At 53.2% G+C, this 254776-nt stretch overlaps 3 protein-coding genes across 4 annotated transcripts; 1 reads left to right on the forward strand and 2 right to left on the reverse strand.

Annotated features, from left to right (window-relative positions):
- Positions 1 to 1809: 1809 nt before the first annotated feature.
- On the reverse strand, positions 1810 to 28301 carry COG2 (component of oligomeric golgi complex 2; the record flags this gene model as incomplete). 2 transcript variants are annotated; one of them, XM_080717142.1, is made up of 18 exons in its annotated part: positions 1810 to 1911; positions 2425 to 2605; positions 3781 to 3920; positions 4894 to 5033; positions 5509 to 5581; positions 6315 to 6512; positions 8065 to 8216; positions 8996 to 9057; positions 10203 to 10342; positions 12933 to 13059; positions 13947 to 14071; positions 15694 to 15873; positions 16642 to 16750; positions 18937 to 19040; positions 20350 to 20430; positions 22350 to 22415; positions 23458 to 23619; positions 28230 to 28301. In XM_080717142.1, the coding sequence occupies 18 exons, from the start codon at positions 28299 to 28301 to the stop codon at positions 1810 to 1812; spliced, it is 2214 nt and encodes a 737-aa protein (XP_080573268.1). The 2 variants fall into 2 exon arrangements, with proteins under 2 accessions (XP_080573268.1, XP_080573267.1); XM_080717141.1 differs by having other exon boundaries at positions 4894 to 5036.
- Positions 28302 to 74795: 46494 nt separating this feature from the next.
- On the forward strand, positions 74796 to 122632 carry PGBD5 (piggyBac transposable element derived 5; the record flags this gene model as incomplete). Its single annotated transcript, XM_080717036.1, has 7 exons — positions 74796 to 75120; positions 108022 to 108449; positions 112116 to 112250; positions 116210 to 116390; positions 118040 to 118237; positions 121560 to 121665; positions 122437 to 122632. The coding sequence occupies 7 exons, from the start codon at positions 74796 to 74798 to the stop codon at positions 122630 to 122632; spliced, it is 1569 nt and encodes a 522-aa protein (XP_080573162.1).
- An 8479-nt stretch (positions 122633 to 131111) lies between these two features.
- Positions 131112 to 209195, reverse strand: GALNT2 (polypeptide N-acetylgalactosaminyltransferase 2; the record flags this gene model as incomplete). Its single annotated transcript, XM_080717183.1, has 16 exons — positions 131112 to 131267; positions 134140 to 134259; positions 139884 to 140010; positions 140779 to 140862; positions 141025 to 141117; positions 142413 to 142539; positions 144830 to 144933; positions 145492 to 145579; positions 147103 to 147190; positions 148148 to 148269; positions 150103 to 150168; positions 150389 to 150456; positions 150644 to 150742; positions 159263 to 159416; positions 166899 to 166992; positions 209079 to 209195. The coding sequence occupies 16 exons, from the start codon at positions 209193 to 209195 to the stop codon at positions 131112 to 131114; spliced, it is 1707 nt and encodes a 568-aa protein (XP_080573309.1).
- Between the last annotated feature and the right edge of the window lie 45581 nt (positions 209196 to 254776).

A 254776-nucleotide genomic window follows, 5' to 3' on the forward strand; every position in this document is an offset into this window, starting at 1 on the left:
AAGCCCAACTTTGTCAGCAATCTGGCATGTGCTTCAGCTGACGGCTGTGCCCAGGCCATGGCTGGAGCTGCCTGGAGCCCTGGGCGGGGCACCTGCTTCTCTGGACACCTCCACCTGAGCAGCTGTGGACAGCTGTGTGGTGCTGGGCTCGAGGATGCCTGTCCCCTCCTGGCACCAAGAAGGAACCGTCCCAGGGACGCGGGGCCTGCGTTGCTCTGTGATGTCCAGGAGAGGGAGCAGAGCGAGGCGCTTCCAGATGCCTATCAGCACACTCCTTTCCTTGCTGGGGGTCTCTGCCCCTCCCCCTCAGTGGGGTCAGACCCACAGCTCGGGCACTCAACGGCAACCCCTGTGTAGGAAGAGCATCCATCTCCCCCTTCAGGCAGGAAGCCACACTCTCAGGAGCCAGGGAGGCCCCAGGGGGTGTTACAGGGTGGCCAGGCATCTAGCAGGATTCCCAGCCACCGCCCCCACTGGCTTCGGGTCCAGCTCTGTGGGCACAGACACTGCCCACTCCTCTGCCAAGGGTCACCTCCCACGCAGGTCACTGGGTGAGGCAGGGCAGGGGTCCAGACCAGGGCCCACTGTGTGGCTTTAACCAAGACTGGACTCCGCAGAAAGCTGTGCCAGCCTTCGAATCTCAGCCCCTCCCCACCCACGTGCCTCCCTTGATCGGGCAGCCCTTCTCGCCCACCACCACCACAGCAGCATGGTGTTCTGCCCCGTGGGTGTGGGCTGTGTGATCAGGCCCGGCTCTGGCATGTGTCAGGCACCATGGCAGATGGGCAGAGCCTGGGCCCCAGAGGTATGCCCTACCGGGGCAGGATGGAAGTGGGGGTGCCCCGCCAGTCTGGACCCCAAGTGACCAGCATACAGTAAGAGAATACCAGTTTGAGACCCTCTTTCAAATCTGTATGTTGAGCCTGAAGAAAATAGGTTTTCCGTAGAAAAGTGTCTGTCTTTAAACCTTACTTGCTGACTCACTAAAGCAAAGCTAAAGAGACCAGCGTTCTGAAACTCCCATGCTCTGCAGAAACGGTTTCTCACGCCAGAGGCGGCACTCTGACACAGGTGTGCCCTGCCACCAGGCGTGCTCAGAAAGTGGCCAATGAACCTAGGCCGGGGGGCCAGCAGCTGGGTCCCCTCCCTCCAGGCCTGCCAGTCTCTGCTGAAGCGGGCACGGGGGGCGGGCTGCCTACAGAGCAGATGAGCCGGGCCCGGCTCTACCTCAGCACCTCAGGGGCCGCCCTGCGCCCCCACCTGAGATGGGGTGATGAGGCTGGGGTGCAAAGGTGTGAGCACTGGCCTCCAGGACCTCCATGCCTCCTGTGCCCTGCGGGCAGGCCACCCCACCCTCCTGGACTGGCGGCCCCAGCCTTCCTACAGGGACAGCACACGTGCGACAGCAGACACTTTTATTAAGGGAACAACTCTTCCCTGCGGGCTCCACCCTGCAGTGGTTGGCAGCGAGCAGGATCACCGCGCGGTATGCCGTGGCGCAGGGGCCGTGTGGGAAGTGGGCACAGGCCTCTCGGAGCTGGACATGCATTTGCAATGCAGCGTCCGCCCGCAGGACGGAGACGGCTTCACACCCAGACCCACGTCTGTACTTTGACCCTATTTTAGAAATCAGCTCTTCCACTTTAAGTTTTACAATAAAAATAAAATAATTTGTTCTGTAAACTATAGTAAAAGTTTCAAATGTCTTAAAAACTATCTTCCATACAATGGAAAAGGCTCTTATTCTTTTTGGGTGAAAGAAGTCGGAGCGTGCCGAGGAAGGTGTGGCTTTCTCCTGGGCCTCCAGGGCTAGGGCTGCTCCGTGGCGGCCTGGTCCTGGGCAGCGGCGACCAGCTCTGCGAGGGCCGCGAAGCTCCTGATGCGGCTGGTCTGCAGGCCCATCTTCTGAATCTGCAAAGGCCACAGGATGAGTCAAGCTTCTGTGACCACACGCGAAGTGGAAAGACCCGCCCAAGAAACAGCACAAGACGCTGCCCTCTTCTATGCCAGGAACACCAGCACCCAAGGTTTTCTCCCTTCAGAACAAAGGATTTGCTGGCTATACATTTTGTTTTGGGGGTCACCTTGTGTTCTAAGAAGCCAGCACGTTAATTTATCCCAATTTACCCATCAAATCAAGCTCTTATGAGACTGACTTAAAAGAAAAAAGAGAGAATAAAGTTAGAGAACCTGCGAACCAAAAGGAGAAGGCGGACTGCTGTTAGGGGAGAGCTGAGCCCTGGCCACCGCCTACTTCTTACGTCTCACCAGCTGCCTTCTCTTGGGCCTGATGGACCGAACACACTAGACCCCAACTGCTGTGGTGACAAGCAGCAGGACGCGTGCAGGGTCCAGCTCAGACACGGGCGCTGGGCCCGCCTCCTTTCATGGGCTGGGGATCGACGTCCAGGGCGGCTGCCATACCTGCTCCCCCAGGTACTCCACATCCAAGGCCAGCTGCAGCCGGATCTTGTCATCGTCGCTCATGCCAGGGCTGGGGCCGGCGGGGGTGGAAGCCGCAGCTCTCCTGGCCTGTTTCAGCCTTTTCAGGCTCTCTTCCATCTTCTTCACGGAGCTCAGCACGTCTGACACGGTCTCGCAGTACCTGGGGCACAAGACAGTCCCTGGTGAGAACAACACCCGTGACACCAGAGACCGACAGGGACCAATAGAGGTGGCTTTGAGACAGCCCATCTGCAGTGACTCCGCCACGGGACTTGCTGAAGTCTTCTTCAGACCGTAGGACAGGGTCAAGTCTCTAGCATGCACTCCCTAAAACGTTAACCCTGAGCACGGAGAGAAACCAGGCACACCACGGGCCAGTGTGCTCCTCAGACCCTGCAGCAGGTAGACACCGGCCACTCCCAGGCCCTGCAGCAGGCCGTCCCAAACGCTCTGGGACCAGCTCACCTTTTAAAGTGTAAAACAATCTCAGATTTAAATAAACTCACTGCTCTCCAAGTACTTTCAGCAGATCCTTTATTTTATTTTCTTTTTGGTACTGGGGACTAACCCAGGGGAGTTCTGCCTCCAACTCCACCTTATTTCAAGATGCTGAGGCTGGCCACGAGCCTGTGACCCTGCAGCCTCAGCCTCCCAGCACTGGGACGACAGTGCGTGCCACCTCAGCATAATCTTTAAGTTGTGAGTTACACTGCTGATCTGTCTACAAGCTGGCCATTTAGCATTTAAATACACCGACCCACAAACGTATTATACAGTACTGTTACGTTCTAAACTAACCCACCCGTACCTGCTTAGGTAACTGTAGCAAAAGATTTTCATAAATAATGGAATAACACTACTGCAAAATTAATACTTAAAACCAAACAGAACCAATATAATAAGATACCATATTTTTTGTTGTATTTTGTGTGGTGCTAGGAATCTAACCCCGGGCCTTGTGCATGCCAGGCCAGTGTACCCCCACTAAGCTACACCTACCTCTAATCTCAAAAACTACACTTTCTGTGCAACTCAGTGCCAGCATTGGGGAACAACAGATATAACAAGACAGGAAGAGATGCTCAAGGGTTTGGGAGCTTTAGACACTCATTTTCTCTTTTCGATTATCAAGGTCTCACCAGCGGGAGCCCACTGGCGGACAGAGCGGACGAAGGAAGGAGGGAGGGACCTGGCCGGCGCATAGGCAGGGCGGCAGTCAAGGCAGGGGCTGGAGCCACGAGGCTGGGGAACACTGGCCAGGCTGGCCGTGGCCCGTGGGGGGAGGCAGCCCGCGGAGCCCTGGGAGGGTGGGGGTACCACCTGAGGGCGCTTCACCTGTGGGTGCTCTCGGAGAGTGCGTCCTCCAGCCACTGCTGCAGCAGTGCGGGTCTGAGCCTGTCCTTGTGTCCACTCTGCAGCTGGTGAAAGGGCTTCAGTGCACTGTCCACGTAAGAGGAGGCTGTGGTTGGCACCTCCTGGAGCAGTGATGGAGGGGTTAAAGGTAAGTTGCCAGACCTTCAAGCTCAAAAGGATACCACCAATGTTCTAGCCCTGAGACGTGCAAAGCTGCCATCCTCCCCAGCAACAGGAGGTCCATGGAAAGACAGCTGAAGGCAGGAGGGAGGGGGCTGGCGGAGGAAGCAAGGCGTGCAGCCAGTGGGTGGGCAGGTCCAGTTGCCTACAGCCCGTCCCTGGACCTGGGGCGCTGCTTCCTGTGACTCCCGGCACATACAATCACCTGGCGCCCCTCTAGATTCACCTTGATTCTGCAGTGGGCGGGGTGGGGTGGAGTTGGGACTGCACTGCTTGGGAGCTCCCACAAGGGGGTACCAATATGGCTGGCAAAGCCTGCATGGGTGAGTGAGTGGCCCTTCTTAGCTCTGGGTATAAAGAGCAGCGAGTCTGAAGTGCTCGGCAGAGTCGGGCCCACGACACACTCTCAAAAAATAACTAACAGCCTACAGAGCGCAAAGGGAAAGGTGGTGTGTTTAAAGAAAAACGATGACTTGGCAACCTGAAACAGGTGTCTCTCCCACTCCCGAGGAGGCACTCCAGGCCAGACAAGAGCAGAGCAGAAGGTTCTCTGGCCAGAAGTGGCCATTCTGCACACCCAGCTCTTGTGTGGAAAGGGAGCCAGCCGCAGAGGAGACTGGCACTCTAATGACAATGCAAAAGCCCACACTGCCAAGGAGCTCAGGTGCTGCCTGGCACCGCCCCTGGAGCTGCCTCTTCTCCAAGGAGCTCAGGTGCTGCCCGGCACTGGCCCCCCCGGAGCTGCCTCTTCTCCAAGGAGCTCAGGTGCTGCCCGGTACCGGACCCCCAGAGCTGCCTCTCCTCCCCTGCTTGGCTCTCGGGACAGCTCGGGTCAGGCCCATCCTGGGCCATCCCAGGAGCTGCCGCACCTGATTCCACGCGCCCTCTCTCTGAGCTCATGGTGACCGCACTGACCTTGTTGGTTCTTCGGTACAGCCTGGGGACCTCCAGGGCGCCTCTCAGGTGACTGAAGCAAGAGTCGCTCAGGTCCTGGACGATCCTGCTGCTCAGAGTGGGCAGGCAGGCTGACAGGGAGCCCCGCGAGTCCTCCAAGGCTGCTGCGGAGACAGGAAGGCTGCCGTGATGGCGGCTGGCCCAGAGGTGAGCTTTAAAACTATCACAGTGCTTACAGAGTGTACTACAATAAATACAGTCAAATCACCTTAATTAAACAAAAGATCCTGTTCAGGGGCGTTAAGACCATAGAACAGGCTATAGAAAAAAGCTTGGATTTATAACTAGAGAAGAAAATGTAAATTTGAATATAGCCCAGACTCTGGAAAAAAAAATTTAAACTGGAGACTGAACTCGGGGGTATTCTACCTCTGAACTATATCCCCAGCCCCCTTTTTATTTTGAAATAGGGTCTTGCTAAGTTGCTGAGGCTGACCTCTAGCCTATGATCCTCTTATTTCAGTCTCCCAAGTACTGGGATTATAGGCATGCACCACCATGCTTGGCTTGAAAATTTTTTTTTTTTAAAATTCTTATCCAAAGACCTGCTGCGCTGAAAGATTCATTTCTGTTTACCTGAGATGGAAGAGAAATTCTCAAAGCCAAGCATTTCCAGCTTTGGTCTCATTATCTCCAGGAGCTCTGGAAGCTGAAACACACAGGCACTTTATCAGTCACCCTTACCCACTGGGGGGCGCCATTCCATTCCATCAACACACCTGGAATAGCTTTAATGAGTGAAACCAAGACAGGGCTTTGGTTATCGTCCACTGGGGGGAACCCAAGGTGCGAGGCTTTCAGGTAAGAATGCAGGCACACAGAAGATGGCGGCTTCCCTGCAGCTAACAGCTTGGAGCACAAGCACAATCCTCTGTGTCCTGCATCTCGGGACACTAAGCAGCTCACATTCAAGACTGCGGTCTGAAACACAGCGGCATTTGTTCAAGCACACAAAGTCTTAAACTTGCAGAAAGCAGAACTGGGTTTTGGAGGACCCACACTGAACCCAGTCCATAACGTTCTTTTTATACTAAAAGCAGAATCATATAGGACCTATACAGAGAAAACAGGAAGTGCTTTTAGCATGATGGTATTTCCCAAGGTTAGCAGAAAAATGTGGGTAGGTGAACTAAAGCAATTAAGATCCAGCCCACGACGACGAGTGAGAAAAAAGAAAAAAGAAAAAAGAAAAAAAAAAAAAGGAGCAGCCTGTGCAGAGCTGGCCTGTCACTCCTGGGAGAGCACCCTGTGGCCGGGGCGGAGCCTCTCCTAGGAGCGCTGAGCGGGAGCCCGTGGCGTCCCCTCTCAGATGCCTGTGGGCCCCACAACTCTCAGCTTGCCTCTGGCCGCCAGCGAGGAGGGCTCTTCTGGGAAAGGCTCACCTGCTCCTGGAGCCTGTCTACGTCCGCCACCACGTACACGAGCTGAGTGCTGGAAATGGACGCCGCTGGCTTTGCCTCCGGTGTGCCGCTTCCCTGGTCTTCGTTACCTCCGGGGGTGACGGAAGGCTCTCTGCCGCCAGCTACCAGGGTTTTTTTGATCTCCTTGGCACTTTCGTTAGAAATGGGCCTAAGAGAAAGCTGCAAGGACATGGTGGTTAAGTGCTTTGACACTCGAGGGCACGAGCACTGACGTGTGAGCCAACGACGCACACAGAACACTGGCTGCCGACAAGTACCCAGCAAAGCCGTGCGGTGAAGGTCACCGCGTCCCTCTCGGCGCCTCGTGCTCACACGCCTTCAGTTCACGTCCATTCCTGCTGATGCAAAGGAACAAGCAAAAACAGTCCAAACCACAGTGGGGTTAGTCTCCAGAACATCAGACTACTGTATCAGGGAAAAAGCCCAAATTTAGCTAATAAATTTATGATTAGTAACAGAAAAAAGTCAAAATCTAAGCCTCACTCTGCTTCAATACAAAGTAACATATTGTTACTGGAAAAAGCTCAAGAGAAGAACATTTAGCATCAAGAGAAGAATGAGACAACAAACATTCACTGCAAAGTAGTTCATTAAGGATAAAACAAAATTACTGTCCAGCTCTCGAGAATGCACGGCCTGCTGGGTGCACACCTGAGGAACAACCCAGCCCGACCGTCCCCAGCCAACGCTGGTGCTCAGCCGTGGCCCCAGGCAGGGCAGTCTGCTAGACCTTCCCTGAGAGGGAGGGCCAGAGGAACTCGTCAACCAACCGCACTCCGTAACCTGCCGCGCTGCGGTCCACAGAGCAACCCCAGGCAGCACACACAGGAGCTGTTTCCATGACACTCGGGGGCTTCGTGGTCCCTGGCCCACAGGATCCAGGGCGGCAAGGCCATGGCCAACCTCGCTGGCCTGCTCCTGCTCCTGCTGCTGCCCTGCACACCACAGGCCCGCCCTCAGCTTGGCGTTTTGTGGGTACTGAGGACTGAACCCAGGGCATGCTACCTCTGAGCTATACTCCAGCCCGGCTTTCCTTTTTATTTTGAAGCAGGGTCTTGCTAAGTTGCTGGGGCTGGTCTCAAACCTGCTGCCTGAGGCCTGGGATTACAGGCACCATGTAATCCCAGCCATCATGCCCAGCTCTTGTTTTTTTAAGTCTCTTTCCAGACTCCTTGTACTGTGAAGACCCTGTGCACAAGGGCCTGCCACTGAGGCCATCCCTGGGCAAGTGGCCAAGCAGCTCAAGTCCTGCGAGAACAGGCAAGGCCAGGGCCCACGGGGAGCCTGGGCTGCGCGTGACATTGGTGCAGCCAGCAGCCGTGAGGACACTTGCCACACCTGGCTCCCGACGAGGCCAGGACCCCAGAGAGCGGCCACACGGCTGAGAACGGCCAGAATCAAGCAGTAAGTATGTGTGTGTTTGATTCCTAATAGTTTTCATTAAAAAAACACCTCTGTTTTGATTCAGAGGCACCTCCTGGATTGTGGTTTTGGAAGGGAATGTGCGCTTGTCGGGCTGGGTTCTAGAGCCCAACGCCAGGCCGTGACCTCAGACACCCAGGCGGCACCCGGAGCTCCAGCTGCAGGGGGACCCGGGGCGCCAGCTGGCTCTCCTGGGCTAGCCTCTCACGACATAGCACACGAGCAGTTGGCCAAACAGCACCACGATTCTCACCTGCAGCGCTGATGACGAGCCCGCGGCCAGGCTTACCTCATGCACGAACACGGAGAAGCGCGCCAAGACCTGCAGGCTGAGCCTCCAGAGACGATGCGCCAGCGCCGGCAGGAACATCTCCTCCGACCAGCACCTCCTCAGGCTGCTCCACGTTCTGTGAGAGGCCGAGAGGCAGTACGCACTTCCAGCTGGAGGAGAGCCGCCGACTTAGGGAGCTCCTGTCAGTCCCGAGCCACCACCCAGTGCCCGCTGCCGCACATGGTCAAAGCAAGGAGCGCAGCACCAGAGAATGGACGGCGCGCTGGCCAAGTGCCGGCGCCTCTCCTATCCTGAAGGCCACGCACTCGCCTGGTACGCCTCCCTCGCACCAGGGTAAATGCCAACACACACAGAGCCTCCAGGAACGCCCTGAGCAGCACCTCATCCCAGCCAACCACCCGGCAAGGGCCAGGGCCAGGCCAGACCTGCTCCCTCCTCAGCGCACAGCCTGACTGGGAGGCTGCGCATCTGCCCACCTCCACACCCAAACCCCAGAGCTCGACGGGGCTCAGGTCCAGCAAGGATGTGCTCACTAGAGAGCAGACGCTGACCCCGAGGACCACAAGCCCGCGGCTGTAGAGACAGTCACTAGGAGCCAACATAACACTCACAGAAACCCACAGGCTGTCACTCTGATAAAACAGAGAGCTCAATGAACCAAAAGGTCTGGGGTCTTCTCATCTTACTAAAAGAAAGCAAGCTGGGCTGAGGGTGCAACTCAATGGTTGAATGCCCACCTAGCACAGGAGAGGCCTGGGCTCCATCCCACGCACTCAACAAAAACAAAGTTAAAGACAAGATTAAACAAGTGTCCTCACGGCCTGGAACACTGTACAGCAGGAGGGGTGGCAGGGCCCCAGGGACCGAGGTCCTGCTGGCTGTGGGCTGTGCTCCCCTCAGGGACAACTGTCATCTGGCCCTAGGTTACCTGGGGCAACTTCCAGCCCTTCTGTGAGCGCAGCTTCCAGGGATCCTGCCACTTCTCTAAACCTTCGAAAAAAAGAGCGCAAGTTAGCGCAGTTGCGCTGATGGAGCCCCTCCCACCCCTCCCTCTCAGCGCTGAGGGGCTGCCAGGCGCCTCCCCTCCCACCCCTTTTCCTCACAGCGCTGAGGGGCTGCCGGGCGCCTTTCTACCCACATCCCTGCTTCCTACTATCAGGGCTCCACAATTGCATGCTGACAGTCTGTGTTCTTAGTGAATCCCGCCCAAGCAGGAGATGCCTGCTCTCCTAGACTCTCAGTGGAGCAAGAGCTAATCCATCTGGATCAAGTCAGCCCTCTGCAGCTTGTCTGAGCCCCCATGAACCCACTCTCCTCATCCTGAACACTCACCGTGCAGGCCTCCGTCAGGAGGTAGGTAGGTACTGAATCCTGCCAGTGGCATCAAGGCCTACAGACCACCAGCACCAGCACTATGGTGGCTAAGGAGCTAAACCACGTGAGGATGGCAGGACTGTGGTCTGTGGTCCCAGAGAAGGAGCCCCAAATCGGGGTGACATTCTTTTTCTTTATGGAACTGGGGATGGAACCCAGGGGCATTCTACATCCGAGCTACACCCCAGCCCGACTTTTTATTCTTTATTTTGAAACAGGGTCTCACTGAGCTGCAAAGGGCCTCACTAAGTAGCTGAGGCTGGCCATAAACCGCGATCCTCCTGTCTCAGCCTCCCAAATGCTGGGATTACACGCGTGTGCCACCAAGCCCGGCTGTCTCAGCCCTATTTTTTATTCTTTATTTATTTTTTATTTTTTTGGTGGGACTGGGGTTCCTGGAAACCCTTCTACCTCCGGGCTACACTCCCAGACCTATTTTATATTTTTATTTAGAAACAGGGTCTCTTAAGCCAGCACGGCTGGCTGCAAACCTGCGTGATCCTCCTGTCTCCGCCTCCCAAGCGTGGAGATTACAAGCGTGCGCCACCACGCCCGGCTATTCTTTATTTTTGAAACAGGGTCTTACGGAGTTGTGAAGGGCCTCGCTAAGTAGCTGAGTCTGGCTGCAAACCGCGATCCTCCTGTGTCAGCCTCCCAAGTGCTGGGATTTACATGCATGCGCCACCACGCCCGGTTCAGGGCGACATTCCTGGCAGCACTCAGCTCTGTTGGAAGGGCAGGCAGCTGAGTTTAGGACTGACCTTATCTGGAAATACACAGGTAAGTTCCACTTGTTACTGAAGCTGAAGTAGGCAGGGTGTGCTCTTAGCCGCTTCACGCTGGCCTGGGACCCACACTGTCGCTCGAATCTTCTCACGAAATCCATACTTACGGTGTATTTCTAGAACAAGGACAAGCAGCAGAGATCGTCAGGAAGCTAAGGGAATCGGGCGCATACGCTGATGGCTGGACGGAGATGAAGAAGCCCGACCCAGAACCAGGGCTCTGGAGCTGAGAGGGCCCGCAGGAGGTCCCTCCCAGCGTCCACTGAGAGGCGACACCCAGGACCATGCAGCCCAGGGCCATGCTGCAGGTCTTACTGGCAAAGCCTGAGGGAACCCAGCCTGGGATTCCACATCCAGCGCTCCCTACATGGTGGTGATGGTGTTCATGTCCAGGGCATCCCACCCCGCCCACTGGAGCACCGACATACAGTGGAGCAGAGGGCACATCGTCCTGCTGAAGCCGGTGCTGGCACAGGAGTTCCCTGCGGTAAGAACCAGGCTCGAGTGGCTGTCACCTAGTTTTGGCACCTGGTCTTCACCCCGATGCTATCCCCTGGGGGTGGTCTAGTTGTGTGGTGTTGAGACAAAGGAAGGCACTGCTGTATCTGGGACAAACCTGTATCTCTGCATGCAAAGGAATACAGAGTACTTCCCTTTTCATGAAACATGTTGCATTAGGGCCTGAAGCTGAAGGCACACCTTGAAAGACTGATAGATCCTTGTGGAAACACCCACAAGCATCGAGCACCCTCTAGAATCCTGACCTCAAAGTCTCCCGAATGCTGGGATTACAAGCGTGCGCCGCCATGCCCAGCTTTTATTCTTATTTTGAAACAGGGCTTCACTAAGTTGCTGAGGCTAGCTGCAAACCTGAGATCCCCCTTTCTCAGCCTCCCAAATGCTACGATTACAAGTGTGCACTATCACACTTATTTTTTATTTTGAAACAAAAGACAAGGCTACAAGTGCTGAGCTTCTATGTCCAGCAAAACCTCCTCCCAAACAGAAGGGCACATGCAGTTATTCTCAAACACAAACTGAGAAATTACTAAAGAAACATGAAGTTTACTATCAATGAGCCTTACTAAAAAGCCTCCTAACAGATGCATCTCTGAAGAAAGAACACGGCCCAAGAAGAGCGGCTTACATCCAAGAACAGCAGGAAGTAGAACAGATGAACCTGGGTAATCTCAGAGTGGGGTGAGCTTGTGAACAGTAGTCACTAGGTCTCACTTTTTAGTATTAAAAAACAAAACAGAAGTAAGAGCCTGGGAGAGCACCACGTACCACGAGAAGGCACCATCAGCACGGAGTGTCCTAAGCTCCTGGACCTGCCCAGGAGGAGGGTGAAGAGCACTCACATTCTGTTAAGTAAAGGGAGAGTTTGCCAACACTTCATGAAGATTACTTAATGTCTACAGAAATAAAAAGGGGCACAATGTCAAAATTAGTGGAAGGAAAGACACCGAATAAAGGAGAAAAACAAATCCCTAAAAGTCTTAACATACGAAGAAGGCAGAAAAGGAAGGGAGGAAGAGGGGAGGAAGGAGGAGAGGGAAGAACTGGGACAGAGTGGAAGTATACAGCAAGCCCCAGCACACCACAAGACTCAAGACAGAACCACCCCTTCGGTAGGAAAACCCAAAGCCGACTCCAGGGGAGAGCAAGACAGGCTCCGAGAGGCTGAGCCATGGCCGCAGCCCGCTGGCCGGCAGCAGCCACCTGTCCTCGACTGGGCTATCACAATGGGGGAGAAGTCTTCAAAAGACGATGCTCCAAGCAGCGTGAATATGCCCTGCATCCTAACCAGGAAATCTAACCAGGATTCCATTAAAAAAAGAAGACAGTAGCGCTTCCTAAGTTTAAAAGTTACACAGGACATTCACAGCATGCTTTAAATTCAACCACGACTTGCTGTTTTTCTTCAAAATTACATAGTAGAGATATACAAACCTAAAAATTTCCATAGAAAACAACTGCAGAAACTTTTTAAAGAAAGTTAGAAAATTATATATATATATAGTCACAATGGTATCTAGATTGAATTTTTTTTTTTTTTTTTTTTTTTTTTTGTGGTACTGGGGTTCCCGGAAGCCCTTCTACCTTCGGGCTACACTCCCAGACCTATTTTTACATTTTTTTTTATTTGGAAACAGGGTCTCCTAAGCCAGCGCGCGCGGCTGGCTTCGAACCTGCGCAATCCTCCTGTCTCTGCCTCCCAAGCGCGGGGATGACAAGCGTGCGCCACCACGCCCGGCTTCTAGATTGAATTTTATTTTCCTTTTTTTTCCTTAGTGGTACCAGGGATTAAACCCAGGGGCAGTCTACCTCCGAGCTATAACCCCAGTCCTATTTTTTATTCTTTATTTTGAAACAAGGTCTCACTGAGTTGCAGAGGGCCTCACTAAGTAGCTGAGGTTGTCTGCGAACCAGGATCCTCTTGTCTCAGCCTTCCAACTCTTGGGATTACAAGCGTGCACCATCATGCCCGGCTATACTTTACCTCTTAAAGTGAGAATGTTATTTCTCAAAGTGCCACAGGCCATACTTGGCTAAAACAATATATACGTTTTAAGGTAAATGTTCACTTAGCAACTTAAATTTTTGTTTTTAATAAACCACAGAAAACAAGATCATGAAAAGAGAACAAGGCTGCTCCCAAGTCCCAGACTGGCACCCTTCAGGACCAGGGCGATGGGGAGTCACCTGGTGAAAGGCATCGGGGTCCCCAGGGTTGAAGAGAGAAGGCAGCTTTTCCTCCAGTCCTCGCACTATTTCTGGCCAGACAGAGTTCACCAAGAAGTCATACCCGGGAACAGTGGTGCTTCTCTCACTGCAAGAGCAGAGCAGGGCGTCAGTGGCTCACCAACCCTCTTTGCAAGCAGCAAAATCCCACACTGCAGCTTTGCTAAAAGGTCCTCTGCCTAAAACGTATTCCAGCCCTTTCAAAGACCAGATCTGCCAGCCAGCTTGCTTGCACAGCACTTTACCCCTGGAGCTCAGCATCACTTTGAACCTGACACACTGTGTGGACCTCATGTCCATACCTGTGTCAAAGATGAGGAGAAGCCACTGTATCCAGAAGGTGGCTCCACCGGGGGCTCTTTCCTTGGGAAAGTGGTCATATACCACAGGAAAAGCAATCCTAGGCCCAAACCCTAGAGCACTGCACAAGACGCCAACTTATCCATTACACTTGGCTTCAGGCCTGCTGGGCCACCTTGAAGTGTGCCTCCAGTTCTGAGAGTCTGTGCCTTTACATCTGAACCCTGATCACAGATCTTCACGGAAAGCTGGTGAGGAACTAACGCGTGTGCCGTCTTGCCCTTTTAACACTGGACGTTAGATTTCTAACTCGCAAACTTGGCACTGAGATAAAGCAGCCCTTCAGCGCCAGTGAGGCTGAGTGCAAACGGGGATCCTGGCAATCTCTTATCTCCTCTGTGCTTTGGTTTCTTCGTCTTTAAAATGGGCAGAATGCAGAACCGACTTCACAGGGTCATCGTAAGGTGTGACCTGGTTAGCATAACTGGGACAGCAAAGGCCCTACTAGTTGTGGCTAAGCAAAGGAAAGGCCGGGCCCTGGGGGAGGAGGCACAGCCCAAACCCTGGCTTCGCTGTGGTGGGGCTCTGGTGCACCTGCCTTGGCACCGTGGCGGGCACGAGGTGAGGACCAGGTTCGGGCAGCAAGCGTGGGTGGGGACAGAGCCCTCCGAGTACCTTGAGGCGGTGCCTCCCGTCACCTCCCGGAGCAGGCGGCAGTGGTGAGGCACGAGCTCCAGGAGCTTCTCATACATGAGCTGAAGGCCGCTGGGGTGGGACTCCACCTGGCGCTCGTCAATCACCTGGGAAAGGGCACCACTTCTTAAGCGTCTTTAAGAGATAGGCGTGAGCTACGCACTACAGAGGAAGAAACTCAGATCTTGGCTTCCCATGGCCACCCTCCTCCCAGCTGGCGTATTTTCTAAACAGAAAAATAAAACAGAAGTGATATTTGAAACCCGTTCCCAAGATCTGCTGTGCAGCTCTGCCTGCCGCGGGATAGAGGGAGGCTGAGTGGCAGCACTGCTGGCTGAGAACCCACCCTCTCGCGCTTCCTGCTGAGCTTAAAAGGAAGCAAAGCCCCCTTGAAGAGCCAGGTCAGAGCACAGGAGCCCTCCAAATGCCATCTCTGTCTTCATTCAGATTAGGGCAGGGTGTGAGGCAGAGAGAGTTGGGGAAATACCCAGTACTGTATTATTTTAATTTGGGTCCATAAGGCTGGGAGCAGAGTGATCATATGACAGGAGTATGCAAATTAAAATAAATGGAACTACGGTTTACTACACCACAGACTCAAATATTCCTTTAATTTGGCACACCAGAGTCTATACAAAGAAAAAGCATAAATTAATAACTAAAATATTGTCATGTATTGATCCAAGGAACAATACGTAGTTTGTCCTTTTTGTCCTACATAGATGGCTATGGAATACAGTAAGACAGAAACAGAAGAAAATGAAGATCATTTTTTATAATCCTTATAATAATGCAATAAAGATTACTAAAATTAACCCCTGAATTTCATATTTATTTTTGGGATATTCAATTTCTCCCATTAAAAAAATAAACAGGCAGGCATGATGGTGCCTGCTTGTAATCCCAGTACTTGGGAGGCTGAGATAGGAGGATCACAGGTTGGCGGCCAGCCTCAGCAACTTAGTGAGGCCCTGTTTCCAAATAAAAATGAAAAATAAGGCTGGGGTATAGTTCGGAGGTAGAATGTCCCTGGGTTCCATCCCCAGTACTACAAAATAAATAAAGAACAAATACATATGTAAATATCAAAAACCTTTACCCTACAGTCAGGGAGTATAACCTCTGTGCCTATGCTGACAGAGGCTGGAAGGAAGTCCCAACCCTGCAATGGGATCTGTGACTACGGCTCAATCAGATCAGCTGCCGCTGTCGCCTGTCAGAAATCCTGTGAGGACCAGTGGCTTCCTGCAGCTCGGCCTGTCCCGCCTGCTCCTGGCAGAGTAACTGAGCCTAACAGGCAAGGCCCAGGGCAGCCCGGTGCCACCCCTCCAACTTGCTCAAAGTCCCTCATCTTGGAATGCTAGCCCGGCAAATGCCTACACCATATGTGTGGACCTGGGGTGGCGGCTGCCTGCCCTCCACTCCATGCTCCTCCAGGCCGCAGCGCTGCCCTCTGCTCGCATGGTTTACTCTACCCACAGACCAGGTTAAACATTCTCTCACAGCAGTAAGTTTACACCAATGAGCTAAAGAACACCGATGAGCCCTTCCTCTTGGGCGAGACTCTCACTCCAAAAGATGACGACGCCCGAGCCAAGCATGGCCGGAACACTGAGTGCACACCCCACTCCCCAGGCGGCGGGCCCCTCACGGAAGCCCTGGGCCTCTCCCGCCTCCCCTCCTGCGCAGGGCGGCACGCAGAGTGGTTACTCTGCGCGTGCAGACACACCTCGTCCACGTACGGCTTCACCAGGACCTGGCCGACCAAGGCCTCCGCGTCCCGTGTCTTGTCAATCGTGGCGTAGGTCCGCAAGCAGTGCCGTATGATGTCCACGTTGGAGGTCTGCAGGCCTTCCAGCAGGAGTCCCTCCAGTGACTGCTGCAGCATGGCCGTGATGCCCGCTATGCGCTGCAAGGAGGAAGGTGGGCGAGGAAGCTCAGCTCAGCTCAGCCCAACAAGCAGCACGCCAGGTATCGCCTCACGGGGCGATGTGCGTGAACCTAGGATGCCAAGGTTCCCTGGGCAGTAACAAGGAATCCCTCCTCCTCCTGCAACCTCCTTGTAAGCAGCCCTTTAACTCGTCAAAGAATTTAGACAATTACAGAGTGGCAAAGGTTGTTTTCTTCTTGAGCTAGAGTAAACATTTTGATAAACATAGATTAAAAGCCTAGTGATGGGTATTGGAAAAATTAAATCTGCCTACACCATATGTAAAATTACATAAAATTTAGAATTTGTTACTCTTGTAATTAATTATTTTTGGTGTGTGTGGTACAGGTTATACCCCTAGACCTATTTTTTTTTTTTTTTTTGGTACTGGAGATGAAACCCAGGGGCTTTCTACCTCCAGGCTACACTCCCAGACCTATTTTATATTTTATTTGGAAACAGTCTCACTAAGTAGCTGAGGCTGGCTTCGAACCTGCGCAATCCTCCTGTCTCAGCCTCCCAAGTGCTGGGAGTACAAGTGTGCGCAACCATGCCCAGCTTACTCTTATAATTTAAAGAATGCAACTAAGTTTTTACACAAAATCTTTAATTAATTACAATTAGAAAATAGGGCCCAAAAACAAAACTGAAAATAGTTAAAACCCTCTAGCTCCCCAACCCGTGTCAGGCACACTGCCAAGTAAACCAAAATCCCCCAGCAAGCCCTAAAGGGCACTGCAGACTCACCGGCCTCACTTGGTCCAGAAGGGGCAAGCCCTTGCTTTGCACAGCATGGAACTGCAGCTGGTTGAACTCTGTGGCGATTCTCTCCAGAATCTGTCCAGTCAAAAGTGGGCTAGTGAGACAGCAAGCACAGAATTTGACTCCTAGGGCTTTGGCTTCCCAGAGAGAGTCCACGATCCGCACCCTGAGCAACAGCAGCACTGCACCGAGCTCCCTGCAGAGCGTGCTTCCCTACGCCACCTCCTCACGCCCCAGAGCTGGCCTGAGCGCCACGGTCCACCCTCTCTCCACACACGCACAGCCATCTAGAGCCACCTGCAGGCAATCAGCAAAGTGCAAGGGCCTGGTGCTGCCCCGCCCAAGGGAGGGCCGGCCAGACCCGCGCGGAACCAGGGGCTCGCCACCTTCTCCACGCCCCACTCCCGGCCTCCTTGCCTTTCTCCCCTCCTCTCCCTAGCCTGCACTCCACCCGAACCCTCTCCTACTTCTCCACCTGCTCCTTCTCCCTTCTTCTGGGATATCTCCAATATTCCTAAAACATGAAATATTTCTGTCACCTTAATAAATAAGATTGGCCCTCCAGGGTCAAGAAATAAAAGCTCTCCAAACAGCTTTAAGCTTAAACTATAAGAACCTACAATTATGTTTACTAAAAGCAGAAGTGGTCTGCATGTCTGGGTCCTGTAGAGAAGACAAGCATGTGTACCTGCCACACGGATCTAAACAGGCTCTGCTCCTAAGACACAGTGTGGTGTCAACACCACTCGAGAGGAAGTCAAGCAGAAAAGGAGAACGGAAGGCATTCTACTACATATCAGGGAAGAGAAATGCCCACACACAGGGACCTGAGTTGAGACCAACAGGGATCTGCCCGTGCCCTAGTCAGAGGAGGAGCCGCCCAGCAGGCCCAGCCAGTCAATGCCTTGGCTCTCCCCCTCTCAACAGCCGTGTGCAGACTGTTGATAAAGCAGTGACATGTTTCTGGGCCAGTCTAGCACAATACCTTCACTAATCACTATCAGGCCGGGCTGTGCCTTCTCTACAGTCAAAGCTGCTGATGTGGAAGGGGGTCCAGAGCAAGAACAATGCACCGTCTGCCTTTTTTTTTTTTTAGTGGACTGGGTATGGAACCCACAGGCCTTCTACCTCCGGGCTATACTCCCAGACCTATTTTATAAATAGGGTCTCACTAAGTTGCTGAGAGCCTCACTAAGTAGCTGAGGCTGGCTTCGAACCTACACAATCCTCGTCTCAGCCTCCAAAGTATTAGGAAGGATTACAGGCATGCACCACCAAGCCCGGCGATGTCTGTCTTATTAAAGACAGCCATTCCAAAGGAACGCTAGTTGCGTGTGGGAACAAAGCTGAGCGGCTGCAAGCCCGGCAAGAGGTGCTGCCTGGCACCTCTTCTCAGGGAACACTGGTTCCAGGCACCGTGGGTACGAGTGAGGCCTGGCGCAGATGGCAGAGGCGGAGCAGGCTGACGGGAAAGCACACGAGTCAGTCAGTGGCTCCAGCCCCACAGAGAAGCTCCCTGGCAGACGCCCGGAGGCCTGACAGAAACACGAAGATGGAGCATCTGAACGAGAGTTCAGGTAAGACTCCCCAAAGGAGGTGGTCCTGGGAGTGTTTCTAAAAGCTCTAGCGTCTTGTTTGTACATCCTGCCATAGCCCTCAGCAGGGCAGAATTTAAAGAAAGCAAGAGGAAACAGCATCTCACGGCGGCCAAGACCACACAGTCCAATGTGGCTGTCCTGAGAGCAGATGGGGAGTCAGCACTGCAGGCCCTGGGCAGAGCTGGTATCCAGGGAGAGCAGGCCACTCGGGACCATAGCTGGAAGGGCAAAGGTGCAAGTGGGTGGTGGGCAGGACCGGGCTGTGAGGGCGCACAGGTCAGGAGGGGTGTCAGTGCCGGGAGGCGGCAGGAGGCGGAGCAGCTGAAGACAAACCAGACCTTAGCAGTGACTGACAAGCTCTGGTAAAGCGCCCAGGCCAGAAGGGGCGGAGCTGAGGGGCGTGGCCCACAACCACCTCTAACCAACAGGAGGCTGGCGGCTTAGGGGCGTGGCCCACAACCACCTCTAACCAACAGGAGGCTGGCGGCTTGTGGCCCAAAACTGCCCAGGCTCTGTAACAATATACATAAACGTCACCATGTTTGTAGCTCACCCTTCTTGAGCTATCTTTAACAATAGTAAGTCGTATACTTAGATCTTCTTTTTTACTTTTCAGAAATGAGTTGACTCAATCCTTCATAAAAAGACTGGTATGTAGTAAGTATGTGGTAGGAACACTTACCTGCTTGCTTCTAGAGTTGTTGTTTCTTTAGAACCTTGAGAGTTTAAGATTTTTTCAATTTTCTCAACTGATCGAATAACCTGTATAAGCCTCAACACACACATCTGTAAAAATTAAAGTTAAGCAAAGAAAGTTATCACGATGTTTAATCATAAGTACCTTATTTCCTCATCCTAAATAAAGGTACACAAAGCCAAAACTCAATGTAGAAGAGTCAGGGCTATCTATACTTTTAATATTTTCAATCTATACCCCCCCCCCATTTTAATTTTGGCTCTCTAGAACAAGAACATTTCAATAGTCGGCAAGTTTACAGTTAGGCGATACCGCCAACAAGGCGCTCCGCGGCTCGCACCCTCACCTTGCCCCTGCTTCCCCACACGGGTGGCCTCCCTGGCTGTGTGTCTCAGACCCCCTTCCATGCTTCATCTTCATTTCCAGTCATCATCTCCAATCACACAGCAGCTGACCTGCATGCCAAGTGCCAGCTAACCCAGGACGCTTACTACAGAGTTTAACAAGGAGACAGAGCTGCTCACTGGACACCCCTGACTGAGCTTGTGAGCAGTGGCGAGCAGGGGTTGAGCAGAACCCCTGCTCTCCAGGCCAATGCGCTCTCCTAGGAATGTACTGCGTTCAGCATCTACCTTCAGGAGAACACACCAGAAGGTCTCCCTGGGGATTCTAAGGCGTACGCTGTTATGCATATTTAGAAGACACTGAGCAGGGCACAGGCTAGAGAGAGAATCCTGAGTTCTAGATCCAATGCTGCCAACGTGCAATCGGGATGACTAAACATCAGAAAATAAAGCTGAAACCCAGGCCACCAGAGCGAAGGCAGTGGTGCAGAGACCTGCGCCGCCGCGTGAGGACGGGCCACCTCGCCCATCCAGCGCGGGGGCCTGTGGTGGTGCTGGGGTGAGCTCCAGAAGCGGGCTCCTGCTCGGCGCAGGACAAGGGGAAGCCGCTGGGCTCCGAGGGGCTTTTCTCACAGCTATACCTGCTTCTTCCTTTGAAAAGCAAGGAATCTTAAGCCAGCAACTACCCGGGTACGTTTGAGAGTCTACCTTCTTGCTTCCGTAGGTAACACGAAAGAGTATGAGGAGACAGGAGGGCACTGAGCCGGCACCTAATGTATTTCTTTAACAACATCAAGGCTACTGAGAATAAACTGAAGCACAAGAGAAGTATAATTTCCCTTTCCTTTTAAAAGTTCTATTCCTTTCCTTACCCCTAAACTTTGCTCACAGGACTTTAAGCAGACCAGGAGTGAAGACCTGGGTGCTGCCCCACCAGGGGCTGAGCTGCTGGGTTCTAACATAAGAGACCGCAGGCTCCCTCCTCTACAGGCCCCGGGAACAGAGCGGTGCTGGTGGCCGCAGTTAACGCTGTAACGGTAGGTGCCACATGTACCTTTTTATTCCTGATGTCCTCTTGTTTAGACATGCGTTCATCGACTGCCCGGATTCCTTCACTGACAGATGATCTAAGACTCTAAAGGAATCAAGAAAACATACTGCAAAGCTGTTCTGTAACATTATAAAACTTACACATTTTATTCAATTCCACAGGACTTAAAATCTCCAGGCCACTATGCAGATACAGGCAAAACTACAGAGTATCAGATGGAAATGCTGTTTACTCATGACTCAGGAAAGGGCACAGAAAGCCAGGTCACACAGGATCAACTGCCCAAAGGAAAGCAGTACACGCCCGATGAGTGTGGCCGGGGCAGAAAGGGACCAGCGTCAGGCAGCAGGCAGGGGACCCTGGGGTCCTTCTGAGAGCAGAGGAGGCTCTCAGAAGACAAAAGGTGGGCAGATACGTGGTCAGCGCCTGAGGCACACTCCCTGGTACACTGCAGACTTCGTCTGGAGACAGAGAGACTCGGGAGGGCTTGGCCCAGCTGGGGTGTTTGGGTCAGTTTCTACACGTTCCAATACTGCCATATCCTGATGAAAATGTGTTCTGGGAAACTTAGGGATCAAGAAGCCAGGAAAAGGGAGAGACTGCAGGTGGAGAATCATGTCTAGGACCCAAAGAATTAAGCCAAGAATGAGATAATAAGGAACTGGAGCTAAAGTCGAGGTAAAGGGAACAGCTAGAGGAACAAATTAGAGATTTCGACAGAAGCGTGAATCCATTCATTCAGTGAAACCAAATACCTAATAAATGTTTGTCAGCCAACCGTGCAAGCCAACAAGGAGGCTGTGAAGCACGGGACAGCTACAGCCCATCCTCAGCCACCTGTTCATACAGCAGCTTTGTGAACTGGGGCCAGGAAGGAAGTAAGGTCTGTGGCTTGATGGGCTGGGTGGCAGCGGCTGCCCAGGCAGCTGTGGGAAAGGGGCCGCAGCGCCAACAGGAGGCACAGGAGGCTGGAGCGGGTGTGCGTGAGCAGGCCACGACACGGCATAGCCACAGTGGCTCAAGACTGCAGGAACACCGAGGGGAGCAGGACAGAGCCCCAGGCTGCAGAGTCCAGCAGAGGACCACAGGAACGCTTCCTCTCACCCCACAGAAGGGCACGCTGAAAACCTTTAAAGAGTCATACAGGAGGCCAACACTGGGAACCACTGGATGAGGACTTCTCGACACGACCCCTTTACAGCCCCCCAGCTGGTGATGCCCGCTGCTCTGCACGCTCCCAGCACTGAGCGTGCACTGAGTGTCTACTCGTATCCCTCGCTGGGAGCTGCCTGCCCACCGGGATGTAGGCAAGAACGCAGGCCGTCCAAGCTGTGGGCAATCCAGGAGTGACAGGTAATGCCAGGCGGTGACCAGCGGAAGATCATTCAGCAGGCCTGGGGCCTGCAGGTCAGAGGAGCTGACACAGAGCTGGGGCTGGGGGAGACGACCCGTGGGCAAAGCACAGGGGAGGGCCGTGTTCTGTGCAGCATGACGCCAAAGTTCCCCTCCAATGTCCCCATGGCTTCATGGTGGAGAGTCCCATTCCCACACTGGCATTACCTCAGAGAAACGCCAATCCATGTTTATTAGGTGGTGATTTTATATTATCCTTCAGTTACATTAGGGTATAAATAACTTTTATGGACAGGTCTAGGGACCTAACCACATATAAAGGATCAGTTGGGAAAACACTTGTGTTTAAAATATGAGCCATTTGTAAGTTGGCGACTACTTACTGACAAGATGAATTTGCAAAGAGCCTCCTCCCATCCCCACAGGTAACGCCCTACTCTAAGACCTTGAAACCAAACATATGTTTAGGTTGCAGCCTCACATGCAAAAACCAGAAAATCATGTATGTACAACTGTTGTAGAGTGAGTACTGTAATCACTGACCATTCAAAACACAGCATCAACAACTAACAGACGAAAGGAATTCTAAGAGGAGGCAAAATAAGTGTCCCATGCTTCATGGTTTTGTTAGTATTATCTGGGGAACTCACCAGGACCTCTTCTCGTAACTGTCCCAAAGGCACAGAGAGCTGGTTGAGGGCTTTGTCCATGCCAACCTGAAAACAAGAATCACGGTGTTCAAATCCATCACAACCGAGGGATCGTGGTGTACAAACACATCACAACCGAGGGATGATGGTGTACAAATCCATCACAACCGACAGTAACAGTGAGTGCCAACAATCAAGGCTACAAACACTGTTGGTAGAATAGAAAAAATTGTTGATGTACATGAAAACCATAAAAATAAGCTGCAATGAACGAAAGCCTCCTTATGCACAATATGCCTTTAGATGGAATGTTTCATGACTAAAAAATTGTAACTGGAGGTGAGCACTACCTATGGATAATTAATGTACTCAGCCAGTTGAGGCAAAAGCCCGATGAACTATATCACACCTAGATATTACAGTCCTTGAGAAAATACAAACTAAATAGGATGGTAATGAAACTTTCTGGGTTTCTAATCCTGCTGGAACATTTATCTTAGCACCTGCAGTGTATTTCCTAAAAGTAAATATGACTCATTAATTTTAATGCATTTTGAAATTCCCAGGAAGATGAGTGAAGTAAAATATGAGTAAGAAGACTAAATAGTGAACTCCAGAAATATTAACACTCAAGCATTTCTAAACTAGTTTCACAAACAAGTGAGATTCTCACTACAAGCTATTCTCAAATCTTAAAAAACCAAGCCTCCTAAAGATCAGTAATGACCACTGTCAGCTCAGCGCTGGCTAGCATTATGTACCTGAAAGGAAATCAAATATTTCCTTAAAGACGGCTGATATTTGCTCTTGCAAATTAGCCTGAACCAGCGAGCTTGCCCAGGATTGGAGTCAGCTAACAAAGAGCCATCAGCGATCCCACCTCCACGCTGTGCTAATAGCTGACGCCTGCTCCAGCTGAGTGTGACAGGTCTTGGCCGAGCAGAGGCTGAGAACAAAACGTGCACCACAAGGTTCAGCTCAGGTCTTCTGTGGGACTGGGGAGCGTCTCGAGTTTCCGGGGGAGACTACAAACCGAAGCCCTTTGAAGAACACACACACAAGAAGCCACGGGCACAGTGCCCACAGGGGCTGCAGGCGCGCAGCTCACCAAGTTTGTGGAGAGGTTGACGAAGTCTGCGTAGTCTTTGTTGATGAGCTCGACCATGGCTGTCTTAAGCAGCTTGTAGTACAGTTCCAGGTCGTCTCTCAGCTCTTCCAACTGTACCCGCTTCCTACAGTCAGACACAAAATGATCGACGTCGAAATCTTCCTGAGAAGTAAAAGTAGGGAAAGGGAAATGACTGCAAGGACATCACATTGCATGTAAAGACAGCGAGCAACGCACACACACACACACACACGCACACACGCACACACGCACAAGAATCCTTGCACAAGAGTCACACCCGCACAACCTTTATTTGACAATCATACCTCCATAAAGCTGGCGAAAAACAGTAAGAAATCAAATAATTTAAAGCAGACAAAAGATTTGAACAGGTGCTCAACATCATACGCTACTTGGGAACTGCAGATTTAAGTAAGACAGCGTCATACATCAAGTGCCGGCAAGGATGTGGAGTAACAGAGACCTTCATCCAGCACTGATGAAAATGCAAAACAGTTCAGCCACTTTCTTTATTTATTTTTGTGGTCCTGGGGGTAGAACCCAGGGGCTTTTCTACCTCTGGGCTATGCTCCCAGCCCTATTTTATATCTTATTTGGAAACAGGGTCTCACTAAGCTGCTCACTAAGCCTCACTAAGTAGCTGAGACTGGCTTCGAACCTGTGCGATCCTCCTGTCTCAGCCGCCCAAGCGCTGGGATTACACGCGTGCGCCACCACGCCTAGCTCGGTTCAGCCATGTTAGGAGACAGCTTGCAAGTTTCTTACCAAACCAAACAGTCTTCCCAATCATTGACCTTGATATCTACCCAATTGGGTTGAAAAATCCAGCACACACACAAAAGCAGCACATCGAGGTTTACAGCAGCTTTACTCAAATTGCTGAAGCTCAGATGCAAGGACAGGTGGAGGAATGAGCTAACCGGCGTGACCATGCAATAGAATATTACTCAGCAATAAATAATGAGCCGTATCAAGTTATAAGAACATGAAAGATCTTAAATGTGTATTTCTGAGGAAGGAAACCAATCTGAAAAGACTACATACTGCATGATTCTAACTATGACATTCAGGAAAAGGCATACTAGGGAGATAGTAAAGAGGAGCGGTGACTGCGGGAGGGTGGGGCAGGCCCCAGGAGTGGAGGGCGGGGAGGGGAACAGCACCGCAGAGACCCTGTTCTGTATGGTGCTCTGAAGGTGCACACATGACATTATGCATTTTCTAAATCCACAAATGCACAGCAAGAGTGAACCCAGCAGTAGGTGCCCTGTAATATGGATTCCATCCATATTACTTGATTACTGTGATCAGAAGCTGCTCTACACACTAAAAACACATGCATGAGAACCAGCTCGACATCCCTGTTCTCAAGGAGTCTATATCCTAACACAGACACAAGAAAGCCAACAAGTAGACAGGACACTAGCAAGAAGCGATACGTGCTGGAGGTGACTGAAGGAGAGCTTGTCTGTTAATGGGTGATGCGAGAAACCTTTACGAGGTGACATCTGAGCTGAGACCGCCTGACACAAAGGAGCTAACCAAGGACAAACTGTGGAAGAAATGAAGCTGCAGAGGACAGCAGGTGTGCAAAACCTCCAGCTCCCGCCCTCAGGTCTAGGCCTGTATCCAAGGCAGGTAGCCAACTGGCACCCAATTAAAATGGAGGCACAGCAGAGCGCTTGCCTAGCATGTGTGAGGTCCTGGGTTCAATCTCCAGCACTGCCCCCAAAATCCATTTACATCATGATTCTTGCTATCTAATTTTGAACAAAGAAAAAATACCACAAATACTAACCCGATGGCCTGTGAATTCGATATTTTACTAGCCATCTCTTACTTGCATGACCAGATACACACTTGGAAAAGAGCATCCTGCCTGGATCACAGAAGGACCGGGAACGGCCATAAACAGCAAGCACAGAAGCAGCCACAGGAGTACGACGGCTGAGAGAATAACTAGGAAAAAGGAACGGAGGAGACAGAGAAGAGGAATCCGAGAGGTACCCAGAACTGACATCACGAGGCTGGGAAAGGGAGCGGTGCTGCCGAGGACGGCCGACCTTCTGACCCATCACTGGATGAACAGTGGAGCATTTCCTGGGAAGGTACAGTTGTCTTTTCCCACAAAATCACTTCTGAGCATGCTGGCATACTAGAAGGATGGTAAGGAGTTCAGTCTGTGGGACTGAGATCAGGAGACAGATGTGCCAGAGATCTAAATCTGCATCACCTGGCCACGGGGAGTCAGGGAAGGGGCCTGTCGTGAGTGACCCAGCTCAAGGAAGAGATCTGTCCAAGTCTGTGACCAGCCATTCAGGGGCTACGAGGAGGCAGACAAGGAGACAAGAGGCAAAAAGAAAACCAGAAAGCACGGGGTCTCAGAAACAAACGAAAACAGTGTTGGTCTGCTGAAGGCATGGGGCCAGGAAAGGTCTAAGGGACTGACTTATAGCAAGTGACCTGGGTGACAGCTGCACAGAGGAAGACAAGGGTGGAAGGCAGCGTGATTGAGCTGAGTGAACGTAGCAGAAGGGAAGATCGCTCTGCAGTCTGAGGCTCTGACAGGGAGAAGTCAGAGGCGGGGACTGAGTATAAGAGACAGGCAGGAGTGTGCGTGCAAGTCAGTGGGAAGCGAGTGAGAAGTCCTGCAAGGCAACGGCAGGGAGCCGCCTGGTAGCAGAGCTCAGAAGAGAAGCCCCACAGCAGGCGAGGAAGACTGGCAACCGGCATCGCCAACACATGGCTGCCATCAGCAAGGTGAGGATGTGCCTACATGATGGCCTGGCCTTTTTTATTTATTTTTCTCTGTAAACCCAGAAGGCAGTCACATGCTGAGACAGAAGCTGTGATTTCAGCAACATGCCCAGGCTTATGGATTTAACCTGTCCTGTTTGCTTACCACCTTCCTTCTCCCACTACCAATACCTCGTGTCTTATTTCCTCTATCAGTTGGCTGTCAACACTCTCCAAGGGTGTAACAGCCTCTTGCTACCAGTCAGCTGCAGCGCTACAGACCCGACCATGTAATTTCCTGCTTTGAAGTTGCCTGTAACTCCATAATGAACCTTGCACGGAGCACAAATCTCTCGTCAAGTCCACAGGGCTCAACCTCGACCACCCACCTACCTTTCTAGCTCATCCCTGGCCTCCTCCCATACCTGTCACTCTGGTCACACATGTTCCCCTCTCGACATACTCCAGAACTAGACCACACCTTACTCACCTTGTCCTTCATGCTCACGGTGCAAGCTGGCACACAGTAGGTGATGAATGAAGGCCCACTGGCTGAATAAGCAATTTCTACCAATGCACTAGCAGGCTGCTATCATCTCTAGCTAACTAATGAGTTTCCAATTAATAGGATTTCAAATATCCACTTTCCTAACGCGTATCTGATATTCTACCCTGATATGCAAAAACCTATCAGCTTACAAACCGTGTTAAATGAGAAACACGTAAAACTATAACCCAGACAGCAAGCACTCTATCATTTCTGCCACAGGATTCTAACATAAATGTCTCTTTCAGGGAAACACAAATCATGGATAGCTTTAATTTCCAGTTTCACCTAGAAAATCGACACTTTACAGAGAACAGGAAAGTCGTTCTCTGAATTTTCTCGTACGTACAGAGTGGTTACACTTCTCAGCACTATTAACTGCGGGGCATATTCAGAGCTTTTGAAGCCATGAAAGAACACGGAGTTGCTGGTACTGGAGTCACTTCCTCTCCCTATCTTAAGATGTTTTAGGACTTGTGATTTCTACTTCCTGAAGCTGTGTTTACCAAAGGCAGTCCGTCAGCTCTGAGTGAGAAAGACTGTGGGGCGCCTGAGTCAGAAAGGATGATGGCAGAGCCTAAAGGAAGCCTAGGTAAAGAGGCGGACAAGTTATGGTGGTTCTACCCTCCAAGATTCTTGAGGTCAGAACAAGGTCCTCAGTTTTTACCGTGGCCTTTCTTTCCTCAGTGTACCTCTCCCACCAGGAAGCCTTAGTTCTTTCTACCTTCCTTCTAGAGTAGCTTTTAGCAGTGGGTGGAAGAGAATTTCTGGGTAAGTTGACCATGTACACTCGGGAATCACATTCAAGAGACAAACTCACGTGGTTAACATTTTAAGTGCCTACTAAATGAGCCAAACTTTAGCCTTCTAACACTGAAACTAGGTGGTGCCAAGAATCGTAACTTTAAGAAATTAAATACACACAACTTCTGCAGATGACTTAAGTGACAACCGGGCGGGGCACAGTACCAGCCAAGCAAAGTTCCGCCCAATTCTGCCTCAAAACCCAGACATTCTCGAGGCTGTGCCTGATGAACTTTTTTTTTTTTTTTTTTTTTTTACTACCGATGGGATGTTTATCTTTCTTCCCTGTAGGCTCATATCCTGCAATATCTGCAAGCCTGCTTCAAGAAGGGGAGCCACTTCGCAGCAAGCGAACCGCTGGCTTTGCTGGACCATAACAGAGTCAGGGAGGGGCGCCGAGAACCTGGCCATCCTCTGCGGGAGCTTTTGGCGACTGTCGGGCGAGGACCCGAGCTCGGTGTCCCGCCGGCCAGGCACAGCGCTGGGCGGCCCTGGACACACTCCCGCTCGTACTGACCGCAGCGCCGGCCGCGCGGCCGGGTGAGCCAGGCAGGGCCTCCGTGGCCCCGACCGCCCGGCCCCGCTGACCCCGGCCGACCCCGGCAGTCCCGCGGCGCGCGGCCCTGGGCAGCGCTCTCCATCGCCCGCCACCCGGGCCGCGCACCTTCATGAACTCGTCCTTGTCGAAACACAGCGCGCTTGGCCCGGTGGGCAGGTTCATGCCGCGCCTCTCCATCCCGCCGGCCCCCGTCCTCAGCGCCGACCCCGGCCAGGCGAGGCACAGAGAAGCGGGGCGAGGACGCGGGCGGCTGCGCAGGCGACGCGACGGCCCGGCCCCTCCGCACGGTGCTCACTTCCGCCAACATGGCGGCGCCGCGCCGCGGCCAATGGGCGAGCGGCGCCGGCGGCTGCGCACAGCGGCTCCAAGAGCGGCGCGCGGCGAAGGGCGCGAGGCCGTCGGTGCTGCCCCCTGCGGCGGCGGGCGGCACTGCAGCCTGGCGCCCGGAGCTGACCAAGAGGGCCAGACCCGGATGGGCGAGGAAGGGGGTCGCTGGTGCGTGACGGTGGCGGCCAGAAGCTGACCCGCGGGTCAAGGCTCTGCAGCGCCCATGCATCTCCGTAACGCGACTGCCGCGGACACAGCCTGAACCTGGTCCCCCTCCCCGAGGCAGCAAAAAGCTGGCCTGATCCCCTGCCCAAAGCTCCTACCCGCAGCCAAGAGCCTGCAGGTGGCACCGAGGCTGCTGGCGCCCATCCTTCACTGCAGCGATGGCCCGGTTGCCGGGGCCAGGTCTCGACATCCAGCCTTGCCCCCCCCCACTTCCCGCTCCCGTGCTTGTCGGCCTCTAACCCCTTGAAAAAACACTCGTATTAGTGGTCATCAAAAACGTGTCAAGAACCCCACCTGCACCTAAACTCCCAGCAGAAAAACATGGGTGAGTGGGGGCGAGCTCCAGAAGGTTCTCCTAGCAAGCCTCATGGAAATTCCGTCGCCCAGAGAGGTCGGCAAGATGGAGAATTGGACAGATGGAGAGGCCCCAGCGACTGCAAATTGTGCCCTAAGTTCCTGGTGTTTGTTGGGGCATGAGGTATCACCTGCTTTCTGGTTAACACTTGGCTTACGGCTGAGATTCTTTTCAACCACACACAGAAGTCTACGGAGTGCGAGGCCTTGCTCACCTGCTGCACTCCTGCTTCAGCTGATGGAAGCTGGCCTCTCCCACCCAGGGCACCACCGCCTTTTCTTGGTTGCTGTAATGTATGTTAGAGCTGGCCCCATGGTTTCCTGCTTCCAAGTACTTTGCATCAGAGTGAAAAACATTAAAAACATATGCCTAATTTACCACTCAGCTGAGGGGTCTGCTCAATTCAGATAGAAATCAGACAGGCCAAGTGCAGCTTCCTTAGAGCCACAGAGCCGTGACTCTGAGCTCTGAGTGTCAGCAGCTCTCAGTTCCAGGTGGTAGCAGCCCTCCTCAAATGCTGGCAACCACCAGAGCCAACAGGGACCCAAGCTCTCTGGAAACCTACTAGTAGGCACCTGGCAGTCATCAATGGGACCCCGGTGGGCTGGACTTTCAGAGCCAGCAGCCCAGTGTTACCATCTCCCAGAACAATCTGCTCGCCTCCTCTTCTGCAGATAGGACCACCGACAGGATGGCACAGCGAGCAGAGAGGCCCCTTTAGGACTTCTGCGTGCCAGGAGGCGGCACTGGATCTGCGTGAAGAAAAGGCAGGGGAGGCTGCTTACATAGACAGGAAGGCAGGTGTGAACCCCAGACTTTCTGCTGTTTGGGAAGACAGGTCTCCTGGTGAGCCTATTGGGGACAGTCAAAGGGTGCAGCGGGTGGCGTCATCAGAGAGGCTGGGGGCAGGGTGGCCTGGCACGGACCTGGGCAGAAGCTGCCCAGAAGAAGCCTAAGCTCACGTGTTTGTTGGTCACAGGGTCTGACTGACCCTGGCACAGGAGGCCTTTGTGCCAAGCCTGGCCTCAAAGATTGGAAAGAAAAGTAAAAAGCACCTCTGGTGGCATGTGGGACCTCTCTGCTGTCTCACCAACACAATTAACTGTTCTGATAGCCCATCTTGGCTGGCCCCAGACCAGAGGTGGCCTTCAGCCCTCGCAGAATGCAGGCCACCTCTAGCAGGACCAAGTTCCTAATCAGTGTAAGGCATCGTATGTCAGCCCTTCCTACCTTGCTTTGCCTTCTCGGGTTTACACCTTTCTTCGGAAGGAGTTTAAGTTTGGGGAGTGCAGACCTGTAACCCCAGTACTTGGAGGGCTGAGACAGGAGGACCACAGGTTCAAAGCCAGCCTACGGACTGAGGCCCTCCACACTTAGCAAGACCGTTTCAAAACAAAAAATAAAATAGGACTGGAGATGTAAAATGCCCCTGGGTTCCATCCCCAGTACCACAGTAAGTAAGTAAGTAAATAGGAGGACTTTAAGTTGACACCTTTTCTATCTCTGTCTCATATTCCTTAACCTCCTCCCTTCTTGTTTTCCTTTCTTTCTTTTCCTTTTTTTTTTTTTTTTTTTTTTTTTTTTGGTACTGGGGATGGAACCCAGGGACACTCTACCCAGCCCTATTTTTTGTTCTTTATTTTTGAAACAGGGTCTCACTGAGTTGCAAAGGGCTTCATTAAATAGCTGAGGCTGTCTGCAAACTACGATCTTCCTGTTTCAGCCTCCCCAAATGCTGGGATTACAAGCATGTGCCACCATACCCGGCTTTTCTTTCTTTGTAAAGCATGCACCTGTTACTTCTTTCCTGAATAAATGTTCACCCCTCTTTTGCATCTATGGAAAATTCTCAGTTCCCTGCTTTCAGTGGCATCGTGACAGGCCCCGTTTCTTTCTTCCCACTCTCCCCTATTTATAGGCCTCCGATTTTTGGCAGGTTTGCTACTGAACACTCAAAACTTGCAAAGAGAAATACCATGCTCAGAAAATTCATGCGGACATAATCAGCAGAGTCTCACTCTGGCCCTCTTCTGACTCCTGGTTGTACAAGAGTCTATTTTTTAAATCATCCCTTGGTATGGCTATGATATTTTACTAGTTCCTTTGTTAATTAACAAATTAAATAAGATCTTTACAAGTCTCTTTTATATTTGTATGGAAGCCATCATTTAAAACAAATGACCCTTTAGCAGCTTTTCAGATAATAAACTATGATAAGATGCTCGTAAATGAATGTGCAGAGAATTCAGATTGCAACGAGTGAATTTCAGAATTGCCTCCGCGTGGCCAGCATGTGACGGAAGCTAAGAGGGAGTGATGCGCAAGGCGGGCCCTCTGAGCCGCAGCGCTCTGAACTGCACAGTCCACAGCCTCGTGCCTGCTGAACACGCAGGGCTCCCCGCGAGTGTGGACGCGGCTCGGCTGACCTTCCTCTTATTCTCCCATTTCCCTTATTCGTTCATTCAACTGATTTTTATTTGTTTGTTTGTTTGTTTTATGCATGTATTGGTGCTAGGGATCAAACCCGGACAAATTCTCATTGAAGCCTACCACAGGCCAGTCACTTGGTGAAACGTGGGAGCTAAGCCATGGAAAAGACATCACAGTATTAAAGCTCTCGAGAATTGAGGAAGGAAAGTGGCAGCTCTGCAGCTGAGCCCCTGCTCAAAGTGTCCTTACTCCACAATTTCAACATTGTACATCTGACTCAAAACCACAACACACATAAAGTTCTAGAGTGTATACAGTATGGAATTAAGTTGGGCATGATGGTGCACACCTGTAACCCCATTTCTGGAAGGACTGAGATAAGATGATTGCAGGTTTGCGACCAGCCTCAGCAACTTAGTGAGATCCTGATTCAAAATTTAAAAAAAAAAAAAAAAAGCCAGGCGTGGTAGTGCACGCTTGTAATCCCAGCATTTTGGGAGGCTGAGACAGGAGGATTGCACAGGTTTGAAGCCAGCCTCAGCAACTTAGTAAGACCCTGTTTCCAAAAAAAAGTATAAAATAGGTCTGGGAGTATAGCTCGGAGGTAGAAAAGCCCCTGGGTTCCACTCCCAGTACCACAAAAAATAAAAAAATAAAAAATAAAAAATAGAGCTATGATTGGTGGTGCACTCGTATAATCCCAGTATTTGGGTAGCTGAGACAGGAGGATTGTGGGTTTGCAGCCAGCCTCAGCTACTTAGTGAGGCCCTCTGCAACTTAGGGGGACCTTTTTTAAAATAGAGAATAAAAAATATGGCTTTGGGGGTATAACTGGAAGGTAGAATGCCCCTGGGTTCAATCCCCATACCACAATACATACATACATACATACATACATACATACATACATACATGACAAAATACAGCTGGTGGTGTAGCTCAGAGGTAAAATGACCCTGGATTCAATTCCCAGTAACACAGGCATGCGCGCGCGCGCACACACACACACACACACACACACAGATACTTGAGGGGATGTGGGTCCACATGGCAGTCACTGGAGACGTCTGGGTTTGGAGGAAGTTGTGCACCCTGCTGGGGCTCCTGGGCATTGCTGCGGGGTCTTCCTGTCATCCAGTGGGTGTCATGGGACCTTTGACAACTCCGCAGAGTCTCCCTGTAGCCTCCAGCAGCGCTGCTAAGAGGGCCTCTGGCTCAGCCCAGCAATGGTGTCCTGGACTCATCTCAAGCAGGGGTTCTCTGGAGGAGCCGCCCAGCCCCACCGCGCCAGGGTTTCTTGGCTGGCTGCTCCCACCTCTGAAGCACAGTGGGTGGCTGCATAATTGCCTTAGGTATTTGTTAAACATAATTGTTTTTCCTCACCTCTGCACTCCCCCTTTGATCCTGCTTCACAGCGAGGTCCCTAATGATGGTGATTAGTACTTCCCCTGGTGTGCCGGGGATGGGGCTGCAGCATCCCTAAGCTGGGGGCACGTCTCCACTTCACGTCTCCGTCTCTGGGACTTGGCTGTTTCTCCTGACATCTCCGGGGACCAAGTTAGCAGGAGCATCCTTTGATCACTGTATTCAAGCAAATTCTGCCTATCATCACCCTCACCAGGAGCTGGAGACAGGGAGGGAGGAAGACAGAAGGCACAGAGTTAAACTGCCAGTTCTCTCACCCCACCCACCAACCAGAAACTAACCACGAATGGTTAAACACAGAAGCCATGCTTTGAGTGTGTCCCCTCCCCAAAGCTCCAGCTGGGCACAGTCCCCACGCAGCAGTGCGCAGCAGTGCTGGAGGGCCTTCTGGAGCCTCTGCCCCTGAGAGGACTCATGCTGGTACTGGGGTGGGTTCCTATAAGACAGCAAGTTCACCCCCTTCAGTCCCGCGTCCTCCCTCCCTGTCTTGCCCTCTGGACTCCTCCATGGATGCCGCAGCAAGAGGACTCTTGCCAGCCGGGCATGGCGGCGCATGCCAGTAACCCCAGTACTTGGGAGGCAGAGGATCTCAGGTCCAAGGCCAGCCTCAGCAACTTAGCCAGACCCTGTTTCAAAATAAAATAGGGATGGGGTATTGCTCAGGGTTAGAATGCCCCATGATTCAATACCCAGTAACAACATTAACAAAGAGGGCTCTTGCCGGAGTGATGCCTTTGCCTGGGACTTCCTAGGCTTCAGGACGTTGAGAAAAAAAAAATCTCTGTTTATTACAATTTACCCAGTCTGTGGTATTCTGTTAGAGTAGCACAGAATGGGCAGATGGCAGACAGCCCTGGTCAGGTAAGGGGCCCTCGGAAATAGTCAGAATTTTCTTACAAAGGGGCAGATGTCAGACAGCCCTGGTCAGGTAAGGGGCCCTCGGCAACAGTCAGAATGTTCTTAGAAAGAGCAGCTACCCTTGGGGTGCAGGCAAGCTGGCGTTTCCCTCCTTCCAGGATCTCAGAGCATTTTACAGTCCCCTCAGGTCCCTAGAGGGGTCTTCTCGAGGACAGTTATGTCCGAGTCCAGAAAAGCTAGAGAACGGGGGGTTCCACAATTTCACGTTAGTCTCAGAGGCCAGGGAAGGAACCAGTGAACCCTCCCTTTTCCTGGGCACTTAGCTAGACTGATACTAGACACAAGCCAAGTTCAGAAGAATGACACGGGCATTTATGGTTAGGGGGGTTAAACCAAGACCCTAGACTTAAGTAAGATCCCTCCTTTCTGCCCCAGATTGGAAAGTAGAGCCGGGAAGCAGCCCAGTGTCCAGCTCTCTGCCTCCTGAGGGCAGACAGCCTGGCTCCATCTTTGCCTTTATAGGTTTCACGGGCTTTTAGGTGTAAGTCTGAGATGTATCTCCAAATAATCTTTGGAGTGGTGGGAGGTAAAGGTGAGGACATTTCCAGTAATAGAAGTGCTCCCTGCCAGCACAGAGGGGAGCCGTAAGGAGCCCCTTCCCCTGCATCAAGCAGCCCTGCATGCTCAGCACATGACCTAGGATATCTGGTCCACACCCAGGAGACCAGACGTCTGGACTCTATAGGAAAGCAAGACGTGTGACCAAAGGGTCTGCACATAGGATCCTGAGCCGGCCTGGATGTTTTCTTCACCCCCATTTGCCCTCCAAGCTTCGTTGGAATGATGCATTTCCGGTCCAATTGCCTGTTGCCGCCATGACAGTTTATAACTTCTACGGTAACCCCCAGAACTGGCCAAACAGGCTCTATCTGGAGTCACAGCAGTGGTCTACAGCTTGTTTGAGGCTGGATCTGGGGAGATTCCATAGCTGAGCTGGAAAGAAAGTCTCATGCTGCGGGCACAAGTGGGCCTGGGAACCCGGAACAGGTCTGTCTGGAGGCTTTCCTCAGCCCAGACACTGCCCCTACACAGCATCATACACCTGATGCGCTCTTTGAGGTGCGCTTTGCCTCCTGAGCTCGCAACACCGAGGCTGCTGGCCCTGAAGCCGGCGTCCAGGACCACTAACACAGGCCACCCGCAGCCAAGGACGGCCACCGGAAGGAGGGCTGCTTGCTGCGGGAACAGTTCCGGGGAGTTCCTGGCCGCTGCTGGCTCCAGTGTAGAACTCAGAGCTGAAGCACTAGGGAGCTGCACCAGCCTGTTTGCAATTTGCATCTGAATGGAGCCAAAGACCCCTCAGCTGACTGGTACTGGGAGTCCAAAGCAAACTCAACACCGTGGAACTGCAGCCCAACATTGGCGAAGAAAAGACCAGGAAAGAGAGAGCACTTTCAAAGCAGCAACAGCTAGGTCAACAGTCCTTAGCCACAGGAGGAGTTAGATGAGAACGCAATCCTTTCTGACGCACTGAAAGGAAATAACCACACACTGAGTAACCATCATGGTCCAGGCACAGATGCGTGGTGCTGCGTCTGAAAATCCATGAAACTTAGAAGAGTGCCAGGCATGCCTCCATGTTAATTTCTCAGTTCAGTTAGCATTGTTAGGCCAGGCGTGGTGGCACACGCTTGTAATGCCCGTGCTTGGGAGGCGGAGACAGGAGGATCACGCAGGTTCGAAGCCAGCCTCACTGGCTTAAGAGACCCTGTTTCCAAATAGAAATATAAAATAGGTCTGGGAGTGTAGCCCAGAGATAGAGGGTTCCATCCCCAGTACCACACACACAAAAAAAAGCATTGTTTCTTAGGGAGATTTGGAATTCAAAATTTAAAAAGCATATCTATTCATACAAGGCTAACTTTTAAATTATAGAGATATCAGGACTATGCCTAAATCTCCTTCGCTTTTTCTCTAACTGGTCTGGCTTGGGTGTGGTTTGGACCCCAAAGTTTATTGCTGGGTGCTTGGGCCAAAGTCTGATGGTGGTGTTGGGATGGGGGGACCTCTCAGAGGCAGAGCCTGGTGGGAGGTGATTAGGTCCCTGGTGGCGTGGCCTAGGAAAAGTTGAGAGAGGTTCTGCTAAGTCAGGAGTGCAGTGTGGCTTCCTCAGGGAGAGAGTCTTCTCTCTCCCACATGTGCCCCTACCATGATGCTATCCACCATATTGTAAGCCAGTAAAGGGTCCCTCACCAGAGGGACCAGCCTTGGACTTCCAGCCTTCAACACTGCGAGCCGAATAAGCCTCTTTTCTTTCGAAGCACCCAGTTTCAGGTCTTTTGTTAGAACAGCAGAAAATGGACTAACACGCTTGCCCACGCATTTCTGGCTCACAGAAAAGTCCTGCCATAAAACACTTGAAATGCCGTATTCTGGCATCGCTCTGATGGTCCCGACGCCACATACCTCAGAAGTGGGTTCAGCTCTATTTAAAGAATCGGATGTGCGACCTTGGGAGGGCTGATGGCAGTGTGGCGTACACTCACACGGGCTGAGGGCCCACGTCCCCTTAGCTACCACCAACCTCAGCAACACTGCCCTACTTTTAGGGGTCGAGTTCGGAACACTGGCAATTCTTTGTAAGTGCAATTTTTAAAGAACCTGCATGCTCTTGGTGAAGAGCATGCTATAAATAACATCATCGTGCAGGTAAATTGTATAATTTGCACAGTATTTAAATGACTCGGGTGGGCGGCTTCCTAATTAAAAGCGCCATCACACAGCCCTGCGCCGGAAGAAGGAAAGTACAGCAGTTGCCACCTGCTCTGATGGAGAAGAGCGGAGCTTGCTGCCCTGGCACCCGGCTCCTGTCAGGCACCCTGGACCACCAAGGTCTCCCTGCACCAAATCTAACCTTCAGGCATCGTAACGAATCCCGAAGTGTCAAAACTAATGAGCCTAGTTTACATGTTTATTAAAAAGCAAACCCTAGAAGAGTAATTGGGGAGATCCCTTGTAGGAAGAGGGGTGTGGTGTAAATGTGTGATTGTTTTCATAGCACTGCCTTGTAGCTTTCCTAAGGCTAGTGGATCTGATTAAGAGTGATCCAACATGGAGGAACTGTAGTCGCAATCGCTCCCTATGCATCGAGCGAGGTGTGAAATTACCGTGAAGAGTCGCCGTTCCAGCTAGAAGGGGGGCATTCTGGGGAGCCTGTGGAATGCCGCAGGACGGGGCGGGCATGAGTCGGGACCTTGGCCGGATGCTGCACTCTGGTGCAGATATAGGACACGCCAAGCAAATGGGGTGGGTCTGAGCTACACCAGAAATCTGGCTGTGCAGACACTCGCAAGATGTTGCTGAGAACGGAGCCTGGAAACTGGCGCTTGTTCCCACAGAAGAAGCAGATGGGTCAGAAGGAATGCTGGGCTCCAGCACCCATCCAGAAAGCCACAAACCTGAAGGTAGGAATCAGGGTAAGGATCGAAGAAAGGAGCTACTGGAAACAGTGGTTTAGTGGACACATTCTACAGCCCCCTTGGCAGAGGAGATGGGTAGGGGAGTCCCAGTGTGCGTATGCTGCCGTCCAGGTTGAGCTGAAACTCCAAGATCCACAAAGCTTGGGGACATTTCCTCACAACTTTCTTGGTAATGAAACTTGAGCCGACAGGAAGCTATCGACAGTCTTTTGCTTGTTTTTATAACTGTGTGTGTGTGTGTGTGTGTGTGTGTGTGTGTGTGTAGTACAGGGGACTGAACCCAGGGGCTTTATACCTTTAAGCTACACCCCCAGCCCTATTTTTATTTTTTTATTTTGATACAGGAGCTCACTAAGTTACTGAGGGCTTCACTAAGTTGCTGAGGCTGTCCTTAAACCTGCCATTCCCCAGTCTCAGCCTCCGAGGTGCTGGGATTACAGGCGTGCACCATCACACCTGGCTTCTCCTTGTTTCTTCTACCCTGCCTCAATGCTGTATGCTGTATATGCATCATTTATAAACAGCATTTTCTTCCATAATGGATTCACAAATGAACCTTTGTAGAATTCACTACACATTTTCTCATCACATTAAAATGAATGTATTTATAGAAGAAAACCAATCCCAATTTTATGACACTATTTTTTTCAGATTTTTCTACTACCAAAATCAACCCTGTGATGAACACACTAAATAACTAAATTTATGCAGATAAGTATAATTATTTCATTAGCCCTAACTTCCAACTGTAAGATTACAAGTCAAAAGATATTTTGCTAAGGATGTGATAACTTGCCAAGAACATTCCAAAAAGTTTGTACCAATATGTGATCACTCCACCAATATGTCACTACTGATGTGTTAAAATGCTCATTGTCCTATACTCTTTCAACACTGAAAAACAAAGTTAAACGTCTTTGCCTGTCAGCCAGGTGGAGATGCTACTTAATTATTTCAATGTCAGCGTCTTTGATTACTAGTAAAGTTGAACACTTTTCCGTAAAAGCTGGTTGTGTTTTTACAAGAAGACTTATTCATGGAGGTGAAACAGCTCGGTGGATTGTCACAGCGGAGCACATGGGCATAGCCAGACACAGGTTGTTCTGGCTCCCTGGAATTCTCCTTCCTGAACATTGCATTCTGCAAAGGAGAGAAGCACTTTCTGCACAAGTGTCCCCACTCAGGAAGTTTTAACTCACAAATGTTCAGTGTTAGGATGGTGTGAAAGCAGAACCATACTGTGGTAGGAAGGATATTTCACATTTTGAACTTGGAGCTCCCCCAGGCTATCGATCGCAGCAGGTGCTGGGCGGGGCAAGCAGGAGGGGAGGCCAGGGCTCTGCAGTGAGGGCCGATGTCATGGAGGAGGCTGCCAGCAGAGGGGCCGCTGACCTGGACTCCTACGCAGCCAGGGGGAGTAGCTAGCCCGTGTGCCTGGGGACCAGCTGGTCTAGACTGGGCCACTGCCGGCCGCTGGCATTGCTGATAACTGGCACAGTCCCTGAGCTTCGCTTCTTTTGGTTCTTTATATACACGGACCACAAGTGTTCATCTATATCCAGCTGGCCCCCCTCAGCATTTCTTCTTACGTTTGTTCAGTGGTGCATCTAGGAGTCTGTCCCATTCCAGCTCTCAGGAACTGATGGTTAAGTTTCAGGAGTGTTGAGATGCATTTGTTAAAAACATAAGTGTTAACAAGAAATTTGAAACTTAAAATTTGATAAATTATATGCAAAACACGGGAAACAAAGACTCCAACGCATCCCTTCCTAGGTATCTACACTTCGCTGTCATCTCTGAATCTCTTTCATTTTCTTCTGCTGTGTGGGATATGTGGTATACAGTGGAGCTCACGTGTGCTTCCTCCGGACATCAGTGTCACCTTGGTAGCTTAGCACTGAGCATCTACATCATGGAAACTGGCAAACACTGTAACTCAGAGCTTGACCTTTTGCTGATTGTCTAGATTTATGGCAGAGAAAATGTTCATGTAGCAGATGGAACTTAAACCTATAGGCCGTTGTCCTGTAAAGAACACAACCTATCAAGCATGTTCTTCCGTTATTCAAAACTGCTCTCCAAGTCAGCGTGGAAGTTGCTGAAGCCATTGGCGAGTGAGACGAGTTTTGACACAAATCTTCTTTGGCCCTGCCTTAGTCTTTACTACAAATCCACCTGTCAAGCCACATTCATGTCCGAACTCTGCTTGGCCATCAAGCGCACCCATAGGCTGGCTAGATATGAGTGGGCAAAAATCAACACGGTTAATTGAGAATCAGTTAACATATGAAGTTTTGAGTGAGGAGCGTTACGTATTAAACTGTTTGTAAATTGTGTCCTATGTATCTTATATATCAGCACAAAAGCTACAAATAACTAAAATATTCTTCCAGAAGACGGTGGTTACGCTCTCACCACTACACACTGTCTTCTTCCTGTCGAACCTGAAGTGTCACCCCTCCCGTGACTGCCTGGTGTTCTCTTGTGTGGCTGTGCCACAGCGTGTTTTCCGTGCCACTGCTGATGGACTGGGCTGCTTCCCCCGTTTGTGTTTAACAAGTCGTGCTCCTGAAACACGCTTTGGTGCACACAGAGCAAGACTGAAGTGTGGGCGTGAAGCCCAACATGGACACCTGGCCCAGCCTCCTCTGGCATCTCAGTGCCGTGTGCACCTCTACACACCTCGGACTCTCAGGTGAGAACAAAACTGCTCAACCGTCATGCCTAACAAGGTGTGGCTCCACAGTAAGCAGATGCAAGCTTGGTCCTCAGAGGGCACCGCGGGAGACTTAGGGAAGGTCTTTCCTGGTTCCTGGTGCCCGGTTTTCCTGGCGTCTGTGACGAGCATCTGGGGGCCTGCCCAACCACCTGCCCAGTGCACCAGCCTCTTGTGGCTCTGCAGGCCTGGCTGGGACCCTGCAGACAGCGATGCTGCCTTACAGACCTCAGCTGCCCTAGGGCCCCTTCCTCTGTGCACTCACCCCTGCCTGGCTGGCTTGCACCTCCAAGGTTTCTTTCTGTTGACCAGGCCCCTGGACAGGCTCCGGCCCCAGCAGCGGGCACGTCTCTCCACCCAGGAGGCTGCAGCTACATCTCTCCAGAGAGGATGCTACCTGGAGGAGCCCTCCAAGGCCACCCCTCTTGGAGGCTCGCCCTCTGTCCTAAGGAGCACTTTGTAGTTTTTATTTACCTCTGTATAGCCTCTCCCCTATAATAGTTTAATAATTCTTTATGGAAGACTTCTCTTCCTCTGTCTCTTGGTTGGATGTACACTTGCACACTGATACCAGGGTAAAAATGCAAGGAAAGTCCCAGAATGCTAGGACCTGGTAAGCTAGGGCTTGCTTAAAACAAACGGTTCACTTTCCCCAGCCTCTATCCTTTTCTCGATTTCTCTGAGATCGACTGACTTAGCCTCCACACATGAGTGGAGAGGTGTCCTGTTTGTCTTCTGTGCCTGGCTCTTCCCCAGGACAGCGCTGCTAGTTGGGTTGGCTTGGAAGGCACCCGAGGACTCTAACAGTGTTTCACGACCTGCTCACAGACTGTGTAATGAAATATGGATTAGATGCTATTTACAATTAAGTGGAGTAGTCACTGGTTTAATCAATGCACAAGTGGTATTGATTAATTGGCTGGCGGCCACTCGAGGGCAGGTTTCCAGGGGCGGCTCTTGTGTGCTCAATGGCAAGGTCCAGGCTTGGGATGCAACTCAGATGTGAACGAGGGACACAGGCTCTCTCCCAGAAGTAGTGGAGAGACCACCCTGCGTGGGCTTAGGCCAAAAGAGTCAGCCAACTAATGTTAAAGCCCAGAGCAGCTTGGGAACTCAAACTAGTTCTCAAGCTGGCCCCGGCTCTCTACAAACAGACAGACAGGCACACAGCGGTGCTGTGGGTGTCGGGGCAGAAGGTTGCATGGGACAGCGTGTGTGCGCAGGAAGGAGTGGCTGGTTCGCGTGGCAGGTGCGGGTGGTGGTCAGGAAAAGCTTCAGAGCCAGTTCTTCCTTGTGTCTTGGAACTGGGTAGCCAGTTTCCAGGACACTCGGCCCAGTGCAGCAGCTGAGGTGAGTGTTTGTCAGGCGTGGTGGTGCACGCTTGTAATCCCAGCATTCGGGAGGTTGAGACTGGAGGATTACAGTTCGCAGACAGCCTCAGCTACTTAGTGAGGCCCCCTGAAACTCAGTGAGACCCTGTTTCAAAATAAAGAATTAAAAAAATAGGGCAGGGGGTGTATCTCGGAGGTCAAATGGCCCTGGGTTCCATCCCCAAACCTGCCAAAAAAAAAGAAAAAAAAAAAAAGGTGAGTGTTAGAACATTAGAGGCATTAACCCTTTTTTCCCAGAGCATAAGTGCTGAATCAGGGCTCCATATCGAGACATTTGAGAGGAACGCACTCAACAAAGGAGGACGTGTCCACTTGATAATCATCATCCTTTCCAAGATGTTGCTGCGTCTCACCCTAGAGTCTTGCTGACGGCAGCAGCCATGGCCCGGCCATGTCCCTGTACCCCCAGCGCCGCCCCCCAACTACTGCGCTGAGCCAGGAAGGGGAGGGAGGAGCCTCATCAGGCAGGCCAGGCTGGCTCTGCAGTGCTGCACGTGGGAATCTCCGGCTGCTTCCTGATTCAGGTCTGCACGCGATGTGCACAGGCACAGATGGTGTGCCAGGCACTGGCAGTCACTGTGGGACTCGGCTGTCCCTCCTCTCCCAGCATGCCTGCCCCGCCACCACACAAGGTTTATTTTCTCAGTGAGAGTGCTTTTCTATTAGCACACGGGCCTCGGCACTTGGCGCCTGCTTCCACTTACGGCCTCCTAAAGGAAGCAGGGCAGAGGCCAAGCAGATTCCCTGTGTTTTCAATACATCTGACAAAACAAAGGGGTGTGTGTGTGTGTGTGTGTGTGTGTGTGTGTGTGGTAGGGGATGGAACCACCCAGGGGCATTTTACCTCTGAGCTACACTCCCCAGCTCTATTTTTTGTTCTTTATTTGGAAACAGGGTCTCACTGAATTGCAAAGGGCCTCACTACGTAGCTGAGTCTGTCCTTAAACCGCGATCCTCCTGTCTCAACCTCTCAAATGGGATTATAAGTGTGCGCCAACACGCCCAGCAACAAAGGGTTTTTAACAGAATACAAAGCAAGCCCCACCAGCCCCCTCCCTCCCCATCTGTTCTACAGTGCATCTCTTTATTACAAAAGCCCACTTTACACTGAGATCATTTTCAGCTATCAATAGCAATGCCCACAACTGCCATTTATTTTATCTCCTCTCTCAGGCAAAGCCTTCTGGAGTTGACGCCCACAAACAGCTTTGGGTGTGAGTATCTCTGGGTCAAGGCCTTTTGGTGTCTCTCAGATCATTTCTCCTTCCAGCCTGTGGAAGGGCTGCAGGTTGGCCTTGGGCAGAGGGGACGGGGCCGCTGCACGCTGGCAAGGCTACCCCTCCGCGTCGCGCTAGGCCACTGCCCCGGCAACCAGCCAACTGGCCAGCCGTAGCCCATCACACCGGGTTCTGTGCATGCAGTGCACCTGGGAGGCCCTGAGTCACGTCCGACACCGTGGACCCATGCTAAAGGCGGAAGACTTTCCTAACCAAAGATGGAGGAGCCAAGGCCTCAGTCTGGGCACCCCAGGCCCCAGGAGAGAGACGGTTCTGGAGGCTCGTGACGCCCCTGCATTTGTGGAGACCAGCTTCTTACAGAGCTTGGCTTTAGAAACTCTGCTCGCTGCTTGCAACACGGTAGCATGCGCAGCCCAGCAATGCCACGGTCCAGATAGAGCTGTATGTTATGTGATGACTTGGCGGGATTCCTGGAAGGCAGGCTCGTCAGCTTCAAGCTGTCAAGGAGGATGGATACGGCATCGCTCCACCTGGGAGCTGAGCAGCTCCCCACGAGCGTCTCTCCAGCCGATGGCACGCAGGACGGCAGGCAGACCGTGAAGGGAACAGCTCCCCGTGGCGGGCTTCACGGAGCCTGGAGTGTGTGGGAAGGCGGGCAGCGGAATGCTGAGCTGCTATGGCGTGTGAGTTGAGTGTCTCGTGGTGTCCAGTTCCTGGCCCTGCATTTTATCGTGATGACATGATTTACATGCTATAAAGTGTGCACCTGGATGGATTTCACTGCTCAGCCGCACATCACCAAGCAGAGAAGTACAGCAGCTTCCATGGCTCAGAAAGCTCGCTCCTGCCTCTTCCTGGCTCAGGCTCAGGCCTTAGCGCGGTCTTGGCCTTTTTTTTTTTTTTTTTTTTTTTTTTGAGGTACTTGGGATGGAACCCAGGGGCATTCAATCTCCGAGCTACACTCCCGGCCCTATTTTTATTCTTTATCTTGAAACAGGGTCCTACTGAGTTGCAAAGGGCCTCACTAAGTAGCTAAGGCTGTCCACGAACTGTACTCCTCCTGTTTTAGCTTCTCAAATGCTGAGATTACAGGTGTGAGCCACCGCGCCCAGTTTACTGTGGCCTGGTTTTATCAATCCTTGGCTTCTCCAATCCCCTTTGCCAAGCTGCACAAGCAGGAAGGACTCATGGGCCCACAGGACCAACTCCATGGGCACGCTCCCCACACAGACGAAGTTATGGGACCCCTGTCTGTGTGCACCACCAGGGTTACCAGGGCCCTACTTTGAGACAAATGCATTGCAGTGTTTTTCTAGCAACTTCAAAGCAAATTTGGAGGCTTTTCTTCATAAATATTTTAATGCTTTTATTTAAAATTTTTATTTTTGTATTCTCTTTATTGGGACGTCAATGTAACATGTTGAGTTAAATTTTGAGACAGCTTTACAAAACTTAATTGGGAGATGAATAATTCCTGTTTCCCCTTATGTGCTGGAGGAGTAAAGCTGAGTGTAAGTTGGTGAGGTAGAGGGGTTAGCTCAAAGTCATTCACTCATTTATATCACAGATATCCACTAAGCATCGATTAGATGCCCCAAACCATACTCAATCTAGTGATAAAAAGCAGAAGAAGCAGAAGAAGCAGAAGAAGGAGAAGAAGGAGAAGAAGAAGAAGGAGGAGGAGGAGGAAAGGAGGAGGAGGAAGGCGAGGATGACGAGGATGAAGAGGAGGAGGAGGTAGAATGCCCCGGGTTCCATCCCCAAGTGCCACAAAAATCGAGAGAGAGAGAGAGAGAGAGAGAGAGAGAGAGAGAGAGAGAGAGAGAGAGAGAGAGAGAGAGGGAGAGGAGGGAGAGAGAGGAGAATGGGAAATAGGTGGTCGCTTTCTTCAAGAGCTCAGAGGCTCACACTGTCCTCTGTCCCTTAACAACAAAGATGCACTCTGGGAAAGGCATCGCTAGGTGATGTTGTCATTGTGAGGTTACACAGTTTCTTTGCACAGCCTGGTTGCACAGCCACTGCCTCCTGGGTTGCTTGGAAGAGCCTGCTTCTAGGCTACAAACAGCTGCACGACATTGTGCTGAACGTGTAGGCTACTGAAATACCATGGTATTTGTGTGTCTAAATCTAAACGCACAAACACTGTAGCAAAAGTACCGGGTGATAGGAGTTTTCAGTTCCGGGTGATAGGAGGTTTCAGTAGAGATATCGACCCGGGAGTGGACTGGCAATCCTTCCATGATAGAATTAAATATTCTTTGAATCAAATTCTTAGAATTGAATTCTTTCATCCTGACTCCTCTCTTCGGAACCCATACTTCTGCCGGCTGGCTCCGGCAGACGAGCCCCACACAGTCCCCTTTGACTGGGTCCAGTTCCCCTGGACAGGGAGCTCCTCTTTCTCCCCATCCCGCATTGCTGCTACCAGTGACACGGGCCCTGCAGCTGCACAGGTGTCCCCAGCCCTGACCCTCTCGCCCTAATTCTGAGGCAGGAGGCAGGAGGCATTGAAATTGGCTGGAGCTATCTATAGCTTCTCTGAAAGGCAGCAGCGCTCAGTCCCTGGGAAAGTGGAGCACCGAGACATTAAAGAGTATTTTCAATAGGAAAAAAGTCCTCTCGCTGACTCCTGCGGCTGCCCTCCCGATGGGTCTTCCAAAAATAGGCCTCCCAGCTCCTCCCAGCAGCCTGTTCTCTCCTCTGAGTATCTGCCACCTGCTGGGCCCAACGCGGCTGAGCTCCAGGGCACGTTACCGAGGTTCCAACTGGTCAGTTCCCATTCTCCAAGCCCAGGAAACCCCAGTGGTCTTCCCTGGGTAGACATCCGCCTGATTGGAAGAGATGGAGCCCAGGAAATAACCATGTGACAGGTGTGCCTCCAGGTGAAGGAGATAAGGTGTCTGGGCACTCCGAGGCGTGGTTCTGAGGGCACCAGGCCCACCTCAAATGCCAACTCTGCTGGGAGGAGGCCAGGTACAGCCACCTGCAGAAGTCTAGTCTCGGGTTTGCTGATGTGCCGACCACAGGAGGACTTCAGAGATGGGCGCCAGAGCTGGATCCTCCAGGGTCCGAGACCCTGGTCACCCTGCCCTCCCCAAGTCACAGTGGCTGCCCTCGTCTGTCTACCAATGAGAGAGGCCACCCAGTGGGGCACCAGAAACTGGGTGCATCTGTCCCACTCCTTGGACCTCCTGAGGATCCCTATCGCTGGTCCTCTCAGGTCCCCAGGGTGTCCCCAGGTGCCACATCCACTGTGGGGAGCACACAGCTCCCCCTGCATTCTGCCCACAGAGCTCAGCCAAAGTTCTGGACGTCGTGGCTGTGGGGACAAGGCTTCCTGTCTCCCCACAAAGCCTGTCCTCATTGCCCCGAAGAGGCTGCTCACCTTGAGAAAGCATTGCAAGCCTGTGAGAGCCGAAAAAAGAGGCACAGGCTCTCTTTTTCGGCACAGAAGAAGACTGCTGTCCCACGCCAAGCCCGTAGACCTCAGCAGGGATGCTCAACATGGCGGATGGGTTTCCTCAACTTTTAAACCATGTCTTTAGAGAAACCCTTATTAAATTATATATATGTTATATATATGTATATATAGGATGAGCCCCCCTTGGTCTCTGTGGTATAATAGACTGTCTGGTCCTTGCACTAGTTCTGGGCAGTAGTCTTTAAGACCTTTGGATCCCCAAGGATAACAAACCCCTCTCACCCTGCCTGAGTCTGAGCTGAGGTTGCGACTCTCCAGGACCCTTAAATAGCTTAGGGCAGCGCTGGCCACGCATGGGACTGGAAGGCTGGGACCTTCCCGGTCAACCCAGGGCGCAGGGCTGGAGGCTGAGCTGACGGTGGCTGTGGTAAGCTCGTGCTGCTTGGCTGGCAAGCATACCAGCCCACCAGGTGACGGTGCACCCTGACTCAAGGGACGGGAGCACCCCACCCAGTCCTGCACTTCTTCACCTCACTGTTTCCATGCTTATAATAAAACTGTAGCTCCAAGTGCAGGGCTTCAGGAGGGTCCGCCAGTCACCGTAGGGAGTTATCTATTGACACTGAGGGCACTGTGATTCAGAGCTGGCGGTCAGAGCATCAGGTGGTGCTGGGACCCGCGCTGGTGTCTGAAGTGGGGCGGCTTGTAGAGGACCGAGCCCTAAGCCTGCGAGGGTGCCTGGCCCCCAGTAGGCAGCGGCAGAACCGGACTGACTTGCTGGGCACCCTACTGCTCTTGGGAAATTGATGCAGGCTGGGTGTCGTGGTGTATACTGGTAATCTCAATACTTGGGAAGCTGAGACAGGAGGATTGCAGGTTTGCGGCCAGACTCGGCAACTTAGCCAGGCCCTCTGCAACTTAGGGAGGCTCCGTTTAAATAAATAAATAAATAAATAAATAAATAAATAAATAAATAAAATAGGGCTGGGAGTATAGCTCAGAGGTAGAATGCCCCTGGGTTCAACCCCCAGTAACATGCATGCAGGCACACACACATGCATACATGCACACGCACACACACACACATCAGTGCAGAACATCCTCTGGGCTGGAAACTAGAGCTTTGCTCTAATGACACAACCCCCACCTCCCTGCCCTCACACCCACACCCACACCCACCGCTGGAGGACAAGGGCCTTTGGCTTCTGGGTATTCAGGAATTGACAACTCTGTATGCCAGGGTCTTCGTGTAAATAACTTTCCCCTCTAACCTTTGGTAACATTTTTCTTTTTTTGGTGTGGTAGTGGAGATGGAACCCAGGGGCCTTCTACCTTCGAGCTGTATGTACCCCCTGCTTTATTTTTTATTCTTTTTTTTTCTTTTGGTGGTACTGGGGTTCCTGGAAACCCTTCTATCTCTGGGCTACATTCCCAGACCTATTTTATTTTATTTTCCATATTTTATTTTATTTATATGTGGAACATATTGAAAATGGTGTACATTTAGATTGTATTTTTTTTTTTTTTGAATCAGGGTCTCTTAAGCCAGTGAGGCTGGCTTCGAACCTGCGTGATCCTCCTGTCTCCGCCTCCCAAGCTCAGGGATTACAAGCGTGTGCCATCATGCCTGACTTTTTATTCTGTATTTTTTTTTTTTTTTGGTGGTACTGGTGTTCCTGGAAACCCTTCTACCTCCAGGTTATACTCCCAGACCTATTTTATATTTTTTATTTGGAAACAGGGTCTCTTAAACCAGCAAGGCTGGCTTTGAACCTGTGCGATCCTCCTCTCTCTGCCTCCCAAGTGCGGGGATTACAAGCGTGCACCACCATGCCTGGCCTTTATTCTGTATTTTGAAACAAGGTCTCACTGAGTTGCAAAGGGCCTCACTAAGTAGCTGAGGCTGTCTGCGAATCATGATCCTCCTGTCTCAGTCTCCCAAGTGCTGGGGTTACAAGTGTACACCACCACGCCCAGCTTGGTAACATATTTTTAAAGCTATATCTTACCTAAGATTATTGAAAGATTCACCTAAACCTGCTCTATAATTGTCAAAAGCGTGACTCCCCAGGCTCATTTTATTAGGCGGTAGGCCAGGTGGCCATCCTTGCCGACGCTGGGTGGGGAAGGGTCCAGATGTCTGCCCTGTGTGGTAAGTGCTCCAGATGTGCCCCCGAGCCTGGCGCTCTCGAGTACGAAAAGACAGACGTGGATAAAGTCATGTTCAGGGTATTTCCAGCTTTGAATTCCATACACTTTGTTCAGATTCCAGTTCAGAAAAATTCAAACGGTTGCAGCCACCGGTAGCTCCACTCAACACAAAATGACGAATCCCACACAACATATGCCGCGGAGCGGGTTTGAAATCTTGTACCGGAAAACGTGTTCGTCTTCTGTAATGTCTGCACAGAGTGCCCCGTCCACCCATTCTGCTTCCAAATGGCAGTTTTAGATAAACGGTGGCCACTGGCTGGACACTGCCACGTGCCCGGGGTCCTGGGGGGCACCTGCCGGGCAAGGGAGGAGGAAGCCCCAGAGAGCCACCTGGGAAAGCCGTCCCCTCGCGTCCTCTCTGTCACCTTCCTGCGGATTCCTCTCTGCTCTCCCAACACCTTCTGCTTCCCTGTAACCCCATTTTCTATTTACCATGATCTGCTGCTTTGGCACCTCGAGACTTACTGAACCTGAGCCCCCCGCAACCCCGGGTCAGCCAGCACTCACCTGTGAACACTGACACAGACATGCCACCCGAGTCCACGCTCCTCCTGACCCCTTCCCTCGTCTCCCAGGGCCAGTACTGGCCACTGGAGAGAGGCCTGAAACCCTCGAGCTGCCTACCCTAGGCCGCTGGCCCACCTCCCCCTCCTCCTGGGGGGCATAGGGAGACTGTGGCCTTTCCCCCGCCTCCTGCCCCAGCACTTCCCCCGTGGCCCCATATAGCAGCCCACTGGGCTGTGTCCCTTTCTCAGGATTGGTGACTGGCATCTTTTCAGTACCAATTCCTATCTGTTGGCCTCACTATACCTAAATAATATGAAAACCTACATCAAAACAGGCATGGTGGTGCGTGTTTGTAATCTCAGTACTGGGGAGGCTGAGACAGGAGGATCACAGGTTCGAGGACAGCCTCAGCAAGTAGTGAGACTCTCAATCAACTTACTAAGACCCTGTTTCAAAATTAAATTTAAAAAAATAGGGCTGGGGTATAGCATGGAGGCAGAATGCCCCTGGGTTCAATTCCTGGCATCATATATAAAAATAAGAATAAATAAATCCTGCACCAACCCACCCCGGTGCTGACCAGTCAGCGTTGTGTCCGTGAGCTTTGAGCCTCAGCACAGCATCCTGGCTGTCTCTGCATCCTTCTTCTCTGGTCCCTGAGTGGCCCGTGCTAATGGATACCAAAGGTGTGCTTTCCCCGAGTTCCTTGGCTGCATCCCACGGTGCCTGCCACGAGAGCAGGACCCGCCAGCAGTGACCTCAGACCAGCCATGCCCTCCTTGGTGGCTGCTGTCCACCCCATGCCGTCTCCTGGAACTGGACACCGTTGTCGCTGCTTCCACAGCAAGGCCGCAGCCCTGGCGAGCCTCGGGAGGAGTTTGCACCGTGCCTTTTGTTTCATTGTGTTTGCTTGGAGCGACGAGTGACTCCTTCACAGTCCTCTTCCTCATCTCTGCACTTGGCCTCTTGGGTTGCCAGTCAGGACCTTCGACTGCAAATCCCCCTGCCCTCTCACAGGGCCATGGCAGGTCTCCTTGAAGTGCCCACCATCCTCTGCACACCTGGCCAACAGTACCCAGCACCAGCCTGGTAGAGCAAGGCGCCCCATGGGTGCAGAGGATTGGGGAATGAGGACCCAGCTGGTGGACCAAAAGTGCCTCCCAGGAACTCAGAACACCAAGCACCGCCTGGACCACCTGATACCAGCCGTCAGAGGATTGCTGTCCTGGTCAGGGGCGGGAGGAACCCGCAACCTCCTGAGCTGGCCCAGCCTCACTGCAGGTGCAGCCGAGACACTCGTTCCTGTCACTGAAACCCCACCCTGCTGTGGACAGTCTCGGCAGGCTGCAGGCTCCTCTGCTTTCTACATTTACCAACAGGAAGCAGCCAGAAGAGAGTCATGTGGCGACACCCGCGATGTGGGTAGCGTGCCAAGGAAGCTTAGTTTTTCTAGATGAGCCGGCAAAAAAATAATAAATAAATTAGGAAGCTAAAGGTTTCCGTTTGTCTACACAGATAATTTGCAATATAAAGGTTTTTCTCAAGATCAAAAGGAATAGTGGGGCCTTTCTGTTCTGAGAACGACTACTCATGCTTACATACCGAGCTACAGTTTACGGAGCACCTCCAAGCACCTTCTCTTGCTTAGCGCTCACCACCGAGCTAATGCAAGATGGGCTCTTCATCCCTATGATGTAACCAAGACGTGGTGAACAGGGAAAGAGACGCCGATAGGAGGCTGAGACAGGAGTGCTGCAGACTCAGAGCCAGCCTCAGCAACTTAGCAAGGCCCTCAGTAACTTGGTGAGACCCTGTGTCAAATTCAAACAGGGCTGACGGTGTAGCTGAGAGGTAGAATGCCTCTGGGTTCTATCCTCAGGAATGAACACACACACACACACACACACACACACACACACACACACACACACTATGTTTAGCAATGTGGTTGGGTGAGAAATAGGCCTGGTCTCATCCGGCGTGGGCATTCTCGGTGTGCGCGCTATTGAGTCCAGGCCAGGGCCTGCAGTCACTTGGCCCCAGGGCCCTTCGTCCATCGGCTGTCCTTCACTCCAGGAGTGCCGTGTCCTGGCCCTTTCCGGTCCTAGAGAGTGAGGTGGCAGACACCCTCTGTCACCCTGGGAAGAAAGCCAAGCTTCCCGAGCCTGAGAGGAGGCAGCCGGCCAGTAGAGGAACCATACCGGCCCTGGGTGCGGCCACCCACCTTCCTTCTTGGGGTGGAAGTCCCGGTGTGCTTTATGTCAGGGGACAGTTTCATTGCAAGTTGGGAGGGACCCTGAGATGCTCTGCACGTCTCTGCTTTCTCCACACCCTAGGGCGCTCTCCATTTCCTCTGAACTATGGCCAGGCAGGAGATTGGTGCTTACGGAGACTGAGCCCAGATGGAACAGAGGGTAAAGGTCAATCAGGAAGTCATTCTCCACCAGAAGGGACCTGCCATGGGGGTTTCACAAGGCGAGTCCAAACACCTAGCAGAAGAGATGGCCACAGGAGGAGGAGGAGGACGCAGTGGGGCTGGGCGACTCCCCCCATCCTCCCAGCTCCAGGAGAGCAGCTGAGCCTTTGGAAGACACAACACCCTAAATAGAGACAAAACTTCACACATAGGCTCTGCAGATTTTCAGAACAAGAAATAATAAAGCACTCCTTATTGCAAGTAGCCTTGCTGACATTATTTCCAAAGCCTGCTACATTTAACCCCCTGTGGCTTCTGGAGTTCCCAAATAATACCAGAGCTTCCAGACTCCAGAGGCAAGGCCCCCTGGAGGTAAGGTCAGGGGCGGTCCTGCTTACTAACACCAGGGCTCTACCAGGTCCTGGCTCAATTCAAATTTAAACAATCAGAGCAATTCTACAATACCAACTACACCCCAGGGCCTAGTGACTCAAACAGGAATTTATTTCCCAGAGTTCTGGTGGTGGAGTCCAGGGCTCAGTGTCACAGGGCTAGTCCCTCTAGAGGCCTCTCTTCTGGGCTGCAGGCGACTTCTCACTCTGTCTTCACCTTGCATCTTCACCCCGCCATTCCTCTGTGTGTCTTTGTACTTGTCCCTCCTGTTGAACGACCCCAGTGTCTAACTCAATTATATCACCCCCCAAACACCCAGGTGTGGGCTCTTCAAGGGACGTTTTATATCCAGAGCCCAACAGCATATGAACGGACAAACTTCAAGGCTCAGTTACAGAAAAACAATTGTTCATTATATGCTAATGTTGCTAAAGCCTACATTTTATGTTCTTTGTTTTGAAACAGGGTCTGGCTAAGTTTCTGAGGGCTTCACTAAGTTGCAGCAGCTGTCACAGAACCTGCTGTCCTCCTGTCTCAACCTCCCAAGTACTGGGATCAAAGCAGCTCACGAATCCTGGCTAAAGCCTGCATTTTTAAAGGGGTAGCTGTTAAGTTGGGTCCTGCACTCATGTGACTTTGTGTCACATGACCTCTGCAGGGCAAGGGAGGGGCTGAAACCCCCGCGAGAATTGGGCATTCCCGCGAGTAAACCCCCATCTCGCGAGATGCATGCCTTTAAAAGGAGAGCCCGCGTCCTCTAGCTTCGGACAGGCGCGCGGGCCCCACGGTGCCTCGCCCTGATCCCCGGGAGAGCCGTGCCATTAAAACTTTACATGCCACGTGTACCGGACCTCTCTCGTGTTTTTCACACTCCGCCGTATGCACATTATTTTTATTTTACTCGCATTTAATTTTTTATTTTACTTATCATTTGGTGCCGAACCGGGAGAACTCTTGGGTCCCTCCGCATTTTTTTTTCCTTTTTTTTTTTTTTTTTCTGTTTTCTCTTTTTATTTTTACTCTCTTTTTGAGCCCCGGACTCTCCGACCCGCCAGCAGCTCGACTGTGAGGTCCCACACCAGCGCTCCGCTTGCAGGCGTTGCTCCCACCACTGCCGCCGCTGCTGCCCCGTGCCTGCCCGGACCGTAAGCCATCTTTTCAGCCCCGCGCTCTCCGGGAGAGCCGGCGGCCTTCTTCCAGCCCCGAGCTCTGCTGAGAGCTCACGGCCATTTTTTCGGCCCCGCGCTCTGCTGAGAGCTCAAGGCCGTCTTTCCGGCCCCGCGCTCTCCGGGAGAGCCGGCGGCCTTCTTCCCGCCCCGGGCTCTGCTGAGAGCTCGCGGCCATCTTTCCAGCCACGAGCTCTGCTGAGAGCTCACGGCCATCTTTTCGGCCCCAAGCTCTGCTGAGAGCCGGTGGCCATCTTTCCAGCCCCGAGCTCTGCTGAGAGCCCGCAGCCATCTTTTCAGCCCCGCACTCTGCTGAGAGCCGGTGGCCATCTTTTCCCGCCCATGTGCTCTCTTCCGGAGCGCCGGCGGCCATCTTCCGCGGCCACCACCGCCGGGGCGTGCAGGCTCCACCGGCCGCCAGGCTGCTAGTTCCACCCGCCCGGAGCCAGGCTCCTTGGGTGATGCTGGCACCTGTTCTACTTGCTGACCTCCTGCACGGGCCAGGACCTCTGCCTGCTGCTTGGACCTCCTAAAACCGCTGTTCCCGCCTGCCCACGCCGCCCGCCGCTGGAATGGGACCATGCCGCCCGCGGACTGCGCCACACTGCGCGCCTATGTCTTCTCTGCGCCTGGCGTTGCTTAGACCCGCCTGCCGAGGCCGCCTGCCTCCTCCATCTAGGCGGCCGCCACTCTGCTAAACAGCCCCCAGCCCGCCAAGTCCAGCCCGCGCTCCAGCTGGTTCCTCCACTCGGACTCGCGCCCTGGCGCCCTTCACCCTGTGCCTGCCCACCCCTGCTGCCTGGGCCTGGCCATTCCGGTAAGCAGCCACATGGAATTACTGGGGGGGGGGTCGCCAGCTTTGGCCCGCCATCTTGGACACGTGGAATCACTGGGGGGCCGCCATCTTGGCCCCACCATCTTTAACCCCTCCCACCTCATGGCCTCACTGGAGGCCTCACCATCCTTAACCCCTCCCACCTCATGGCCTCACTGGAGGCCTCGCCATCCTTAACCCCTCCCACCTCATGGCCTCACTGGAGGCCTCGCCATCCTTAACCCCTCCCACCTCATGGCCTCACTGGAGGCCTCGCCATCCTTAACCCCTCCCACCTCATGGCCTCACTGGAGGCCTCGCCATCCTTAACCCCTCCCACCTCATGGCCTCACTGGAGGCCTCGCCATCTTTAACCCCTCCCACCTCATGGCCTCACTGGAGGCCTCGCCATCCTTAACCCCTCCCACCTCATAGCCTCACTGGAGGCCTCGCCATCTTTAACCCCTCCCACCTCATGGCCTCACTGGAGGCCTCACAATCTTTAATCCCTCCCACTTTCCACTCCTAACCAATCCTAGGAGTCGGCGGCCATCTTTCTGGCCCGAGCCAGGCAGCTTGGCACTTGCTCTGCCTGCCAACTGCCTGCGCGGGCCAGGACCTCTGCCTGCCGCTTGTACCTCCTAAAGCACCGTTCCAGCTTGGTTCTCCGGTCACCGCCGGGACCTCTGGCCGGTTTGCCCCACCCGCCCCGAGCCAGGCTCACTGGCGGTGCTCCTCGGGGCCCAGCCTCAACGTCTGGCGTGTGCCTGGAAGCCATTTTGTCTCCACGCCGCGGGCCCGGCAAGCCATGTCGCCTGCGCACCCCCACTTATCCCACCTGCGCCAGCCGCCAGTGCCGTCCACACCAGCCACCGGCATCCACGCGCCCCAGCTCCACCACGCTCCCAGCAGCTTCTCAGCGCTTCTGTCGCAGCCAGCGCTGGCTGGCAACACTTCACTCCGGTAAACTGCCTCCTTCCCTTGGTTAGCGGGTTCCGGACTTGGGTCTTCCGGTCCACTGGGACCTAAAAATCCAAGCGCTTGGTGACCCATTGTCCCCCGGTCCACTGGGACCACGCTGCGGATGACCAGGTCATCCTCCGGTTTTGAGAAGGAATGAAGACGTTCTTCCCTATCTCTTAACCTCTGTTTCCGAACGATTGAGCAGGGAAATCGGGGACGCCCATTTCCTGTTCTTCGTTTCCGCCCGCGAACCAATTATGGGGAGTCGAACCTTTATACTAGCAGATGCCCTGAGAGCCTGTCTGCCTTGATACGAGTTGGGAAATAGGTTGCGGTGGCCCAGGAATAGTTAGGAACTTTTATAAGCGGTCTGGTATCCTTCCAAATGCTCTCCCCCATCAGCTTCCATTTATTTTCCCGCCAGCTGCCATTTTGTGATGGCGCGTAGTCACTGCCTGGTGATGTCACAGTCGCCATCTTGGCCCGCGCCAGACTGCAATTTTGCTGGGCGGCCCGCGTGGGCGCGCCCTAGGTGCTGCGGGAAACGACAGGCCGGGGCTGGGGCGACACTCTCTGTCTGCCCATGCGGAGTCCGCGTTGCCATTCTTGCTGGACACCCGTCTCGGGACGTGCTCTTTGTGAGTATAGGTCCGTCGCAGCTGACAGAACCTTAACATGGCATCTAAGTTTTAATTCCAGAGAGAAACAGGCGGAGATGGAGCGTACACTCTTGACTTTGCCAAAAAGCAGATCCCTGGTAGCTGCCCTTTGGCTGGCGGTGGCGGCTCAGCCCTCTGGAGCGCCACCTAGGTGTGGAGGACTGCAACAACAACTACCTCCAGGAGCCTGCCTCAAGTGGGGCGAAGCCACGCCCACCAATCAGACTGTGCCCGGCGTGCGGCCAGGAGGGCCACTGGAACAGTGCCCTTGGAAAAGGATGAGCCCCAGGTGCCTCAACACAGGGGGAGCACCTTTCCAGACCAGGCCCCGCCGCTGGCCCTACTCAGCCTGGCTGAAGACTGATGGCTCCTGGATCCCTCAACCTCTATCCTCTTTGCCAGCTCAGGGTAGCTCTCCATGTACTGAGTAAACCAGTCTCCTTTTTGGTCGCCTGCTCAATCTCACGATTTGTTTTTTTCTTTAATAGCCCTTGCCTGTTCAAGCCTCCTCAAGCGCACATCACTAAGCTGTCCAGGGTAACCTCCAATTCGCACTGCAGCTATGCACCCACCTGCATCCCCTTCTGGGGGACTGGACTCCCGACTCCTCCCGGCCTGGGGCCCCTGACGACGCCCCTTGACAGCAGGAAGAAGCTAGAGGGTCCAATCGTCATCCATTATCCCTACCATCAAAAGGCCGGAATGTTAAGTTGGGTCCTGCACTCATGTGACTTTGTGTCACATGACCTCTGCAGGGCAAGGGAGGGGCTGAAACCCCCGCGAGAATTGGGCATTCCCGCGAGTAAACCCCCATCTCGCGAGATGCATGCCTTTAAAAGGAGAGCCCGCGTCCTCTAGCTTCGGACAGGCGCGCGGGCCCCACGGTGCCTCGCCCTGATCCCCGGGAGAGCCGTGCCATTAAAACTTTACATGCCACGTGTACCGGACCTCTCTCGTGTTTTTCACACTCCGCCGTATGCACATTATTTTTATTTTACTCGCATTTAATTTTTTATTTTACTTATCAGTAGCATTATGATTCTCATGCCAGGATAAAGTGAATACAAGTCAAGGGGTTTATCTTACAGGTTACAGCCAATTAAAAGGAAATTCCCAAGAGCAGAGCATACAGAGGACATCAACAACGCTAGCATGGCTTTGCTTAATAAACATAAAACTGGCTCTTTTTGTGGTAGAAAAGAAACTATGCTTCCATTGGACACAATTTGCTTTCTGGGAAGTCCAAGTGCTTTTTCTACTAGGTTTGAGGAAGTGGGTTGTTGTGGTTGGGTGAAAAGCAGGATCTGGTGGCAATAAAGCAGGAAACACAGCAAGGGCTGTGTATTCGATTCTTCTGTGTGACCCAGAGTCTTTAGACCATAGGGAGTGGAAGTGAAGTAAATGCAATGCCCAGCCCATCACCACCAGTGACCGCTGCACTGGCCACAGCTGCACAGGGCTGTCTGGTGGCCATGTTCTAGTCTTCTCTGTGTCCTGTCCCTCTGCAGCTATGTTCAAGGCTGGCTGATGCAGCATCCCAGCTCAGGCTGCTGACGGTCTCGCAGCCTGTCAGCGGCGCTGGGACACCACAGCCTTCCATGGGTGCTTCTCTGGCCCTCCTCGGCTTCTCTTGCAACCATCTCACATCCAAAAGTCTTTAGGGGGAGATGGTTGGCTCAGTTAGGCACCATCACCCAAGCCGGATTGAGTTGTCTGAGACCCTTGATCTTATGGATCACGGGTCACACACACCAAATGAGAAGCGTCAGGACAGGTGCAGTCCCCAACCCAGGACGAGTGTGGCGCCTAACAGGCCAGCTCCAGATTCCCCCAGCCGTCAGGAGTCTCCCCTTGATGACCCAACTCCCTCAGCACCCTACCAATACCCCAGCAATACACTAACACTCTAATAGCGCACCCCTAAAGGAGAGGCCACCTGAATCTAAGTGCGCTTCTAATCTGAGGGCTTGTCCCTGGGTTGAAGGCCACCATCTCCAGGATCCTTTACACCAGAAGAGCACAGACAGCCTTTTCTGGCTCTTCGCTGAGTTTGAACGTGGTCATGGTAACTGACAAGAGACCTGTCAGTAGGAAAAGGAGTGAGAGGAAGAAGAGTGTGTTGGAGTAGAGCCATTCCAGGCATGGACTGGATTCCTGCTATTCTGCACGAAAACTCACCGGTTGTGAGATGTAGGCAGTGGACGGGGCTTTCTGCCTCCTGAAACTCTCGGCGGATGCGAGTGTGGGCTCACCTTCTCCTGCGCTCAGCCTTGGCGCACCTCTTGATGGTTGTCATAACAGCAGTTATGCAGAAGAGCCAAATTAAGGAGCAAAATTAAGTGAAACAAGGAGAAAAATTAAGCAATTTGTCCAATATGTCACAGGCAATAGGCCAAACCAGTATTTGAACTCTGAGAGTTTGGACTCAGCTTTTCCACTCCGCTGTAAAGGGGCCCAGAGAAGAGGGACTGGTACTGCCACGGCCTCCTGCAGACACTGGTAACAGCAGCTCTGCCTGTGTGCATGTGAGTGCATGTGTGTGTGTGCATGGATGTTTGTGTGAAAATGTCTTAGAGGCATGAGCACCGTGCAGGGCAGGTCGCGGTGTGCGGAGCGAGGAGGAACGTTTGTCTCGGGCATCTTCTTTAGATGGATCCTTTTTCCAGAAGGAGATCGTCTCTGTCACTAACAGGGCCTTTTCCATGAGTCTAGGCTGGCTTTGCACCTCTACAAGTCCTTTGGAGGTGTTCTCCCTCCAGGCGTGGTGGCACACGCTTGTAATCCCAGAACTTAGGAGGCTGAGACAGTAGGATCCCAGGTTTGCAGCCAGCTTCAGCTACTTAGTGAAGCCCTCTGCAATGTAGTGAGACTGTTTCAAAATAGAGAATAAAGCCGAGCATGGTGGTGCACGCTTGCAATCCTAGCATTTGGGAGGCTGAGACGGGGGATCTGGGTTTGCGGACAGCCTCAGCTACTTAGTGAGGCCCTTTGCAACTCACTGAGACCCTGTTTCAAAAAAAAAAAAAGATAAAAAATAGGGCTGGGGGTGTAGCTTGGAGGTAGTATGCCCCTTGGCTCCATTCCCAGTACTGCCAAGAGAGAGAGAGAGAGAGAGAGAGAGAGAGAGAGAGAGTTAAAAAAAATAGGACTGGGGGTGTAGCTTGGAGGTAAAACTTCCCCATGGGACCAATCCCAGTACTTAAAAAAAAAAAAAAAAGTGCTCTTGAGCTTCCGTGGTCTTGAATGAGACGGGCATGCCCAGATGGCCCCTTCCCTGCCACGCTCCTCCTCCCTCGGCAGGCACAAGGGGCAGACCTTTGAGCATCCAGGTTCTTTCCAACATGTTCTCTCTCGTGTATGAAACCCACCCCATCCTACGGCCACACCGCCTACTCCACTGCGCTGACCTGGGACTTTCTCAGCTCCGTGAACGAGCCCCACAGTCACCCTGCGCTTCTGATCAGCACGGTCCATTTCGTCCCCGCTGCTGCAGGCTGACTAAGGCGAGCTCTGGGAGAGGAGACGTAGCAACTCCCGGCGACTGCAGAGCGGGAGTGCTTGCAGCTATTCTGGGAAGCCGCAGTGTCACCTTGAGGCCTCATTATAAACCTCGATGTCTTTCCCTTTGGGACAGTTTGAAATGGCCCTGAGAAGCACATCTCTAGCCAAAGGAGTTTTGCCCAACTGTGCCAGCCTTCACCCAGAGCAATCCACTCTCTCCTGAGGAAAACCGCGTGGAGCATGGCTTCTTCCCCAACCAGGCAGTACACCAGCCTTGTGCCAATCCGGGACAGGCAGCTGCTTGCTGCACTGGTTTTGTTCAAAGGTCCTGGGGCTGAGCAGAGGCTCAGCGTGCGGAGCTTCCTGCGGCCGTCGGTTGTGGGTTGTTTGGGCTTCACTATTGATCCCCTAGAGTGCTTCGGTCAAATCTAAGGCTAAACTCCAGTGTTGGTAAGGTAGCATAGGTGCCCTGAACAACCCTAGGCATGGGAATAGACACATCGTGAATCCTTTCCTTTCTTGCCGTTGGACGGCACCAACTGAGAAATCTCTGCACAGAGAGGGAACCTTGGGAGTCAGGCAAGGGCAGGGCCAGCTTCCTCTGAAGGATTCTGCTGACAAGGGGCCGCTTTGGCTTCTGCCGTGGTGGGAGCACAGAGGTGGGAAGTTGGGCCGGAATCCTGAGGACTGTCCAACAGGAACCAGACGCAAAACCTGCTGAGCTGGGAGCCTAGAGGGCTGTGACTTCAGCATCAAGGTGAGCTAGGAATAGAGCTGGCATACAGGAGATGCGTCAGGAAGCTCGCCTGCCCAGGTGCTGGGGAAGACAAGCATGCCCCAAGAACACACAGCTGCAAGCAAGGTATCATGTGCCTTTTTAGCAAAAAAAAAAAAAAAAAAAAAAAAAAAAAAAAAGACAATGTGGAAAAAGAAATACAAAACCTTGAATGTAATGAAGTACAACCTACCACTCTCTTCTTTCAATGATTATGCTTTATCTAGAAGGTTACTGCCCAACCCAAGTTCACCGGGATGGAATCTGCTAGGAGTTTTATAGCGCTGAGTTTCACATTAGGTGTACGATCCACTCTGAGTTAGTTTTTTGAAGGGCGCAGGTGTACGTCGAGTTGTGGACGTGCATGTGATGCCTAGCTGGGCCAGTGCTGGTCGTGGCAACGACCGTCCTTTCTCTACTATGATGTCTTTGCGTGCCCAGGATCACTAAGCGTATCTGCGTGGGTCTGTTTCTGGGCTCTCCTTTCTGTGCCATTGATAGGTGTGTCTCACAGATCTGGTTGTCTATTCTTTTGCCAATTTCACACCGTCTGGGTTCCTGTTGCTTTATAATAAGCCCCGAAGTTGGGGAGTGTAGGTCCTCTGACTTTGATCTTTCTCTTTCAATAGTGAACACATTTCCTTCAGTGTTGAAGTATATTTCCTTAAATATTGAATATCTGAGTATTTTGCTTCTCCACATAAACTTTAGAATTGTCTGTGTTCATTAAGTGACTTATTGAGGTTTTGATTGGAATTATACTGAATCTCTAGGTGAAGCTGGGAGATCTGACATCTCACCAACATGGAGTGTTCCTGTTCATGAACATGGAATCCCTATTTACTTAATTTCTTGCTTTTACTCATCAAATATTTACAGTTTTTCTAGCATAGGTTTTGTACATATTTTGTTAGATTCATATCTAAGCAGGCATTTTCCTTCCTTCCTTCCTTCCTTCCTCCTTCCTTCCTTCCTTCCTTCCTTCCTTTCTTTCTTCTTCTTGGTGCTAAAGGAAAGAGTTTTAAAAAGAGAATAAAATTAGAAAGCCTACCAATTACTAAGAAATAAAGTAAAAGAAGAACATTACTTTGTGTAGTTCAAGGCATAATTCCAAACGCAAAATAGTAGGAGAGCAGAATGTAGTTTGTTAAAAAGGCACAGGCTTCCTTATAGAAACAAACACGTTAAAAACAAGGTAAATGTCACAAAGACAGCCAAGGTCACAGAGCAGAGGCACAGCCAGCAGAGCAGAGTGCACCGGGCTGCCAGAGCCCAGAAATAGACGCACACGGAGGCAGGCAATGATTTTAACAAGGGAGCATCCTTGGCCAGGATGGCACCAGACGAGGCAAGGAGAAGTGTGTTGGGGGAAGGCCCGGAGGATCTCCTCCCTCTGGCCGCGAGCCACGCGGTGCGTCTGAGACGTCACCTGTTCCGAGAAGGCTCAGGCTCGCAGACGGACTGAGGGAAGCGGCCAAGGAACTTGTCTTGTTAAAGAGCCACTGGGTGAGGCTTGGACCCCAGGAGCAAGACTTTCAGAAAATAAAACAAATGCGACAGCTAAGTGCTGTCCGGAGAAGTGGAGAGAAGTTTGGGGTCGTGGACGTGGAGGACAGCGGGAGGCGCTAGAAGGGAAGGGCAGAGGATGGCTGCCGCATGTGGCGGGCAGACACTGGGCGGGATGTCCAGCGGGATGTCCAGCGTCCTGTTGTTTGGGGCCTTCCGAGGTCTGGCGCTAATACAGACCCACCGTCCTCATCCTCCTACACCATTGCTTATCTGACTGCTTCTTGTGAGATCAAGACTGGGGCAGGAAAGCAAGGCAAAGGCTGGTTCCACACGCGGGTCAGCTCAGAGACCAGAGAAGGAGGTCGCTGTGAGGAGGACGGGAACAATCCCCAGGGACCAGCGACAGCGGCAGCTCAAGCAGGCGTGGCCTCGAGGATAGACAGCTCCAGGTGCACAGGCCTCCTGTCAGACGCAGGCTGTGAGGGTCAAGTGCTTGACTAGGGCACAAAGACACAGAACCCAAGTCCCTCTTTTTACACCATGAGAATGTACATTAACCAGGGCTTATTGTTTCTCAGACGTTGTGCGGAGGAACCCGCAAGCATCATCCTTCGGCTTGGTAGCCCTATGAGGTTAGGGCTCTTATCACTCTTAGTATCTTTTCTAGCTATAAGAAGACAGAGACGTAGAGCAGGTCCTGACTGGCCGGGGCGCTGTGCACTGGCCACAGTAGGCCTCCAACCCGCATCGCCCGCTCTGCTTGCAATCCCTTTGTGCACCAGGGGCGGGAGCCACCTGCAGCCAAACAGAGGACGTGTGAGGCCCCAGGGCCCACTTGCCCAGTCACCAGCCCTCGCCCACGTGCGCTCCGCGAGCCCACTCCTGGGCAGCCCAAGCAGCAAACCCAGCTCTGTAAACAAAGATAACAGCCAGAGCACTCAGCTGCCCACCACGTGCCCTGTCCCCCATGGAGCTGACCCTTTCTTCAGCACCTGATGTCCTACGTTTACCATGTTCATTTGCCCATTGTGTCTCTCCTGTCCCCCATAGCAGAGATTTCTGTCCTGCTTAATTCTTGGAGATCACAGCCATTCGATAAATATTTGTCAAACGAGCCTTAGTGTTTAACAAAGAGTAGAACAATTTGGAGACACGTTTGGTAGTCCGTCCCCCCTGCTACGGTACAGGGGATGGACCCCCCACCCCGCTACGGTACAGGGGATGGAACCCAGGGGAATTCTACCTCTGAGCTACACCCCCAGCCCTATTTTTTATGCTTTATTTGGAAACAGGGTCTCACTGAGTGGCTGAGAGCCTCAATAAGTAGCCAAGGCTGGCTTTGAACCTATGCAATCCTCCTGTCTCTGCCTCTGAAGTACTGGGATTACAAGCATGTACCACCACATCTGGCTGTGGTGTGTGTGTGTGTGTGTGTGTGTGTGTGTGTGTGTGTGTGTGTTACTGAGAATGGAACTCAGGGGCATTCTACCTCTGAGCTACACCCCCACCCTATTTTTTATTCTTTATTTTGAAACAAGGTCTCACTAAGCTGCAGAGGGCCTCACTAAGTAGCTGAGGCTGTCCAGGAACTGCAGTCCTCCTGTCTCAGCCTCCCCAGTGCTGGGATTACAAGCCTGAGCCACCACATCCAGCTCTGTTTGGCAGTTCTTAAATAATTAAATAAGCATCTATCCTAGAATCCAACAATTCCCCAGCTAGGTGTTTACCTAAAAGAAATAAACACATACATCAAAACTCCTATATGATTGTGTTTATAACAACTTTACTACTAATAGCCAGAAAGTGAAAACCGTTCAAGTGTCTGTCCACAGAAGAATGAGTAAATAAATTGTGGCATGTCTCTTAAGTGGAACAGAATTCAGCAATGAAAAGGAACCAGCCCTGGATCCAAAGAGTAGGGTGCAGGAGTCTAGCAACCCCCCAGGTGTGAAAGTGACCTGGAGAGATAAGTACTGTGTGGTTCCATTTCATACGACTTCAAAGAACAGGAAAGCTGACCTAGGGGACAGAACCAAAGTGGTTGTTACCGGACACCTGGTGCTGACTGCAGGCTTCGGGAGTGTCTTGGGATCCAGGGTCTTACCTGGTCTGAGACAGTGGCACCTGGTGCTGACTGCAGGCTGCGGAGCATCCTGGGGTCCAGGGTCTTCACCTGGTCTGACTGCAGGCTGCGGAGCATCCTGGGGTCCAGGGTCTCACCTGGTCTGCCACAGTGGCTTCGTAGACATAAACAACGCTGAAACTTGGCAAGCGTCCCATTTTAGATGTGCAACCAATTTTATAGAGATTCTAGCTCAAATTTTAGAAACCTATTTTTAAAATATTAGCCGTGCCAGGCATGGTGGCGCACGCTTGTAATCCCCGCGCTTGGGAGGCGGAGACAGGAGGATCGCGCAGGTTCAAAGCCAGCTGCGCTGGCTTAAGAGACCCTGTTTCCAAATAAAAATATAAAAAATAGGTCTGGGAGTGTAGCCCAGAGGTAGAAGGGCTTCCATGAACCCCAGTACCACCACCAAAAAGATAAAATAAAATATTAGCCAAAAATGGAACAGAGAATTCTTTCTCTTGGGAAGGTGTGCCAACTAATGAGCTGGATCCCCATGTCCTAGCTGGGAACGCTCATATCTTCCATCTTCCTCCTACGTCATCAGGAATGTAATGCTTTCCTGGTAGGATTTTTATCAGGACTAAGATAAGGCGTAGAGTATGCTCAGCATCTTGGTGTCTCGCACAGAGTAAGTGCTTCATTAGGTGACCTCTCTGTCCTGCTAGTAAAAAGAGCAGACAAGAGCCAGGCTGGGTGGCACACGCTTGTAATCCCAGTACTCGGGAGGCTGAGACAGGAGAATTGCAGGTTCAAAACCAGCCTTGGCAACTTAGCGAGGCTCTCCGCAACTTAGCGAGACCCTGTTTCCAAATTAAAAATAAAATCGGGTTGGGAGTGTTGCTCAAAGGTAGAACACCCCTGGGTTCCATCCCCAGCGGCACCGCAGAAACAAAACACCCCAGCAAACCAACACAACAACGGCAGACAATCCTCTCTGCACATTGCTCTTTCCAACTGGTTTAAGGTTCGGGCTATCTTGTATGTGCATCCGCAGTTTTCTGAGCATGCTTCTATCCCTCAGATATTGAAATTTTCAGTCTACACAACCACAAGTGCCTTTGACCTTGAGGCAAAGCTAAACTGGGTCAAAGTGAACCAATTTCGATAACGTCAAAGTTAGAAGTCAGTTCTGAAATTCATCCCCAAACTTCAGCTCTGTCTTTTCTTTAAAGCAGTGAATCATGGGAGCTCCTCATGAACAAAACCTTTTAAAAACTGTCATTTTGGTTTGCAAAGTAAATGTCTGCTAAAGGTTCTGGAGTTGGCCGGTGCTGTCGCTTGATTATCTCAGAAAGTGAAAGTAATTATTGGCTGACTTTGCGTCATTGACCCACACAATGGTTTCTGTCGCTCCAGTGGCAGCTGGGCTCGCAGCAGGGAGCCTGTGTGATTGCTCCCTCCCCTCCAGGACGTCATGACGCAGGCAGCTTAGGATGCCAGACCCAGGACAGCCTGAGACCAGGCCCCGTCTCCAGCAGGAACCACAGGGCTCTGGTCGGCAGCCAGATCTGAGCCCCGTGAGCCCGCGTCTGAGAACCGAGAATGGCGTGGGGCAGCAGCACCCGGGTGACTCAGAAACAGATCGCCAGCTGCCCGAGGCGTCTCGATTCCTGGCTTTGGGGCCCAGGATAAGAGGGTCAGACCTGGCTCCTTCAGGGAGAGGCCGTCCAGCAGACAGCCTTCCTTACATTCTCTCCACCGCGACTGGTCAGAGGGCCACCGGGCTGGGACAGGCTGCAGGATTCTGGAGCCAGCAGAGGCATCAAGTGCTAACCCCCTGCTGGGTTCTCAGCACCAGGGTCGCCCTCCAGCTGCATCCACAGCCAGGAAACTCAGGGCAAATCACGGCGCCTATTCCCAGCCCCCTGTGGCCGGTGTCCTGGGACCCCACGGAAGGAGAGAATGGAGAGGAAGCGTGTCTGTGCACAGTCAACGAAGCATGGCCAGCCCCCCAAAATGAGGTTGCACAAAAAGCCTACAACCTTACAGTGACGAGCGGAGGGGGACCCCACAGGGCCTGCCCGGCTTCTCCCCGGCCCCCCGGCGTGTCCAGGCTACGTGGCAGGGCCCTGTTGCAAGGCCCTGCGGGGCCGGCAGGGGTCAAGGTGCCTGTTACGGAGCTCCGTGGCCTCTGTGTGTCGTTTGGCCCTAACTTCTTTCCTACCAAGGCTTAACAGGCCGTGGCTTCCTTCTCACCAAGAAGACGGCACAGCAGAGCTGGCGGGAGCATGGGCGTGCACGGTGGCCAGAGTTCTGACACCTGGCTGAGAGCTGGGAACACGCCTCCGTCGGTGAAAAACCACGATTGCTATATCATGGCTTCTCAAAAATAACAACTACCGAAATAAGTCGGTCTGTAGAGTCTGCAAATTAAATCATTGAACACAAAATTAAAGAAAGTGGGCATTTTGATCACAATAATTAGAAACTCAATTAGAAACACAATAATTAGAAACTCAAGGTCTCCCAACGGTAGAATAATTATACATCTTGCTTCTGCGGCAACGTTGCCGAGATGGCCTGTTGCTTCCCTGGCCAACATCCTGTTTCCTATAGAAATTGCTGTTAGATTTGACCGTCTTTCATTGACAATATAGGCCTAAGTCTTTATAAAAACAAATCTTAATTCTGAGAAACTATATTGGTGCAGAGTGTGGTGGTGCACACCTGTAAACCTAGCTGCTGGGCAGGCTGAGGCAGGAGAATTGCAAGTTCAAGGCTAAACTGAGCACTTTAATGAGACTTCATTAAAAAAAATTAGCCAGGCATGGTGGCACACATGTGTAATCTCAGTACTTGGGAGGATAACATAGGAGGATCACAGGTTCGTGGCCATCCTCAGCTACTTAGGTCCACTGCAACTTAGTGAGCGCCTATTTCAAAATAAGGAATAAAAGGCTGGGCATGGTGGCGCACGCTTGTAATCCCCGCGCTTGGGAGGCAGAGACAGGAGGATCACGCACGTTCGAAGCCAGCCGTGCAGGAGTAAGAGACCCTGTTTCAAAAATATAAAATAGGTCTGGGAGTGGAGCTCAGAGGGATAAGGGCTTCCAGGGACCCCAGTACCATCAAAAAAAAAAAAAAAAGAATAAAGCCAGGCATGGTGATGATGCATGCTTGTAATCCCAGCATTTGGGAGGCTGAGACAGGAGGATCGCAGTTCACAGACAGCCTCAGCTACTTAGTGAGGGCATTTGCAACTCACTAAGACCCTGTTTCAAAATAAAGAATAAAGAATAAAGAATAGGAGCCGGGCGTGGTAGCGCACCCTGTAATCTCCGCGCTTGGGAGGCAGAGACAGGAGGATCATGCAGGTTCAAAGCCAGCCACGCGTGCTGGCTTAGGAGACCCTGTTTCCAAATAAAAATATAAAATAGGTCTGAGAGTGTAGCCCAGAGGTAGAAGGGCTTCCAGGAACCCCAGTACCACCAAAAAAAAAAAAAAAAAAAAGAATAAAGAATAGGGCTGGGGCATGTAGCTCGAAGGTAGAATGCCCCTGGGTTCTATTCCCAGTACTGCAAAAAAAAAAAAAAAAAAAAAAAAAAAAAAAGAATAAAAAATAGGGCTGGAGTGTAACTCAGAGGTAGAATGTCCCTGGCTTCAATCCCAAGTACTGCAAAATAAAAATTAATAATAATAATAATAATAATAATAATTATTATTATTATTATTATTATTGCTGGGGGTAATACTCAGTTGCCTACCATGCACAATGCCCTGGGCTAGAGACCCACAAAGGTCATAGCTAACGTTCTTCTAACACAAAGCAGATTGACAAGAGAAGGGCGCAGCAGATCTATTTAACCAGAGCTTTCTGAGACCTTCAGAAATGAAGACCCCAAGACCCAGGGAGCACTGTCTATTTGAGCTCAGTGCAGCATGGACCATCCCTTGAAACAGGTTGCACAATAAACGCACGGCCTCATGGTGACGTGCGAGAGGGAAGCCAGCAGGGCCCGCCTAGCTTCTCCTGGCGCCTCTGTGTGCCCAGCTTGTGGCAGGGCCCTTCTGCAACGAGGGTCTTAGGATCCTTATCATCTGCTCCTACACAGACAGCAGGGGACGTTGGCATCCTAATTCTAGGTTTTATGGTGTCTTTGGGGAGAGGGGTTCTGGTTTTATGACCCACTTTAGGGAAGATGACTCCTAGTTCCTCTGGCTGCACTGGGGGAGAGGGGTTGGGAGGGGGCAGGGGGCCATCAGCGAGGTCGTGGTTCTGAGACCCCTCCTGTGTCCTCAGCACCCCACTACAGCTTCTGCTTTCTCGGTATCCAACATTTCTCCTGCACTCTGTGGAATCATTCCCGCAACCATTCAAACCCCACCCGATCTTGAGGGACCCCTCTTCTCCCACCTTTGGGATCAGAACTCCACAAAATGTGTCTCCTCAGTACCCCTGTTTCTATCCCACTCTGAAATTCATTCCAATCACAGCTTCATCCTCACTGACAACCCAGTGGTCACCCCCAGCCTTCCCTGCCGGGTCCATTAGCTCCCCACTGGAGGCGCTTCTAGCCGTCAGGGCTCTGTGGTGTCTAGTTATGGCCCTCTCCGCCTCCCTGAGTGGTGTCCCCACTTCACCCTCAGACCACTCCCCGTCTGCCGGGGCCCAGGTGGTGGAATCCTGGGGCATTCTACCTCTGAGCTTTATTTATTTATTTAGTAAATAAATAAATAAATAAATAAATAAATAAATAAATAAATAAAAATACCTCCAGCTTTATTTATTTATTTATTTATTTATTTTGTGGGTGTGGAGATGGAACCCAGGAGCATTCTACCTCTGAGCTACACCCCCTGCCTACTTTGTATTCTTTATTTAGAAACAGGGTCTCTCACTGAGTTGCAGAGGGCCTCACTAAGTAGATGAGGCTGTCCGCGAACCGCGATCCTCTGGTCTCAGCCTCCCCAATGCTGGGATTACAAGCATGCGCCACCATGCCCGGCTTTATTCTTTATTTTGAAACAAGGTCTCACTGAGTTGCAAAGGGCCTCTCTACATAGCTGAGGCTGCCACAAACCGCAGTCCTCTTGTCTCAGCTTCCTGAATGCTGGGATTACAAATGTGTGCCACCACACGGGGCCTACACACTCATATTTATTGGTATATTTATTTTTGAACATATGCACCATGAAAACAGGGTCCCTGGCCTCTTCTCTGGGCTTATCCCAGTGTCTAGAAGAGGGTCTGGCATATAAAGGCACTCAACATATTTGGGCTGAGTTAGCGAATGAATGAGGAACAAATGAGTCAATAAAGGGATTTCCCTGAGAGTTTCTTGGTGTGGCCCAGCTTCCTGCTTTCTGCCTCTTCCTGCTGGTCCCTGGATAAATCCCCTGTATATAAGCATGTGAAGAGGGCAGGGCGTGATCCCGTGCCAGATCCACCCAGGCCACCCTGTGTGTGCATGCCTTGGCCTCCTTTGGGGCCAGGCGAGCCCCAGTAGCTACGGGCTCTCCACCCAGCTCGGCAGCCTGTCCTTGGCCCTGGCCCTCCTTACGGACAAGGCAGGAGGTGGAGGCTGCTGGAGTCCTTCTGCCTCCTCCATCCTTCGAGGCAGAGCTGTACCCCTCAAGCCTCACTGGCCTGAGAGGTCTGGAGCTGCAGGGGCACTCTCTGCCACGTTGGGTCCCTGTTCATTTCTATTTCCTGCGTCAGTTCGGCCATTTGCAAATCAAGAATGATAAAAGTACTAGTAGGAAAAAGTCTTTCATGTTTTGCTGATTCAAGTTGTCCCCATACCCCTTCCCATGTCTCACATCTGTATCACCGGGACTGTGATGTAGTTGGAGGCACTCACGTAGAAGTCCTATGAGGTTACCAAGGTTGTTGCTAGTCCTAGGGCCGGCCTGGCCTGTGTCTCTGAACAAGCTGGGCCACCGGGCCTTCTGAGGACCGTTGGAAAAAGGAAAACAAATCTGGTTATTGTGTGAAAACTCAGATAAGGTTTTAAAAACAAAACACCAGTCTTGCACCATGTAGAAGGAGGGCCAGTAGCCTGGGTGAGGAAGGGATACTTTTTTATTCCAGTACTAGGAATTGAACCCAGGGGCATTCTACCTCAAGCTATACTCCCCAGCCCTATTTTACTTATTATTTTGAAACAGCATCTTGCTAAATTGTTGAGGGTCTCACTAAATTGTTGAGGCTGGCCTTGGACTTGTGATCCTCCTGTCTCATCCTCCTGAGTACTGGGATTACAAGCATGTGCCACCACGCTTGGCTCTGGGAATTGACATTTCTGAGTTAGAAAGTAAATAAGGATAGCCGGGCGTGGTGGGCACGCTTGTAATCCCCGTGCTTGGGAGGCGGAGACAGGAGGATCACGCAGTGGCTTAAGAGACCCTGTTTCCAAATTTAAAAAAAGTATAAAATGGGTCTGGGAGTGTAGCCCGGAGGTAGATGGCCTTCCAGGAACCCCAGTACCACCCCCCCCAAAAAAAAAAGAAGAAAAAGAAAAAAAAAGTAAGTAAGGATATTGACATTAGGGAAATTTTAGTCAGTTACTTTATCTTTAAGGATGCACTAGAGTAATAGATGGTAGAAATCTGTCCAAATAATCATCAAAGGCCTCGTTCAGTAAGTTTAAGTTTAATTAGAAGTGAAAAAAACCTGTTATTTTTCTTTCTTAGTGAGACATAAAGCAAGGTGAGCTACACACGAGAGGACCGGAGGGGATGCGGGGGGAGTTCGCTGACCTATAAGCTCTTGGTCCTCCGACGCTGTCTGCCTTTTTCCTTCTGTCACTTTCTTCTACAGTTACCTCAGATTCCAGGGACAACAGGTCTGGTCCATAAGCATCTTTGTGACAAAGACTAAAACTCCCCCCAAGCAATGATGAGCCTTGAGGAACAACAGGTGCCCCATGATGGGGTTGCTGCTAAGTGGGACAAGCACCCCACAAACCGAGACCGCCCCCACCCAAGCAGGAAAATCACCTCTCAGTGGGAACCAACTTACTTGCCAAATGGTGATGACCCTCCTAGAGCTTCCCTGAACCAGATAAAGATCGAACAGACCACAGTCTGACCAGGAAGACCCACTACGCCAGCTGCACAGACCCCCAGCCGTGCAAGCCCCCAACCCTCACCTTGTCCATGAAACCTCAAAGTTTGTCAGTCCCTGAACACGGACCTTTAGTGACTGTACCCCTGCATCTATTTTTCCCAACACGGCCATGCTGATTAAAGCCTCCTTCCTGCCCCCCGCCCACTGCTCATCTCTCTGACTAGCAGAGTCTAGTCTGTTGGGAACCACGGAGCTGGGGCTGTCACCCAAGGACTCTGGTCACAAGGAGGCTTAGACTTCATGAAAAATGGCAATTAGCCCCAGGTATATAAAAGCATGACCCTTGTTTTAACAAAACCTATGGAGTCCACTACACAGATGGATTGCTTTTACTACCTACAGCTCTTTGGGGATAACCATAGGCCCCCAAACCCAATATTAGTGTAAAAATACCTACTTATATTTCAACGTTAAATTATTTGGAAGATGTTTTCAAATGACTCAAAGCTAAAAGACCATGTAATATTTATTCTACAATTATCCTCACAAATAATGTGACTACAAAAGTCAGCCAGGTAGAATCACCATGGTAACATTGAGTAGGAGGAGGCCAGGCAGATGAGAATTTTTTGTGTGTGTGTGTGGTACTGGGGGTGAAACACAGGAGCTTTTCTACCTCCGGGCTATACTCCCAGACCTATTTTATACTTTCTTTGGAAACAGGGTCTCACTAAGTTGCTGAGAGCCTCACTCAGTAGCTGAGGCTGGCTTCAAACCTGTGCCATCCTTCTATCTCCACCTCCCAAGCGCGTGGGGATTACCAGCATGTGTCACCACACCCGGCTGAATGTTTTTTGCTTTTCAATTGTCTCACCCTCTCTACTCGTTTCTCCACAATGAGAAGCAGTCAGCTAGGATCTTCTTTTCTTTCTTTGGGAACATTTGCTTACGCAAGATAATATGCTGAACACTTGGTCCTAAGCTGAAACAGTCATTTTTTTATTTGACAAGCTTTGGGGTAATCCTTTGATTTCTCAGTTTGTTTTTTGTGAGCACATAATCTTCCCAGTATTCCACAAAACTTGAGCCACAGGCACTGGGAGCCTAGAAACACAAACACCGTGTTTCCTGGGGCTTACACCATGCAAACCAGGGGCAATGGGAGACCTGGTCCATCTTCCTCGCTGCTACTGCCTTGCTCTGGGCTTCCTTTGTGCAGCCAGGTGATCCATTGTTTCAAAACCACACACTCACCAGAGCTGCAGACTTTTCACGGCTAACCCAGAAGGGAGAACTCTTTCCTATAGGTTCCACCCTCTGATCCCACCCAATTGTGCTATCCTGCTTCATCACTTTGTAATTTATTTTTATTTGCATTTATTTTATGCTGAATTTGTTCCCATGCTGTAAGTTCTCTCTTCGGTTTCTTTTGGGATATCTTTTTCTTTTGTGCAACCTCCTCTCTTGGCTTAGAAACAATTTTCTCCTCCTCCGTGAGGACTGCCTCAGCATGGCAGGGGAGCCTTACCTGTATTACCCACCACGAGCTCTGGAGGTACAGAAGGGCATCTTGGGGACCTTGTTCAATGACCAGAGAATCGACATCTAATCCTTAAGCTCAGCATTTCTTTCTGCATTTTTTTTTTTTTTTTGGTGGTACTGGGGTTCCTGGAAGCCCTTCTACCTCCGGGCTACACTCCCAGACCTATTTTATACTTTATTTGGAAACAGGGTCTCACTAAGTTGCTGAGAGCCTCACTAAGTAGCTGAGGCTGGCTTCGAACCTGCGCGATCCTCCTGTCTCTGCCTCCCAAGCGCGGGGATTACAAGCATGCGCCACCACACCCGGCTCTTTCTGCATTTTTTAAAGCACGTGCAACAAAAATTCCTCACTGTTTTCAGACCCCAATCCTTTGGGCAGCCCACTGTTTGGCAAACTTACCCACTCACATTGTAATGGCATACACTGCTTTTTTTTTTTTTTTTTTTTGCAGTATTGGGGATTGTACCCAGGGGCATTCTATCTCTGAGCTACACCCCCAACCCTATTTTTAACTCTCTGTTTTGAAGCAGAGTCTCACTAAGTTGCAGAGGGTCTCACTCAGTAGCTGAGGCTGGCCATGAACCCACAATCCTCCCGTCTCAGCCTCCCAAGTACTGGGATGACAAGCGTGCGGCACCACACCCGGCTCACACACTGCTTCCTTAAAGAGACATCTTTCAGATACTTGGTGATTTTTTGGGTATGCATGCCCTTGATGGACTGGGCAGTTTAATAGGTGTTCTTAGAATGAACACGAAGATCTGAGCCTCTTGATTTACATGCATTTGTGGGATTTTCTGGGCCAAGAGAGTAGCAAATCATTTCACAGATCACCTCACGCTGCTTATAGGAAGAGGAAGAGTGTGTCACCATTTTTAATAGATCACACGAAATCTTCCAAGAGTCTTGCCCAATTTTTTTTTTTGGTGGTACTGGGGTTCCTGGAAGCCCTTCTACCTCCGGGCTACACTCCCAGACCTATTTTTACATTTTTATTTGGAAACAGGGTCTCTTAAGCCAGCACACGTGGCTGGCTTCGAACCTACGTGATCCTCCTGTCTCTGCCTCCCAAGCGCGGGGATTACAAGCGTGCGCCACCACGCCTGGCAATGAGTCTTGCCCAATTTTTAATTGCAGGGTTTGAGCTTGAGCTATGGAGTTTCATTTCATTCCTAGCATCTTCAACCTATGATTCACCGTGACCCTTTCTGATGAAGTCTGATGACCTGTTTTTGCTTCAGAATCTTGGGACTCTTCAGCACAGTGCATAAATATTCTAGAAACCACCCCTTCTCTGTGGCATAATGCTTCCAAGGGAGTGAAGTGCTTTACAAATACCTTTTCATTTATCAGCTCATCTGCATGGCGGAAACATTCTGGAATCTCTTTCTTTTTATATATTGCCTGCCTGTGACTAGTGGGACTCCATGCCTGTGCAGACAACCTGGTTTGGAGGAGGCTGGGGAGGAGGGGGCATCAATATATAGGTTCTGCCACCAGTAGAACTGACCTCACTTGTGGCAGAGGTCAGCCACTTTGCACTCTTAGATGTAGCAACATGCCTTTCAGTTTTGTATAATTGTCCCTTACTCATATCTGGTAGGATCTGTAAACCCTTGACATTTATTTCAGAGTGAAAGTGACTTTATGACTCAATTACCATCGACGTGACTTAATGCACTATTTAGGGGAGGGGGATGATCGAGGAGGGAAGAGTCTGATCATAAGTATGGCCATTGAAGGATGACCACCACACATGTCTGCAACGAAGAGGGCCAGAGCTTCTATTGTTACCAGTGCTCAAAGTCCTGGCGATTGTGCCTCCCCTTTTCCCTTTGTGGTACTAGGATTGAACCCAAGGGTGTCTACCTCTGAGCTACATACCCAGTCCTATTTTACTTTTTATTTTGAAACAGAGTACTAAGTTGCCGAGTTGTTGAGGCTGGCCTTGAACCTGCAATCCTCCTGTCTCAGCTTTCCAAATACTGAGATGATAGGCTTTCACCATATGCCTGGCGATTGTGCCCTCTTTTAACAGATGAGCGTGTCCAGTGTGCATGTAAGGAGGTGTTGGAATTCAGGTGGCAGAGTCATTGACATTTTGGAAGGAATTAATGTTTTGAGTAAGATGGTGATGAATGCCTGCCTATTGCTGGTGCTGCCGCCCTTAAATTACAGGGATCTTGAAAGAGACTGTGTAAGAACGTGACCCCAGAACCGACCTGCAGGGCCGCTCCTAATCAGGGGTAGGTTCCGGGAAGGCAGGCGGCCTGGTGTTTACTGGCGCACAGGGCACAGTTTCCGCCACCCTCTACCTGGAGCATTTCTGAGGTGCTGGGGTCAGCACCCCCGGAGCAGACAGCTCCCTGATGCTGCGGGGTCCAGTATCTGCGAGGCGCGGCTTTGGCCAACGCCTACTTGAAGGTTTCTGTGGCCCAGGTTCAGCACCCCGGGGAGGACAGCTCCCAGAACGCAGGCATGGCGAGGCGCCGGGTTCAGACCCCAGGGTGGGCAGCTTCCCTGCGCCCAGCGCCGCCAGGCGCACGCGTTCAGCACCTCCAGAACGGACAGCTCCCGGGCGCTGGGTGCGCGCGTTCAGCACCGCCGGGTGGACAGCTCCCCGCACCCAGCGCAGCCAGGCGCGCGCGTCCCGCACCCCGGGTGGACAGCGCCCCGGCGCTGGGCAGCGCGCGCGTCCCGCACCCCGAGTGGACAGCGCCCCGGCGCTGGGCGCGGCTCAGGGCGCACCCCGGCTCGCCGCCTCCTCCGCCCGCCGCGTCCCCACCCATCCCGCCGCGGCGGGGGACTGCGGGCTCGGCCCCGCCCGCCGCGGGGAGGTGGCGTCGGCGAGGCCGCCCCTCTCTCCGCCCCGCGCGGGCCGGGCTCGGGATTGGCCGGCGGCCGGCGGTGCGGGCGGTGCGGGCGGCGGCGGCTCGCGCCCGGGAAGGTCGGCGGCGCGGAGAGCGGCTGCGGGCGGCGGCGCGGGTCCCGAGCCCTCCCCGCGGGCAGCCCGCGGCGCCCCGGCTCCCAGGCGCACCCCGGGCGCGGCCCGAGCGGCCAAGACGGCGGGCCGGCCGGGCGCGGGGCGGCGGGCGCTGTGCTGCGGGCTGCGCTGGTGGGGCGCTGCGGGCCGCGGCCAGGGCCCCGGGCCCGGCGCGTGCGGCTGGGAGGCGCTGTGGGGCGCCGGCGCGCGGGCCGCGGCGGGGGCCATGGCCGAGGGCGGCGGGGGCGCGCGGAGGAAGGCGCCGGCGCTGCTGGAGGCGGCCCGCGCGCGCTACGAGAGCCTGCACATCTCGGACGACGTGTTCGGCGAGTCGGGCCCGGACAGCGGCGGGAACCCCTTCTACAGCACCTCGGCCGCCTCGCGCTCCTCCTCCGCCGCCTCCTCGGACGACGAGCGCGAGCGCCCCGCGCCCCCGGGGGACGCGCCGCCCCGCGCCCCCGCCCCGCGGGAGCCCGACGAGGACGAGGCGGCCGGCGGCTGGAGCGCCGCGCTGCGGGACCGCCCGTCCCCGCTCTGCGAGGACACGGGAGGTAAGGGCGGCCGCGGGGCGGGGCGGCGGCCAAGCCCGTGCACCTGTGCCAGGTCGCGGGGCTGGGGCTGCAGGCCTGCGAGCGTCCTGCCGCCTCGAGGTCCTCGTGGGTGGAGGCCACGCTGGCGCTTTGGCCATGGCCTAGGTGGTCCTGGGGGGCTTTCCTAACCTGCTGGGCGTCGCACCTGTGGGGCTGGTCCTCCAGGTCTGGAAAGTTGGGCTTGGCCATGGGGGATACTGAAAGCTGGGCACGGTGGGGCAGGGCGGGGCGCGGGTGTCCCTTGCGCTGCCCGCCTCACCGCGGTGACCCAGGTGCAGGGCCAGGCGGGTCAGGGGCCTGTGGGGGAGGCCACCCCGGGCGGCTTTAATTAGGCTTGGCTTTCTGTAAATCTGAAACACTTCCCTGACTGTGCATTTCAGAAACTCTTGCTAACAAGGGGGAGGTGGAAAGGATTCCCCAGTTCAGGTGTTTGTTCTTTGGCCAGAGGCACTTTCAGGTGTGTCGACACACCCTGGATTATCTGAATGCTGGCAGTCGCTCGGGGTCCTCTGCAGGCCTGCTTCTGCCGAGTCGAGTTTTAAAATACCCCTGCTTTGCAGCGGCTCGGGCCCTCTGCTCTCTCTGAGAGGTGGAGGAGGGCGCTCACAGCCTCCGGTGCTCCCGGGTGGTGCTCTGGGCCTCTGTGGCAGGCCCGTGCTCTAACACACCTTCCACGCCAGCTGGTGTTGATGAGGACCAGGGAGTGGCCTTGGGGCCTGATGCGGCTCTTCCTCCCTACATCCTCACTTGTGCTCCTATTTGGGTGCTGGGGATCTAATCCCCAGCCTTGTGCATGCTAAGCACACGCTCCTCTCCTGTGGCGCTGATGGTTGTTAAACCTGTCAGGAGCAGGCACACAGGAGGGCAGTGGGGCCCTGGCTGGCTCAGGACCCCAAGCTAGAGCTTGCTGGGTGGAGGGCTGGACTCTGAGCGCCCATCTGTAAGCCTCCGCCAGGCTGCAGGCCCTGGGTGGGTACATTCTAAAGCATGTCCACTCGGGCTGCAGTTAAGACCTGGGGGTGTTCAAAACCACTCACTCTGAATGGTCTTTTCATCCCATCCTTCGTTTTCCAGGGTGCCATTAGGGGTGTCCTGCCCTGGGCAGCTGTTTTCCATTTTGGCTTGAAGAACTGCCCCGGCCCAGAGCCCCGGTTTGGCAGGTTGTCTGCTGTAAGCATCTGTGGTCCAGTGTTGATCTTGGAGCACTTGAGCTATAGATCAACCTGGGAGCGCCCAGCAAGTCTCATGTCTCAGGGCAAAGAGGGAAATTGTGCTAGGTGAAGGCTGGTTGTGAATGAGTCATGATTTTGCTGGTGCGAGAAGGCTGGACACACTGAGATGGATTTTAAAGCGATCTCGTATTTCTTAGTAACCTATAACGAGGGCAGTTCTGCAGGAGAGCCCTTTAGTCCACCACTGCAGCACTCGAGGTCACGAAGCACAGCACCCTGTGTCAGTGGTGTGAAGTTCAAACCCCGCTCCCGGCTAATGCCCCCTGCACCTGCACGGGAGGGGCACAGCGGAGTCCTTTCCCCATAGGCCCAAGCGCTCTCTGGGTATTCTTGTCCAGTGTTTCTTTCCTGCTCTGTGCAGGAGCTGGTCTTTGAAATCCAGGTCTAGTTTAGAATTTCTTCTTTGTAACACCCTCTCACTGAAGGAAATTCGGGGTCAGGGGTGGAAGGACAAGGCTGATGACTCGTTAAGCTTGAATTCAGAGTCCCTGGAACGATGGAGTGTGATTTACGAGGGCCTAAAATAGATGCTGAGGTATGGGCTGGTCAGAGAAAACCCTTGTCTCACAGCACAGAGAGAGATGGATGTGTTTATTAAGAGGCAGGCGCTGCGCCCCAGTGCTGGGAGATGGAGAGGTCCAGCCTGCCGGGCTTAGCCGCAGAGTCTCAGGCACTCCGGTGGTCATATGCAGCCTGGATCTCCTCCCAGTCTTTGCGCAGTTGATTAACAGATTACCCTGGGTAGACACAGGAAAGCAAGAGGTGGCGTTTTGATCCGTTTTCCTAATAGAACAGGTTTCATAATAGAACAGTGGTGACTGAAATTGTTGCCACTGCAGTCCAAAGGGAAAGCACAGGATTCTAGATTTACCTGAGACTTTCTGCCTTGACCCCATCAGAAACAGGTGTCCATGCATGCGTGTAGATGTGCAGATACGTAAACACACGAGCTAACTGTGTTATATCAAATGTGCTTTGCTCGTGCTAGTTTGAGCCAAGTGGGGTTTCTTCTATCAGAGAAAGGTTGTCACCGCTGTCTTGACGTCCTCCGGTGACCTGCAGACCTTTGCAGAGTCCCTGTACGTGAGGGAGGTGAACACTAAGGCCCACCATGCTTTGAGCTTTGGCGGAAGGGAGCGTCCATATGGCCCCTGGGTCAGTGCGTGCAGGAGACACTTGGAGCTCAGCTGAGGGAGGAGAGAGCAGAGCTGGACCCACTCGGGCCTGGGCAGTGTTGCTGGAGTTAAGGGTGAGACTCCTGCCCCCTTCTGTTTTTCAGCGTCTTCAGCTTCCTGGAGCAGGTGCAGCTAGCAATTATTTCCTCCTCTCTCCCGGCTTATCTTCCCCAGGGTCTGTGCTTCCAGGTGTGGTCCCCTCGGATTGTTTAAATATAAACACTGCTTGCAGGTGGGCTGACAGGCTCTCCACCCCTCTGCAGATGGAGGGCCATCCTGGGCTGAAAGGCTTTCTGGGAGAACAGGGCCCAGGACCCACTCCCCAGGCTTGCAACATATTCCCCTAAAATAGCCCCCCGAGCTGTCAGCTTCGCCTGCCCACGTTCCAGGACCAAGGCAGCATGCCAGCTTGCTCTTGGAAACGGCAGGAAACCCAGGCCGGGCTGCGCGGGGCCTCTGCCCTCTTGGTTTCTTTCTGCAAGCTGCCTTGTGATGCCTTCTGGTGGAGGAGGCCCAGAACCGGCTCCTCGGAGCTCCAGTCCCTGTGACTTTGGCTTTGCAAGGCCCTCTGTCCTGCTGACTGGGGTCTGACCGGCCTCCTTTCTGTTAGAGGTTGAACTTCACAGGAGCTCCTGCCCTTGGTCTGAATATCTTGCCAGCAAGCCTCTAATCATCGTGGGCAGGTCTGACCTTGAGAAGCCGGGGAGGAGCATATGGCACTGGAAATGAACATTGTTGAATGTTTCGCCTTTGGCACTTGCTGTTGGTTTATTTAGTTTAAGTTTGTTTTTTTATTTTTTTTTCAGTACTGGTGATGAGCTCGGGGACACTCTACCTCTGAGCTACACCCCCAGCCCTATTTTTTATTCTTTAATTTGAACAAGGTCTCACTAAGTTACGGAGGGCCTCACTAAACAGCTGAGGCAGGCCACAAACTTGTGATCCTCCTGTCTCAGCCTCCCAGGTACTGGGATGACAAGCGTGTGCCACCACACCCAGCTTCGGTTTAAGTCTTTTTGACTACCAAGGAGAGAAAGCTCTTTCCCTAAAGTCAGCTAAGCTAAGACCCTCTGTCCCTGGGGTTTGTGAGCTGACTCAGAGCCCTGTGGTCAAGCATAAGCAGCTGCTCCTGTCCAGGCTCTGCCAGGTGCAGTGGTGCCCAGAGGCACCTGGGGTCTCAATGAGCCTCAGGGTGGGCCCTAAGCGATGCTTCAGGACAACCACGCTGCCCCTAGGGGTCCGGGGGTAACCTGGAGCTCTTTCCCAGGAGCTGGCTCACGAGTGGAGGCTCCTGGGGCCAGCTTTGCCCCCACCAAACACGCTTCTGAGGCGTTACTGCACCCAGCCACCATGGGGATTCTGCGGCAGAGGGGTTGTCTCTGGGTGCAGGTGGAACCCATGTGCCATTTCTGTGGGGCATGAGGTTCCCTGGTTGAGTGGCCTCCACCCAGCTGATCAACCTTGATAGTTCAGGACAGGTAGTACCCCCTTTTTATTTTTGGTACTAGGGATTGAGCCCAGGGGCCTTCTACCTTCAAGTACACCCCAAGCCCTATTTTTTATATTTATTTTGAAACAGGGTCTTTCTAGGTGTCCACCATGCCCGCCCCCTTTTTAAACTAGAACTTTTTTTTTTTTTTTTTTTTTTTTGCAGGTCTGGGGCTGGAACCCAGAGGCCTTTGACCTCCGAGCTACAACCCCTGCCCAATTTTTTTATTCTTTATTTTGAAACTGGGTCTCGCTGAGTTGCAGAGGGCCTCACTAAGTAGCTGAGGCTGTCTGCGAACCGTGATCCTCCAGTTTCAGCCTCCCGAATGCTGGGATTACAAGCGTGCGCCACCACACCCGGCTAAACTAGAACTTTTTAACAGCCAAAAATATTTATTTTCATATATATATATACATACACACACACATATATATATATACATATATATACATATATATACATATATATACATATATATACACATACATACATGGTGTTGCTTTAACCATGGGGCAGTGCGGGGGGAGACTCTAGTTCTATGAATTTTAACACATGAATGCATTTCTGTAATCAACACCCAATCTGGAGGCACAGGAGAACAACCTAGAATTTTACCTGGCTCCTTATTTAATCCCCACTGCACCCTTTGCTGAGAACTCAGAGCCTCTCCCAGGCAGTGGGGCTTGGAGGTGGACAGGACAATCCTGAGTTCCAGCCCAGTTAATACCTTTAAGGTGTTTACCTTTATTTTTAACAATGCTGGTTTTATATGTTTTTTTTTTCTTTCTCTCTATTTTACGGTACTGGGGATGGAACCCTGGGGCATTCTATCTCCAAGCTACACCCCCAGCCCTATTTTTTTTATAATTATTTTGAAACAAGGTCTCACTGAGTTGCAGAGGGCCTCAGTAAGTAGTTGAGGCTGTCGGTGAACCTCAATCCTCCCGTCTCAGCCTCCCAAATGCTCGGATTACAAGCGTGCACCACAATGCCCAGCTCTGTTTTATTTCTCATTAACTAATTTATTGTAAAAAAAAAAAAAAAGGAAAATTATTTAAAACTTAAAATCCCATGATTTTTACTACCCAGAGGTAACCACAATTCACTGAATGCATACTTCATATATCTAAGATCATAATTTTTTATTGTAACTAACAAATTGTGAACATTTAAAAAATACTTTTGATGGTACTGGGAATTAAATCTAGAGATCTTCTACCTCTGAGCTACATCCCCAGCCCTGTTTTTTGTTTTTGTGTGTGTGTGTTTTAGTTTTTGTTTTTGTTTTTGTTTTAGTACTAGGGATGGAACCCAGGGGCATTCTACTTCCGAGCAACAACCCCAGCCCTGATTTTTATTCTTTACTCTGAAACAGGACCTCACTGATTTGCAAAGGGCCTAAGTAGCTGAGGCTGGCTTTGAACCTGTGCAATCCTTCTGTCTCAGCCTCCCAAATGCTGGAATTACAAGTGTGTGCTAACACACCCGGCCACTGTTTTTTTTTTTTTTTTTTTTTTTTTTAAACAGGGTATTCCTAAGTTGCTGAGGCCAGCCTTGAACCTGTCATCCTCCTGTCTCAGCCTCCCAAGTACTGGCATTACAGGTGTGTGCCACTATGCCCGGCTTTTGCTTAACTTTTTAACAGTTCCAGGGATTTACTCTTTTTCTTTGGTCTCTCTCTCCCACACACACCCAAAATACACATTTTTTCTAAATAGTTAAATGTTTCCTTGAGTCAAGACTGAAGCCAATTGTAGAATGAACGTCTAGGATATAAGAATACCAGCTGAAGTTCTGCTTAAGGAGAACTGCATTAAAAATGTTCAGAGTCAAACAGAAAGTCCACGCCGTACGTAGCACAGGCAGGACTGTCTTGTGCTCCAGGTGGCTGCCTGTCCCTCGGCCCCAGCACCTCTGTGAACACAGGAGCTCCCACGGCCAGCGAGTTTGGCTGTACCTACATCGGGGTTACTCCTGCGAGCGCCGTCTCCACTTCCCTCTCTGAGCGAAGCTCTGGAACATAAAGAGTTTTCTCCCTTTTTCCATAGACCCGAGGAGCTGGTCAGTCCACGGGATGGCCCAGTTTCATTGACACAAACCCAAGAACAAATAAGCTTTGCTCACCGCTGAAAGGCTCATTGGTGTTTTTAGGCAGAAACTCCAGGTGTTGCCCTCACTTATAATTTTTATTTCTAACATTTCTGCATGCAGTTGGTGCTTTCCACAGTCACTTGAGGAAAATGAGGCATAGGGCAACAGAGCAGCGAGCTTTTCTTCCAAGATCACAAGACCAGTTCTCAATTTCTGCATCTCAGATTTTGGTACTTGGGTGTCAATTTAGGTGTCTTCCCTGAGAGAGAGGTGCCGTGTGAGCCACCCCTGGGCCTCAGGACAGGCCAGGCTGGTGAGTGAGAGCAGGAGCAGGCTGTCTGGCTGCAGGCCTGGCCTGTCTAAGTCCACATCAGCTGTGCAAGATGCAGGAGGAGCACGTGAATTCTGGGAAAATGTGTCCAAAAACACGCTTTCCAGGAAGAGCTTAATAGTCCCCAAACATGGCGGAATCTTGGCAATTCTCCATCTCTTAACTACTAAAAGTGGGGTTCATCCATGGTAATCACTTCACATTTGTGTTGGGCGTGGCTCCCATCTAGACTTACAGCTAACGGAACTGTCTTTCCTGGGCATGGATGTGCACACCCGCGATTGGGCGGTCTCAGCAACTCAGTGAGTGTCGCACGCAGTGACGACTCTTACACGATCTTCCTCAAGCAGTTTTATTACCCCAGGTTCTTGTACAGTTCCCGTAAATCTTCTTCCCGTAAATCTTCTCTTCTCTCTCTCTTTCCCCAGAAATCTTCCCCTTATATAGAGCCCAACAGCCAATCAGCAGACTGTTCACGTGCACAACTCATGGCAACAGCCAGTCCATTGGCTGTTGCCCTATGGCATGCGGTGTTCCCGTGTATCTCATGCTCTTGTCGTCACTTCCTGAAAGCTGTTTACCACCTAAGTGCTCTGGGGAAGATTTCCGCTCAGCGCCATCTTAGCTCTCGGACTTACTGGCTGATGGGCGGGGCCCGTCACAGTTCCCCCTTTTTTGTTTTTTCAGACAGGAGAGGACAGAGGACTCAACCCCTGTATGTTTGGAAGGGGCTTCTAGGCCCACCACCTTTTGCCAGGGACGGGACAAGAATCAGTGGCAACCCGTATGCAGTTGAGCATGCCCTCCTCGGGATGCACCCTCCCGGGGTCCCGAGTGCAGTCCTAGCTGGCATCCTGTCATTAAGACTTTCCCATCGCCGCAAGCCATATTTGAGGGGATTGTCCCAACTCCATGGCTGCAAATGCCTGAGCTATGAGCACTTGATCTGTAGCGCGCTGACGGATTAGTTTTCTAAGACAGTAGAGACATAAGATACACAGTAAGACCAGACAAAGACCAAGAGCACCCAGTCCAGCCCACTCTTTTAAATGACGAGCTGCTTGTTGGATCCAGGACATCAAGGTGCGGGCCATCACCGGGTCAACTTGAGTAGTATTGGTTTTGATGATCTCCAACCGCAACCGTCTTGTCAAATTGTCAAATTTCGATGACCGGTTATCTGTAGGATATGCAGAAAGCTCGCAAGAAAGATTAGCGGCAATAAACGCATTATCATTAATCATGACAAGGGGAGCTAAATCCGTGCAACTGCCATTTATCCCACAAAGAAGCCACAGATCAAATAGGTTAGAATGAAAGGCCATGGTCAGGCTCTAATAAGTAAAATTATAACCTGCAAAAGTAGAATTTGCTCCTGTGCCAATTTTAAGGGGAAAAGGTAAAAGGATTAAGCGGGGAAGAACTTGAGCAGAATGACTCAAAGGCAATAGAAAAGAAAAAGCAGTCAAAAGCCCCCATTGTGGATCACTTCCTATCCTTGGAATTCCACAGTATCATGGTCCCCAAAAGAATCAGTCGATGGCTCATCATCCTTTTGTTTCACCAGACGAGTCAGCCGCTCTGGAACCCAGACAGGATCGGCGCCGTTCTGTGGAAACACACAAACAGAGCCTCTGGCCCATGTGAGCACTGGGTCAGGTCCCCTCCATTGCCCTGTGAGGGCATCCTTCCAACGCACGAAACCCTGGCTCGTACCCGAGGGGGCAAAATGACGATCGGCAGCAGTCTTGCCATTGACATCTAATTGCAAAAAATTCAAAGTAAAAAGGGCTAAGGATAGGCGCTGCTTCGGTTTCATATTGGTTCCAATTCCCTCTTTTTGTTTTATCAAGCATTCTTTAAGAGTACGATGGGCGCGTTCCACAATACCCTGTCCCTGAGGGTTGTACGGAAGGCCATGCTTTAGAGTTATTCCCATCTGTGAACAAAAGGATGTGAATTTTTGGGAAGTATAAGCCGGGCCATTATCAGTTTTTATTTCTTTAGGCATATTCCATGCTGCCCAGGCCTCAAGGCAATGATTGACGACGTCATGTGCCTTTTCCCCGGCATGAGCAGATGCATGAATAATTCCAGAGACAGTATCTATGGAAACATGGATATATTTCAATTTTCCAAATTCAGATATGTGAGTTACATCCATTTGCCAGAGATGTAGAGGGAGCAAGCCTCGTGGGCAAATGCCCACATGTGAGGGGTGTAAAAAAGGGGCACAGGCATTACAGGTTTTTACAATTTCCCGAGCCTGATGTCGAGGGATTTTAAATCGCTGTTGTAATGTTTTAGAATTTACATGATATTGACGGTGAAATGCCTGTGCCTGTTGCATTTGAGTAAGAGAAAAAATCATATGTATCTTGGTGAGTTTATCTACTAGATCATTTCCATATGTAATAGGGCCAGGTAATCCAGTATGTGCCCTAACGTGCTGGATAAAGAATGGTGTCTTTCTTAAATGTATATAAATCTGGATTTGGCTAGCCATAGAATGAATAGGAGTATGTAAAGAGAGTTGACCCGCGCATTCAAGCGATCTAACCAGATTAACCACATATTGTGAATCTGATAATAAATTGAAAGGAGAAGAAACTCTCTTAAAAATTTCTAAAACAATATTTAATTCAACCAGTTGTGGAGAGGTATGTGAATATTGGATGATAACAGGATCGCTTCCCTCTATTAGGTAGGCCCCCACACCAGTTTTGGATCCATCAGTAAAAATGTTAATTGCATTAGCTACAGGTTTGTTTTTAGTGACCAATGGGAAAATGAGAGGATGTTCCAGAACAAAATGTAACAATGGATCTTTGGGAAGATGATTGTCTATTTCACCACTGAAAGAGCACATAAGTATAGCCCAATCATCAATAGTGGCTACCAGCGTTTGTACTTGCAGAGCAGTGTACGGTACCACCAGCTTATCGGGCGTTCTGCCAAAGTGTTGGATGCACTGCTGAATGGCTTTAAGGGCAAGGCTTGCTACACTGGTGGGATAATATTCAACTACCTTTTGAGGGGAGACTTTGGGGTGAATCCAAAGAAGGGGTCCTTGTTGCCAAAGAACACTAGTAGGCTGTTTTTCAGTGGCCAGGATACAAGCCCATAATGGCTGTCCAGGGGTCACTCGACGGAGAGACGCTTTCGTAAGTGCTTGTTCTACTAATTGTAACGCATGGCGGGCCTCATCGGTAAGGACGCGAGGAGAATCTAATTGAGGATTGCCTACGAGCAGATTATATAAAGGTTTCAAGGCATGGTTAGGAATTTGTAAAAAGGGTCGAACCCAATTAATGTCTCCCAACAGTTTTTGGAAATCATTGAGGGTTTTTAATTGATCAGTGCGGATGATTAATTTTTGAGGCAGGACTGCATGGGGGAGAACAATGTTGCCAAGAAAGTGTATATTTTCTCCTCTTTGTACCTTTTCTGAGGCGATGAATAATTGATGAGTTTCCAAAATCTTTACAAGGTGACAATAAGCCTCCTCAAGTATGGAGGGATTTTTTGTGGTTAACAAAATGTCATCCATGTAATGAATACACCGAATTTCTGGAAATTTGGTTTTTACGGGCTCAAGAGCACTATTTACATATAATTGACAGAGGGTAGGGCTATTGGCCATTCCTTGTGGGAGGACCACCCATTCATATCTACTGTCAATTTCCTCTTGATTAATAGAGGGAACAGTAAAAGCAAAACGAGGAGTATCCGCAGGATTTAAAGGGATGGAGAAAAAACAATCTTTTATATCTATGCTGATAAGTGGCCACTCCTTCGGAATAGCAGAGAGGAGTGGAAGCCCTCGTTGGACTGGCCCCATAATCTGCATTTGGCTATTTATGGCTCGGAGGTCGTGTAATAACCTCCATTTTCCAGATTTTTTCTTTATCACAAAAATCGGGGTATTCCAAGGAGAGGTGGATGGCCGGATATGGCCTAACTGTAATTGCTCTTGTACTAATTTCCTTGTTACTTCAAGCTTTTCACGGGAGAGAGGCCACTGAGGAACCCATACTGGATCTCCCGTCTTCCAGGTAATGGGAATTGCCTCCTCAGTGGCTACTGCACAAAACCCAGTTCCTCGCGACCACTCTTTTCTTTAGTAGGAATTGGGCTTTTACGTCCCTGGAGGTGTTTTCCCAGCCCGTAGGAAGGGTGGTAGCCCTGGCGAAGGAGAATATTATGGGCTTGGGGGAAATAAGATGTATTTTGTAAGGAATATCCCATGTCCACTAATAAATCTCTTCCCCAGAGGGAAACTGGCAGCTCCAGCACATAGGGTTCAAACTGCCCCTTATGTCCCTCCTGATCTTTCCAATGTAAAGCCCTAGCACTGAGGTCAGGGGTTTTAGCATAACCCAAACCTCTAAGTTCTCCGGTAGCCTTTTGAGTGGGCCATGAAGATGACCAATCTTTACAGGCGATGACACTTTTATCTGCCCCAGTATCTAAAAGTCCTAGGATTTGCTTGCCTTCCACGTCCAAGGTTATCAAGGGACGAGTTCCCATATCAAAGGCAAGAGATATTAACTCATTTCCTGAAGAACCGAACCCACCAATACCGCGTCGTCCCTCTGCTGAAGGAAACATACCATGTAGACTGGGAAGCAAAAGTAACTGTGCCACTCTATCCCCAGGGGAAATGGCAACGATACCCCGGGGCGCTGAAACCATCACTTTGATAATACCGGTATAATCCTCATCTATAACCCCCGGATGGACTACAAGTCCTTTCATGGTAGAGGAAGACCTTCCAAAAAGTAAGCCAACAGAATTAGGTGGCAGAGGACCTTGAAAATCTGTTTCAATAATTTGAACCCCCATTTGTGGCGTTAATACCAGCCTGGAGGTGGCACAGAGGTCCAATCCTGCCGAACCTGGAGTGGCTCGCCGGACTGTTCCGGAGGCTGTAAATTGGGCCACTGAGGTGGCTGTGTCTCCATGGCCCCATACACCTGAGGGTTCCCATATTTTTGTGGGCCCTGGGAACGAGGGCCCGCCCTCCCGTTTTTTGTCTGAGTATTTGATGATTGCTTTCCAGTATAGGGCAAGGGGTTGCCATCGATATCTTTAACCGAACGGCACTCAAAAGTAGGATGCCTTCCTTTTCTACATCGACGACAATACTCAGGAGGAGAAGGATAAGATTGGGACGCCCTACACTTAGGACAATCTCGTTTTAAGTGTCCTGTCGCTCCACAGGAAAAACAATTGCCATTTTTGGTACTATTCTTACTTTGTTGTCCGGAGGCCTGTATAATGGCTGCAGCAAGTCCTGAATTGGTTAAGGGTCCTCCGAGTTCCCTGCACACCTTCATCCACACCTCTAGGCCTTTATGTTTGTAAGGAGTGATGGCCTGTCTGCATTCTTTAGTGCATTGCTCATAGACCAATTGTTTAATGAGCGGCATGGCCGCGTCAGAATCCCCAAAAATTCTTCCCGCAGCCTCTACTAGACGGGCAACGAAGTCTGAAAAGGGTTCAGTCAATCCTTGAGTAATCTTTGTAAGGTTACCAGATACCTCTCCTTTGTTAGGGAGGGCCTTCCAGGCCTGGGTAGCGAGTCTGTTGATTTGTTCATACACCTGTTGTGGATACCCAAGCTGTTGATTAGCAAATCGTCCTTGGCCCATCAGCATGTCTATATCCCAGGCTGAATTTCCTGCTGCTCGATTACGTGCAGCTTGTTCAGTGGCATATTCTATATAATAAGCTTTCCAATCCAAATATTGGCCAGGATTTAAGGTGGCCCTAACCAAATTTTGCCAGTCTCCTGGGGTCATGGCATAGCGATGTAAACTCTCTATTATTGCTATAGTGAAAGCAGCTGACGACCCATATGTGCGAACTGACTCTGCGAGATGCTTAACTATTTTAAAGTCCAAAGGCTCATGATAACGATTTCCCCCCTCCTGCAGCTGGAAAACTGGGAAAGCTTGATTTGCTAAAAAAATTCCCGCATCTCTCCACATCTGACTACTAAAAGAGACACCTTCTCCTGCTCTGGGCGCAGAAGGGTTATACGGAGGAGGCGAAATTTCCTCTTTAATCAGTTCAAAAGCTTTCACTTGTTTACAAATGGCCTCTAATTCCTCCTCAGATTCATCCTCCCCCTCTGACTCTGAATCCTCCTCACTGGCCACTTTAGAGGAAGTTGAACGTTCCTCTTTTACACCGTCTAAAGCTGCCTGGCCCTCCTGCACAAATTTTCTAAAGCGCCTTTCTTCCAAACAGGCACGAATCAGCCGACAAAGCGGCCGAGTCCCTCCTGTGACAATACCTTGTTCTTCGGCGCGTTCTACGTCTCTTCCCAATTTATCCCAGCTTGCTAAAGAAAGATTCCCTGATACTGTAAACCATGGCGCTACCCTATCTATTTGTTCGAGAAAATCTTGTATTGTCTTGTCCCTAAGCTTTAGGCCTCTACTTTTCAACAAAGCTTTCAATGCTTTATGCAATGGGTGAGATGGACTATTTCCCATCTTGTCGAATCAGGACCAGCCCGATTCTCTAACTTACTTACACTAAAAAATATCCTCCTTAATGGAGCCCCCTTTGATCGGGGAAAATACAGCGCTGTTCCTCGCTTTTCCGCGAGCCTCGCTTATCCGCGAGCCTTATTTACTAAATATCCTCCTTAATGGAGCCCCCTTTGATCGGGGAAAATAACCCTCCGTAAACGGAGCCTCCTCCTCCCTTTTCGGAGTCAAGGAGTACTTACCAGCCGGCTGCCCTGGACTGCCGAGGTTCTGATCAAAGCGAAGGTCCCCGTACGGGCCAACCACTTGTCGCGCGCAGTGACGACTCTTACACGATCTTCCTCAAGCAGTTTTATTACCCCAGGTTCTTGTACAGTTCCCGTAAATCTTCTTCCCGTAAATCTTCTCTTCTCTCTCTCTTTCCCCAGAAATCTTCCCCTTATATAGAGCCCAACAGCCAATCAGCAGACTGTTCACGTGCACAACTCATGGCAACAGCCAGTCCATTGGCTGTTGCCCTATGGCATGCGGTGTTCCCGTGTATCTCATGCTCTTGTCGTCACTTCCTGAAAGCTGTTTACCACCTAAGTGCTCTGGGGAAGATTTCCGCTCAGCGCCATCTTAGCTCTCGGACTTACTGGCTGATGGGCGGGGCCCGTCACAAGTGAGACCCTGTTTCAAAATAAAAAATAAAAGAGGGCTGGGGTGTGGCTCAGAGAATAGAATGCCCCAGTTCAATCCCCAGCACCACACAAAAAATAAATAAAGGAAATTGTCTTCTTAAAAACATTCCCTTCCAGGCGTGGTGGTGCACACTTGTAATCCCTGTGCTGGGAGGCGGAGACAGGAGGATCACAGCCAGCCCCGCTGGCCTAAGAGACTGTTTCCAAATAAAATATAAAATAGGTCTGGGAGTGTAGCCCGGAGGTAGAAGGGTTTCCATCATCATCATCATCAACAACATTCCCTTAAGCTGGGCGTGGTGGTGCATGCTTATAATCCCAGCAGAGGCTGAGACAGGAGGATCAAGTTTCACAGGCAGCTACTTAGCAAGGTCCGTTGCAACTCAGACCCTGTTTCAAAGTAAAGAATAAAAAATAGGGCCAGGGTATAGCTCAGACGTAGAATGCCCTGGGTTCCATCCCCAGTACCACAAAACAAACATTCTTGTAAGGTTTGCTATTTGAAAATTTGATGAAGGAAAGTGAATTTTTCACTGCAGCACCTCTTTTGCTTCATGCTCTGCATGGTTGGTTGTTTTTTTTTTGTTGTTGTTGTTTTAGGGCTGGATCAAGAATGATCGTTGTGGCTGTGGGCATACAGATTGTGGGATTTTACCCATTCCTGAATTTTTAAGTCAACTTTCTGTTTTAATTCATCGTCACTAGATGGTGAACTCCCAAACAGGACTTTTTATTAAAATAGATATGACCTGAATGAAATTAAATGGCTATGAGATGATAAATTCTTAAGGGCTATTTAGCTTAGTATCATAAAGATAATACACGAAACAATTACACGAAGACCATAATTACCATAGATTATGGTCATAATTGCTATCATTCTGCTTCGTATCATTACTTAGATTTTATAATGGTTGGTTCTCAAATGACAAACATTCTGTGTAGTTATCTGGGTGATGTACGCCTAATATTTGTAATACTGGATTAACCATCATTCTACTTCTTATGCGTTCAGAAGCTCTTATCTCTGAGTTTTCTGTTTGCAAAATTAGCAAGCTGAGTGTGGTGGTGCATACCTATAATCTTGGTACTTGGGAGGCTGAGACAGGAGGATTGTGCAGGTTTGAAGCCAGCCTCAGCTACTTAGTGGGGCTCTCAGCTACTGAGACCCTGTTTCCAAATAACATAGAAAATAGGTCTGGGAGTGTAGCCTGAAGGTAGAGAAGCCCTTGGGTTCCATCCCCAACACTGCACACAAAAAAAATAGCTACTACAGTCTTTAATTATTGCAGTGCCAGGAAACACGAGCATAGTGCCCGTCAGCTTGGGGCGGGAATGGCAGGACGTCCAGTTGCCTCTGTGAAGGCCAGGCCTGCCTGGCTGGCCAGTCGTCTGTTCTCTTCCTCACCGCGGAGTCCTGGTTTATTAGATATCATCCTTTACTGGTGTCCTCCACCGTGGGCCCAGTGATACACGGTTGAACTCTTCCCTAAAATAGTGTTTCTCTTGTCTTGACTGCTACGTGGTATCTTGCCCGAGAGAGCACCCCCCCCATTGCACTGGCCCCGCTGCCCTGGCTGGGCCTGTGGCAGGCTGTCCCCTCGTGCTAGGGCTGAGTTCATTCTGCCTGAGGGACTGATTGTCCTGCTCCTTCATCCTTAGATTCTCAGGCCTTACTGGAATATGCCTCTGTGTCTTCTCTTATCACCATGCCTGGAACTCTGCCCTTCCTTGCCCTCCCTCACCGGCCCCTTCCCTCTCTGGGTCTCGGGACGAAGCCTCAAAGCCCCACATCTTGTCAGCGATGCTAACAGAGACGGTGATTCTGGGTAACTGCAGACAACTCACATGCGCCTCAGGACAGCGGGCGAGTGGCACGGGCCTTGACACCAGGTGCCGTCCTGACTGCTCCTTCCTGGCCGAGTGCCCTCTCTGCTCAGTGGTCTCGCTGGTGAGGTGGGGAGCCCCGGCCTAGCTCGCAGGAGGGCAGCACGCATTCTGGGGTGTGCCAAGCCGAGCCTGACTCTTTCCCCCTGCCATCCTGTATCAGTGTGGTACACGGCACTGCACACAGGAGGACTTCAGTCTTAAGTGAGCGCTGTATGTCTCCAGCGCTGTCCCAGGCTTGTGGAACACAGTGCACAGCACAGTCCTGTCTGTGTGAAGCACAGGCTGCAGGGGAACCCCAGCATGCAGTAAGCAAGACACATGGCATGTTAGAAAGGGGGTGTCATGGAGGGAAGGAGGAGCGGACAGGACTGGGGGCTTGGGGTGACGGAGCAGAATTAAGCAGGGGGACAGGCCTCATTGAGAGGGGAAGGCTTACAAGAGGGAGGGACCTGGCCTGACCTGCTAGTGGCCTCCCTCCTGCTCAGGGGAAGCCAGAGTTGGCACCTGCAGGGGCGGATGGGGTGGAGTTGGGGAAGGAGGTCAGGAGGCTAAGGGTCAGGGCAGGGCCATGGGGCTTAGAGGCATCGGAAGGACGAGGCTTGTGCTTGGAGTGAGATGTGGGGCCTCTGGCGTGTCTTAGGAAGGGGTTGCCATGGCCCATGGTTGAGAATCCAGCACAGGAGAGCCTGTGAGACCTGGCACCTGGCCATCGCCCTCATCGGGCAGGACCCTGGGGAAGATGAGAAGTGTTTGGATTCTGGGTGTGTTTCTGCCCCAATGGATGATGTGGTCGACCTCAGGACTGAGCATCCAGGGGCCTGCAGCAGTGGGCAGGAGAAAAGGCGTCATCTTGACACCAGTTTGCATTTGGAGGGGGCATAGGTGCCCCGGGTAGCACTCCCCAGGCCCTTGGTCACCGGCACTTTCCCCGCGTGCGTCGTGTTCACATCATGGTGCTGGTGGTGGATGTGTGTTCAGAATAGTCATGTGCAGATGACCAGAAGCTGGTGGGCTTGCCCAGAAGGCAAGGTGTGTGGCTGTTGAGGTGTGGATGTCACCAAGTTCTCCTGGGAAGCCAGCTGAAGCGGGGCCACTGACGGGGGTGGGGGGTGGGGTGGGGGGGTTCTCAAGGTTGCTCCCAGGGGTGTCTGCTCCAACAGAGGCCCCCAAGGCATGCCCTCTCAGGGACCTCGGAGCATCTTATCTCCCAAAAAAGATACCTACTGTGTGTTAGCAAAGCAGGGAGCCTGTCTAAGGCTGGGTCGGCAGACATTACAGCACCCCACTGACATTTGAATTTCAGATAAACAATCTCTCCCTGCAAGTTTGTCTCAAATTGTGCCTGAGACATACTTCACACACACACACACACACACACACACACACACACACACACACACACACACACAGAGTTATCTGTCGTGTGTCTGAAATTCACATTGAAAGAGGCATTGTGTGTTTGACTTTGCTGAGTCCGGCTGCCCTGCCTTGGCTGGCTACACCTGAGGCTTAGCCTGCCACCTAGTAAGTAACCTGTCAGGGTTGCTAAGTAACCGGACTCGACTTTGAAAGAGCATTTAATTTTGTTGGCTCTGCGGCCCCTGGGTCTGTCTGTTCCTGTTGTCTGAGCTGCAAGTCAGTCAGCCAGCACTACGTGCCCTGCCCTGCCCTTGGGCCCCAGGAGCGGTGTGGGGCCCATGGCCGGGCTGAGAGTCCTGCTGGATGTGCTGAGGCCTGGGAGCAGTGCAGGAGGCTCGAGGTCCTCCGGCCCTTGGCACCCAGCCTGGGCAAGTCCATCCAGGGAGCCCATAGGTCCTGGGTGGGCTCTGAGGGAAGATGTCTCTGCTCAGGACCTGTGTTCGTAGTTCTGAGCTGAGCATCCTCTCTGACATCACCTCCACCTGTTAGGGGCTGAACTTGTCCCTGCAAATCCATATGTTGGGGGCCTGTCCCCCAGGAACTCAGAATAGCCTTATGGGGGACAGGGTCATTAAAGAAGTGATTGTTAAAAGGAGCCCATAGGCCGGGCGTGGTGGCGCAGGTTTGTAATCCTTGTAATCCCTGCGCTTGGGAGGCGGAGACAGGAGGATTGCGCTGGTTTGGAGCCATCCTTGCTGGCTTAAGAGACCTGTTTCCAAATAAAAAATATATAAAATAGGTCTGGGAGTGTAGCCTGAAGGTAGAAGGGCTTCCAGGAACCCCAGTACCACCAGAAAAAAAAAAAAAAAAGGAGCCCATAGGGTGGGCCCTAGTGCAATCCAACTGGGGTCCTTAGAAGGTGAAGACACAGACACAGAGGGAAGAGGGTGTGCGGGCCATGGAGAACCAGCCTGGACACCTGGGCCTTGGACTTTCAACTCCTGATTAAGCTGCTTAGTCTGTGGTCCTTTGTTGTGGAATCTTAGCAAACTAATGCTCCATCCAATCAAGGACACCAGGCAGGTTGGCTGCACTCTGGGAGGCTCAGACCACAGGCCTCAGCTCTCGTCTGCTGGGACGGCTTCAAGCCTGTGAGCTCCAGGGCACAGCCGCTGGCCCTGGGTGAGCTCCTGAGTAGAGCCGTGTGCCCTGCGGGACATGGCCAGAGGGACTCTGCGCTTGCACACGGCCCTGGTCTTGTGCTGGGTCTTCCTGGCAGCTTGTGAGTTGAGCTCAGCCGAAGGGAAGCTACTATGTCACCCAGCTCAAGAGCTGTGAGCCCTGCCCTCCTGGCTTGACTTCCACTGTTCCATACCCACGTTCTGCTGTCTGGAGAAAGCGTTGTCTTAGAGATATTCTTGTGGTGACAAAATCTCTGGGTAATTAAAATGATTTTATATCATTGTTCTTAGGAATGAACTTGATAAATATTCTTAACACCCCTCTGCTGCTTGGATTAGCTTGCCATTTAAAGATTCGTTTTTCTTCATAAGAATGTCAACTCATGTCAAAAACAAAAATGTAGAGGGCGGGTTAATTGGGGAGAAGAAGAGCAGGCTTGATCTGGATTCTAGCTGCGCTTTAGAACTTCAGGTCACACAGCTTCTACGTTCCTTAGCCGGGCGCTGGTGGGTAATTTGGGCTTTAGACTGCGAGCTCAGCGACTGTGGTTGGGAGCTTTGGCCGGTGAGGTTGGCAAAGCCAGATGGTAGCTCTGCCTGGGGACAGTGCAACTGGCCAGGTGGGTGCCCTTTCCCAGATCCTGAGCTGGGAGGATGGAAGGGACTTTGTTCACAGTGCCAGCGAAGGTGAAGAAAGCCTGCGTGTGTGTGTGTGTGCATGTGTATGTGTGTGAGTGTGCATGTGTGTGCTTGTGCATGTTGGAGGGGGTTAGGCCATGGACCTCAGTGGACTCTTTCCCGGCTCCTAGAACCAGGCCAGATAGTGGAAGATCTGGCATAAACCAGAGCAGAACTCTGACCCCGGTGGCACCAGCTGCCCCACTGTCCTTACAGAGGCCCCAGGTGCAGCTCTGGACACTGGGCCCTGGGCCTGAGATGAGGCAGAACAGAATGGGAAAAGGGTGTGGCAGAGGTAGCCGGCTCAGCTCTTGACAGCCAGGAGAAAGAGAGAGAGAGAGAGAGAGAGAGAGAGAGAGAGAGAGAGAGGAAGAGAGAGAGAAAAGACAGAAAGAAGACAGAGAGAGAAGACAGAAGACAGAGAGAGAGAGAGAGAGAGAGAGAGAGAAGAAGAAAGAAGAAGAAGAAGAAGAAGAAGAAGAAGAAGAAGAAGAAGAAGAGGAGGAGGAGGAGGAGAAGACAGAGAGAAGACAGAGAGGAATGGGCTGGGGAGAAGACAAACTCTTCAGGGCCCCCCAGTGACCAGCTTTCTCCACCTAAGTCCCACCTTTCAGTGGTCCATTCAGCAATCAAGGGATTAGTCCACCAACTGGGTTAATCCACTGACGAGGTCAGCACTCTCGTGATCCCATCTTTGTCTCAAAGCCCCCTCCGAGAGCATGAGACTTCAGGGGGACGTTCCAGATCAGAATCCTAACACATCAGGGCTGAGTCTCTAGAGCTAAGAATATAAGGAGTGCGTCTTGGTGAAAACCTGGGCCAGGCACATGGGGACATTCCCTGGGGGCTCCTGGGAAGAGCTTGGTCAAGAGGAGCTCAGCTTCCAGAGAGGGGCCAGCAGGAACTGGAAGGAGGCCTGGAGCTCTAGGGAGTGGTTCCAGGTGGCCCTCAGTCATTCCTCTCTTCTGAGCTGTGGCTGCAGCCCCTGTGGCAGGCACAGGTGTGGGTTGCAGCCTCTGGGAGCAGAAGACTGTGTTCTCCAATGGACAGATTCTCCTCTGTTCCCTGAGAACCCATTGGGCCTCCTCAAAGGCTGGCCGTGGGAGGCCCAGATGGGCCTCCTGGTGTTACTCCTCTCCCCCTCCCGCCTAGTGGCCTCCTGGTTCCCAGGTCCCATCCCCCACCCAGCTGTCTTTCCCACTGTTTGGGGAGCTTTGGCTGTGCTGGGCTGGTGGGCCGTCAGCCAGGCCACCCTAATGCCAGCCAGGCCCTCTCCTCCGCAGCTCTCTGCCTGCCTCCCAGGCTGGGGAGCGGAGCTTTGCAGGGCTGGCCTTCAGGGTCTCCGACATTTCCACAGTGAGAGTCCTGGCCTCAGCAGGAGTCTGCAGATACAGAGCTGGGAGCGCAGGGGCCGCACCCGCGTGTGTGCACCCAAGGGAGCTGGGGTTATGGAGTGAAGGTTTGGCGGTAGCAAATCTAGACGCGTGTCCAAGGAGCCCCGGATGGGCGGGGTGGGCGAGTGGCTGGAAGGATGAGCCAAACCCAAGGTTGCACAGACGCTGCCCTCCCAGCCTGCTGTGAGCAGAGATAAAGTGACAACTCTGGATGCTTCTTAACTGAGCTTTGGAGAGGAAGGTGCTGCCAGGAATTCAGTGACATTTGAAGCTCTCTGTAAAACGGGCTCAGGGGCTGGATGGCGGCCGGCATCAAAGCCTCTGGCTCACCAGCAGCCTCAGGCTTGTCCTCCTAAGCTTCACTCCCACCCAGCAGGGCAGAGGGGTGGGGAGATGTGGGCAGAGCCAGGCTGCAGCCCAGTGAGGCTGCCTGTGACCCCGGCCCCCCAGGGCTCCCCCACGCCTCTGCCTCCCAGCCAGCCCTGGGGGATGGGCCAGGAGCGTGCAGACACTGGAGCTAGCCCCAGTGGAAAAGGCACTTTAAAAGGGAAAAAAAATCAAAGGAAGCCAGATTATCATTTGCACATCTGGTCGGGAAGCTTTGTAATCTGGTAAGCCTCCAGCTGGGCTTTTTCTGTGTAAAGTTCATCTCATCTCCGGGTGGGCCCTCTCTAGCCATCCTTGGCACTGGGCACGAGCTGGCAGGGCCCCTGTGCCTGCCTGCCTATGCCGGGGCGGCTCGGCTGCTGTACAGCATCTTGTGTAAGACAGATCAGGCAGGCCTGCTCTCCGTGACTCACAGATCCTGGGGACATTCCACCTCTGAGCTACACCCCAGCCCCATTTTACTTTTCATTTCTAAACAGGGCCTCACTAACTTGGAGAGGGCCTCACTAAGTTGTGGAGGCTGTCAACCTTCTCTCCTTCTGTTGGCCTCCCAAGTCCTGGGATTATAAGCGTGTGCCACCATGCCCGGCTAACATTTTCTCTTAATTGCACCAAAAATATGGTGGAAGCTGTTTGTGGATGACCAGGGACAGCTGTCAGACGAGTTGGTCCTAGGAATGAATTTATCACAAGAAGCAAAACGTGGTTGTGGTCCTCCAGGAGCCCTTGGCCTTCAGGATGTCTGCAGGGGGAAGCAGGGCCCTTATCCTTCAGGCCCTGGGGACTGTGCCTAGAAGCTAGAAACATTCAGGCTTTTAAAAGGTTTTTATTGACTCCATACTACAAAAGGGATTAAAAAACCCAACTAATAATGGTTCAATGATAACATATAAAATTTAGCCTTAAGCCACGCTACAGTTCAGATGGAGTGGCCCCAAAGGCCTTGTGTGCAAGGCCTGGTCCCCAGTCTGAGGCACTGTTGGGAGGTGGTGAATCTTTTGGGGCAGGTCCTAGTGGGAGGAAGTCAGATCATTGGGGGGCATGCCTTGAAGGGGTACTGGGACCCTGGTCCTCCTGCTGAGGGCAGACCTGGCCGGGCATCTGCTTGGATGCTTGGGGTGTGCAGAGCTGGTCTTTCCCCTCAGCCCTGATTCAGCCCCAGATCTGAGGCCTCCCTGGATGAAGCCTGCGCAGCTCCCAGGTCCACAGCCCTAGGGCTGTCTTTGTTCTGCCCATTTTGTCCTTTAATTCTAAATCCAAACCAGACCAGCTCCTTCATGGGAATGGAATCAGGGTCAAGAGAGAAAAGTACTCTCAGGAAACCCAATTTATTGTTGACTCAGACGTAATAGGTCTTGGAAATCAGGTTCTGAGTCAGGCTCTATAGAAGGAACCGCAGCTTCATACCCCCCCCCCCCCCCGCTTGCTGTTTAGAAAGCTGGGAAGGTCTGTAGAGCGCCCCCGGTTCAAACTCCAGTACCAAAAATAAACAATGAAAAAACCCTCCAGCATCTGAAAACTGAGGGATGGGATGGGGAGCCCTTCTGAAGCCCCCCCCCCCCCCCGGCCCAGGGCGGCAGGTCCAGCCTGGAGCTCACCTCAGACCTTCCTGTCAGTTCAAGGAGAAAAGGCTCTGGTGTGGGCTCAGCCTCCTGGTCCCGAGCCTCCTGCCTTGGGGACATAGTCCGCGCTGGACGAAACACCATGTTTTAGGTTGGTACTGTATTTGTAACCCATTTGAAAGAGACAATAATACCTAAACATGTAAAGATTTCCCAACTAACTCAAGAAGAAAAATGACATCTCAAAGGGAGGACCTAAGAGTTTACATACTCAGAACAAAAGGCTAAAGGCGGTGAATCTGAGCTCGACCACGCTGTAGCCAGGGAGCTCCCTGTGGGCGTTTCCATGGAGCCGCATACGACTGGTGAAGAAGGGTACCCGCCACGGCCGACACAGGACGGGACGGGCTGGCGATCCTCTGACCTTTCTCCTCCTCTGACTTTCCGTGGAGTCATCCTTGTGATTCTTTCCCCCGAATCCCGCTGTGTCGGGGAGGAAGGTAGAGGTATTTTAAAGATGCTTTCATTTTCTCTGTCACCTAAACACGGTGGTCCTAGGTCTTTAAAATACTGCTTAAAATTCTCCCTTTAAAAACAAGGTGATTACTTGCCAGTCCCCTGCTGCAGGGAGGGAGCCTTGTAATTACCAAGCATCTGTCTCCCAATTCAAAGTCAGGGCCCCACAGCCAGGAGACCGTGATTCAGCACACAGGAGAACGGAGAGAGGTAAGAGGGTCTCGCCGAAATCCTGAAATGGTGGGGACAGGAGGCTGAGCTTTCAGCCCGAGGCCAGCACGGACATACCACGTGAGAGGAAAGAGCCTCTTCCACTGGCCCGCTCGGCTGGCTGGCGAGATGAGAGGCAGCAATTTCAGCTGTCACCTTTGCTAAAAGCCGAGTTGAGTCCAAGGACTGAAAACATATTTGCTTAATGACAGCCCTCTAGCCAGGGGCCTCTCTGCCCCAGCCAGGGAGCAGAACCCCCGCCGACATGTTCCTGGAGACCCTCTTGAGAGCAAATATGCTGCAGAGGGGCGCAGGCGGGGAACTAGAGTTATGCAGAATCTCAGAGGACTTTGGAACACTGCTCCCATGGACACAACACCACCTCTCAGAGTCCAGCAGGCCACTCCTGTCCTGTCCCTTCGACCTGCGTGGTCTTGGGTGATTGCTTCTAAGTTTGCTTCCTTTATTTGTAAGACGTGGTCGTAGAACCACCTCCCGTCCTTACAAAGGGGGGAGGATACAGACTGCAGGGCTCCAGCCGAGTGCCCAGCGTGGCGGGCGCTCAGCAGATGGACGGCTGTTAGGAGGGAGTATATTCACAAGGACACCAGCTTGACAGGCCAGGCCAGATTTGAACCTATCAGGGTCTCCACTGGGGTCTCTGTCCAGGTCCTGGGAGGTCTCAGAGCTTCATTCTGTCCTGCCTGGCTCAGTTTCCAAACACAGCCCGTTCCTTCCTTGCACACCCCATAGAGTCTAAAACGTAATCCAAAGTCCAGGCGTGGAAGTACAGGCTTCAAAAGTATAATACATTCCTCCTCCTGCTGCTCTGGTATCTTGATTTGATTAACAACAACCTGATTTTTTTTATTTTTTGTTTCTTTTTAATACTCAAGGTTGAATCCAGGGTACTCTACAGAGCTACTTCCCCAGCCCTTTTTATTTTTGATTTTGAGACAAGTTGCTCAGGTTGGCCTTGAGCAACTTGTGATTCCCCCTCCCTTAGCCTCCTGAATATCGAGGGTTACGGTGGGTACTCTGTACCCAGCAGCTCTGTAATAATAATAATTCAACAGTTGACATACATGATCCAATACTTCTTCGGTTTCCTTGATCCGTTTTCCCAAAAAGTATCCCCCAAATAAATCAGGGATCTCCGTCCATCCGCACACCAGGTTGTTGTAATTGGAAGCCCTCCAGCAGTGCATGGGTGGAGGCTGAGGACACTACCCTCTGAGTGCAGGCCAGCACCGCTGCTGCTTGGCCCTAAAGCCACGGGTGGCCGAGCCTGACCTGCCCACGTGTGTCTTGGCTTCTCCTGCCCTGGCTTTGCCCCCTTCTCTGCAACCCTGACAGCCCACATAGGCTTTTGTCCACAAATCCTGGGCACAGAGAGCCTCCCTGGAACAGACTGGTTTCAGGAAGCCAGAATTGGAGGCCGGAGCCAGGCGGAGCCAGCTGGTTGCCACGCGGGAGGCTAGGCTAGACACCACAGGGGTCCCTGCCAGTGCCCACCGGTCCCTGCTGCTGTCTGCTGCGCTCGGTCTCCCGGGCATCGTGAGCCTGAGGAACTGCTGAGATGGCACAGGACCATTATACGCGACTCCCCACCAGCGCCAATCTGAGCGTTCCCATGAGAGGTGGCGCCTTGCAGCGCCTGAGCACTGGCCCCAAGTTCTCATCTCTTTTGCCCAAGAGAGGTGGCCGTTTCCACCCTGAACGGTCAGCCTGCGGGGTGCAGGCCTAGCCTGGTGAGCCTGAGGGCCCAGCACTGGAGGTAGCACACCCCGCCACTGCCAGCAGTACCCACTGAGCATCTGAATTGGGAACTGGGAGAGTGTTCATTCCCCTGTGTGATTAAGCCAGGGAAATGACGTGACATGCTGCCTGTCTCCTCTGCACAGGCTCTGTTCTCCTGTAATCATGAGCACAGGCCACGTTTGGCTAATAACCGAGAGAGCATCAGACGCCTGCTGCCCCCATCGGCTACCTGCCGGCTGCCTTGGATAGGCACCGCGGGCTCCTACCCCTGCTGTGGCCGTGCTCCCTGGAGCCTCCCAGCCCCACGCAGGGACAAACACTCACCCAGTCACTTCCCAGGCAGCTGAGCTGGGGGTGAGAGACCTGAGTGCGGAGCCAGGCTTCCTGTCCACATCCAGCCTTTGGGTGAGCCACTGCATCTCTGGCTTAGCTTGCCTTGTCTATACAGCAGGGTGATGGGAAGATCTCATGGAGGTGGGGATTAAGTTAGAATGGGAGCTATGAGTGGGGATCTGAGCAGACCATTCTTGGTGGCCCTCTGCCCAGGGCTGGAGCTGTCCGCTAGAATCCGGAGCCCAGGCCCTTAGCTCGCCAGGCAGCTGGTGGGATGGCTCTACTTCCTGTTAGACCTCAGCATCAGGAACCCTGGGCCACTGGCAGAGCACGGAAGATGGGCTGGCCTGGACAGTGGACCACTCCAAGACCTGTTAGACAAGCTCTGGGCTTGGGGAACAGCTTGCTGTGTCCCAGAGCCCCTTTGTAGTGAGGGATCTCCTCTCTGAAGTTATCCTTTGCAAACATGCCTTCACAGAAAGGAAGAATCAGGCACATCCCAGTGTAGATGTCCCAAGATGCTCTGTTCTCTCCCGACTCATGTCAAACCAAGAGGCTATGGGGGGTCAGCGGACGTCCTGAGGATGGTAGGAGTGCCATCGTGTCTCGTGTGAGTACTGAGAGGACAGTGGGTGTCCTGAGGATGGTAGGAGTGCCAGCGTGTCCCGAGTGAGTACTGAGAGGACAGTGGGTGTCCTGAGGATGGTAGGAGTACCAGCGTGTCCCGAGTACACCCTATAGCCCCTTGTCCACTACACGTCCACAGGGGTCTGCAGGACAGGTGGACTGAGCAGATGCCCATGGTGACCTGGGCCAGCGGTGCAGGTCTGCGCTCCTGGCCGCTCACTCTGGATATCATGACAGGGTGGAGGCTTTAAGAGGAAAAGTTCTGTGGAAGTGCTCCACTGACCCTGGGTGTCAGGAGGAGAAAGACGCCCTGCTGAAGTCCTCCTGAAGTGCTCTCTTCTTTCATACTGAGGCTTTTCCATCTGTTAAAGACGGCTGAGGAGGGAAGGTCAGCTGAGGCTGGATCTTAGAAAACTCACATCCCACCTCAGCATCCACTTGTTTGCCTCGGGGCCGGAGGATGGGCCTGGAGAGTGGAAAGTCACCTTTGTCTTCCTTGGGTTGACTACGGCATCACGAGGACATTTCAGCTTGTGCTCTGGGTGTGGGACCACCTCACGCTGGCTGTGTGGGTCTCTGGCATGCGCCCCCTCCCCACCTACTCTGGGCCCTTGCTTGTGTTTTGCCAGCATCTGCTAACAGCTGCCTTTCTTTCCCCCAGCCTTGACAGACAATGCCCTTGGTTACAAAGAGGGCTATTTATAACCAGTGGAAAGCACAGTCATTTGACTGCCATGTTCACGTTTTTAGGATTCTTTTATTTTTCCAGCCTTATTAAAAATGTATCCCCCGAATTCTGTTCTGCTTGCCTCCACAAGTTTGGGTGTTGTTGTTTCTGGTCTCTTACTCCTTCTGGGAAGCTTAGGTCGAAGATGGCAAGGAGAAAGGCTCTGTCTAGCCTTTGGGTGTGAAGAGACACCAGCCGGGACAACCATGAGCAGCCTGGGGCTGGGGCTGGTCTCACCAGCACCTGCTCTCTCCCAGACTCACTGGCCCCTGCTGAGGGACAAGGTGATGCAGAGACAGACAGGCTGTAAGGCGTAGAATGCCGCCAGGGGATAGAAATACCGAATCCCACTCTGGTTTTGCAAAGGAAACCAGCCCTGTAGTTCCCATTAGGGGATATTACCACCGAGCTACACCCCCAGCCCTTTAAGTCCTGAATGTTCCTCAAGGTCATTCCTTTCTGTGCGGAGAGTTCCATACTTTGGATGGTCCAGACTTCATCCCATGGCTCCCTATTTGGGGCACTGGATTTATTTGCCCTGTTCTGTTAATGAAATGTTTGCATTTCTGGTTCTGTCTTAGTGTAACTTCACAGCTCAAGAACACTTTGTATAAAGTCACATTTCTCATTAGAGACTTTGCATCTGTTTTTTCTTCCACAAATGCAAAATTTGTTTCTGTTTCTGAAGAACACTGGGCTGGTCTTCAAGAATGCACAAATATTGGAGAGAAACAGTATCCTTCTCTTTGCTCTCCACCACTAAGCTAGGCAAAGGCACAGCCCCTGCTTCCCTGGTCCCCTGGTTCCCTGATCTCCCGATCCTCTGGTCTCTGGTTCTCTGGTCCCCTAGTTCTCTGGTCATCTGGTCCTCTGGTCCCCTGGTCTCCTGGTCCTCTGGTCCTCTGGTCCCCTGGTTCTCTGGTCCCTTGGTCCTCTGGTTCCCTGGTCTCCTGGTCCTCTGGTCCCCTGGTTCCCTGGTCCTCTGGTCCCTTGGTCCTCTGGTCCCCTGGTCCTCTAGTCCCCTGATCCTGTGGTCCCCTCGTTCCCTGGTCCCCTGGTCCCCTGGTTCTCTGGTCCCCTGGTTCCCTGATCTCCTGATCCTCTGGCCCCCTGATCCTCTAGTACCCTGATCCTCTGGTCTCTGTTTCTCTGGTCCCCTGGTTCTCTGGTCCCCTAGTCCTCTGATCCTCTGGTCCCCTTGTTCTCTGGTCATCTGGTCCTCTGATCCTCTGGTCCCCTGGTCCTCCAGTCCCCTGGTTGTCTGGTCCCCTGGTCCCCTAGTCTCCTGTTTCTCTGGTCCCCTGGTTCTCTGATCTTTGGTTCCCTGGTTCCCTGGTTCTCTGGTTCCCTGGTTGTCTGGTCCCTTGGTTCTCTGGTCACCTGGTCCTTTGATCCTCTAGTCCCCTGGTTCTCTGGTCCCCTTGTTCTCTGGTCATCTGGTCCCCTGGTCCTCTGGTCCCCTGGTTGTCTGGTCCCCTGGTCCCCTAGTCTCCTGGTTCTCTGGTCCCTGGTTCTCTGGTCCTCTGGTCCTCTGATCCTCTGATCCCCTGGTTCTCTGATCGCCTGGTTTTCTAGTTGCTCCCCTGGGGGAGCATTGCACATAATCATAGCTTTTTGGGGATCCAGGGGGTACTTTGGAATCCTCCTGAATGGCATACGCAGGTGGCTGCTGACCCACTCTGGTCAGTATCGACACCCAGGCCGCGGTGGTGTGCAGCCCTATCTCACTTGTTCCTGGAGAGGAGAGTCTGTGTGTTGGTAGAGGGCGTACCTGCATGGGCTGGTTTAGAAAAGCCCTGGTGTATTTCTGAGGCATGTGAGCAAACACCAAGTCCAGAGTTCACAGCCCACAGACGGCCCTTCTCACCCAATAGCCACTCTTCCTCCAGAGATCTTCAGGAAGTGAAGCCTTTGCTATTAGCGGAGCCCTTATTAAAGTGAAAACTCCTGGGAAGGGTCATATCTGAGGGCCTTCTTTGCTGACATTTCACTTCCATTCAGTCCTTGGCAGAGCTGCAGCGTGTAGGGTAGAGGCCACGGCGGGAGGGTGTACCACACAAAAGCTGGGCCAGGGGAGGGGTCTGCACTTGCAGTGGGGTCCTGGAAGCTGCCACCAGCACCCCCTGGCCACAGCAAGGACCTGTAGGAAGGACTCACGTGTCCTGCAGGTGGGCCACGGGTGCCGGGGTGAGCCCAATGCACACGTCCATCACCCTTGCCATTTAGCTGGCAGTCATTGGTGGAGAATGTCTGTCTCTAAGAAGGATGGGAGAAGTCAGGAGTATGCGGCGGCCTACCTACTAAAGGGCTTCGTTGGAGAGGCGCATCCTGTGTTCCTCCCTCTGGTGTGGGGTCTCCCGGAGCAAGCTCTCTGTCTGTAAGAGCGTCAGCGGGTGGTTGGGAAGACGTCTCTCCCAGAGCAAGCTCTCCGTCAACAAGAGCGCGAGCGTGTGGTGCTGGGGAAGCCGTCTCTTGCGTTGGCATGGCTCGCTGTGGTCTACGTCTCCAGTAGCTTCCCTTTCGATTAAGCACTCGAGAGTTTTGTCTTCGTGCGTGAAGATCAGCGTGGTTGGGTGCGTGTTTGGCAGTTGACCTTTCCAGTGTGTGACCACCTTTAATAGGGAAGGAATCTAGACAGCCCAGCAGCAATGGCGCCGTTCTCTGCTGCGCTCCGGCGGTCTGGCCCGCGCGACATGGCTTGTGAGGCGGCCAGTTCTGAGCTTCCCGCTGTGGACGCCTGGGTCCCTCTCACTAGGAGCTGGCCTGGCCTTGGGAGTCTTGGACTGCTCTCCTGGGTGCTGCCCAGCAGACCCTCTTGCTGTCTCACACACAGCTATGCGGCTCTCAGATGGCACTGGCTCATGCTTGGGGGCTGGGGGGCCTTTACCAGGTAACCTTTATTCAGCTGCGCCCCCAGCCACCTCCTCATCCTCGGGCCCCATCGCTTGTCACGGCTTTCGGCTTTCGTGAGCAGGTGCAGCAGTGCGTGTGGTGTATGGCGGTGAGCCCCCCAGGAGGAAGCTCCTCTCTCGCCTCTCCCTTTCTGCTTGTTCTCTCCCAGCAGGGTGTAGGTGGGAATCGTAGGGGTATAATTAGCATGCAGGGAGAAAGCGCTCCAGCCTGCCTTCCCCTGCGACAGGGCCAGCGCCGTCTGTCTGTGGACTGGGCGTCCATGGTGTGGAGGGGCTGTGGACACACCAGAGACCAGGCCCACGTGCCTTCCCTGCTGACCCTGCTATGCGGCAGCCCCTTCTCCGCCCCAGTGCACACAGGCGCTGGGAGTAAGCAGGAGGAAAGTGAGACCCTGCTTCAAAATACAGAATAAAAAATAGTGCTGGGGGTGTAGCTTGGAAGTAGAATGCCCCTGGGTTCAATCTCCAGTACTTAAAAAGAAAATGGCAGTGCATTTTATCCAGCTAAACTGTTCTGTGTACCCCCCGGGTACCCTGTGACTGTGTCTAAGCTCATTTGTATGTGAGAATAAAGGTCTAAATCCAGGCTTTCAGCAACCGTGAGGCGCAGGGCAAGGCATGCCCCAGCCCTGGCCAGGAGGGCTGTCCTCTGTCCTCCATCACCCCTCCCTCCTGTGTCACTTCTGCTGAGCACCTCTGACCTCTGAGAGCAACTGGGCCTGGACCACCTTCAGACCCCAAAGGCGCATGCCTGCGCTACGCCCATTCTTATCCCTGCCTTGGTTCTCTTACTGGTATCTGAGTGCCTCAGAGCTAGGCGTGAAGCTATTCTTTTTGATACTCGGGGATTGAACCCAGGGGCATTCTACCTCCAAGTTCTACCTCCAGCCCTTTTTATTTACTTATTTTATTTTGAAACAGGGTCTCGCCAGGTTGCAGAAGTCCTCACTAAGTTGCTGAGGCTGGCCTCAAACCATGGACCAAGCTTCTTCCTGGCACTTGTAGCACACAGGACCCCAACCCAGGCTCCTGGAGACACCTCCCCAGGGCCTCCCGCCACTCATGGGCACCTCTGCAGGCTGTAACAGATGCTCCCTTCCTGGAGGCTTCTCTGGCTGCATGTTTTCACATGGTTGCAGCCCTCAGACGTGGGCACCGCAGCGGTCAGGTGGCCGTGTGTCCGTCCCTGCAGGCGGGACACGGGGCCACTCAAGCGATGGCCGTTGTCTGTGGCCTCCTGCCTCCTCTCCTGCTGTGTGGAGGTGCCTCTGGGGACTCTGGGAGGTCACAGCGGTTCCTGCAGAGGCTCTCTGCATGGTGTGGCTGAGGATGCTGCCACCCAGGCCTGTCCTTAAGTTACAAAGCTGTCGGAAAGAGCTGGGACTCCGGGAGGGTGTGTCATACAGACTGGCCTGTGCCCACACCTGTTGAAGTACCAGGAGTCACAGCAACCAGGAGAGGCTATAGAAGCCGCTCCTAAGTCCATGCTGGCCACGCCCCGGTCAGTGTCTTCCTGCAGCTGCTGCCTGGGCCGGGGTTTCCACAAGCTCATGGTGAACCAGCCTGGGAGGCAAAATTACTTAACAAAACGTTAGGAAGAGAAGGTTTCACGCTGCTCAGTCAGCATGAGCCAGCCATTAACACGCGGGACACCCTCCTCACGGAGCACCACTGCTGAATAATTTATGGCTTCCCAGGAGAGGAGCCAGGCTCTGCTGAAATAAAATGGTTTTCACCAGGGTGGGTGTGGCGCTCCAGCGGCTCCTGCGGGCGGACAGGGCCTCCGTGTCCCGGCCTCCTCGGGCCAGCCAGGGCCTCCCTGGTACCAGGTCCAGGGGCTGCCTTTCCAGAGCTGAAAGTCCCAGGTGCCAGTCGGCTCCCAGGCAGCCAAGCCTCTTGACGTGGGGCAAAAGGAGTTTGCGTGGGGAAGCCCTCCACTGCCGCCAGTGAATTTTTGGCAACCTCTCAGTAACATTACCGTGTCTAGGCCTTAGCTCCCCCGCCCTGTGCTGTGTGGGCTCGCACCTTTTATTTTACTTTCTATGACTAGTTTATTTTTGTACTGGGGCTTGAACCCAGGGACATTCTACCTTTGAGCTACATCCCAAGCCCTATCTTTTATTTTTATTTTGAAACAAGGTCACACTAGGTTGATGAGCTTCACTGTTTGCGGAGGCTGTCCTCGAACCTGTGATCCTCTTGTCTCAGCTTCTCAAGAACTGGGGTTACAGGCGTACGCCACCATGCCTGACTTATGACCACCTTTTTTTTTTTTTTTTTTACTACTGGGGATTGAACCCAGGGGCATTCTACCTCCGAGCTATACCCCCAGCCCTATTTTTTTTTAATATTCATTATTTTGAAACAGGGTCTCACTGAGTTGCAAAGGGCCTCACCAAGTAGTAGCTGAGGCTGTCCTCAAACCTAGATCCTCCTGTCTCAGCCTTCCAAATGCTGGGATTACAAGCGTGCGCCGCCACGCCCGGCATTGTGACCACCTTTTGAAGCAGGTGTTCTTATGCCATTTACAAGTGAGAAGACTAGAGCGAGGAGAGATTCAAAATTTATGACATTCAATTAGCGAGAAATAAATGTAGGCTGTCAACTTCCCAAATCCATCACCGAACTCTAAAACTTGGAGTGTCTTGTCTATTTATCTTAGTTTTGCTGCAGAAAACTCATTTTTCAGAGACTGTCTAATTCAGTAGGAAAAGAAGGCTACGGGGCAGGCAGTGATTTAAATTCTAAAGAACACACACAGCTTTTATTAAAAATTTCTGTCCAGGGGCAAAAGAAGAGAAAGCACATCTCCTACAAATCTCTCTGTAGTGTTAGCTGACTTTAAGTAGAACGCAAGCCACAGGTGTTAAAATGCGCGTTAACACGGCAGTTCCGACATAGCGTGGTGGACCTGCTGGTTCTTGACCTTGAGATGGTGTTAACAATGAGAACATATCAGTAAAAACCCCACTTGAAGTTGTGGGCTTTGGTCTCTGCTGAGGTTCTGGGAGGGGTGGCGGCCGCAGCCCTGGCAGGCACGATCCCGAGTGAGCGGCCCACGCCTACGGGTACTGTCATGGGCTCGGGTACCCAGCAGGTGAGGGGTATTAGGTACATCTTCAGCTCGGGATGTTTTCAATTCACAGGGCTTACAGGGATGCAGCCCCATTGTTACAAGCCAGCCAGGCTCCTTCTTAAGGGGATGCAACCCCACGTTGAGAAGCCTGTATGTGTGTGTGCATGTGTGTGTGTACTTGTAGGCGAGTGTGTGTGCACATGTGTGAAGTGCGTGAGTCTGTGTGTGCTACAGTAGCCCAGATTTGTGAGGCTTTTATCACCCTGGTGGAGTTATCTAACCAAGCCCCGTCAGATTTATTTGCTAGTACATTTTAAGGAGAATACTTAGGTAGAAATTGCTGCCTTTCCTGGATGGAATTTTTCCACGGTGGAAGTATTCTGTTTAGAGTCACCTTCACGTCCAAGCAAATGAGAGTCAGAAGGGTCTTGTGCCGCATCCCTGCACCTCTGCATCCCTGCCTGCATCTCTTCTGATGAGTCTTTCCTGGGTGCGCAGGTTCTGCCTGAGCTCAGAGGAAGGCTGCCCTGGGCTTCCTTGTGGGGTGTGCCTTGAGATTGGAGCTGCAGAGCATAGCAGGGGTCTGGGCCCTCGGCCTGGGGGTGCAGGACTCTAACTCCTCCCTCTCCTGGAAGGAGGAGGAGGTAAGGGCAGGGTGTCTCCACAAGGCCGTGGGGAAAGGCGCCTTGTGTCTGCCTCTGGGATCCTTTGGTTGCTAATGAGCGCTTGACCCATCTCTGGGTTTCAGGTCCAACCCGAAAGATGCCCCCCAGTGCCAGCGCTGTGGACTTCTTCCAGCTCTTTGTCCCAGACAACGTTCTCAAGAACATGGTGGTGCAGACCAACATGTATGCCAAGAAGTTCCAGGAGCGGTTCGGCAGCGACGGCACCTGGGTGGAGGTGACGCTGGCCGAGATGAAAGCCTTCCTGGGCTACGTGATCTCCACCAGCGTCTCTCACTGCGAGTCCGTGCTCAGCATCTGGAGCGGCGGCTTCTACAGCAACCGCAGCCTTGCCCTGGTCATGAGCCAGGCCCGCTTCGAGAAGATCCTCAAGTACTTCCACGTCGTGGCATTCCGCTCCAGCCAGACCACGCACGGGCTCTACAAGGTCCAGCCCTTCCTCGACTCCCTGCAGAGTGGCTTCGATGCCGCCTTCAGGCCTTCCCAAACTCAGGTGAGGACAGTTGGGGGTGGCCTTGGCCATGCTCTGGCTGGAGGCAGGACTTCGGGGCATCCTGCCCATCCCGAGATCACACCAGGCCGCCTCTCTTTCCATTAACCCATATTATCCACCCGCAGCCGAGTCAGAATCCAGCCCTTCGTTCAGAGATGGGATCGCTCCCTTTCACCTCCGCCCCTCCTGTCACCTTTCCTTTCTGAATTATGCCTTGCACGTAATTTTATAATTTCTAGTTGTTCTTCAAGCTGGTACATGCCTGTTGGCGGTGGGTTGGGGCCGGGCACTTTCTGGGTGGTAGGGGAGTGAGCCTCGGTTTGCAGCTGTCCTTCAAGGTGCTGAAGAGCCTCCAGGCAGGGCTGGGTGGAGCTCTTGGAGGCTGACATCATCCCGCATTCTCAATTGGCTCTGAGCCCGAGGCCCCCACCTGGAATCACCTGCGTCCATCACAGCCGGCCTCAGGGACAGCAGCTCAGAACCTTCCTCATCACTGACCCCGGTCCAGCACACTGGGGAGGGGGCTGGTGCCTAGAGGTCTCCCTAACCCAAGCAGGACGTTCTTGGCCCATGTGAACCTGGTGCCCTAGGCCTTTGCCCTTGGCCGGGGTCTCTTTTGTTTTATGTATTCAACACACTGACGTGTACACTTGTGTGTTTCCTCTGAGTCTTCCAATAACCCCACTTCTGACGTTCCCTCTGGGGCCCCTGCCGGCTCCGTACCCGCCCCCAGCTGGAGTCTTGGGGCCTTGTGGGGGCCATGTCACCTTATTTCAGGTCTGTGTAGGTCATTGTCCGTGCTGTCCAGGAACAGGCCGTGCACCCTGTGGTCGCCAGGTTTGCAACCTGCTTTCTGGCCTGGGATGGTTCTCTGTCTGCTTTGTAAACGTGTCTGTTCTCCAGGTCCAGCTCAGCCCGCGTTTCCACGGCAGTTCTGTTTGCTGAATCCCCGCCACCGTGTTCTGGGCCTCCAGGAGCTGCCGGGGCTCCTCCAGCAGTGTGCCCCTCACCGTTCTAACAAGAGGGGCAGGCTGCTGGGGGTACACACCCTGCTCTGATGGGGGCTGCGGGGCCAAGTGCAGGCCTGGGCACGTGGCTTGGTTTCTCTGAACACTTGCTTGGTTGAAAGAGGAAAGGATCAGAGACGTACAGGCTGGGCACTTAGGAGCTGCCACTGAAGGCAGGGAGCAGGAAGCAGAGGCTCCTCCGTCCCACCGTTCCCTCTTCTTCATCTCTACTAAACATGTCCGTTTCGCCAGAGTGGTTCCAAATGGGGCTTTGAATGTTTCATGAGCTGCAAAGAGCCAGCAAGCACAAGAGCCAGGCTCAGCGCGCCTGGGAGGAGCGCGGTCAGGCCAGCCCCGCTCATGGGCAGGGACGGGGCGCCAGGCTCAGCGCGCCTGGGAGGAGCGTGGTCAGACCAGCCCCGCTCATGGGCAGGGACGGGGCGCCAGGCTCAGCGCGCCTGGGAGGAGCGCGGTCAGGCCAGCCCCGCTCATGGGCAGGGACGGGGCGCCAGGCTCAGCGCGCCTGGGAGGAGCGCGGTCAGGCCAGCCCCGCTCATGGGCAGGGACGGGGCACCAGGCTCAGCGCCCCCATGCTTCCAGCCAGAGGAAACCGAGGGGCAGGCAGGCACCGCTCAGGCTGAACCATGCAATGCCGACACTTGTAAAAACTGTGTTCAAGGTGCCAAGATGGAAGACACCATGCACGGGTGTCACCCTAGGCTCCCCTGTCACACACAGTTCTGATGTCGCTGGATTGGAAACGCATGCTGTCAGGCTCTGCCCAGACTCACGGTCAGAAGCCGCATTTGGGCAATATTCCAGGTGCTTATCCTGTTGAAATGTTTTCTGTGACTGCCCCAATAGTATTTTAGACCCAATGTGTTCTCTGTTGAATCTTGTCAGTTCTGCTGTTGTAGTCCAAACCCAGCCACAGACCATATACAAATGTGTATGGCTGTGTTCTAATAAAACTTTATAAAAGCAGGCAGTGGGCCAGCCTGGGCTGTGTTCTGCGGATCCCTGATCAGAGACATAGCATTGCAGAGATCTTGGAATCACACTGCTGTCTACTCCCTTTATTTTAGTTAACTACAGACATTCACTGTAATTCATAATTAATCTTTTTTTGCAGTACTGGGGATTGAACCCAGGGGCATTCTACCTCTGAGCTACACCCCATCCCTATTTTTTATTCTTTATTTTTTTTGAAACAGGGCGTCACTGAGTTGCGAAGGGCCTGGCTAAGCAGCTGAGGCTGGCTGTGAACCGCTATCCTCCGGTCTCCGTCTCCTGAACACTAGGATTACAAGCGTGTGCCACCACGCCCATCCATAATAATCTTGAAATGGGACTGGAGAGAGATGAGTAGCGATTCCTAAAACTTACCTAAAAGCCTCCAGAAACTTTGGCTTGAAAAAACAGAAGTTTGACCCGTGCAGCCTGTTTCATGATGCCATGTTCTCCTGCTTCAGTCTTGTCACGGAGGTCATGTGGTCATCTTGTGAAGAAGTAGACATAGGTGAGGACGTTAAACCCGCCTTGGGTTTCTGCGTCAGGAGGACGTGAGGGCAGCCAGGGCTGCGCATCACAGCACGAGCCAGGCACGGTGGCGCACGCCTGCCATCCAGTACTTCAGGGGGCAGAGACAGAAGGATTGTGGGTTCGAGGACAGCATGCAATAGCTTAGATCTTGTTTCAAAATTTAAAAAATAGAGTTAGGGGTGTCGGTCTGTGGCAGAACCCCCTGGGTGGCATCCCTAGAGCTCTGAAAAGAGGGGATGTGGCCTAGAAGGAAGAGGTCATGGCAGACAGAAGAGCTGCTTCAGAAACCCAGAGGGGTGGGGTGGCTCAGAGGTAGAGCTCGAGCTTAGCACGCACACGGCCCCAGTTCCATTGCCAGCACCAAAAACAGAAAGATAGAAAGAGGGAAGAAAGAAAAGAAAAAGGAAGGAAGGAAGGAAACAAGGAAGGAAGGAAGGAAAGAAGGAAGGGAAAACACTAAAGAAAGTCCATGTCGCATCTTCGTCTCTCATGGGGTAGACGTTGGATTCGTGGATCTGAGTTAAATGTAGGTAAGTTTGCTGGGCGTGGTGGCGCACGCTTGTAATCCCCGCGCTTGGGAGGCAGAGACAGGAGGATCGCGCAGGTTCGAAGCCAGCCGCACGTGCTGGCTTAGGAGACCCTGTTTCCAAATAAAAATGTAAAAATAGGTCTGGGAGTGTAGCCCGAAGGTAGAAGGGCTTCCAGGAACCCCAGTACCACCACCAAAAAAAAAAAAAAAAAATGTAGGTAAGTTTTAGTTCAATGAAAGAAAGAACTCTTTAGCCCTAGGAGCCATCTGCAGTGGAAAGGGCTTCCTTGGGCGCAAGTGGGCACTGCCCACTGGAGGTGTCCAACCAGAGACCAGAGGCCAGCTGCTGGAGATGCCCCGCTAGGTGAGGGCTGGGGCTGGGGGCTTTCATCCAGGAGTTCCCCAGTAGTGATGGTTTCCACTGGCAGGTGTCTGCATCAGGTGTGAGCTGAGTGCCCGGGCTTTCCTGCTGGGTCCTCTCGAGGACATGGATACAGCCCGTTTCTGGGTTAGGATGCTCCATATCAGAGAAGAAAAGTAACTTGGCCAAGGCCTCGCCTGAGAGCCTCTGCTTTCCCCTCCTGGCAGGTGCTACATGAACCCCTGATTGACGAGGATCCCGTGTTCATTGCCACGTGCACAGAGCGTGAGCTGCGGAAGAGGAAAAAGCGGAAATTCAGCCTCTGGGTCCGGCAGTGCTCCTCCACCGGCTTCATCATCCAGGTGAGTGGGCATGCGGCCTCTGCTGACCCAGGCCTGGCTCCTTGGCACCCACTATGTCAAGCCCCACTCCAGCTGCGGCCGAGGTGCGTGCTCCCTCTGCGCCGAGGCAGCAGGGTAGCTGGCCATGGACAGGCCGAGTCCATGCCCATCGTACCCTCCCTGCCTGTGCCGCCTCTGCCTCCACGACTCCTCAAGATTCAGGTGTATGGCCGGGTTTGGTGGCGCACACCTGTAAATCCAGTGCTTAGGAGGCTGAGACAGCAGGATCACAGCTTCAAGACCAGCCTCAGCAAGTAGCAAGATTCATCAGCCTAGCGAGACCCTGTTGCAAAAATAAAAATAAAATAGGGCTGGAGGTAGCTGAGTTCAATACCCAGTACCAAAAAAAAAAAAAAAAGGACTCAGGTGTACTGTTTTCTGTTTTACCTGCTCATATGATTTTAATCAGACTTCTCTTCATATACGTCAGTAAACATTTTGAGAGCCAGGTGTGGTGGCACACGCTTTTAATCCCAGTACTTGGAGGATTGCAGGTACGTGGCCAACCTCAGCTACTTAGTGAGTTAGGCCCTTGTAACTTCCCGAGACCCTGTTTTAAAATAAAGAATAAAGCCAGGTGTGGTGGTGCGTGCTTGTAATTCCCTACGCTTGGGAGGTGGAGACAGGAGGATCACATAGGTTCGAAGCCAGCCTCACTGGCTTAAGAGATCCTATTTCCAAATAAAAAAGTATAAAATAGGTCTGGGAGTGTAGCCCAGCCCAGAGGTAGAAGGGCTTCCAGGAACCCCAGTACCACAAAATAAATAAATAAATAAAGGAAGGAAGGAAGAAAGAAGGAAAGAAAGAAAGAAAGAAAGAAAGAATAAAAAACAGGGCTGAGGGTATAGCTTGGAGGTAGAATGCCCCTGGGTTCAATCCCCAGTTCTGCAAAAAAAAAAAAAAACAACAACAACAACCAACTGTTTTCCATAATGGCTGTGGGTCAAGGTTTCTAAATCATATGGTGAAGTGTCCCTGAAGAAAACGTTCCCTGCACCACATTAGCTCTGTGCACCTCTCCCTAGGCCTCCCCAGGGCTGGCGTGGCCGGGAAGGTGGGCTCACTGCCGTCCAGTCTACTTGGTGAGTCAAAGGCACGCCGCCTCCACTGGGTGCACTCCCTCAGCAGCGTGGCCTGGAGCCCTGCAGATGCCCAGGATGCCTGCAGGTGAAGCAGATGCCCCGTGGAGACGCCATGCACAGGCCTGCCTGTGGCTCACTCAAACAGGGTTTTCAGTTTGCAAATGTAGTGTGGTTTTAAGTCGGTGCAGGGGCAATGATCCTGGGCGGCCTAACTCACAAGCCAGCCCTCGAGAGGAGCAGGCTCTTCCTGCAGAGGAGATGGGCAGCGCGAGAGGAAGAGAGCCCGTCATCGCTGGCATTGAAGGTGGAGGGGCTGTGTGTCAGGGAACACAGGTGAGCAGGTGTGATGGAATCTGAGCACACCCAGCAGAGGCTCCTGAGCCCCAGGTGGGGAATGCCAGCTCACATTCTTCAGTGTGTGTTACCCTGAGCAGAAGGGCCATCCATGCCTCACTCAGACCCCAGCCTGGGAACCGAAGCCAACAGTTGGGTGTGGAGTACGCCACTGAGTCAGTGGCTTTTAAAAAAATAACCAGTTGCCAGGCGTGGTGGCACACGCTTGTAACCCCCGCACTTGGGAGGCTGAGACAGGAGGATCGCACAGGTTCAAAGCCAGCCTCAGCTACTTAGTGAGGCTCTCAGCAACTTAGTGAGACCCTGTTTCCAAATAAAATAGAAAATAGGTCTTGGAGTGTAGCTGGAGGTAGAAAGCCTCTGAGTTCCACCCCCCAGTACCACCAATAAATAAATAAATAAATAAATAAATAAATAAATTTAAAAAAAAAGAACCAGTAGCTGGGCATGGTGACGCATGCTTGTAAATCCCAGCGCATGGGAGTCTGAGACAGGAGGATCGCACAGGTTCAAAGCCAGCCTCAGCTACTTAGGCTCTCAACAACTTAGTGAGACCCTGTTTCCAAATAAAGTATAAAATAGGTCTGGGAGTGTAGAACAGAGGTAGAAAAGCCCCTGGGTTCCACCCCCAGTACCAAAAAAAAAAAAAAAAAAGCCAGTATACAGTGTTTTTGTTTTTGTTTTTATAGTACTGGGGATGGAACCCAGGGGCATTCTACAACTGAGCTGGACCCCCAGCCCTCTTTTATTCTTTATTTTGAAACAGTGTCTCACTGAGTTGCAGAGGGCCTCACTAAGTAGCTGAGGCTGTCCTTGAACCAGGATCCTCCTGTCTCAGCCTCCCGAATGCTGGGATGACAAGCGTGCGCCCCCACACCCAGCTTCATAGTGTTTCTAAATTGGAGAAACATGACCACATGCCCAGCCAGGTGTTTAGTGTAGAGATGGCCTGGAGCAGGTCGGGGCTGCACCCGCTTCAAGACCAGACACAGCATCAAGTGACAGTCCCCAGCTCCAAGCTTCTTGGAGATTTATTTTCTAAAATGATCTTGCTAAGCTGCACTCCCATGTCCTGTCCTGAATGCAGAGTCAGCCCCCACTCTCCTCTGCTCAAGGAAGTCAGGAGGCCCCTGGACTTCGCAAAAGCCCTTGGGGCATCTGATGGGACCATTGCTGGGGTGGACGGCTGGGTGCTGTGGTGGACGGCTGGGTGCTGTGGTGGACGGCCGGGTGCTGTGGTGGACGGCCGGGTGCTGTGGTGGACGGCCGGGTGCTGTGGTGGATGGCCGGGTGCTGAGGTGGACGGCCGGGTGCTGTGGTGGACGGCCGGGTGTTGAGGTGGACGGCCGGGTGCTGAGGTGAACGGCCGGGTGCTGTGGTGGACGGCCGGGTGCTGAGGTGAACGGCCGGGTGCTGTGGTGGACGGCCGGGTGCTGAGGTGAACGGCCGGGTGCTGTGGTGGACGGCCGGGTGCTGAGGTGAACGGCCGGGTGCTGTGGTGGACGGCCGGGTGCTGAGGTGAACGGCCGGGTGCTGAGGTGGACGGCCGGGTGCTGTGGTGGACGGCCGGGTGCTGTGGTGGACGGCCGGGTGCTGAGGTGGACGGCCGGGTGCTGAGGTGGACGACTGGGTGCTGTGGTGGACGGCTGGGTGCACCACGTGGCCCGCTGGTGCTTCTTGGTGGGGTATTACTGGCATCTCACCTGGAGCACCCTCTCTTAGCAGCTCTGTGTCTCCTGGACAGTTGGGTTTTCTGAGGTCAGCATGTCCCTGGGTGGGGCAGACACAGGCAGCCCACAGGCCAGGAGCACTGTAGACGAGGGTGCCAGTCAGCACCACCCAGGTGACTGTCCACGGCTGCCACCACAGGAGGCCCAGGCGGCCCCTAAAGCCATCCATCCATTCATTTGTACTGGGGATTGGACTCAGGGGCATTCTACCTCCAAACTATACCCTAAGCCCCTTTCTAATTTTTTCTTTTTGAAACAGGGTCTTGGTAGGTTGCTGAGGCTGGTCTTGAGCCTGCAATCCTCCTGTCTCAGCCTCCTATGTACTGGGATTACAGGCGTGTGCGCTGGGCTCTAAAGCCATTCTCTTTCCTGCATCCATCCTTTGGTGGTGGTCCCATAAGCAGCAGGGAACAGAGTTAAGGGTTGTCAGGTCCTGCTCATCACCTTTGCTGGGCGTGGGCCTGCAGGTGAGTTTCTGACCTCTGTCCCATTTCTCCTGGCAGCCTTTAGTTTAGTTATGATAAACCCCAGTCATGCGGTGCTTCAGGACCAGGGAGCATCGGCCCCGGCTGCCAGGGTCACCCCAGGCTGCTGGCCTTCCCTTCTCTCTCCCAGCTTTCCACATAGCTGCACTGGGCTGGGGCCCCAGCTGCTCAGGCTGCAGGCATCCTTGGGGTGACTGGGGCCCAATGACAAGGGACCCTTGTTTCCTGCAGCAGTGGGCTCTCTCCTGATACCTCTGTGTGTTTTACAGATCTACGTCCACTTGAAGGAAGGCGGGGGCCCTGATGGCCTGGATGCGCTGAAGAACAAGCCCCAGCTGCACAGCATGGTGGCCCGGAGCCTGTGTCGGAGCGCGGCCGGCAAGAACTACATCATCTTCACGGGGCCCAGCATCACCAGCCTGACCCTGTTTGAGGAGTTTGAGAAGCAAGGTGGGTCATGGGGGCCAGGGTGTGGTGGCCCGCACTGACCGCAGGTTGCAGGCGAGCAGGGGACAGGTTCGTGTCGACCCATGAGCCCCGCTGGGCACGGCAGTCGTAAGGAGTGCTGGCAGAGCTCTTCTGTCTTCTGAGGACTCCTGCGCTGTTAGGCTCTGGCCACCAAAAGCCCCCCAGGCATAGCCCCAGGGAGGGTCTGGAGCTCCAGAGCTGATGATCCACTGACATGGCCCCTTCCCAGCTGGCAGATGAAGATTGTGTCAAGACCTAGAGCAGTCTGTTGGGCGGGCCTCAGAGCTGCAGGCCAATGTGCGTGATTCGTTCTGTGCAGAGACTGGGCAGAAACAGAAGGTCTGGGCTGGCCGGGAGCCCGTGGCCAGCCGCTGTGGCCTTGGCCTCGCTTGCTTTGGGGTTGAGTCCTCTTGGAGGAAGAAGCACAGACAGTGCCCAGCTCTGTACAGCAGCCACTAGAATCACAGTCCCGTTTCGCTGGAGCAGATGCTGGCCTTAAACGAGACCCTCTCAAATCTCAGGGCCGGCAGCCTCTCTCCCAGGGCCTTGGTAGCCAGGGAGGTGAGGGGCCCGGCCTCTGCTGCTTGGGCTGGCTGCCCTGACTCAGGTCTGCACAGCCTGGTGCCCTGTGGGGCTCAGTGGTCACATGGCAAGAGCAGGCTTTGCTTGTGCACCGGCTTCCAGTAGCAGCAGCAGCCAGGGCCGACCTGACCCAGAGCGTCCCCTGCTCGGGCGCCCTTAGCCCGTCCACCCTGCTGGTCCCGTATCAGAGGGACTGTCACAGAGCTTGTGTTCACGCGATCCTCACTTTGCCTAAGAATGGCCTCAGAGCACCACGTGCCCCCGCTGACGTGTGCCTGGGCAGCCCCCAGGTGAGCGGCAGGTTCAAGGCCAGCTTGGTGCCCGTGTGCTGGGGGGCTGGCGCTTGTAGTCAGACCATCCTGGAGGAGCATGGGGATGCAGAGCAGGACCTGGGGCCTTCAGGGCGGCTTCCCCGGGAGCTGGGTGTGCCGTTCCAGGGATTCTGAGAGGAAGGGTGCACCCTGGCTCAGCAGTTAGGAGGATGGGAAAGAGCCTTCGGCTGGAAGAAAGTAGATTTGCAATTTGGGTTTTTTCCAGGGAAGGTTAGATAATGCCCATTTTTAGAAGCATCTGAGGCCGCTGTGCTCTTCCTGGGCGCTGCAAGCTTCATTTGCAGCGACTGGGGGCGGTGGTTCTCCGCTGTGCTGCCCCAGGGCTCTGACTGTCTGTGCTGGTGGCTCCCTCCCCTGTCATGCCTGTCTTTGCCCCCCACACTGTGACCTGGGGGGCTTGGCCCCAGGATCCCATCAGCCTCTTCTTCTCTGACATGTGCAGGGAAACCTAAATACAGAAGTTTCTGGAAGCAGTATGATATGCTCAGTACTGTGCTGGGCGTCCTCGATTGACGAGGACCGCCACTGCTATGGCTGCCCCTTGCTTCTGTTAAGGCCTTCCCTGAGTCTTGGTATAGATCCTTGTCAAGGCCTCGGGGAGACGCAGGGGAGAGGCCGAAGCCTCGGCAGCCTCCCAGGGCAGCCTCTGCCGCCGTCCTTCCCTGGGGGGAAGGGGTGCAGAGTGGGCACGTGTGTGACTGTGTCCCCCGCCCCCAGGGATCTACTGCTGCGGCCTGCTCAGCTCCCGGAAGAGCGACTGCACAGGACTCCCGCCGTCCATGCTGACCAACCCGGCCACGCCCCCGGCCCGCGGCCAGCATCGGATCAAGGTGAAGGGAAACATGTCCCTGATCTGCTGGTACAACAGAGGGCACTTCCGCTTCCTGACCAACGCCTACTCCCCTGTGCAGCAAGGTGCGTGCAGGCCCACGGCGGGGCCCTGGGGTCGCTGAGCCCGAGCGAGGCCTGAGCATGTGGGGTGCGGGAAGCCGCCACCGGACCCTGCCCGTCATCAGGGCACTGTGTCGGTCAGTGAGGCGGGACCCGCGTGGCCCCCAGGTATGGCCACATGGCACCTGGGGTCCTGGGGACCGCCCTCCGTGCCTTCCTCGGGGGAGGCACCCCGGACTTGGTGGAGTCTTCCTGCCATTCTACAAGGGCTAACAGGACGACAGGATTAGCCAGGAAGTCTGTTTAACGTAGTCCACAGTGAAGACAGTATTAAGCTGCCGAAAACAGAAGAGCAGGAAGAGACACAGCACAGAAACAGCTGCCGTCAAGTAGCATACACAGATAGCTGTGCTGTGGTGTGTGTGCTTAGATGTGTCCTGGTCTACACGTTAGTACATGCTATGTAACGTATGTAGTGTTTCTGTGGCACGTGTTGTGTGTATACATTTGTATCCTGGGTACCTGTTATGTGCCTATTATGTTAATGTGTGTAGTATGTCTCTGGCTTGTGTGTTCATGTGTGTATGCATGTGTGCTACACTATCTCTTGTTCCCAGATTTCTCCCTTACACCAGGCTGCATGACTGTGTGTGTGTGATGGGCCTCTGCGTGTGGCGGCGATCGTGGGTCCGGCTCAGCGTGTGGCTGGGCGTGCTCTCGAGGCCACGTGGTCAGGGCCTCGGAGGGTGGGTGTACCTGGGAATGTTGGAGTGGGGCCAGAGTCCTCTCCCACCGAAGGCCTCCGCAAGGGTGTGTCATGGCAGGGTGAGTTGAGTAAATGAGGCTTTGAACCTGCGGGCTCCTCCTGTCTCCGCCTCCCAAGCACCAGGATTACAAGCGCGCCACCATGCCGAGATCTTTTTTAATGAGGGAGTTTTTTTTTTTTTAGCATACTTAAAACTGTGATTTAGCCGGGCATGGTGGCGCATGCTTGTAATCCCAGCATTTGGGAGGCTGAGACAGAAGTGTGTGGGTTTGAAGCCAGTCTCAGCTACTTAGGGAGGCCCTTTGCAACTCAGACCCTGTTTCAAAATAAAAAATAAAAATAGGGCCAGGGTGTTGCTCAGAGGCAGAATGCCCCTGGGGTTCCATCCCCAATACTGAAAAAAAAAGATTTTAAACCACTATCTCCTTCTTCATCCCTTTAGACATTCCATAATTCCTCTAACCTTTTCCCATTAACGATCCGTTTTTTCACAATGTGAATAATAGTGTAGAGCAAACGTCAGATAAATCTAAAAGTAGATGCTGTGGGTAAAAGGGCAGGAGCCACTTGTGGAGACAGCACACTGGCTTTCGGTGTAGAACGCCGAAAAGGTTTTGGTGTGTGGCCACAGGCTGTGCTCACTGCTGGGGTAGGTCATGGATCATGCGCCTCTGGCTTTACTCATGCTTCTTTTTCTTTTAAAATTTTAATTCAGAAAGTGATACTGCTACACTGTTAAAATACAAATTGCTGTGATTGTTAGCAAGGTCACCCTCTCTTCACACGGGTATTGGCTAACTTTTTTTTTTTTGGTACTGGGGATTGAATGCAGAGGCATTCTACTTCTGAGCTACACCCCCAACTCTATTAAAAAAATTTTTTTTTTGACTTGGAAACAGGGTCTCACTATGTTGCTGAGAGCCAGAGTGGCTGTGGCTAGCTTTGAACCTGCAGTCTTGGCCTCCCAAGGCCTGGGATTACAGGCATGCACCACCACACCTGGTGTCAGCTGACTCTGGTTTTTTCCTGACTTTGTTTTTCTGTTGAGGTATTTGTCTTTTTCTCGTTAACTTGAAAGCAAAATTTCTTGCCTGTAGCAAATTTCTTTTCTGCATTTCTTTTTCTTTGGTTTTGATTTGTGACAAGTATGGCTTTCTGCAAAGGCAGCCTGATCCTGTTCTCTCCTCTGGGCCCGGGTGGGATAAGCGTCCCCAGGACTCCAGCTCTTGGTTACAATTGCGTCCTGTTTGCACGGTGGCATCGGGTGGCTTCTGCTCTGTTCTGTGGTCCAGCTATGCAAACCCTTGGGTGACCAGGACGTCTTACCCTGGGCCAGACCCTGTCTTAGGACACGAGAGGCTGCAGGAATAGGGCGAGGACCAACTAAGGTCTGCGTCTCGACCTCAGGTTTATTCTCTTTCGTTATGACCAGAAATACTCTGCTTGAAGGATTTCCAGGTGTAGACGGTATTCCATGAGGTCTGAACATCCCAGAGACGGGTTCATCTTTAGTGCAGCCTCTAGGAAGCCAGGGATCTTCCGAACTCCAAATTGCTTTCCTTTTCGAATCCGCTTGAGGTCAAGGTCCTCGGGGCCTCGTGAGCGTGCGGACGTGAGTCACTTGTAGTACTGTGGCTGGTGTCTACCTGGCCACGCGGGTGGGGGCTGCTGGACAGGGAACCCAGTTCTCAGCAGGGCCGGGGGGACCTGCAGGTCACAGAGACAGATGCACAGAAAGGAGACATTGATACAGTGTCTACTCACGTTTCTCAAGGTCTCCGAGACATTCTCCCTTGAAATGCCGCTATTTCTGGGGAGAAAAGCTCCCAGCTCTGCTTGGCCAGAGGCCTGTGTGTCTCTGGGTGGGAAGCACAGGTGCCGGAGGGGCCGGCCCCAGAGACTTCCCTGTGGCCCGGGGACATATCATTTTTATTTTGACCTTGTCCACTTACAAATGGCTGAAATTCTACAATCCTGTGAACTAATCCCCCTTAAAAACAGCCCGGTGGCACCTTGCCTACAATCTCAGGCAGTGAGAGGAAACGGCAATCCCTGAGCTGAGCGGGCCCAGGGCTGTACCTGTCTGGCAGAGAGGAAGGACCATGGGGGCTCGCAGTGGGACTTAGAGCCCTACTGTGACTCTGGGGTGCCCTGGGTGTCCATTTGCACGGCATAGAGGAAGCGTTCAGGGCTGTGTGGTGGCGTTGGCCGTGGCTGGAGTCAGGGTGCTTTCCTTCCAGGCCCAGGGCCCTGGGAGTCCCTGGAGGCTGCAGGGCAGGGTCAAGCCTGCAGGGATGGCAGCCCCTCCTACCTTCCCACCTTGATAGAGCCCAAAGAAGGGCTTGCTGCTCTGGCCACACGTGCCCTGCCCCCACCTGCCTGTACCATTGTGAGCGGCCTCCGGGGCTGTGAGTGCCCGTGACATGGGCATCTCAGTGGACTCCCAGGGCCTGTCAGAGCCTGCTCAGTCCCCACCCTCTGAAGGTTCTGGTGGGTGCTGACTGCCCACACACCCCGCCCACTGTCTGCCTGTTGCTGGTGTGAGTGGGCGGGAGGGGACTGAGCACCTGTTCCCCGCAGGTGTCATCATCAAGAGGAGGAGCGGGGAGATCCCCTGCCCGCTGGCCGTGGAAGCCTTCGCTGCCCACCTCAGCTACATCTGCAGATATGATGATAAGTACAGCAAGTAAGTGGGCGGCAGGCACGGCCATGGTGCCCCCAGCCAGGGTCCTGGGGGCGAGCTTGGGCAGGACTGCTGCTGTGCTGCAGGAGACTGCTCAGTCCTTCGGGTGGGGCCTCACCAGGCAGCGGACAGTGCTGGGCCCTTTAGGGGCAGTCTACAGCTTCAAGCCTTCCTCCCGGTGGGGAAGGAGAGGACCCGGCTCTCTGAGGGCTCTCAGTGCCTGTGAAAGGCAGTCTCAACCCCAGGGAACCTCTGTGGAGCACCTGCTGTGGCCACACCTGGTGGAGGCCCATTCAGTTAGTAGACAGTGTCCACTCAGGCAGTGTTGAGGACACGGGTCCTCCAGTGCCTTAGAGCCAGGGCACAGAGGCACACTCCCAGACGGAGAGTGTAAGACAAGGTGGTGGGGCTGGGGGGCGGCATTCTTAGGTCAGACCCAGGGCCCAGCAGGCCTCCCCTGGGGGACCTCAACCCTTGGGCGGAAGGGAGTGTGCTGCAGGCCTGGAGCCGAGGGACTGGCGAGGCTGGAGAAGGGCTTTGGAAACTGGTGGGGCTGGGCTGGTAAGCCATGCTGTGAGCCGCAGGCACCGGGCTCTGGCCCCTCTCTTGGCCATGACAAAGCCTTACCAGAGCCGCGGGTAGGGCTGGTGAGCCATGCTGTGAGCCGCAGGCACCGGGCTCCGGCCCCTCTCTTGGCCATGACAAAGCCTTACCAGAGCCGCGTCTGCCCTACCCACCTGCGGGAGGTCAGCCTGCCTCTTCTTTCTGCCTCAGGTACTTTATTTCCCACAAGCCGAACAAGACCTGGCAGCAGGTATTCTGGTTTGCCATCAGCATCGCCATCAACAATGCCTACATCCTGTACAAGATGTCAGACGCTTACCATGTGAAGAGGTACAGCCGGGCGCAGTTTGGAGAGAGACTTGTGAGGGAGCTGCTGGGCCTGGAGGATGCGTCGCCGGCCCACTGAGGCCAGGCCGGCCCAGGCAGGTCAGGGAGAAGAGGAGGGGAGCCTGCCAGGCGCCTGCCGTCGGGCCGTGTGCAAGAGGGTAGGGTTTGCATTCAGAGGAGAGCCTGTCCTCTCCCAGACAGCCACCTGATGACAGGGGAGCCACGCGGATCCCAAGCTGGTCCATCCTCTGATGCCTACAAAACCAGGAAGGCAGCCATCAGAGGGTTGTGACCATGAAGGTACTGGAGACCCATGCCGAGCCAGACGCCTGCTTGGCAAAGCCCGGGAGACCTTGACACGGGAGCTCCCACATTCCAGCCCGTGTCGGGGAGCGCACAGGCGGGCTCTGCACCACACACGGGAAGCAGGGGTTTCCAGCACTTGCCTGGTACATGCAGTGTAGAAATACAACCTGGTGCCATGGGGCTGGTGGGAGAGTGGCCCCCAGGGAGCCACTGGAGGACTGCAGCGAAGGCTGGGGCTGTTTTTTATTTTTTTAAATATCTTCAGGTTATTTTCTTACTGTTGCTTAAGGTCTACTGTAAAGGGGCTTGTCCTCTCCTCCCGCCCCTCCGGTCCCTCGCATGACCACTGTTCAGTGTTGGTGGCCGGGCAGGAAGGGCCACTGGCTCCCAGGACGGCACGCCACTGCGGTCCGGGGAACCATGAGCTTTGTCATAGATCTCATTGTTGACAAATTACTTGTTTTGAAAACTATGTAGCATTGCTGAAAACACAGTTCTCTATGGAGAACCGTTTGCTACTTGTTTTTTTTCTCGTGTGCAGTGACAGCCCAGGCTGGGTGTGCAAATCTCCCTAGGGCTCTTTCCAGCCAGTTTACATGTCTCCATGGAAACCTCGGGCAAGTGGTCCCCCCAGACAAGAAACAAGTAATTTCTGAGTTATTCGAGCCCCTTCCAGCCCAACTTACATAACAACCTCGTCTCTACAAACGCAGAATGTTTGCTCAGGCTTTGGGGGGGTCTCTCCTCGTCCGCACTCGGTGAACCCATGTCGCCAGCCACACCATCCCACCTCGCCCGGTGGCTGGAAGCCGAGGTCACGGACTCTGGCCAAATTCCAGACTGCGTCCCCCACGCCATGCTCTGTCCTTTGATCGAAAGTACTTTTACCACACGGAGAAATATATTTTTAATTTGTGATGCTTTTCTACAACGTCCACTGTTTCTGAGTTAACGTGTTCCCAACACTGAGGGAGACTGACGAGAGCCGATGGATTTTCTTTTTTGTCCAAACAGGTAAAATAAAAATAAAAGTCTATTTAGATGTTGATTCTTTGTTAATATGTGGATTTGTTTCTAAGGTCAGGGTCAAAAATACAAACGACCCTTCTCACACTTGTTTTCCTGTTGTGCAAACTGGTATGTATGAACCTAGCTATTCTTGGTTTTGTGGAACACTGAGCAGTTGATAAAAGAAATCCAGCCCAGCATGGTGGTGCATACCTGGAATCCCAGTACTTGGGAGGCAGAGTCAGGAGGTTCACAAGTTCAAGGCCAACCTCAGCAAGTTAATAAGGCCTTCGAGTTAGCGAGACCTTGTTTCAAACCAACCAACAAGTGTTAAAAGGGCTAAGAAGTCGGGTGTGGCATCACATGGTTGTAATCCCAGTATCTGAGAGTCGCAGGCGGAAGGATTGCAGGTTTGCAGCCAGCCTCAGCTACTTAGGGTTTCACTAAGTTGCAGAGGGCCTGTTTCAAAGTTAAGAATAGGGCTGGGAGGTTTATCTCAGAGGTAGAATGCACCTGGTTCAATTCCCAGTGCCATACAAAAAGTTTTTCAGTTAAACTTTGACCAGCAAAACATCTGTTGGTGGTGGATACCCGACCTGCTGCTTTGGTCACAGAAACATCCGCTGGTGGTGGATACCCGACCTGCTGCTTCGGTCGCCACCGTGGGTTGACTGCAACCCAGAAGTATTAAATGGAAATTCCTGCAAGTCATGCTATTGTTATAATCATTCCTTACTGTGCTGACCCTCTGTGTGCCTGACTGATAAGTCACACTTCCACCAGGTATGTACCAAGAGGAAAACACACGTACACATGCTTCTGGGCCCTGGCGGTCGCAGGCACCGTGACGTCCCAGGCGGGGCTCCTGCGGTCTGCTGGTGCGGGCGGCGCTGCCCTGACTGCTCAGGAGCCGTGGCACTTGGGCTCTGATGCCCCCGTCTGTCCATGGTGAAGGCCAGCGTTCTACGGGGCCTGCGGAGCTACAGCTACCAGGGGTGTGAGACGGGCGTGGCAATGAGTATGTAGTGTGTGAAGTGGGTATGTAGTCGGTGTGGGGGGTATGTGGTGGGTGTGGCAGGGGTGTTGTGGTCTGTAATGGGTGTGTAGTGGGTGTGACTGGTGTGTGGTGTGTAGGGGGTATATAGTGGGTGTGGCAAGGGTTGCTGGGAGAGTGGGGTGTGCAGTGGGTGTGGCGGGGGTCTGGTGTTTGTAGTGGGTGTGTAGTGTGTGTATAGAGTGTGGTCTGGGTGTAGTGGGGTATATGGATGTGTAGTGGATGTGATGTGTGTGGTGTGTAGTGGGTGTGACGGGGTGTGTGTAGTGTGTAGTGGGTGTGTGTTGGGGTGAGGTAGGGGTGTGTGGTGTATACAGTGGTGTAAGTGGGGGTATTGAGGGTGTATAGTGGGTGTGATAAGGTGTGTGGTGTGTGCAGTGGGTGTGTTGTGTAAGTGGGTGTGGTGGGGTGTGTGGTGGGTGTGGCGGGGGTTTTGGGGGTGTGTGGTGTGTTGGGGGTGTGTAGTGGGTGTGGCGGGGGTTGTGGTGTGTAGTGGGTATAAGTGGGTGTGGTGGGGTGTGTAGTGGGTATGTTTGGGGTGTGTGGTGGGTGTGGCGGGGGTGTGGTGTGTATTGGGTATAAGTGGGTGTGTTAGCGGTGGGTGTGGCGGGGGTGTGTAGTGGGTTAAGTGGGTGTGGTGTGGGTGTAGTAGGGGTGTATGGTGTGTAATGGGTGTGGTGTGTGTAGTGTTGTAGTTGGTGTAGTGGTTGTGGTGGGGTGTATGTGATGTGTGTAGTGGGTTTTTGGTGATGTGGGTGTGTAGTGGTTGTGGCAAGGGTGTGGTGTGTAGTGGGTGTGGCATGGTATGTGGTATTTGTAGTAGTCGTGGCGTAGTGCGATCTAGGTGTGATGTGGGGTGTGTCTATGTGTGATGTGGTGTGTGGGTGCTGTGTGATATGGTCTGTGTAGGTGTGGTGCGTTGGTGTGTGGTATCTGTATGATGTGTGTGTGTGCAGGGCAGTTCCCTTTCCTTCCAGGACAGAATGGCGCCTGCTGGAGGGAGTGGGAAGCCCCAGGCCGGCTCCGTCAGGCTCTTAGAGCTCGCTGGCCTTGAGGCAGCCGCCAGCCTGTCTTGGGCAGAGTCCCGCGGTGGTGCAAGACATGGAGCGCACCGGCCTGCTCCTCTAGGGTGTCCCGGGGCCTCCCTCCGCTCATGAGCACTGGGCTTGTCCTGGGCTCCATCCCGATGGTCCTCTAGTCCTCCAGGGGCCCTCTCTGGACACCACAGTAGATTTTGTTTCCACCAACTGCCTCACAGTGGGAAGCAAATTTCCACACAGGAGCCGGGGAACACCACGCCACTCCAAATCACAGCCGGCTCACAGGACCCGGCAGAGGGCAAGGGATGCCCTTCGCATCCTGCCCAGCAGAGGGCGGCAGAGCACGCCACATGAGCCTTGAGGTGCTCAGGGCTCAACTAGCCACTGTAGCTTGGAACACGTGGGCATGTGCAGACAGCCGCGTGTAGACAGCCACATGCAGACAGCTACGCACAGACAGCCGCGTGTGCAGACAGCCACACACAGATAGTGGGAACAAGCATCCCCAGAAGGCAGCCAGATAATCAAGTCATCACGACTGAGACCCCATAAAGCCATGGGGCAGGAACACCGGGTGCCTACAGAATCCAGCCCCTGCTCACTCTGCAGACAGATAGGGCAGGGATGTGGGTACCAGGGGGGAAAGAACTCAAGACCACAAGAACAAAGCAAGATTAGGGTGTGCTTGGAGCTGGGGCCCACAGGATGGCAAGGTCAGCCCTCTTTCCCCTCCGGAACGCCAAACAGAGACCACCAGAGCCCAGGACATACCGCAGCTGGGCTGTGCTGCTGCCGTGGGACACCAACCTTACCCCAGGCCGAGTCCGAGGCCCTCTGTCTGCAGCCGAGCCTGTGGGCACACCTGCACGGCCCCACACACCAGCCCTCCAGCTTAGAGATGAGCATGGTGGGTCCAGGACAGGGCAAGGGCTTGCAGGAAACGGTGGCCTGGAACGCAGGGCCATTCAAGTCAAAGCCACCGCTCCCGCATCGTTACGCTATCCCAAGTCAGGTGACTGTTCTCCCATTAAAAAAAAAAAAAAAAAACCTATTGTTACTTCCAGAGCAGTTGGTCTTGGCAAAAAGAAAGCTTTTAGTCAGTGTGTGTACCTACTCGGGGGCTCTGGAGGTGCAGGGAGGTGCCGATGCCAGGGCAGGGCCACTGCAGGAGGGCCGGCACGCTGGGGCTTTGACCCCACCAGTGCAGGCCGCACATCACCATGTCCTTCCCTCCCCACCCTACCCTGCTCTCCACACGTTCCCTGAACAGCACTCCAACAGTCCCCTGGGTCCCCGGTCCGTCCCTGGCCCTGGCCGGCCCATGAGAGCCCCATGGGTGCGTGGGGAGCCGGCCAGGCTCTAGCGGCTATACCTGGCCATGTGGGGATCTGCTTTTCTCACCCCACCTCTGACCTGGACGCTGGCACCCAGGTGAGGTCTCCCTCCCACAGCCCAGGCTCAAGCCTGTCCTAGGGCCACACGAGACACCTGTCCTCCCTCCCGCAGCCTCTGGGAGCCTCTCAGACCCGGGTGGCACCAGCTGGAGCTCAGAGCAGCACACAGCACACGCCGTGCGGGTGCAGAGCCAGAGTCCAGGCCAAAAGGGCTAGACGGTGGCTCCGCAGGGACCTCAGGAGACACCTGGGCGGCCCTGCCCTTTCTGTATTCTGGCGTCTTGTCTGCCCACTTCACCTTCATTGGCTCCAACATGGACAGGAGGTGGCCAGCCACAGCCCAGACCATACACCATGCGTGAGGAACAGGAACCTCCCGCAGCCTGCAGCTCAGCTTCCCACCTGCAGGCACATGCCAGCTGCTCTTCCCCAACAGAGATGCCATTGGGGCCTGCATGTGAGGCTGGCTCAGGCAGGCCTGTCCACAAGCACCATCTCTTCCAACTTTGCACTCAGAATAGGGGTTGGAGCCCAGGCTGATGGTCAACTGCTGGAGCCTGGGAAGCCCTCTGGGTGTGCCCAGAGGACACTGGTCTCCTGCACTCTGAGACCTGGGCCTATTTCACGCTGTGGTGGAAGGGAGACAAAATCACATGTTATCGGTTGGGGTCCTTCAGAGATAGACCAGCAGGGCATGTGCACTGACCCATGAGGGGACTCTGCTCACCTGGGTTGCTGGCAGGGTGGCTCAGCCCAGGATCAAAGGCCTAAGAGCGCAGGGTCTGGAGGCCAAGAGCCAGGAGTTCTGATGTCCAAGGCAGGAGGGGAGAGGGGACCCAACTCCAGGAGGAAGTGGAGGGCCTTTCTGATCTACCAGGGTCTCTGAGGAACTGGCTTTCCCCCCTCAGACTGCACAGAAAAGTGCTTTTCCTGCCTCAGGGCACCCTGGATCCCACAAACAACACCTAAAATCAGCTGTGACATCACGAGGCTCAGAGGCCACACACATACCCACGGGATACCTGACATGATGGGAACAAAGAACCTCACTGCGGTGAGCCGAGTGAGGACTAGCCTTCCCCTCTCCTGTGAATGCACTCAATCTGGAACCGTCTCAATTAAAAGGCCACAGGTGCCAGGCTTGGTGGCGCACTTGTAACCCCAGCATTTGGGAGGCTGAGACAGGAGGAGCATGCCCGGCATCAATTCCCGTTGCTGAATAACTGGAGCATGTTTTCCCGTGTCTGGGGGGGGCTGTTTTCACATTGGGTGATTTGAAGGCATCTGCAGAAGCTTACTTGGCCTCGCTGGGTTGGGAGGGCCAGGTACAGATCGCACAGGCACATACACTCAAGTGCCTTCATGCCAGGAGCGCCCCTAGCCCGAGGAGCAGCACAGGGTGTGGCTGAAGGCCCAGGAGTGGGCTGCCTGAGCAGCCGTCCTCCAGGCACGGCAAACAGTACTCAAGGGCTTGGCAGGTGCCTGGCACACCACCCGAGTCTCACCAACACTAAGGGTCATGGTCACAGATGAGAGTATCAGAAGGGCTTTCAACAGGGTGGTGCGAAATGGCAGCCCAGCAGGTCCCCAAGCACAGACATGACGATGGCCCTCGACCCAGTCAACGCATCCTCAAAGACCAGGAGAGACGGCAGCTGCTACCTGATGGCGTTATCTATAAAGTATCTTCTCTTTATTTAAGTTAAACAATTTCAAGGATGGTTTCCATCTATAAAATGGACAAAGTACAAGCTCTGTACAGCAGTTCTTTTTCAAAAATCAACTGGAAAAAAATTACCAAACTATATTTTGAATTTGCAAAACATACTCACAGATACCATCATCTCAGCCTTTACGGACATGGGGACCACCGCGGAGAAGACTGCCTCAGCCCACCTGTGGGAAGGGCTCTTGGAAGGTTAGCTTTAAAAAGAGGAGTAGGGTGGGACAGTCCCGGTTGACTACAAAGGAACGTGAGCACAGGAGGTCACTTTGGCACGCTGTGTCATGTAAACATGGCTCACCTCCGGGACCGTCCAGCCCACCTGTGCACTAGGCCACCCAGCTCAGTGCCAGCACCCAGATGGCCGGAGGTCGCCAAGCACACAGGTGCTGAGCCCAGGAGGCCGCAGGTGCGTGGAGGCCGGTCCTCCAGCCAAAGCAGCTCGTGGGGCGCCAGGGTCTGAGAGCAGAACCAGAGATGCGGTGGTGGCCGGGCACAGCTCCCGCCCTGTGGCTCCTGGGTCAGCCCTCAGCAGCCTTGTGCTGGATCTATCAGTGATTTCCCTCAGCGCCTACCTTAAAAAAGGAAGCGTGTGGAGTTAACCTGCTAGAGACCTGTCTGCTCAGATGTGCTGGCTGCTGGTAGGGTTAAAGGGCAGACAGGCCCCTGTCCTATACGTGGAGACCAGCAGCGCTCTCTCCTGGCAGACAGGCAGGCAGAGCATGTGCCTCCGCAGAGTCTTGGGTCCCCAAGGGCCCAGGTGTGCGTCTGTGATAAGCCCAGCTCAGGAGCCATGGCCCTCTGCAGCGGGTCCTGTGGAGGGGTAGGAAGGAGGGGGCTGGCATGGAGTGATACTCATGGCCGTGTGCTCCAAGGGCCCTTCTGGAGCACAAGGCTGACACCTGGCTGATTTTCCGGCGGCCACAGGCTCCACCTCACTGCCGGGTCCCCAGGGCAAGTGGCACTGGTCCTGACTCCTCTTTACTCTGAGCCCCAGCAGCAGCCTGACTCTTGGGGCGTGGGTGAGGTGGGTACAGCTATGAAGGACTCCATCCCCATGGGCTTCCAAGGGCACCACAGGCCAAGCCCAGCCCAACACCCTGCTGGCAGCTCAGTGGTTCCCGAGTCCTGATGGATAGGCATCACCACGAGCCCAGCGTCAGCCTGTGGCGCTGTCTAGGGTACCCGGTCTGCCCTGTCGCAGGCTCGCAGGGGCACTACAGCTCACGTCAGGAGCTGTGGAGTTGGGGTTTTCTCCCCCTTAAAAAAAGAAATTTAATTAAGAAAACCAAAGCAACACTTGCCAAAACAAGTAACCCATCCAGGTTTACAGATATTGACAGACACAAGCGGACCTTCCAACACAGCGGTGACTCCCAAGCCGAGCCGCCCAGAGAACGGGGAAGCCCAGCCGGCCACCGTAGCACCTGCTGGCTGGCGAGGTTCCTGCAGACAGGCGGCCTTCCACGCTGGAGCTGCCTGTGGGGAGTTCACAAGATGGTGACCTAGGGAAACCATAGGGAACTGACCGTACATTCTTTCTTTATATATTTTTATATTTAGTGTCCCACCATAGAAAAGTTCATGTTCAAATACAGCAAGCACATCAGTGAAGGAGGGAGGGGTGACTAGGAAACCTGCAGACCCAAGCAAGCTGGCTCGGCAGGAACCACAGACGGATGGGATCCGAAGCAGGGAGCGGGGAGTCCTTGCCGCGAGGGCACCACACCCCTCGCCTCAACGGGCACACGCAGCTGCTTCTCCACCACGCCTCGGCCATGGCTGGGCTGTCCCTCAAAGGCAGGTGGAAGGAGGAGGGCCCTGGGCCTAGGGCACAGAGCCGGGAGGGCAGCACTCCCCAGCCTGGCTGCACTGCTCAGCACGGCCCCTCGCCTGGCTGGGGCTCTCCGACTTCCAGACCATGATGGAATACTGAGGTATATAGTTTCGTGGAAAGTTTAAGAAACAACCAACGACATGATCACCGAGCTCTGCCGACGGCACCGGGGACAGGCGGTGGGGCCTCTGGGCGCCTACGGCTGCAGGTTGAGCGAGAATTTCCACTGCTGTGAGAGGGCCGGGCCGCACACCTCCACGCTCAGGCCCCCGCTCCGGGCCGTGCGACTGTCCAGGCACAGGTTGCTGCCCACGTGCCGCAGTTTGGAGTTGCCTTCGATCTGTTCCCACTTCTGCAATAGAGCAAGGAAGACGTGGTGTGAGCCACACAGCAGGCAGCTTGGCTGGGGCCTCTGGCTGCACCCACAGCAGGCAAGATGACCTTCCTTCCTCCTGGCCCAACCTGTAAGCCAGCATCCCGGTGTGCCAACGAGGCCCAGGAAGCTGTGTGCCTTCCGCTGCCCCTCTTCCCTCCCTCCCATCCCCTCACTGGCTCCTGGGCAATGGGACACAAGACCCTGCTCAGGGGAATTTGTGTTAATTCCCAGGCGGCCGATGCCCTACACAGCCGTTCAGCTGGGTTCTGCCCAGCTGGAGTCCAGCCCAAGGCCTCCTGCGTGGTAGACAGGACAGCACAGGCCAAGGGGAGAGAAGCGATGCCGTGTGGACGGAACGGGTGTGCAGGCACCATCTTCACATCTGCCCAGGAGGGGGTGCCTTCGCTGAGCCCCCCCGAGGCTCCGGCTCCGTGTCCTGCAGGACAGGAGCCCGGGCATCTGGCGAGCTCCGCGTGTGCTGCTCCCAGACCAGAGCTGAGCCACGACTGGCACCCAGGCTGCATGCTAGAACCAGCCCACCATGCCGGAAGGAAGCCAAGGGCCCTGGCCCTGTTGTTGAGAAGTGATATAAACATCCCCTGTAAAACAGCTAATGTTTGTTAGTAACATACTGTTTTCACCCCAAAGCTGTTCCTTCCTTAGTGGAGACTGGCTCTGATCATACCCTGGTGCACCAGAAGGCCTTCGTTAATACTTTTGTTAATCCTGACTCTTGGGCTTGATCTGTGGGCCCCTTTCCCTCCAACTCTGTGACATCATAAGAATGTACAGCCATGCCTGGAGACCCAGCATCCCAGACAGTGACCGAGGAGGTGGGAGGGCTTGGGCAGCCTGCTGCGGGGGCACAGCAAAGTGCACCCCAGGCCTTGCCACAGTAGCTCTGCAGCCTGCCCCCACCCCACCCATGAGTGAGGGCGTGAGGGGGCAGGGTGGATTCTAGCCTCTGCAGCCACCCTGCCTGTCTGGAGCCAGGCATTGAGGGAGCACAGGGCTTGGAGATTAAAGCCTGGGTCTATCCTTAAGGCGACCTATAGTTCAGAGGGTCCATCTGACTGGGGGTGGGGTGGCACGGGCAGACGTCCGTGGTATCCAAACAGCCTCCAGGAAGCTCAGCTAAGACGCAACAGAGCCCCGTTGCTGCATACCACCTGGGTACCTATGCCAAATGCAGGCCTTTCCCACCTTGGGAAGCCTTTATGGGGACAGTCGGGGCTTCCAAGAACTGCTGCCGAAGCAGAACTCCCTGTTCAAGTTGTTTTTAAATTTTCATAGTACTGGGGATTGAACCCAGGAGCATTCTACTTCTGAGCTACACCCTCAGCCCTATTTTTCAGTTTGAAAGAGAATCTCACTAATTTGCAGAGGGCCTAAGCTGCTGAGGCTGGCCATGAACCTGTGATCCTCTTGTCTCAGCCTCCCAAGTACAGGGAGTATAGGTGTGCTCCATCACGCCTAGTCTTGTGAGCAGAATGGCTAAAGCAACTATGTGTTTATGTGGGGTTTTTTTCTGTTTTTTTTTTTTTTGTGTGTGTGTGTGTGTGTGGTACTGGGGGTGGTACCCAGAGGCATTCTACCACTGAGCTACAGCCCCAGCCTAGGTTTAGTCTTTTTTTTTTTTAATTTTTGAAACAGGGTCTCAGTTGCAAAGGGCCTCACTAAGTAGCTAAGGCTGTCCGCCAACGGTGATCTTCCGGTCTCTGCCTCCTGAATGCTGGGATTACATGCATGTGACACCACGCCCAGCTAGCAAGTATATGTTTTAAAGACACTTTAGGGACTTGCTAGGGCAGGGCTCTGTCACTCGTTCGGATCAAGGACAGCTCTGCCCATCATAACACCTACAGGAAAACCCCACTCTGGCTGTGCTGGATGGTCTGACGCCAGCCTGGTGGCACAGGACAGATGCAGGGGTGGTGGCCTTCCTGAGCCTAACTCTCTAAGGTGCTGCATGCATCACCATCACATCAACACAGAGGAACACTGAGGGTGTTGAGCAGGGCCTGCAGAGGGGACAGCTGCCGAGCTGGGCGGGGTCCTACAGAGTAGGGGGACTGGAGATGAGCCCTTTGCAAACATTCCCTAACCCTGGATCCCAACAGGTCAGGTGCAGTGGGGGGGGGGTGCTGAGCTCGGGGCCTCGGGGCCCTTCGAGAGGTGCTGGCTAAAAGCCTCATGCCTCACCCATCTCCTGGGGAGGGGTTGCAGGATGGTCCTCTGTCCCATTTCTACTAACCATCACCCCAGGGGTCCAGAAAGACCCCTCCCCCAGTCTCCACTACAAAACATGGCAGGCAGACCCAGCTCACAAAGCACATCCTCTGGGCTGGTGGGGCCAGCAGTGTGTAGATACAAGCAGAAAGCAGGACCAGCTACAAAGGTTCTCAACACCCGGCCTACCGAGCTGAGCCGCCACCCTGGGCTCTCAGGAAATACCAACCACACATCACCAGCCCGGGTGATCCAGATTCAAAGTTCTAGCAAGGGGCAGTTTTGACCAGGGTAGCCTGTGTTCACACCCTCCTAGGCGCATGCGATCAGTGCACGTTGCCCATGCCTCTGGACACGTGAAGTCTCTTCCACTCAACTCCCACCATTTGGAACTTTTACAAATTTAAATAGGAAAATTACTTAATAGACACAAAACCAACCACATAACCTCTCTTTGAAATGCTCTGTGCTGTAGGAGGGCATGGCTGTGACGGGCAGCATCAGCATCGCCTGCGGCCAGGCAGGTGGCTGGGCGTTACTCCAGTGTGCTGAGCGCACACTGCGACCGACGTCCCCAAAGTACAGGATGCCACTGGCACCCTGGGCGCTGGGACCATACCTGTCTGCTGTCGTTCTCCCGACAGCCTTGAAGCTTGATGAGAGAGCCAGGCGCCCGGTCCACCACCGTGAGGCACAGATCCATGTGTTTCACCGACTTCTCCTTTGTCAAGGCCCACTCCTGGAACAGAAAGCCACAGTCAGGCACAGGAAGGGAGCTCAGCAGGCGCCCAGAGTGCAAAGGCCATGCTGCGCAGCTAGACGCAGCCCCGGGGCCAACTCAGAGCCAGTGAGCTGCTTTTGGCACCAGGAACATCCACCATAGGATTTGTGTGGTCAATCCACACCTGGACACTGTGTGACCGACATGAGCAAAGGGCTGTGCACACCTCAGTCACCAAGACTCGCAGCGTTAATCATTTGGTGAATGCAAGGTAGGGTGCCGCGTCGACCTTCTGAGATTAACCGTGAACTTCATGCCAGGCGTGGCGGCGCACACTTGTAATCCCAGTATTTAGGAGGCTGAGACAGGAGGATCACAGGTTTGTAGCCAGCTTCAGCTACTTGTGAGGTCCTCTGCAACTCAGTGAGACCCTGTTTCAAAATAAATAAAATAGGGCTGGGGGTATAGCTTGGAGGTATAATGCCCCTGAGTCCAATTCCCAGTCCCACAAAACAAAATGTGAGTTTCGAAACTGAAGCTCTGGCTTGGCTAGCCCCAGGTGGACATGGGGTCCAACTGTTCCAGAATGACTGCCGGGCAGAGGTCTGGTTTGGACACAGATCTAGAATGCAGCATGGCTGGAGGTGCAAACCCTGCAGATTTGAGCGAGCCCGCGAACACACAGCCTTGCTGGAGCTCTCCACCCCACCTGCTGACGCTCGCGCGGCTCTCAGCACTGACGGGCTAGCCGCGCATCAGCATGGCCAGTCTGCCCCGGCGCTCACGGGCAATCACATGCTACTCCACTGTGAGGCCGATTACAGAGAAGAACCACGAGAGGCGGTGGTTCTTATTTTATAGACAAGAAAACTGAGGAGGAGAGTGTTCAAACATTCCCGCCTATGCTTTAAAAACACACTAATGGGCTGAGAGAAACCGCACGCTGAACGCTAGACAAGACCACGTAAAAGGGCGAGGTTCCCATGATCCCAGTCACGTGATCCACGGAGGGGACCACTGCCGGAGGAGCCCTCTGGCACCCAGAGTAGCGAGGCCACTTCCAACACGGAGCCCCGGGCACCCATCGCCTGGCTCTGCTCCGATCCAGCTCAGGCCAGCTGCTGCGGCTCCTCCCTGCATCGCAATGGCCCCTGTGCTGCTGCCACACGACACAAACCTCCTTTCACTTTAGTCCCATGCAGGACACGAAGGCACCACTCTTCTGCCCTCAAAGGACAGGGGAGGGAAGAAGTGACTGCTGCAGAAGCCCCACTGTCTGGACCCGGGGGGTGCTGAAGAGTCCATTAACTGCAGGACCCCATGCAGGACTCCCGGCCTCCACTACATGTTCCTGGAGGACGGAGGGGGCGACCAGGAGCCAGGAGACCCGAGCCCGCTGCAGGTCCCTCCTGTGGGGAGTGAGACAAGTCCTCACCTCCTGGGCTTCACACATCACCTTTCCTTACTGGTGAAGTCAGATTTGGAAACATTGAATCCCTGCTGCACTTTTCTCTTGAAAATTCACACACAGCCTGTGGAGCTCCGAAGGGCGCTAGAGTAGAGAAGTCCAGGTGGCTGGGACACTGTAGCACCCAAACATGTAGGCGGGACACCGGTACCACACAGCATTCTCTGGAGAGACCCCACAGCCGGCCCCTGGAGTTGAGCTCCAGCCCTCCAGGGTCCTGTACTTCCACACACCACAGCTGGCTCTGAGTCTGACAGCCCCAACATCACCGCCTTAGGACGCTGTCACTCGAGGTGAGGTGTCCAGGGCTGTGTCCCAAGGCTTGGTCTCCTTCCTCATTCCTGGTGGAGCCCAACCCGGGAAGCTTCCTGGTCGGCCAGCTCTGTTCTAATGAGCTGAGCCTCAGTGGCTCGTGCTGGGGCTGCTCACCAGAGAGACCACACCAAGGGTGGACCTGGGAGCCGGATGCACTGCCACCCCAGGTGGGAGGGGCTGCGGATGGAGTTCAGAGGCTCATTGCTGTGCTGCGGGGTTGAGCACCAGAGAGACTGCACCAAGGGTGGACCTGGAATCCAAGTGCACCACCACCCCAGGTGGGAGGGGCTGCGGATGGAGTTCAGAGGCTCATCCCTGTGCTGCGAGGCTGGAGAGCTGCAGGCCTGGCAGATACTGATGGCACGCAGGGTGGCACCCAAGGGCAACCTCTCTAGCTCTGCATGTGGTCTCCTCCATGTGGCCGTCCCCAAGGCATGTCCTGCAGTGAACAGTTACCTTGTGATTCAGCCATTTCTGTGAGTAGTTCCAGGACATGATGGAAACTGGGGGTTGGGGGTTGCAGAAACCCAAGTTTACACCATTGGTCAGAGAACAGGGAACAGTGGGCTTCTGCCTGGTGTCCAAGAGGGCATGGACTTGCAGACTGAGCCCTCCACCCAGGAGTCTGTCCCGATTCTGGGTTGTTAGCATCGGAACTGAACTGAAAACTGAGGGCCTAGGGCCTGGTGTCAGAAGGGAGGGTCTGTGAGCAGAGTTTGCTGTTTTCCAATTTGCTTGGCCCCAGATGCATCAGTGCTGAGTGCAGAGAGGACACAAGTTCCTGTGCACAACATACCGCAGGGCCCAGGGGATCACCGCCTTCGCCTGGGCGCACTGTACCTCGGGGACTGTGGCTCGTGGAGGCCCCAAGTGGACGAGTCCCGCAGGGTTTCAACTGTCCCCGTGGCAGGTGTTTGATGTTGGGCAGCCTGCGGCCGGCGGAAGCTCACATCTGCACATGTTTGCAGCCTGTCTGCTCAGATACCCAAGACAGGCCTGGCGATGTTTACCACCAGGTATGCAGACAGGAGCTATCTGTCTCCTTGTGCAGTTGCCCTTTGATGCTCTAAATTTGTAAAATACAGTCATAAATATTTAAGAAGTGCTTTCTCAGCTGCCACTCTTAAAAGGCACGCCACAATCTGCTCATTTCCTGTGTGAGGCTCTGCCGGAACCCAGAGAGCAGACCTCTGCAGGGAACCGGCCCATTCCTGGTAGGGAATATTTCTGTCCAAGAGTGTCACTTTCCACCAGCGGCGAGGCCGCAGCATGGTAGGTCTATGCGAGGCGCCTGGGTGGGCTTTCGGCTGCCTCCTGACCGCACCTACTCACTGGCCACAGCCAGAGTTCAAAGTTCACGCCGGTTTCAGATTTAAACTATATGAACAAAACAATCCACACGAGGCATGTCGGGAGGGCCTGGGTTCAAGGGCCTGCGTCCACACATGGCTGGCAGCTGCAGCAGGGGCCAGTGCAGATCTAGAACATTCCGTCATGGTTCACAAATCCACTGGAAAGCACTGAGCACGATCTGCTGGCCACAGTGGGTCTGGGGTGTGCTGTCCCCAGGCGCATGGCTAAGTGGGACAGACCACGGTACTGCTGAGTGTCCACCTCCTACTGCCCGTCTTCCATAGAAACCCTGAGCTCAGCTACCCACTGAGTCAACCAGGCGCTTCAGGACCAAAAGAGTTTCCTCTGGTCTGTTCGACCAGACAGAGGCCGCCACGCTCTGCGGGCGGGCAGCCTGGTGACCTCGGAGCTTGTCAATGCTCCTGGGAGGTGCCAGCGGATGGCCAATGAAGGGCCGAGAGCCAGAAAGGAGTGAGCAGCCTGGCCAACGGCAGGTGCTCAACACACAGCTGCCCAAGATGAAGGGATGGGTCCGGGAGAAGAGCAATGGCCACGTAGCAGCAGAGAGAGGAAGCAGGCCTAGCTTGGCAGGCTGCTGTTTCTCGTTCCCCGGTGGCCTGAGTCACGGGGGAGACACCAAGACCCGAGGACACCTCCTGTCCTCGCAGCAGCTGCCCTGGCTGCCCCCCCCTCCCACAAAAGGGCATCCTAGGAGCTCCAGTCACCAGTGAGCTCAAAGGGGACAGGGTGACTGCCGTTCAGTCTAAGCCAGACTACTTGAGACTGAGCAGGAACATTAAGATTAAACTCCCAGGCCACGGGCGTGCACCAGAGGAGTGTCAGGGGCCCGAGATGTCACCCAATCCACACAGCAGCAGAGAAGGGCACCAGGGAGCCATGGTGCCTCAGCCTGGACAGAGACCCACAGAGCCTCCACTCCTGAGACCCATGCCTACAACAGGTGGTAGGGTTCTGTGTGCCAGCCAGGCGAGAGTGCTGCTGGTGGGATCAGCCACCAGAGCCCGGCACGGACCACACAAAATCGGGTACCCCTCGGAAACACTTTAGCTGTGGGAGGGTCTGGGATGTGCGCCCCCCCAGAAAGGCTTCAGCCAAAGGAGGGTCTAGGATGTGTGGCCCCTCAGAAACACTCCAGCTGAGGGAGGGTCTGGGATGAGCATACAGAGTTGATCACCTTTTTTTTTTTTTTTTTTGGGTGGTACTGGGGTTCCTGGAAGCCCTTCTACCTCCGGGCTACACTCCCAGACCTATTTTTTATACTTTTTAAAATTTGGAAACAGGGTCTCTTAAACAAGCAAGGCTGGCTTCAAACCAGCGCAATCCTTCTGTCTCCGCCTCCCAAGCGCAGGGATTACAAGCATGCACCACCACGCCTGGCGAGTTGATCGCCTTTTTAAAGTTGCAGGCCTCTCCAGGTCAGGAGGAGGTAAGAGCACACCACCCTGCCCACGCTGTGCACAAAGCTCGGGATCGAGGCCTGTGGCGGGTGTCAGCGTCCCAAGGGGAAGGCATGAGTGCATCAACAGAAGTGATGAACAATCAACCTTTTGTGTCTTAAGCTACTGCCTTCTAAGGGGCAGGAGACGATATTATTCAATCATTCACATTTTACATCTTAGCCAAGATGGTGGAACAGGCAGGAGACCAGAGCTCCAGTGGCGGCTGTGACACCTGTCAGGTGTCCACACCACACTCTACCAGATGCCAGAGAAGGTGTGTGGACACTGGGGCAAGCACCTGCAGGAAGATGACAGGGAGCCCTGACCCTGTGTCCACGCCTGGGCAGCAGGTGAATGGGCAAGCAGTGACCCACATGTCCTGGTCACTACAGTGAAGGCCAGAGGAAGGGGACAGGGAGACAGTCAGCCAAGTCTATGCCCAGAGCCAGCAGCCATAGAAGCCATGACACAAAGGAGTGGGCACCTCCGCACTGGGAAGGTGGCAGCCAGCCCCCAAACCCAGCTTGACCCCTCCAAAACTATACCCAAGCCCAGCAACCTACTCCTGTCCCCCAAGCCTGCAGGACCAGGCTCAGCAGTCCCCTACCCCCATCTCTCCCAAGCCTGCAGGACCAGGCTCAGCAGTCCCCTACCCCCATCTCTCCCAAGTCTGCAGGACCAGGCTCAGCAGCCCACCCCCGTCCCCAAGCCTGCAGGACCAGGCTCAGCAGTCCCCTACCCCCGTTTCTCCCAAGCCTGCAGGACCAGGCTCAGCAGTCCCCTACCCCCGTTTCTCCCAAGCCTGCAGGACCAGGCTTAGCAGTCCCCTACCCCCATCTCTCCCAAGTCTGCAGGACCAGGCTCAGCAGCCCACCCCTGTCCCCAAGCCTGCAGGACCAGGCTCAGCAGTCCCCTATCCCCATCTCTCCCAAGTCTGCAGGACCAGGCTCAGCAACCCACCCCCGTCCCCAAGACTGCAGGACCAGGCTCAGCAGCCCACCCCTGTTCCCCCACAAGCTTGCAGGACCAGGCTCACCCACACCTACCTGGTTTCCCCCAGCATTGTGACACTCATAAATTCCAACAACACCATCAGCGAAGTGTCCCAGAGTGTCAAGGCAGTTGGTTCCCTGCTGCAAGGCTCCGAAAGCTATGTCCTGATGGTCTGGAACCCTGGAAAGCAATGCGAGGACTGCTCCTCAGCTCCTTAGGAGTGAGGCTGGCACACAGCCCCCACAGCCTCTGGGCGGAGCCCTAAGACTGCAGGACTGTATGTGGGAGGGGGAGGGGGAAGTGGTCCTTGCTTCTCCTGCAACAGCAAAGTCCTTCCAGGAAGGAAAAGGTCCCTGCACCCAGCTGGTCTGCAGGACACCACCTAGGAGACTGAGCAGGGGTCAGATCCTGTGACCTTCCAATTGTCTGAGGACCTGCTCCTGGTACGGGAGGGGGCGGGGGCGGGGGTGGGGGAGGACCTGCTCACGGGGTGGGGTGGGGGTAGGACACCTGCTCACAGCATGGTGGGGAAGCATGGGGGATGATAGGGGAGGACCTGCTCACATTGGGGGTAGGGTGGGGGAGGACCTGCTCACAGCGGGAAGGGAGGACCTGCTCACAGGGGTGGAGGAGGACCTGCATGGATCTGTCAGGGGCCCGACACATGTGCATGGCAGCAGAACACAGAGTGAAAGCCACGTGCCTTGGACTGACATACAACACGGTCTTTGGAGGATGCAGGGCTGCTTGAGTCCCAGGTCCTCAGCCTCACTTCACCCCACCTGGCACCGTGACTCACCAAGCCAGTGACCGCGAGGTGGGTACCACCGGGGCCCCTTGAGGTGGAAGAGGCGGCACAGGGGAGCTTGCTGCTCCTCAGACACGCTCTGTGCACCAGCCATGCACCGTCACCTCCTGCACCCCTGCCCTGCAGGTCCCAGGACTCACCGCAGCTCAGGGTAGATGTTCTCCAGGTACCACTTGAAGGGCTTGCAGCTCAGCTTCTTCCTGAGCTCCACGCGGCTCTGAATGCTAGAGAGGATGAGAGAAGAGGACTTCAGCCACCTGCACGCGTCGGCCTGGACTCTGCATGGGAATGGGGCTGGGGTGGGGCATGGCAACGTTGTCCAGGCCTGGTGCTGGGCCGCCCCGCCCGGGCCTCCCAGCCTGCACAAGGGTCAGCCGGGCACTCACTTTCCGTAAGGAACATTCCTGGCAGAAGGCACTGCTGCGTAATAGAAGTTCTTGTATTCATCCATCCAGACCTCTGCTGCCCGCCGGGTATTGCTGGAAGGAAAGCAAATCTCAATGAGGCATGGCTTTCTCCAGCATCGCCCCTCTGCAGTGGTCTGCTGGGCGTGTGTGGCTCCAGCCTGGAGGCGTGGTGCAGGGCAGCCCCCACAGTGCCTGGGCTCATGCTTGGCAGACAATGGCCTAACCACAGAGTGGCTTTCCTGTCTTTCACCGCTCAAATTATCAGCAAAAGCCAAAGCTAGAACAGGAGGGCAGGCGGCATCTCAGAAGGGCCTGGGTGTACTCATAAGGGTGCTCAGAGGGCAGTGAGTTCCCCCAGGAGGTTCCTGTCTTAAGAGCCCCCACTCTGGCACCCCGAACCACCCAGGGGCCCAAATACCCAGCCCCACCAGGGCTGCTTTCACCTCCAATGTGCCCTGCTCTCGGGCAGCCACCCTGGCCTCCCTCTGGCTCCCCCGCACCCCCCTCTACTGCCAGCCCCGCCCCACCCGCCTCCCTCTGGCAGTCTGCATTCCTATCTCAGCAGTGGGCCTGGGCTACCTCTCTCAGGTCTGACTCACTTACCACCTCCTCAGAGAGCCCTTCTACGCACTCTCAACCCACAAGCCTCCCTTCCCCATATCTTTTCTTCTCAGCACTCATCAGTACGGTGTTTGACACCACTGTACTTGGCTGTCCACTCCCTCCAAAGGGTGCACTGAAGGGAGACCTCTCCCAGTCCAACCGGGAGGGCCCTGCTTCCGCATCTCAGGAGTCCCAGGCAGAATCTGGTCTGACAGTGCCATGTGGCTACTTCCCTTCTAACCCTTCATCCGGCATCTCTGTTCCTGCAACGTGATCTGTTGCCAACCATGGATCACTTCTGTAAGCCGTGGTACCAGCTGGGCACAGCCAGGATCCAATATGCACTGCGGCTGGAACACGCTCCAGCTCTCCCACTGAAGCTTAACTGCCACTGTAAACTGGAGGTGAGGGGCCGCAGAGGTGAGGGGCCACGTGGCCCTGTCCTCAGGGCTCTGTGCCCCACCCTCTCGGCCGCTCTGCACAAGGAGCACTGCTTACCCGGGGTGGCACCCCGACCCCAGGCTTCCCAGCCCCAGAACGCTGTCAGTACAAAGTGGATCACAGCAGTGTTGTTTCTAATTGTACCTTAGATAGTAATATGGAATAAAAAGTCTTCCTTAAAGGTCCCCCAGCACCTTTAGGGGGGCACAGCCGTGCGTGTCTAACCATTCTGTGCAAGTGTCACTGCTCAGTGATGGCGCCACCTCACCAGGATGCGCCACAGCACAAAGGCCAACTCTGCAGGGCCCACCCTCGTTACTCACCGGGCAAACACGGTGCCGCTGCCTCCTGGGAAGGTGTAGGGGTGCTGCTTCCGGAACACGTGTCCCACGCGGCTACAGGGGATGATCTCCAGGCTGCCGCCACACTGCCACACGCGGAACGAGATCTCTGGAGCGGAAGGAGAGCCAGTGACCCCAGAGCCCACCTGTGTAAGCCTCCCACCCGCACGGGCCTGCTCCCCACAGCAAAGGAGCCTGGCAGGATCGCTCTCCCTGGGACACAGTCCCCAAGCCTCTATGGTGGAGGATACTCAAACAGCTAGGGTCGTGAAGACTTCGCAATTCAATCAAGAAGTACATGTGTGGGGAAATTTGGATTTGGATTATAAGTCTCAGGACAAGGATGGCTCTCAGTCTGTTCTGAATGCAAAGGGCTCCCGGAGTAAGGTCACACACGTCCCAGTGGCGTCTCAGCTTCCGAAGGCACGCGGGCACTGAAGCCTTTACTGGCTGGCTCATGACCATGGAGTGGCCCCTGGGGACTCGCTCAGTACCAGGACCGTTAGGAAGGCCACACTGAAAGTGGACAGGCATCTGCAGTCAAACCCCAACAGGCCATGCCTGCCCCTTCCTCTAAAATGCTAACTCTGACCACGCACCAGGACACATCTGGCTTTTCCATGTACGGGAAGATCCCATCCCTCAAACTGCAAACACCATGCCTGTCCTCGTGTGTCGCAAGCCTCAAGGCCCTGCAAAGCCCGCTGCACATCACGGACCATGGCGTGGCCTGGGCCTCGCCCACAGCTCCCAAGGCCCAGGCGAAGGGTCCCCAAGGTCTTGGTTCTTGTGCCCCAGCATGGTCGGATGGAGGCAACAGGGCTGGGCCAGGCACCAGCTGTGCCCTCCAGTACACACCTGCCTGATCACTGCCCTTCTGAAAGGCACTTTCAACCTCCTCCTAGCCGCCACCAGTTGTGTGTGAGCATGTGTGTTACTGGAGATTGAACCTGAGGGTGTTCTACCTCCAGGCCAAACCTCCAGCCCTATTTTATTTTTATTTTGAAACAGGGTCTCACTAGTTCATTAGAGTCTTACTACTTGCTGAGGCTGTCCTTGAACCTGCGACCCTCCTGTCTCAGCCTCCTAAGTACTGGGGTTACATGTATGTGCCACGCCTGGCTGGAAGGCTTTCATATGGGCATGCTTAGCAGCAAGGGCCTGCTGGGAGACCTAGGGTGGGTTCCAAGGCCGGGGACACTGCAGTTCCTTCTACGCTGGTGGCACTCAAACCCTCTGTTGCTCAGCCTCCCGCTGTGAGCCTCTCAAAGCCGGTGGGGAGAAGAAGACGCCCCGACCTCCTAACAGAAACATGCTCCCTAGGACCCCACAAACAAGCTCTGCCCTCCCTCTGGGTGTGGCCTCCTGAGACTGGCGAGCTGAGCAGCTAGCTGCGAGTCACACAAAGTACTGGCCGACGCCCTGGCCACGTGAGCCTCTGGAGTGACTCCGTATTCCCTCAGGCTAACCGTCCTGGAGCCCAAATGACATTGCCCCAGCCCACGTGTTGTGTTGTGAAAACTCCCGAGTGGAGCACTGACTCGGCTGCCCCTCCCACTCTGCAGACAGCAAAAGCCACTTCAACATCAAAGCCGGAAGAAGGGTCCTCAGAGATGAGACGTTCCCACAGACTTCAACATCAGAACACAGCAAAGAAACGGCAGGTGAAGCTAGGCTTTTAAACTAACAAACTATCAAGAGTCCCCGCTACAAGTATACGCTGCTTAAAATGAGAGTGGTGCCCTTCCTCCACCCTCCCAGCCCTGGCACACCAACCCAAGGGTGGAGGAGAAGCAGCTTCACCAACAGCCGAGGGGACCAGCCCGGGAAGTACAAGCGCAAAGTTCAAGGCTTCGGTGAGCATGCGAGCCCAAACCAAGCGAGGAAGGGCCCGTTCCCTCTCACGCTGGCAACACAGGCAGCCACCGAGACAGCCCACTCCGTGAAATGCCGCTGCCCTAGTCCTGCGTGCAGACAGCTTCCACGGGTTACTTAACTAACCACACTCATAAGAACCCCTGGCGAGGTGGCCAAGGAGATGCAAAGCCAGGGCTGCCTGTGGCTTCCGTGGTGCCGAAGCAGCCACCAGCGCCCGACCTCACTTCTAGGTCTGGCTTGCAACCCCTTGGGAGCACGTGTTCCAAATTCCTGGGTGAAGCGAAAGGACAGAGTCTGGTTTCCACGTGAGGACTGCCCAAGCTCCAGCCTCTCCTGCCCCGACCTGGGACACCCTTCATGCCCACCCAAGGCACTCTCAGGAGAGGCCTTGTGCGTGCCTGTACAGGCTGGTTCTGCGCCAGGAACACCACTCAGGCCTTCTGAAGTGCTTTCCTGGGGGCATCTGCCTCCCACAGACACTCAGCCACAGTTGGGTCCACAGACCCGAGGCTCATACTCACCCAGGTTCTCCCCGCCCCACACGTCCATCATCATATCGTATTTCCCCAGTTCTTCAAAATAGAGCTTGTCCATCACGAAGAGCCCGCCAGCAATCATAGGGGTTCTGAAGAGAGAGAGAGGGCCAGGGCCCAGGTGGGTGGCCACGCCTGGGCCCCAAATGACACACACTGGCCTTCCAAACCACCGCACAACCGCCAGCTCCTGGTGTCTCCCGGGACCCTCCTGGATGCTGCCACAGGGACAGGGCTGGACTGAGCCAGCCTTCTGCGGGAAGTGGCCAGGGCTGGACACTCTGGCAGGCTGTCCTGAATGAGGTACACGGCCTTTCTGTGCTTCTCTTTCCTTACATAGTAATTATGAAGTTCAAAAACATAACATCCCAAAAGCCTTGGCATATGGCTAGGGCTCCTAAGAAACTGGTTCCGAGACGGCTGGAGGCCACGCTGCTGAGAGCTCTCCGTCACACGCCCGGCCAACACACAGCACTGCGGATGTGCCTGGTGCACACGTTAGACTGCCTTGGAGGACAGGAAACCCGGAAGGACTTGGCTGTCCAGTCCTGCACAGACTGAAACCTTCCCCGACTCGCCTGGAGCGGAGGCAGAGACATGGCGGCAGAGCCAGGGTCTCAGGGCACATGTTCCAGCATGCCAGTACTTACTTTATGGGGGCGACTGGGTTCCTCTGCCGGGACCTCCTCTGCTCAAGCGTCATGTAATCCCACTTGAACACCAAGTTCCAATCAAAACCTATTGACAGGAAAAAAAGGGGGTGCTAGCAATGGCTGCCAGGGCCCCCAGCACCCCAATCCTCACGGCTTATTAGTGGATGGTATCTGAACAGGACAAAAGAAAGGAAAGGAAAGAGACAGACAGGAAGACGTGCAGGGAACAGTGACAGGTGATAGGGCTGGGGCAGAGGGCACGTGCTTAAATCTCCAAACCCCAAAGAAAAGGCGGTTCAGGCTTTTCTAATACTAGCACACACAAGAGGACCGGCACGTAGCTCGGTGGTAGAGTGCGTGCCTAACACGTGTGAGGCTCTGGGCTCCATCCCCATCACCGGAAAAACAACTGTAAGGACAAGTGTGGAAAGTGACGAGGACTGGGGTCTACATCCTGCAGCATGGCACACCCGAGGGTCTGATGCCCAGTGCCACCCACGGGAGGGGCACCTGCTGCCAGGCCTTGGTGCCTGATGGCAACTGGACCCGCTTCAAGGGGGACAAGGCATGAAAACTTAGAGACAAATAAAACCCGACATGTAGGAGTGTAGCCGAGTCTTGCCGAACGATCCCCATGCTCTGCTTTGGGGGACTGGACCCAGTTTTACAGTTTTGCCGTCTTCTGTTACTGACCCTCTGTCCATGGGTCTTTCTGAAACAGTCCATCTTCTGCCACTCCACTAAAAATGTGAGAGCCCCCCATTTCACATCGCAGGGTGCTGACCAGCTGGAATGGGCCTTTCTGCCTGGCGAGGGCCCAGGGGTTCTGATGAGTACAGTACTAGAGCTCAAGGCTGAGTCTCTTCCTCTGACTCCTTGGTTCTGGCGGAGTTCCCACCCGAGGCTACTGACCTATCGGGTTTCAGTGAGCATGGTGAGGCCCTCTGGGACCCATGAAAAGGAGTGAGCCAGACTCGCGGGGCCTGGATCCAAAGCTCCCATGGTAGCACGAGGCTCCTGGGTGGACCAGAGCTCCCTGGAGCCCCGGAAGTATGTCGTCAAAAGACCTTCCGTGTTCACCTCAGGTGCCCCCCTCAACCTCGCCCCTCAATGACGGTGGGGTCTAACAGGCCGTGGCCGGGGACAACAAATGGGAAGACGTATGTGCCACACCTCGTGTTTCAATAATGTCTTGGCTTTGACAACTAACAGCAGAGGCTGACAGAGTCCACACCAGCAAAAGCTCTGGGGCCTCCAATGAGTTCAGAGGGGGAACTTTAGACCAACCACTCCTGGGGAAGATATTTAAGAGTGGCTGGGCTGTGTGGCCCTGCAGGAAACTAGTCCTGTATTCAGAGCCGGAGGCAGGCAGCTCTGGAGCCCCCACCCAGAGTGCCAATGGGAGAAGAAGGCCTCATCCCCTTGATTGGAAACGTCAGTGTAACTGCACCCAGGGACAAGGCCCTCACAAAGCAGCAGCAGCGGTCTGCACAGAGGGGCGGAAAACACGGCCACTCCCCTTAGTGACCCATCGTGTGGAGGGAGCTCACACCACAGGGCGGGCTCATCGATGCTATGCGGGACAGCAGCGCTCCAATTGACACCTACCGCCCTTCAGATCAGCAGAGGCCCCCACATACTGGAAGTTGTCCATGTTAATGACGTCGATGATGGGCGACACCACCCGCGTCCTGTCCTGAGAAGAGGACAGGAGGCGTCAAAGTCCAGCATACGACATCTAGCATCCAGGGGCACCGGGGACCCGCCTCCCACCCAGGACAGCCCCCTCAGCACTTCTTAACATTGAAGAGTGTGAGACCGCTCCACCAGTCCAGCCCCAAGCCCGTGGCCGTGCACACACCAACCCGGTGGCAGGCCGGTCTGGCAGCAGCAGGGCCAGGGTGGATGGGAATGCTGGGGTAGGCGCTGTCATGCAGGCGTAACAGAGGGGCTCAGTTAGGGCTTACAATCCTGCCACCTGTGGGGCTTTGGATACACTACTGGAATTCCTAAACCCTGTCTCCTGACCCATCTAGTGCAGCAATGTCTGTATAAAACGCAGCATATAGGAAGTGCCTGGTGTGCTGTTTGGCCCAGTGAAGTGGAGTAAACACGACTGTCGTAATCGCCCTTGGTGACTGTCAGCTACAACTGTGTTAGGCTGAAGCAGGATCCATTCACTCTCTACTTCCTTTGTTACGCTGGTCTTGTCTCCCCCAAGAAAGCACTTTCACAGCAGGAAAGAAGGAAAGTCAATAAGAAAGCAGAAGGCAGAGAGAGAACGCATAAACTGATACTACACTGGGATGGTGCTTCTGGCAGGGAGGGGCCACTCCACAGCCCCACCTGCACCTGGTGACTGCGCTCTTCTATGCTCCTGGAGCGGCCAGCCGGCCTGTGACACTGCCCAGGGGCCCCGTCAGGTGCACTCATGGCCACTGCTAGCCTTGAGTTCTCGAGCTCCATAACTGTGAGTGTTGCGAGCTGCTCTTTGGTCCTGAGCAAAGAGTTGCCTTGTCTATGGGCTTCCACCTGCCTCCCCACACATCCCTATGGCCCCCACAGGCCAGACTAACGACCCAGAGACACTGTCTGCCCTCCCAGCACCCGGGGACCCACAGCACGTGGCCACACCCACCCACTGGGGCCTCACCTCAGCCACACGCTCCAGCAGTGGCTCCAGCCAGTGCTCGTTACACTCACAGTGGCTGTCCAGGAAGGTGAGGACCTTGGCTTGGGCAGCATCCGCACCCCGGACCCTGGAGCGCATCAGGCCTGTGGGAGCAGTTCAAAAGCAATCACCTTGGCACCTGCCTGCAGCTCACCAGGTGCAGGGCGACAAGCCTTCCCGTGCTTGCTGGGCAAACACAGCCTGTCTGGCAGCATCAGGGCCACCTGTGGTCACCAAGGCCAACTTCTACAGGAACTTCAGTAGTTAACCAGATGACCCACAAGACAACCTTCTTAGAAGTACTGTGTTCTGAGAGAACATCACAGAACTGAGGTGTCTTCCACCAAAAGTCTGAAATGTGGTCTTGAAAAGCCATTTCCTCTGGCATGGGACAGTTTCACTTAGCTGACCACAGAAGGTGTCAGCCCCTACCTCGAGAGCTAACAGCACCCACCTTAGGGGCTGTAATATCTCTAAGTGCATTTGCAGACATCTGCCTTCTAAGACTTATCACATAACATAAATGACTGGCTTTTTACATAAAATCAGTTATACTACTGGCCCAACTGTATACACATGTGATGCTAACATATAAATTTTCATAACAGAGTCGTCTTATAAACAGTACCTTTCCACCAGATGCCAGAGTGACAGATCCTTTAACAAGCATCTGGAAGAACGTGACCACTTTGAGGACAGGTGCCTTAACTGCCTTTTTACAGTCAAAAGGGATTTTCAGTGACTTATACAGTTACAAGCTAGAGCAGGGAAAAGACAAACAATTTCTAGTCTGAATTTGCAAAGTCTCTCCGATAGGGCTAACAAGTGATTCACCAATTGCAAACAACCAACATGTTGCTAACTCCCTCCTTTCTTTCTTTCCCCCTCCTCTTTATCTGTGCCAGTCTTTTTCCTCTTAGGTGAGAGTGTGAGGTGGTCAACATTTTTGGGTTAAATTTCATAATTATTTTGTAGGCTTAGGAGACAAAAATAATGCAGCAGGTTGTAAGATTTGGATTTACTGTGGGCCTGAGGACCGCGTCTGGCAGGCAGTTCGCTCAGTGAGAACACCCACTGTTGATGTGTCATGGACGGACGCCAAGCAGATGAGACTGGTCAGAACCGGTGCTGCTCAGGCCGGCTGTCACAGGCTCCACCTCTGTGGACGACCAGGCTCCTGCTAAGGACACTCTCTTCCCTGGACTTTAGCTGTCCACACAGGGAAGTGGAGGGAAAGATTCCACGGCTGAGGAATGCAGCATCCTCTCCTGGGTGACACTGACCTTGGACCATGGGGCTACCGGTCTGGGGCTTCCCGAGACTGAAAGCCTCCCTAGGCCCACCGAAAAGTCTCACACCCAGCCTCCAGGCTCTCACACATGCAGACGCCTCAGCTGCTGGCCATGCTGATCTAAGTCCAGACAGGCACGTAGCAAGTCCCCAAGAGCCCCAACTGTACTGCTTTCCAGGAGCTCGGCTCCAGCCCAGTCAACACCAAGGCTGGTGCGGGTGGCACCAGAATGACCTGTGCATGGAACCGCGGCCCACCCTGCTGTGGGCGGTTCACCGGCAGCAGGTGTCAGATATGGAGCTGCTATTTATCAGATGTCCGGAGCATGGAGCCACGGAACCCCAGGGCTAAACCTAAACTGCAGACAGGGGGCTGGTGAGGCTCCCTGGGTGTGAAAGAGCAGCTGATTTCTTGACACACAAGCAGAAGTGAGCTTGCACTTTTGTCCTGACGCACACACCATCTCAATTAGTTGAGCTTCCGCTGTCCTTCCCGTGCACTGGACAAGGCTCCCAAGCAGCTCTGGGGAACAGGGGACCGAGTGCTCAGCCGCTGTCCTGAGCCGGAGCACATGCTCCTGTCACCCCGGGCTCAGCAAAAACAAACTGGGAGGCACTGACATGATGGCTCAGGAAAGCAGTCTCACCTTCTCGCCGATCGTTCCGAAGGACCCGCACTTTCTCGATTTTCCCCAAGAGGGCCCCGTCCTCAGCTGGAGAAAAAACAGAAGCAGAGCATGGTGAGCCACACGGGGCGAGTCCACGGGGGAGCACAGCAATTTCTGGTTCTCTGCCGCCGGTTCTCCCCTCGGGTCCGGGGGCGGGGGGCTCTCCTCTCTGGCTTGGCATCTGCCCGGCAGCTCTGCACTGGCCCCACCCACGGGAAGGCGAGTGCCAGCAGAAAGGCCGTGTTCGGCGGCGCTTGGTACTCACGGTCGTTGCTGTAGTCATCTACCAGGATGATTTCTTTTATGAGGTGGGGTGGACTTCTCTTCAGCACACTGAGGAAAGATAGAGGACAAGGGCCATGGGCCTCGTGGGGGGCTGCCTGGGAGGATCCTCTCAGTCTTGTGCTTCACTGGGGGGCCACCAGCCCCTCCCAGGGCCAAGCAGTCAGGGCTCCATCGCTTCCCCAGTGGCACCTCCCCTGGACGCAATAGGTGCGCTGAGCAGGTCTCCTAGGCTCACCTGACTACCGTCCTCAGCAGGGCCGACCTGGCTTCATTGTGAAACGTGATCACCACGCTGGTGGCCGGCAAGTCCACCCTCCACTGCTTCCACTGACACCTGAGGGCAGAGAAGGATTGCTGGCATGAGGAGCACAGGCGCGGTGGCCCCTCAAAGGAGGGGCATGCGCTGCAGGGCAGGTGGGGAGCCCGGCGGCTGTGGAAGCTACTGGCTTGCGGGATGCAGGAAAACAGAATGCACTGGAGTTGCACACAAGCACTGGAAGATCCTGGAGGATCTGTACAGAGAAGGCCCAAGGCACAGACCACTGCAGGAACGAGCTTTCCTACCCCCACTCCTCTCACTAGCCTCTGGGTCCACAGCGGTGGCGCTCCTCCAGTTTGGAACTCGGCTCTCACTAGCACATGCCCGGTGGCTGCTCTCCCTTCTTGCCAGGCCCTCTCCTAGCAACCTCTGTAGTGGTGGGGATGCCTCAACCAGCAGCCATGGGGCACACAGTCTCCCTCCCTGCAGCTGGGGCTGCAGACACAAGCAGACTGCACCCAGCCCTACAGGCAGGCACAAGACCAGAAGGTACTGAGCACTATTTTTACAAAAGGAACTCATACAGCTCCAAGACTCTAGCACAGTATGAGGTTCCAGATCCTGAGGACAATACCCTTGGGGAGAGTGGAGAGCTCCTGAGGGCCATGCAAGTGGTCAACTGTGGATGTGGCCAGAGCCTCTGCTGCCCTGCTGACAGCAGCTCAAGCAGGAGCCTGGGAAGCGCTGGGCACTGGCCTCACACAGGCCCTGCAGGGAGCAGCAGAAAGACCTGCCATCTCCCCACACGATGTCCTGCCACTGGCACTGTGGAGACTCCTGCAACCCCAGGTGAACACAGTGCTGCCAGTGGAGAGAGGGGAGGCCCTCAGGAAGCCACACCTGGGCTGACTCTGAACATGTCTTCCCTCTCCTAGGTTAAAGACAGCATCTGTCCTGAACAGGAAACGGAGGTGGGTCTTGACTAACCTGTGCAGCTCAGCCATGGCTAATGTGCCCCAGTGGCTGAGCACGGAAGCAGACAGTGACACACAGAGGGAGGAGGCATCCCTCAAGAAACAGGGCGCAGCCACCACAGCCCTGACTACCAAGAAATAGTCCCAGAGAAGCCTGTCTGGGACATGAGCAAGAAAAGCAGCAGGCCAGGGTTGCAAGAGGGGCTTTTCTGGGCCGTCTTAGCTGCTTCAGCTAGCTTGTTTTAATTAATCATGAGAAAACAGCCACTGCTGTTTGGGGAGAAAACACATTCTGGAATTAATAACAAAGCTCATTATGTCTGAGCTTTTACTGACAAGCAGACTGATAGGCTAGTTTTTCTATTTCCAATTTCAAGAATTGACAGAGTGTTAGATTAAGGAAGTGAGAAATCTATAAGGCTTCTACTACAAACAAATTACCAAAGAGCATCAATCCCAAGAACCCAATTCGCAATGCTAATGAAATGAGAGCTGGAGCGGAGGCCTGGTCAGGAGCCCTTCCTGGGGCAGGGCTGCTGGGCTGAGCAGCTGAAGGGCTAGTACCACGGCAGCCCAGCGAGGGTGCAGGAGACACCTGGGCATTTTCATCCTTGAAGGAGCCAGCTGAGCTGATCCAATCGCGCCCTATTCTCTCAGCCTCCCATTCTCTGCAGGAAGCTTCATCTTCCATGAGCGGCAGGAAGTCTCAGGGGCTCTGGAAACACTTCAGAACACGCAGGGCTGCTCCATTTTATTAAAATTCCTCTCCATATTCATAAGGCCGCGAGTTTTGCGAGGCTTTGGCAATTGTGCGCCTGAAGAGGGGCCCCATTCTTAAGGCTGAGGAATAACAAGTGATACTGAGTGTTTCACACCCCGGGAGTCGACGTGTGCGGCGCCTGCATATGGACGTGATGAGCCCGCACAGCACACAGAACCACGTGGAGCAGCAAGCTGGGGATTTCTTTAAAAAGAAAGGAAAGAAATTCTGCATTTTAAGAGCCACATCTCTGCCAGCCCATCTCAGCGGCTGGCTCAGAGGCAGCGTGAGAACCCAGCACGGAGCGGGGGAGCCGGCAGCCCGCGCCTTCCACTCTGCTGAGTCCTGAGCAGAGTCGAGGTCTATCCGAAGTCAGTAGCAGGACGAGCTGAGGTTCGCCTGCCCTTTGGAAGCAGCTAACACTGAGACGCGGGGGCTGAGGAGCCAACTCCAGCCCCGTTCACTGCCCCAAGCTCTGGGGCAAAGGGTCCTTCTGGAGCCTTCCTGTTAAAATGCAGACTTCAAAAACCAGATTCAAGTGAGAGCCTGTTTCAAATCAAAGAATAAAAATTAGGGCAGGGGGTACAGCTCGGAGGTCGAATGCCCCTGGGTTTCATCCCCATACCCACACACACACAAAAAAAAGATTCAAGGTTTTAACCCTAAACCTATTCTTAAATTCCTGAGAGTACTCACTACCCAGATCTGAATCCTGACTAGATACCAACAGGTGCGTGGGGAATCCCCATGAAGGTCCCCGAGGCTCAGGGCAGAGGAGGCCTGCCCAAAGCACGTGGTCTTCTACAGTGATCAAGACGCAGGGGAACAGTCACAGCCACGCTTTGTGGATGGTGAAGCAACGTGGGAGGAGCAGAAGCACATCTCCCATGCGCAGCAAGCCGCGCCCCGTCCTCTGGCTGCACTGGTGCTCCTGCAAAGGGCTTCCAGTGACCTTGGGTACTGGCTCCAGGGACACCCATCCCTCCTCACCTAAACAGCACTTACAACCTTGCACAATGACCAGAAAAGCAAAACAGAGGAAAGAGCTCTGAAATCTGGAACCGTCCCCATAAGGAACACAGGGCTCGATCTGCACTGGGCAGCTGTGGTCAGTGGGCACTGGAGGCTGCGGGAGCATCTCTTATAACCCGGAGAAGGAGCCGAGCAAAGAGGCTCCAAGGTACACGTGGAATACAGGTAGAGAGCTGCAGTCTGTGAAAGGGGGAAAGCCTGCAGGGAGAGTGGGAGGAAGGGAAGGCGGGGGGGGGGGGGCGAAGAGAGGGAAGGGGAGGGAGAGGGAGGGAGAAAGAGAGAAAAGGGGGCAGGTAGGCAAGGCAGGGGTAACGAAGGAGACAGAGAAAGACAGGAGAGACAAGAGACACACAGGAGAGAGACTGATGAGAGACACACGTGAGAGAAGGAGAGAAAGTAAAGAGTTCAAGTTCCTCCACAAGGCCCAGGGAGGAGCGAGGCCTGGCAGAAAAGCCACACTCCTGAGGTGGCCTCCAACCAAACAGGCGGTCAAAGGAACAACCAGTCATTGGGAAAATATGCTCCGCCTCCCTAGAACGCCCACTTGACTCCAATTCTGTAAGGAAAATACCAAGCAACCTAAGTGACTAGTGTCTGGCCTGCTTTTTGATGCCATAACAGAACACTGCAGAACAAAATCCGCAAAGCTCACGTTTGTTCCACACAGTGCTGCTGGAGTCTGGGAAGCCCAAGAGCTTGGTGCTGGCCTCTGACAAAGGCTTTCTGCTGCACCAATCACAGAGCGCAAACATGGGCAGGCGCATCCCATCCCGAGACCACTCGAGAGCTTAGCCAGCCCGGCCAGGCAGGAGAGGTGCTGGGGTGGGGGGGAGCTCAGCCGAGCAGGAGGGGTGCTCAGGGAGGGGTTCTGGGGGGAAGAGCTCGGCCGGGCTCCTCTACCTCTTCCACTACCTCCTCTTCCTCTACCTCTTTCTCCTCTACCTCCTCCTCCTCCTCCTTCCAATAGCTCTTGGAAAAGTTTTCAGTTGAAATTTAGTGTCTGTGAAACGCAGGTGATAACAAGGTGGATGACACTCCTGACTCAGAAGCTAATAACAATATATTCTGCATCTGAGAGGAAAAAAAGGCAAGAGAATCTACACGATGCACTCTGCGTTCTTACGTAGGAAACGGAAGCGGCCTTAGGTGGGCAAAAGCCCAGAAAGGGCTCCAGTCATACAGTGAGACTTCTGCAAAATCCCAGGAAGCTCTTCGCTAAAAAGGGAAAGAACTCAACTTGAGGCATAAAATTGTAGGAAACTATTTCAGCAGAACAGCCTGCTGAACTTGTGCAAATACTATGCAAATTAAATACTCTTAAGACAATCATAATTTAATAGCAATCTGTGTGGAATCCCAGATAGCATCAACAAAACCAGGAGTGGGAGGAAGAACGTGGAAGCACACTAATTCCCGTTTTAAAATACGCTGTTTTATTCTTGGCATGAAACCAATACTTCTCTGATCACCTTTTGTTGTTGCTGAATTTTTATGAACAAAATTTTGAAGCTAAATGAATCGGAGTAGGAGGCAAACTTTTTTTTTTTCTTGGCAGTACTAGGGATGGAAACCAGGGGCACTCTACCCCTGAGCTACACCCCCAGACTGATTTTTTATTCTTTATTTTTGAAACAAGTTCTAAGTTGCAGAGGGCCTAAGTAAGCTGAGGCTGGCCTCGAACCTGTGCTCTTCTTGTCTCAGCCTCCCAAGTACTGGGATTACAAGTGTGCACCATCACGCTTGATGAGTGCAAAGTTTTCAACCAATTGCAGAAAAAATCCAGGTAATAAAAGGCTAAGGATGTAAGTGAAGTGCACTGTCCATGCAGGGGGAAAAGGAAGAGAAAAGGAGAGGAGGAAGAGGAAGAGAAGAGGAGGAAGAAGACGAGGAGGATGATGACAAAGAAAGGGAGGAAGAGGAGGTAGAGGAAGAGGAGGAAGAGACAGGAAGAGGAGGAACAGGAAGAGGTAGAGGAGGTAGAGAAAGAGGTAGAAGAGTAGGTAGAGGTAGAGGAGGAAGAGGAAGAGGTGGAAGAGGAAGAAGTAGAGGAGAAAGAGGTGGAGGTAGAGGAAGAGGAGGAAGAGGAGAAAGAGGAAGAAGAGGTAGAAAAAGAGGTAGAGGAGGAGGAAGAGGAGGTAGAGGAGGAAGAGGTAGAAGAGGAGGAGGTAGAGAGGCGGAGGTAGAGAAGAGGAGGTAGAGGAGGAAGAGGTAGAGGAAGAGGAGGAAAAGAAAAGGAGGAAAGGAGGTAGAGGAGGAGGAAGAGCAGCTGGCCTGCTTCCCTTCCATACACGCCCACCCTGTCTTCCACTCTCCACAAGTTGGAACAGCTGAAGACCCTCACCAGGGGTGGGCAGGTGCTAGCGCCAAAGCCCCAGACTTCCCAACCTCAGGACTGGGAGGCAAGGAGCTTCCCTTCATAACTTACTCAGTCACAGTATTCCATTATAACAACAGCAAATGAACTAAGATACAAACCGAAAACAAAATGGTGCTCCAAAATGAAAAATAGGAGACAAAACTATATCAAGAATAAGCAAAAGAAGTGGGATGCCAGCGATATACAAAGTATCAGTGTGCAAAGTACAGCTGCTCAGGCTGAGTGTTCCTTTTCCATCAACTGAGTAAACCCCCCAGAGCTGCCCTCAGCAGAGCTCACAGACACTCTGGGCTCCACGTGGATTGGGAACCGCTTTCCATCAGATGCACTTCCTAGAAGGCTGAAGCTTGTGACCAGGGAACCCCCAGGGGCCTCTGGACCCCCACAAACACTCGGGATAGCACCCCCGAGAGGGCTGTGTCCCCAGGCACATCAGGACTGATGGCCCGGCACTGCCACCAGCCTGCTGGCCAAGAGGTGGCCCTTCTGCTCTGTCCAGGTCTGCTCTGCTCTGCTGACAAAACAATACCACCAATATCCATTTACTTGGTTCTGGAGGCTGAATCCCAGGCAAAGTGTGGGTGGGCTGGGTCCAGGTGCAGCCTTCCCTGGCTGACACACGTCTGGTGTCCACTCACTGCACATCCACGTGGTGGGCAGAGACGTCTGTCCCTCTTCTGAGCAGAGCTGTCCAACTGGGCCAGGGCTACCTCGTGACCTCGATCATCTGTGAAGGTTCTGCCTCCAGAGATGGTCACGTCATGCTGGAGCTTCAACATGTGAATCTGGGGACAAGGCTCAGTTCATAAGAACTGGCCCTTGGGCTGCTGGCTAAAGGGACAGAAGACTCCATGGACCACGTGAGCCAAGAAGCACACACTTCGACACCCAGAGGGGACTGGAGCAGGCAGGTCCCACGGGAGCAGAAGAAAGCAGCAGCTTGGCCTGCAGGTTTCCACTAACGGGGATGAGGCACTTGGGCACTGAGGGGTTTGGCCGGGGCAAAACCCCACTATGGGAGCTACACAAAATCAGATCTGCAGCCCCTGGAGGTGATGCAGTCCCACGGGCTCCAAACAGCCTCAAGTCCTACACTTCTATCCTGGCCCAGGGCTGGGCAACACTGGAGAGAAACTCCCGAGGCCCCACACTTCTGTCCTGGCCCAGCTGGCTGAACACACTCAAGGAGAAACTCCCAGGCTCCTCGGGCTTCTTCACAGCAGTCCTATGGGACTGTATCCCAATCCTGGAACGTAGCCTGAGCTTGACAGCACCCCACAGCGCTAGGCATTTCTCCCAGTGGTAGTCTTCAGCTCCCATGCACAGCTGAAGATTCTGATGCTGGAGCGTCTAGGGCTTGGGCCCAGGCCTCTCCCATCTGCACTTGTTCCCTGGAGGGCAACATCTGGGCTCACAGCTTTAAATACCACCCATATGCTCAATATTTCCAAATTTATGTTTCTGCTATGACCTTTCTTCTGGGTGCCAGACAAGCATCCAGCCACCCACAGAACAGGTGCACCTCCGGTGAGGTGAGTTAGTTCGTCCAGATCCTGACTCCCCACGAGTTCCCTTGGCCACTCCACTCCAGAACCCACTTCGGCGGAGGCGAGGCCATTCTTCCTAGTCCCTCCAGCTGTGCGCCTACCCCAACCACTCGCACACCCAACCAGACCAGCCACACATTCAAGGGAGATGCGGCTACCTGGCTACCTCTGAGGCCACTCCCCGTTCCTTCTGCCGGACAGCAGCTGCAGCTCCCTGGGGAAGAGAGGGGCATCTCCAGAATGCTCATTGACTTAACTGCTTTCAGGTCTTCGTAATCTATCTGAAACTTCAAAGAGCATTGAGCAAGGTTACTGAGAACCTTTTCCTTTCCAAGGAAAAACTGTGAGAAACTGCTGGTAAGAGGGGCAGGCCATGCCTTCCTGTCTCCACGGAGAGATGCCCTATCCTGAAGGCAGAATGGAGTGCTTCCTGCCCACAGGAGGTTTCTTCCTGAAGCGCCATCTGATACGTTTAAAAAGGCTTTCCTTGTTTCCTTGCTTCCAAGGCTCTGAGCCTCTGCCGCCCACCCGCCAGCATCTGTCCAGAGGTGACGAGGAAGGTCAAAACTGCATGCTCCGTCCTGGGGAGCCGGCAGTGTCGCAGTCCCCTTGCGTGCTGGCCCCCACTGCTGCACGCTCCACCTCCCTTCTCATGCCTCCGTCACTTGGTGTGTGACAACTGGGTGGCACTCAACAAATGTCAGGTACTGTGCTGAGCAACTCACTTTCAACAGATACTGGGGTTCCTGAGTGCTGAGGTGTGTGAACAGTTCCTGGATCTGACTCCCTGTTCTGGTGAGTACAGAAGATGAAGAGAAGAAAGTGGGTGCCTGTGGGGCACATGGTGTTGATGGGAGCCAGATAAGCATGGCGGCGGCAGGAGGGGGGCACGGCAGAGAGGGAACCAACCCTTCAGACAGGTCTCCCTGTTACAAAGCAGCGACTCTGTGGCAGGTCACAGCCCTAAGGGAAAACTGGAGGCCTGGGGTTCCCAGCCAGGCCTGGAGGCTCCAAAAACCTTGTTCTTGACCAGCCTTCACCCGCTCTGCTCTCAGATCTGTCCCAGCTGAAGACTGAAGGCTACTGTACAGGCATTTCCGTGAACTCCACAAAGACTGCAGAGACCAAGAGGTGGAGGAGGGCCGCTGGCATGGGAAGGTCAGAGTCTTGGGGAAGTCAGAGGCGGCCCGACCGCCTCGCTGACATGCAACAGCCTGGGCACCGCAGAGGTGACACCTGGAGGACACTAATCGGTTCCATTTCGAGCACTCAGTTGATGCTGGTAGAATTTAATTTAGCCCAAATCCAATAAGCGGAAGGCCTCCCAGCTGCTCCTCCAACACATGCAAATGAATGTGCCGCATAGGCTGGAACTAAAATTAACCTGCTAAGATGCTCCTGTCGTGAAGGACAGGCGAACACCTGCCTGGGCACACTCCACTCCAAGCACACTGAAAGGAGGAGCATCACGGTTTGGGGACGTGAGGAGTTCAGCCCACCTGCTGAGGAGAACCCAGAATGACGCCGTCCCCTCTGAAGCCCACCAGTGACAGAGCACACACACCACCTCACGAAGGCGAGATCCTGAGCCGCCATCCAAAGCCACCTGGCAGGACTGCTGCGCCACAGCTGCCGACTGTTGCCTAGGCCACAAAGACAGCCTCGTCTACATGGCAAGGTGCAGATCCTGTGAGGAGGCCTCTGAGGAGCATCTGGCCCAGGCTACTGAGTCTGGGGAAGAGGGCATGGGGCATGCACCTGGGGCCACCTGGAAGGGGCAGGGATCCCTCCCAGAAACTCGTGCCCTTCCTAGAGAAGCCCCCTGCACACACCTCAGGACTTCTAGCCTGGCAGCACACAGCTGCTTCCAGGAGAACAGGAAATCCCGCCTCAGAGAGTACTCACTGGTCATGCCGGGTGTCGGGGATGGCTCGGTCCATCCGCAGCTTGTCACTCTCCACCTGGTTGAACTTGTTGCGGGCATAGGGGTCCTGCCCAGAGCGAACCATTGTCCCCCCAACATAAGCCTCCTGATTGAAGTCTGGCCACCGTACCTTTCCTGAAAAGAACAGAGTGGAGGGTGCTGGATGAGGGTTAGAGAGACCAGGGCGCCATCACAGACCACAGCGAGCAGGGACAACAGAGCTGCGGCTTCTCCTGTGGCAGTCTAGGCAACAAGCTGGCTGGAAACAGCCTGGGCCAGCACCAGCAAGTCCAGGAGCCCAGCGCGAGAAACCAGCACACACGGTCTATGGCACGGGAGTGCGGGGCCCTCCAGTGAGCCAAGTTAAACCAAAGGGTGACAACATAAGCGTAATAGGCACCTCTATGACCTCTCCCGCTCCCCCACTTTCCCAGGGCTCATGGTAACACCAGGGGCACACGGGATGTGGGAAAGGTCGTGTGTGAGTCGCCCGTAAACACATACAGCTGTGGGATTCAGGGTGGTACCCAAGCATGCTGTGCCTGGTGTGCCCATGAACGGGCCCACAGGCAGTGGGTGAAGGCGCCCACTCTGAAGGCCCCGGCCACCTCTGCAACGAGAGGAGACACTGCCAAGGCGAGACCAGTCCAGACACCACACCACAGCTGGACTTGTCCCAGCCACCAAGCCCGAGCTCCTCCTCCCTGGGGGTCACTGTTCCTCCCCGCGGTGCCCCGAGCACATAAACCAGTACCTGTTCTGTTAACATTCTCATTAGCTTAAACAGGAGGAAGTGCTCTCTGTCCTCACAATGTGAAAACAGTACCCAGGACCCTTGGGGGTCCTTCTTGCAGCCTCAGCTTGCTTGACCCACAGAGGCTGTGTGCAGGGCCGGGGACCCAGCCACTGCTCACACTTAGGTCTCCTCTTAGAGGGAAGGGCACCGAGGCAGCCAGCTCAGCGCTCTTTACTGAAGGCTGGCGCAGCCTACACAGCCATGCACAGGCCTCCCAAGAATGCCGCACTGGACGGTGTTTCTCACTGGCAGTGTGGCGGCACCCAGGGGAGCACAGCACCACTCGGAGGGTCAACCTGGAGGGTCCCAGGCACAAAGAACAGAGCCAGGGGGTTAGCAATGAAGGGCAAGGTGTAGGACTTGCGTACACTCAGGCGTGAGCCTGGACTGCAGAAGGGAGGTGCTTGCACTCAGTGCACCTGGGAGCCAGCTGAGGCTGCCAGGAGGTGCTTGGACTCGGTGTTCACTCAGGAGCACTGCTGCCTGGAAGAGGTGCTTAGAGGACAAAGCCCAGCCATGCATTTAGGACATCCTGAGAGGCCCCGCTGTGCTCAAAAGCGGGGCTGGGAGCAAGGGGGCAAGAGAGCCCCGCCCAAGCCCCTCTGACCAGCACAGGCCCAGAGCTGCCCTTCCACCCACACAGGAGGTCAAGCCTTGGCTCTACAGCCTCTGGAAGGAAGGAACAAAGCCTTCACTGGTCTGAGGAGTCCCCTGCAGAGGGCATTCTCAGGTTTATGCGCTGCTGAGGGCTTCCCCTCCTCCCTTTGCTGGCCCACGGCTCAGTGCCTGGGTTCAGAGTCCTTCCCTCTCCCCTAACCCCTCAACCTGCTCTCAAGTCGCACACACCTCTCAGCCCACAATCCTTTGTTTCCTGGCTTAGTTCGGGATAGTCCGGGCAGGAGGGCAGTTGGCACTGAGACCACATGGAGCCATAGTGCTGTAAGTGAACACAGGTCTGGGCCAGAAGGGGTGCTCAGAGCTGCCCAGGACACCACTTCAGGGGGGCCCCAAAACCCACCCCTAAATAGACTTCCAGAAAGGTAAGGCTTTTACAGTCGGGGCCTGCTTGCCTTTGGAAAACTTGTTCCAATATATTTTAACTTAGAGTAACACTCCATTTCCAAATAATGTCTTTTCTTTCTTACAATTTTTATTTTTGCTAAACCTTGTACTTGAATCCATGATATGACTGATACCGAACTGCCAATAAACAATTGACAGAGCAATGGGCCGGCAGAGCCTGAAAACTGGACACTTGAGGGCAGGCAGAGACGCAGGTTTCGACCCCCAGGAGCGAGATCAAGGCAACCAGGCACACTCCCAGGACAGGCGTGTCCCCACAGGTGTGCGGTCAGGCCCCTCTGGGCACAACACCAAGTGTCTCAGTGGATGCCAGCAGAGATGGCCGACTCCACAGCTATCGCTGGGCACACAGCTCCGTGCCCAACTCTCTCAGGGCAAGACTGGAAAACAGAGGCCCCACACAGAACAGAGCCACCTCTTCTGGGAAAACAGCCAAGGAAGGGGAAGAATAATTTAAAGCCAGAGGAAGGCTTTCAGATTGATTTCAGCCTTGTGGCTGATGTCACATTGAATGTAATTGTACTGTGCTTAAAAGAACACTCCTAATGCCCTTCTTCTAGAAGGGTGTGATGCCACACAGAGAGGGCCGGGATAACAAACAATATATCTAATTCAATGACAAAGATATAAACAACACTTTGTCACTCGATATCTGGTATGACAGGAAATTTTGTTCACCTGTGAGAAACTGTCTTGAAAGAAGAAATCCTAAGCAATTCATTAAGTTTGGTACAAAAAAAGGAAATTCAAGAAGCGTTAAGAAGCAACTTAAAAGTAAATCTACAAAAATGTCAGATTTTAAAGGAGAAAAGTCCTCACAAAACAGCCTCAAATGAACTCAAGTCAACAGAAGCTGACGCGCACTAAGGTCCACACCCATCTGAAACCTTCATACACAAATCTGCAACGTGTCTCTTTTCTCAGTTTCAAGTAAAAACTATTTCCCCTACGCAGTGTTTAACCATACTAAATTGAGCTTGCAGTACACAGTCTACACCAATCTCCTTCATTTCAAATGCTAGTTAAAATACCAGTGAGTCCACTAGCCAGATTCGAAGTTGATACATAAAGGACAGAAGGAGAAAGAGCATCCATGGTCGGGTGGCCTCGGTCCCCTGCTGCACCAGACTACCCACTCTGGTAGTCTGCACCAGACTACCCTACCATAACCATGCAGACTGTCTTACGTGGCCGTCTCCATCTACAAGGTAGAAAACTAAGGCTCAGAAATCAAACTGATGAGACATAATGACTCTAAGAAGCTGGAGCCCACCTCAAACCCAGGCCCTTCCTTGTGCCAGATCACTGTTCCTTCGACATCTGCAGCTAGCTTTAAGCAAAACTGGGGTGCAGTGCCCAAGGACCAGGTGCATCTTTGACCGAGCCCCAGCTCCCTGTCTGCCTGCCACCCTTGCCCCAACCCATGACCCCACCTCAAACTGCCATTTCAGTGTTTGTGTCCAAATTCTACACAAGAGTCAAGGGGGAATGACGTCTTGGCCTCTGTGGCCGTGGCGACCCTCGAGCATGGCTTCTGGGGCAGACTACAGACAGTCCTGTGGGTATGAAGGAGAGCGCTCTCGCCTTCTCACCTGTTATGAGTTCACTTCCAACAGGCTTCAGCTGCATCAGCAGTCCAAAGAGCAGCGTGCCCACAACTTGTTAGTGTGAACAAGTCAGGGTGGTCTAAAGACACTTCTGCCCATCAGGCACGTGGTCGCCCCCTGAAGGCCACCATCCCAGGACGGGCTCCCTCAGCGCTCAGCCGGCTTCATGGCCATACAGCACCTGCTGGCGGGGTACCCTTCCACCCACCTGCTACTGCTACTGGGACTGGCAGATACATGGGGACCCACTGAGCTCCTGAGCTGTACACTGGAAACCACCATGGCCAGCGGTTCCTGAGACCAAGGGATTCGAGCCACACCCGCCACACTCAGGAAGACTTGTTTATCCACGAAGAATTCCTAAGGGAAAGGCGTGTTTGGTGCTGGTTTAGTAAGAAAGCTTCAACAGAAAAAGACACTGACAAAATAGGACACAGTATATTCACCAAAAATTAGGAATAATAACCCAAAAAGAGGCAAAGAAGCACATTTCTGTTTCTCTGAAGATAACACACAACAGCAAAGAGTATGAAAAGCAGGCCTAGGGGCTGGAGCCAGATGTGGTGGCGCATACTTGTAATCCCAGCAGGTGCTGTATGGCCATGAAGCCCAGTGCTTGGGAGGCTGAGACAGGAGGATCGCACAGGTTCGAAGCCAGCCTCGGCTACTTAATGAGTTTCTCAGCAACTTAGCGAGATTCTGTTTCCAAATAAAGTATAAAAAAGGTCTGGGAGTATAGCCCCTGGGTTCCACCTCAGTGCCACAAAAAAAAAAAAAAAAAAGGAGGCCTATTTTTTTTCAAGTACTGGGAATGGAACCCAGGAACATTCTCCCTCTAGCTACACCCCTAGCCTTATTTGTTACTCTGTATTTTATAACAGGGTCTCACCAAGTTGCAAAGGGCGAAGTACCTGAGCCTGTCCTCAAACCGCAATCCTATCTCAGCCTCCCAAATGCTTGTACTCTCGGGGTGGTGTCTCTCCAATGACAGGAGGAAACACAAATTCAGAGTGGACATCTTGTGGATGGGCTTTGAGTTTCTCAGACACCATGTAAAGAGCTTGGAAATTATTACTCCACCCTAACAAAAGCTAAACAAACTGAAAAAAAACTCAACTCTTCCCAGATGCAGCATAGAAATGAAGTCTCTAAATTAGCAAGAACAGAGGAGTGAACAAGAAAATCACAACTGTCCATTGAGCTGACAGCTCTACAGAACTGTCCCAGGCAGGAAGCCTGAAATGCAGCTGATGAATTACTGGAGGCTCAGTGTGGACCCAGCCAGGGGCACGCAGAGGCCCCAGCAGGTCCTAATCGCAATCACGGAAGCAGAATCCCTCATGCTCTAGCAGGGGAAGAAAGGGAGCCTTCTCTGAAATCTGCCAGAGCAGTCCATTTGGTGTGGGGTTTGGGGGGCAGGTACTAAAGATTGAATCCGGGGGCATTCTGCCTCTGAGCTACATCCTCAGCTCTACCTTATTTTTTTACTTTGAAATGGCCCTGCTAAGTTGCTGGCCTCAAACCTGCAATCCTGTCTCAGCCTCCCCAGTACTGGGATTACAGGCAAACACCACCACGCCCAGCTGGGCATTCCACCCTCAAGCTGCCTCAAGAGAAGCTATCTGACCACAGCCTTACCTGCTGGGGCACAGCAGAACCTAAATGACCAGTCAGAGGGATCTGAGAAGCACTGCCCAGGCCACCTGCAAGAAATCCACTTTAATATAGACATTTAGATCAGAAATGAAAAGATGAAGAAAGACATCCCACATAAGCCAGGTGTGATGGTGCATGCCTGGTGATTGCAGGTTCCAGGTCAGCCTCAGCAACTTAGTGCGACTTTCAAAATAAAAATTAAACAAGGAATGGGGGTTAGCTCAGTGGGTTCAATCCCCAGTAGCATGCATGCACACATGTGTACACACACACACACACACACACACACACACACAGATATGCCACAGATCTTTGAAAAGACTTTAAAAACTGACAAGCCTCTAGCCAAGCTAAGTCCAAAAGAAAGTGGACACATTCTTGGTGTCAGACATGAGAGAACATCACTCCAGGCTCTAGGAGGTAGTGGAATTCTGTGCACATAAGTCTGATAACCAAGATGACAATCTGCCAAAACTCAGACAAGACATGATTTGAATAGGTCTATACCTATTAAAGAAACTGGATCAATAATTGATGAACTTCCAGAACACCACTTTTCCACTGGTATAGTCTTTCAAGCATTTAATGAAGAAGTTACATCAATTCTTTATATTCTCTTCTAAAATACAGAAGCAAAGGGAATACTCCCTAACTCATTCTGTGAGGCCAGTGTTTTCCTAATGCCAAAACTAGATGACAACATAAGAATAACATGTTATGAACAAATGCAAAAATCTGCAACAAAATACCAGCAAGTCAAATCCAACCGTATATAAAAGTCCTGTGCCACAGCTAAGTGGGATTTAGCCTACTTATGCAAGGCATTGGACAAAAGAAAATCGGTTAATGTATTCCATCCTACTAAGAGCTCAAGAATAAAATCGCATGGTCATATCAATAAATATAGGAAAGGCATGTAACAAAACCCAACACCTTCTTCATAATAAACACTCAGAAAACAGAGCACAGGGAGGAGAACTCCCTCAACTTAACAAAGAGCAGCCTACGGCAGATCCACGACCAATATCCTACTTATTGGTAAGAAACACCAACTGTCCCAGTGAGACCAGGAACAAGACAAGGAGATCCCCTCGGCCCCTTTAACGTCACACCACCAGTTCTAGTTGACAGAATAAAAAAGAAACAGAAGGTATACAAATCAGGGAAGAAATAAGTGTCTTTGTTCAGAGGTGACATGGTCATCTATGTAGAAAATCTGAAAAAACCAACAGAAAATACTTCTGGAACCAATTATAGCAACATTATAAGATAAAAGTTAATAATCAAGAGTCAATAACTTACTTATATATCAGGAATGAGCAACTGGCATTTGCAATTATAAATACAATGCCATTTATATTAGTGCCCTGAGGAAAAAAAATACTTAGGTCTAAATCTAACAAAATATGTGCCAGATGAATATAAAGAAAACTATCAAATTTTGATAAAAATACCAAAAAGGACTAAGTAAATGGAGACCCATCCCGTTTATGTATAGAAAGAGAGAAGGCAGGAAGAACCCTGTCAGGAGGGCAGGAGGCCAGGAGGCTGACAGCAGGAGCCTTCTCACCACTGTGGGCAGCCAGGGTAGAGGACAGCTTGACAGCTTCTTACAACTGACCCACCCTACCACCTGTCCATGTAGTCCTGTCCCTAGTGTTACTGAAATGAGGTAAAAACATACACACATATCTAGAGTGGCCGTATTCACAACTGCCAAGAGACAGAAGCAACCATGATGTCCTCCAGTGGATGAGTGGAAAGCAAACTGGTAAATCCAGATGGGAAGTTGGCGCGCTGTTGAGAGAAAGGCTACACAGCGTGGAACTGTGAGAAGACGTGAGAGGAGCCTGGGTGCACCTTCCACGCCAAGAAGCCCCTCTGAGGGTCCTACAGGCTGCTCTCTGTATGATCCCAGCCGCTCCACATGGGAAAAGGCAAACTGCCGCTGCAGGCCAACGCGGGTCTGCGGTTGCGGTCAGGGAGGCAGCACATGGAGGTGCTGGGGCAGTGCCAGGAGGATGCTACAGTGACAATCACCCACCCAGCGCGCAGAACCAGGCGCGGAGCCCCGTGGACTCCAGACACAACAGGCTGTCATGCGTGCCCCGCTCTGGAGAGGGCCTGGAGACTTGGGGGGCTCTGTGGGTGGAGGCAGGGCTACGTGTCACTCTGCCCCTTCACCCAGTCGGCGGTTACCCTGAAACTGCTCTAACACATAAAGCCTACTTTTAAATTGTCATGAACGAATACAGACCACTCTATTTCCTATTTCATTCTATTTTCTCTTTTGACACATTTCGGTCACCTCATTTACGGCCTGCTAATTTCCCAAGTGGGAAGCAGTGTTCCCAGGCTGTGTCCGGCTGGCTTGGGAACCTCCGCTCTGCCCACAGCCACCTGCCCTGCCTCTGTGTCATGCTGAGTGCATCCACCCCCAGTGGCAAAGCAGGCGGCCTTCCCACCCGGCAGTACCTGGAGGGAGGGTGTCCACGTTCTGTGCTCTCTCGTCTCCATTGCTGTGGTGAAGCTCTTTCTTTTTAATGGGGTCAATTTCGTTCCATTCCTCCTACAGAACAAAGATACCAAGTGAGTCAGTCGACTGCTTCTGTAACACGCACTGGACCTCCTGATGCCCACAGGTCCTGGGGCAGCGGCGGGCAGGGCGGAGCCCCACCTCGGGGCCAGCAGGCAGTCAAGACAGAGCAAGACACCTTCCTCCTCTTCCTTGATGCTGACCACACATCCCTGGAAGCGTGGCCCTGAATCCCCGTGCTGAGGGTGAGGGAGATGGGAAAGTGGGTCGGATAAGTATTTCCATAGTGGTCAAAGTTATGGAGGTGAATGTGGATCTTGGAATTCTTGGTGATCAGGGGGCCTTTCTGGGGTGCCTGCCTGCTGCCTAGCACACTAGCGAGGGCCATGGAGCAGAGCGGCAGGTAAAGACCAACAGCTCCTTGGGGGAACCCAAGAAAGCCAAAGCTTGGCAGAACCTCCCACTTGTCTGGGCAAACAATTTGCTCTAATCCAACAGCAGCAAATCTAACTGCAGCCCCACAACCACGAGCCAAATGCATTTCCACCCACTTGAATCCGATTGTGTAAAATAAGTAGGGTGTCTGTATGCAATTCCTGTCACAGCAGAAGCACCCAGGGCCCGGCACTGCCGAGCCACGCTTGCTAAGTGGACCCCATGGGATGTGGCCAGCGGGACCATCCTCTAGGCCCCCACTCTCCTCTGGGCCAAGCCGGCTGAGAGCTGCGGGCTGTGTGCTGCGCTGACGCTGCACGAAGGGCCATCCTGGGCCTGTGCCAATACACATGTGTATTTCCAAATGCAACTTGCTCTGCTGATAATCTGCATCTCTGCTGAACATGTCTAGTAACTACAAATAAGCTCGGCCTCACCCCCTCTCCCAGAGTGATGGCTCCACCTTTCCCGACTTCTGCAGCTGAGTGAAGAGCTGGGTTGTCACATCAGTGCTGCCCTAGGAAGACAAGTAGCACACAGGACGAGAGAAACCACCGCACACAGGGTCCTGGATGGCATACAGGATGGGAAAAGCCATTCTACCCAGGGCCCTGCCCCCACCCCTGCTGGTACCCAGGAACTGCCACACACTGGGCCCTGGGCCCTGGCGAGCACCAGCATTTCAGGCCCTCGCCCAGGTCCCTTTGAGGTGCTCTTCCACATAGTAGCAAGTGTGTTAAATGCATCCGTTTCCCAACTTGTTTTTTCTTGCTATAAAAAGGTAAAAATGTTTTGCAAAGATACTAGTAACTAGCTTTTGAGATTGTTAGCTGCAGGCTTGCAATTTACTCTTGGCAAAGATTTTGCAGCAAATGCAAAGCAGGGAAAGAAACCCACCCCTGGACACAGCGAGAACACACGGATACGAGCCAGCAAGAAGCAAGCTGCCAGAGTCGCACGGCCGACACCCAACCGAGCAACGAGTTTCACTGTGTGGCCAGCCTACGGTGCCACATGGCCATGCTTCCCCACACCGACTGGCTACTGCACCAAGCCATTTATGCTGTACTTGAGAAGCAGAGTCCATGCTGCCTTGGCAGAGACTTCAGGATCATGTCTGACCTGCAGCTCTCACCACATCAACACCAGGCCAACCACCAATGTTTCTTCAAAAAGCAAACACTTCCTTCTTCCCACAAGTGGGAGTCTCCCCTCCGCCTGCCCATCAACACGCCCATGGTAACTAACCCCAGAAGTGAGGCTGTGCGAAGAGCAGAGCCCAGCAGCGCACAGAGCAGGAGATGCGCTGTGCACCAGGCACTGCCCGTCAAAATCCTGTCTTATGAAGAGGGCTCAGGACCAGAGAGGCTAAGCAATTTATCCAGGCTGTGCAGCTGGTGAGACCCTGACGTTGGCCTCTTCAGTGAGTCGGGATGCAGATCACAGGCTCGGGCTCAAGTGAGCCAAGCCCCAAGATGTGGATTCTCAACATATCACAAAACCCCGAGAAAATGTTTCTAAGACGTCAGTTGGAAGTGACTGTTTTGTTCTAGCCTTGAAAATCAAACCTGCACTTTGCCAGTTAACTGACTGCTGGATGGAGGGAGGGGAGATGGAGTGGCCAGTGCTATCTGGCCCAGGTGGAAGCCCTATCCAGACATCACGCGCTTGTCTCCCGGCAATGCTGCCACCTTCCACCTTAGAGGGGGAAGCGGATGCTCCAGGAGTTTGTATCACGGGTGGCCATGGGGGCAGGATCAAATTTGGGAGTCCTGTGCCGGCGCCCAGGAGTCCAGGTCTCAACTGTGTCATGATGCCACCTCTAGATGCTCTTGCGTGCCCAGGGCCCTCACCAGGCCTGTTCCTGTTCCCGAGGCCCCCAGCACACCAAGTGTGTTAAAGCCACCAACCAAACGCAGCAGGAGCAAGCCCTCGCCCTACTCACTCGCCCACTTCCTGGCAGAAGTTTCTCCCGACAACCCCTCCCATACATTTACATACATTAAAAGTCTTATTACACCTGCAGTGGCTCGGTTTAAATTGGAAGTGTACCAAGAGCAAGTGTATGGAGAGGCTGTACACCCAGGCCAGCGCCGCACTGAGCACTTTGCCCCCTCAAGAGAGGGGCACAGAGGCGGACAGACAGAAAGACATGCCCACGCTGGTGAGATGGGAGAGTAATGAATGGCCTGCGCTGGGTGTGCTGTCTTCACTTTCCTAAGATGCAATCCAGCCCCGACACACACACACACACACACACACACACACACACACACACACACACACGCACGCACATTCCACGGAAAGCCACATGCTGTCAGAGGTCTAAGGTCTGCGGCCAGCCGGCCCAGAAACACAGAGGAGGGCGACTGTCCACTTGACTCGGCCACAGAGCCCTGAGTGGGGGAGTCTGAACCTCGTGCTGCAGATGGCCTGGGCCAGCGGAGGGGCCTGGCAGCTGTGACTATTAGATATTTGAATTTGGTTCCTCTTCACAGCTCAAGATACACATCCTGCAGTGCACACAGCAGAAGCGGTTTATGCCAGAACTAAGACCTTCCAGGGGAGGCCCGGGGGGCCAAGAGGCGGCCTTCACCCTCACAATCAAACCCCACAAGCCGGGCGTGGTGGCACATGCTTGTAATCCCAGCCCTTGGGAGGCTGAGACAGAAGGATGGCACAGGTTTGAAGCCAGCCTCAGCTATTGAGTGAGGCTCTCAGCAATTTAGTGAGACCCTGTTTCCAAATAAAGTATAAAATAGGTCTGAGAATATAGCCCGGAAGTAGAAAAGCCCCTGGCTTCCATCCTCAGTACCACAAAAAAAAAAAATAAATAAACCCCACCCCATGCCTAAGCAGATCGAGTGGCAACAATTTTTTTTTTTCCTTTTTCGCGGTACTGAGGGTGGAACACAGGGGCATTCTACCTCCGAGGTACACACCCAGGCCTGTTTTTGTTATTTTGAAACAGGGTCTCACTGAGTTGCAAAGGTCCTCACTATGTAGCTGAGGCTATCCGCAAACTGCAATCCTGTCTCAGCCTCCTGAAAGCCAGGATTACAAGCGTGCACCACCACGCCCGGCTGGCAATGACATTTCAATGGCATGATTTCCAGAACAGCAGATCCAATAGGTCAGTTTCCTGAATTAAGCATAAATACAGGTTTAGTCATTAAAGGAATATCCCTAGGAGACTTGCAACTATGATTACCTCCATTCCAAAGTAAGAAGAAAAAAAGTGGGCACGGCTGTTGCAGAAGGCCTCCCTTCTCCCGCAGACCTCCTCACGAGCGCTCCGGTCCCTGATATGGTGGCAGGCTTCCTAGAGGACGACACTGCCGCACCTCCTGGGGCCCTGTCTGTCCATCAAAGCCAGTTCCTAGGCCCTACCCCACTGAAGGGGAGTGGAATCCAACTCCACCTCCAAGAAGAGACTTGTCAAGGACCCGGTGAGTGTTAAGGAGGTTCTAACACCACCACATCCAACGTAAGACTCACTAGCAGGGAGAGGCCAGCACGCTGCCAAGGCCACCCACGTGGGGCTGAGGAGTGGACCCTCACCCTCACCTCCCACCCCACAGTGCCACCTGTGACAACGATCACGTTGCACGGCATCACCAGAATAAACCCGTGTCACACTGAAACTAGACAGCCACTGAGGACAGACGTCATGAGCACTGCCAAGTTACGCAAGGCTGCCTTCCGTATCATTTAAGTGGCTAGCATGGTATTTGTTAACAGAGACACAAAAACATTACTGTGGAAGAAAAAAAGAAAATAGGCTGCCTTTAATCTCCGCTACCGAAACACATTTTGTCACTGTGAAGTTATTTCGGCTACTGGGCCATATGCTCAGACACAGCTTAGATGCCCAAAATACCCGAGTGGCTGGCCCTCTCTCACCGGCTGTCACCCTCTTCCCTGTTATTTAACGACTGTTCAGCAGTTACCACCTGTCATGGTGGATCTGAAGTGTTCCCCAAAGGGTCACGTCTGAAGGCTGGGTGCCCACTGGTGGGAGGAGTGGAGACGCTCGGAGGTAGGTCCCTGTTGGAAAAGGTGGGCCCGGGGTGCGTCTTACTGAGGGTCCATTCTGTGCCCGGCCTTTTCTCCCTCTCTGCTCCCCAGATGCACTGAGCTGGGCAGCTCTTCCCTGTGGCCCTTGCGACGCTCGGAGCAAGGGGTCACGAGCCTTCCCTCCAAGTCCACCTCTCAGCTCTGCTGCGCGACAGAGCCTGGTTAGGACACCACCACAGCCACTCCTGCACAGCACTCGAGACTCTTGAGAAGCCAGAGCTCCACATACTGTGAAAAAGAGAAGACGTGGCTTCAGGGAACCTGGATGTGGGGAATCTGAACTCTGTAGTGCTCAATTTTCCTGTAAGTCTAAAGCTTTAAAAAATTACAAATAAGATCTGTGTGCGGCTCTGAAGGTACTACATTAAGCATGCTGAGCATACATCCGCCAATGTGCATCTCGAGGTCCCAGTAGGCCTTTAGTGTGAAGTTCCACCTTCTCTGCTCCTCCCCCTTCAAGGGAACTCAGGGAAGAGGTACCTGGTAAATTGATTCTGAACTCCCCCAAAGGAGTTGGACATTCCTGGAGACAGAGCCCAGGTGCGGCTGGCCCAGTGTGCGTGGGAAGGACTGGCTTCCTAAGTGTTCTTCACATGGCACGACTGACCACCCCCAGCCCCAGCAAGGGCCTCAGAGAGGGAGGGACCCAGTCAACGCTCCTCTCTTTGGGACATCAGGACAGAACTAGACCTAGATGTTGGAAGAGGGAGGCAGCAGGGAAGCCAGGGAAAGGAGAGGCCTCTTCCCAAAGCTTCCTGGAGAGCCAGGCAGGACCAGCGCATCCCAGGACAGGTCACAGCGAGGAGGGGAGAAGACACGTGCGCAGTGGGGTGGGCAGGTTCCCACTGCTGCCGTCAGGTGCACCTCCACCTGCAGCCAGACCAAGGCTGTGTGGCCTGCGAAGACTCCAGCTGTCCTGCCTGCCACCACCAGTAAGCAACTGACAGCGGCCACACAGGTTTCAGAATGGCAGGGAACACCAAGTAAGCAATAGCAGCGGCAGGGGTTCAGAACAGCAATGGGGGTGGGGCAGGAGCACCGTGGGCTCACCCCGCTACCACCCGAGGAAAGCGCAGGTGGTAGATGAGGGACAGTGAGTGGGAACACAGCACTTGGCAAAGTAGAACCCCGGTCGCCATCAACGTTCTCCTTGGCGGGGAAAAGGGCTCCCAGCTCAATCTGTTCTCCTCATAGGGTAGTACAGATTCTCCTTTTGCAAGGATTTGCACCTCATTAGCCCATTTCACGGGTTAGCAGGCACAGGAGGGAGGTAGCAGGTGCAGAACCAACCGGGTCAGTGCCACTGGAGCCTGGTCAAATCACTGCTTGCTCCACAGCGCCAAGTGTTTTTTGTTGTTTTTGTTTGTTTTGGTGGTACTGGGAGTGAAACTTTTCTACCTCCGGGCTATACTCGCAGACCTATTTTATACTTTACTTGGAAACAGGGTGTCACTAAGCTGCTGAGAGCCTCACTTAAGTAGCCGAGGCTGGCTTCGAACCTGCGTGATCCTCCTGTTTCATCCTCCCAAGCGCGGGGATTACAAGCGTGCCCACCATGCCCGGCTAAGTTCCTTTTCCTTACAGTGCTGGGGATGGAAGACATGCCCCACATGTGCTGGGCCAGCGCTCTGCTGCTGAGCTATATCCCCAGCCCTTTTTATTTGGAGACAGGGTCTTGCCAGTTTCCCAGGCTGGCCCCAACTTGCAGTCCTCCTGCCTCAGCTTCCCCAGTTGCTGGGATTACAGGAGTGCACCACTGCACCCGGCCAGCCCAAGCCCTTTTCTGAGGTCATTTACATCAGATCACAGGAACCGAGTGCAATGTCCATGTCCCCTACAGAGCGCCTGCTCAGCTCTACTTCCCAGGGCTCCGGTCAGCATGGGAGCCTCCCTCCCTCCCGAGTTCTGCCCTTGGACCTCTGCAAATTTATAGCAAACTCAAATAAGTAATAAATTCTATACAAATACTACACCATTACTTATGAGAAAAATATAGAAAAAAACCTGAAAATATCCTCCACTGCAAGGTTAATGTTACGGTTCCTTAAAAAACGATGCAACCATTAAAAGTTATAGTTACAATGATCACATCACATATAGCACAGGCAGAAAGCTCAGGTCAAGTGGAAAAGCAGGAGATGAGGTTTTATGCACGCATTGAGAGCTATGTAAAAACAAAGCCCAGACGGATCAGTCCAGAGTGAGATGCCAGAAGCGGCTGTGCTGCAGTCAGAGCGTCAGGCGCCCTTCCTACTTCTCCAATGTACTTTGGGTTCTTAAGTTATTTCCATGAATAACCAAGATCTGGCTCTGGCTAGACTCACGTGGCACTTCACATCACTGGGTAGCATGACAGTTGACCAAGGGGCCCGAGTGACCAGCCCTGTGCCTAGGAGCCCACGGGGACAGAACCAGCCTCTGGACAGTGTGAGCTGTCCCCAAATCATCAGCCACAGGGAAGTACAGGCTGGGATGACAGGAGTGCCGGGTGAAGGGCTCAGGGTCCCTGCCGGCCTGGGCAGCGAGCCGGTGCCTGGACCAGCAATACCAGGCCACCTCCTCAGTGCGCACCACTTTCCCTCCTGAACCTTTATTTTCACCACAAAACAGCTAATGGAAGACCACAGCGGGCTTGTGAGTTGCTGGCCACAATTGGGTCAAATGCTAAACCGGAGGCAGTGCTGGGCACTGCTGATGCCTTCATGGATGACTGTATACCCAGGAGCCATGGACAGCCACAGGTGAGAACTCCCCAGCTCAGCATCGGTGGTGCACCACCCACAGGAACGTGTGTGAGCTCCTGGTGCGGGCACTGACAAGGAGCTCTCTGCAGTCCTCATCGCAGCCAAGGTACAGTATTAACGTCCCCCAGGAAACCGAGGGCGCGCACAAGACACAGCGACACCTTGACTGCCCAGCACAGGATGGCTACACCCAGCACACTCCCCTGGCACATGGCTGGCACACAGGTGTTCAGACAGCAAACGGAGACAGCCCCTCCTCCTGTGGTCTCTTGTCCACACTCGCAGGTAGAATGCCCCCGGGTTCCATCCCCAGTACCACACACACACACTCCAAAAAGAAACCCATGCTTGGAAACTAACCGTCTACAAGTGTCTGTCTGCACACGTTGCTTCTCCATCCACACAGTCTTGCTTGACCCTAACGGTAGCACTGAGGAAAAGGTGACCTGCTGCACACAGCTCAGGCTTGAGAGGTGAGCTCAAAGCTTCAGGAGCCATGCTTTCTGTCCAAGGATGAGGACAACCTGTGTGATGACCCGACACACAGCAGGGCCCGAAAAGTCAGCCCTGTGCCGCACCAACCCGGCACGACCTTCCTCCAAGTGGTGCCCAGACCGTGGCCCACTGCCCACAAAGGCTGGGGACTAACGCTTCCTGCTGAAAAACTTAAAATGCTGAGCTCCAAAGAACCTGTTGACCCATTTCCTTACTCTCTATAAGGCAAAGAGTCACGTACCCGCTGGCTTTGAAATGACAAAGGTCCAGGTTCAAAATTCTAAAACTGTAGGAACTAATTCCTCTCTGCAGGACGAGAGATTTCAGGGCATCAGGGTGGAGCTCTGCCCTGTCCTGGTACAGGAGCCTCATCACAACACCTCAGTGTGCTACCTCCCTGGAGACCAGCTGTGCCAGGGGACGGCAGTGCTGGGGACCCAGGGAGCCAGTGCTGTGAGACCAGCAGGGGTCACCGGTGGAAGGAAGCAGGCGGGCGTGAAGCTCACTTGCACCAAGTCTGCAGAAGCCTGGTCAACAGCTCCAGGATCCCAGATCGCAACAGCAGTGCTGGAGCCGGGAATGCCAGCATGGTTTATATCTCTGAGGTGTTCTGCTAGTGAGCCTGACCTGAGGTCAACACCCCACCTCCCTACAAAGGAGACCAGGTCGATTACAAGAGGGAGCCTATGCCAGAATACGACAGAAATGAGCAGAGTGAGGCACAGATACAGCCAAGCAGCTGTGGCCAGCGGAACCTTTCAACTCCCAGCTCCCCAGAGACAGAAGCCGACAGGGTCATGGGAACAAGAACTGCAGCACAGAGAGAAGAGTTACAGGCAGAGCCCGCCTGCAGGATAGAACTACAGCCCCACTGTAATCGCGGGGTCACACCATCATGTCCATTTCACACATGAAGAAACAGACTCAAGGGCCTGCCAAGAGCAAATGGCCAGAGACCAACTCGGGGTCCCAGCGCCAGTCCAACTGGAGCCACGCCCAACCAACCACATTTCTGTCACGCAAATGAAATCACAAGTCCACCACCAGAGACCCAGTTTCAGGCACTACATCCCAAAGTGTGTCACGAAGAGAACAGGCTTAAGGGAGTGGACTATGGTAGGTCAGAATCGGCCATGTTCTCTGCTACTTCCCCCAGACAGCTGGAGCTACACACTGGACTTGGTTACCTAAGTGCTATTCTGGCTCCCTGAAAATGCTTGAACCTGGACCTGCCCTCTTGGAATGCTGCCCAAGACCACTGTCCATGAGCTGGTCTAGGCTAAGGCTCAGGAGCCATGCATGGCCAAAGCACCTAGAAAAGGGCCGGCGATGTATGGGCGTGAGGTCACCCTGGACCAGCCATCCCTGCTGATGCTTGGCCACAAGGCACACATGAGCCCTGCAGACCAGAGGGACCACTGGCCAACCACGACGGGCAGAAGGGACCGGTCACTCCCAGTGAAAGCCACTGCATCGGCGTGGTTTACTAGGCAGCCAGATAATGGAGACATGGGTGCAGAATGAAGTTATGGAGGAAATCCTCAACCACGGCTTCACGGTAACGAGGAGTGGACAGTCTATGGCTGTTGCTATGGAAACCTGGAGGTACAAGAAGAGCGAGTCAATGCCAGCTGCCGGGCTCCCACAGGACCCCAGTGGACTCTCGTGTGAACAGAGGGACCCTGAATAAAAGCACTTTGCAGACCACAGGCCCTGTCAGACTGACAGAGCGTCTCAGGAGACCTAGCATCTGCTCCAAGTAAAAGCTGGTGACTTCATTCATAGTTTTCCCATCTCTAAGAAAATGCAGCACCCGCTGGCCTTGGGCCCCGAGTGTGTCCAGAATCCCTCTGCAGACCATTGTGTCCAGGCCCAGCCTCCCACCTCGTCCTTCCCGTCCTGAGGCCGCCCGTGGCCTCTGTGCTGCCGAGCTCCTGCAGATGCCCCTGGCAGTGCTCCCAGGCAGCTGGGCCAGCCGTGCTGCGCACCAGGACCCGTCGTTCTCACCCCGGTGTGGCCCTGGCTCTCTTCCACCTTGGGGTGAAGGTGCAATTCACTTACAGTAAAACGCACTCTTTAGCACTCGGCTCTGCGAGTCTCGACAAGCATGCAGCCAGCACAACGGGACACAGAAGAGCTCCTCACTCAAAGGCTCCCTGGCCAGCCTGAGGTGATGCCCGACCAGCCCGGCCCTCTGCTCCGTCTTCCCTGTGCTTCTGCCTTCTCTTGAACGTCATCAATAGAATCACAGGGCACGTGGCCCTCCACGCCACTGCTCTCACAGAGGACCAAGATCCATCAGGCTGTGATGAGCCGGCCTCCTGAGCTACCGAGTCCACTGTGGGGACAGAAGCCAGGCCAGAGGCTTCCTGCTGACAGCTTCCAGTTTGTGGGTACCTGGGCAAAGCTACCACGGACTCCACAAGCATGTACTCCACAGGCACGTACGCTTCCCTTTCCTGGACAAAAGCCTGCGGTGGGGCTGCCAGCGGGTGCGGCCAGGGTTTCTTCCAAAGCTGCATGCCATTCTGCATCCCTGCCTGCAGTGGACAGGAGTGCAGTTGGTGCTGGTGTCAGGTTTGTTTTCTGAAGCCGTCCACCAGCTGCAGTGACCTGCGGCCGTTCAGAGGATGTTCTGAGTCTGGGCTCGGGCTTTCCCGTACCTCCGTCTGCTCCCATCCACAGTGCACGGGAGGTGCTGGCTCTTCCCCCACTTTCACCAGGAAGCTGAGTCAAGGGAAATGGCTGGCCTGTGCAGCTCTCCCGGAGGACCACTGATCAGCCAGGGATTCAGCCCGCTCTCTTGGGCTCAACCCTGGCTCCTGAGTGGTGGCTTCTCCACACAGCGAGGCCCAGTCCAGCCTTGTTTTCCACTGCACTCGATCATTATCCAGTCAGAGAATCAAAGTATTCTCAACGCAGCTCGTTCCTCGTCTCCCAGGCAAGACACGAGCTTCTGAGCAGAGCACTGGCCTTCCCTGCGCCCCTCTTCACCGCTACCTCTCAGACATTGACTAGGACACACCTGGCATGTTCCAAACCAAAGCAAGTGTGTGCCCTGGACGACGACACCAGCTCCCTACTACAGTAGGCAGAGGCCCTGGGCTGGATTCTGCCCCGGGAAGGGTCGGAGGTGAAGCTTGGACATACAAATGACGACATGTCCAGCATAACTATCCCCTCTCCTAAAGAAACACAATGATACCCTCCATTCCCCTGATCACCTGCAGCCGGCTTGCCCAGGCCCTGGCCCCACCAGGCAGCCACACCAGAGGCTTCCAACTCTGGCCCCCAAGCCCTCGCCTGCTGGTCACTGCTGAGCCGGCTTTTCCCACGCAGGACCTTCAGGCTCACCAGCTTGGCCATGGCTGTCACACGTCCATATTGGCTCTCCTAGTGACCCTCAGGCAGCTCGTCTGCTGCAGCCCCAATCCATCCCTCCCCGTCTGGCCAGGTGCTTGGGGACCCCCTGCATGGGTGCTGCTCACTGGAACTAGCTTGGCTCATCCTTTCTCTGAGAGACAGTCTTTGAAGGGCAGAAGCTTCAGGACTCATGAAGCCTGGCCCTGCCAGTGAGGCTGCACTGGGAGTTTAGCCTGTCCCCGCCAGCCCCACAGAGGAGATACTGTTTGCCATAAAACCCTAACACTTGGGGAGAGGCAAACCTATCCCCCAAACATTCCAATTCCCGAACTGTCTCCAAAGATCCTGGGATGGGTGAGTTTCTTCACCTTGGCCTCCGAGTCGAGGTAGTCCCAAGAACACTCGGGGTTGGAGGTATTCATTCTCAGCTCACAGACACCTGACACAGAGGCTCTGTCTGCAAGTGAGCGATGAGGTGGGTGATCCCTGGAGGTCAGCAGCAGAGGGCAACCCCAGAGCGGGAACCTGGCCAGAGTGCCAGAGCCAGGGAGAGCTCGGCTCAGTGGTGTGATGCCCTCGCATGGAAGCCACTGTGGATGCGTCTACCCCGCAGAGGGTGGGCGGCGAACTCTCAAACAGGAGGGAGCTCAGCACAAAGTAAGAGCTCTCCTGCAGGACAGCATAGCCTGCCCTGGCTGCACACCGAAACTGGAGGAGCGCAAGTCTCCCTGGGCGGCCCTGAGCCTGGACGCAGAACCCAGGCCAAGGGGCCAACAGGGTCACAGGAAGCCTACAAAGCACAGGCGTGAAGTGCCAACACTACAGGCCCCCTCTGCCTGTATCAACAACATCAGAAGGTGTGTTTATAACCCAGGCTCCACTGGGAAGGCACCCTAGGGTTGCCCTAGAAGGACGCCCCCTGGAGGACCAAGGAGTTCTGGTGGTCTGGTGGATGGCTGCCTGCTCTGGGCCTCTCCTGGCAAGCAGGCACCACCTTCTCCCACCTGTGTGTCCAAATCCCCCTTCTTCCAAGGACATGGACCATAGTGGGCCAGAGCCACCCTGTGACCCCATCTTAACTGCGAGAACTCTGGGAAGACCCATCCCACACACACCCCTCTGAGGTGCTGGGGCAGGCTCACCCTACCCCCTCTACTCCTCAGAAGGGCACAGGGATCCCCTCAGCCTTGGTTTTCCCTGGTGGCCGCCTGGCTCTGGGCCAGCCCAGGGAGAGCTGCTGGGAGGTGGGTGGGGCTCAGACACGTCTTTACAAGCCTGTGCCCCTGTGGAGAAGAACACACCCCTCCCCATGCCTGGGGGTCTCCTCACGGGACCAACAGAACTAACAGTGAAGTGCTCAGGCTTTCAGGATGCACCCGGCTTCAGTGGGGAGCATTCTGTCTGGGAGCTCCACAGACCTCAACCGAAGCTGAGCCCAAGAAGCCAATCTGACAGAGACGCATTATTCTCCCCAAACAATGGGTGAAAAGGAAACCATTTCCAGGAGTCTTTATGAATTGGACACTGGCAGACTGCCCCACCCGAGAAATCTGCATATGCAAGTGTGTAAGAGGAGCTAGGCACCAGCAGCTTTTATTATTAACGTATCAATTCCACCAGACTGGGGCAGAAAGTGAATGATAAGTGCCCTCAGGGGCCAGCCCTGCCTGCTGTCAGCCTGCCAGGGCCCAGAGAACAAGAGTTGTAATCCATCTCCCAGGATGGGGGTGGCCCAGACAGGCAAGGACAAAGGAGGTTCCTCCTGCGCTCTGAGTTGCAGGATGAATGAGGGAGGGGCATCCCTGGATGGATTCAGGATGAACGGGGAGGGGCAGGAGGGTCTCAGGATGGAGATGGTGCATTCAAGATAAATGGGTGGGTGAGGGGCAGGAGGTTCTCAGGATGGAGATGATGCATTCAAGATAAATGGAGGGGCAGAGGGGTCTCAGGATGGAGATGGTGCATTCAAGATAATTGGGGGGGCAGGGGGGTCTCAGGATGGAGATGGTGCATTCAAGATAAATGGAGGGGCAGGGGGGTCTCAGGATGGAGATGGTGCATTCAAGATAATTGGGGGGACAGGGGGGTCTCAGGATGGAGATGGTGCATTCAAGATAATTGGGGGGGCAGGGGGTCTCAGGATGGAGATGATGCATTCAAGATAAATGGAGGGGCAGGGGGGTCTCAGGATGGAGATGGTGCATTCAAGATAATTGGGGGGGTAGGGGGGGTCTCAGGATGGAGATGGTGCATTCAAGATAATTGGAGGGGCAAGGGGGGTCTCAGGATGGAGATGGTGCATTCAAGATAATTGGGGGGGCAGGGGGTCTCAGGATGGAGATGGTGCATTCAAGATAATTGGAGGGGCAGGGGGGGTCTCAGGATGAAGATGATACATTCAAGATAAATGGAGGGGCAGGGGGGTCTCAGGATGGAGATGGTGCATTCAAGATAAGTGGGGGGGGGCAGGAGGGTTTCAGGATGGAGATGGTGCATTCAAGATAAGTGGGGGGGCGGGAGGGTCTCAGGATGGAGATGGTGCGTTCAGGACGAATGGGGTGGGGGGCAGAGAGTCTCTGGCAGGATGGAGATGGCACATTCAGAAGACATTCTCAGACAAAACTGTCCCCTACAGCAGGTTGGAAACAGACCAAGGTGTGTGCTGCCACCACGCAGAGGACACCTGGGGTCTCCTCCAATATACAACATGAGCTTCCTGTGCCTTCCCTCTGAGAAGACCCCCTCCGGGGGAGGCAGGAGCAAGGTAGCCCTGCAAGTAACCACCTCAGCAACAGCGAGGCTGGCTAGGGAGGGCTCACCTACGTCACTACTCCAGTGGGAATATGTCCAGGACTGTACTCAGCAAGGGGCAGACAAGGCCTGAGCCCCTACCCAGTTCTACCGGGCCATCCCCAAAAGTCCTCCCACCAGGAAGACCTGGAGACCAGCCGGGGCAGGGACAGGGGGGAGCCAGAGAAGAGAGAGGGCAATAGCAATCTACCACTCCACAGTCTACGCTGACCAAGCTACAGAACCCAGTCCATAAGGCCACACAGAATCCCGAACACACTCCAAGAGAAAGAACAGCCCAGGAAGTGCTCTTTAGACACAGAAGAGCTGAGCAGAAATACAGAAAGGTGCACACCCTGCCTGCCTGCTGTGGTACCAACTTAGCCCTGGCTGGGGTTCAGCAAGGTGCTTTCACACTGCAGGGACGGGTTCCTCAGGGAAGGACAGGCAGAGATGAATTCCTTTGTGTTCCCAAGACTGCAGGCTTCCATCCAGAAAGCCACAGTTGGAGCCGGATGCAAATAAGCCCCATTCCAGAGGCTAAATCCCTGGATGGGAAAGGGGCTAGACTCCCACCCTCCTACCAGGCCCAGTAGGTGCTGAACTCCAGCACATGCACAACAGAGTCCAGCACTCCAGCAACCTACAAAGGAGACTCAGGCAAGAATGTAAGCACAGCTTACAGGCTAAAAAGAGGCCAAGAGCTCTGGAAGAAAAAAAAAAAAAAAAGGCTTACACAAGAGAAAAGCCTGCGCTGTCAGAATGAGATGACACACATCCCACCCCAGACCCCAACAGAGCCAGCCTCCTTCTGGGAGGCTGCTGACTGAAACAGCTGGGGAAGAGGAAGGCAGGGGGTGGCTAGCATGTCCTCTTAAACAGCCTTCAGAAAGTTTCAGAGGTTTACAACGAGTTTGCTTCTTTCATCCAAACTCGAGTTACTGGGGCAAAAGGGCACCCTGATAATACATGAGACAGCCGTTGCTGCAGCTGTGGAGCCCTCTGGGTGCTACGGCTCAGGCTCCCATGGCACACCAGAGAGCCAGCCCAGGAGCCCTAGCTCCAACTCAGGCCAGCGGGGCAGCTCCTGGCCTCTGCCTCAGCAGCTCACACACAGCCCTTGGCCACTCTCCGCAGGCGGTCACAGAGCGAGGATGCCCATCTGCACCACAGTTGGCACAGATAGGCACTAACCACGAGGGGATGAGTTTCTAGGGATCAAGCAGAGACTGGGCAATGCAGGGATGGGTCAGAAGTGACTGCTGGTCTCTGGGGAGGGAAATCTTATAGAGGTGGGAGACCAAGAGAGGTCTACGGCTAGGTCACAGCATCCATCCCACAGCTTCCCATGGACACGGAGTCACTCTGTGTGTCTGCCATTACACAGCTGAGACATAAAACAAGGCATCCACTACCCACCTGGCTGGGCAGACACGGGCAGAATGCACACACTAACCCCCAGGCTTTGTCAACCTCCAAAGCCCAGGACCTTCACTTCTTGGACTAATACACCAAGGGCCCGCCCCAGAGTCACCTCACAGAGAGGATGCACACAGCTCCGACTTTCTGCCCTCCAGCATCAGACCCAAGGCCACCGGGACAACCCGGTGTGGCCATCCATCTCCAGCAGCCTCCAGATAAGTACACCTCGTGGCCAGGAGTCAAGTGGCACCCGTCCCAGGATGCTGGACCCCTTCTCCATTGCTACATCTACCCTTCCCGCAAGCAGCACGGGCCCGCCTCCCGCAAACGCTCAGCCCAGCAGGGAAGGAGAGTGGCCATGTCCTCCAGCGAATACTTCCACAGGAGGTGAAAATGTTGTTGGCACTAAGAGAAAGGACCAGAAACACGAGCCGCTGCCTAGAGGCAGCCTGGAGGCAGGGAGATGACACAGTGCCCCAGTGTAGTGTGCAGGCTCCTCTCGCCTGACTGCCAGCTCCCTAACGAGACACTAAACCAGAATATAAGTGGTCTGCCTTTTGCGTGCTGATCTCACGTCCAACTCTGACAGAAGAAGTACAAATACGCTTTGATTTCTACACCAGGAGAACGAAGGAAAAACAACTTATTTTTAGCCAAGCCAAAAGACGTGGAGCATCTAGAGAGCGATAGGAGCTGTAGAAAGAGAGCTCTCGTGAGTGTGCAGAGCCACAGCCAAGGGCACGAAGGCTGCAGAGGCCTAGGGAGGGCGACACTAGCCCTGTCCCAGGGACCTGGTGGAGCTGTGCAGGGGCAGAAGGCAAAGGCACTCTGCTCTTGTCTCCTCTGTCCCTGCAGAGGCCCGGCTCCACATGTATCTGGCCACCTGTAGACCCTCCTCCCTAGGCCTGGAGGCGCCCATCCCTGCCTGCACCCGGCCAGACACCAGGCCAGCCACGGAGGGTGGCCCCCATAACAGGCCAGCTGTGGGTGAGAAGCGCTAGTGAGTGGGCAGAGCCCCAAGCCCAGGGCCCCAGGCTGGAATTGCTACATCTGGGCCTCCAGGGCTGAGAGCCTGCCTCGGCACTTCCTCACCATCCCCAGTGTTATAAAACAACAGCAGAAGGAAGTAGGAGCTGCTTCAAATTCCAGACTCCTGGAGAATCAGAGGGTGCCGGAGAATTGCTTCCCAGGTGCCCAGGGCATGGGTGACATCTCCCCGTGCAGAAATGCCTGCTGGCTGCAGATCACTGCCTGTTCCTGCCAAGCGGCCTGAGGCAGGCGATTCCACACGGTCTGCTGTGACGGCCCCAGCTACGGCTTCTGCCCACGTACGCCTCACTGAGTCTCCACAGGACTACAAGCGAGTTCTGACGGTTCATACAGCCTCAGAGCAAAACAGGCCCTCCGTTCCCAGGGCTCCCTCCCGCGAGGAGGTGCCATGGTCCCTGCATGGCTAGGGACTGGTGGGAAGGCTGTGGGTCAGGGGAGACGGGGACAGCTGCATGCCTGTGGAATTCAGGAGAGGCAGCAGGCAGGTGGGCCTATGGGTGCCCACGGATTCTGAAAAGTGGGTTCGGTGTTGAAGAGCACACCTAATGCCTTGGGCAGCAAGACACGGGCACCTGCTCCTGGCACTCTCTGCCTCCATCACCCGCAGGCAGCAGGGCTGACAGCTGTGCAGGTTCAGCTGCAGCTGCCTGGCTCAGATCCTGGAGGCAGGGATGTTCTGCCCTCCTGCGCCCAGAGGCGCTGCAGGTGGCGGCTGAGTGCACGGTTCACTTGATTCCTGGCCAGGACTCACAGCCACTTTGGCATTCTCATGAGGACAAGAACCTGAGGCTCAGAGAGTGTGAACTCAAGTGCCAAGCCCGGCCGGATGCCGTGCTGCTCCCGGCCCCGGTGGGGTGGGGACTCCCTGGGCAGAAGGTACCTGCAGACTGCTCAGCGTACCCACAGACATTCCCAGAGGGGGGGCAGGAAGTGCCTCAGCCTTCAAGACTGCGCCCCAGCTCCCACCCCCACACAGTGGTCAGCCATGCCAACAGGCAGAAAAGAGGATCTGGCATTCCGCCGTCCATGGAGACATCCTACCTGGCTACCCCGTCCTGACCAGCAACCCAGCAGTACTCTGGAGCCAGGCTGCGCACTCAGGTACCTCCCCTAGGCTAGCGAGGGGCAAGCTTGGGCAGGAACCCCAACAGCATGCTGCCCTCCCCACGGCAAGTCCATCTCCTCCACTCTCACATCCACAGACCACAACCAGGGCTCTGCCCCAGCTATTTGGGACGGCATGCAGCTGGAAAGGGTGGGAGGCTCAATGGTCCCAGGCCGTCCTCCTGCCACCTGTGACAAGGACCCTCCCTCGCCTCAACCACACCTGCCAGTTCAGTGTGCGAGTCACACGTGGGACAGCACGCCTTCTGATCTGAGACCCCATGCAACAGAAGCAAGCTAATGCTCAGCACATGCTCCTCACTGCAGCCTGAGACCTGACGCATGCCCTTTAGAAGCCACCCGGCCCTTTCAGAAAAAAAGCGCCTGCAACCCCTTTCCAACCTGTGGTGGACACCCCATTAAACCAAAAGCATCTCTTCCCAAGGAGGTTCTGGCTCGGTCTAGCAAGAAGCCGGACTCAGCACAGGCAGACAAGGGTTCCTGAGCCAAACCCCCTGCAGAATAAGCAGGGCAGCCACCTGGCCTGGGGAGCAGAGCTGGACCCACCGTGGCTATACAGGTCTGGGTGGGCTCCACATCCTGTCCCACACCCTCTAGAGCAGTCCCTTCCTCTTCTGGGTAAAGCCGGCACAGCCCCACCTCCCCTCCCTAAGCCAGACTGAAGGCAGCTGCCTTCACTGGTGGCCAACAGGCTCCTTAAAAGGGAGACACGTTTAAAAACAAACAACAAAGGGATGCAGGTAGTCAGGGAGGGCGCCACAGCAGGCACCCGCCAGAGCCCGATCTGCATTCAGCCCGCTCTCCTGCCTCCACCTGAAAACCTTCCGGTTTTTGATCTTGCATAAATTTCCCCAGTGAAAGTTTTCATTTTAAGAAGCTTTGGTTCCAGGCAACCTGACAATTAATTTAATCCAACAAGCTAATCAAAGTGAGAGGCATAACAGTAAATCTGCTTCCATTCAAGCGCTGGCTCTGGGATTTGAAGGAGTGAGAATCACAAGTTAAGACTGAACGATTCCCAGCAGTCTTGCAGGCAAGGGCAGGCCTGCCTGCTGGGGCTTCTGCCTGGAAGTGGACGCTTCCTCGGGTCACCTGAGAGCTGGGGGAGCCACCAGGGCAGGCCAAGAGGGAGGCTCACTTGAAATGCACACACCCAAACACACAGGAACCACGTGTGCACCCGCATGAGCATACAGTCGGTATGCAAACAGGCACACGTGTGCATGGGGACACACAGACCAACATGTACTACCATGTCGGCACACATGCCTGGGACGCGTGTGAGCAGAGTCGGGAGAATCTTCACGTGCACGCATATAAGCTCACAGTGTGTAGATGCACCGAACCCACACCATTAGTGGACACAAGTGTAACGTGTGTGCATGCACACACTATTGCGGGCACTTGTGTGTGCATATACACACATGCATGTCAAATTCCCGTGCACAGCACATGGCATGTACATATGTGCACAGTGTAGACATGCGTACCACACACCCCCCACTGCCAAATAGGACTTTCTCCTCCTCCCGCCCCGGCAGAGTGGTGTGCCATCTCGTGCCTATCAGAGAGAAGGGATTTCCTGGAAGGACCGAGGTCTGCCAGGTGCCTCCCCCAGGACACCACACACAACATCCTCCCCAGCTCTCTGAGGACATAGAGTGAGGCCCTAGTCCTCTCAACTTGATGCATCTGCATGCCCTGTCTCATTTTACTAGGGAAGTACACGGAAAAACCTACTGAGACAAAAAGCCTGCAAGGGGCAGCTGAGAAGGAACAGGAATCACCTAAAAACCAGACGGATGACAAAGCAGGGGCCACACTGAGCAGCTCACGGCCCTGCACACACGCTGCCAGGCACATTCGCTACCCAGCCTGGTGCTGTGCTGCACGGGGGGGGGGGGTGCGCTGAGGTGGGTGCTAAGACCCAGCCTAGGACCACACCCAAGTCACTCCTGTCCCTGTCCCCCAGCCCCCAAGATCGTGATGGACAAGCGACTTGGACAAGAACAGCCGCAAACACAGTTCCACATACATCCAACAGCTCACCAGCCATTGTATGCTCCACAGACGCACATGTCCAACCCACACACATTCCTCCCCACCCACTGAAGGGGCACCCACTGCAAGCCAGACCCAGCCAGTGACTCAGCAGAGCAGCCCCTGCTCCGAGGAAGCCTGTAAGCGGGCAGCACCACCAGCCAGACTGCAGGAACGAATCCTAGGGAGACCCAGCAGGGCCAAGGCCGCACCTAGCAGGGGACAGGCCTGCTTCATGGAAGGGCCCCCTCCTGACCGCCCAGATAGGGCCAGGCTTGGTGTACATGCCTGTAATCCCAGTACATGGGAGGCCAGGACAGGAAGGTCACAGGTTCAAGGCCAACCTCAGCAACCTAGTGAGACCTTGCTTCAAAATTTAAAAAAAGCTGAGACAGGAGGGTCACAGGTTCGCAGTCAGCCTCAGCTATTTAGTGAGGCCCTTTACAACTTAAGGAGGCCTTGTTTCAAGATAAAGAAAAAAAAGAGGGCTGGGAGCACAGTTCAGAAGTAGAATATCCCTGTGTTCAAACCCCAGCACCACACACGCATGTGCACAGTGTCTAGACAAGCCCAGCTGTGCTACAGGAATTTGAAGCAAGGGGTCTGCTCCTGCCTGCCAGTGAGGATCCAAGAGGCACTCTCCCACACAGCAAGGAAAAGGCGCAGAACCAGGAGAAGGCCACAGGGAGCCTGGGCAAGGCCACACCCAGGAGGCTGCAAGCCCAGGCCTAGCGCCCTTCAGAAAGACAAGCCTGTCGCCGGGCGTGGTGGCGCACGCTTGTAATCCCCGCGCTTGGGAGGCGGAGACAGGAGGATCGCGCAGGTTCGAAGCCAGCCGTGCTGGCGTAAGAGACCCTGTTTCAAAAATATAAAATAGGTCTGGGAGTGTAGCCCGGAGGAAGGAGGGCTTCCAGGAACCCCAGTACCACCAAAAAAAAAAAAAAAAAAAAAAAAAAAAAAAAAGAAAGAAAGAAAGACAAGCCTGTCTTTGCCCTACATACAGCCAGGGCAGAAAATAAGCATATGTGCCCAGGGAAAGTGGAGAGCACAACCTAGGCCAGGGTCCAGCTGTCCATGTTTCCCACGGGTGGGCAAGTCTCACCCTACAGGTCTCATCTGCTGTATAGTATGACGCTCTAAATAGTATCATGCTGTATGTAGTACAAACCTTGCCAGCCATCTCTCATCCTGGACGGATCTCTATCAGGACATACCTGTCTTATCACAGATCGATCACTTCCAACAAGCCGGGCAGATCTCTAGCATGTCTTCAGAGGAGCTTGCTCACGTGTTGGAGTAAAGCTGCCCCACCACTGCCCCACAGAACTGTCCACGGGCTCTGCACGGCTTGTGCTGGACCCTGCCTTCTCCTCCATTTATCCTGACCCAGCACGCCACCCTCACGCAAGGTGGGAAGCACTAGGAAGGAGCGTGTCCAAACCCAGTCACACCTTTCAGGTATTTGCCCGTCTACACCTGAACAGAACATGAGGCCCAGACCTGCCCTCGGCTGCAGACCCAGAACCCAAGCTGGAGGGGCCAGACCCGCAGCTCACCCACAACTTGCCCTACAGGCAGCCTCACTCCAGCCACAACACCCAGCAGAGACCCACAGCCCTGCTTCTCCTCCCCAAACCGATTCTCAGGGTTAATGTCTCAAGTCTAGGAAGATTTTTGCTTAACTATTCGCACACAATGCCTTCCAAACACCTGCTCCAGCAGCGGGACATGGTGCATGCTCCATCACGGTCCAGAAGTCTATTTGCAGGTAAGAGAGAGGGTAACTTTTTTTTTTTTTGTACTGGGGATTGAACCTAGAGGCATTCTACCCTCAAGCTGAGGGGGCTGATCGTGATTTTATTTCTTTATTTGGAAACAGGGTCTCACTAGGTTCTGAGAGCCTCGCTCTGTTGCTGAGGCTGGCTTTGAACCTGTAATCTTGTCTCAGCCTCCCAAGTATGAGGATTACAAGTGTGTGCCACCACTCCCAACTGTAACCTCTTTCTGTAACATACACTTGCACTTACTTGCTCCACAACAAACTAGAATTCGTTTCTCCACACCATAACCTTCCTGAACCATGAGCAGCTGTCTTCCCACAGCTGGGAATAACTTTTCAGACTCATCGCCGCTGTCCAAGGCTGCTGCTGTCCTTTCCCCCTAACTCTGCAAGGCTCCTTGCTTTGGGATTGAAGTTCCGTCTTCCTAAAGCACTGGTCTGCAGGGGGGGATGCAACTCTCTGCACAGCACGCCGGGGCCCTGCCCAGCAGCCAAGCCAGCAGCCAGCCCTGGGCCCTCAAAGGACGCCCATGCTGGCCAAGCCACAGGCCTCCACCTCACCAGTGAGACGGCTGGCATTCCTGCCTTTCCACGTGCCGTTACTAGGATTAAATGGGACAATGCATGTAAACGGGACGAGGTCTCCACAGCCACCCAGAAGGCAGGGTGCATGCCCACCGCGAGGGAAGAGGCCCCTTGCCCTCCCAGGGTGGCAGACACCACGCACGCTGCTGTGTCTTCCTGCCCCTGACCTCCAACACCCTACCACGTGAAGGAAAGGAACCGTCCCCGCTGCTTCCCAGGGAAGAAGCTACACAAGAACAGAGCTTGGTCACTGGCCAAGCTGCCAGCAGTTTCAGTAGCTGTGGGGACTCGGCTCAGGTGTGCCAGTCTTGACCCAAGGCCAGCTGCACCCAGTGACTGGCTTCTGGCTCTGTCATGCGTCCTCCCATGGCCCCTGGGAACATATGCGAATTCCAGGCTCCCAGCCCCTCGAGGAGATCTAGATTTGGCTGGAGACCCTCAGATACAAAGCTCCGTGGGTGGTGGGTCCTGCCCAGTCCTCTGCTTTTGAAAGGGGATGGATCCGTGGAGGGTTCCTGGGGCTCCCGCCTTCCCACCCCACTCTCGTGCCCAGGCAGAGGCCTCCACGCAGGACACTGTCTTGAGGGTTAGGAACAGTCAAGCGGCTAAATAGAGGGACCTAGAAGACACTGGGACACACCTCCCAGAAGGAGGCTGAGCAGATCTAACTGGCAGGACACACCTCCAGGAAGGACTGAGCAGATCTGGCCCTAGGCAGCACCTCCCTCTCCACAGGAGCCTTCAGGGTGTGGGGTGTCAGGAGACCTCCCCACCTACCAGCTGAGCACAGCCCTGGGTGTGGCTCCGGAGATAGCGCCAGCCCCGCCCACACATCCCCACCCGCTCTCCCTCTCGGACTCATTTTCCAAGTATGTACTTGCAGACCCACACTGAGCAGAGGACAGCAGTCCCACGTGGCACTGCCCTATGCCAGCTGTGAGGAGGCCCTGCAAGGCTGCGAGGAGGCCTGGGGCTCAGAGGCACAGCAGCGGTACCTCCTGGGGCAGACCTGGGGGAAGCACAGGAACCAGCCTTCATCCTCAGCACCCTGCTGGTAAATCCTGCGTCCCAGACTCGTTGCCAGTGGGTGGCCATATGAAGTAACGCCCCCTACATGCCCCTCTCCACACTCCCATGTCATCCAAGCAGGCCCAGGCTTAAACATCCACTTTTAGATGCTGGAAAGCCAGGATCCCAGTGGCCAGGCTGGGGAGACAGACCTCTAAAGCCCCGGTTACTGCTGATAACCTACTCCAAAGCTTCAGAAGAGGGTGCTTCAGCCTTCTCTGCGAATCTCCTACAAGACAGGATTCCTGCTTTCCTGACAGCAGCTCCATTAAGACTGGAGAAAGCAGGAGAGATCCTAGTTGTGTCAAATAGAGGGAGAGCTGACCTCTGCCTCCTGCCCTACGGGGAGCCCAGCAGTGGGAGCAGCCCCGAGGGGCAGACACGCCCTGCGGCAAGGCCCCATCCCTAGGCTAAGGGACCACAGGCAGGCTTCCTGGCCAAGACCCTATTCCCTGCATAAGGACCACCACCCGGGAAGGGAACAGTCGCTGAGGAGATGTTGCTGCTAGAGCCTGAGCGGCAGGGTACATGGAGAAGGGAAGGATCAGGCGAGATGGCCTCCATCACCCCAGGGCCACCAGAGCCAGCTGCAGCAGCAGAGCAGAGGCCAGCCCGGGGCTAATCGCCACCCTGCCTGCAGGGCAAACACGTGCTCCCACTTCCTCTGTCACTAAGCCATCCACTCATCTCCCAGCAGCCACACATGAAACCCCATAGGAATCTCTTCCTGGGAGCAGCTGCCCCACCCATAGCACCTCCGCTGACATCTCTGCAGCCATCCGCATCCTCTAGCTGAACAGGCAAGCCACTGGCTCTTCTCTTCAGGGTCTCAGACTGATGGTGGGAACCTGCTCAAGGTCGGGTTCTTCTGGGGAGAAAAGGTGGCTTCGGGAAGGGAAGGGAGGCACGGGGATGCTCCACCTGGTGGCTAATTCTCCTGGAAAGGAAACCAACCTCCCCAAACACGGCCTCAGGTGCTCAGAAGGCATTCCCATGTGCAAAGGGAGGCCCAAACAAAGTCACTGAAACCTGCCAAGGAGACTTTGGACTCTCCAGAGAACACCCACTAAGTCACAGACAGGCCTGTGCATTGGGGGAGGACTACCATGCGTGAAGCCAGGCACATGGGGCACAGAGCCAGGTGACAGATGGAGCTGGACACAAACCCAGGGGCCCCTGCCCCTCAAAGGAAAGAAAGGACGATGGGGATAGGTGTTCACTTAACATTCACGGCAAAATTCAAGATTACAGGAGGCTCGCTGCAGAGGGGCAGACACGCCCTGTGGCAAGGCCCCACCTGTAGGCTAAACATGCAGGCTTTCTGACCAAGACCTTATTCCCTGCATAAGGACCACCACCAGGGACTGCATGCACAGAACATTGTACCTGTGTGTGCATCCATATACTCACCCGCACTTTCTAAATGCCAAAACACGCACACAAGCTCTGGACCAGGCACCCTGCTTTCTCACACTCTTCCTAACTTAGGGGGTCTGGGACCTGGAGCAAGTGCTTTCTCTGCCTGCATGCTGCAGGAGCAGCTGGATAGACTGATGCCTCCCAGGTCTGAGTGAGGATGAAGGAAACCCTGAGAGTTCTGGCCTGCATGGCGAGGCGCACAGCTGTGCAGACCTATTTGGGAAATACTTGAACACTGCTTAAAATTTAGAAAGACAGCGTCTGGGTAAGTTCCTTCGTCATAGCAGCTTAAAACTGCAAAGACTTCCCTGATCATTCACTGAACAATCCATGGACTTCGACTTTGTGTGCCAGAACAAAGGCCAAAGCCTGGTCAACCTATACCATGGAACTCCTGAGGGCAGGAATGGCACCCAAAGGCTCAAGGCGACTTCTCCACACAGCGTAGCACGGCCAAGCCCAGTTGACGTTTCTCAGGAACCAGCTCAAAGGGTTTCATCAGGGAAGAGATCTCCCCAGGCAGAGAAAGCAGCGAGCTGTGACTTGGCAGACTCAAGACACTCATCAGGACTTGCTAAAGGTCTGGAGAAACCTGCGGCAAAGTTCACGCTCAACTCTGATCACGCCAGACTCCCTGAGACACCAACACGGTATGCTCCTAATGTCACAGGCCCTCACCTGAGCTCAGGTCCGAGTCCCCAAGCTTGATGCAGCAGGGCAGCCTGCACCCAGGATCAGACAGACCCAACAGGCCCCCAAGAAAAGCCAGCCTGTGGCAGGGGCTGTGACGCTGCAGGCCAGTAAGCAGACACTCAGGTACATGGTCTGTGCTTTGTAGAGCCATGGATGTCACAAGCCACTGGAGTGAGGCAGAAGGCCAAGGAAGGTCAAAGGCCAACACTGCTGAGAAGAAAACCAAAAGCCTGCGGCTATGGGAGGCTGCCAGAGCACTGGCCTCCTCTCCTGCATGTGTTCCAAACTCCTACCCGGTACAGGACTGGCCTGCTCCGTGCACTACTGGGTCTCTACACCCCACTGGTTGGACTCAAGCCAAGCTCCCAGATTCATCTTGGGATGAATTCCCCTGAACCTCACACATCTTGGTCAGCCTGGAGTGTCCAAGTCAGCACTCAAAAACATCCTGGAAATGAAGACAGCAAATCTAGGAGCTACACAATTCACACACATGCAGTCTAAACGAGAATGCTCTCCCACATTATGGACCTCAGACTTTACAAGCCGAGCCGAGTGGAGGAGACAGAAGGAAGCCGTGCTGAGGGGCACCCTCAGTCCACAGGGTCAATGCTTCCTTCCACATTTGCTCCAGGAACCTGTGTGACACTCAGATCAGTTTCAAACCTAGCAACCCCACAGATAGCCCTGTTTGGTTCTAGCCTGGGCTAAAAATAATGTACATGGAGTGTCTGAGGTTTCTAGAATTAAAGTCATGCCAATTTCTACTGTAAATGTTTACAGTAGGCAAATTAAAAAATTCAGAATTTATGATCTGGTATTAGTAGTCGGAATTAACTTTCTGGATATCTGGAGTTAACTACAAACATCGGATACTTGGTTTTACAAAATGCATCCATGTATTATCAACTCATACTGATCCCTGAAACCAAAGCAGAACTAGCTGTAGCAACTATTTGATAGAGGACAAACCTAAAGAGTCAGAATGAAAGTCCCAAACTAAGCTAAGTATGCATTACAATGTGTATTTGGATCTGTGTTCATGGTACTAGATTTCTCCCCTATGAGAAGTTATCTTAGAATTTCATCAGATATTAAGGAGAAATTATAAAGTCTCATCTTAATATTAAAATGCAAAGAACAGCATAAAAGCAAAAAGACAAAAATAACCCAACTATCCATCACTGGATGAAAAAAGTAACATGATCTCGCCAAACAGTATATGTTCAGCCTTAAAAAGGAAGAAACTTCTGAAACATACACAGCTCTTGATATTTGCAGAGAAGCCAGACAGTCACAAGGAACAAGTGCTGTATTCCACGTGTGGGAGGTCTCAGGACAGCACCCGGAGACACAGAAGGGAACAACAGGTTACCAAGGGCTACAGGGAGGGGATGGGGAGTTGCTGTTTGGTGGGGGCAGTCTCAGCTTGGAATGATAAAGTTTTGGAGATCACTGACGATGACTATACAATATGAATGCACTTAACGTCCAAGCATATATGCTTAAAATGGTCAGAAGTGGTTAACAAAGTTTTATACTAATATCTTACCACAATTTAAATTTCTTTACTAGGACTAGTTCTCATTTTGTTTCAAGGGTCCAAATGAGTTAGTGCATACAAATATATAAAGGCGTATATAAATGTGCATAGTTAACACCAGATAAGAAAAAGGGAAATGCATCGGGTTCACTAAAATTGTTCATTTCAATGATAAAAGTGGTACCTCCTGAAGACACTTCCCAGTGTGTTAAGAACGTGGGTTGACAGTTATGAAGCATTTGGTGTGGAACTTTGCCGACGTCCCGAGACCCGGGTCCTGAACTCTACAGTGTCAAGGAGATCTTCCCAGCACCCACCTCTTCCCCGTGAGCTCTGGACAGTGGCCATGATGCTGACTGCTCAGGACAAGCTCAGTAGCAAACAGGAGCCATGTCACTTTTAAACAAACCGTTCAGGCCGAAATGGAGGAATCGTCCACTCTGCAGGATCTGTCCACTGTCCGCCACTGCAGGAAGCTGGGCTGGAGGCCCTGGTGCAAATCAGACCCAGAAAGAAAGCTGGCTTCTAGATACCAGGTCTCTGATTCTGTGTTTGTATGAAAGTCAACCACATCAAGCTACCACACTAGCTCTACTTTCGAGAAGAGATGGAAGGAAACCAGGAGACTCAACATGGTCACAGTTGCCCAGCACCTGCTGCCAAGGATGGGAAGAGTAGAAAAGCCAGAGTGGTTATGAACTGAGGAGCAGGCTTTTTTTTTTTTTTTTTTTTTTTAGTACTAGGGGTGGAACCCAGGGGCACTACCTCTGAGCTACACCCCCAGCCCTGTTTTTTATTCTATATTTTGCGACAGGGTCTCAGAGTTGCAAAGAGCCTAAGTAGCTGAGGCTGTCTGCGAACCGAGATTCTCCTGTCTCAGCCTCCCAAATGCCGGGATTACAAGCGTGAGCCACCATGCCTGGTGGAACAGGGCCTTTCAAGTAAGACGATGGTGCTCAAACAGAGCTGGAAGAGGTCTGGTTTGGGAGGGAGCACAAAGGTCCCAGTCCCGGGGAACTTGCCCTCCAGCCTCTCCTCTGGCTAGCCTGCCTCATTCTTCCTAAGATGCATGCATTAACAAATGTCACATTCAGATCACTTAAGCAAACGCCTAAGCTGTGCTGATAAGGGCTGTGTTAGTCATAATTACACAGATAAGTACATATTTAATATTTCAGCTCAGTAACTGGAACCCTCTTAAAAGGGGAAACGTTCTCTCCTGGCTCAACCTAACCTGGCAGATGCTGGGATGAGAAGACCCGAGTGCCTTGCTGGTTTCCCTTCTCAAAACTGAAAGCACCCAGGCGAGCATGGAGGGTGGGGGAGGGGCCTCCCACTGTCCCTGCTGTCAGGTGGCCGAGCAAGCTGCCCACCCTGCAGCCTGGCCAAGCACGGGTCTAGACAAGCGCTAGACCCACATCAATCAGGTCACTGGTGCCGCTCGAAAGCTATCCCGGAGAACAGCTTTAAACAGCCTCTCTGTCCCAGCACCTCCAGGCGACAGTGGACAGGTCTGGAACCCGAAGGCGAGGCTATAGGCGCCCCTCCCAGGGCTTCACACTGCCTCCTCCACAGGGTGGCCCACACGCCTCACAGCCAGGCAGCCAGTGGGCTCAGGGGCACAGCAGGCTGCTAGGCGGAGGAGCCTGCAAGCCCAGAGTCACCCCACAGCGTCTCTGGCTCCTGCTTGTCACCATACAGCCTGGATTCATGGGGAGAGCGAGGAAGGATCATGTAGACAGAGGAAAATCTGCCAGGCTTACTGCAAACCACCCTCCGCCACAGGACGCTGACTGTCACTACCCTGAGGCTGGCCATCCCCCGGAACTCGCACCTGGCTCAGGAAGTGGTCCAACACGCCCTCCTCTCCCGAGGTCTACACTGTGGGCAAGGTGGTAGGGCGGGCCATGGGGGCCAGCAGGGTGGGTCTGAACTCCACCACTGCCACTGCAACCAGAGGCACTACACGCCGCCCCTCCTCTCGACGGCATCCTCGCCTGTAAGGTGGGTCGTGAAAGTGCTCCCGGGCTTCGGATACGGCGAGCGGACGCGTATCGTGTGCTGGCCAGCACCGGCTTGGGACATTCTGTTCTGCTAGACAGACAACCGGCATCCTTTGAGCCACACCATCAGAGTGACAGGCCCGTGTCTCCAACAGCTGAGCGTGGAACCAATGACGCTAACTGCAGTCACTCCAGCTCAGCCCACAGGGAGGCACGAGGAACACTGCAGGAAGAGGGCTGCCTGGAGAAGCAGTGGCCAGACAGCCAGGAGCTCCGCGCATGACAGATGCACATCATTACCTGACCCTGCCGCCTCGTGAGGAGCCCCGAGCACACCTGACACAGCTAAGTCAGGAATTGGGATCTGCTCCCACCTGTGGAAGGCAGACACTCCACCTCCAAGCACACCCGGGGAGGACTGGGGGAGAGCACAAACCCAGCCTGACTCTGAGGGACACCCCCAAGCCCCAGGCCTGCCTGCTCAACTCTTTCAGTACTTTTAGTCCTGCTGCAAAGATACCTTTTAAGCCAGCCACCCAGGTATGCTGGGCAAGCACACGAGTTTAAATGCGAAAAGACAAAACATGGTGGCCCCCCTTTAATAACAGACCGTGCCATGGCCCGGGGAAAGAAAGCAGCTTGTTGGAGCGCACAGCCAACGGGCGACCGGGCCTCCACTACACTCACCTGGGCCTGGGGCACAGCTCCTCGCCAGCCGGGTCAGGGCTGCAGACAGCCAGCCCCAGACAAGACGGGCTCTGGGCCGACTTCAACAGGCGCTAACTGCACTTGGCTTGGACCTTCCCCAGAACCATCCCGGCTGCCCCAGCTTCTTACCAAGCTTGCCGGTTGTGCAAGTTCTCCACCAGGGAATGCTGCACTGCCAGAAGATGAGAGTGTGCAACCCAACGTTACTGCTCTCCTCGTATGGACTCAGAGGAGCCCCGACATTTCACAAACAAGTCCATCCTGCCTGAATGTTCTCCCCAGAAGCCAGTGGCATATCAAGAGTTCTATAAGTGATTAGCAAAGACACACACGGCATTGAGACAACCAGAGTCAAATGCAAAAGTCCTAAAGTGTAAAGAACCTCAGTGCCTGCACCTGCACCTACAGTACACCAGTCCCCAGGTGGCCTGGCCCAAAGCACTTCAACCCACGGGGTCCTCGAGACTGCAGTTTATGAAGAGGAGATGCTGGGAGGGGGCTCAACAAGGAAACACTCCTTGAAGAGCAGAAGGAGCAGGCCACTCCAAAACAGTGCCTTCTCCTCCTCCCCCTGCGTGCCCCGCCCCTGAACCCCGTCTCCACTCCTTGAGTACAAAGCAGCACCTGCTTACGAAGCCCAAGACTGAGCGGCCTGGCTGATGAATGTGGCCGGGGTCTGGCCAGCCAGTAGGCAGCACAGCGCTCCTGCTCCCTAGGAATGGCGCCGGTTCCCTACCTTGACCACAGCAAGGGCACCTCAGACGCAGCACACAGGCACCAGCATAACAGGAGGGTCCCAGGGCTTCACCCTACAGATGTCTGTAGACCTGGAAAAGCCAGCCAAACACCAGGCGGCAGGCACCACCAGCCCACGCCACCCCACTCCCCGGCCCACCACTCATGGCGCCCCGCGAACGTCCACTGTGCTTTGACCCACTGGAGGACCTTGGCGTGGAACCAAGGAGGCACGGGGGCTTGTTGAAGCTCCTTCAAACAGAATCAGGCCTTCCGGATCCAAAGCAGTCTCAGGCACCCAGGGCAGGCAAACCAGGAAGGAGTAAAAGCCTCGCCTCCCCGCCCAGCACCTGACTTATACCCCTGGCCCAACACTCCACACCTGTGTGGGCTCGCAGCCTCGCAGCCTCGGGGTTGGAGGGGCGTGGCCAGAGCGACCCCAGGAGCACCTGTGCAGACAGGTAAGGGGCTCACCAGCCCGCTCAACATGAGGGAATGGAGGCCGCAGTCCAGGCCTAAGGCAGGGCCCAAACCCACCCTTCCTCACCCGATCACTCCCTAAAACCATCCCAGGGCATAGCTATTCATCTGCAATCTGGTTGCAGGTCGCATTAATTACAGGTATCAGAGAAACCACAGGAACACCTGGCTAATTGACAGAACTAGTGCTCGGCCTCGCGGGGGCTCCACTGCACTGCTGCAGGTGCTGACGCAATTATTAATTTGTCTGGTACCTATCACCCACCCACAGGTTCAAAAGCAAGCCAGAAACTGGGCTAACGAAACATGAGAGAATGTTTACCAATTAAAACCTTGTGGAAAAGTTTTCAAATAACACACTACATGCAGATAATAACAGCTCAAGGGGTTGAAAACACCAATTGCCAATTAGTTTAAAAATTAATTATACAGCCACATGGTTAAAAACCACATCCTGGCATAATTTTTCAAAGAAAGTAACCAGAGATGAAAGGGTGGAATTGGGAAGTGACCTTTGGTCTCCCGGCCCAGAGAGGGAAGGGCTCAGACCTGCCTCCTCAGGCTGGGCTCTGCTGGGCGCTCACAGCGCCACCCAGGGCCCTGACCACCCCCCACCGGTCTGGCTAAGTTTCCTCACACAGAGGAGGAGCAAAGGCTACCGGAGTCCCCTCATCCCCAGCACCTTCAATACAACCAAAGGGTGTGGAGCTGGGGAGGCTGGCTCACGGGCTAAGGAGCTCCTGGGCACGTCACAGGGTACATCGGCGCCTCCCCACCTCCAATGCACGGTTAACACTAACAGCAGCAGTTAACACTTGCAGCATTTACTATGCATGCACCAGAAACCATCCTGAGCATGTACGCATACCAATTTGCCCCCACCAGCACAAGAGCACCTGATCTGCTCAACATGCATGCCCAGACCCGAGCCCCTGCACTGTGTCCTCTCTGCCAAGTCACACCGGCGCCAGAAAGACCCTCAGGGCCAGCGGTGCCACCAGGAGCTCCCACGCACAAGTGCTGGGCTTTGCTGTCAGAAGCAGGCTAAACTGTCCGAGCCCCCACAGGGGCCTCCAGAGCTGCCCTGCCCAGACCTCCACCAGCACCAGTAGTTGGTACAGGTGTCCAGTCAAACACTGACTGAGAACTGCACCATGGCTCTCAGGGCCCAGTGTCAGGCCTGCTCCCTGGGCCCCAGCAACTAGGACTGTGTGGGCAGCTCAGGCCTCAACACACAGCAGCCCTCCACGAGGCTGCCTGCTCCTCGCTGCAGCACCCAAGTCAACAACACTGAGAAACGCTTCACCTCCAGACAGCCTCAGAGCCCAGAGATGGGTGGTATGACCACAGTGCCCATCAGGGCCTGCACAGGCCGACAGGGCTACGCTCTCCAGAACAAGCAGGGAGAAACCCCCTTAAATAAACTGCCACAACGCCAGAGAGCAGGCAGGCTCCTGTCAGGATGGGACCTTACCTCTGTCCCTTTTGTTCTAAAGCCAAGGATGCCTGGTTCACATCTTCCTAGGCAAATGCTCAGGGGCCTTTCCTTCTTGATGTCCATGGTGTGTGGTCTCCTAGGTCACCCTCCTAGGTCACAGGGACACACACCAGAACCCCACCTGCCCCCATCCTGCCGTGAGGGCCAGGGGGCCACAGCCACACCCCTTTCAGATGCCCGCCAAGCCTACAGCTCAGACCACCCAAGAACCCAGACTGTGCCCCTCCCAGCCCCCACCTTCTTGCTTGTCCACGTCAGCATTCCCAGGAGGGTTAAGCAGACAGCTCCCCATCTATAATCAGCACCTTCTAGGACTAGAGCTGCCGCTTGGCTTCTGCAAGAGGGAGCCTGCTATGTGTACCTGGATGTTGCAGGGACACACCCCTAGAGCTAGGAAAGTGAGCGCTGGCCTTCCCCAAAGCCATGTTTTGAGCAACTAGAGGAAAATTTAAACTCCAGCCCAGGCAGGCACAGTAGCACAGGCCTGTAATCCCAGGACTTAGGAGGCTGAGACAAGAGGATCACGAGTTCAAAGCCTGCAGTGCACAGCAACTTAGTAAGACCCTGTTTCAAAATTAAAATGTTTTAAAAAGGGCTGAGGGTATAGCTCAGAGGTATAACACCCCTGGGTTTCAGGCCCAGTGCCAAAATAAATAAGACTACAGCCCAAGTTTGCTACTGCACGGCCTGGGTTCAGTGTAGCTGCTACCCTCAGGTAGTCAGAAATGGCACGTGTGGACGCAGGAAGGAAGTGCACTGGACATCTTCCAGGTACGCTGAGAAGCAGGACAAGCAACGGCCCTGGAGGCTTCAGACATCCCAGCAGTGAGGCTCACATGATGTGAAGTTACCAGGAGGTACAGTCAGAAAATATGCAGAATTCTGTAGTTTTCAAGACTCCCGTTTACAAATACGATGTAAAATGTGGGGCTTCTGCATATTTCACCTATCCTGTTGAAGGAACAAGAAGGAGTCATGTGTATTTATTAAAAGTCTCCCACAAGCCTCCCAAATTGTCCACACCTCCCAATGGACGGTTCAGAACAGCAAGCAAAACAGCCCAGGATGCGGAAAAACTGGCAAGATGACAGACATGAAGACTCTCAACTGCGTGGGGCGGGGGTCAGGATGCTCAGAGCCGCTCAAGCCTTGGGTGAGGGTCTCTGCTGCTGAGCAGCTGCTGAGGGGTCAGCCACCCCAGAGCCACCCGACCTCCACACCAAGCCTCACCATCAGGTCACTTCTCAAACAGCTGCAGAAGTCTTACAGGAAGAAAGAGCCTCTCCTTGTGAGCACCCACAAAAAGGACCCTGGCCACACTCCTGCACTGCACACGAGGTGAGGACCCTGGCCCACACTCTTACACACATGCAGGGTGAGGACCCTAACCCACACTCCTGAACTGCACAAGGCCCAAGACCCCGGCCACACTCCTGCACTGCACGAGGCCCAGGACCCCAACCCACACTCCTGCACTGCACACGGGGTGAGGACCCCAACCCACACTCCTCAACTGCACGAGGCCCAGGACCTGGCCCACACTCTTACACGCATGCGGGGTAAGGATCCTAACCCACACTCCTGAACTACACAAGGGCTGTGATGCTTACCCAATTAACAAACCTGGAATACTGCACTTTCAGCTGGTTCATTAGCTGAAGCCACATTTATCTATAAACTTATTTTCAAATTTTTAAAGCAAATTTTTCAGAAATACAAGAAAATGAAAGAGCATAATGACCCCCACGAACCCATTGGTCAATTTCCACAACACACTGGGCCACCCTTGTTCTATATTTTTCCTCCAGAGAGGATATCATTCTATCCATAGACTTGAGTTTATAGCTCCAAAAGATGAAGACTTAAAACTACAACTCTAATGCCATTATCACCACATATAAAATGACAAAGCTTTAATTCTACCTTCTCTCCAGGCCTTATCAGACTTACCCGCAGTTTTTTTAAAGCCTCTTTCTCAAAACAAAACAAAATTTTAAAAACAAACAAAAAAACACCAGCTCCTTCAGTGGTTCAGTGATTGCAAACTCCCCAAGGAAGACACATGCACACTCAGCACAGAAACCTGTTTGCACATAAGTGATGCTCAGAAGTGTTTCTGAACTGGGCCCTGCTCAGCAGCTGCCCTCAGAGATAGAAAGCAGAAGCACTCTGTCCATGCGGTCTAGGAATGGGAGTGGACAGAGGCAGGCACTGTCAAACACAGTTTCCTCTGTCAGACACACGGATCAGCTGGTTTCCGTGAGAGTAAGCAAACAAATGCCACTGGAGCGATTCTAAGTGCCCGTCTGCAGCTTAACACGTGAAGTATCTCCTGGTCGGCAACATCTGAAACTGCCGTGGGCCGGGATTGGGGCAAGAAGGGTCAGGGATGACACTTCAGCCATCCCAGGAGTCCAGGGCTGGCTAGCTGTATAAGCACCAAGCTGTCGTGAGCTCCTAGTGCTTTATAGATTTTTCTTGGGAAATGCCATGCAGACGACTCTGAGAAAGACAGACGAGAAGTGACTCCGGTGGCCGCAAACTGGAAAAGTTTTATGAACACCTTATCTGGTGCATTCCACGTATGTTTTCTTTTGGATCTATGTGCAGGAGTGATACATGGAAAAATCAAAGCCTAATTACGTCTGAAAGAGCTCTTTCAATAAGTAGAAAATAAAAATGTTAACTGATAAGAAACCGCTGTGACATGGTTCAGCGGAGAGCGTTCTTTCTTTCCTAGTGGGACATAAAGCAATGGGGTATTTTACAGATACTGGTGTTTCAGCACTGATGAGGAGGGATTTGCCAGATATGGGAAGCTAGTGATGAAAAAAAGTGGGAAAACAAGCAGCCGGGTCAGCTCGCTGGCACAGGGACAGGCAGGGCAGGGTGAGGGCCACAGGCAAAGGCTTGGCATCTGGGTCAGTGGGAAAGCCTGAGGGAGGAAGGGTGTGGACGGGGAAAGCTCCAGGCATCCCAGGGTGAGCAGCTCAGAGTCCAGAGCAGCCACACAAATCCCCCAATGCAGGTCATCTCCATTACCCAAATCCTAATAACAGAGTGCTTGATTTACGGGCAGCCCCAGAACACAGGTCTCTAATTTGCATCAGCCCCTCCAGCTCCTGTGGTGATCAGCTGAGGCAGACCTCCACCTGAAGTGTGCCGAGGTTCCAGAGCAGCACCTCCAGGGCGTGGGCAGCCCTCAACCACTCCTGGGCCAGGAGGCCACAACAGGCTCGCTCTGGGCTGCCAGGTACCCGGAACGTACCTGATGACCCCACATGGCTGCTGCTCTCAGCTGCAGGGCAGGGCAGCAGGACTTATAAATTCCCACTAATCTGCCTGTTTAAGTGACTGCAGCCAACGAAGTCGGGTCTCCATCTCACTCTCCACAAAAATACCATAGGTCACAGAGCCTCAGTGCAGCCCGTGTGGCCAAGAACAGCCTCTCCCAAGCTGGGGACACCAGAGTTCTGGCCTCTGGCGTCCTGCAAACATGCGTGGAGGACCCACCCCACACCGCCCCGGTGGTGGAGATCTTATGCGCCCGGTGCCCCAGATGCAGAGAGTTTCTCAAGAGACACTGGTGTGTGATGGGGCACTTTACAATGTGCGGTGTCCCTTCAGGGAGCACCTGAGGGTGGACCGCTGCCCACAAGCTGGCCCTTCACAGTGCAGGGCTGCCCATAAGAGTGGACACAGATGGAGCCACAGGCACCTCCACAGCCCAGCACTGCAGGAGGGCCTGGTGGGGCAGGCCATTTGGACCAGGCGTACACGCTGTCCAGACACCAGGTGGAATGCAGGCAAGAGACCCAGGATAACCACATGACAGCAGCAACCTTCGGGGAAACCTACTCTCCTTCGGCAAAGAAACCAGGGAGTGCAGAGGTCCCAGGTAGAGGCCATCATGGCTGAAACTAGGGGCAGCAGCTGAAGCAGTCAGCCCAAGGGCTGGGCTCCTCCTCGCTTGGCTCAGAAGCCCCTTCTCTGGGGCCCAGCCCAACACCCAGGACTCAATGCTCAGCACCTCCCACAGGTGCAAAAAGCATTGCACACCTGTGCTCCAGGACCCCAGCACCCTAGAGTGGAAGTTCCCAGCACGGGGACCCCTCGCCCACCAGCTTCCCTGGCAGATTCCCCAGCACCAGAGCCATGCCCGGCACAGAGCAGGTCTCAGGAGAAACTGGGTAAGAGAAGGGACAGGGCCTGCAGTCTCCCGAGGACTGCTGTCTTCAGGACAGGGCAGGTAAGAGGGCAAGAGCAGGGCTTAATGGAGCGAAAGGCAAACATGAAGAAAGCCAGGCCAGCCGGTGCAGCAGCAGCAGCACTGTCCAGGCTGCATGGCTAAGGGCACCTTTGGATGTCCCAGAGGGGCAACCCTGGAGGCAGACGGGAGCAAGGACCGGCCAGGGAAGCCAGGGTCGATGGCCGCAGCCCCTTTGTGTGCCTCAGTTTCTTCCTAAGCCCACTGGGGAAACACAAGGGCTGCTGGAAGAAGAGTGCCAGTGGACCCTTTGAGCTCCTAGAATGCGAGGGTGCGTGGTGGGTGCCGTGAGCGCAGTTATTAAATGTAGGAATAAGTCTGATGGGCTCCCCAGACCACACCAAGAGCTCTCCTCACTGGAAGGTCTACCATGGGCCAGGGAGGAGAAACAAACCAAGGTAACAACGGTAGCCACGGTTCTTAGCCCTGGCCACCTCTGCCCCTACAGGCACCTGGCAGTCCCTGTTACCACCGTGGGGCAGCTGGCACAGTGGACAGAGGTCGGGAGGCTGCTGACCGGTGCTGAGACTGGGCAGCACCCACTGCGAAGAATTATTCAGCCCCAACATCATCTGTGTCAAGCCAAGGAACCCTGAGCCAGGGCGACTATGCCCCCAGCATGCTCATCCACGTCAACATGTTCATCCCAACCGGGCTCCAAAAGCCAGCAGCTCTGCGCCACCTTCCCAGCACCCCTCCTGGAGGGAGGAACAGGGAATGCTGGCCCTGGGCAGGGCAGCTAGCGCTGGAGGGGTCTGAGACTGCCTGCTCCCTGGGAACTCCTGGAAGGCAGAAGGGCCATTCCCCCTGGGCACAGTCACCCAGCTGGCCCCAGTACACCTCTACAGGCAGGCCCACAGCAGGGCTGCCTTCTCCAGTCCAGTCCTGACCAGTCGCTGCTGTCCACGTGTCTGCACACTAAGCCCTGCAATCTGTACAGAACACCACTGGGTGTGCGCCTGTGCCACGGGAGCAGAGCACCAGACAGGAGCAGGGCTCTTGCACAGGGCACTCAGCAGGGGAGGCTGGCAGGAAAGGACCAATTAGCACTGAGCCTGGTTCTCCATCTCCTGGAAATGGGCACAGTGCCTACCAAGGAGGCCCTGGCAGCAACACAGAATCTGAGAGCTGCTCGCAGGAAGGGCTCCCTGAGGTGGCGGACGTGGGCCTGACCTCCTTGGACAAAAGGCGCCTGCAGGGAAGAGCTCAGCATGCCTGACTCTGCTGCTGCACGCTCTTTACCCTCCATGGGTGCGGCGCCCTGGAGGTAGCAGGAGTCCCCCTTTGCTGCTGACCATGAAACATGAACAGGCAGGGGCTGGGGGAGCGGGTACTCTGCCAACGGCATGCTGAAACACCCCACAAAAAGAGCTCCCTGTCCAGTCCCCGTGGCCTGGCTACACAGTGTCACCCTGCAGATGGCATGCTGGAACAGTGGAGAGGAAGGGTCCAGAGCACAAAGGGAGAGGGCCTGGCCAGGTGCACAGGTTTCCTCACCTGTGGACTCTGCCTGGCCCATCAGAGACATCTTGGGTTCCAGGAACACCTCCCGCCTCCCCAGAGCTCAGCCAGAGCATCCAGGCTGACCAGTAAGCCTTGGCACCCCACCTCCCTCTAGGCACTCTGAGAGGCAGGCAGGGCAGCAGCCTCGCCCACCGGAACACCCAACAAATATCTTCCCAGAGGGCCACCCTCTCCCTGAGCCCAGGACTGCAGCCAGGAGAAAGCATGCGCACATCTTCCCCAGCCCCGGCCAGTGGGCCTCTCTAACGCCTCTTCCTGGACCCATGGACCCAGAAGCAAGGCAACAGGGACTGACAGTGCAGGGTCTCCATCCCCTCTGAAGTTCTCAGCCGCCTGCCTGCGGCAGCTCCATTTCCTTCCTGCTGTAGGACCAGGGCAGACCTCATTATTTCTGCAGCTTATCAGCCACAATCTGTCTCCACTGGGTTTGAGTGCCCAGAGGCAGCCACCAAGGTAAGTCCCAAGCTGGGACTTGACTTTCCTTCAGGAGGTTTATCTTACAGTACCCTCTGGCAGACCGGCCACATACCTGCTCAACCCTACCCCCGCCAGCACAACACCATCTCAAATGGACTTTAAACTGAAAACCATCGGATCTTGGGCAGCAAGGGGTATGTATGCGCCCACAGGCTGGCTCTGGACCGGCCGACCCTGGGAAACCATGCAGTAGACTGTGTCCGCCCAAAACCAGGTAAGCTTGTGATTCCAGCCTGAATCACAGGAGGGGTGGGTATGGAGAGTGGGGGTCACAGCCGCCTCCCCCACAGGACACCCACCGCCACCCTATGTGCAGGTCTCCCAAGGCCAGCTGCACCTGCGCCCACCACCTTCTTGGCTGAGAAGGTTCTCTTAATGAGAACCCTCCGTGGCACCACAGCAGGATGTGGAGCTGGCGAGGGTGCCAGAGGACTTGCAAAAGGTCAGTCATTAAAGGCATTCAGGATCCTCAGCACCAAGCCCCAGAGGAGCCAGGTTTCCAGAAACCAAGATGACACAGGACTCACTCCACTCTTGGGGGTTATGTAGGGTTTTCTTTTTTCTTTCCTTGGGCATCAGTTATCTAGTGCCCACTGTTCACCATATCCTACAAACAGCATTTAATCAGGAAGGCCATGGTGTAAGAATGCTTAGCCCCACTGTACAGATGGGGAAACTGAGGGGCATAGAGGCTCAGCAAGTAGCAAAGGCCACTAAGCAGAGAGGTGAGGTCTCACTCAGTGCCAGGGAGGGCAGCGCGGCTTCCCTCCACACAGCTCCCTACTCGGAGGGTTCTGCTCCCCTCCATCAGCCAGATTCGGAGCCACCAAGTCGGCTCGGCAGCTGATGCCCTCTACAGCTCAGCCTTGAATTCCTTCTCCAATTGCACACTCTTGCATTCCTCTCCAGGGCACCACTCTGCAGCCCCCAGGAGGGCCTCCCATTCTAAGAAAGCCCCTTCCCCAAGGCCACCTGCAGGAGCTTCCTCAGTCCTCTGCCTTGGGCGCCAGAGTGTCAGCACAGCGCCAGTGCCTGTATGGGCTCCCAGGAAGCCCACCCTGCAGGACGCCCCAACAATGCAGCGGCACAGGACGGCTGTGCGGCTGTGCACCCTCTCAACAGGCTCGGGCTCTCCCACTGGAAACCCATCCTTCCCAGCAAGCGGGCCACACTTCACCCGAAGCAGCTTCATTGCAACAGAAAGCCTACCTCTCCCCTGCAGCTCCAGCCACTGCCGAACATCCCAGGGCCCAGGAGACTTAACATGATTAGAATTTTAAAGCATTTAAGATGCTCAAAAGAAAGGCATCCTTGAGTACAAATCACCAATTCAGAAAGAAAGCAAAACCTGAGGGTGGCACCTATGCAAGCGTAGACCAAGTGTTAACAGCACCAGGTAAACTGCTCTGCACACGCCGAGCCGCAGCACCCTGGTTCAGCTTGGGGTGGGGGTGGGGGGTCGGTCTTCAGCACAAACTCCTGCTTAGTTTGTAAATCTCAATCTGAGGAGCTACGCTGACTTTCAGCATTTTGCCAAATAGAGAACAGTTCTGTGACGAGTTACTTAATAGGCAGGGCACACAGCGAGGAGGAGCCAGGCTGAGCTGCCGGAGCAGGAGAAATCCTCGTGTGGCTCCCTGAGCCAGTCCAAAGCCTATTACGGAAGCCTGGTGCCCGTGAAAAACCTCAGGACATGGAGAAATTGGCTGCAAATGGAATTACAGCCCTCACCTGAACAGTATGAAACAAGAGAAGAAACCTAAGTCCACTTGTGTCTAAAATACTATGGTATTTCAGTTCTGCTCTTACTGGCACACTCCACTATCTTTTTTATGTCCACACTTTACAAGCTAAACAAACTGCACATTTCCTTTTATCTAGGGTGAACTAAATGTGGAGAGACTCCTACTGTCTAAACCCACAGAAAAAATCCAGAGGAAGCTGTCCTCCTATCGATTAGGAATTCAAGAGCAGGGTTCTCAGGGCCTCTCCTGTCTACCTTGGGGTCCACCCTCTTGGGTGGTGAGTTTTCTGCCGCAATTTCAGAGACGACTGCACTTACACTCTTCCTCCACGGACAAGTCACTAACCTTTCCAAGGGCTGGCACTGAACTTTTATGCTTGGTTGACAAAAAGATAACATCCCAGATCACCAGTCCCTGTGTACCTGTTGACTTCCCTGCTTCACCAGGCCAGGAGGACTTTTGTTTTTAAGCTAAGAAAGAATCACACTTGAGAGGCAGCCGAAGACTTTAAGAGGAAGACCCACCAGCAGCCCACCAGCTGGAGTCCCCAGGGTGAGGAAGCAGCCTTCCTAATTCCCTGAGCGAATCCAACTGGAACCCCAAGGACGTGGCTGAACTTAGATTTCTTTGTTGGAAGGACAGAAAGGTTGCCAAGCCCTCCCCTGTAGGCCAGGCTAAAGCTATACTAGGGGCTAGCTCACTGTGAAGCCAAGTCTGTGAACATCATTCCAGTCTAACACCACACGTTGTTTTTTTTTTCAGTACTGGGGATGGAACCCAGGGGCATTCTACCTCCGAACTACACCCCTAGCCCTATTTTTTATTTTGAAATAAACCACCATGGTTTTCAAAGGACCCAACCCTCTTCCTCCAGCTGTGTGGGGTTCACGTTCATAGACAATTTTAAAACAGGGCCAAGAGTACATTTCAACTCAAGGCAAGGCCAGAAATGCAAAGTGTGGAGGCAGTTTCCAATCCTACCCCGGAAATGAATAGAATCTGTGAAACTCACCAAAAGCTAAACATGACACCTGCACCTACCTAACCTACAGATGGGAGTGAATGAACAGCAAGCCAGGAGGTCGGCCTGGAGGTGGCAAGCCCAGCTCTGACTTCTAGGTCAGACTCGAGGCTGAAGTCTGTTGGGCTACAGTAAGCTCCCCTCGGCTCTGACCCGGCTGTGATCCTTTAACTCGGACAGTAATAAGGGTTAGAGAACTTTGGGAAAGACAGTGCTGCTTTGGAGGCCCAGCTCCAGTGAAACACCAGAAACCTCTGGGTCCAGGTGGCTGCTCAGAGCCCCACAGCACAGGAGTGGGGTGCGGAACTGCCTGCTGGCTTCTCTGATGCCCCGCATCCTCCAGGTACCCTGGCAGGACTGCACAGTGCTCCCCAGGCCCCATCACCCCGCCTTTGGCACCCTTGGAAAACGGAAAAACTGTGGAGAGCGAGTGGGGCTGGGAAACTGCCTGCAGGAGTGGAAGACCAGGGGGGCCTGGCTGGGCAGTAGAGCAGGTGCAGGGGTCGCCAGGATAGTCCCTGAGCTCCCTGGGGCCAGCTGGGTCCCTGCGCCCCTTGCCCGAGAGGCAAAGAACCCACGGTTTGCCGGGTGGCAGGAGGCAGGGCTGTGGTCTGCTGTCACCTGTGTCAAGGTCTGAAAGAAACTTGGATCCCTGTCTCCTAGTGTCCACACCCCTCCGCCTGTGCGATGCCCATCCTCGTTGCTCCCCAAGTACTCCCCTACACACGGGGCAGGGCTGGCTGGAGCCCTCACCAAGTGGACAAAGTCAGGGCACCAAGTGGGCAGGGCCCCGAGGATGGGGGAGCCGGGTGGGCAGGGGCTGCCGGGGATGGGACTGGCGATCCCGGCCCAAGGGATCAGGAAGATCGGGTCATGGGGGCCACGAGGGGTCCAGGTGTCAGGGCTTAGGGGATCAGGAGCACAGGGGTCCATGGGGAAGAGGAGGCAGGGGCGGGCGCCAGGTGGCCGAGGCCGCGGGGGCTCGCAGCCCAGGGCCGGGGGATCGGGACGCAGGCCCGGCCACTCACTCACCTTCCTGCTGGCGCCGCCCGCGGCCAGCGCGGAGCCGCCCCCCGAGTACATGTAGTAGGCGATGCCCAGCACCCACAGCAGGGCGAAGCACAGCAGCATCCGCGAGCGCCGCCGCATCCTCCCACTCGGCGCGGCGCCGACTGCAGCCTGGCCGGCGGCGGGCGGGCGGGCGGGCGCGCGGCGAGGGGGCGCGGGGACGTGGGGACGCGGGCGGCGGCGCTCGGCGCCCGGCAGGAAGCGCGGCCCGGCGGCGGGTCAGGGAGCAAAGGGCAGCCAATCAGCGCGCGGGGGCGGGGCGGGGGCGGGGCCTCTCCTGCTGTCACTCAGGCCGCGGCGCCCCGCCCCTGCGGCGCCCCGCCCCTGCCCGCGGCCTGAGTGACAGGTGGCTGCGCGCGGAAGTGGGGCGGAGGCGGGGCGGGGCGGGGCCGGCCTGGCTCCGTGGATCCGGGACTCGCGGGGCCCCGGGACTCGCGGGATGGCGCCGCCCTGCAATCCGCGGGCGCGTGGATGCGCTGTGGTTTGCGTCCCTGGTCCCCAAGTATAGATTTCAGGCATGTGCTTAGGCAGAGGTCAGGCCTCGAGGTAGGAGCCGGGAAGGCGATTTTCTAAAACGTGGGGATGAACAGAACTCTTAGTGGCCAAGTGGTGGCTGTGTTAAGTAAACATGAACTGGGGAAGAAGGGAGGTAAAATACATCTCTAAATCTTTTTCTTTCTCATTGGTTGCTTTCTTGAGAGAGGAGAGGAGTCGAGGGGCACACAACCGTCCCAAAGATGCAAGGAACAGGGCTCCCTGTGGAGCATCGTGTAACCTTGAAGACGCCCTTGTAGCTGGAAGAGGCTCCAGTGCTCTTGAGAAAGAAGCATTACCAGTGCTGGACGCTGGGCGAGCGCTCCGCGAGCTCGGAGTCCGGTGGCTGCCGGATCCTGCACCAGGCAAGGGGCAGGAAGACAGTCCTAGGACAGAAAATGGCAGGCTGGCTGCACGTTGCTTATGGGGAAGGAAGGCAAGATTGCGCTGCCACAGAACTCCCTGGGCCGCTGCCAAGGACTTAAAGCTCAGGGCAGCCCGTGTGTAAAGAGAAAACCCGACACCAAGAACCAAAGCCGAGCACAAGTCCCATGCGTTGCTGTGCTAGGAAAGAGATCTGGGAGGAACGGGACACGCGGCAGCCTAGAACAAGCCCTGCTTATTAGCGGAAGTCAGACAAGCAGGCCCTTTGAAGGCCTGGGAGTGAGAGGAATGAGGGCAAATTCAAGATCCTGCAGAAACAAGAGAAGACAGCCAGGCCCTCCCCAGCGGCCAGTGGGCATTAATGGCTAAATGCTCCACCGGGAGCCCCAGGTGCCAGTCACAGGAAACGCTGTAAATGGCAGAAAAGCTGAGCAGAAAGAAAATGCAAAACACATCACATTCCTGATGACAAAATATAAGGAATCACAACATTTCAGCTGATAAAAAAAAAACTCCCCAAGGAGCCAAGCATTGTGCCGCAGGCCTGTAATCCCAGTGCTTGGGAGGCTGAGCAAGAGAATTGCAGGTTCAAGGACCACCTCAGCCATGTAGTGAGACTGAAGACTCCCAGCAACCTAGTGAGACCCTGTTTCAAAATTTAAAAGGGGGGGATAGGGATTTAGTGGGAGGTAGAATGCTCCTGGATTCACTCCCCAGTAACACACACACACACACCATGACGCAGAAGAAAACTAACACTGCTTATCAAACTGAACAAAGGATCTTATGTTTGGACACACACACACACATATACAACTAGAACAGAAATTCAGTAACTTTAAATAAACTAAACAAAAATTAGAAATGATGATTTTATCAAATTTATGAAAGAAATTAGACATAAAGTCAGGAACTGTCCCAGTAACAATAATTACAAGGTTCTCGACGCGGAATATATTCTGATGAAGACAGGTAAAAAAGGGCTTTGAAAAGCAGCAGAACACAGCCAAGAAACTGAAAACAAGACAAAGAAGTAAAAAGATCCAGAGAGAAAGTGTTGAAATGAAAGCCGGGGGGAAAAGAGCCAAATACACATAACAAATCCCTGAGGTGGGAACTCCACGCCAGGAACAGAGCCAATGTTACAACTGCAGTCTGGCTGGGCGTGGGGCGCACGCTTGTGATCCCAGTGCTTGGGAGGCTGAGACAGGAGGACCACGCAGGTTCAAAGCCAGCCTCAGCTACTCAGTGAGGCTCTCAGCAACTCAGTGAGACCCTGTTTCCAAATAAAGTATAAAATAGGTCTGGGAGTGTAGCTCAGAGGTAGAAAGCCCCTGGGCTCCACCAACCAACCAAGCAACAAACAAACAAACAAATACTAGTCACTGGTCTGGGAAAATAATTCCAGGAACCTGGGAAAATTTGTAACCTACCTACTGAAAGTACTTTCCGTGTATCTTGGAAAATGGTGTGGAATAATCAACTCCAAAACATATCTTAGTAAAACTATCATACTTCAAAGGCAAGAAAGATCAAACGAGTTACAGACATAAAAACCAGGCTGACGTCGGGCTTCTTAAGAGCAGCGTAAAGAGCAAGGCAGTGTCGGAGTGGCATTCACGAGGTTCTCAAGGAGAGACAGTCCAGCGCGGGGTTTTCACATCCAGTCTGCAAGCAGCAGGCCTGTAGACAAACCCCGGTGGTGGGTGCAGAAATTCAGAGCACACCAGACCCCAGGCATTGCCTTTCCTGAGGAACCTGAGCAGATGTCCGTGAGCGTCGCCTTGTTCGCTGGGAAGGCCAGGCAACCGTTCTTCAAGAACTGAGGTAGACTTGCTGCTGCCGCTGTGTGCAGGTCATTATCGCTGTGAACGACATTGTGACGAGAGGCTGTAATGCACCAATAAAAGTACAAAAAAGCAGAACTGCCAGACCGTTCATCAAGTCCACTGCCTGGCGTGGCTCTAACAGAACTGGAAACTGGAAAGCAAACATATATTTACACACCTGGGTCCACAGCAGCGTTATTCACAATACTTGGAGATGGAAGCAACCCAAGAGTCCACCAACAGATGCTTGAGGAGGAAACTGTATTGTATTCAGCCGGGCATGGTGCACACACCTGTAATCCCAGTAAGTGGGAGGCGGGGACAGGAGGGTCAAAGGTTTGAAGCCAGCCTCAGCAACTTAGCAAAGTTCTCAGCAACTTAGCAAGACCCTGTTTCCAAATAAAACATGAAAAGGGCTGGGGATGTGGCTCAGTGGTACCCTGGATTCAATCCTCAGTAACACACACACACACACACACACACACACACACACACACGTAGCCTATTTATGCGATGGATGTAAGTTTTTTTCTTTTTTTGTACTGGAGGTATAGCTGGGAAGTAGAATGCCTCAGGACTCAATCTCCAGTACCATTAAACAAAACAAAATAAAACAAAACAAGAGTTAAAACATCTATAGTTAAAAGGATGTGATGCGATATGTACCAGCCTCCCTTGGAAGACTCAGAAAAAAATACAGACAGAAGATGATAAGGCCAACGAGGCAAATATTAAAAACTGGTGAGTCCACTGGGCGTGGTGGGAAAGCACGCCCATAATCCCAGTACTTGAGAGGCTGAGACAGGAAGATTGGAGGTTCAAAGACAGCGTCAGCAATTTAGTGAGACCCCGTTTCAAAATAGAAAGGGCTGAGAGTGTGGATTAGAGGTAGAACACCCATAAGTTCAATCCTCAGTACAGCAACAACAACAAAGAAAAATTGGTGAGTCTGGGAAACAGACCTGAATTCTCTGTGCTGTTGTTACAACTTTTCTCTAAGTTTGACACTTTAAAAAGTGATTTTACTTGCAGTAGGTAGACTCTGATTATTAGTTTTATTTTACAGATTAGAAGACAATGCAGGATGCTGAAATCATACTGTGAAAGCCACACAGCTGAGTAGATCTCAGCGACTTAAGCTCAGACTCCAGTGCCCAGTTACGGCCCAGACCTCCCACAGCAACTTCCTGGAAACTTCCTGCCTGAGAGCTAGCTTACCGATGTGCTTTGGACAAAAGGACCCAGTCACCTCTAACGCGCACACGTTACTGATGGGCTTACCATATGCCGGCACTGTTAACAGGAATGCTCTCGGTACTATTATTTTATGAAAGCTTTGAGACAGTCCGGTGAAGTCAACACTCTCATGATTCCGGTTTGAGAGCAAGGCCCAGGGCCTGAACTCGACTCACCTGAGTGCAGTGCCGGGGAAGGAGTAGCAGAGAGCCCCGGGCCACAGTGAGCGCGAGAAGAATTTGTACCTCCAGATCCCTGACACCAGTTACCTGAGGGGCCGGGGGCTGCGGCTGCGGAGGTCCTTCTGCCCCCACCCAGGGTAGGGTGCACAGATGCGTCAAGCTGGTGCAGAAGTCCAGCAGCCTATACGATTACACTGCATATTCTTTCTGCATGAATCTGACACTTCACTGAAACAGTAACGGACACAGAGCCGCCACCCTCTTGCTCTAAGGCTAGAAGCGGGGCGTGGGGCACACACTTGTAATCCCAGTACTTGGGAGGCTGACACAGGAGGATTCGGGTTTGCGGCCAGCCTCAGCTACTTAGTGAGGCCCTCTGCAACTTAGTGAGATCCTGTTTCAAAATAAAGAATAAAAAAAATAGGGCTAGGGGTATATCTTGGAGGTAGAATGTCCCTGGGTCCCATCCCCAGCACCACAAAAAAACAAAAAAAGGCATCTAGAAAAGTCATGCCCATTCATCATCAGAACAGAAGGCCAGAGCAGGTGCCCCGAGGCCTCCCCGTGTCTGTGGCAGGGGCCGCGGCCATGCCCACACAGCTGGGCCAGAGTGGCTGGAATGCTCTTGCAGGCAGACCTCTGGGTGCGGAGGCAGCCCGGCCCCACTGGGGTGACCACTGGCTGTGGAGGTGGCACCGGCCTCAGGGCGGCTGCACAGCTGAGATCGGCTCTCCTCTCCCGACCTACGCTCCACTGTGGCTTTCCAGGGTCAGCCTGTCCCCTTCATTCCCCGTGGCTCTTTTTCACCCAAACGCTGGGCCCCATGGGCCTGGCACGATCCTGACGTCACTGGCCATGACAAGGTGTTTCTTGCTGAGATGTGGGGAAGGGAGGCCCCTTTATTCCCCTTCAGGGTGGCTCCATGTCCTCCCTGGGGATACGCGCTATGATCTGAGAGATGACCCTTCTTGTCCCCTGCTGGGTCACACCTCCCTCCCAAGCCTCCCGGAGACCATGTGGCCAGCGCACCCTGCACTACCATCTCTGTCGAGGCCCGAGGCCTGGGATGCTCTGGGAGCCTGGGAGCTGGGAACCCTGCCGGCAGTGCCAGGGCCGCGGGACCTTGCCCTGTCCCTGCTCCACGGAGGTGACAGCCAAGCCGCTTTCCCTCTTGATGTGCTCATATTGCAGCTTCCCCGCCCTGTGTCCTGGAGCAGGAGGAGCCCTCGTGGCCACTGACCAATGCCCTCTGCCTTGGCAAGACCCTCCCTCCCTGTCCCCAAGAGGCTGCCGCCTTCCTGTAGGATGGCCCCAAGCCTACGCTCCCAGGAGCCCGCCCTCCAGTCCTGGTCGACCAGGCTCTGGGGTGAGCACACCCTGGCTTACCTCGACACCTGTGCCTGGTTTGCAAGTGTGTTTGAGGTAGGACGCCCGCGTCCCCAGGAGGAGGGCGCGTGACTGCTCATCTTGGACCACAAGGAGCTGAGGCTGAGGAGCAGGTGAGGTGCGATCCGTAGACACAGAACCGAGCGGGACGCAGCAGGGACCCTTCTCCCAGTCCCCAGCCCAGGGAGGCCTTCCCACTGCCCCACGCAGGTATCCTGGGGATTCTTCTCTTTCTCTCTGTATCTTTTATGTTCCACTTATTCCTGCAGAGAATTAGAACCATCTTCTAGAAGCCCACGAGAGATGTGGAGAAGTGCTGTGGAGACAGGCTTTCTACCTCCTGTCTCCCTGCCCAGTCTGGAATCCTGGAGAGCTCTTTTAAAATGTAAGTTTCTGAGCCAGGTGTGGTGGCACACGTTTGTAATCCCAGCATTCGGGAGGCTGAGACCGGAGGATCGCGGTTCGCAGACAGCCTCAGCTACTACTTAGTGAGGCCCTCTGCAACTTAGTGAGACCCTGTTACAAAATAAAGAATAAAAAATAGGGCAGGGTGTAGCTCAAAGGTCAAATGCCCCTGGGTCCCATCCCCAGACCCGCAAAATAAATAAATTAATTAATTAAAATAAATTAAATTAAATGTAAGTTTCTAAGCTAGTGTGGTAGCACATGCTTGTAATCCCAGCATTTGGGAGGCTGAGACAGGAGGATCGCAGTTTTCAGACAACCTCAGCTACTTACTGAGGCCCTTTGCAATTCAGTGAGACTCTGTTTCAAAATAAAAAATAGGGCTGGGGTGTAGATCTGAGGTAGAATGCCCCTGGGTTCCATTCCCATTTGCTGCAAAATATGTGTGTGTGTGTGTGGGGTGTGTGTGTGTGTGTGTGTGTGTGTGTGTGTGTGTATTCCCACCCCAGGCCTACTGAACCAGTGCCCCAGGAGCCCAGTAACACACAAATGGACAAAGTTCACAGACAGTGAGCTCTGTCTGTGACCCCACAGCAGCAGGATAGAAAGAAACTTCAGCCCAGACCCGGGCAGCCATCCAGAGCAGAACCTCTCTGTCCCTGCATGGTGACCACACAGTCTATTCTGGAAACAACCCACCTCTGGAGCCTGAACGACCCTTTGTCACCCCAGACCCGGAGAAGGCAACTGCCTCGTGTGAACTGTAGGTCTTGGCCACACACACAAATCCGGAAGGGTTTGTAGGGAACCAGACCTGGAATTCAGCTCAGGGATATAAAGTTAGCACCTGATCAAAAGGTGAACTTCTCCAATCAAAGAGTGCAGGAAGGAACTTCAGGTTATGTTTTGAAATGATTATTAATTCTGTGGCTGGAGGGACGCTACTGTGGTTAAGAAGAAAGTGTTCCTGTCTCAGAAACTGTGCGCCAGAGTGCTTACGGATGAGCTGTCTTCAAGTCTGCATCTTACTTTCAAATGACCCAGCAAAAAAAGGATTCATATGTAGAGAGGGAGTTAGAAATGCTATATAGATATACACATAGAAAGAGATTTTTATTAACGTGGACATTTTATTTATTTATTGTGGTACTGGGGACTGAACCCAGGGACATTCTGCCTCTAAGATACACCCCAGCCCTATTTTATTTTTTATTTTGAAATAGTGTTTCACTAAGTTGCAGAGAACTTCACTAAATTGCTGAGGCTGGCGGCAAACTGTGATCCTCCTGTCTCAGCCTCCCAAGTACTAGGATTATAGGCATGCACCACCATGCCTGATAAAAAAAAAATTTCTTGCTGAGTCCTGATGAACAGTAAATGAGGCTGCAATTATTCTACTCTTTCAACCTGTGTCTATGTCCTTCCTAGACATTTCAAAATCAAAAGTTGGGAGGAAAGGGGAAAGTGAAGAAAATCTGATGAATAAAATCACAATTTTTACTGGAAAAAAAAAAAAACCCTAGGTACTGTAGCCAGACAGAGGCATTCGGCATGCCTACCTGACCACCAAACAACCAACAGGTATTTATTATGGGTCTGGACCAGGCCTAGAACTTTTACAAATAATGAAAAATATCAGAAGGTAGAGACCAGAGGATCACGGTTCATGGACAGCCTCAGTTACTTAGCAAGGCCCTTTGCAATTCAATGAGACCTTGTTTCAAAATAAAAAATAAAAACTAGGGCTGGGGGTATAGCTTGGAGGTAGAATACCTCTGGATTCCATCCTCAGTACCGCAATAAATACATAAATAAATAAACAAACAAAAAATACCCTATGTGGTTCCTGTCCTTGAACTGCCAACGGTTAAATTCAGCTCCATGAACACCCCCTGCCCTGGATATAATTCATTGAAAGTTCCCAAAACAGCACGAGGGTTATACTTCTGTTAGCAACAAGCTTCATCCCAGGAAGCGAGTCTCTGTTATAAACCTCTTAACCAGCAAGAGAAGCAAACAAGCCAGGGTGTCCAGGATGCCAGGAAAGAAAGTCCTTAAATCAGCTCCCAAATAGGCAGCATGAACTGGTGTGTCTGGGAGTTCCAAGCAGGGCGGGGAGCCAGAGCTGGGCCAGCGTTAAAGGAGAATGAGAAAAAGATTCAACTTTGCACCAGGGAGCGATGAGGGAGAGCCCAGGACAGAGGGGCTGGAGGGGCTCAGAGAAGCATGGGAGGAAGGGGCCCCACACCTGTGGCCCGCACCAGCCAGGCAGTGAGCCCAGAGCCCTCATGAGGGCGGGGGCAGCGTGCCCTCCACTGCTCAGAAACCCACAGTGCCCCCATACCTGTTGACTCAAGGTGCGCCAGGCCAGCACACACTCAGCTTCAGAGCCCAGTGGGGATTTAAGGCGTGTCTGCCTACACAAGCAAAGGGCGGTTCTGCCCCATAGGTAGTGGGCAGCCCCTGAGCAGTGATCCTCCTACCTCAGACTCCTGAGGGACTGGAACTTCAGTTGCACACCACCAGAACCCTGCAGGATAAAAGTCTCAAAGTGCAAAATGCCACTGGGATGTCGCCCACTACACAGAGTTACTGAGTATCCACTCATGTGGAGCTCTGTTCTGGTGCTGCGGTGGAGAGCAGAGGGCATCTTCTGCCTGCAGCCTGTGTACAGGGTGGAGAGATGAGCACAAAGGATGGTGCCCAGCCCCACGGCTCTCCAGGAGCACCGCAGTGCGAGGTGGGGATGGCAGCACCCTTCAGAGGACCCGCCTGAGATGGAGACAGAGGAGGCTCGGGTGTCCAGGATGAGCACCAGACTGCAGAAGCCACAAGACCGGCCCTGTCGACGTGGGGATAGGCAGAGACCAACAGAACTGCCTTTCAAATGCTCTGCCACACAGCTGTGGCAGCGGCTCTGCGCAGAATGATTTATGAAAATGTTTTGTTTTCATTTTGAACGCAGTTGACTTTGAATAAGTGAGCCTTGCTCCTGAGAAGTTCTAATCAAGGTGGCACTTTGCAACTGCCTGTCCCCTCAAGGGACTCATCCCGAGTGATAGCCATGCCTGCGCATGCGAGGCAGACAGCCAGGCAACAGCGAGAGGGCAGGTGCTGGAGGTGCTGGGCAGGACATACCAGGACAGAGTGGCCAATAGAGAACATAGACGCAGTGTAGAGGATGGACACAGTCAGGGTGCAGTCCAAATCTCCTTTGGTCTCCAAATGGAAAAAGCTTCCCGTCCCCAACGCCCAGCCTCATCTCATTCCCTGTTTTTTTTTTTTTTGTTTTTTTTTTTTGGTACTGAGGATGGAACCCAGGGGCATTCTACCTCCAAGCTACACCCCCAGTCCTATTTTTTTTTTTATTCTTTATTTTGAAACAGGGTCTCGCTGGGTTGTAAAGGGCCTCATACGTAGCTAAGGCTGTCGGTGAACCGCAATCTTCCTGTCTCAGCCTCCCAAATGCTGGGATTACAAGCATGCACCACCACACCCCACTTATTCCCTGGCTTTTGACTCTGTCCTGGAAGGATGCAGTGAAGGGGAGATAGGTGTGGCTGGGGTGCTGAAGGGAGCAGAAGCAGAGCTGGAGCTAGACTCTGGAGCACTCTAGGAAGAGCAGGCAGTAGGGGCCAGGGTCACTCCAGGCCAGAGGGAGCCCGGCTCTCAGGACACCCACCCTGCCCATCTCTGAGGCCACATCTGTGAGGCTCACCAGAGACTGCAAGTGTGGGGGAACTTTGCAATGAGCCCACTGATCTGTCTGAGGGTTGTGGGTGACATTTTCTGTAGCTTGTTCTGTCTCTCCGGCAGTCAGCCAGTTGTGGGGAGTAGTGAGAGGCAGCGGACCCCTTCTGTTCGGTGGGCTGAGCCCGAAGGGGCTTCACAGTGGCAGGTCTGCAGATCCAGGCTGGCTGCGGCCCAGACCTGCTGGGACCTGCTGGGACCTGCTGGGACCTGCTGCGCCGCATGTTGCAGCCGTGGAGCAATGTGGCCTGCTCAGAGACTGAGCGCTGCGGGCAGACCGCTCACCCAGGCCAGGAGTGGCTCTCCTGCACCCCTCAGTGCTCCCCTTAGCTCCCGAGGACATGGACGCATCTGCTCAGCTCACTGCTCTGACCATGGTGCCAGAGTCAAAACCCATGTTCACAGGAAGGCGGGATGTCCATTCTCATCACACATTAGGAAAGTAAGTGGTTCTGTCATTTAACAAATAAAATGAATTTTATTTCCCCCATCTGTCAATCAGTCATGCATAGCCAGTGGGTTCCAATTCTGTGTCTGTGTGAACATCTCGGGGCAGGGCTCCTGCATGCACACCCGGCCGGCTGTGACGTCATTGCCATAGTGTCTACGGGTTCACCATCGTCTCATCGTTGACTAAAGTCATCGTGGTCCCATGAGGTGGGGTAGAGGAGACCTGCAACTACAGCAAGCCCCACGTTTCCCAAGCACGTGGACCATGTTGGCAAGGGGGAGATAGAGGAATTAAAGCCAGTGTGCTGTTAGACTTGGGGGTGAGGGAGAGCAAACACCCAAACACGGGGAAGACACCACAGACCCCACTGCACTCTGCTGAGTTCCTCTGCGACGGAGGGCTTAAGTGCAAGTCTTATCACACGGTGATACTTCTCGCACCAGCCCATCTCTGGAAGGCCACGGCCCACCTTGCACACTTCAGTGTCCCTGTCCAACGGACTAGGTCTGTATCTGTCCATGCCCAGCAGCACATTGCAGACTACAGCCCAGCTGCTCAGACTGTATCGCCTCCTGGGTGTCAAAGCCTGGCCTAACCGGGACCACCGCTCTGCCGGGGCTTGGACAGTGAGAACCAGAATGTCACGGTCTCCTTCCTCCCGGTCAGTTACCTAGCACCAAGGACTCAGGCCTCCAGCCTTCTTCTAATGATCATTCTATTGCCTCTCCTCTGTCCCTATTGATCAGGCCCAGCAAGCATCATTATCCCAGAAAGCCACTGAGGGGCTGGGTCAGGGTGAGGGAGACTTGGTTCTGATGGGACAGAAGCTCTCCTGGCAGATCACGCGTGCTCAGTGAGAAGCAGAGGTAGAAGCCCCATATTTTACAACTTCTCTCTCTGGAAGTGGTATTATAATCTCAGGGACTCAGGAGGCTGAGACAGGAGGATTGCATGTTCAAGACCAGCCTGAGCAACTTAGTGAGACCCTGTCTAAAATACAGTTAAAAGGGCTGGGGAAGCTGGGGGTGGGAACACATGCCTTTCATCCCAGTACTTGGGAGGCTGAGACAGAAGGATCTCAGGGTGGAAAACAGTCTCAGCAATGTAGCAAAACTCTCAGCAACCCAGGGAGATCCTATCTCAAATAAAAAAAAAAAAAACACAAAAGGACCACGGGTATAATTGAAGGTAGAATGCCCCTGGGTTTATTCCCTAATACCACAAAAGGGGGGCGATGCAGCTCAGAGGTAGAGCACCCCTGGGTTCAATCCCTAGTACCACAAAAAGTCCCCAGTGCCACTCTTTGCCCCAGTGCCACTCTTTGGTTACTGGTGGGATAGGGATGAGAACTGAGAGTATTTTTTCCTTAAAACACCTCTAATCAACTGGGTTCCTGCTGATGGGCTGCAGGAGAAGGCCATCACTTGACGTGAGCAGCCAGTGCTTCAAAGAGAACTACTAGCATAGTTCAAGAACAGCATTGCTGAAGCAGACTCTGAACATACATGCCTGAGAATCAAACGCTACCCGTTAGCAGAGGAACCCAACCAGGCCTTGCTGAGAGGGGCTGGAGTCGGCTACATCACCATCCGGCCCTCTCCTTGATGGGGCGCGGCTAATGTGGTGACAGAGTCCAGGAGGCTCCCCTCACCTCAGCAGAGAGACGCACCCTCCTCCTAATCTGCAGCGATGCGGGGAGACGGAGCTGTGCGGTGTGCACACCAGCTTCTCCATGGAGGGGCGTCACGGGACACTCCGTGCTCAGATAAGTTGGGAGATGCTTTAAACTCCGAAGCAGGCTCAGTACAGACGCTAGCAGATTAAACGCCCTGAGATGACCTGCAAAAAGGAACCTGTTTGGCCACCTCCAGGCCCAGGATCACAAAATCAATCAAGTTGGACCACACACCTGAACTTAAGACTAAAACTATAGAAGAGTCCCTAAGCCAGGCGCAGTAGCACACACCTGCAATCCCAGGGACTCAGGAGGCGGACACAGGAGGGTCGTAGGTTTGGGGCAACCTGGGCAACTTAGTGAGACTTGTCTCAACTAACAAACTTGTCTCAAAATAACAAGCACAAAGGGCTGGGGATGCAGCTCTATGGTAAGGCATCCCTGGGTTTGATCTTTGATACCACACAAATAAATGAATAAGACACTTCTAGAAGAAAAATAAGAATGAATTGTGACATGTGTTGGGAAAAACTTCTTTGCAAGGACACATCAGCATAAACTATAAAAATAATTAAATAAATTGAAGCTGGGCCTGGTGGCACAGGCTTGTAGTCCCAGCTACTCAGGAGGCCAGAGGATTGCATGAGACCAGCAGTTAGAGGCCAGCCTGGACCACAGAGTAGGACCTCCTCTCAAAAAAAAAAAAAAAAAGAGTAAATTGAAGCTGGCCAAAATGAAAGCTGTTTGTGTTTAAACACTCTGGTGGGTATGCGAGCTCAGCCCGCAGCCTGGGAGAGGGTGTTCACCATGTGGAGAGCAGCTGCGTCCTGCTACACGTGACTCAGGGGAGGGGAATGGCAGTGCGCAGCCCGCACATGGCTCCCAGCCACTCCATTTTCCAAAGCGGTGGTCCAGCAGGAGTTTCTTCATTTGAGTCCAAGGGCAGAGGTGGGACGGCCCCATACCTTGTCTGACAGTTGACCCTGCCACCTGTACAGCACAGCCGCCAGGCACAAGCTAATACTTGGATCACGCTAATAAGCGACGATCACCTATGAACTTACGATCAAATCAGAGGCACAGAGGGGCACGGTGTGTCAGCCCATCTCAGAAAACTCAGGCCCATAACTGTCCCGCACACCAGACCAGAGATGAAGCCACCCCTCTCCTGAGACCCACCGAAGAAGGAACCCCCAGGACTGGACGCAGCGTGCCCTAACTCCCTCACCTGGCCACTTGTCACAGTCTTTTCCTGAAAATTTGCCACGGCAAGGAACCTCCCATCCTCTGTCCCCGGCTCAGCATGGTTCCTCCTGCTCCACACTGACACTCTGAGCCTGAAGCTGCCTTCCGTCTGGACCCTGCCTTGACACCTCTGTGGAACTGGTTCCCTTTTTATTTTTTGCAGTACTAGAGATGGAACCCAGGGGCATTCTACCTCCGAGCTATACCCCCAGCACTATTTTTTTTATTCTTTATTTTAAAACAGGGTATAACTAAGTTGCAAAGGGCCTCACTAAGTAGCTGAGGCTGGCCATCAACCACAATACTCCTGAATGCTGGAATTACAAGCATGTGCCACTACGCCCGGCTGGGGCTGGTTTCTTGAACTCCTATCCCTCCAAGACTGCGTTCCTGTCAGTCTCTGTCTTTGCTCCTGGCCAAGCCAGCTGAACCCTGCGGCTGCCTTAACCCCTGGCATTTCTGCAACCTGGATGTATCGCCGGGTGACTTCTGATGTGTGGCCTGAGTGTTATGGAAACTAGAAGTAAAGATCAGGATGACGGAAGCTGGGACTGCCAGCCTGACTGAGGTGAGCCACAAGTATCTGGTGAATGGCGACTGCCAGCCTGACTGAGGTGAGCCACAAGTATCTGGTGAGTGGCGACCGACAGAAGGGCTCTGGCTTGTGAATTCACTGCCTTTCAACAAATCCTGGCGTTCTGGAAGGACAAGCATGTTTGGTCTACACTGAGGACAGCGTCCACTCACTTGCAACATGTATCTGATTAAGTACTTCATTCAGTCCAGACTGGGAGAACTTTTTGCATGTGTTAACATGTATGTAAGCCGGGCACGGTGGAGCATGCTTCCAACCCCAGCATTTGGGAGGCTTAGACAGGAGGATCGGAGTTTGCAGCCAGCCTCAGCTACTGCTCAGTGAGGCCCTTTGCAACTCAGTGAGACTCTGTTTCAAAATAATTTTTAAAAATAGGGCTGGGGGTGTAGCTCAGAGGTAGAATGCCCCTGGGTTCCACCCCCAGTACCACAAAAAAAAAAAAATGTGTGTAATGGGGCTGAAGGTGTAGCTCAGTGGTGGAGTGCTTGCCTAGCATCCATGAGGCCCTGTGTTCAATCACCAGCATCACACACATGCACACACGCACACATGCACACACACATGCACGCGCACACACACACACATGCACACACGCACAAGCACCTAACATCAAACCTGCCATTTTGTGCTTTTGAAGTGTGCACCGCACACCGCACTCCGGGCTGTTTCTGGGTGGGTTAGCCTTCCTTTGCTGTCCCTTCTCCTGTAGACACTCAGTGATTTTAAAACCCTGAAACAACCTCATAAAGCGCCATGCCTGCTACCCTGCATGATTCAAAGCAGCACGTCACCATGAATTCAAGAAAATAAAGTCGCAGCCCACAGCAAAGTGGATTTAATGGTCACAGTGGCGTTCATAAACACCTCTCCTGAGCTTTGTAGGCACAGCCTTTAATAATTTAATGTTTCTGCCGTGACACCGGGATTTTCTGAACAGGAGCAGAAGCTGGCAGGAAGATATAGCTTCCTCTCCTGTTTCCATGGCAGGAACAACTGCGGACACTGGGCTGGAGAAGTCTCCTCACACCAGGGCACTGCTCCAGATGCCATCTCCTCCTCTGAAGGGCAAATACCCCAGATCCTAAGTAATTTAGCAGAGCAAAAGGGTTTCAGTACTTCCATTTGACCTTACCTCTTCCATTTTAAATTCTGACCTAAAAACAAAAGCAGCCAGGCATGGTGGTGCACACCTGTAATTCCAGTATTTGGGAGGCTGAGACAGGAGGATCACAGGTTCGAGGCCAGCCTCAGCAATTTAGAAATATCTTATTTTAAAATAAAAAATAAAATGGATCTGGGGGTATAGCTCCATGGCAGAGTGCTTCTGGATTCGATCTCCAGTACCACAAGCAAACAAGCCAACATTCAACAAAATGAAAACAGGAAGATGCCTCTAGATCACCTGCCACATAGGATCTGCCCTGTGGGCTTGTTGGGAAGATCCAAGCACAAGATAAGCCACGTGCTTGAAAGTGTCTGGGGCGTACTACACACATGATAAATCCTAGTTATTCAAATTTTACGTCGTGGGTACTGACCGAAGAACAAGCCTCACTGGTTCACCTTTTGTGTCTGCAGGTAAAGTCCCGCACATTTTCTGGTTACTATTTGGTACCAGTACGAACGATTTCCTAAGGTTAGTCTTATTGTTGGGGGAGTCGGAGCAACAGAGGAAGTTATTGAGCCCTAATCTCTGGGTCACAAAGTGAGGATGTAGGTCCATCTTAGAAAAGGCAATGTAACCTCAGGCAAGCGGCCCTGCCAAGTGTCTCCGGAGGTCAGCAGCCCTGGTGGGCAGAGCTCACCAGGAGTTCCTCTCCTATGGGGTCTCCAGAAGCCAGCCCATGGGGCACATCCTATCTAGACACGGCCTTCATCCCCTCCCGGGCTGAGGCGTCTGGGGGCCATGGGAGAAGGACTCTCTCTCCATCTGGGAGAGCCCAGAGGGACAGCAGGCTGGGCAGGAGAGAGCGGAGCTGTGGTCCTGATCTCTGGAACCTGTGCACCAATCCCAAAGGGCACCATGGCTGCCCTGCCCGGGGGCTGCTTCCTGCTCACCTTCCTATCCAGGCTCCCCTGAACGCAAGTGCTCTGGCTCTGGGGTTGGTGCACCTTCCCTCTCGCAGTTGGGAGGATGTGTTGTTAAATAAAACTTACGGGAGACTGTTGCTTTGGACTGAACTCTTGCTCTAAGCCCCAACCAACAAGACAGAGGAGTCTCGTGCCGCATGGCCAAACTGAAATGTGACCAAGCAGGAAAGCTCCCGCAGCAGCCAGGAGATTCACAGGACCAGTGGGAAGGGGCCTGTCGACCTGGCTGGTGCTGTGTAGCAGCCACTGAGCTCCAGCACCCAGGAGGAAGGCCACTCGGTGCCGCCGGTACCAGCCCATCCCGTGTTGGCACTGCGCTGTTCTCTGGTTCCTGACAAGCCACCTTACGAAACCATCCTTCAGATGGGAGGGACGCTGCCCAGTGCATGAGTAACTAAGAACAGCCAGCTCAGTCTCCCCACGGTTGGGTCTGCTGGGAGCTGGTAGGACCTTGAGTGTGTTTCCAGTAGGGGGGTCTTTGGGGCACTAGGGTGTGCCCTTAGGAAAGGAAAGCACCAACCTGAAGAAAGATATGCGCGTGGGCACTGGTTCTGGATGGCACCAGGCACCTTGGATGGCCGCGGGCAGGCGGTTCTGATCATCATGATACCTAGGAATCTGGAGGAGTGCCATGTTCAGGTTCTCCATTCCTCCTTCCCTCTTTCCGTCTGTCCTCAAGGCTGAGCACTGAGCACACTCCTGCAGAACCAGCCAGTGTGTGTCTGCCTTCTGTCTGGCTAGTGGGAGATTTATTTAATTTAAAACTTAATCGGAGCCGGGTGTGGTGGCACATGCTTGTAATCCCAGTACTTGGGAGGCTGAGACAGGAGGATCTGGATTCACAGCCCTCCTCAGCTACTTAGTGAGGCCCTCTGCAACTTAGTGAGACCCTGTTTCAAAAATAAAGAATAAAAAATTGGGCTGGGGGTGTAGCTTGGAGGTAGAATGCCTCTGGGTTCCACCCCCATTTCCACGTGTGTGTGCACACACACACACACACACACACACACACACTCAGAGTAAGCAATCAATACAATATGAAAATATGAAGATCCAGGATTTCTACTCTCTGCACATGTACACATAAGAGTGAAACATATTTACTAGAGTAACTATTAGTTTCCAAGCATCTCATAATCTCTCCTGGCTGGGAGCAAGCCCTCAGACAGGAAGGAGGGGGACTAGCCAGGGTCAGATGGAGAATGTGCTGTGTTCACCCAGTTGTCAGGGGATGATGACAACTGGGTGAACACAGTTGCTGCCCAGATCCTGGTCTCAGGAGCAGGAAAGCAGAGAGACCCTGCAAGAAGGTCAGCGCTCTTCAGGGAAATGGAATTGACAGGATAGCTGTCTGGGCATGTGGAAGGGATTTATGGCCAGGGATTGGCTCACCTGGTCACAAAGGCCAAGACGCCCAGTCTCTCCGCACATGGGGGAGTCCATGATCCAGCCTCTCGGGTGAGGTGGAGCAGTGGTCATGGTGCAAGCCCATGTCCTCCAGCAGGACAGCCAGTGTCCCAGGGCAGAAGGCACTGTGTCCCTGATCCAGCAGACAGCTATTCTGCCCTCTGTCTGTTCTTTCTCTATGCAGAACCTGGGGGCTGAACGTGCCCACCTACCTGATGAGAGCCTCTTTCCTCCCTCGGCCCACCCATCAGGGATGCCTCTCCCTGGAAGGCCTCTCAGACACACCAGAAGTCCTGTACCACCAGCCACCTAGGATCCCCAGGCCCAGGCAAGAGGACACAGAATTACCCCCCACCTGCTCCAGCAGGCTTGATCTGGCAGCCCTGGGCCCCTGAGAGCCATGAGTTTCCCCTTAGGGTTTGTCCCATCACCAACTCTTTGTGGGGACTCAATCTTCTTCTCTGGCCATGGAAGCCCACCCTGGTTGTTACAGAGACGGTATGAAGCACTCTGTAGATGTTCACCGTCTCTGGTGTGTGTGTGTGTGTGTGTGTGTGTGTGTGTGTGTGTGTGTTGCATCCCTGGGGATTGAACCACTCAGGGGCATCCTACATCTGAGCTATACCCCCACTCCTTTTTATCTTTTCTTTGGAAAAAGGGTCTTGCTAGATTGCTCAGAATCTTGCCAGGTTGCTGAGACTGATCTTGAGCCTGTGATTCTCCTGTCTCAGTCTCCTAAGTCCTGGGATTACCGGTGTGCACCACCATGCCTGCAGAGATGTTTGCTATTTTTTTTTGAGCTCCACCCCCAGCCCAAATTTTTATTCTTTATTTTGAAACAGGGTCTCACTAGGTTGCAGAAGGTCTCACAAGTTGCTGAGGCTGGCCACAAACCTGTGATCCTCCTGTCTCAGCCTGTAAAGTACTGGGATCACAGGATATTCGTCATCCTGCCTGGCTGTTTACTATCTTTATTAAACGAGGACAGTTTTACAGCAAACAGTTGTGGACAGCCATGGAATAAGCTGACCAGTGGTGTGTGCTGGGAAGCCGGCGCTGGCAAAGCACAGAGCACACAGTGCATGCTGGGCGGAGACCTCACCGAGCTGGAAAGAGGCCCGTGATCCCCAAGAAGAGCGAGGTAAGTCTGCAAGAAAGAATGCTAGCTATGAGAGGAGGAAGGAGAGTGCCACTCATGCACCCGTCCAGTCATTCGCTTAGAAATTCTGTGCTGCTGAACATCTCCGAGTGTTTGATCCTTATCAGATATAGGAGCCAGGCACCAGGGCTAGAGCATTCAGGGCCAGCCAGAAACCTGGAGTACAGACTGGAGAGAGAGGAGGGAGGTGGGGGAGAGGCGGCGGCGGCGGCACTGAAGGGCTGCTGTGGGCAGAGCCACGTGCTCTGAATGAGAGCGGCTTTGCATGAGGTGCAGAGACGCTGCCCTTGAAGGCAGACCAAGGAGAATGCAGCTTTCCCTCTGCCTCCGCGGCTGCTATCTGAGACCAGCCTGGTTTGGGGTCACCTGTGGCTTTGAGCAATATAGCCCCCAGATCAGAGGTACTTCCCGAATCCAGGGGCCTGAGGGACCTGGGCTGGCCACAGGCAGCCGAATTACAGAAGTCGGGGGTTGGGGCCGTCCCAGCATCCTGAAGCCTCCACTGGTGGGACCTTCCTGGGGTGTGGAGGATCCGGGGACTAAGGGGCTTCTGCCCCAGGGAAGGAGGGCCACACGGGACTCCTTTGTAGCCAGAGGCCCTGATGGACCAAGAGCCACATGAGTGTCTCCTGTGGCCGGGGAGCCAGCGCCGTGGGGAGGCTGCAAAACCAGAGTCCAGCATGCTCCCAGTCAGAGAGAAGAGGCTCACAAAGCCGAGTCCTGGCTGTTTCTTCGTCCCTCCCTGGGGGGAGAAGAGAGGACGCCAGGGTGAGTTGCATGAACTGTGTAGCTGTAGACTGGCCGGTGCCGTCAGGGAACCCAAGGCCTGGCCTCCACTACAGGCCTCTTATTACTGGTCCCATGACCCTGGGGAGGCCCCTGTCATTGTGAAGTTTGCTCCTTGTAAATGGAAGATGTGTATAGCTGTGGTCCCCCTGGAAGGGGTGGCATCAGGTGGAGACACCATCCTCTTGTGGGAAGGGCAGGTGTGTGCTCCCCCAAAAGTCACATGTTGAGTCTTAACCCTCAAGGTGCTGTATTAGATGGGGCCTTCGGGGTCTAGGAAATGAGGGTGGAGACCTCGTGAATGGATTAGCACCTTATGGAAGGAGCACCAGAGAGTCCTCCTCTCTTGCCCTTCCTCCCTTGAGGACGCAGTGTGGTGCCATCTGTGAACCTGGAAGTGGCCTTCACCAGGGCACATCTTCTGCAGTAATAAAGATTGAACCTTAACCCATGTGCATGATAGGCAAGCCCTCTGCCATTGAGTTATTCCCCAGCTTAAAAAAAATTTTTTTCCCCTTGATGTTAAAGATTGAATCCAGGGGCATTCTACTTTTGAACTACAGTCTCAGCCCTATTTTATTTTATTTTATTTTATTACTTTATTATTTTGAAATAGGGTCTCACTAAGTTGCCAAGTCTGGCTGTGAACCTGTGATCTTCCTGTTTCAGTCTCCCAAGTATAGGGATTACAAATGTGTGCCATCACACCTATCTTAAATTTTGTTTTTATTTTATTTTTTATTTTTTGGTGGTACCGGGTGGTGGAACCCAGAGGCTTTCTACCTCCAGGCTACACTCCCAGACCTATTTTATATTTTATTTAGAAACAGGGTCTCACTAAGTTGCTGAGAGCCTCACTAAGTAGCTGAGGCTGGCTTCAAACCTGTGTGATCCTCCTGTCTCAGCCTCCCAAGCGCGGGGATTGCAAGCGTGCACTTAAATATTATTTTGAAACAGAGTCTCACTAAGTTGCCCAGGCTGGCCTTGAACTTGGGATCCTCCTGCCTCACCTCCCAAGTCCCTGGGGTCACAGGTGTGCCTCCAGGTCACTCTGGAATTTTGCCAGCACTGGCTTTGCACTTCCCTGCTCCCTCCGCAGTCCAGCCCCCACCCAAGGTGGACATGGACAGTACTGGGAAGCTCGTAGACAAGGATTCAGAGAACGGGCTCCAGAAAGCTGATTGCCTCATCCAGATGCCTTGAAATACATCTGCAGCGGCTGTGTTCAGCTCCAGGGTGTTCTGCATCTGATGGTGCCTCCCTAAGGCCAGCAGAGTGGAACCAATCCTCCTGCCTCCAACAAGGAGATCCACAAAGCACTGGACCTGCAGCCTCTGAGGACACTGAGTCTCACACCACTCATCCTCCACTCCGGACATCTCTGCAAAGTCGCAGCTGAAACTAGCACCTGGCCCTAACCTGCACCTTCTGGAGAGGTGTGAGGGTCTGGGAGAACGCGTTAGCCACGGACTCCTCTCCAACCTTGGCTCTGGTACTGCTTCACGCCCTCCCCTGTGCTGGCAGACAGACGCCCTCCGTCCTCCTCTCCCTCCAGCACCCTCTTTCTGGGCCGCTCTTCTGCCCCTAAACACCTCTGCCACACCTGGTGCTCAGTGCAGGCCTCAGGCAGCCTCCCAGCCTCCAGGCTCCCTTGGCCCTGCTCAGGATCCTGGAGCCCATCTGGAAGTGCATGCTGTCCCCAGCTCTGCAAAGCAGCCCCGCGGGTCCCTCGCTGCAGGACAGGCCTCCTTGTCCTGACACACCTGCGGGCACCACAGCCCCACGGTGCCCCATTCCAGACTGCACCGTAACAGAGTCCATTCCAACCCAGGGAAACACAAACCCAGCCCGCGCAGGGTCTGAAGGAGAAGGGAGCCAGAGGCCCCGTGCTCCAGCCTCTGCAGCCACTCTTCCAGCTGTCTGGAAGCCAAGTCAAGAGTGTCCATCAAGGTAAGCAGGATCCTAAGAACCAGGGCTGGCCTGGGCCGGAGCGGCTGGGACTGGCTGGCCCTCAGCCCCCGGCTGTCTCCCTCCAGAGGTTCATGGCCAAGCTCAGCCTCCTCCACACACACCACCCTATGCTGGGGCTACACTTTGAATTCAGTGTGTTCCTGGAACATTCCAATTGCTGGGTAGCTGTGTCTACAGCTGGCCTGTGGCGTCCAGGACTTAATAAGTACCTCACTGAGGGCAAGCTCTTTGAAGGAACGGGTGGGTGTGTCTCTGGAATATTATACTGACTCGTCAGCATCAATAAACTTACCTAGGAATCTGGTGGGACGAAGGTCGCGGGATTTGCCTGGGGTCTGGAGGAGGTCTGTGGAAGGAGTTGCCTGGCAGGCTGTGGATCCAGGGAGCAGGCAGGAGCTGGCGGTGGGCCTGGTAGGCAGCGGGAAGCACCTTTGCTCTGGGCTCCAGGGGCGGCAGAGCGTGGGGTGGAAGGGCCCTGTGGAGGGAAGCTGGTCACTCAGCTCTTGACAGCCAGGAAGCAGAAGGGCCCAGAGGAGGAGAGAAAGAGGGACTAGGAACAAGATAACCCTTCCCTGGGTCCCGCCTCTGGCAGGCCATGCTGCCCTCGGTGGATTAGACCTCACGGTTCACTCTCTGTCTAAAAGCTGCACCTCTGGACCTTGTCACGTCGGAAACCATGTTTGTTTATTTATTTATTTATTATTTATTTGTTTATTTTTGCGGTACTGGGGACAGAACCCAGGGGCATTCTACCTCCAAGCCACACCCCCAGCCCTATTTTTTATTTTGAAACAGGGTCTCACTGAGTTGCAAAGGGCCTCCTCACTAAGTAGGTGAGGCTGGCTGTGAACCACGGTCCTCTTGTCTCACTCGGCCTCTCAAATGCTGGGATTACAAGCGTGTGCCACCACGTCCAGGTCAGAAACCATGCCTTCAACGTGAGGCTTTGGGGACCTTGCAGACGCAAATCATGACAGTCTGAAATTGGCTAGAAAGGACGCTCACTCAGAGGGGAGCAGTCTGGCAGTCAGAGCAGAGAGGCGGCCACCCCAGGGCAAGACAGGCAGCCCCGGGAGCAGGACTGCATGGGTCGGAAGGGCCAGGTCCTGGCTGTGGCCGTGGCACAGGCCAGCTCTGAGGGCCGTGGAGGTGGGGCCGTGCCCTGGGCCTCTCGGGACACAGCACACTGCGGGGGCCCCCTGCTCATTCTCTCTACAGGTACTTGGTTGTGAACTTGAGCGTGCTGGTGTGCAGAGAGCTAAAGAGCACCCAGGGGCAGAGGCCCCACTTAATAACATAAGGCTTAACAGTGACTTAATAATGCCAGACGGACAGCACCGACAGGAGCAGGCCCTGAACGCTGGTCTTGCACCCAGAGTCCAGATGTCACCGGCGCTGGCAGCTCTCCAGCGTCCCTGAGCAGCCGTGGCCCACGCTCACGTAGAGCACGCCTGTGCGCGTAAGTTAGCAGCGAGCCAGGAGGACCCGAGGCGCAGTGTGCTTCTCCCTGTCTTATGTCTCTGTTTCTAGTTTGGACTCCGTGCCCAGCCTGTCACGGGTCCTCAGCTAATGCATGACAGAGGGCGTAGATGTGACTCTTTTACTGAGAAGCCATTTGCTTCCCAAGAAGAGCCTTCCCTGTGCCGTCAAGAAATGTGCAGCGAAGCCCCAGGCCCAGCCCAGACGCTGCTGCTAACTTATCGGTCTGCCCTCTACCCACAGGACTTAGATTTTTGGTGATGGGCTGGATTTGATGACCTGAAAACATCCCTGCTTATAGGACACCTATAAATAACAACCAAAATAGAACAGGTGACTTTGAAACATAGGGCTGAGCTCTTAAGAAAGGAAGGAGACTGCTGGGGGCGTGAACCACAGCTGCAGTTACTTCTCACCCACAGACCCCACGCTTGCTCGCTGGCTACTTGTTGGAATTGGTTTGCTACCCCAAGGCCACCGTGGGGGCTGTTTGTGGTCATTCCTAGATGAGAGGGATGGTGAGAAATTACACCTCTCTGTGGCAGCTTCTGGCTCAAGTCCAGAAAGGCTTCTGTATTTGGAGACAGGGCCTTCTTCACAGAGATTATCAAGTTAAAAAGAGGTCCATAAACCAGGCATGGTGGCACACACTTGTAATTCCAGTGCTTGGGAGGCTGAGACAGGAGGATCGTGGATTCGAGGCCAGCCTCAGCTACTTAGTGAGGCCCTCTGGAATTTAGTGAGACCTTGTTTCAAAATAAGGAATTTTAAAAAATGAGTGGGGGGTGGGGGTGGTAGAATGCCCCTGGGTTCAATCCCCAGCACTACAAATAAATAAATAAATAAATAAATAAATAAGAGGTCCATAGGGTGGGACCAAAGCCGTACATTGGAGTCCTAACCACCTCAGAATGTAGCCTTGTTTGGGGGCAGGGGTGGTAAAGAGGACTCAGTTCAAATGAAGCCCATAGGGTGGGCCCCAGTGAAGTCTGACTGGAGTCCTGATGGGAAGAGGACTTGAGGACACAGGCACACAGAGGGCTGCCATGTGAGGACACAGGAGAAGAGGCGTCTGCAGGCCACAGCGCCGGCCTCAGGGGACCCAGCCGTGTGACCCTGTGACTCGGATCCAGCCTCCAGGCCTGGGGGAAAGCAAGCGGCCGCCGAGTCTGCCCGGCTGCTGCGCACTCTGTTACAGCGGCCTCAGCTGACCGGCTGGTGCGTGTTTATAGTCACGGCCGGTCCCGGGGCCCAGGCTGGTATCTTCATTTTGGCATCAGGCTGTCTGGGATTAAACCTCTGCTCACATGTTTACCAAGTCTGCGATTCTGGGCAGGCCACTCCACCTTTCTAAGCGACTGTGCTTGGCCTGTGGTGCCTGCTGGGGCACCCGTGGTTGCTGCTCTGTGGACGGCTCTGAAATTGAGGGTGCCGGTGTGCGGAGGGCCGAAGAGCAGGCACAGCACCAGGGGTCTGATCCCAGGGAGTCTGGCGCCAAAGGAATGTGCCCGCGTTAACTCCAGGCGAGTCTGCGTTTGAGTCTGTCCGCTCAGAAAGAGCATGGGTGTAACTCTCAGCTTGGCGGGGGCCCCAGCTGGCAAGAAGGCTCCGTGGCCCACTGGCTTCCGCTCTCTGCGCTGCGTACTGCCTATGGTGGGCGCTCCCCGGACCCAGGCCCCTCTGCCTTCGGTCTCATCTACACCACAGAGCTTCCAGAGAAAGCAACAGCAGAACCCAGGATAAACAGCAGCACTTACTAATGTGCAGCAAACCGTGGAGACAGGACCAAAATAGCCTTGGCCCCGGCTCGCTCCTCACACAGAAGCATTTTCTCACGTAGGTCCGCAGGCATGGGGGCCTCGGAGGCGGGTTAGCCCTTCTAGACCACCGAGAGAGCTTTTCAGAGGTGCCTGGCCCGCGGCGGTGAGCGCCCTGGGGAAGTCCTGTCACCTGAACGGGCCCAGGGACGGTGAGCTGACTTCAGTTTGAAACAAACTTGTCTCTGGGCCGTGTGTCTGCCCCTGTGAAGCCAGGCAACTCATTCAGACATTGCGTCCAGCTGTCCTGTAGCTGAGAAACAACTGAATCAGCAACACCCGGGCCTTTCTCAGCTCTAACGAGCAGGTGTCCAGAGCAGGCGCCAGTGCACAGGGCTGAAGGCCGAGCCTCCCTCCGCTTGACGGGCCCGGGGCCGCTCCCCGGGGCCTGGGCATCAGCTAGCTACTTCTGGCAGACAGCTACTCCGTGCTGGCAGCATTTCAAAAGCCCTCGCGCAAGGACACCTGCTGACATTACTTGTACTTGGTACTAACGGAAGAAGAAAGCTATGCTCTGTTTTCTGGCTAAGACACCGCGGTGAGTGTCTCCTACTTCCTTGTCGCTCCCGAGGGAATGAATTTCTCCCCGATTTCCTCACTTCGCTCCCAATAAATAATTCAGCGCGGGTTAAACTAACATACGTAGCCAGTGGGGAGGGAAGTAAGGACGCAGGAGCCTGTGAACTGACTGCAGTGTTTGCTTTGGAGGAGATGGATGGACTCCGCTTGGGCGTCCTGGGCGGGTGGCCCCCAGGAGCTGTCATCCAGCCTTCCAACTCTACCACGCCCCCTTGCCTGGGCCATGGCTCTTCAGCCTCTGGTGGAGGGCAGGCATTCCTGGAGGCAGTTCAGCCCATATGTTTTACCTTTAGGAGGAAAACAAGAATCAGGAGAAAAGGCAAAGGAGAAGAAACTCAGATGCAGGGCCCTGTTCCGCCCTGGGGAGCATGGATTCCAGCACGCAGCGTCTGCTCCAAGGGCAGCGATTTGGTACAAATTTGCCATTTCCTTTTTCCCTGTTTCCCAGTGGTTAATCATGAAAAGGTCTGAATTTTCCCCTTCAAGAATCATGGCCCAAGCTCTCCTTGGCAGCCAGCCTTGCCTCCTTCTAAAAAGCTTCTTGTATTTCACCGTGGCTGTTTTTCAGAGCTCTGGAAAATGGTTCATAACCAAAGTGACTCAGGACTCCATACAACTGGTAGAGATTAACTCTCCCATTTCACAGCTGCAGAAAAAGAGAGACGGGGAGGGTGCAGCGGGATCCAATGGGCCCTGGCCCACACAGGCTGAGACCTGTGGTCAGAGGAAGTGCAGGGGGAGGGCAGGAAACAGCCCTGGGGCTGCAGGGTCATCTGCTAAGGCCCTCATGGATGGCAAGCCACAGAGCGAGGTCTCCTGGCAGGAGAGGCGCCACCAAAAACCACTGGACACAAGGCCAGGGTCCTCCTGGCCTGGACCTGCCCACTGCAGCTGACCTCCAGCACTTAGACACTGCCCCTTTCTGGAACACACACACACACACACACACACACACACACACACACACACATGTTAGCCATTTGCTGGTCTTTTTAAAGACCAACCATGGAAATTATTTATTCTTTCAGAGTTTTTTGTTTTGTTTCTTTAATCCCTCCATGTGTTTTGTCATATTCTTCTATGCTTTTTTCTTCTGTTTGTTTTTTGTTTTTGTTTTTGGATACTGGGGATTGAGCCCAGGGGCATTCTACCTTTGAGCTACACCCCTTACCCTTACTTATTTGTTTGTTTTGAAACAGGGTCTCACTAGGTTGCTGAGGGCCTCACCAGTTGTTGAGGCTGGCCTGGAACCTGCAATCCTCCCTTGTCGGCCTCTACAGTACTGTAGTTACAGGCATGCGTCGACATGCTGGCTTCTTCCTCCTTTTGGAGAAAAGGCGTTGTGCTCTGCATGACTCCAAGGAGATGCATCAGAGCTGCTTCACGGTGGTAGTTCTTCATTCCTACCGTGTGCGTGGGGATGGAGAGATCCATCCACTGTGCTGTGGACGGACCCTCGGCTTACCTCCAGTTCTTACTGTTGTGAATAAAGCTGTCATGACTTCTAGGAAATGTCCCCCTTAATGTTGCATTTCCCCTGAGATCCCGAGTACAGGAACTGAAAGAGAGGCATCCCCTTCTCTCGCTCACAGACTCCCAGCCCCACAGACCTTCATGGTGGACTGAATGTGCCCCCCACACGCCCCGTGACCCCAGTTTATGTGCTGAAACTCTAGCCCCTTCTGATGGCATCGGGGTAGGCCAGATGAGGGTGGAGCCTCCTCGTGGGACACCCACCCCACCTCACCTCTGCCGTGTCAGTACATCGCCAGAAACAGCCACCCAAAGCCCTGATCTCGGACTTCCAAACTCCGGGACTGAAAAGTGACCGTCCCCTGGTGTTTTGTTACAGCAGCTGGAGCTGATGCAGACAATCTAGTTTCAATTTTCTTAAGCTGTGCTCCAAACGTGAGCCAGCCAACAAGCCTTCCCTTTGATTCTAATCTCACCCCCTTGACATTTAGAATCTGTGTGTGTCTTAAGTAGTCTCTGCCTCCTCGGATATCAAGAAGACAGTATCTGAATTATATTCTAGAACAGCGCTGGTCCAGTAGCCAATAACCACGAGTGGGACTGTGACTTGTGAGTGTAAAATCTATGCTAGATTTGAAAGCAGCATGAGTCAACAAAGGTAAAATATCTCATTAGGGATTTCTTACATTGGCTCTATGTTAAAATAGTATTATTCAGCACTATCTGCTCCACTGTGCATTCACTTAATTAGCCAGGCATGGTGGTGCACGCTTCTAATCCCAATACTCGGGAGGCTGAGACAGGAGGATTGCAGATTTGCGGCCAACCTCAGCAATCTCGTGAGGCCCTCTGCAACTTGGCAAGATCCTGTTTGAAAATAAAAAATAAAATTGGGCTGGGGGTGTAGCTCGAAGGTAGAATGCCCCTGAGTTCAATCCTCAGTATTACACACACAAGAAAAAAAATTGCTGAATTAATTATTACACTAAATTAAATAAAATTTTTATTAAAATGAGTTAGTTGGCATCATAATACGTTAAAATGTGACTACCAGTATATAATATATATATACACATACACTGTGGGACAATGAGCAGGAAGCAGGCCTCTGTTGTCCGTGCACTCCCTGGATGGCACTTGCCCCGGACAGAGTCTGCTCGGTATGCCTGGCCCTGCCCTGCTCAGGAACCCTCCCCAGCGCGGTCCCCCTCCCTGCCACATGGCCCTCCACAGCACAACGTGGTTCTCCATGGCTGCCAAATGTCTCTTTAACAGGTGTCCTGCAGGTGAGTTCCAGTGTCACCGGCACACTACAGGGACTGACTTGCAATTTTGTTTTATTTATTTTTGTGGTCCTGAGGATTGAGCCCAGGGGTGTTCTGCCTCCAAGATACACCCCCAGCCCTACTTTTTTCATAGCGAGAGTCTCGCTATGTTGAGGAGGCTGTCTTTGAACCTGTGATCCTCTTGCCTTAGCCTCTCTTGCACTGGGATTACAGGGGTGTACCGCCATGCTGGGCTCTGCTTGCAGTTTAAGAGGGCACTTCCCTGGTCTTTTGTTTTTCTCCAGCCTATTATTAAATTCAAAGCACTGACAGGAGTGTCTGGGACACACTAAGTGCACAATTATTCAGTTAATTGAACAATGAGCCTAATTTCCTGCATTATTCAATTTGGGTGGGAGATAAAGCAGCGTTTGTAACTCAATGAACTAAGAGACAGGGGCTGAATCAGTAGCAGGAGAGCTTACATTCTGCCCCCTGGCTTTGGGATTTACGGAAGCTGGGATCTGCGGAGTCTTTGAGTCAGCTGTGAAGATGCAGTTCACGTCCCCCAGTTCTGTGAGCCTGGGTGGATCCAGGTGTTCAGGCAGAAGGGGGTTGGGACAAGGGCTTCATTCTGGAGACATGTTTAGGGACACTCTTATTTTTCTTACCTGACCTATTTTCCAGTCCCTCAGAGTCAGGAACTAAGCCTGCAAGCTAAGCGTTTTCTCTCTTATCAGTCCCCAGCCCAGCAGAGTCAGACCCAGAAGCCCATGGAAGTGTGCGGTGAGAGTGAGCAGAGTTAATCCAGGATTTCTCGGACGAGCGCTTCCGTCCACCCGGCGGTAACGGCCAGAGAGGGGCCTGTGGACACAGACATGCCCTTGAATGCATCATTCAGAAGCACGTCCATCAGCTCTCGTTTGCTAAAAGATATCCCGGGATGAAGCATATCTTAGCAAACCAGGAAAACCGGGTGCCTTTCTGGTGAGAGGAAAAGTTATTTAAAGTTGCCCCAGATGCTCAGGTGCACAGGCAGGAGCTGGGCTGGAGCTGGGCTTGCCGGCTGAGCTGTGCGTCCGCCTCGGCGTCTCCAGGCACGGGCAAGCATTCCTGATGTTGGGTACTTGTCTTCTCTTTCTTCCTCATCAGTCTGCCTTGAGATTCACCAAATCTATTGATCTCAAAGAAAGAGCTTTTGGTACCACTGATTTTTCTCTGTGGCTTTTCTGTTTTTTATTTCATCGATTACTACCCTAATGTGTCTTAGCTCCTCTCTTCTGCTACTGTGTTCAATTTACCCTTTGTCGTTTCTACTTTCTTAAGGTAAAAGGGAAGACCATTAGTTTGGGATTTTCCTCTTCTTTAACATTATAGAGTGAATTAGGATTCCCTCTAAGTACAGTTTAGCTGTACCCAATACATTTCCATGTTTTCTTTGTGCTTAGTTTAAAATTCTTTCGAGCCGGGCGTGGTGGCGCACGCTTGTAATCCCAGCATTCGGGGGCTGAGACTGGAGGATCGCGGTTCACGGACAGCCTCAGCTAGTTAGTGAGGGCCTCTGCAACTCAGTGAGACCCGGTTTCAAAAAAAAATAATAAAAATAGGGCAGGGCATGTAGCTTGGAGGTTGAATGCCCCTGGGTTCCATCCTCAGACCCGCAAAAAATAAATAAATAAATAAAATAAAATTCTTTCTAATTTCCCTTGTGATTTCTTTTTTCCTTGTTCGCCTAATTTATATTGTATTATAAATAATATTTGAAAATGTGTTTAAATTAACATTGAAAGTTTTTAATTAGTTAAAATTTAAGGCTTATATTATTAATTATTAATATGTCTTTTTTGTGGTACTGGGGATGGAACCCAGGGACATCCTACCTCTGAGCTACACCCCCAACCCTATTTTTTATTCTTTATTTTGAAACAGGGTCTCACTGAGTTGCAAAGAACCTCACTAAGTAGCTGAAGCTGTCCCAGAACCGCGATCCTCCCGTCTCAGCCTCCCCAATGCTGGGATTACCCGCGTGGGCCACCACGCCCGGATCCCCAGCCCTACTTTTTATCTTGATTTTGAATGAGTCTCACTAAGTTGAGGCTGGCCGCAAACCTGTTGTGATCATCCTGTCTCTGCCTCCCGAGTACGGGGATTACAAGCCTGCACCACCACACGCAGCTTAATTATTAATATTTAAAATGTGTCTCGGGAGGCAGCGTATAGTAGGGCCAATCTGATGATCTTTTAGTTGGGGTGCTGACACAAAACTCCCGGCGTAATGAAGCTGTGCTGGCCTTCGCTCTGACCACTGGGCTCACTGTCCTGCCTCTTCTTTGGCCCTCCTTTCTCCTTTCCTACGTTCCTTTAAATTAACTGCATGTTTTTATTATTCCAAGTTAGTTCCTTTTGACGTATTAACAATTACTCTTGGTTTTGTTGTTTCTGTGGTAGATTTGTTTGCTTTTTTGCTTTTATTTATTTATTTTTATTTTAAGTAGAAACATTTTTGAGACAGGGTCTCACCGTGTTGCTCAGGCTGGCCTTGAATCCTGGGCCTACGTGATCCTGCTGCCCCAGCCTCTCCAGAGGCTGGGGCTCTGTGTGCATCACTGCACAGCTTTGTGAGCACTGGGCACAGATTTAGAGTTCAAGGTGGACCTCTTCTCGTAATCTAACTTGAAGTGACGTTGTTTACTTTACCTTGAGTTTAAGAATCTTCTATTAGGTCGGGCGTGGTGGCGCATGCTTGTAATCCCCGCACTTGGGAGGCTGAGACAGGAGGATTGCGGCTGATGGACAGCCTCAGCTACTTAGGCCCTTTGCAACTCAGCGAGACCCTGTTTCAAAATGAAGAATAAAAAATCGGGCTGGGAGTGCAGTGCAGAGGTAAAATGTCCCTGGGCTTCATCCTCAGTAACACACACACACACACACACACACACACACACACACACACTTTCTACCTCCGGGCTATACTCCCAGACCTATTTTTTAATATTTTATTTGGAAACAGGGTCTCACTAAGTTGCTGAGAGCCTGACTAAGTAGATGAGGCTGGCTTTGAACCTGTGCGAGCCTCCTGTCTCAGCCTCCCAAGCGCAGGGATTATAAGTGTGCACCACCACACCGGCTTCTGTTGTCATACTTTTACTTTGTTCTGTTTTAAACTTCAAGCTAGGCTGGGCGTGGTGGCACATGCTTGTAATTCCAGCATTCGGGAGGCAGAGACCGGAGGATTGTGGTTCACAGACAGCCACAGCTACTTAGCGAGGCCCTTCGCAACTCAGTGAGACCGTGTTTCAAAAAATAAAAGACTAAAAAAATTGGACCAGGGTGTAGCTCGGAGGTAGAATGCCCCTGGGTTCTATCCCCAGGACCACACACACAAAAAAATTCAAACTACATTATCATTGTTTTTGTTTAAATAATTTAGAGGTATTTGAAAGTATTAAACCCTTGTATAATTATCCATATAATTATCACTTCTATGGCTCTTTCTTTATGTAGATTTAATTTCCATTTGGCATTACTTCTTTCTGCCTGACTATTTTAATATACTTTGCAATATAGTTCTGCTATATGAATTCTTCCAGTTTTGTATATCTGAGAAGCTTCTTATTTTGTCTTCGTTATTGAAAGATACTTTGGCTAGGTATAGAATTCCGATGTGACAAATGATCAGGAACAACACTTTAAAGATGTTTTCTACTGACTTCTTCTTTGCTCTTTTCTTTTTTTTTTTTTTTTTTTTTTTTTTTTTTTTTTTGATAAAGTCCTTCTCCAAAGCAGGGGTGAAATGTTCTGGTCTCACCACAGATTCTTTTTTTTTTTTTTTTTTTTAATTTATTTTTTTTATTTTATTGGTGCACTGTATTCATACATCATAGTGGGATACAAACTTTTGTAGACATACATGCACACATCGCCCAGTCAGCCCCCACCCGATCCCCACCCCATTCCCTCCCCATCCCTCCTTCCCATGCTTGGCTTAGTGGTTGACATCTAGTATTATAGCAATTTATCCAAAATTAAAAATGATAATCTCACATAACAGTTTCATTTGTCTGATGCCAAGCTTTTGATGATTTAAAGATAACATTTCAATATTACTTTTTGCTTTCTTTCTTACCAGAGCATATTTTTTTCTGTTTTTTTGGTGAAACTATCATATATTTATATATTCATTTTTCAGAAAAAAATCTATCCTAATATGGAATATGAATTCTAGATACCCAAAACGATCTTGAAAAGGAACAAAGCTAGCAGATATATATTTTCTGATTTAAAACCATATAAAGCTACAATAATTGAAACAGTGTAGTACTGTTCTAAAGGCAGATATATAAACCATTGGAGTTAAATACAAGCCTAGAGCTAAATTCTTCCCTATATTGTCAAGTTATTTTTGACAAGGTTTCCACGAACATTTGGTGGTGGAAATAATAATCTTTTAACTAAATATTGTTGAAAAATAATAATTACATGGAAAAGAATAAAATTGGACCCTTACCTAATCCCATATACAAGTATTAACTCAAAATAGATAAAAGACCTAAATATAAATCTTAAGACTATAAACTTTTAGAAGAAAATCTGGGTCATAAAACCTCACAACATTGAAATTGGCAGTGATTTCTTGGATATGATTTCAATGGCACAGGAAACAGAAGAATATACAAACTCCCTAAAAAATAAAAAAAAAATATTGTATATCCAAAGACAATGTAAACAGAGTTAAAAGTTACTAATAGAATTGGATAAAATATTTCCAAATGCTATATCTGAAGGTATATTAATATTCTAACTAGAAATCCTAAAAATTAACAACAATAAAGGCAAACAATACAATTTAGAGATAGGTAAAAGACTAACATAAATAATGAATCTCCACAGATAACCAATCTTAGTTGTCTGTTGGATGGAAAATCTTGTTTCTCTGGTTCTGGTGAGTGTTACCTATTTCTTCTTTGTAGTTAATCTCTTTGAGTATTTTCTCTAGCGCTGGTTTTGAAGACATAAATTCCTTCAGTTTCTGTTTTTCATGGAAGCTTCTTATTTCTCCATCTAATTTGATAGAAAGTTTTGCTGGATAGGAAATTTTTGGCTGGAAGTTGTTTTCTTTCAGAGTTTGGAATATGTTACTCCAAGCCCTTCTGGCTCTCATGACTTGGTTTGGGAAGTCTGGAGTGATTCTAATTGGTTTGCCTCTGAATGTCACTTGGCCCTTTGTTTTTGTTGCCTTTAAGATTCTCTGCTTGGCTTCCACATTGGTCATTTTGACAATTATGTGGCGTGGGGATCCTCTTCTCCGATCCTGTCTAAAGGGGGTTCTATAAGTTTCCTGGACCTGTGTATCAACCTCTTGCTTTACGTTTGGAAAATTTTCTGCTATTACTTCCTTGAAGAGATTGTTGATCCCTTTGGTATCACTTTCTTTTCCCTCCTCTATTCCAATTATTCTTAGGTTAGCTCTCTTAAGATGGGCCCATTATTTCTTCAATGTCAGATTCCTGCTGTCGGATATTTTTTCCGAGATTAGAAACCATGCGTTCATTTTTGGATTGCTCATCTTCTAAGAGCGAGATTCTGTTCTCCATGTGGTCTAATCGGTTGTTTGTGCTTTGAATTGAGGCCTTTACTTCATTAATTGCATCCTTTATCTCTTTTTGGCTCTCTCTGAGTTCTTTTCGAAGCACCTCTATTATTTCTACAGTTATTTTCCTGATTTGATCTTCTAGAAATCTCTGATTTTCTGTTTTATCAGGTTCTGATGTTGTGGGGTTGTGGGCGGCATTCATTGCTCCAGTATTATTCCTCTTTCCCATGATTTCGGATGTTTGTGCCTTCTCTGGGTTCTTCCCTTGGGTCACTATAACTTCACTTAAGGTGTTCTGGATCTCGAGTCAGTAGTATCTCAGACCTCACTACTCCTTTACTGGGTTTTATCACAGAGTCTCTGACCCAGGGAGTCAATAGAGGCTGCTTTAAACTATGGGGGGTGCCAGGTTGCACGTTCTCCTATGGTGTGGTATCTCTGCCACCACCACTCCCTCACTGGGTACAGTGAGTACCTCAGTGAGGTACAGTACTGGGATTTCTCCTCTGTGGCCCACAATTTGACTCACTGTTCTTGAGTACGCAGATGTAGCTGTGCTGGATTCGGCAAATTCACTGCTGCTTCCGCCGCCGGTGGCAATATGGCGCCGCGGCCACGCCCTCGGCCATGAGGCTGGCGTATTTTTTCTTCTCTGGTTTTTATTTCCACTCTGAATCCCTGCAGCATGGGCTGAGCTCAGCCACTGGGAGCTTTAAATCCTCTCTGCACCGAAAGATCCCGCCTGGCTGTTCCGCATCGGCTCACCTCGGCTTGCTGTAGCCGTCCGCTGAGTTCGCCGCTGCCGCCGGCAGTATGGCGCTGCTGCCGCGTCCTCGGGCGCGTGTGTCTCCTCTGTGGCCCTGAGCTCTGTTCTCAGTCCGCTTTCTCTCTGGAGCCTGGTGGTTTTTTTGTTTTTCTGTTGATGGTGTTTTCTGGCTATGAAAGGCGCTGGTTTTGTGGTAATGGAAATTGGTTGTTAGCAGGGCTCTTAAGCCCCGCTTTTCTCGGTCGCCATCTTCCCGGAAGTCTTCTTTGCTCTTTTCTGATGCGGAAACTGTCATCCTATTTTTTCTCCTTCCATATTCAACTTCTCTTTTTCCTTTTAAATTACTCCATTTGTTACTGGGTTTTGACAATTTGATTATGATGTGCCTTGGTATTATTTTCTCTATTTTTTTATTTGTGCTTCTACTTCTTGAAAGGTACAAAAGTTTGATATATATCAAATATATATGTTATATATAGTCTTCATACAAACACACATCTTTCATGTCTCCACTTAACTCTTTGAAAATATGGAATGGAATTATAACTGTTTCAATATAATGTCTGCCATTTCTAATATCTGTATTCATTCAGGATCAGTTTTGACTGACTTTCTCTTCACCGTAGGTTTCTTTACACTTCTTGTAATCTATTACCAGATGTTAGGCGTTGTGAATTTTACTTTGTTGGACACCAGACAATTCTGTGTTCCTAGAAATATTTTGAGCTTGCTTTGTATTTGTTAGGTGTGCTGGGGTGGAGTTCCATTTGGGCCCCAGGTGTTTTCCAGGCTGTGCTCAGTGAAGTGGGACCCACACAGAGCTGTAGATCTCCTGAACTGAGGAGGTGGAGTGGGAGGGGGAAGCAATGTGGCCAGAGCCATAGGACACAGAGCTGGGCAGAGGAGAGTGCACACGGAGGGAGTGGCTGGAGTTCCGTAGAGTTCAGCAGAGCAGTGTCCAGTGAGGAGGCTGGCCCAGCTGGGAAGTCCCTGAGTGGATGGGCTCTAAACACGGCTGTGCTCACATAGGCTGGGAGGGGTCCGCTCCCACTGGGACTCCGCAGTGGAGCCTGGGATCTTGCACCGGATGTGGGAGCATCCCTGTGGGTGTGCGTTCCAGAAATGCTGGTTCGAGACTTTCTGTTCTCTGTAGCTGTGATCCTGCTTCTGTTTATCTTGACTTATCGCTGCTAATGAGATTTTTCATCTCCCCTTCCTTCCTGGAAATCCCAGAGTCCTGCTCTGGGATGGAAAGTTTGATCCCAAGACCAAGCAATCTCTCTCTTTCTCTCTCCTCTCTCCTTTATCTCTTCTCCTTGAGGGTATATAAGCTAGATAAGCTCTCTTCACAGGGGAAAGGTGTGTACTGACAGCTCCAAATCTACATTTGTTAAAATTTGCAAATCCAAAGGGCGTGAGATCATGCTCCTCTGAAATCTCAGGGAGGAAGGATGCTGCCCCATCCCGTGGCCCTCTTTAGTGGGGAGCATGTGGCGAGGAGTCCTGTGGAGTTGGGGTGCGCACTCGCACTACGCTGGCACCCTAACCCTCACAGCTAGTCCTGGCATGTGCTAGGGCCAGCAGGGTGTTTCCCACTAACTGGATGAGTATCATGGGGCTTTCTCCAGTACTGTCCCTAACCCATCTCTAAGTTAGCCCTGTCCTCCAGGGGACCATGGCTCTTCTCGTGGGCTTCCTGTTCTTTGGGGTTTGGGGGTATGATGGCATGGGTGAAAGAGGGTGCCGATGGCTCTGTGTGGCTGCTCAGGCAAGTTGCTCTCTGGGTCCAGCATGGTGCAGACTTTGGGGACCTCGTGGTCGCCAGGGCTGAGCCGGCGCAGGGGCACCGGGCACCGTCCGGGGAAGGCTCATCTGTTTTCTTCTGCTCTGCCTTTTGCCCCTTCCCCTGTGTGCAGTGATGGGAGCAGCATCCTCCTAAGAGAAACAGCTGCAGGCATTCCCTACTGTGTATGGCTTGGATCTGGGGTGTCCCCCAGAGCCTCATGGGTCAGGTATGGACACAGTGTTCAGGGGAGCAATAAGTGACTCATGAGTGTGCTGACTGCGTCAGTGGGCTAATCCATTGAAGGAGCAACCACTTTTTGTATGTATGATCCTGGGGATTAAACCCAGGGATGTTCTACTTCAGAGCTATTTATTTTTAGAACAGGGTCTTGCTAAGTTACCACTTGTTGACCTTGAACATTCAATCCTCATGTCTCAGCCAATCAAGAATATTACAACAAGGTGTGGTGGCGCACGCTTGTAGTCCCTGCGCTTGGGAGGCAGAGACAGGTGGATCGCGCAGGTTTGAAGCCAGCCGCGCTGGCTTAAGAGACCCTGTTTCCATAAAAATATAAAATAGGTCTGGGAATGTAGCCTGGAGGTAGAAGGGCTTCCAGGAACCCCAGTACCCCCCCCCCAAAAAAAGAGAATATTACAGGCGTGGTCACTGGGGACTGTATCTGTCCATAGATTACAGTTGTGGCCATTGAACCTGGCTGGATTAGTGAGTCGATCTACCTGGTGGTAACCATAGGCATGTAGGGTGTGGCCAGAGGAGCTGGGTCACTGAGGGTCTGGCTTTCAGGACTCTATCTGTCCCTGGTGCGCTCGCTCTCTCTCTCTCTCCCCTCTCTCTCTCCTCTCTCTCTCTCTCTCTCCTCTCTCTCTCTCTCCCTCTCCCTGGTTCGTTCTCTCTCTCTCTTCTCTCTCTCCTCCCTCTCCTCTCTGTTCTCTCTCCTCTCTCCCTCCTCTCTCTCTTCTCTCTCTTCTCTCTCATCTCTCTCTCCCTCTCCCTGCTTTGTTCTCTCCTCTCTCTCTCTCTCTCTCCTCTCTCTTTTCTCTCTCTCCCTCTCTCCCTCTTTCTCTCTCTCCTCTCCCCCTTCTCTCTCCCTCCCTCCCTCCCTCTCTGTCCCTCTCCCTGATTCTCATTCTCTCTCTCTCCTCTCTCTCTCCCTCTCCTGGTTCATTCTCTCTCTCCTCTCTCTCTCCTCTCTCTTTTCTCTCTCTCCTCTCTCTCCCTGGTTTGTTCTCTTTCCTTTCTCTCTCTCTCTCTCTTTCTCCTCTCTCTCCTCTCTCTTCTCACTTTCTCTCTCTCTCCTCTCCCCCTTCTCTCTCCCTCCCTCCCTCCCTCTCTGTCCCTCTCCCTGATTCTCATTCTCTCTCTCTCTCTCTCTCCTTCCTGGCTGCCAAGAGCAGCCTCCACCATATCCTGCCTCCATGTTTCTGCCTTGGAGCCTGCCACCCATGAGCTGAATCTCTAAAACCATTAGCCCAAAGCTGGGCGTGGTGGCTGACACTTGTAATCCCCGCGCTCGGGAGGCTGAGACAGGAGGATCGCACAGGTTCAGAGCCAGCCTCAGCTACTTAGTGAGGCTCTCAGCAACTTAGTGAGACCCTGTTTCCAAATAAAATAGAAAATAGGTCTGGGAATATAGCCCGGAGGTAGAAAGCCTCTGGGTTCCACCCCCAGTACCACCAAAAAATAAATAAATAAATAAAACCATGAGCCCAAATAGCCCTTTCCTCCCCTGAGTTGTTCTCATTAGATATTTTGTCACAGCAATGAGAAGCTGGCTAACATGTGCACTGACCAAGGTGCCAAACTTCAAAACCCAGCCTGTGACCGTCGACCACTTCTAGGGTTCCGGGGTTCTCTGGCTCGAAGGTCAGAGCTGTTGATTATTCCAAGAGGTTTGTTTTGTTTTTTGTTTTGGTGGTACTGGGGTTTCTGGAAGCACTTCTACCTCCGGCATACACTCCCAGACCTATTTTATATTTTTTTTTAAATTTGGAAACAGGGTCTCTTAAGCCAGCACATCTGGCTTCGAACCTGCACGATCCTCCTGGCTCCACCTCCCAAGCGCGGGGATGACAAGCGTGCGCCACCACGCCCAGCTCCAAGAGTTCTTTTTCTTACAGAAAAAGAAAAACAAACTAACAGAATGCTGGTTTCTAAGAACTACAAAGGATTCTGGAGGAATTCGGAAAAACCTGTTTTTCTGTGAACTCAGGAAGGCAATTTAATTAGTCTGTCAAACATGATCATTAATTCATCAAAAGCTGTGAATTCCACTTGAGACAAGTTATTAGTCAAGAACACCATGGGTGTTATTCTTTATGGTCAAATGCATGTAGCTTACCAGGCTCCAGTAATAAATCACATTTTGCTCTCTTGCCAAAAGTAAAACCTATTTTTCTGATATTGTTTAGAGCAGAAAATCACATATTGATTTAAAAATATGTGTGAGTAACCTACGTCCCCAAACTCAGCTACAACATAACAAGGGATGAATGGAACTTGGCAAGTACGAAGGAAGAAACTCCAGGAAGACCACTGCTAGCAACGAAAACAGGGTCCTCAGCTGGGCCGCTGCAGAAGCAAGCGCCTCCTCTGGCCCGGCGAATCCCACGGCGGCTCCTCCCTCTCAAGAAAACGAAGCAGTGCTTATCCCTCCGTTTCCCTGGTAAGACGCACAGCTCTTGAGCCAAAGTGACTTCAAGCTCAGGAGCTGTGACGAGCCTTGGCGGGCGGGCGGGCAGCTGCAAAAGGAGCCCGTCTTCTGGGCACGTCTCCAGGCGGGCCACCAGTGAGGAGAGCCATGGCAGCCCGGGAATTGTCACCAAGGGGCCAGACCTCTGGCTCCTCACTTCAGGACTGGCAGGACACCCGCACTCTCCAGACACTCCGTGAATTTGACCAAGTGGAATCCCAAAGCATTCAGAAGTTTCATAGATGATGATCAACTCCCAGACCAAGGCCTTTTTTAAAGTTGTTTGCATCTGTTGCTCAGAAACGTCGGTATCAAATCATTTCCCTCGGTGTCCCCCTGACCCATTCTCTCTCATTGCCAGTGCTCCAAGCTCCCAATGATCGTTCCCAGAGCTGTCCCGAGGCCCCTCTCCTGATGTTCTGCTGTATTTCACGTGTACGGCCCTGAGGACTCATGTGTTGGAGTCTCAGTGTGGTGGTGTTATGGTAGGGGCATTTTGGAGGTGGGTCCCCTGGGAGGTTCTCAGGTCCCAGGCCATGGCCTTGAAGGCATTAACATGGTTGTATGGTGCCCCAGGCCCCTGTCTCTTTTTACTTCTTGTGAGGTGATCTCCCACTGCCTTTGTGGTCCCATCCCTATAGTACCTCGCTAGAGGGGAGCTGGTACTGATACCCTGCCCTCGAACCTCCAGACCTGTAAGCTAATACGCCTCTTTTCTGTAGAAGGTAGCCAGCCTTGGGTACTTGGTTATAGCAACAGAAAATGTACTAATAATCCATTCGCTCTTCACCTGCTCAGTCTGTTACCCACAGACATGTCACATGCATGCACATGAACTTCCACATCCCCCTCCTAGCTCAAGGATGCTCATGCTCTGCACATGCCACAGCAGAGAAAAAGCCCAGCTGGCCGACACACGAGAAACTACAGGAACTAGCTCTGGCTTCAAAGCTGCCGCCATCGCTGCCAAGGGCCGGCAGGGCTGCTGCCCACGCCTTGTGCTAACATGCTGAACTCAGGACAGCTTACTGAGCCGTGCTTGCCAGGGTCAAGAGAATAGATGGTTGTAGTGATCCCTATTTCAGATTCAGCCATCTTGTTGAGTGAGAATTCTGTTAATTCAATTAGAATTCTTGAATTCTAGTCTTTTTAATATATGCATTTTTAATTTATACATTCTAAGTATTTTTTTACAAGTTTGGGGATTAAACCCAAGGCCTCCTGCATGACAGACAAGCACTCTACCACTGAGCTACATCCTCATACCCTAAGTACTTTTTAAAGTAATGGGTAACATAGATGCGTATTTCCTAAAATATAATGTGTTAAATAGGAAAACTTTGCATAATTATAAAAATAGTACATTTAGGAACTTGTGGGATGCTCCAAAAGGCATGTTTACAGGGAAATTTTATTCTAATATACGTATACACACACATAAAATATGTATATGAAGAAAGACTGAAGCTCAAAAAAATCTGACCATGTCAAAAGTTAGAAAAATAAATTCAAATTAAACATTAAAAGGGTAGAAGAAAGAATGTCTATGGAAAGTAATAAAATTGAAAAGAAATAATACATTAGAGCTGGGCACACTGGCATATGCCTGTAAACCTTCTACTTGGGAGTCTGAGATGGAGGATCACAGGTTCCAGGACAGTCTCAAAAAGTAGTGAGACTCTCATCAACCTAGCAAGACCCTGTGCCAAAATAAAAATTTAAAAACGAGGCTTGGGGTATAGCTCAGAGGTAGAATACCCCCGGGCGTAATCCCCAATATCCCCCACACACTCACACAATCAACAAACACTCTTAGAAAAATGTAAACAAACTCCTGGAACATGTGACAGGAGAAAAATTATAGAGAAAACGCAGACAGGGCACCCAGCATGGAAAAGGCTGTCACAACAGACATCTAAGAAAGCAGTGGCAGGGCGGGGGGAACCACACACTCCATGGTCAAGCATGCTAATTTTTAACTAAAGCAAAAGCCCTAGCTTTAAGCACATTACCAAAGTGACTCAAAAAAAAGGAAAAATCTGGTCCTGTAACTCTAAAATAAATCTCTAATTTGAATATCTTCCCTTAAGAAAATCTCAATTCAAGATGTCTGAGGCAGGGAATTCTCCACAACCTTCAAGGAAGAGCTCCTGGGTCCCTCCAAAGTCCCTGTTGACATGAAACAGAGGGTCACTCCCCGTCCCTTTCAGGGGACCCCGGTGGTCCCGATGAAAATAATACCTGACCTCTCCAAGCAGGAAAAGCCCCAAAGCTGGCTTAACTCCAAGGATGCACAGGCTGACCTTGAAAGCCCATCAGTGTCACTTGGAAGTGAAGACAACAGCAGAGGTCGTTTGCATGTTCTCCTCAAAACACGGGAAGAACAGATGCAATCAGCATCCATTCCGACAAAGACTCTTTAGCCAACTAAGTTAGAAATTCTTGATCGGCCAGGCATGGTGGTGCACTTGTGACCCAGGGCCTTGGGAGGCTGAGACAGGAGGATCTCAGGTTTGAAGCCAGCTGCAGTAACCTAGCAAGACCTTTGGCAACTTAGTAAAACTCTCTTTCAAAATAAAAACTAAGCCGGGTGTGGTGGCACATGCTTGTAATCCCAGCATTAGGGAGGCTGAGAGAGGAGGATCGTGGTTTAAGGACAGCCTCAGCTACTTAGTGAGGCCCTTTGCAACTCAGTGAGACCCTGTTTCAAAATAAAGAATTAAAAATAGGGCAGTGGGTGTAGCTCGGAGGTAGAATGCCCCTGGGTTCCATCCCCACTGCCGCAAAAATAAATAAATAAATAAATAAATAAATAAATAAATAAATAAAATAAAAAATAAAAAGCTGTTGTGTTTTGTAAGTACTTTGGGGGACCCATAATGTTTCATATAGCTCTTGAACTATATTTATTTTTTTCTTATTAGAAACTCAGGCTGCTCAAACTTTTTCTATTAGGAAGCGAAAATCTTGTACAGAAATACAGGTTTCTGTTTTGAATTGTTTTTCAATCCAATTTGCCTAGGAGGGAAACAGCTAAAGTACACGATACAAACAGGCTTAAGGCTCCTGACAAATATTCTCGAGAGTTTCCTGAGTGGCTCCAACAACAGTCGGTGCTCCGTGGACACCCACACGCTGCGTGGGCGATGCAAGAGAGGCAGGGGAGAGCCGGGCCTTTCCCCCACCTCGGGCCCCCCATGAGGGCACCGACTTCCACACCTGCTGGCACTTTCCTGCAGTCCCTATTGTGACTCTAAAGACCTGGGATTCCAGTGCCCCCAAGCCCCCGCCTTTCCACAGGGCACACTCCCACCATCCCTCACGCTCATGAACATGCTAGGCGCAGCATGGCCGTACGGAGGCAGGCCCCGGGCTCCAGCGCTTCACCCACATCTGTGAGCAGCCGGTCCACTCCCGCAGCACCCAGTCCATCTGCAGCTCTGGCGGGATGGCCTGTTGAGCCGCTGCTTGGAATTCATAGCATGTACTTCATTGCACCACAGCAAGGTACCTGGGGGGATATGGCCCTATAAATAAAATATTCATTTATCACTGCAGCGAAGAGTGCCTGTTCTCACTTCTCTTCCTGTGTTTCTTTTTGCCAGCACCTAAGCCACATTAAGTGAGGTCTGACAGTGGCGTGCCCTCACACAGCTCGCGATGACAATCTGTGCCCTGAGTGCCTCGGGCTGCACCTGGGCGCTGCCCGCAGGGCTGACCGCCAGCTGGAGTCCAGGAGTCCTCTCTCCTGTGCTGGTGGAAAAGCCTTTCAGCTTCTTCCCTCGCAGCCTCTACCAGCGCCGACGTCATGCGCTGCTTCATCGCAGGGCGCATCCTGAGAACGCGTCATCAGGTGGCTTTGGTTATGTGAAAGTCACAGAGTGCTGTGCAGAGAGGCTCATCTGGATACCTGGATAGCTGGGGTCGGACACACAACATGTGAGCGCGATGCCGTGGGAACACAAGATGCACGAGGCTGGTGCGGGAGCAGCACTGAGTGCTGATGTGCAGTGACCTTTAAAGACAGAGGAGTGCGCTGACATGGTGAGTGTAGTACTGTGCAGTAAGTCCATGAACCAGTCACAGAGCTGTTTGTCATCTGTAGCGAGTGCCACGCACCACACATCACTGTGTGTGTTACACTCCTGCATGCTTGGCAGCTTGGCAATGTGTTTGCTCGCACCGGCACCCACAGGCCATGAGGAATGAGTCATGCCAGATGGCTGTCACCGGGCCAGGGGGCCTTTTCGGCTCCATCAGCACCACGTGGACCACCATGGCATCGGTGGTCCGAAGTCCACTCGTGGACCTTCCAGGGTGCCGCGCCCCAGGCAGGTGAGGAATGTGTGAGGGACACAGTAAGCATGGCTACTGCTTGGAGGCCCAGGACCCCGGGGACGTGGGGCGGCATGTTGGCTGTGGCCACGATGGCCCATAGGTCAGTGAGGTGCCACGCCAGCTGAGAGGGAGCACGGCTAGCTCCCAGCCCTGGGGCAGGCACCTCCACACCCCACCCCAACACCTTCTCTAATCCCATGTCATAACTGTAGGTGACTCGGGACAGACGCCCCAGGAGCCAGGAGAATCCCCGTCACTGTGAGTCTAGTCCGGTAGATCCAGCTCCACCCGTCTGCCACCATTGGTGCGACCCCGTGTTATATTTAGTGTTATTTCTTGTATTCTCATGGATGGTGCATCTATTTCCCTTTAAAGGAGGGGTGTGCCAGTGACTGCATGGGTATCGCTCCTCCGCTGTTTTCACTTTGCGTGGACGATGCCATCCATCCTCGGGAGACCACAGAGGCGGCCTTGAACACCCACACAAAGGATGGCTTGAAAATACTCGCAGAAATAGGCCAGCCTTCATGACCACCGCTGGAAGAGACCAGAGGAGCCTGCTGGTGTGTCTGCAGAGAAAATGGCTTCCCGGAGACCACAGCACACCCAGCAGCCTAAGCGCACCCCGGTCGCACCTTCCAAGACCTATCTCCAGACACAGCGTGTCCTGAGATGTGTGCTGGGACGTCAGCACAGGAGTTGGGGGCCGCTAATTATGACGAGCGCACCCTTGGCCTTCTTTTCTGCCCTCTCTCAGCAGCCTGTAGGCCCCTTTGAGAAATGTGCGCTCCAGCAAATGAGGGGCTTGCCAAAAGCCAGGGAGACGGAAGAGTCTGCAGGCAGAATGTAACTTAACTTTGCCTCCATAGAAATTCCTCGCTGAGCTGAGCCTCTGGGAGCCACAGAGGAGCCTGTGGCTGCACGCAGGGCTGGCTCACCGCACCGGCCTCTAGCTACATCCCAGGGCAGGAAGCCTGGTAGCCGCCTGGGTGTGTGACCCACCAGGCTCCCTTTGTCCAGTCCATGGCCCTGGCGTGCTGCCCAGCAACCCTCACATTGATCCATGCTCCCCTTTGTAAGACCCGTGTGTGTGTGTGTGTGTGTGTGTGTGTGTGTGTGTGTGTGTGTGAGAGAGAGAGAGAGAGAGAGAGAGAGAGCACTCCTCTGCATTGTGGGAATACCAGCAGCAGTTTTCCTGGCACACGGTTGAGCTGTGTGATGGGTAGGAGTGCCTGGCGTCCTGTCCCACAGGGAAGCCGTCTTGGCTGCGGTCTTTCCTTCTGCCTCCCGTTCTGCCTTGCCTCCCTCCCGCCATTTCTGTCCATGGGCCGGGTCTCCCTGCGCTCTCTCCTCCCGGGAGCTCCCGCCAGCCTTTCGCCCACTCTGCTGCACCCCTGGTGAGCTCGGCCTTCTCCAGGAGCAGCTTCCTTGGCTGGCAGGGCGGCTCGAGACCCGGAGTGTGCACCGGGTCTCACTATCGGAGCAAACCTCGGGCAGTTTCGCAGGAGGCAGCAGGCGTCCACGCCGGGCTGACGGCTGAGACAGTTAGTCCTGATTAATTAACTCAATCGAGACTGTGCCAGCTCATAATTGCTCAGGCACACCATTGACTCAAAAGATCTCTTGTTGGCTAATTGCTTAAGTGACTTTAAAAATTGTTTTAATGAACCATGCTGCAGTTAGATTCGGTGCTGTTTTTTTTTTTTTATCAATAAGAGTAAGGTTTATGAGTATTTTTTGTGGAAAAGAACACCTTAAGTTATGATCTGGAGTTTTTGAGGTGGAGACACAGATGCCCAGAGTGGCCAGCTTGCCCCAGCCAGGAGGGTTTTGTTGTTATTTTGTTTTGTTTGTTTTATTTTTGTGGTACTGGGGATGGGACCCAAGGGCATTCTAACTCTGAGCTACACCCCCAGCTCCAGTTTTTATTCTTTTTACTTTTTGAAACAGGGTCTCACTGAGTTGCAACGGGCCTCACTAAGTAGGTGAGGCTGTCTGCGAACCGCGATCCTCTGGTCTCAGCCTCCCGAATGCTGGGATTACAAGCGTGCGCCACCACGCCCTAGCTGGGAGTTCTAAACCACACAGAAAGCTTGCTTTCCTTCCCTTCCTGCTCTCCCCTCTTGCCTCACCCCTCACATTCTGCCTGGAGCACGTTGTAGGGTGTGGTAGTCCAGAGCCAATGGCCCTGGAAGTTGGTGGCTCTCACTGTGCAGAGTCCAGTAGCCTTGAGTTTGAGGCCCACCGCTCTTGCTGCTGCTCCCCACTTCCCCAGGGGGCTGCTGAGCTGTCAGCCTCCAGCTAGCTAGACACTAGCAGATCGAGGTCCCCAGACCTTTGCTCACTTTGAGCCCCTCACCTGTAGGCGGGGGCAGGGAGACCACACAGGGCCACTAGGGTGTGGTGTGCAAAGGGCAGCGGACCACCCCAGAACGTAATACAGATGAGGAAGAGCGCAGAGGCCACGGAAGGCCCGGCACGGGGAAGACTCCTGCCTCATGAACGCGCCGAGCACAGCCCCTTGGCCCAGGCCTCCCTCCAGCCCGGGAGGGCAGTCCTGATATTCTCCGGAGCTGGACCTTAACCCTCTCCACGGCCATTTTCAGATGGTGCCTTCGTGTCTCTAAATAAACCTCTGCATCCCCACGTGTGCCGTTTGAATGCTTTCCAAGCAAATAAGCAAGGACTGAGGTTGTACGGAATAATTTTTAAATCTCCTAGCCATTTACAGTCCCACCCATCTGTCCCAAGCCCCCACATTTGTGTCCAT

Source organism: Muscardinus avellanarius, assembly GCF_963383645.1.
Source record: "Muscardinus avellanarius genome assembly, chromosome: 20".
In the NCBI taxonomy this organism is placed as follows: domain Eukaryota; kingdom Metazoa; phylum Chordata; class Mammalia; order Rodentia; family Gliridae; genus Muscardinus; species Muscardinus avellanarius.